The following is a 238142-nucleotide window of genomic DNA, read 5'->3' as shown; positions in this document are numbered from 1 at the left end:
AGCCTTATTCAACTGGTTAGGATATTCCAACATAAGCCTTATTCAACTGGTTAGGATAGGTCGGAATCTACGTAGGAGTCAAGGCACCTTTGTGGAGTCTTCTGCCTCTCATCATCCAAAATTCACGGATGATTAGAGGGGCAGGACTCGAACATGGGATGATGAGAGGAGAAAGACTCCAAAATGCATGAGAAAGCTAGGCGACAAACCAAAATCAATTCTTCATTAAGTAAAGTACAATAATATATAATCTTTTAACCAGAATCTGGGGACACGTGCCCCTTTCCCTTACGTGGATGTAAATGATTTAGACCATATGAAAGACTCTAAACAGGAGTAAAGACATACAAAAAATATATATATATATATATATATATATATATATAGTTTGTTCGTGGAGTCAGCAGTCCTTTGATTTTTATACGTACCCCTATATCTAGGGTATACGTAGTGTCTACCTACGCAAGGATTATTACTTAATTAATTGAAGTTGCATTTTATATGACTTGAGAAATTAAAGATATACAATATTTCAAAGTAACCTTCGTCAATTCCTCAGAGCACTTGTGAAACTAGGTTTCTTAATTTCTATGTTTTGTTGCAAAATTGAACGAAAGTCAACTAAAAATTTTGTACTTGTATTGTAAATATAAGATGAGAAACCCCTCATTAATTATATTGACCGTTTCTTCTCTTTTATCAACGTATATAACGTATGCTAACATGTTCTAAAAAAAAGTATGCTAATGAAGAATTATGAAATAGAATATTGTATTACACATAACATTTTTCTAAAATACATTTCTTAGCTTTTTTTTTTTATTTGACCAAGTTAATTGTTGGAGGTGAGTTGAGCTCACACGTGGCGTGTTATGATTGCATGATCAGAAGTACACGTGGCTCTCCTTATCAAGAAGTGTGTCGTCTACTCGCCTCGGTCATGAGTTCTCATGAACGAGCCGACTTCTTGTACGGTTGAGCCGACTAACCATGTTACTTGGACCACTTCGACTCAGCCTATTCTCCGACAGACTTCGCGACATCACGCCACACTTCCGGCTACCTTAAAGAGCCATTGAGGCCTTGTCGGGGACTTCACCTAGCTATATATAGAATCATTTCACTTCATTTTGAGGTACGTGAACAACCAAATTCTCTCTCTCTCGATAGTTGATTTGGACATTTACTAACTTTGGCATCAGAGTCCTTACTCTGTTTTGCAGGTTTTCTGCGCGGTATCAGGAGCTCACTATCCAAGTTCATCCTTGCCGATCCGACGTTTGCAGGGCTGTTCAAACATTAATATCAATGTCTCAAAAGTGTTGCAGTAAATTCTTACTCTTGCTTCTACTCTTTAAACATAGAAAGTTAAACATTTTCTTTTATTTTAAACAAGTAAAAGATTAAAAAAAATAGAATAAGAATGTATATACAGTGATTAAAAAAAATGAACATACTAAAAAGTCTGGAATTTCACATGCCTTGTTGATAAATGTACGGGATCTTGTGGTATCACTACCTGCCATGTGAGATCTTGTGTTCACACCTTAGACTTAGATGAGTTTAATAGCAAAAACCTTAACTTCTTCCCGGATCAGGCATTGGGACGACAATTTTGGATACTTCCAATTATACGAGTAAAAACTAAGAGTTATCGATTCTGGATCATACAAAAATCTTATTTCTCTCTTAAAAGCAGCACATAGAATTCATACTTACTTTGACTAATGCGTGTCACCTGAGCTACATTTGAAAGATGGTGAATATAGCATGCAAAAGCCTTGCAATATGCAAGAAGGAAATCAACTTGAAAGACTTGGAAATGTCCATTAGGATATCAGCAACAACTTTGCATCCATCACATTTCGTTTTCCATAGTACTATATTATAGAAATTAACCTTGAAATATAAAGCTAATTAAGTTATCTTATCAAAATGTAAATGTAAAATCAACTTAAATATTATTTGTTATTCGGTATTTGGATTAACCTTTCGTGTGATAAAATCTTTGGGGATGGGAGATCAAATTAGAAACATCATTTTTTGCAGTGTGATTAAATATATATATATATATATATAGCATATTATATTAAGATGAGTCTCCAATTGATAGTGGTATAATTTATATGAATCTTCAATTGATTTATCAAAATATTATGGATGTGTGGAAAGCAAAAGAGGAGACCAATTCTTTCGTATTTAATTATATGTAATAATATTGTAATTTTTTGGCATTTTTATTCAAATTGATTAATTAAACCTTAAAATTGGCATTAGTACATGATGTGGAAGGCCACGGTGGGGACGATTACAGAGGTATTGCGAAGAAAGTGAAGGGAACGGAATCACTGTGAACTGCGAAGAAAGGGAGAATTTGTAGTTCGACCGACCCGATTATAAGGATTTAATTATTATTTACGTGACTTGACTAGTTTAGTTGGCAATTAGGACTTGTTTGGTAAACATTCCGGTTTTTGGTCTGTTCTTATTTTAATGAAGAAAAATAGGGTTGCATGAACCTAAAATCCATGGATTTACATGATAAAATATATTTTTATTTCACGTTTTGGAACAAATTGGAAACGAGGTTTTTGTTCTTTTCAAAATTTCTCAATTTTGAAAATATTTTTAACACATGAGAAATAAGAAACATAAATAATTGTCAAATGTTTAAAATTCTTAATAAAATTAGAAACGAGAAATAATAAACGAAAATGTTACCCAACGGACCTAAATGACCATATAAGCTCCTACTCTTTTTTTTTTAAATGTCACATCAACTCCATATCTGTTATCTATTTAGTGGAAATTGAAAGTACACGAAACAAAAGAATTATTTGAACGAATAATTTTTTGTTTTACTGTCATATTGCAAGTTTTAAGATTAGTACAAGGAAAATAATAAAAGCAGCTCTCAACTTCATAGTTTGATACATGAACCTTAGACCTGTTGAACTATATATTCTCGTGGACATAAATAAATAACTCCTTTTAACACATATTAGTGTTTAATTTATATTGAAAAACAAAACAAAACTCTCCATATGAATTCTACTAACTAAGCCTCCCATTTTGCTACAAATTCAAACTTCTCGTCCCAAGTATTCATTATATAGATTCCATCGTCTCTTACAGACCAGATGCAGTTGTGATAATCCTCCCAACATTTGCCGTACAGGAAACCGTCATCTCTTGCATTAAACACATCTAAAGAAACATGTCGACCGCGTTGATCGCGCATGTAGCACCAAAATAGTGTCGACGAAAATAGATTTACCTTAAAATTCCATGTAAACTTTTTCCCAACTCCGAGATTATGTCGTCCCAAATCGTTGTCTCTAGATTTGCAGTGAAGAAATAATGTTCGTCCTCGTTTCATGTCGTTGTGTACTTGCACTGTCCAAGCTTCGAAGGGAAGTGACCCAAAGCATGGATCAACGCTTAGCAATGTCACGACCAAAAGTAAAGCCATACAATATTTCAAAGTAATCGCCATTTCTCTCGACGAATTTTGGAACTCGATTTTTCTTTCTATGTTTGGTTGAATGAAAATCAACTCAAAGTTTGTATTTATATGGTAGATACAAAGATGAGAAACTGATCCGCCGTTATTTAATTTCATTCACAAATAACTCCAAACATATTTAATTTTCTCTTCTATAAACTTATAACGTTTATGCTAATAAAGAATTATGAAATAGATTTAAGTAACACTAGTCATTAATGAATTACGGGATATTAAATTTTGGGTTTAGCCATTTTCATAATATCGCAAAAAGTAACACAAAATATATGAAATATCTAACATGATATCATATATAATGTTAATATTAATAATTTTTAACTCATTTCACTTGTTTGTTAATTTAGATTTTTTTTTTAATTTTTCTGTCAAAGCGAGCTAATTCAACGTTAATTTTGACATATATCTTCAAGAGATTGTGAATTCAATCTCCCACGCCCTTACATATTGTACTAAACAAAATTTAGAAATTTTTTATATATAACTTTTCCAAAAGTTAAATTTTTTTTGTAATATCACTCAGTAACTTTTGTTTTCTTCTCTCTTTTTTGTTTGACCAAAGCTATTGTGGTCAAAACGTTTGACAGTAAATTCTTGTTCTTAACGTAATTATATTCATGCATGCCTTCAAACTTCAAAGGGTTCTTCGACTCTTTAATGAAGAACGTTAAACTATATTTTTCACTTATATTCTAAACAAGTAAAAGATAAAAGAATAATAAGAATGTATATACAGTTATTGAAGAAAAAAAAAAGATGATCCATTTTTTGTAAATAAAGTTCACAAATTTGTACTTTTTTTTTCTTTTAAGCGAGAAATGATCCTTTCTTGTTTTTCATTTTCTTCGACTCAAATGATTTTTTTTTGTTTGTTTTGGTTACGACGTTGAAGATTAGAATAATTAGGAAGGAAATAAACTAATTCTAAAAAATTGAAAATAATGTGAAACTCAAACATAACTCAATTAGTGGATTGATCAAAAGGTCAAAGAATATCGAATCATCCTCAATATGTTGTTAAACTAAAAAAGCATAACTTTTTAATCAGAAGAACAACTTTTTCCATTAATTTAACATTATTATCTAAAAGATACAACATCACACATACCCAACAATAAGGAAAAAAAAGTAATCCCAATTATTTGTGTTGAGAATGCAATCCCAATTATTCCTTTTCCTTAACATATAACTCTACCCTAGATCCAATTAGCATGATGCTCAAACTTATTTTCAGGAACATTTTTTATATAGATTCCATCATCTCTTGCAGACCAATAGCACACTTGACCTTGACATCGGTGACGAAGCCATGGATCACGGATCGCCTCGGGCCAAAATACTTCTAAAGAGACATGATGATTTATTTTGCTCATGTAGCACCAGAAGAGTGTGTTTTGCCACAAATTCTCTCTAAATTTCCACGAAAATTGTTGTCCCGTTGTCATGTAATGTTTTCCCAAATCATCGTCCTTGGATTTGCAGTGAAGAAACAATTTTTCTCCACTTTTCATGTCGTTCGATACCTGCACACTCCACCGCTCGAATGGAGATGCAAGACAAGTTTTAAGCATGATCAGGAGTGCCAAAACCCAAACTAAAGCCATGCAATATTTGAGATTCATCATTATTTTCCTTGTTGGTTTCTTTTAAGTTCCCAAGTTCTTCTGCAAAAATGTTGAAGAAAACCATTCCGAATTAGCTTTAATACAGTTTGAAAAAAATGTATATCTACATACACATATATATACCAAAACTTCCAAAAACCTTGAACTTCACAGCTTTTTAAGTACACTTGAGATCTTTATTTTCCTTAAAGCAGGAAGTGATTAAAAAGTTTGAATCTTTATACCTTTCATCTTCTTTACAGAGTGTTGGAGGAGCAAAATTTAGCTTCTAACTTTTTAGTTATATAATCTTTCGATTTTTAAATTATGGGAGAAGAGGAAAAATAGAAAATTTTATTGAAAATCTTAGACTACACTTAGTTGGTGTTCTGAAAACAGAAATTTGAAAACAACAGCTTTGTATTTCATGGTTTCAGTGTTTTGTGTTTGGTAGCAGCAGAAGTAATATGTTTGTAAACTAATAGTAGTTATCGACTAAATATTTACTTCAATCTAAAATCATATTTGTTAATATATTAATATATATGTGATAAATTTTGTAAAATTATTATTATATAATTTATTATAATTTATATTTTTTATTTTTTAATTTTGACAAAAATGAAATGAGTTTATATCCTTATATTTATCCAATTTTTTTTGGTCTTTTTTAATGTAATTTTATATTTTAAAGTTTCAAATTCAAAAACTGAAAACATTCAAAACATTTGTTTTCATAATTTCCACTATTTGGATAATCTTAAAACAATTTTAAAAACATATCTTTCCGAACAATATTTTCATGAATCCTAAATTTGAAAATAATAAACAGAATCCAATATTGCCTCTAATTTTGTATATAATTGTCCCTCCTTCCGGCCCTGCTTCTTTTTTACATATTTGAAAACCAAGTCAGCGAAATAATGTATTGGAGTTGGCCAGAGAGAAAAATGATAGTAATAAACAAACATAAAAACAAAATTATTTTTGAAACCACAGGATTAAAGCAAAAAGAAAAAATCATCAGAACACACTTACAGACCAAGATTACCATTCACTTGTACGATGATGTACGATGTTGTCTTTCTGTATTTAAATAGTGTGTTCTTTCTCTCCATTTTTCCTTACAGATGATATTACATTGTTTTTCTTCTCATTCTTTGAACTTGGTTTGTGTAACTTGAAACAATTTGATGGCATTTCCTTGTATTACCAATGCACATAACTTTTTACCAAAATTTGCAAATATATATTACCCTTGTTGACATTATAGCATTTCCCTTCCTTAACAAGGTCGAATTGTCAATTTGATCCCTCTAATATGGATTAGTAATTTTCAAAATCTAGTCTTTATAGTTCTACAATTTTAAAAAAATTGTCCCTTACATGCTATGGGAAAAGAGATGAACTCACGGCCTTTTGATCGAAATGCATATAATTGGTGTCACATATTAATTTGTTTTTTTTTTTTTATCTTTTGTCTTAGTACACAACAACATGCATTTGAGAATAGAGATTTGAACTCACGATCTCTTGATCGAATTTTCAATTAAGCTGAACAATTGCACCTACTATTTCATATTTGCACATAGGGTAAAAGGCTTCCTTTTTATGCAATGGGACAGAGACTCTTATCAGGGTTTCTAGCATATTTTAGAGAATAATAAAATGAATCAAAATGAAGGTAAAAGAGCATTTAATTCATTAGTGGGAAAAACAAATTTTTTTTTAGTATCGGGAGAATTCGAGCTCACAATCTTATGATAGGAGGGTACATGTCAATTATCGCTAAGCTATGCTCATTTTGGCTGAAAAAGAAAACAAAACAAAAACAAAAACGGTATAAAAGAACGAAATAAAAACATAAATTCTAAAACTCAAAATGTTTGGTTGGAAAAAATATTTTAAAAGTAATTTTAATAATTAAAAAATAATTTATTATACGGTCAATTTAAATCTTATTGGAGAGGTTAGTCCATGTTCGATTTAACTTTGGGTTTATTAAGTTAAAGCTCATAAATTGAGCCATAAGCCTAAATTTTAAGAGATAATGTTTTGGATTGCTGTTTTAGAAACTTATTTACACAAATGTCTAAAATTTTCTAATTTTATACTTTTAGATTTCTGCCTGTAGTATTTTATTTTAATTTCGATTTTACCCTTATTTATAGCATTTACAGTTATTATAGTTATTTGTTTTTTTTAAATATAAAAGATTTAATTCCATAAATTATTATCATAATCCTTTAATTATTGTGGGCCCCATACAAATTTTTAACACTAATCCCTTAATTTACTCATTCAAAAAATTGATTCTCTTCATTTCCAATATTATTAATTACAAAAATATCAAAATCATTCTCTCCCCTTTTGTAATGGTCCAACATCTTCTTACCGGTGAGCTTCATATCCCATAACATTGAGTGTAAAATCACTATTTATTAGCAACTCACTCTCCCACTACAACCCTCCGATATGTCCGGATATAAACTAAATTCCATATAAACTTACTAGAATCACTTTTAGCAACTCACTCTCCAACTACAACCCTCGAATATATCCACATATGAACTAAATTCCATATAAACTTCCTAAAATTACTGTTAGCAACTCACTCTTCAACTACAATCCTCGGATATTTCCGGATATAAACTAAATTCCATATAAACTTCCTTATATCCTCATATATACAATAGTTCACACGAAATCAGAAATCGAAAACAACCGTTGGAGACTACTTGGGAATGCAGATGTCCGGAATTTTAGCTCTCTGGCATCTTTGGATGACCACGTTTGTTTCGTAGGAAAATATATAAGGATGTCCGGGAATATCTGGATAACCACGTTTGTTTTGCAGGATTTATTCATGGGAATATTCTAAATTTATATAATGTTCCAAAAACACCCTTACGAATATTTATATAATTTATACATTAATCTAATATAATTTGCATTTATATAATAGATTTTCTTAAAATCAATTTAGTATTTTATGTTTTTTTATATTAATTCCGTATAATGTATTGATTTTTGTATGTTATCACTTATCTGGTAGAATTCATATTAATATAAGACTTTTTTAAAAGGAATTAATATTGAATATATATATTTCATTTTCAACTTTAATATTTTTTTAAAAATACAATTATATAATTAATGTTATATGGGGTAAAATTCATTTATTATATTATCAAATTATATTATTTTAAGAAGAAAAATATCAAAGGTAAGCTGATAATTAAGAAAATGTTGCTTTAAAATTAGGTATTTAAGATAATAGATATTATTCATAATAATTCATTTCAAATACTAAAAGTAAATGAAGATATTGTATAATTTAATTGAAGTTTTTTTTATATGTACATGTAATACATAAAATATACTTAATTGCTTATTAGTCAATGAGTATATTAATTTATTTAAACTATAAAATTACAAATAAAACCAAAGAAATTTGATAAAAGAAAATATATGAAAAAATAATGACAGGATAAAAATGTCAACATAGGATGCCCGCGACATAGGAATCATGAAAACTCATGTTTCAAAAGGCATCCAAATCGACTTGGATACCTTCCAAATGGGCATCCTAAGATACCCGGACACATCTCGAGATACCCGGATATCTTACATTATCACAAAACAAACGTGAGAATTCAAATACTCGTTTCACGGGAATCTTCGATTCCCACAAAACAAACGGCTCCTTAGGATATATTTGAATGCAAACCTTTCGATCAGGATAAACGGAAGACGAACTGCTTCGACAATGGAGGGGGACCGGAGACGAAGGAACGGCAACCGGAGATGAAGGAGCGGACGGAAACGGCGAGTTTTTGAATAAGTATATCGGAGACGGTGAAGGGATAAGACGGAGGCACCCAGACAGTGGCAGAGGCGAAGAAATGCAGAGACGGTCGGTCGGAGACGGAAAATAAAGACGGTCTGTTGGAGGTGGAAAATAGAGGAGGCAGAAGAGTCGAAGGGATTTAAATGGTAACTTTCAAATTTACCGATTTGTGATTTTAAAAATTATTTAATATTACAAAAACATATACTAATAATTTGAATTAGGATTGCTAAATAGGTATGTAGTAATCCCAAATTTTAATAGTTGGGTCCGCCCAAACAGTGTTTGAGGCCCATCTCTCTTTTTTCAATAGGCACTCACCAATTTCTTAGGTTATTCTCCTTTTGCATCAAACAAAAGTCTGTATTTTGTTTTACCATCTAAAATTACATACGAATAGAAAGTAAAAAGAAAAGAAAAATTCTAAAGGTACGGTAGAAGGTCAGAATTTTTTTTAAAAAAATTATCTTTTCATTTATCTTTTTTCCTTATAACGAGATATTGAGCTTTAATAAAATAATTATAAAAATAGAAAAACAAAAAACTAACACATGTTATTGGGTCACGCGAAGGTGAGACGCAAAATGGCTCATGCACATTCAAGAGCAAAGTTTCTTCCAATTTTGGTTGCAAAATAACTTTCACGATGAAAAGATCACCACATCCAAAAATTCCGTAATGTAATTACTTTAAAATTATATTACAAATTTCAACCGCATTTTTTTTAATATGAAGAAAGCAATGTGTGTCTTAACGGCTTCTATGGACATGTTGGCCAGATTTCAAAAGAAATTTGTATCATGTAATCTAAAATTAACTTTCGTGACAGTTTCTTTTGTTGATTGGCGTATATAATTTCAAAATAACTCAGTATTTTCAGAGAAGAAACTGTATAAAAAAATTAATTCAAACTTGAACTTGAAGAACCATTTTGAGTTTCAAATGAAATGTTGTGTCTTTCATGAATAGTTATATATATTATTTTATTTTATACTTTTTTCATGAATAGTTGCTTCTTTTCATGAATGGTCATTATCCCTTTCCCTCTATAAATACCCTATCATTTCTTCTTCTCAATTCTTCACTTGTTATCTACAAAACACTCCTCCAAGCCCAATATTTTAGATTCACAATCCTCCAACTATTTTTCTTCCCTCTTAATTAATCCTCACATTTTCTATACTCCGACAGACATATTCAACCCTTCGTCACTCCGATACGTCGGAGAAGTCGAGGAAGAACGTACGAGTAGGTGGGTCGGAGTCGATCGGGCGACAGATTGGCAGCAATGGAAGAAAGTAGTGTGTGTGGGGTGGGAAGCGTTTTTATGGTTCTTCTGGTGGCTGCATTTCTTCTGTTTCTGCCGCTGGGGATCGGCACCATTCAGCCGCCGTCCGGGCTTCTGCTGCTCCTTTTTCCGATCGTTCTCGCCGCGGTTCTCATCTGCCTCTCACGTGCCTCCTCCAACTGATCAAATAATTTAGGATGAATAAAGAAAATCCATTGTTATGGGGATTGCTTTTTCTGATCTATGTTTCTGTATAATCAACCATGTAACACATGCAAAACTCTCAATAAATAATAATGTTTCCAGAGAAATAATAATTCGTATTTGCTTCTTTAATTCTCTCTTTTTGCTTTTTTAATCAGCTCCTTACTCTTTGCTTAAACTTAATTATGCTTTATATGAATATTCATTCACCCAAAAAGAAATCCTAATTAATAAATGTAACAAATGATTTAGTGTGTTATAAATTTTTTTTCATATGTATAAACATAGTCTTAAAATAAACCCTAACAAGGAGTATGTTCCAAAAAGAAGAAAAAAAAACTAACAAGGATTATCGGATTTGGGAGTAAACTTTAACATGTTAAAAAGTTTAGAGACTGTACAAAAAATAGACTGATCTTTTTTACTGTGTGTTAAAAAGAAATTTTAAGTTGCTAGAACATTTTGTTTTTGAAGATTTTTTTTTTTTTTTGAGGAAAAAATAATCAAACTTTTTTATTTTTTTTTAGGAAAATCAAACTTTTTTATTAGTTAAATTATATCCACATGATACATGTCATCAATATGTGTTAATAAATTGTTGGTCGTTCCAATACAACGTCAAACTACATAATTAAGTACGCCATGTCTATTTTCAGTTATATTTAATATCACTCATAAACGCCGACAAGTACTATATTGAGACTAATAAATTAAAGTACATTGACAACACTTAGACTTCCAAAAATATAAAAATATAATTGACGTAAACTTGATTTACGCAATATTTGATCTTATCTATTAATATCTTAATCAGCGGAGCCATCAATTAAAAATTTTATTTTCTCTATTGAATTTCTCACTCTTTGAATTTATGATATTTCTTTCTATAGTTATGGTCATATTTTCATTTTCATTTTAAGTTCTAACTAACTCTACCATGACTTTCGTCATGGAAATTCATTTAATTCCTTTCTTAAAATTCTTATTTGAAACAACAATAAAGATTATCCCTTTCTTTATTGTCATTTTAAATACCATGTTTGACCCATAATTAATACAATATGCATCACCTTAACAAAAATGGTTTGTCACTTTCTTAATATACATGAAATTTACTACATTGGCCAAGAAATTAATTTTAATTAGTATGAGATATATGCCTTACCATATAAACTATGGTTTTTCCAAAATATATATGAAATATCACAAAAACTTTCATATATATTTTGGAAAAAAAAAAAGAGAGAAAAAAACCTCATCAAACACCTAATAAATAATGGAGAAACCTCATCAAACTCCTAATATTTATCATTGCTTGTGGTATATGAAACAACGTTTTTTAACTACGTACTTTATACTTGTTGGGTTTGTAAGGTAATTGCAAATAAAGTTTCACATTAACTAGAGAAGGGAATGATCGTGAAGATATAAGAGAGGACAATTATTATCTTCATTGATATGAGGTTTTTTGGTGGAACCAAAAGCAAAGCCGTGAGGGATATACCCAAAACGAACAATATCATACCATTGTGGGAGATACTCGAGTCAGAGACGATCCGATTAAATGTGAATGATATAATAAATTTGTGTTTTTGTTATCACCCAACATCTAAAATTGAACTTTTTCAATAAGTTTATGTCGACGATTAAGTAGAAGATCAAACAAAAATCTACTCGATCGGTGAAGCCATGAATCAATTTCTACCACATCATCCATGGAAGTGAAATAAATATAATGATATTTTTAATTAGTATGGGGTTTCTTCTCTTTTATTACGGAGTAATATGCAGGAGCTCAAAGCTTAATCAAGAAATGTTATTATTGGGTTGTTAAATATCTTATTCATATCAATATTTATATCAATATTTATAGGGTTTTATATCTTCTTGAGTGTCGTCTCTTTTGAGTTCCATCTCAAAATCAATTAATAACGAGAGGAGTGTAGTAGAATCACTTATATTATAAACCATTTGTTAAATTTCTTATCTTTTTAAGATGTGGGATCCTTAACGCTCCAAAGTTTTTCTCTACTTTTTAATTTATTATGAAATTGAAATAAATATGTGATATGTAATGAACTTTTCAAACTTATTGTGATAATTGGGTACGATTATTCATATAAATTAGAGTTATATATTTTGAGAGTTCTCTTATTTTTTTTGAGACGTTATTTACAAAAATTAATTCAAATCTAAGTCAAACTCAAATTCAAACCTAACATAATTTATGCAGAGGCCAACATACGACTGCTTTTAACAACATATAACTTTAACAAAAAACATATTTAAATCCATAAAACAAACACACACATTACCAAGTTTTCTCATGCCCTAAATGAACTCCCAAACATTACAAAATACTTCAAAAAAAACCAGAGAAGGAAAAAAAAACATCAAAACACCAAACTAATTAAACCCATCTTGATCAAGGAAACCTGACAAATCCTCCACCACCACCAATACCACCAATTCCGCCGAGCGCGCCGCCGCCAATCCCGACTCCGATGCCACCGATGCCGCCCCCACCGTATCCACCAATGCCACCGCCGAGACCACCTAGCCCACCAGCTCCTCCGCCAAGTCCCCCGAGGCCGCCACCGAGCCCGACTACCCCGCCGATGCCCCCAACGGGAAGCCCGTTGTCCCCAATGCCGGAGAAACCGCCAAGGCCGCCATAGTTGAGCAAGTTCTTCTGGTCCTTGAGGCCTTCTCCGGCAGGATCATGATGATCAGTTGGGGCAGCTCTTGCTGAAGCCTGGACTGCAAATGCAGCCATAGCGACAACCAACATTAACATATAAAGCGCCTTTTTCGCCATCTCCGGCCGGCCTCTGTGCGGTGATCTGATCGGAACCTCCTTTTTAAAGGTGGAGGGGACGGTGGACAGTTGCAGCAATTCAATGAGGGGAAACCCTTAGTAAATGCTGTGGCATGGCAGCCGTCGTGATATAGGTTTTGAGTAACATGAACCTCATGAAACTCATAACTTTGAAATAATGAGAACCTTTATTCTTTACCATATATACGATACATCCAAATTAATTTTATCAACGTGTGTTCTGATTTCTATAAATTTCTATAAAATATTCGATTATATTTCTAAGTTCTTCGTCACTATTAAAATTAGCTTACGATACATTTACATGACACTATATATATTGAGTTTACATAAGTTGAGAAGAGGGATTAGACCATCTTCTTCGCCAGCTTTTTTTATAAATTTGGAAGAATGTTGAAAACTTCCTACTAGATATCCAATTTTTTCTCTAAATATCATGTCATTTAAGTCTTAGTCCACCATCGGTCAATTTTAACATGTAACGACATAAATGATATAATTTAAAAAAATTAAATGCACATGAAACTAAATTGAAAATTTTAAAATAATAAGGAATAATTGAAAAAATATATATATTCAAACATTAGCAACTAAAAATATTATATTTGACCTTATATATATAAAGTTTGTAGATCTTTTTTTTTAATAGATTTAAGGGGTAGTTTTGATAATGAGATAATACAAAGGGCCAGCTACGGAAAATTCCCCAATATGAAGTGGGCTGATTTGCGTTGGGCTGTCCCAATGATCAGGCCCAAACCAGGCCCAAAATAAGAGGCCTACAAAGTACAAAGTTGGACCATGGGCTGATTTGCGTTGGGCTCTCCCAATGATCAGGCCCAAAATAAAAAGCCCACAAAGCACAGCCTTGGCGTGGGTCCTCAGTTTTATGAGGCTGAGAATTTACGTGCTTCTCCATAGTCAGTCAACTGAGAGCTTCTTCCTCTTTCCAAATTCCAACTCCACCATCGTTTCAGTGTCACCTTTTTATATGGCTTCTTCATCTCTATTTCACAATTTTTCTTCCATTTCTCCACACCCTTCAATCCGCCATAGAAACCCACCCATTTTTCCCCATTCCCAGTTCCTCCCTCCCAACTCCTTGAAACTCAAAAAACAATCTCTCTTCTCAAATTCGCAAATTCGGAAGCTAACAGCTCGAGGGTCTCCTTCTTTCCCTCTTGTATATGCTGCACAGAACAATTTCTTGAGAGGTACCCTTCATTTTCTTTCTTACTTTCTTCTTTGTTTCATCTTTTGTGGCTTCTGAATTTGCCTCAATGCTGTTTTCTAGTGGGTTTGTTTGGAATTTCAATAAGTTATTTGAACTGGGTCAAGTGGGCTGAAATTGAACTGCGTCATTCGTTATTTGTACTCTATTATTCTGTTTTACAATGATATGGTGAGGTTGTAATTTTGATAAATCCTATGGAACAGTCTTTCAGACAGTTTGGAAGATTGGTAAGGATGGAATTGAGGCAGGAACAGGCCTGGTACCTGTAAGTTTTTCTTTTCTGTTTATTATCCAATTCTTCCCCTTTTAAAACGTAATTTTCAGTTCATTTAACATCTAATGCGGATGATTTTTCAGTGGCAAGAAGAAAGAGATTATGGAGAACACAATATAGATAAACTAATTGTCTATTTGTGCGTTTGTTTTGTAGGATTCTGTACCAAGGCCTATAGCAAGGATATCTGTAGCAATAGTTGCATCAACTATTGCACTTTTTTTGCTCAAGTCAGTCCTGTCTACGGCCTTGTTTGTGCTGGTATTGCAATACTCTTACTATCATTTACTTGTGAACTATTGTTGTTGTTTTTCCTGCTACACCATATTTAGCACGGAAGTATGTGTATCTCAATAGTTTTTGGAGTTTTATCAACAAGTATAATTTTTTTCGTTGTCTCGTCTATTGTCTGTAGTTTTAATCTAATGTTTTTCATGCTTCATCAACTAGACATGAGACTCATAACCAGAAATAGGGGTGAAATACTACTTTTTTAGGTAAACCCAACTAAAAAGATCACAGTTGGCATGTTCACCAATATCACTTTTCATCCCCTTCCTATTCCTTTTTGTTCCAAATCATCGGTTGAGAGGTCTTGGGGGAAATTTTGGAACTAGTTAGATTTAATACCTCTAGGTGGGTGTCGGTTTCTAAGGCTTTTTGTAATTACCAATTAGATTCTTTTGGATTAGATTTCCTTCTTATAAATGGATCCCTTTTGGTGGTTGTTTTTTTGTATTCCCCTAGTATATTCTTTCATTTATTCTCAATGAAAGCTCGGTTTCTTATATATATAATAGTATTTTCATGGTATCTGCTCCTCCTCAAACTTAGACACATAACAACATAATTATTATTCTATTTTATGGTCCCTGCATTATTATCTAAATACCACTGGCATGACTAACATACTAGTACCAGAAAATTTCCCCTTATTCTTGAACGGAGACCAATTGCCTTAGTTGGAGAGCTATTCTAGTTCAGCCGCTCATTCTAAGTCATAAGCAACTTGGGAGGGATATGTTGGCAACTCTTCCCTGGACCAATAACCTTGCAAACTTACAAGATGTGGATGACTAGGTGGATAAGGCAGTAGGTGGCAATTTCTATCCATATGCAACTTGAACAACCTACTTGAGGACCCAAAAAACAAGGAGCCAATTTGTAGTTATACTTCTTTTCTAGAGATTGTTGAACTGCAAATTCCTTGATTTCTACCGCCGTATCCATGATAAAACCTTATTGGGCGTGGGGGCCTCAATAAATGAACATTTTAGTTTCTTCACAAACCCAAAGTAAATGATATTGGTGATGGCTGTAGTCCTCACATCACCATACTGATTTAAGCACTACTAGCACATGGCTTCACCTCTCAACTAAATCCTTTGACCTCGCACACATATTCCCCTTATTGTTCCTTCTCGATTAAGCGTGTAATTTTGGGTCTGTCATATTTGCATCACGTGATGGTATGAACAAAGAAACAGTGGTACATTTATCCGTTGAAGTCTTCTACACTTAAATTTTTTATTTGTTATCGAGTGTGGGATGATACCATTTACATCTCATGATAGTTGGTAGTGAGCATTTTAGCGACGGAAGCATTTTGTCTAGTAGTGCTTGATTACTCGAATAGGAAAATTGTTACTTGATTTCTGATTGCCTGATCATGAAACTGATTGTTTTGTCGATGACTGCATCGAAGTTGTCATACTTGCAGACTGCAGTCATTTAAATGGTAAGAACTGACCGAACAAAGGATTGTATGGATGCAGGCTATGATGGGAGCAATTTATTTCGTATTTATAGCGCTGAATAAAGATGAAGGACCAAGAGGAGGTGGAGGCTCCCCCTCCTCATCCACAACCTCCACAGAGGAGACTCTTGAAGAAGCGAGAAGAATAATGGAGAAGTACAAGTAGCAACACCTGCAGTAAGCCAGTGTCAAATACCTCATATCAATTTCCTATAATCATTCCCCATAAGTTGTCAAATACCACAGTCGACCTAGTCTACATCGTTATGAAGTTAATTAGTTAACATTACTAATCTTGCTTCATAATCCAGACAATCCTCAGCATTGTTGGCTGTATAATTTTTCGGTCGCTTGACCATGCAAGAGTAGTGATGTGGTTGATATCTTATTCAATTGAAGGTTGTAAATACCATGTATTTGAGAAGTACAAGCATAACGAACCACACTGCCTCTCTATATTTTTCTGTGTCATGCACTATGACCCATTTTATCTGCTGAGGTGATACTCCAGATATCAAATGTTTGTAATTATTTTCATGTTTTAACTCTATTAATTGATATGCTTCGTTAAGAATTAGACTTAGTCTTTCAATCTAGTTGCTGGAAGTCTAAATTTGTTGGTTCCTATGAGATTTTTATTCATGATGAAGCAATCCCCTATCAATAATTTGTTCCCGTGAACCCAATCTGTTTCGGAGAAGGTTTCATTTGCCTAAGCTATAAGTTTGTTATGTGATGTCCGAGTTAGTTATGCATCATAAGGGTGCCCATATGTGAGAGTATGAGGTTTTTACGTGAGGTGGGGACCCTCTTATGTTATACCATTAGTATTAAGAAAGAACAGGTACGAGAACAAGTCGGGAGGTGCTCGGTTTGGTGAGGAGGAGAGACATAGGCCTCTTGGAAGCATGTTAGCTTGTAAGTTTTCTTTCCTCTATCAATATAGCTGGCATATTTCAGCAAAGGCTCAATCATAGTTTCGAGACAACTCTCACTCCTTACAAAGCTTTACATGTTTCTGTAGCTCATACAAAGCTTTATCTTGAAGTTCTCAGTCTTAGACTTTCCTATATACTCTTCATGTTCTGGCTCAACTCCTATAGTAGAAAATATGCAATCTAGTCCGTATATGCTAATATCATTACCAAGCTAATTCGTTTTCTAATGAGTTTTCAAGTATTTTAAGTTGATGATAAGATAACTTGCACAACTTATTAAGTTTGCAAAATATCTTATCTTATCTTCCTGATTCCTTTCATTTCACTCTTTATACAGAATAAAGACCATGAGGGCATATGCTACTGCTAGCTCAGTGGCTCTTCTAGGATCACATGGGCGAAAGGTGACAACTCAAGTGAATCTCATAATTGCAACATGGGTGGTTTAAACAAACTGGTTGGCAAGAAAAACGACATTGTTTTGTAGGTATAAGAAATGAACACATGACTATAGGCCCTCTAACACCATGTGTCCACAGTGTAGGATGTGGCATTTGTTATCTACTCATGAATTATTGAGGGAAATCTTTATTTCAGGCTCATTCTGTTCATTTATTGAGTTGAAGTTCACACATTTTTTACACAAATGAAAATGTAAAGAGAAGGAATGATAGGGTTGGACTATAGGCCTTAGGATTAGATTTGTAATAGGGTAGATAAAATCAAGTGCAACACGTGGTCTTCCCCACTAGGATACGTGCGTCCGAGCCTCAGTTTAGATGCTTCGAAGACAAGGAGAACTGGCCCATGACTTTGGAAGCAAAGCCCAACTCGACTCTGACTTGAGGATTCTGACTAACAGGAAACTTGCTGATATTCGGTGAAATGACGATTCTACTGTCAGATGATCTTTCATTTGCTAGCGTAAAATTTATTGAATGATAGATACGGCACCTACAGTGGTACTAGTATTTTGGTATAAGTTTTTGGTGTAAGTTTTAGTTTTGAGATGATGATATATCATTTTCAAATTTGTAGTTTGAAGTGCTTTGTTTTCTCTTCTTTGTGAAATTTATGACAAAAATGCTTCTAGGTGGAAGAATCTTGATGTGGATTGAGGACAACTCTGTCACGTTACTTTACATCCATCATAACCTTCCCTATTTCTATAAGCTGACTTTCTAAGTAATGTTGTCAAATATTCAAGACCAATGAGAGGAAGATAATGATATGGATATTACAACATTTGCCATTGATATGTAACCGAAGAAAAATGTACAGTTTCCAATTCTTGATTGGGACAAGTACAAAGGTGGGTTGTAAACAGAATGGATGGCTCGAACTCGTTGGGATAATGCTATAATTGTAACAATAATAGGGAAGAAAAAGATGAGTAAATTGCATTTTTCTTCCTTTTAAATCTTTAGAGTTTCTTCTTCATTCCTTTTTTTTCCTTTTTTCTTATATTTTGTTTAACTGTGGCTTGAAATTAACAGCGGTATCCCCTGCGACAAGAAAGGGCACCTGCGCCAGAAGTAATGGAGGCGACCAAAGAAGAGGATTTGGCTCCTAAGCTTGAGGCTCTGGCATAACTGGCTGCTGCACCAGCTCCTGATGGGGTGAAATAGGCTCCATTTAGCATAAGATCTCCCTCTGATCTCCAATTCCACTGCTTCCACACGCCGTTAGATGTGTCGACCCGCTTCGTGACCTTCCCGCATTAACCATTAGAATTAATCAGCCATTGTTCAACTAAAGGTGGAGCCAAGTTGCCCCCTCTTAGCTCGTCATGAAGTACATAAATATATAATTTTTCCCATGCTTAAGAAAATTTCTAGCTCTGCCTTGATGCTTAATCATCCTATTGATTAATCAGTATTTCCTTACTATTTGAAACATGATTAAAATTGCGAGATTGAGAGAGAGAGGGAAGATACCTCTTTGGCAAAAGGGTTGACAGGGGCAAGATATCTGTTGCCCTGGCTATTAATGGTTGGATCAGCACTTCCACCAATGGCATACATTACCCAATGAGTGTAGTCATTGTTTACTACATGGAAATACCCATGTCTACACCTGCAACATTAAATTATAGGGTCCCACCTCTTAATTTTCAGGCTTTGGCTACACAGAATCAATTATGACACACGCACACAGGAATTTGAAAATAAACAAATTGTGTTACATTACACTACCTTGGCATTCTCTGAATAAGACCTTCACCAAAATGGTTATAAGCAATGGTCACCTGCATTTGCTTGTCTCTAACATAAGAGTCACTGTGACCCAGCAGCATCACCTATCAAAAAAAGGGGAATTCTCAGACCAATTTTCTCATTTGAAACCAAAACGCTCTGAGTCATTGAATAAAGTAAGTTACCTCATTGTGGTGGGTGAAGTAGTTGTTTGAAATTGTAATGGCAGTGGATCCCATCACAGCATCAATGAGCCCATCAGCGCAGGTAGAGAGAGAATTATGGTCGATCCAAATGTGGCTGGATCCAAAAATGGAAATTCCATCACCGTCGGCCATTGTCCTCCACCCATAATGGCTCGGGGAGCTCCGCACCATGGCGTTCCCCGTGGGCTTGCAGTCGTGAATATGAAGACCGTGAATGATGACATTGGTGATGAACTGGATGGTAATGCAAGCCCCATAAGCAATGTGGACATTGGCGCCACGGGCATCGATTGTCTTGAAGCTGTTCATGATCAGTTCTTGCTTCAGAGTGATCACCATGTCCCTCTTGAACACAATCCACAGAGGCCTGTCCTGAATCACAGCGTGGCGGAGGGTGCCGGGTCTGGGGTTGACAGGGTCGTCGTCGCCGGGATCCGAAACGACGTAGTATCGCCCATCGCGGCCGCCGACTGCGTTTCTCCCGAACCCAATGCCGCAGTCTGCAAGGTGCTTACGGCGCAGCTGCCAACGGGGGTCGCAGCGCCAACAATCATCAATTGGGTTCCCTGTTCCACAAGAGAAGAATCCCAAATTCCTCCTCTCTGTGCTGTTTCGAATGCTCCTGAGAAGATTCCAACACTAAGGAGATTAGGCGTAAATTTTGGTTTCTCGCATTCAATGATTATGTGGGATACGGATCATACGGAGAATTGGTTTAGTTTTTAAAATTCGGTGGGGAAATTTAATGCTACAAACACACAGAAAATTCGTTCTTTTGCTTTATTGGACTAAAATTTGATGTGTCGGTGGGGGTGTCTTTAAATGAAAAGGTGGTTTCATTTATTGATTGGTATAGTTTTACATGCTAGGCAGCTGCCGCCTACGGCCTGCCTCATCTGCTCAATAAATTCAACAGAAAAGAAAAAAGAAAAACGAGATTTTTCTTGTGCGAAACCAGATCTGAGAATATGGTTAGCTAGCGGCTGATAATTTTGAAAGGCAAAAGACATAAACATTTATATGCCATTCTCCCTCCTCTTAACTATGGTGATCTCGAATAAATGTCAAGTGGGGAACTCACGCAATGCATTTGCATTCGATTCCAAAGCAATAAACTTTAGAAGTGAATGGTTAAATGCTCCATTAACCCAAAAGTTTGAATCGATGAATTATGATAAATTTAATCATTGTTAAAGATACTTAACAAAAATTCTTACCATGTAACCAAAAATTAGAAAAGAGGCTAATTATGGTGGTCATATTGAGTAATCGTGCTACGACGCCTAAAGGGCATTAAATTTGATCCAATTTTTATGGGATTGAAGTGTAGTATTTGTTCTAAAAGTTTTTTTTTTGCTGAAAATGACGCAGAGAGAGTGAGAGAGGGGATTGGCAACAAACAAAGAACCTTTTTGGGGATTGAAATAATGAGATGCTTTTGGGCAATCTAGATATGATACATATCTTTACAAAGAGATTAGGGGAATCCAAAATCTGGCTTTTTTTTTTTTTGCCTTTTTTGTTTTCTTAACAACATTTATATATGTATTTCCATAGTTTGGATAAGGGAAGAGACAAGAATTAAATTATGAGCGTGACGGGTGGATCTCGCCACATGGGCTTGTGTGAAAGAGATTGAAGTTTGCAGCAGCAAACAACGTGGTGGTTGGTCCCTCCAAATCATATATTTTAATAATAAAATAAACAAAATTAACACTAATATGATCCATAATAATGGTGGTAGCCAATGAAACCAATACTCAGCTTTAAAGAAGTTCAATAATAAATAATTTTAAATTTTAAATGTATTTTTCATTAAATTCTGTCGCCTATATTAAATCTATTTAGTATTTATTACGACGGAAAGAAACGTCTATTGGAAGTGTTTTCTCATTCAAATATCTATTAAAAACTTTAACATATTTGGAGTAAAATGGCACATGCTACGCAAAAAGCAAAATCTTTTTTCTTTAATTCTTTCACTTAGAGTCATAAATATGAGAAAGAGAGGGAGAGGGATCTTACAAATCAACCATAGATGCAATTTCCTCTGGATTATCAACGGCGTGCTGATTCTTAATGTACCTGAAATTTTTCAATTAAAAAAGATTCATTAGATAAATTAGAACATTTAATTACATAATTAAAATATCGTAACTAAAAAAAAAAAGAGAACAAAGAGAAAGAAAAGGAACTCTTGGCCGGTGGAAGGCTGTTTTCATATGTTTTTATTATTTCGGTATTTTTCAGCTTTTGAATTTTATCCCAGGGAAGTGAAACAAATACACGTGGAAGTGAAAATAGCCCTTTGACCAAAAGGTCCAAAAATAGGCAAGAGTTGAAACGCAATATCGGAGGGCAAATTGGTCAAATGTAGAGTCAAAGAAAGTAATTAATTCAGAGTGCGACTCTTTTTTGTTTTACTGATGCCGGTACGGCCCAGATTTTCCAGATCTGATCTCAAAAATGGTTCTCTCTTTAAATCCACCGGATTATCTATCTGACGGTCTGGATTACGCGCCCGGCCAGGGGAACGGCCCACATTAGCTACCAAAAAAAACAGAGAGAGAGAGAAGGCCAAGTTGTGATACTGACCGGTCCGCCATTGATGAAGAATTGAAGCTCTGCGATCCGTCAGCTCCGACAAACCTAAAACAAAAAAAAAACATTGAATCAATAATGTGGAGAGAGGAAAATGAGAATACAGATCATCGTCGTCGGTGAAGCCGGCTGAGGTTCAAGAACCGCGACGGCATTTTTTTCTCAAAAATCGCAGAGAAATTAACACGATGTAATGAGTAATGAGAATATTGATGAAGCATTTACCTGAATCGTATGAAGACGATGTTGAGAAGAAGCAAGAGCAATGAAGAAGAAGCGGCAGAAAACCGCGTCTGAGAAACCGCCATTGTTAGGTTCCCGAAGTTTTCTTCTGCAGATTAAATTACAGAAGTTCACTGTTCTTTCTCTTAATCTCTCTCTCGATCTGTAAATTTGTATGAGTGAGAGAGAGGGAGTAAATGCGAGTGGTTGTTAAATGCGAAATGCAAAAAAACGAAAGAGATGGAGTGAGAAGCAAAACTGCGGTGGAGCATCTCCTTTTATAGGCCCTCCTTATATCCTTTTTTTTTTCTTTTCTTTTCTTTTTCCTTCCTCTTTGCCCAACTGTTTCAGTACGTATTCCCCGTCTTCAAGAAACCATTTTTAAAAGTAAATCATGTATACTTACACTTTAAATTACTTATCCGTCAGCATATATATTTTATTTACTGCTGTAAAATATTTGATAAATACGAGAAAGAAATACAAACAAATTTGAATTTTTAGTGGTAATTAGAACATAAATGAACGTTGACGGATAAACATCTAAGTATAGTTATTCTTTTCTTTTTTATCTATTTGCTATAATAAATAAATAGTTATAGTGATTTAAAATTTTAGGATTAATCAAATTGAAACTATTCTCCATTTAATTTTAGGGATAAAATTTATTACCGATTTGTAATTTGTATTATACTTTTGCTTGGTTCTGTTAATATTGTTAACTAAATCTTAACATGTTCCTTAGAGAAATTTTGGTTGATAAGTATGTTGAGTTTTTTTTTTTTTATGAATGAAAATTAATGAGAGAGACTTAATATAAAAATCATCTAAAATTCAAAGATGTAACAATCCATGTTGTTCTTTAAAAAAAAACATTAATAAGGGGTGTAGATTTGAACCTACAAATCCATGTTGTATTGTTTAAATAAAATGTATTTAAACATTTATTTTGAAATTTAATTATTTTTTGTTAATTTTCTAAATAACAAGTAACATTAAGAATGTCTAAAGAACAAAAAAAAATTGTTGTTAAGTGCGTGCATTGGTGTTTCTCTTCCTCAAAAATAAGAAATAGAACTGGAGAAAACCTAGGGGTTATCAAACAACCCATAAAAACTTGAAAATAAAAATTGCGGCACTTAGATAGTTCCCAAATATGAATATAATGTTTCTGTATATTTCTTTAATGTGTTATTATTTAGTTGCTTGTAATAAATCTCAATGTATTAAATTTTATTAAAATTTTCTATGATGTTGATTAAATATATATATATATAATAATTGAATCAGTATTAATAAAATAAAATAAATCATTATAATTGAATGCATTTATGCATATGTATTTGTTGCTAGTCAAAAATTGACATATTTGAAAGACTAAAACATGTTTTTAGGACTACCAAAAATTCATATAAACAAAAAGGACTATCAAAAAACTTAATTACAAGGTGAAAATGAAGTTATAAAATATTGAATTACTCAATAAAAAGTCATTTCTCTTTGATAATAAGTTATTTATTAGATGCAATTCTTAATCCTTTATTAAAAAAATACATTCAATATTTTACAATCATTTCCAAAAGTCCATACTGAATATAATTTCTCTTTCTTTTTAAGTATTGAAATTTAAACTAGATGTAATTTACAAATTAATTATGCTCACATTGTACTATTGATTAGTTTCAAATATAAGTTGACATGCAACTAATATTTCTATTTATCCTAATGAAAATTAGTGGTAATTATCATATATATATATTTTTTTTTTGGTAAAGGGTGGAATTCATTTTTAAGTATAATAATCTCAAGTAATCAATTTCTTTGGTCATTAACTATAGATTTGAATCGTCCTTTATTTTTAATTTATTTTTTAGCCTTACAACTTTCTTTATTCTTTAGGCAAAGGGGACTCAAACTTCTAATCCATAAAACGATAAAATGATTTAAATCCCCAAAAAAAAATAAAAAAAAAAAGATTCAATATAAATGGTCATAGATATAGCGGTAAAAATCTTTATTACTGTTATTTTACCGCGCTAACTTCAGTTAATCTTAGTAAAACTTCGCGAATCCCCATAGTAACCGTCGTTAACTAACTTTTAAGCTGTTGTTCTGTTTTTTACCTTGCTTACGTGTCACATCTGTCGGTCAATCACGTGGCCTACCCCCTCAGTCTCTGACACCTCGGCCAACTTTAAAGCGCTTGACCACCACATCGCTGGGACCACCGCTTCTGCCACGTCATAGTATTAAATTCTTATTCTGAAGTGCCCAATAATGGACGCGCACAGTTGGGAAAGTCTCAACCACTCGCCATGTTTACGCGCCACGTGTCCACGTGACCGATGTTGAAAAGTAACGGAATTTCTGGTGAAGTTCACCGAACTGTCCGTATCGTAGATCTGGCGCTGGCGGTCCTTCGCGGACAGGTGTCTCGGATTCGGGTACGGCCATACCCGGATTCGTCGGGTATAATCAGCGGGCTTTCAGGCCTGGATCCGTACGCCGTGCCCCAGAAAACGTTGGTTCCGCTGGCCCCGTCTTTTTTCCCGCCGCTTTCCTTTTGCCAGCACGGCCACGTTTTACTCGAATTTTGTTATTTTCTTTTAGAGATATTTTAATAGAATAAGATTAGTTTGAGAATAATAAAATTTCTCTCTATTATTTTAAAATTTTTAATTTTATTCTTTTCATTTTTTTAATTTCTTAAAATGACTCTCTTTTATTACGGGACAAAAAAAAAACAATGAATTAACACTCAGAAATCAATATGAATATAGTTCAGCGTAAAAGTATCTTTTGTTTCTCTTAAAATTGGAGATTTCAAATCATCACACTCTCATATTTGCTATATTAAAAAAATGTTAGAATTCAAAGACAAATATTAATTGTTAATATTTGGTAAGCACAATTAGAGCTCGATTTTAGGTGTGGTCTGGCATCCAAACATTTTCACAAATAAACTATCAAACCCTAATTCTTGTAAGTCTTTCATCACAATAACTACTATGATAGAAAAAAATTTAATTCATATTAAATGTATTCAAAATAGTGTATCGTAACTATTAACTAAGAAAATGAATAAAAATTTGTAATTTGAGGAACATCCCTAAACGTGTCGTAACTTTTTAAATTGATTCTTTTATCACATTCTAAGATTTTTATAAGAAGATTTAACCCAATTACAGATACTATAAGTTTCAGACTTTTAAATTCGTAAAACCAACTAAAAATCAAACATGAAATGATAATTAACTTGACGAACATTTTATCAATCTCAAGTCATAAGTAGTAAAAAAATTATGCACGGTTCATAATTCTTTAAAAGAAAAATAATTACTCTTTAAAGGCACGTGATATATAAAACTATTTACGATAAATACCTAAAATAAAAGTGCGGTAATATATATGACATCAAATTTACAATTATATAAATATAACTAACGTAGGACCGAAAGTCTCTTTACCTATACGTTTTCGTTAATCGTTATAGGTTCGTGGTAGTATTCAAAGACAATTACTTATACCAAAAGCAATTTTCTATTCTTTGGAGTTTCTCTATTTTAATAGATATATATGTACACCGTACAAACTATCATTGCTATTTATAATAATCCTGCCTCATAATTAAATTTAAGAAATGGAGACATAATTATTTGACATTTATATATCGTCATACCAATATTTTAGTTGGTCTATACTATTTATCTTTAGTCATATAAATGGAAAAAAAAAATAAACATATACCCAAATTTGATCTCTAATAATTGAATCAAAATTTCTTTATAATATTAGAAATAAAGTGAAATGAAAATAAAATGAAAGTTGGAAATTAATAGGGGTGTGGTAGCATTGTCTATATATATGATATTCAAGATGTATTATTGGATCCAATGTATATAGTGCCAAACAAAATGTGATGTCTCCAATCTTTCTAAGATAATGCATGGGTCAACTTCATTTGTCTCTCCAAAATAATAGTGTAAAAATTTTCACTTTATTTCTTATATAATATATATAAATTTGTTTTTATTGCTCGTCGTTCAACTCATAAATAAAGTTTAATTTTTTATAATAAAACCCGCACACCAGACATTTAATTTTCTAAGTTTAAGAAAGTTTTATTTTTCAAGTTATACTCTCGCGGCCTTCTCCTTTTAATTAAACATATTTTAATTATTTAACTACTAAAGAAAATATTAATTGAAAAAAAAATTTAAGAAATAATGTTAGCAAAACGATGATAATAATAATAATAATAATAATAATAATAATAATAATAAAAGAATCCCCTTTTCGAATTTGACTTTGACAAGTTAAATTCAAAGAAAAGTCTAATATTTCATACCAAACCAGCATTTACCTAAAATCCCATTAGTAATATTGACCAAAGGAATTAGCATGGCTCAAACTTCCACCATCAAGAAAATTCTTATACTAAAATGAATTTATAATTACACTGCCTCAAGATTAAGCACTAGATGTAGAATTTTAGTTTAATTTATTCATAAGATGATCCATATTAATAATGTTGTGTATAAATTATACGACAATTTAATTTAGAAAGATAAATACCTGTATTTTGAATTTCTTCCCTCCTCCACATACTACCTAGTATAAATGCATTATCTATATTTATTTTTTTCGTACAACATGATGTAAGTGGGAGAATCCGGACTCGCAATCTTTTGGTTGGACATAAATATCTCAATTCGTTGAGTTAATTTACGATACAATTTTATAAATAAAATATAATATATGGAATTTAATAGGGTAATTAAAGAATTAGTTGAAGTTATTTAATGAGTTGCTAAGACTTTTTGGAGATTGGCAAATGAAATGAAAGGGACAAAGTTCACAAAAGGTCCAACTAAAAAAAAAAATAGTTATTGTCTTTAGTCAATGTATATCACCCCATAATCAAGGCCATAATTGGCTCCCCTACTTGTAGCACCACTTTGTACCTCTACATTCCCCAATTTTATTTTAAGATAAATGTTCATTGAACATTATAAACATTTAATTATGTTTAATTATAATAAAGTTAGAATTTGACATTCTTTCGTAGACTCTATATATATTCAATGTTTCAATCCATAGATTTATCTGAAAGGCTATTTATGTTTTTTAAATACAATGTATATGGAGCGTTGAGATTTGAACTTCTGAGTTTACAGAAAGAAGTAGATGTTATTTATCGTTGAACTATACTCATTTCCAAAATAACTTTCTATGTTCTTTTTACATGCAAGTTTTATCGAAGCCAGCCCGCTTTGTGTTCCTTTTTTTATTAATTGAAAAAATAGTTTACCCAAGCAAAAAACACAACTTGCCCCATTTGGATTTCATAATTGAAAGCTTATATATAAATATTAAAAATGTAAAATTAGTGTTTCCCCAGAAAAATTTCTTATCAAGAAGTTTCACACCTTGATTAAAGATATATGACAATCCACTAGGAAAAAATTATAATAGTTCACCTTAGGATAAGGAATGGTAAATAAAATACAAAATTAATGATAAAAATACTATGTATTATAAAATTTAAATGTTAATATATTTTTATGATAAGAATCTTGATACGTGAAAGGATGGAAGAAAGCACTAATTAAGAGCCATGTGAGAAGGAATCTGCTGCCCTTATCTCACTGTTGTTACAAATAATTTTCACATGGACCGACCGCCATGCAAATCCATACTTTATATTATTAATTATTTAATTAAACCATATAGTATACGTGCATAATTAATTTTATTAATTTTAATGCCTAGCTATGTACTTGGTTAATGGCGGATTGTGATTGGTAAGTTTTTAATCTAATTGGGTCTTAATTAAAAGACAAGATTACACATATTCTATACGTGAAATTATTACTCTTTATAACCCCAAGAAATGCTTAAACCAAATTAATTCCAATTTGCTATCACTGATACAAAATATAAATAAATAAATCTCATTTTTGCTTATTTCTGGTTTGAGTTGAGAGCTAGTTTTCAAATAAGAGTCTTTATTTTCCCTTATTTTTGAGATAAAAGAAATCAGTGAAAATATAACTCGGCAACTATTTAGAAAATTGTTATGTTTTTTTCTTATTATATTTGTTTTTCACAAATAGTTGTTTCATCAATTGATGATGAAAGAAATGTGGGACCCACCATATAAAATAATGAATTAAGTGATGATGTAGACCTCGAATTAAGTTTTTTTAGAATATTCGAATACACAATCTTTTAGTCGGAGATATATGTCTTAAATAGTTTAGTTATAACTGTACTAACCGTTTGATATAAATGAACAATACCCAAAAAAGTTAAGTTTTTTTCTTTAGATATATTTTCACAAGTCTTTTTATTCGATTTATGCATACCTCAACTGATCTCATAGAATAATCACAACCCTATAACAATTGTTTGTCAAGAAAAATGTGAAATTTTTAACATTCTAAATAGAGGGGTCAATATGGGGTCATTCGAGAGCTCATAACCATCAAAATCTTCTTACTTTTTTTCACATACTCCAACAATCGCTGACTATGGAATCATTTTTATAGTTGAGTATAGTAAGACTTTAATAACTTTCTCGCTAGCCTTAGTAATTTCTACTATAGGTTAATTAGATATTCAAAATCTCTCCTTTTGAATTATAATATTTAAAAAAAATATTAATTTTTCAATTTTATTATGGTCTCTAATATTGAACTCTTAAAAGATTACGGGAATGATTGGTTATAAACAAAATAATTCAAAATACATTAAGAAGGAAAGAAATGTAGAGGTGTTACTATAATTATCAGCGTATGAAGACTACATAAATTTGAATTAAAATTTATAATTTTAGAGTCAAAGTAGTAATAAAGCGACGGGGAATTATTTATTCATAATTTTAATAAAACAAAAAAACTAACTAACAATGTGAATGAAAGAAAGAAAAAAAAAAGTTCTGGTCAACTGATTGGCTGCGGGCTACTCTGCGAAATTTGTGGGTTTAATTAATTAATACTTTTATTCTGAACTCATAAAATGTACGTAATTTTTAGCCAGAAACGTCTCTCCCATTGAACAATTAAAAAAAAAAAAAAGGACTTTTGTTACAATTTTCAAATATTAGTTTGGTTAGGTTTAAAACTTAGCAACAGTGGTTGACTTAAAGTTTCAAAAATTAGTCAAGCATGGTAAAAGGAATATAATAATGATTATAAATTTTGTAATTTATACTAAACTTGAATATTGTTTCGATTGGTTAAGGCATTTATACTCCATCAAATTATTTGCACTCTTTTATGATAATGTCTTTTTTTATAATTTTGTTATTAACATTACAAATATGAAGTAGAAATTGGAACCTTTGATTTAGAGGAATGTAACTATTAACTACTCTTTTTAGTTTAACAAAGAGTGGATGATTCAAATTTTCAATTTCGAGCGAGATAAATAATATTTTAGCTAAATGAGCTATACTCATATCGACAATATTATGTATCATTAGCATAACTTAAGGTCAACTAGATTGAAGAGTATAAATAGGTGGGGTTATACATGTAAATTTAACAATAATTTATATCATATTATGTATGGTGTCAAATTTGGGCATAATTTGTCGATCTAAGCATAGCTCAACTGGTTGAAGTATCGCAATCTCATCCTTCAATGGATATTAAAAATGGTTAAATATGGATCTCCCTAAATTTAAATGAATAAAAAAAGAAAAAAAGGCCCATAAATATGGCCCATAAGTTCAATGAAAAGAGCCCAAAAGATTGAAAGTGGATGGGCTTCCTCTTAACTATACACTTCAATGGCCCAAATGAACCCAACCCATTTTCTTGATTCAAGCTTAAAGGTTATAACAAAATAGAAAAGTTTGGTCAAATCTCAATGTGTTAAAACTATGCCTTTTGTTGCAAGAGTGGAAGATTCAACATTCATTTTTAAGGAAGGTAATAGGTGTAGCTATCGAAGCCGCAACATCGTGTCTATTCAATCCCTAAACGTTAATAAATTTTATTTAGATCTCAAAACTTTAATACTTCTATTTAGTTTCGTTGTTAATATCATTAATAAAACATCGACATAACTTGTTAGTTAAATTTTGGGTTGTGATGTGACAGTGGCAAACAGCTAACCTACGGAAGCTAAAACATAGGAACAGCATGTGTGTTTGAGGTCTGAAATATTTGATACTTTTTTTTTAATACACAACAGGTGGAGTATTGGACTCAAACCAGAACTCACACCCTCTTGGTTTGAGTCAATTAATTCTCACCTGTGTTCATTTGAATTGAAACTTTTGATAATTGACTGTGAGTGAGGAAAGTGCATTTTGGAGGAAGCCCCTCATTCGCCGCATCTGCAAAACTAAGAAATACAGACAAACAAGAGACTTTGTAAAACAAAATTGATTTAAAACTTTGTAAAATTCAACCCCAATACAGAAAAAGAAGAAAAAAAAAAAGAAAAAAACCTCAATCTACCACAACTACAAGAGACCTTGTAATTAAGCTTCTATAGATGGAGAGAAAGATCAAGTTTTTTCTCTTTTTCCTTATCATGATCTATCCTACTAACATTTTTCTTCATGCTTCTCTGCCAATTCAACACATTTTGTTCATCTTCCCCAAATTGTTGATATCTACTACCATAATAAACCATGTTCTCAAACTTGGGAGCAGCTCCAATGGCAGCTCCCAAGCCATCACACAGCATCTGATTATTTGGGAAACAATGATAATGGGAAGCATGTGCAGCAGCAGCAGCAGCAATGTACATTGGAGGTGGCCACAGCCCTGTATGACTAGCTGCAAAGATCGGCGGCGGTGGTGGCGGTGGCGGTGGCGACGGTGACGGGAAATTGGTCGGGGCGTAGTCGGAAATCCGCTTCGCCTTCCTCGCCGCCGTCCTCTCTTTCTTGTGAGCATTTTGATGGCCTCCTAAGGCCTGAGAGCTTTGAAACTTTCTTGAACAGAACAAACAGGGGAAGACTCTTGATGGGATTTCTTCTTGTTCCATTTCAAAGTTGCTGCTTTCTCCCACTTGTGAAACCTTCTCCTCATCCTCCATATGCCTGCAAACCAAAAACCCAAAACCAAAATGGGGCCAAGTTAAGTTTACCATCAAAAACAAAAAATTCCCACTTCTCAGAAGAAGGAAAAAAAACCACCTTTCAAGAAATTGAAGAACAAGTATGGGAAGTGGAGAGTTGTTTGTATAAGAAGGCTGCAGCAAGAGGAGAGTTATGGGAAGCTGACTTTTTTGGTGAACAAAAAAGAGATAAAAAGAGAGAAAAAAGAGTTGAGAAGCTAAATTCTAAAAAGAGTTGGAAAATGTGCAAACTCTATTACTCCTTTTGCATAATAATTATAAAAAAAAAGTGCTTTGGTGGCAAAGATGGATGCATGGGCTTGGGAACAGAAGAGATAAGAGAGAGACAGAGACAGAGACAGAGATTCCATTTCCCAATCCAGATTTTATGTACCCAACATAATTCATTGCCTCTCTGTCTCTCCTTTGGTTCCAAACTTGGCTTCCACAGTTCAAAAAAGATGTAATTTTGGAGATAGAAAGTGGAGTGTAAGTCAGATTTGTTTTGTTTAGTCAGTGGTTTCAACTTTCAACTTGGTCTGCAACTTAGAAAAAAGTTGTTTGTTTTACTTTTTAGTTGTTTCTTAACATCAACCCATTTGCCTCACTCTCTCTTGATCGGTGTGGTGTGTCTTCTGAGCATGCGGATGGCCGATGTCAGGGCCGACTCAGAAACTTCCAAAATCTTACCTTCTAACTTTTTCCTCATAGAAGACGAATTAAGAGGAAGTCCTTAGTAACTCATACTCACCACTAAATATTTTTACCGCTCTCTCTGAGTCGTGTCATTCAGTCAGTAGGAAAGTATTGTCCGAGAGCGAGCAAGGCTCGGTTCGTGACGAGGGTTGTGGTTATCTAAAAATGGTTATGGGAGTAAAAAGGGGGGCAGTGGTGAATGTGCAGCTGCAACTTTGTCACTTTTCTCCCATTCCTTGCATGCAGATGGGAACCTCCTCTCCCATATCACTCCTCCAATCGCATAACTCTCTTCCCTGTCTCTCCAATCGTCGTCGGACACGTGCCCTCTCAAATAGATTATATTATATTCTCTCAGCCACGCGCCAAAATTTGAACACTTCAATTATTAAGCAACCATACTTGATTCAATTAAAGCAATAACGTAATGTTGGGCTTTGAGTCCTATGTGTACTTATCTAAACTTTCATTCTGATTTCTTTTGCTTGGTCAAAGCCTAACTAAATGCGAGATGTAATTAAAAAATAAATAAATTACAGGAGTATCATACTTTCTTTATTCACACTATAATTTTATCTTTATAAAATAAATCTTTAACGTTGGTGAACCCCATATTCTATTTAACACGATGCTGATGTGTCGTGCAATGAAGAAAAAGAATATCCATATTCTTGTTGTACCATAAATTTTTCCATTTATAAGTGTGTTAAAGAAGCTTCTCCGTATGATATTTTATCGGTTAAAGTAAACTTTCAATATTATGTCCAATTCATCTTTGAACTTTAAAAAATGTCTAATAGATCTCTGAAGTCTCAATATTGTTGAAGATCCTACACCAAAAAAATCAAGAGACCTAACAAGATTTATAAGATACATAAATTACTCCTCTTATTATCAATTTTGAGATGTAATTATGTAAATATTGATAAATATCACCTGTAATCGCTACACTATAAAAAGACGTACCTATTAATCTCATGAACTTTCTATAAAAAGTTAAGAAGCTATTAAAATAACCAATCATTTAAATCCAATTTTGTAGGATGAAATACTCAATGATAAAATCGTAATTTATCCTATTTTATTAGTATGGAAGTGTGACAAATCACATTTATCGAGAAATACGAATTTAGATAAAAACTCTTGAAACATTATTTTGATTTAAAATTGGAATATAGAAAATCTGAACCTGATGAAAGCATCTATATCTAATCAAGAGTTATTGTGGGCCCTTTTAAGTTGTTACAACAAAAATAACTTGCACATTTGATTTCTGAAACTCCTCACCGTCGCCAAAACAAGAACTTCTGATGAACTTTAATAATGAAATTTTTAAAAAGCAAAAACACCAAGATAATGACATTTTTTTTATATAACTTCCATTGTTTTACACGTTCTAAAAAATGAGGAAATCAATATGACAACCAATATGACAAAGGGTCTGTGGAATATTTCGTTTCTTAATTAATGTGGACAAATCTCTTGCAACTTAAATTCCAACAGCGAATGCCTCTTTCAAGGTCACAAATTTATCCTTTGTATCGAAAAAGTAAATAAATACACATTTTGATGGCCGTAACCCACCAACCAGATGGGAATCATGAACCAGCTGCATCAAAAAGAAGCATAAATTGAAATCTTCTTCTAGTCTTCAGGTTTTCTCAACACAACATAACTTGGTCCTCCATTAGTCTTTTGGATCCTTGAAATTCTCCTCAGTATTTCTGCAAATGCATTCTTGTCCTGCATATCATGGGATGAATAAGGCATCAGAAAATTTCCATGGTCCGTTAAATTTCTCAGCGTTCATTCCGAAGATGAACGATATAACATCCGTCTTAAACAGCATCCCAACCAGAAACTGTAACTTGTTTCATTGACATTGTGATTTGCAGAGTTGGTCTTCATACACATAACCCACCGAAAGAAAGAACAGTTTATGTAAAACATACGGTAAAGACGCTACATACCTCTTGAGACCTTAGTCTTGCTTTGAATTTTGCAACAAGATCCTGTGTAGTCACAGGAGTCCTTTGCCGCAAAACAGCCCTGATTTCTTCTTCAGTAACAGGTCCAGAAGGCAATGCCGATTCTGTTTTGACTGATGCCGGTGCACCTTTCGAGGCCGTACTTTTAGATGTAGACACACCCTCGTCTGTAGACTTCGAGTCCTGAATACCATAAGAGATCTTTGTTTACCACGGAAAATGACTTAGCCAGCTCATCCTTATACTACAAATAAAAAGTACATTTCTCGGAGCTTAAACCATGAGATGATGGTAAAACATGGCATACCGTCTCGGTTTTCACTTTCTTCGGAGGTACATTAGATGGTTTCACATCGTCGCCATTTAATTTTCTTTTCCCCTTGGATGCCTTCGTAGAAGACGGGGTTCCCTTAGAAGATCCAGAAGGTATAGGCTTTGAGGGACTGCTGGCTGCAGCTTCTTCTTTAACTGTATCCTTCTGCTTCGAAGCCACAACTGGGGTGCCACCAATATCCTCCTCCACCTGAACAAATAAAAAGTATAAAGTCACTTAACAATTACATAAACATACAGGCAGTATCACAATAAACAGAGGATTATATATAAATACTGATACAATCAGGTATTCTTTGTCGCTAACGAAAGTCCTATCAGAGAAAGGGCAGCATAACACATAATCAAATAACACTTCTTCAAACTGCATAAAGATACCATGACAAATTATTGACCGCAATTCACACAGATTCCAGGCAACAAAGTGCTTGTAGGTCATTATTTAAAGGTTTGGATCATGCTGTTAAGTACTATTAACAGGAATCACAAGAGCTTACATCGTCATCGTCGTCGTCATCCTCTCCATCTGAATCATTAAGACCTCCAGTACGCCTAAGCAATTTCTTCAACTCTTTTCCAGATTTGCTCAGACCACCCTCCCCTTCATTTTCTTCATCCTCGTCGTCTTCATCCTGCATAGTGAGATAAGAATTTACAGAACAAAAACCATCTGTATCTTTATATATTCAGGAAAAGTTTAAGACAATAAAACATGTTAGACCAGAACTCTTGGTTATTTTTAAGGTCGACGGAAATCAAACATTGAGAAAGTGTATATTGGGGGGATCCAGTTCCACCACTACCAAGTGAAACCACAAAAATGTCGACGATGTTTCGCATTGAGAATCAAATTGGCCATCCCGTAGGTCCTTGGAGAAGAACATACCCCATACGTCTTCAGAAATGTTCTATTGTATAATTAAAGAATAATAAAAATTGAAGACTCTAGCATAGCACATATTCCACGAAAGACCAAGAATAAAATAATAATAGAGAACTTCCATGACCACCATTCAGTAAATAAGTAACTTCCAAGCCAAAAATATATTCTCATCCTTGTACATCTTGCTCTTTTCCTTTTCCTAATCAATTAACTTTCCATATTTTAAGGTCAGGTTGTAAATCCTGTTGGTAAGAATTCTAGAATCCTGAAGTTACTCTTTTGATAGCAAACATCTGACGGGTTTCATAATTACATTTGCACTTATATCAGCAGATGAAAAATTAACGCCCAATGGAAAATGCTCCAATATACTGTTTTCATCTAATCACTCCCATATGTGCATGTGAATGATGGTTGTAGACTCTACTTCCAACAAAAATTATGATCACTAATAAAAGTCTTCCCTCCTCCGTTCCTGTTTCCCGTCCCCCATCCGGCATTAGCTTCATTTCTTACCACCTTTTTCAACACTTTTGGAGTAAAACATATACAATTACTTCAACTGTTGAAATATGTAGAATTGTACAAATAACGTATCAGTGAGAGCTTTTTTTTTTTTCCAAATAAGCGCTAGACAACCTGCTTGATTTCTGGAGGTGCCGGAACCTCGGGGGCCAAATCCTCCCTTTCTTCACGATCAGGAGCAGTAGTTTCGTCATCATCAGTAAAAATTTCTTCGTGCTCCCAATCATCTCCTAAAAGGTTAGACAGTCACATTAACGTAAAGGAATATTGGCAGTGGACTTAATGCTCTTCATGCAAATTAAAAGAAAATTTTCACATGTTTGAATATGAGAAAATGCATAGTGAAAATTTGAATCTCTTGGATAAGAACAAAAGAATTTGCTAACCCATTTACATCCACAACATAAAACCCTACGATTGATGCAATTAATTCCCATATGATGGCCTACTATCTGATAAACAAACAAATGGTGCAAATGACCTTCCATAGAGGTAGAGATGATATGATAAAAGCACTTAACCTTAAAATAAGTAAATAAAAGTTTTAGAAAAAGTCTTCTTTTTATTTGAAGAAATATAACCTTTCTCAATATCATCATCGTCCATGTCATGGTCACCTCCCCTAGGACCTTCCTCATCATCATCATCGCCGCTCTTTTTATTGAGGCCCAACCTGTTCTTCCTTGCCGCCTCTTCTTCTTCATCTTCTTCTCCCCTATCTGAGGCATTACCTTCATTCTCATCACCAGTAGTTTTCCTGCGCCCCCGACCACTAGCACCAACAGCATCTTTGTCATCAAACTTCTCGACTTCACCAAAAGCAGCAGGACCATTACTTGCAGCTTTCATCATCCATCTTTCATATCCATCAGCTGTTTTCTTTCGATTCTTCATTTTCTCTTCTGCCTCCTCCAACGTAAGTTGCTTATACTGTGCCACTTTGTTGAAATTGTACCTGGAAATTGAGGTTAGTTATCCCCTTGTCACCATGGCTGACTTGAAATTTTACATCGTGTTTGGATCCAATAGAACCATTGTCTCACAAAAAATATAGAATCATTCGAAAATTGAAAATGTAATAACCATGTATGAAGAAAACTTAAGTCAAACAACAAAAGACTGCAGCTCGATTCATAGCAAACTGACTCAAAGTTCACTCGTACCAAGAACCAGCAGGAATGGCAGTAAATTCCTTCCCTTGCAATACAAGCAAGTAATATGTTGCTGACTGTGAACCTTCAAGATGTCCTTGGAACTGAAATTGGCCCGTTTCATCTTCCAAGAGCCAGGGTCTATTCTTGTATTTCTCCTATGTTCATGGAGTAATAATTAATCAGGGTCAAGTAGGACACTGCAAATAATATTTAAAAAGGAAAAAGGAAGAGAAGAGAAATAAGCCACAAAACAACTAACTTGAAGTAAGAAACAATAAAAAGATAAATACAACAAGAAATCAACCAAATACATCTCCATGGTCAAAGCTGAATTATGATTAACAACACAGAGCAATATATAAATATTGAAGTACAAAACACACAATTACATGGTCCACGTCCAACTCATATGTAAGCCATATGAAACACCAAAGTGCAGCCTAATACAAATAGCAAGTATTTCTGTATTCCAATGAGGCAGAAGCTCACGAAGTGGCAAAAAAAGTGCACGAGACTCCAAATCTATAAATTTCCTAAGCCTTTGTTTCAAGGTAATATTGCAACTCCCAATCTTGTTAAAGAAGAAGGTGTATTTCCAATTCATTTTGCCGGGGGATAGCCTCAATTTCTTTTGCTCCTATTTTCCCCCAACAGAAACAGCTTCTAAAGGAATCAAGCTCTCGAAACAATTAATTATCCAAATACAAACTTTAAAAGGAATGCAAAATAGAAGTTAACTCAGTACCCGCAAGGCATCAGAAAGCTGGCGTCCTTGAAGACCTTCCTTGTAAAGAGACCATTTATTTTCAGCATTTCTCTTCCTCGAGAAGTTTGGCAGCCCACTCATGAACCTACCAATGAAGTAGTTCTTGTCGCTACTTGCACTTGCTCGAACATTGTATTCCTAAAATATTATCAGCGCTCTCAGAAAGAGAAGACAGACATGAAAATTCTTAAACCTGTCGTAAATAAAAATCCTAATCACATGAGTACGAATTTAACATATTGAAATCACCATGTTCCTTAATAAAGACGAGGTAGAAGACGAACTCTTATTAAGCGAGTTACAGTAGCGCCACAGTCGTAACATTTGCCCTTATTCTCAGCCATAGTTTTGCCGCAGGTCAAGCACAAAGTCATGTGCTTACAATTGCTCCCATACAAATCCGTCGAGGACCCGCATCCACTGCACGACGGCTTCAGCAGCAGATCGAATGACATTTTCCCACCTCCTTATTTAGCCACAAAAATCTACAAAACCGCCAAAAAGAAAAATAGCACAAATCACATAAGAATCCCAATTGAAAAATCTAGGGTTCCCAAATAACAGCCAAAAACTCACTCAATTGATGAAGAACCCCAACAAGATTGAAAACTTCAAGTTTCTCTGGCCGTAAATTTGCAGAATTATGACCAGTTGGTGCAGAATCCACGTCAATCGACAGTAGTTACAGGATCTAAGAAAGAGAGTAAGCTTTCTGAGATAGGAGAATTGCAAAAATCGCAGTTCTTCAGACCGAAACCGGAAATAATACTATGATTCTGAGTCTCGAGACCGCAGGCACCCTTAGCCCTTTTTCGAAGTAAATAATTGTTGTCTTATGAAACAAATTTTCTAACTTTTTCTGTATTTATTCTTACTCCAATCCTTTTCCTCGAGTAAAAAGGAATTATAACAAAATAAACCTAAAGTTTTAAAGTTGGTTATCGATATCTATACTATATAAATATCTATAATATTTAAAATTTTAATTTTATTTCATTAATATATAATTAAATTAAATTAAAATACAATGACGTATTAAAATACTAATAATAATAATAATAATAAATTTTAAAAAATTATTTTTTCTCCTAGATTTTAAATTTAGTTTTAATTTACTCTTCTATCAACTATCGGTTGAAATGACTTGTAAAATAGTGGTTCACTTTAAAAGTTGTCGATTTCATTTATGTTCATGAATTTAAGATATGTTGATAAAATGTCGATCGTATTAGGATATTTCTATTTCGTTAATCTAGGTTTTTTAATTAAGTTATCGGGATATTTTAAATTTAATAAAACTAGAATCATCTAAATTTAAAAGCATCCAACTATTTTCTCACTAACTTTACACCTCATCTCCATCTTGGCTTGAACAAGGAAGACAATGCACAGTACGCAGGTTGAAAAAAAAAGATGACTTTATTCAATGATGAGAGATTAAGTATTTTGTTTTTTAAGAGATAATTTATAATGAAAAAGAATTACCCAAACTCGTATTTGTGAGAGACAAATTATGATAAAAGATGTTTTAGGTGGAATGGGAGATTGCCACGTAAACGATTCTTTCGGTTCCGAGAATAATCTCAACCTAGACAGGTAGAATCTATTAAGAGTTAGTTATGTTATTTAGTTAGTTTTATTGGCATATTTTTTCAGTTATTCTCGCTTGTATAAATAACCTTAGTTATTTTTGGGGCAATATACCGAATATACCGAATTACATTTAATACGATATTAGGTCAGTTAAGTTTTTAAAAACGCATTTCTGTTTTTTAAATTTTGGTTTTCATTCTTATGCTCAACTTTTTTTTTATCTCTTTTACATACTTATTTTTAATAAATTTATTTTTTCACTTTAAAATTTCTCCTCACATAAATTTTTCTCTCTAACAAATTTATTTTTCCCTCTCTAAAATTATCGTCTCTAAAATAGTTATTATTATTTTCCGCTCTCTTCAAAATTTCTATCTCTATATCTATTTCTTTCTTTTTTATTAATACATCACTCCTATTTTTCTCTCTAAAAAATTAATATTTTTTCGAATATTTATAATTTATTCTCTAATAAATATATATTTCAATTTGTCTTTTATCTACATTTTTCTGGTTCAATTCTCATTTACTACAACTTCTTTTATATATTTTTCTTTATTAATTTATTTGTAACAAATATATTTTCTAACATTCTTTTGTCTGACTTTTTTCTCGCTATGATTTTTTTTATTTCTAAAATTTGTTTTTTTTCCCCTCAACTTTACTCCCCCTGAAACTTTATATTTTTATCAACTTTTCTCACTAATTTTTGTCTACAACTTTTTTTCTCTCTAAAAAATTTACTCTTTCTCACATTGATTTTTCAAAATTTTATTTTTATCTTTCCAAACTTTTATTTTTATGTATCTACATTAGAAATGAGACTCTTGCGGGCTCGAATCTCCACTTTAAGAATATAGAAGGCATATCCCACCATATACCGACCTTGTTCCCAATTCCATTTTTTAAGTAACTAATATATATTTTATTAATTGTCTTGCTATGAAAAAAATATTGAATATTTTTTAAAGCTAATTATTTATACTAATAATAATAAATTTTCAGTAAAATATATATGAATTATATATATTTATTACTTTTTATCTTAAAAATCTAAAATTAATTATTAAACCAGTCACGTGAAGATCCCATCTCCAAATGAGGAATCCTCAACTTCGACCTCGATTCCTATAATCAAAAAACATGGTGAAGACAAGAATTAAAAATTTTAATGAGGACGAGAATGGGGCAGGACATTACTGTTGTCATCTCTACTCCATAGATTTTTCTCTCTTAAACCTATAGTTTCAACTTTCTAACTTTTTAGAAATAGAAAACAAAATTTGGTTGTCAATCACAGTTTTGATTTTTTGTTTCTTAAAAACCAAAAACAAAATCCAGTTATCACACATATCTAATTTTTGTTTTTTAAAACTAAAAACTTATCAAACAAGCCGGAAATAATTATCAAATAGGACAATGAAAGAAAATTCATGGAGATTTGAACTCAGAGATATAATCATGTGAAAGAAGATTTTGAATGTCAGTTGCTCCAACAAAATTTTCCTTAAATTAATAAACTTCCCTATATGATTATGATGCATGAGTTAAAAAAAATGTGCCTCAACAAAAATTTCTTATAATTAATAAATTTCCCTAGAATTCAAATCTTTCTATCCACTTCAAAAGAGGATAACCAAATCCACAAACTAACACAAATGTTATCCATTCCCGCATCAATCAACTCCATTGTTTAGGAAACATAAAAGATGAAAACACCATCATCACCTAATAAACCTGCATATATCTACTTTACAATAAAACCAACAAAGGGCTCAAAAAAATATACATTTAAAGGTCAGGAAGAGATGAATTAAAAAGAATACTGATAACAACAAATAAAAATATGCATCAATCATTGAGATTATCAACAGTATAAGCATTTACCTCTAACATATCACTGCTCAGGACATTTGCCCATGTTTCGCAGCAGGGACATGCCATCTTCTATTACCAGAAAGTCGTAATAGAGAGTCGCGTCGAGGATAATTCCCACGGCATAGAATCAAGAACAACCAAAACATCTACGTATAGAGAAAACGGTTGGCTCATCTGACTCTGACTCTGGTTCGGTCTTTCTTGGACAATAATGCTTAAAGAAGGCCTTCACAGCTCCTTCTACTCCATCTTCCTTCTCCATGGCCTTGGCAAGCTCGAGCGCAGACTCTTTTACCTGGAATGACACATAAGTTCATAACAATCTCCGTAAAACAAGGGGCAAAGCTTCTACGACAGCATCTTATTCTTTTCATATTTTCCTACTAAGAGTTCAAATAGATTAATTAATTAATTAAATAAAAGCAAAGATAATCAATAATTTGCATCTTGAAAGTCATTCAAATTTGATTAGTTCCGATTTCTGGAAAAGAAAAAAAAAAATCAGCATAGGCATCATAGGCATCAGCATAACCATTCAAAACTTACCTTTGGATCTAGCATGAACTTCATAGCACCAACCAATTTGTCAAGTGATAACTCATCAATTGGGATAGGTGCAGGACCAACTCCTCTAGCATGTACCCGCTCACCCCAAAATGGTTGATCTCCAAAAATAGGGATGATCGTTGTAGGGCACTACAATGAAAAAAAGACTGAAAGTTAGCAAAAATCAATCATGCGGTACCGAAAAGACAAGTTTTCCAACGTGAAGCCATTACAGCAGCTTTTAGTCCGGCAGCTGTTGTTCCAGCACCACCATGATGCACCTGTAAACAAGATACAACATAGGGGAAACCCTTTAGATGCAGGAAACAGGTTAAAAACAAGCAAACGTAGTCAATATGCAAATAGTCATAGCATACATTATATAATATCCAACCTTTTAGTTACAGAAGGAAAAAAAATATTGATAAACTTCACACGTATTTATGAACCTTCTGTTATTTGAAATCACGGTCAAAATTACAGACCCAAGCCCGTAGCTTATTCCATTTTTGTGTGATTATTACATATCTCAAGTTTCCTATCAAAAAAAAGAAGAAGAGGAAAAAAAAAGGGTAGAACAGATTCTCCAGCAAAATTTGTAACTTTCCTGCTTAAATGAGCCAGCTATCCTTAGGCAAATTAGGCCTCTATAGCTTGGGTTTGTTTTTTCCATATCTTTGGTAATATTTCCTCACATCAATGAAATATTTTGTTTCCTGTCAAAATAAAAATCCATTTTAATTTCTTGAGTTTGGGCGGATACCCTATCTCCCAATCCTTTATACATTTTCATTTTCTTCATTTACTAATACAACTTGAGTTTTTTTTTTTCAAATTTGTTTTATTACATCATACTTCTTCAGACCTTTATCAACCCAAGCTAAGCCACAAAATTCAACCCACAAATTTATCTGCATCTTCTCTCAAATTTCCAACCCACCTCTCCAGAAATCTTCATCTCCGAATTCTGGGGCCAAGTATGCTGTTGTAAGTGATTTTTTTGGATGAAAAGAAGGTAATCTGAACAAAATTTAATAAGGCGTTCACAACCATATATCTAACTTATTTGCATGTGCATTAACCTATAGGAAGGTTCGGCATTCTGCCTCAACTAATTTGGCTGAAAGCTCCACATTAATTTTTCACTATACTCCCACCTCTTTGTTTAGCTTATTATTGAATCGAAGTTCTTGATTAGTATATTGTATTGTTGATTAGATGAAAAAGGAAACTCACAACTTCAGGTCTGAATACATAAAAAGAATGTGCTCAAGCGAAACATGCCAACACCTAGAACTTTTTTTTACAAGAGACAACTATGACTTCGGACCCCCCATTCAAACTCGTTCAAGCTAAAAGCCACACCAATTAGTTCTGAATCATCATGATGGCCTTTCCACCAACAAAACAACTTGATCCATAAATCTCCATTCTAGGTCCACCATTCTAATTCCTCAAGAAAATGGTCAAGAATATTTTTTTGAATTGAAAAAAAAATATAAAGAAACAAGAAACAAGAATATAAATAATGAGGCAGATTATTTGTTTTCTCAGCTTCTTTCAGGTGAAGGATATGTATCCTTGAACCTTACTTTGTGAAGACCTCTTATTTGTACAGATACATGATCATTTTCAAATAAAAGGAGAACCTTGCACTGTAACTATGCAGACTCACCACAGCCTTGCACTGTAAGAATAGCCAATCATGAGGGCAATTGTCCAATAAATACACAAAGTCCTTCGGTTCTGCCACTGGGAAGAAATAAAATTTAAGCTAAATAAATCAAATCTCCCAAAAGCTATATTTTCCAAGCAACAAAATTTCAGGGGAGGGGAGTGCATATGTAGTGCTAGTTACAATCGTATATGATGTGTCAGTAGAACATACTGAGAGAAATTCAGAAACTTACAATTTCCAAGACCGCCCCAGCCTTTGTTGATGATGCCTCTCTGCCCAGTAATTTCCAGCGCTTCTACAATTATTTGGGTTATCTTTTCAGGTTCTTGAACAGGCTGACATACAATAAAAAACTAGGTTGAGAATGTGAGAAACCTATTAATTAAGAAGGTTGTTTCTTGAGAACATGATAATGCTGTTATCAAAGAAATTGATCGCCAATTAGTAATATCATGAGATGTTTCAAGATGCTACTGACAATTGAAACTGAAAAGAAAATGTCGGAGATAAGCAGAATGTCAAGTTAACATCAAATGTGAAAGGTCAAATTGTCTAGGTGGTCTTTGTTTCTGGAGGGATACACTGTCACTGCAAAACCAGGCCAAATCGATTTACGAAAGGGAACTCATGGCAGTAGTTTTAGCTATCACTGGCGGCCCTACCTGTTGGGACAGAAGTTTGTTGTCTGAACCGACCAACAGGCGTTGAAGTACTTGCTAGAGCAGAGGATAGTGCAACCTGAATATCAAAAGTGGATCTCTAAGCTTCTGGGATATGACTTCGAAATACAATATAAATCAGGGCTGGAAAACAAGGCGGCGGATGCTCTATCTCGAATGTCGGAATCTCCTCAATTGGCAATGCTATCAGCCCCCGCGGTGATCGATACAGAGATCATTCGACAAGAAGTAGCAGTCGATCCCCACTTGGCCCAAGTGATAGCTAGTTTGACTGAAGATCCGGAGAATATGACAAAGTTCCGTCTGCAACAAGGAACCTTATACTACAAGAACAGGTTGGTACTCTCAAAGTCCTCTTTCTCTTATTCCTGCCATATTGCATATGTACCACAACTCCGTGTTAGGGGGTCACTTGGGTTTCTTGAGAACCTATAAGCAGTTGACTAGCGAACTCTATTGGGCTGGAATGAAAGAAGATGTTAAAAAGTATGTTAATGAGTGTGAGATATGCCAAAGAAACAAGACAGAGGCACTAGCTCCAGCAGGGCTACTACAACCCATACCTCTCCCAGACCGGATATGGGAAGACCTGACCATTGATTTCGTGGAGGCATTACCTAAATCCCAGGGGAATGACACCGTACTCGTGGTTGTCGATAGATTGAGCAAGTTGGCTCATTTCATTCCCCTACATCACCCATTCACTGCCAAGGGAGTCGCAGCGACGTTCATACAAGAAATAGTCCACTTACATGGCTTCCCTAGGTCCATCATATCGGATAGGGACAAGGTTTTTATCAATCACTTTTGGACTGAGATGTTCACGCTACAAGAGACTACATTGAAGCGCAGTACTGCTTACCACCCTCAAACGGATGGACAGACGGAAATCGTCAATCGCTGTTTGGAGACTTACCTCCGGTGTTTCAGCAGTGAGCACCCCAAACATTGGAGCCAGTGGTTATCGTGGGTGGAATACTGGTACAACACAACTTATCACGAGTCTCTAAACACTACTCCATTCCAGGCAGTGTATGGGCAGGCACCCTCTGATCATGTATAGAAACCAGAAGACAATGAATGCAACTCTCGACCAACAGCTGGTCGAAAGAGACCAGGCATTAGAACAGTCGAAGGACCATTTGAGGCAGGCCCAAGACCGAATAAAGAAGCAGGTGGACAAGCATCGCCAGGAGGTTGAATATGAGGTTAGAGAGAAAATGTATCTCAAGGTTCGTCCCTACAGACAGCGAACCTTGGCCAAACGAAGGAACGAAAAACTGAGTCCCAAATACTTCGGGCCTTATGAAGTCTTACAGAGGATCGGAAAAGTGGCCTATCGATTGAATTTGCCAGCACTAGCAGAAGTGAAAGTCCATCCAGTTTTCCTTGTGTCCCAGCTCAAAAAGGCGGTTGGTGAGTCCTCCACCTCACAACACATCCCGAGTCAACTCTCTGAAACCTGGGAATGGATGGCAGAACCCGAGTCTGTGTTTGATTTCCAAACTAACACGACAACAGAAGAAAGAGAAGCATTGATTAGCTTGAAAGGTTTGGCAAAAGAAGAAGCAACGCGGGAGTTCGTGCGTGAAATCAGCAAGCAGTTTCCGGAATTTCACCTTAGGGACAAGGTGACTGTCCGTGGGGGGGGGGGGGGTGATGTTAGGCCCCCGATTGTAAAAACTTACAGTAGAAAGGGCAAAGAAGTAATTGGGTAGGCATAGGCCAAAACGACCAACAGAGAGAAATGCTTAGATAGGGGCAGGGGAGTGTGTCCTTTTAAGGGGGAAGGAATGTCGTTAGGGATCATCTTCATTTTCTGTGTTTGCTACTGCATTAGCGTTTGGGAGAGATTCCCCACCCTTTCGAATTGGTGGGTAGCTTTTGTATTGCCTTAGGGCATCTTTTGTAAAGCCTTCGACTCTGTTTTTATCTGAATCAATGAATAGTAAGATGATACCTCACATCTTGGTATCAAAGCAGTTCGGTGCTGGGAGGATCGCCATCAAAATGACGGTGAAAGAACTAGAAACTAGGTGTGAAATAGTAGAAAAGGAAATCGCCGGTGTGAAGTAAGAAATCACGGCAATACACCTGAAGCTCGATGAGCAACAGAAGCTGAGTGAAAATATTCACGTAACGCTTAAAGCGTTCATGGCTGAGATAATCGGCAGGAGTCCCCGTCCTATTTCGTCAGTAACAAGAGAGACCTCGACATTGAAAGGGAAGGCAACCACAGGAGAAGTGGCCGAGAACAATAATGGAAACCAAAGGAATGACAGGAACCGTTTCAAAAAGGTAGAAATGCCTATTTTCGGAGGAGAAGAACTCGAAGCGTGGATATTCAGCGCTGAACGCTACTTCGAGATTCAGAAACTGATGGAGGAGGAGAAGATGATCCACAACGACATTCCTTCCCCCTTAAAAGGACACACTCCCCTGCCCCTATCTAAGCATTTCTCTCTCTGGGCTGTTTTGGCCTATGTCTACCCAATTACTTCTTTACCCTTTCTACTGAGTTTTTACGATCGGGGGCCTAACAGATTAACACTAATGATAAAATACAGTCTAGGAGTCCAAGTTTTTCTTAGTTCTACTCGTATGGTGGTGCAATATGTGAAAGGGTACCAATGAATGTATCAAGTTCTTGTTTCTCCAGTGCCCCTTCTCATTTTAAGTGATCAAGGCTTAACATCAATTGGGTCTTTCCGTAAAATGATAAAATCTAAAAGAATTCTTCATTCAAATATTTTTAGGCCATTCATTTATTGAGAAGTCTAAAGCTCTTTCTCGTTTAGTTCTCGTTTTTTCTCTTTTTGGGAGGAGGTTGTCTCAGCCCCCATCATTAGGCTGTTTCTTTTGGTTCTTGTTCAATGAATTGTCTCTTATTCAAAAAAGAGAAGACTAAAGTTCTATAACTAAATGGTTCTCTTGCTATAATGTGGACATTTGGCTTGAAAGGAATAAAGGCATCTTCCAAGAAGAGGGAACCAGATGAATAAACGATTTACATCTTCACCACTATTTTTTACCCATTGTGCCAATTCCACGACATCACATGGAAGGATATCTATTTGAACTTTGTTCAATTAATTTCTTAATGAAAGTTTCATTCTTAAGTAATTGGGAGGGGATCTCTCTTCCCCCTGCCCTTAGGCTGTTTTGCTCTTTTGTTTTATATATCTAAGGTTTCTAAACCAAAAGGAAGGAAAAAAAAAAGAGTTTCATTCCATAGCAAAATAAACTAAAATTAAAAATATACAACCTCTTTCATACCCACCCCAGAAAAGAGGAGCCAGGCTTTCAATGCAGAGAAAGGAGAAACTTTTAAAAACTGAAATATCAAATTGAATGGAGGGAGTAATATGAAACACTCACAAGGCTACCAAAACCAATATAAATAGGCTTGTCACCAGCCTGAAGCCAATTTACAAGCGTCTCAGGAGGTTCATAATTTGATGCAAGATCAAGGAAGCAAAATCCGACCACGTCCACCTTAGACCCCCAATCTGAAAAAACCCAAGTTTTAAAGCTAGAACCATAAGATTCTATGTGCTAATGATCAAGAATGACACATTCTATATTCTTTTCCAAATGAAAAAATTACAGATCCTGCAAGCATGCTGTTTTATATTATGAAACAACACGGTAAATTTCTTAAAGAGTAACTTGTTAATAATGCTTTACAGTACAATAACAATTAATAATTTCAAGAATGAACCTTTTGGTTTAGGAACAAGATGCGGGCTCCATATATATCCATGTGGCACATTTGATTCAGAGGCATGAGAGCCACTTAAATAAGTGACAGGTCGTAGCCTCAACCTTTTCTTCCTAAGATCATTAATCATGTCCCGTATCCCAAGCCAAATTAAGGAGTCTACAATTTGATATGAGAGCTGGAAATTACAAAGAGTCAAAGGTCAAACTAGATTTGACTAAATTTGGTGAAGGTGAAAAAATAAGTCAACATGATGTGTGTGTGTGTGTGTGAAAAGGCAGAAGGCAGCCGTGATAGAATTACCCGATAGCCAGCCTGTTGCTTGACACGGGATAAAGGATGAGGAAATTCACTTGTTGGCCTGGTAAGAGGAGGAAATAATACATGTTTCAAACTTTCTCACAGAGCACATGGCACAAATGTAGTATTCATACAATATAACTCAGTAATAGTATCTCCGTCAAAAAAGAAAAACAAAAGTACGTTGTCTAGGGCAAACTTACGTCCATGGCATTGTAAAAAAAATGTGAATTGGAATGTTAAGTGCCTCTGCCACATGGGTATGTCCTATAGAAGCATTGAAGAGGTAATTGTAAAGAGTTTCTTCACAAAATAACAAATTAGATTGTCACACGAGAATTTAAATGAGCTTAGATGACAATGGAAAAATGTGCCACCGTCTTACAACCTCATTCCAAGAACCCTCTGCCCAGGATGAGAAAGACTGAAAAAAGTGGAGAAGTAAAGAGAACTAATGCTTTCCACAAATATTAAGCAAAAGCATAGTAGAATAACAAAATGAAACCTGAGAGAGGTTTTATCTCTTACAGAAGGCGGTAACATTGTTCTTTGTTGTTCCTTCTAAAGGACAATGGTTTACTTTGTAACTTTCAGATGTAAAAGTTCATGTTTCTTAGGAGAGAAAAAAGGGCGTATATATATATTTAGTGGGAGGGTCTTACCATAAGCTGGTGGGTTGGCAATGATAGCATCAGCTTCAAAGGCAATGCCAGAATCAATATCAGGTTCTTTGCAAGCTGGAAGTAACGAATAAATGATTTCTTTCATTTGATTCCTTTGAATGGGTATCTCAGAAGGCCCCGAGGGCAAGAAACCCTTGTTTTTCACCATGTCTGTTGCATAAGGGTAATAAATTGCTCACAAAACAATAAATGAAAAACAATTGTCTAAATTCTCTAACAGAAGTTAATAAGTAAATCAGATAAATATTCAATCATTTGAATGATTAGATCATCGGACGGTTGGCAGAATATTTGTCATCATATTATACCTAAACTCAGAAGAAAAGGCAGCTCGTGACAGTAAAAGAAACACTTAGCTTTGAACAAGCCACGTACAAATAAAGAGTTGTTCATAGACTTGCACGGGGCACTAAGATTCATAAATCTAATGATGAATCAAACATGAGCTGGGAAGATAACAATTGAAATTAAAATAAAAATTGCAAGGGGAGAGAACCATAATTAATATCTTCCCAGCAATAAAAGATAAAAATGGAAGGTCTCATAAAGAGAGGAGAAACAAATTTCCTCTATCAGGTACAAGTGAAAATTCCTGACAAAAGAAATATAAGTAAAAATGGGAGATCACTAGCATGCAATCAAAAAAATTTTGATCCATTACAAATAGAATCTGATTCTCTTTTCATTTATGTTACTTTTTTCCTCATTTATTTGATCTCTTCATTTTCCGTACATGATTCTAAAGCACAAGTACATGTCCCTTATTTCAATAATGTTTTCTTCCTCGAGAAATATCATACATAAGAAATGGAGCATTGCTTGCTACCAACTCGGGCATAATCAAGAATTAATTTCAATAAAAATAAATAAAGCAAGTTCGAACTTGGCCTTGACAAGGTTAACATGAGATTAACAGAAATTGTTTCTCGTTAGGAGATTTTGAGGGGACAGAAAGAAGAAGAAAAGAAAGAATGAGGAAGTTGTGGGATCTCCAGATGTTCCATAGGCACTATATTAAGCAACTGCTGATTAAAGTATTGTACCAAAATAGTTTCTCTGACCTCTACTTTTAACGTGCTTGAGCTCAGGAAGACACTAAAGCACAAGGTAGAATGTTTATGGTGAACTTACAGCTCGCAAGAATCTTCGGATCTCCACCAAGTGGATAAAACTCCAGCCCAGCAGTTAAAACAAACTCCTTGAAATTTGAATGAGTAGCAAGTCTAACACGATGACCATAATCCTGCAAACATTGTAAACACACATGAGAATAATTATTACCTCAGATATATTAAATAAAAATTATAATAATATTTGATTGCATGTTTTTTCTATCATTTTTTAACAAGAAACAAAATTTTCATGGATGGATGAAAAGAATAAAAATGTTGGAAGATACAAACTCCCACAGAGAGTGAAAAGAAAAAAACAATACAACCAAACAAAATAACAAAACATAGCAAAACAAGCTCTTCAAACCTAACAAGTTTCCAATCAAACCTACGGCACCAAACTAAAAGATGTCAACCACTGGCTCTGAACAAAAACCAGCTAAAATCAAAGAACCAAGAAAAACCACAGCCATCAAAACTTCACAAATTTCAGCCTATAACAAGATCCAAAGTAAAAATGTCAGCCTACCAACACCACCAAAGCAAAGTAGAGCAACATGAGAATCCACAAAGAGATCTCCTCGAAAACTAACGTGAACCCTTCGGCTTTATTTCACAAAGATTAAATCCAATTTCTTCAAAATAATGCAGAAGAGCTTCCTTATCTAAGGCAATAGAGGGTGGACAAAGTATTTCACTATCCTTAGAATGACTCTTGGACAACCCAAGCTTAATATCTTCCAAACCGGATTTTCAGGGTAGACAAAGTGTTTTTTCTATCATTTTTAACAGGAAAACGAATTTCATGAAATACATAACAAAGCCTCAAAAATGCCAAGGAGTTACAAATAGACTGTCAAATTGACTATGGTTGTAGAAATAGGGTAATTCAATAAGAAATAGATAAAGAAGGCTTTTGTGGCCAAGGTGTGGGCTTTTTGTATGTACCAAGTTCAGGTTATCTTTTTGTCCCACACGTAAGATTGATAACTTGATCCTCGAAAATTTTGGGGAGGCCTTCTTAAAGGCAAGGCTTTTGTTTAGCGGAATTGTGCTGCGAGCATTATGGCTCATTTGGAGAGAAAGTAACAGTAGGTTTTTTAGATAAAAGGTCCTTGGAGGATGTTTTTTATAGCAATGTATAGCATATTGCTTCGTGGTGGTCTATAAACCACATGAAATTCTTTTGTAATTATAACCTATACTTGATAGTTAGAAATTGGAAGGTTGCTATCGTTTAGTTTCCCGGGGAGGGTGATCTCAACCCTCTGCCCTTAGGTTGTCTATTTCCTTAACACCTGCTAAAAAATTGCAAAGATACTTTTTTTTCTTTTTTTGAACAAATATGAACTTTTCATTGAAAAGATGAAAATGAACAATAATTGTTCAAGGATACAAACTCTCGAAAGAGTGAAAAAGAAACATAAAGATAAAAATACAGAATCTAAACAACTGAATTACAAGGCCAAATAAAAACATCACAACTGTTAAAAATAAGAGAAAGTGAATAACGTGAGAATGGCTCAGAAAGAGAACACCAATGATACTGCAACACCAAATGATACTTCTTCTTCTCTTTGAAGAAATTACCACCTTAATCATTCAGCCAAGCCATTAGGGAACCAAATATCTCCCTACAAACCCAAAGTCTCTATATATCCTCAAAAAGTTCTCTTGCTTCTTTAGTAGCTTTTATGCCATTTAACCAATGAGATCCAAATGTGTTTTTTTTTCTAATAAGAATCGGAAAATATATTTTGAGACAGCAAAAGGAAACAACCTAAAGGTCAGACACCCCGCTGGGAGAAAACTATAAACTGAAGAGCTCCAAACACGTTAAAAATAAATTGTTTAGTAAGCAAAATTAAAGAGATACTCATAAAAGTTCCATACCTGTAAACGTTTTCCAATTGCAATAAATGGCTGTACATCTCCACGTGTTCCAACTATAAGCATTACTATTTGCAGAGGTGGTATATCCTGGAGGTCTGTTGCTTCGAGAGGTTCTTCTTCATTTGTTTCATGATAGGCTTCCTTTGGTCCAACATCAAGAGTATGAGGTTCAATGTCTTCATGGACTTCAAATTCCACAGTTCCATTGTCTTTCACCGTGGCTATTCTGTTTAACAATTTAAGCTGTACGGTTTTAAAAAGTTAGTATAGAAAACCTTGTTCTAGGAATTTTACAGTAATTTTTAAGCAAAGGGGGAACACGTTCTGGGTTCTGCACCACGGCGTCGCCAGTAGAAAGAAAAAAATGTAAGCTGCATTTTCTCATTGCAAACATGCCAGTTAAAAATGTCATAAAGAAAAATTTTTAAATGTGAATCATCACCATGAATGCGAAAAGAAATAACACATTTGCAGAAAAGTTCAAAGACATAGTATATAGCTAACTGTCTAACATTAACGTGATTGGTAAACTCCTATAAAGCAACAAACATAGTTTGAAACAATGAATATAATCTTGATTTCATTCCTTACCATGTAGATTAAAGTTTCACATGAAGAGTGAAAGAGGGTATTCTTTAGCCCAAAAGTGTTAACATTTTCTTCATTCGAGAAAATACGACGCAGGCTGGTGTAAATCATAGTCAACTTTAAAGGCTTGAGGTTTCTTTTGGATTTTTTTTGCTGCTATTTATTTACTGTGGGGCAATTGTCTATACTGTTCAATTACGAGTAATACCAGGTACAATCTGTCAAAAATACCTTTAAATATTCAGCTTATTTGTCTGGGAAGAATATTATAAAATTTCTAAGAATTTGTTCTTCCGAGATCAGTTACATTATCCTATTTCATCATTTTAGTTAAATTAATCTTTCGAGAGTGACCCTAGGAGTTCTCTAGACAAAAGAAGAATATACAAAATATAGGAGGTATTGTTAAACTGCAATGCTCAGCGTCCAGATGAGGTCATTTGATTCAATAATCAAGGAGTGGTCAAGGAGTGGCCAATTTATAAAGCATTAATTAAAATTCATCGTTTGCACCAAATAGGTATCTTCCAATATACCTGAAATGGAGTTATCTAAATGCAATTATGTTTAGAGTAAAACAATTGCAGACTTCTGATTAGAAGAATAAATAGAGAACAACATAAAACTTCTAGGTGTAGCCCTACAGGGCTAAATTGTAATCTGCAATGTACCTTATGTTAGACAAAATAATTTGTTATTGTTTCTGCAGTATTATACCTTCCTATGAACAGGAATCTTGTCATCAAAAATTTTAGCTGCCTCTTCAGCAAGAAACTTATGTTTGTGCATCTCAGTCTTTGATCTTTCTAATTTATGCTGACTTGAATCAGATTCCAACTGGTCAACACTTGATGTCTGTATTGGCATGGTGTTGACTTTAAAAAGAGTCCTGCTGGAGATACCTGAATTAAAAGAAAATTCATATATCCCAGTGGTTTTATCAATTTTGATTCTTGAAATAAAACTAATGTGAAAGCATAATTCTCCCATAATGTTGGTATTTAGATGAACATGTCAAGAAAAAAAAAATGTAAGACCCGCCAATTATATCTGAAAAAAAGTGAAGGGGAAGATGCTATATCGATAAAATGATACCAAGTGTTTTATATCTATAATAATTCTAATTTGTGATAAATTGAAATAAAATAAAATAAATTAAAGGTACACAGAAACAGGGCACAAAAAATCTTAATAAAAATTTCAGGCTATCTATCTACAATATGATAAAGGAGGCCAACCTTTTTTTCTTTTTGAGAATTGAAGGGACCACAACTTCAACTACATATATCTCAGCACCAGTTGTTATGTGCATAAAAATAACAAAATCGAATAACAAAGTTTTAAAACAAAATATATTGAGAGGAAAGTATATCCCGCACCATACTTTAAAAACAAAATACCAAATCAAAATTACTTCTATACCGCCAAGTGGTGATTTGACATGTGAAGTCTGGGTTGGGACATAAACAGAGGTTTAAGATCTAATAATGCCATAAAAAACCTACAAGGTGGAAGCATAAAAGGGATAGGCTGGCAATGCGACCAAAGTTCTATATTGGCCAAACAAGGGGAAAATCCATTGGTTTAGAAGTAGAGGACAACGTCTCCTTTTTGGTGAAACTCAAAGTAAAACTATAAAGGCTTATGCACAAAGTGGACAATATCATACATTCATACCATAGTGGAAATGCGAGGAGGTCTATTGTCCTAACGTGATACAACCTTGGACAAGCCTATACCCTATTCATTTTCTTGTTTGAAGATTAATACCTCACAAAAGAAATAATATAGTACAACTCAAGGTTCAAAGCTTGGCAAAGTTTACAATGACCCGGTGACACCATTGTGTTGTAAAAAAATGATGAGAAATTATATTTTTTCACCAATATGGCTCAGCCTAGTCAATTGAGTCATGCTCCTAAGTAGACAAAGTCAACTCTGACTTCTGATTCAAACTAGCATTTGGAAGATACTACTAACATATGGTGGTTACAATATATAAGTTAGGTTGAAGAAGATATGTAGCTCAATGACATCTAAAGACATTGGTTAACCATTTTAAGTAATGTTGATAGTTCAAGTAATTCAAAAGTGTATTAGTGCAACTTACTATCCGATGTGTTTGGATCATGATTAGTAAATTTTAGCTTTTATCTAAGCTTCCTATCTACTTTCTTCCACCTGCATGAATCGTCCAATATCAATGCAAGTTTTTTTTTTTTAATGATAGAAACTAAACTTTCATTATCAAAAGGGAGGTACAAAAGTGGGAGATGAGATATTCCCACAAGCCAGGGAATTACAAAAAAGCTTCCCAATTGGCAAAGATCTAAGAAACACTGTCAATGCAAGTCAAGTTACATTCGTCCCAGGACCGTCTGACTACCTAAAACCATTAATTTGAACCATTAATTGACTTCAGAATCGATCCAAAATACTGTTTCCTTCCCCTCTACCAAATAAACTAAAACCAGATAAGTTCCTCAATAAAATGTCAGAAGTATTGTGGAATTTGGAGCACTTCGACGAATAGATGGAGGATATTACGGATATATAGATGATCAGTATCCTCGTTCGTTTCCAAATGGATCACAACAGTCTAAGCTCCATGACGTAATTATCAAAGCAAGATATAATAGCTGCATTTGAATTATAATTTGGAAAGTGGATCAAAGTGAAATTGCAACAGGAGCCGACACCACTGAACCGGAGTACAACAGCAACAAGATTCGGAACATGAACTAACAGTGTAACGAGCTTAATCTCAACCTTTTCACAAGATTACGGTCGACAACTGGTGTGGATTAAGAAGTACATCGAGTACGAACCAACAAACAAAAAAAAAAGGAGACACGAGAGATCCATCTGCAGAGTATTAGCCAACGACACTAAGCTATCAAAGTACAATTTTCACAACGCCATGACCTACAAACCTGGAGAGTCATTGCCGCCATTCTTTTCGGGACCAAGGCTATCTTCAATTCTAACTTCTCTGCTCGCCATTCCATTACTATCACTACCATTCTCCCTCCTCGTATCCTGCTCCATGCTGACTTCAACTTCGGAGGAACTCAAGGACGAGCTCTGGTGCCTGTCGAGCGTCTGCCTCATCGCATCGGCGCCGGAACAAGGCGACGCAATTGAGATCCAACGATCTGGACAGGGGACTGAACAGAAAGTTCTGATTCCAAGGAAATGATAACAAACAGAGGAATCTTTCACCTTTTTTGTGTTTGTGCCTTTTTCTGCTTCTTCTTGTTCTTCCTTTTTCAGGGGACTGTGGTGAACGAGAGGGAGAGCACGTTCCCCATCCACGAGTCGAGTTGAGTTGGTGGGCGAGTTGTGATGGATGCCAATTGCCAATTATGTTGTAATTGGGGTTCGATTCGATACGTGGCAGTTGGCACGTGATTTCCTTTTGCGTGGTGTTTTCCTCTGTCGTCTTCCGCCGTCAAAGACGGCGACCGGACGAGACCCAGCGGCGGGTTCGGTCACTTGCCTTCTTTTTTTCAATTAAGGTTAAAACATTTTTTCTCTCCAAAAAAAATTGTTGCTAAAGCTCCTATTTTCTTTTGATTTTATTTCATTCAAAAAGTATTTCTCTTTCTTATTTTGATGGCTTCTTTAAAACATTAGTTGGGAAATAATATGTATCAATTAGTATGCTCATGTTAAAAGAAAACTTAATTGATTAAATTATAAATTTGGTTCATGAATATTCATAGTTTATATTTAATATGCTCGTGACTTGTGAACTTTAGAAAATATAAGGACAACTTTGTAAATTAACCAACTTAGTTTAAAAATATATAAAGTAAGTAAATATCAATGTCTTCGAATTGTTTTTATATATTCCTCCTAACATAAAGTCATAGATTCACGCTCTAAAAAAAATAATACTAAATAACTAAAGGGGTTATGTATTCACCATTTATACTTGTTATGTTCAATATCAATTTTGCTTATTTACCGATTTTTAAATAAAGTCTGTTAAGATAAAGTTTTGGATAATGTATGTCAATATATTTATAAATGGAATATTCCATATTGATATTAGGAATCAATTATACATGTCTTGTAAATTGAGATCTATAATTTATGTAATAAGTGAAATAACATTGATAATGTGAGTTTGACTTAATGCGAACTTGAACTTAGTTGAATTGGTTAAGGCACTCCGATTATAAGGTAATGAGTTTGACTCTCACTCTATCATAAATTTTAGCTTAGCAATTTATGTATCTTGTGTATTCTTAGGGATAAACTTTGTCTCATGCCAAAGCAAGCATAGCTCAACGGTAATTGGCATAAGGAAAAAAAAAAAAAAAACTTTATCTCCTATTTTGCTTTTTAATTTTAATGTTTTTATCTATTATTTTTATCTCACGTTTGTAATTCATCTTTCTCTCAAATTCCACCAATTATGTCTCTCTTCCTCCCTCCCAATGCTATCCTTCCTCTATTTTTCCTCTTTTTTTTTCTTTTTCATATATTTGTTTGAGCAAGCATGAACTGAAAAACAAGAGAAATGATGTGAAATGTTTTAATAAAATTGTTCTCAAATTTATTCTTAAAATTTGATGACTTTATCTTTATTATATAATTATAATTGTTGCAGTGTTTTAATAGTTGAATAATATTTAAAAAATAAATATATTTAAATAAATAATTAATGCATTCATAAATTAAAAAGACAAAAAACGTGTAAGTTTGACTATAAAAAAAGCACATTCATATAAAAAATAAACAAAAAGCACATTCATATGTGACTATAAAAAATAAACAAAAATAAGGAATATGTAATATGAATGTGCTTTTTGTTTATTTTTTAATTTCCTACCAGTATTGAAAGAAGAAAAAAAATAAAAAATTTTTAGGAGCACTTAATCAAACTTCAATGGTATTGTTAGAATATATACCCATCTGAACTTATTATACACTTTTCTAATACATATGTACATATGTTGTAATATTTTAATTTGATTAGTAATTATTTATGAGTTTTCTTTTATTATTTAATTTGAGAGTCAAGAGATCGAAATATTTTATCAAATTGTGGGGAAAAAAAAGAAAAACCGTATTTGAAAAGGAGAGGTTAAAAATTTATTAATTTTATATTAAATTACCAGCTAATTTTCAAACTCTCAGAACACAAATTTTAACAGATATAACATATATGGTACCTTTTCCACTTTACCAATTTGTTATATTTTGTTATTTTAAGAGTAATTGGTCAAAAGATGAATATTTTTTACTCGGGAACATTAAGTCAACATCTAGTTGTATAATGATTTGAGCTCCACAACATTTCAGTTGGATTGTTGTATATTGGATGGGATGTATTAGAAAATACCTATTGTTGATAAAAAAATATATATCATAGAGGGGTTGAATCTTGAAAACGAGATATCTGCATCTCAACCTAACTAATTACGTATGTTATTTGTAATTTCCCAACACATTATCTCAACGAAACACAAATTTAAAACATTTATTTTATGTTTTGCTCATAATAATATATCAATTTTATTTAGGTAGCTTGATTATAATATTTAATTAAATTTATCCAACTTTATTTTATATATATTAAAATAAAATAAAAATATAACGTGCAACACGTGTTTCTTTTTAACTAGATGTAATAAAAAGTACAATGTGTGTTGTCGGTAACATGGGACTCGTGTCTGAGAATTGAGATTCAGTAACGTGACGTGGTCATCCCATTTGACATGTTTTTTTACCACCCACTTAATACATCCATCATATAATAGTTCACACCGATGTCACTATAAACCTAACTTCATTGTTTCCCATTAATTATATTTTATATATTTTAGGGACTATTTGTTTTGGGGTAGATGATGAAATTTCAGATGTTTTGAATTTTAGATGTTCGTCATCTTCAGATAACCACGTTTGTTTCGTAGGTCAATTTATAAGGATACCTGAGAGTATTTGGATAGTCATCTTTGTTTTGTAAGATTTGTTCTTGGAGATGTGTTAAATTTATGAAATCTTAAAAAAATGTACTAATATTTATATAATTTATAAATTCATTTAATATAATATATTTATTTGAAATAATTTTATTTATTTTATTTATTTATGTGTTATTTTGTAGAACAAATTAATTGATATTAACTTAATATATATTTCATTTTTAACTTTAATAATTTTCCAGAAAAATAATCATATAATTTCTGCTATCAGTGAAATTTATTTATCCTATCATCACATTATATTTTTTTAAAAAAGAACAACATCACATGTATGTTGGTCGTAAAAATATTGTTGCTTTAAATTATATATTTATAATAATAAATATTATTAATAATGTAATTTCTCAAAATATTAAAAATAAATGAGGATATTATATAATTTAATTGCAATTTATTTTACATATAAATCTAATGTACAAATATATTTAATAGCATAAAGTTGTTTATTAGTGCTGACTACATTGATTTATTTTAATTATAAATTTAAAATATTAAAATAAAGAAGGGTAAAATATTAAAATTAATAAAATTGATGAAAGAAAATATATGGAGAAAAAAATGAATAGTAAAAATGTTAAAGAAGCTATCCTCAACACGAGAATCTTGGAAACCCGTGTGTCAAAAAGGCATCCAAAACCCGTAAGATGCCTCCCCATATGAGCATCATAAGATATCCGGACATCTCAAGATATCCGGGTATCTTACATTCCCGCAAAAAAAAAAGTGAGAATTCAAATGTCTGTCAAATGAGAATCTCAGGTTCCACGAAACAAACAGCGGTATATGATACAACAACATCAATCTCATTCTCATTTTTTATTAGAAAGGTTACGAACCTATATAATAAAATATTAAAATAGTATTCTAGACAGTTTTAGTAAATATTTGTGATTCCAACAAATTTATGGCAAACAACATTAAAGAAATAACAATAATATTCACAATTTGAGTGATTTTATTATAATTCTTTGTAAATAAATGATAATTTTTTTTAATACAACATATAAGGGCGGGAGATCGAACTCACGACCTATTTATTGGAGATATATGTCAATTACTGCTGAGTTATGCTCGCTTTGGTAATAGTACCTAAATTATACACACGCAAAAAAGAAAACCAAATAGTTTTAATATTTTAGATAGAGTTTTGAATCAAAGTTTTCCCGTTGATGATATATGTCTCGTGTGTTACGTTATATTTATATTATGTTTTTTTAATACAACATGTTAAGGGGAGGATTCGAACTCACAACCTCTTACGTGAAGGTATATGTTAATTACCATTGAACTATGTTAGTTATGACTATATTTATATTATGTTATTGATCAAGCATTTTATTATTTGCTCTCCATGATACTATATTTAATATATACGTATAAAACAATATTAATTACGAAAACTTGTGTACTAACAAAAAAAATTATTACGAAAACTTGTATAATTGGTCAAGCATTTACACCTTTGAAGTTACACCCAAATTAATGAGTGAAGCAATATTGTAATTAATATATTTATGTAATTTATCAAAATATATATATGTATGATTAACGACCATAAACAAATTGTAGCCATCTGAACATATCTTAACTGGTTAAAATATCTATTTCTGATCAAAATATCGTAAATTTGAGTCTCCGTCTCCATCTCCATGTTTACACTAAAAAAATGTAGCTTGATTTTTTTAGTTATCTCAAATTTAAATAAACTAGTCTACCCAATAATTAGGAAAAAAAGTCTACAAAAACTCAATTAATCAAGACTTCAAATAAGAAGTAGTTGGTTTATCTTACTATAAATTACAAATTAACCTGCATAGTTAATGTGACACTTATGTTAATAACCACGAGTGAGAGTTTAAATTATTTTAGATTGGTGATTAACTGAGTTAATAGTCAATTATAACTTAATTCGATGGATAATATATATATATATATATATGTTTTTCTCATAGAATTCAAACCCACGACACTTAGATTGAAAATAAATGTCTTGATCGGTTGGACATAATTGATAATGAATAATTTTATTACAGTAAAAAGGTGAGAGTTAAACCTCCTATGCAATTAATTGAACTAAAAGTGAAGACAAAAATTTTGGACACTAACTTTAATTTCGCTTCTTTTTTTTTTTCTCACGTCAAGGAGTGATGTGATTACTCTTAAAAAATATATTATTTCGCACCATGCATTGAGATTCGATTTTTATGCTTGAATATTTGTATGTTTTTAAAAGTAATTTTTATTTATAGTTTATAGAAGGCATATTTGCTGTTACAAGTAATACAAAATAAATAAAAGTTCAATAACTCAATAAAAAACCATTCGGTTTATTTAATTTTAGACTAAATTATAAATTTCATTGGTGTCACACTAATTTAGTATATATAATTTTAATTGTTGGAATTTAATCATTATAATTTGAGTTTGGATTCATATATATTTTTAGAAGTTTCAACTTTAGTCAAACATCACAAATTGCATGTAAATTATTTTATTTTTTTGCAATGTTTTATAAGTTGTTATCCAAGACTAATTCAATTAGTCAAATATATATATTTTTTCTGTTGATTTAAGCTAAATATAATTTGTTAAATCATATTGCAACGCGAAAAAAAAATCTCATATATTCAATTCAAGAATAATTTAGGATAGCACACATAATTTGAAAAGATTAGCCAATAAAACAAAATTAAAACTAAAGTAAATAACAAAAGATTATTATTAGGTTAAATAATAGAATATATTAAAACTAAGGTAAATAACAAAATATTATTATTATGTTAAATAACAAAATATACCCATCATGCTGTTTATTTCAAAATATTCCCATTGCTTCAAAAGCTTCGCCATTACCTTTAATCTTTCCTAAATATTAAAAAACAAAACTTTAAGTAAACATTTTTTAATATTTCGAAGAAAAAGTTAAAACAACGTGGAAATTGACGTGGTATTATAAGTCCAATTTTACTCTAAAGGTTTTTTCCCCGCGTCAACGGAGTTTGCTTATCCACTGTGTACTCAATTTTGCCATAATTTCCATTTTAAAAACAATAAGTTATGTTACACTATATTTATTTTCAAGCTTAATCTAAGTAAGCTTCCACGTTAATTGCTACATCATTTTAGATTTTGGCACGTTAATCTTCCATTCAAAATATTAATGAATTTTTTCAGAGGTATGGTTGAAACGTGTATGAAATACCAAGGATAGTATAAATTTTTTGAAGGTATATAAGTAGTTTTGAAACAAAAGGTAAAATTTGATATTAATTATAATCTAACCTTATTATTATTGTTAGTTTTTTTCTAAATAAATTGTAATATTTTAAATTAGAAAGACCAAATTTATATTAAATTGATATTTAGGACTCGTTTGGTAATATTTTCTCATTTTTAATAAAAAAAATAAAATAAAAAATAGAATTGCATTACTTACGACCCATAGAGATTCAAAATGATAAAAAAAAAATATATATATAGAGGAATAAATTGGAAACAGGAATTAGGAATTTTTTTTTGGTTGTTTTTAATATTTATTATATTTTAGAAACTGTTTTTGAAAATATTTCTCAAACACGCGCCCAATTTCGTACTGAGTCTATGACTTGTTCAGAAATTTTGGTGGGAAAAAATGGAAGCGATCTCCTTCACGCTCTATCCTCTAATGCCGAAACTAGAAGCTTTCAGCGTTCAATTCCCATGGAGGCATGTGAATTGGAACAAATATTTTGGAGTTAGAAGAAGCTGTCAAAAAGAAAACACGGTTGATTTCAATACTTGTAGTTCTCCAATCTTTGAGTGTGGAATAATCTACCATGGCTGCTTCACAGTGGATGTAGGCTTGATGCTGAACCACTCTAATACTCGTCTTCGATTTTACTTCTTCCTCTGTAATTTTCTTGTTGAAATGTTCCTTTCCTCAGTTTCTTGCATGCCTTCGTAAGTTGGATCTTCGCGTGTGGTTCTATTCTTCGAAAGCTTGACAGCACACTGCGCATCAACAAGAAAGCAGACACTATGACGAATTCCTTCGGTAAGGTTGTGGATAATTTCAGTGCCAAATCTATTCCATCTTTATTTATTACGAGCTTCTTCTACACCCAATCACGAATTCCTTCGGTAAGGTTGTGGATAATTTAAATGCCAAATCAATGCCATCTCTAATTATTACGAGCTTCTTCTATACTCAATCACGAATTCCTTCGGTAAGGTTGTGGATAATTTCAGTGCGAAATCAATTCCATCTCTATTTATTACGAGCTTCTTCTACACTCAATCACGAAGAGTTGGAATTGAAGTAATTAACACCGCCATTTTAGAGAGAGCGCGATGGCGAAGGCAATCAATAGGCAAACGATTCTCCTTCAACATCTGCAACCGAGATATTCGCCTTCTCTTTCTCAGACCGATGAATCCGCTGCGCTTTCGGTGTGCATTCATAATTTATCCGTTAATTTCGTGTTGTAGATTACCTAATTTGCAGAATATATCATTCGCCTACACGTTTGGTTCTTTCAAATACTTTTAGCGGCTGATTTCTTCTTGATCTTCTTCCACGATCTACATTTTTGTTTGCGCATTCGGCAATAAAGGTCTTCTTCGTGTCTAAGTTTGATTTTCTTTGGGCAGTCTTCTCTATGTGCAGATGGACAAAGTAGTTCACATTCATACCACCGGACAGCTGCTTCTGGAGACGATGTTGTAATTGTAGCGTAAGTTTTATTGATTTATTTTTTCATTTTCTGGGTTCGGGATTAATAAGTTCTGAAATTGTACTGCTTCTTTAACCGATATTGCTCGTTAGTTGCTTGTTTATCACATTATTGTCTGTCTCTGATAATCTTTTGCTGGAAAAAAAAAACAATTGTAAGCAGGGCATACCGTACAGCAATTTGTAAAGCAGACACAGGGAGTTTCAAGGATACTCCTGCAGACGACCTTCTTGCATCTGTTATAAAGGTTTCATTCATTCAAATGTTTACGTTTTTCTTCTGCACTTGTATGAGATTTTTAATCCAATTTATTTTCTGTTGTTTAGAGAGTCTCTCTAGAAAATGAACTGTTGTAGTGTTGATGTAGGCTGTCATTGAGAAAACAAATTTGGATGCAAGTGAAGTTGGTGATATAGTAGTTGGCACAGTTTTGGCACCTGGCTCTCTGAGAGCAGGCGATTGAAGGATGGCCACGTTCTTTGCTGGCTTCCCTGGTACAATATTTCGTGTTCCTGTCTCCCATATGCATCTTTCTTTTAAGCGACAGTTAATATTAAGGAAACGGTCTGTACTTCTCTCCGAAATTTTGACCTCAACTGGTCAATACAAAATGAGGATAGCTTTATTTCTACGAGAATTTGTGCCGACTTTTAACATAGTTTAGATGGCTAGGTATTAGTGACTTTCTGTTAAGCATCCACGTCAAAAGTTAAAAGAACTAAATATCGATTTTGAGATGGAATTCTATGAATATTAATATGGTATCACAGTCCAATAAACTTAAACAAGTATCTGATCCAAAAAGGGAATCCAGCCAAGATTGGTGAGCTCAAAAGAGCCACCATCTTGAAGGACATGAAGGATCCCACATCGAAAATATCTGTGAGAGTCCTATTAGGGGTATAGGAGAATATTATTAGTTTGTTAGTATGAAGGGGCAATATGGTAATTAGAATTGGTAATTAGTTAGGTAAGATGGATATAAATAAGGGTAGTAAGGGAGAAGGAGAGTACCTTTGGCAATAGTATTGTGTGAGGAACTTGAGAGAGTTCTTGGGAGAGAGAGGCTATTGATATTGTAGTTTCGGTTTGAGATTGCAATATAATTATCTAGTTACGTTCTTGTATTTGGGATCCTAACAATATCAGGGACCTAACCAGATTTATAATATACATGTCATACTCCTTTGGCCAATAGATTATGAGATTGAACCCATGAATATTGATACTCTCATAAATCCTACGTTTGAATCTCATTCCAATGATATTCAATAAAAAACAAAGTTATGTTTGTTATAAAAGCGAAGCATAAACAAACATAGTTTTATTTCCATTGGATTCCAGGGTCCAAAATTCCGTCCTCTATGACAATTTAGCTTATATTCTTCATATTTTGTCTTTGATGTATCAGAATCAGTGAGCTTAAGAACTGTCAGTAGGCTGTGCTCATCAGGCCTTCAAGCAGTTGCTGATGTTGCTGCTGCTATTAAAGTAGGATTTTATGATATTGGTAAGGATAATCGAAGTTTTAGTTCAGTCAATAATCCTTTTTGTTCCCTATATTTATTGCCCTAGAGCAAAATCGGTTCATTTTATGAAATTTTCTTGAAATAAAAAATTCAAAACTTCAGAATTTGAGAACGCAAAAAGGAACATTTTCTAGATATTCTCTTGCATGCAGGCATCACAGCTGGCTTGGAGTGCATGACTGTTGATAAGATTCGCCTCCTTAGTAGAAGAAATCCTAAAGTATTTTTTTTCTTTTACATTTTGAAGAAACTTGATTGATTTGGCTTGCGTTATTTTTTAAGTAATAAAAGGTGTTAACAGGTTGATACTTTTCAACAAGCTCGAGATTCTTTGCTTCCTATGGGCATCACTTCTGAATATGTTGCCGAGCGCTATGGTGTGAGTAGGGAAGAGCAAGATCAAGCTGCTTTAAGTTCTTGAATTCATTCAGATGCTTTTAAATTTGGCAGCCTTAAAATTTATTGTTTTAATAAATCTTGATTTTAATTCTGACTTATAAATATATACATATACATATATATATATATATATATATATATATATATATACACATATATATATATTATTTTAACATTGCAATTCAAACGAACAGGTAGATTTGAACCTTCAATATATAAAAAGAAGTTACTAAATAGCTTGAACATTTGAATTACATTTATTACCATTTCAACTGAAATCGCCTTTTATTCACACAGTGAAGAGACCAAAATAAGTTACCTAAGTTAGGAACACTCTTTAGGAGTCAACAAAGAAACGTACTTTAATTTGAGTAAATTGTGAAAGGAGTAAAATTATTGAAAGAGCTATGGATTGAACACCAAGAGGAAGAAGAAAATTGGGCCAAGTCAAGGCCTTCACCTCACAAGACATAAAAGTTTTGGCTTCCTCTTCATTGGTTTGCAAGATAATCTTGAACTTAAATATTATTTCTGTTCTTCAATTGATAACTCAGACCTCGCCGACTAGTGAAAATTTGACATTGGAGTGATTTCAATAGGTTGAATCACATATAGGCATGCTGCTGCTGCAACTGCATTGGGTAAATTCAAAGATGAGATCGTCCCTGTTTTCACTAATGTAATTGAATAATGACTCCTTTACTGGGCAAAAGTTATGCACTCATTTTATTTTCGTGGTCACTTACAAATTTTTTGCCATACTCCAAAGGTCATGGACGCAAAATCTGGTGTGGAGAAACCTGTGACTGTATTTGTGGATGAATGCATTCGTCCAGGCACAAACATGAAAGATTTGGAAAAGTTGAAGCCAAAATTCAAGAAAGATGGCTGCACAACTGCAGGTTTTATGTTTACACAGTCCCTTTGCTTATTTATAAAATATGAGATTTTGTTAATTCTGAAATTCATGTCATTTTATAGGGAATATTTGTCAAAATGGTGATGGAGCTGCTGTGCTCCTTCTCATGAAAAGAAGCACAGCTATCCAGAAGGGTCTTCCTCTTCTTGGGATCTTCAGGTATGAAATTTACAATAGAGTTCACTACGTACAGTATAAAGAGTGGGGGAATCAATCTTCATATTGAAATAAATATGACGAAAATCAAGCATGAATGTATGAAGTAATCTTTCAGTATATCATCTATCTGTGTCAGGTATCTGTTCTAATGAAAAAAACACACTTGTGATCGTGAAAATATCAACCTTTTCATAATGTCATAGCAATTACTCGGAATATATTTTATTTTTAAGTGTTATCAGGTTAGAGAGAATGTCACTGTACTTTAACAATAATTTTATTTTTTATTTTCTCAAATATTATTCATAAGGTTATTTTCCAAAAGGTATACCAGTTTTTAGATCTTTCTATCATGAAGAGAGAACATCATTTATGGTTTCCTCTCGGATAAAAACGGAGACAGAAATCCAGGGAAAAGAAGAAGGGTAAACAGAAAATGTTCTGCAGCTGAAGGATTTTGTTTTTGTTTTTTTTTTTCTTTGGGGGTAAATTCATGCTGGAGTTTTGCAGCAGTTGGTGTTGATCCAGCCGTTTATGGTATTGGACCAACTGTTGCAATTCCAGCCGCTGTCAAATCTGCTGGTCTTCAGCTTCAACATATCGACCTGTTTGAAATTAATGAGGTAATATTACTTTTGACTCTCAGTTAAAATGGTTTAAGGAACGGAGATGATTACAAAAAATGTCTTTCTTTATCCTCTTGAAAACACAAGAAATGAGAAACCAAAAACGAGAAACAGTCCTAAGGTTCTAGTTTCTCTTGTTCCCCTTTCAATGAACTCTTTTGTCCTCCTCTGTTATCTCAGACATTTGCATCTCAGTATGTGTATTGCTGTAAGAAACTAGAGCTTGATACTGAGAAGGTGAACGTTAATGGAGGTGCAATTGCCCTCGGACATCCTTTGGGTGCAACAGGTAATTAATCTTAAAGTTTGTTCATCATATTTCACATCTCTCATGTTCATTTCTATTTCCATTTGCCACACACCCAGCATGATATGTCTGAATCTTTTAAAATCATTTCTATGTTTTTCATGGAAAGTAATTCTTGAAAACCTTAACCTTATGCAGATGATAAAAGTTTTTTTATTTTTCCATTTGTTTCAGGTGCCCGCTGTGTGGCTACTCTCTTGCATGAAATGAAGCGTCGTGGGAGGAACACTCGCTTTGGTGTCATTTCTATTCCCACAGGTCTGTCTCTCTAACCCCTAGCACTTTCCTTCTTGGCCATTTTAGCCTAATAAGAAAAATAAGGTTGGAAGTATAAGTTTAAGGTGTGTTTGGGAGTGATTGATCACTTTTGTCATCGTCAAAATCACTTCTATTTTCATTGAACATGTTTGGCAAATTAAAGAATTGATTTTAGGAAAACATAAAATCACTTAAAATTTTTTTATTTTAAGTTATTATTTGGATGGTGATTTTAGAAAATCAATTATTCTTAAATCTTTTTTTCCAAAATCACTCCTACCGTCACTCCCAAACATATCCTTAGTTTGAATTATGTCTAAATAGTCTATAAAAACAGGTCCCCCTACTCTCAAATTTGTGTAGGATAATGCGGTGGCTTGAATTTTTAGATATTTCTTGAATATTAAAATTTGCATCCCACATAAACTTTTACTAACTAAGTTTAGCAAGAATTTATCATATACAAGATTGAAAGTTCAGGAATTAATTAGAAAATTTCAAGAGTATAGGACTAAATGGACATGACTATGAAATTTTTTTATCTATTAGAAACTAGTGTGAGGACTAAATAGACACAACTTTACAAGTTTAGAAACCAAATTTATAATCAAACCTAAAAATAAGTATGGTTAATTATGTGGCAGTGAGATGGTGTTACTGATGTTGAAGGAATTTGCTGTGGGTTTCAGGCACAGGCATTGGTGCTGCAGCAGCTGTGTTTGAAAGGGGTGATTCCGATCGAACAGTCCAAACTTTAGATTTAGCCTCAGATATTAATCTTCATAAAGTTAATAAATAAACACAAGCAAACTAAGAAAAATATACACCCATATACATGTGAAAAGCCCTCAATATGAAATAAAAAAATTAGGATAATCTTCTAAATAGTCGTTATTAGACATGTTAAGAAAATCGCAATGATAATAATAACAATATTTTCAAGGAACAATTTTATTTTTGATTAGAAAAAAATTGGTTAAAATTATCTTTTACCTATTATTATAAATTCTAAAATATGTATATATACTATATAGGATAATCTCATTGGTGTGGATGCTGAGAAAAAGTATATATTTTTTCTTTTATTGGGGTGGCTTTCGCATTCACAGAAAAATTTTGAAGTTCTTTAAAGTTTTTGTATGATTTGAACATTCATAGCCGCAAAGTTGTATGTATTTATTTATTTATTATTGGATGGAAGAAGGTTGTATTTTTAACGTATGTCTCAAATAGTTTTGTATTTATGTATGTTGTTTAATTAATATCATCAGAAAAAATATATATATTATCAATGATGAGAAAGGGTTTTTTTTTAAAAAAATAACATGTGGACTAGAAGAAAAAACTTATAACATTTTGGTTGAAGATATATTTTAATTACTGTTGAGTTATGCTGGTTGAACTCAGTTAAATTGAACCTTTTTTTCTATCATATTTTGTTGAGTTAAAGTATGATCCCTACCTAAGAAATGAAAGAGTTATACAAGAAAAATAAAACCTAAAAAGGAAAGGACTAACATTTTTCAAGAAATAATAAAATGTTTTTGGCGTGCAATGTAATTTCGTCTGTATAAATGTGGAAGGAGTCCATTCTATTTCAACAAACTATTTGAACGTGTTCTAATGTAACTACCGCGGCTCGTGGCTGTGGTGTGGCCGACAAAAAGCATTGCTAAATTTCCCACGACTTTCTTCGAAATTTTGATGGCAAAAACTCTGAAAGCTGCGGTGAGTGGCCATGGCCGGTCTCTTGCTTCTCTTTCCCCTAAATCACCTCACGATATTTCACCGAAACTTTCGCGTTTACCTGTGGGGGCGCTCACAGACTGTGATGTGACGACTTTTTATTTTCCTTTTTAGTGAATTTGGGCAGAAATTTCAGTGCCCAACTAATTCCATTTCCTCTATTTATCACCAGATTCCTCTGCATTCGAACCCTAAGAACTTGGACTCGGAGTGATTAGCATCGCCATTGTAGAGGGAGAGACAGAAATGGAGAAGGCTCTCAACAGGCAAACCGTTCTCCTCCAACATCTGCAACCAAACTATTCATCTTCTTCGATTTCTTCTCAGACCCATGAATCTGCTTCTCTTTCTGTATGTGTTATGCCCACTTTGTAGCTCCTCTGTTAATTTCCTGCTGCGCACTTTTTTTGCTTCGCTCTGTTGTGGATACACGATTGATTGTGTGTAAATAGGATCAAATATACAGTAATCTATTAACTTAAACTCTGAGTTCAGCGGTGGTCTGAAATAGTAGTTTCTGTGCTCGATCTCCTGGTCCAAAAGGGAGCGATTTAAGCTCTATAAAATTTCTACCTCTGCATTTTGGTGAGGGGATTTGGCAAATAGAGGCTTTGTTCGTGTCTAAACTTGTTTTTTGGCTTGGGTTTGGGCAGGCTTCTGTTTGTGCAGCTGGAGAGAGTGCTTCACATTCATACCACCGGACTGCTGCTTTTGGAGACGATGTTGTCATTGTAGCGTAAGTTTGTTTGTCTTGTGTTTTGTTTTTTTCTCCCTCTGATGTTGCTTGGTTAGCTCTTTATGGTTTCTGATAATCTTCTGCTGGGAAAAACCAATGAAAAACAGAGCATATCGTACAGCTATTTGTAAAGCAAGGAGAGGGGGTTTCAAGGATACTCCTGCAGATGACCTTCTTGCATCTGTTCTAAAGGTTTCATTCATTTAGCTTTATTTGGTTTCTGATTTTCTCTTTCTAGCATATTCTCTCTTTCCAACTTGCCCAAAGTTTTTTTTTTTTTTTGTTTAGAACTTACCAACAAAAAACCAAAAAGAATTTTTGCCTATGTTTTCATTCTGCACTTGTACGAGATTTCTTTTTATTTTTATGACCCAGAGTCGGAGCTTTAGTTCCCTCTATTAGGGCACCCGCAACCACCCAAGGCCTAAACTAAGGAGACTATGCGACCTCTGAGTAGGTGTTACTCAGAGACCTCATGCCCTTGCCAACAAGTTCATCCTTGGGGCTGCTTGTACAAGAGTTCTAATGTGACTTATTTTTCTCCTTTTCTTTTGTTTAGAACTTCTGTCTAAGAAATGGATTGTTGATGCAGGCTGTGATTGAGAGAACAAATTTGAATGCAGGTGAAGTTGGTGATATAGTAGTTGGCACAGTTTTGGCTCCTGGCTCTCTCAGAGCATCTGAATGCAGAATGGCTGCTTTCTATGCTGGCTTCCCTGGTATAATATTTCTTCACCTTTCTGTGTTTTTGTTTTACATAGAAACAGCTTTTATTCTCTCTCTTAAGTTTTGACTCAAAACTTGGAGTGCTTTACCAATCACCAATCTTTTGAAACCATGAGACTTATGTGTTTGTCATAGGTTAGTTCAACTTTGTTCATAAACTTTAATAAGCCTCTAAACTTTTAATTTTATGTTTAATTTGGTCACTGAACTTTAAAAGTATCTAATAGATCTTGAACTTTCAATCTTGTGTTTAATAGGTCTTTGATCTATCTATTTGATAATCTTTAAAATTCATGGACCTATCAAATACAAGATTTGTTTTTCTGAAGTTCAAAGATTTATTAGACACAATCCTAAAAGTTGAAAACTAAAACTTTTAGTTTAAACTTTGTTATAAAATTGAATCATGAATAGAGAGATGGCTTTGTCTCGATAGATTTTGAGAGCCCAAAATCTTATCCTCCACAGCCATTTGGCTTATGTTTTGGATTCTTTCTTTTTGATATATCAGAAACAGTGAGCATAAGAACTGTCAACCGACAGTGCTCGTCGGGCCTTCAAGCCGTTGCTGATGTTGCTGCTGCCATCAAAGCTGGATTCTATGATATTGGTAAGGACAATTGAACTCGAAAGCCCGAAAAGGGAAAGAAAAAAGTGATGAAATTGTTTGATTTTTTGGCCTTAACAATATTTGTCTTGCACAATAGGCATTGGAGCTGGGTTGGAGTGTATGACTCTTGATAACATTGGCCGTGTTAATAGGAACAATCCCAAAGTATGTTATACTTTTTACCTCTTAAAGAAGTTGATTGAACTTATTTACCTTTGTATTCTAAGTTTTAACTTATTAACGTTAATAGGTAGATGCCTTTGAACAAGCTCGAGATTGCCTGCTTCCGATGGGCATCACTTCTGAAAATGTTGCCCAACGATATGGTGTGAGTAGGGAAGAGCAAGACCATGCTGCTGTAAGTTCAATAAATTTTTACTAAGAACAATACTCAGGTGTTTGCCGATCAACACTCATCTTCTGGTTGACCATCCACTAAAAATTTGTTTTTTGAAATGCAAAAAAAAAATATAAATAATTAAATATCATTGTCTACCCTTTCTCCTATTTATCAAAAATTTAATGGTGGTCGGAAAGAAATGGGTACTGTAGCACCTAAGTTTTATCATTTGATTATAGTCTATGAATAAAATTGAGTTAAATGGGGTGGACTTAAGCCAAATTAAACTAAATAGTTAATATATTGAAGCTTTGTTTTGATACTGTAAACATAAACTTACAATTTCAACTTAATGGTTTTTTCTTCTAACAATTTGTTTGTGTCAGTAATAAAAGCTTATCCTGAAATAAACTTCTTAGTATTTTTTATGGTTTTAGGTATTATTATGAAGTATTCTAATATTACACAACTAAGAGGTGAGCAATTGACATACTAGTGATTCCAACAGGTTGAATCGCATCGGCGTGCGGCTGCAGCAACGGCATCTGGTAAATTCAAAGATGAGATCATCCCTGTTTCCACAAAGGTAAACCGCAGAATGACTCCTCCAGTGAAGTGAACACCGTGCATTCATTTTGCTTTCTTGGTGTCACTTACAAACTTTTCACCATATTTTGAAGATCATCGAACCGAAATCTGGCATTGAGAAGGCAGTGACTGTATCTGTGGATGATGGCATTCGGCCAAGCACAAACCTGGGAGATTTGGCAAAGCTGAAGCCAGCATTCAAGAAAGATGGCTCCACAACAGCAGGTTTGAGACTGCTTTGCTATAATATTGTATTTGTTGACAATGGGAATGGGATTAAATGAATAGCTAATTTTGATAGGTAATGCTAGTCAAATTAGTGATGGTGCTGCTGCAGTCCTCCTGATGAGAAGAAGCACAGCTATTCAAAAAGGACTTCCTATTCTTGGGATCTTCAGGTATCTCCATTTTCTTTCTTACCATTATTAAGGCCATTCCATCATTGTGCAGCTGCAGCTGAGGCACTGTCTCTTCTAAAACAAATTGATGCAGGAGTTTTGCAGCAGTTGGTGTGGATCCAGCAGTAATGGGAATTGGACCAGCTGTTGCAATTCCAGCAGCTGTTAAATCTGCTGGTCTTCATCTTCAAGATATTGACCTTTTCGAAATTAACGAGGTGGATTTTTTTACTTTTAGTTTAGAAGTGTTTGAAAACTTGAAGATAGAGAAGAATTGCATATAGCTTGTGAAGTTGAGTTGGTTCTGGGTTGGATATGGGCAGGCATTTGCGTCACAGTATGTGTATTGCTGTAAGAAACTGGGGCTCGATTCGAACAAGGTTAATGTTAATGGTGGTGCCATCGCCCTCGGCCATCCTTTGGGTGCTACTGGTATTCCTATTATATTTCTATCCTTGCCTCTTCGTCCAACACCCACCCACCGTCATGTCTCGTCTCATTATTTTGTTTTGGTTTCAGGCGCTCGGTGTGTAGGTACGCTGTTGCATGAAATGAAACGTCGTGGGAACAACTCTCGCTTCGGTGTCATCTCCATGTGCATAGGTACCTAATACCTGTAAACTCTCTTTATAGAATCAATCAGAGACAAAGTCTCAATTTACATTATATTAGAATGAATCTATGTTTATGGTTGTGGGCAGGCTCAGGGATGGGAGCTGCTGCTGTGTTCGAAAGAGGTGACTCTGTCGACCACCTTTCCAATGCAAGAACTGCGATCTAGACTTTTTTGCTTTTACCATAAGAATGTGTATCAATCGACAACTTTGCACTTGTTTACACCAATAAAAACTTATCTTCACCTCTTAATTGCTTCATTTCAACTCAACTTTACTTTTTTGCCACTCAATCCGACGTATCCATCGACAGCAGTCAAATTCACTTCAGAATTTAGCCAACAGATTTCTAATGTAAGCAGTGAATCTAAAAGGTAAATCGCTTTACTTAAATCAAAATACATGATAGTTATAAGGTTAAGGGTCATACAGAAAATAAAACCTTGGGGGTTGCTGGGAGCCAACTCATAAAATGGTACAAAGTTTCCCAACCAAAAGTATATGGCTATTCGTATTCAGCCACACCCATCCGAACTTATTCTGGATCCGGGGATCCACCAGGGACCAACTGCACACAAACAAAATGTTTCAACAATCACATGTTAATAACAACTACTTTGCCTAGAAGAGCTTACGCGCACGTTCATGTTCACTAATCTTAAACCAAAACTCGACCACCTTACATTCACATTGAATAATCTTAAAGGACAATCGAACCAACTTACATGACCAATCTCATTCTCATTGGAGAACTACTCGATCTAACAAAGTTTGGCTCAAGTTCTCTATTCATTTTTGCCTCTAGTTCAAGTTCTCTATCTAGTTTGTCTGGATGAGCTCACACACAGATGACTAATAATCTCATGGAACAACTACTTGCTCCAGCAAATCAATTACATAGAAGGCATGTGAATTTATGACTAGCCACTTTGACCATTAGGCCAAACCATGACGATTCCTTCTAACTACTATTATTGTCATTATGAAGGAGGATCACCCACGACCATGAAACTTCGCCTCTTACACAATCACTATCCATCGACATAGGTGATCATCCACAAGACTTGTGGCTTCTTCAAGCAAGTGCATGTAAATATTAAGACTATGATTGTTACTTACAATAGCAATATTGTTCCCATTGAGTAGAATCTGATCCAGCTTTGTTATCCGTCTTCCCTCAGCAGTAATCTCACTGCAATGTGTAACAGACATAGTTAATCCATATAGTACATTGAATAGAGTGCCATGAGATTTAATTCAAACAAAGAGGAATTAGGTTTGTATAAAAGACTGCAAACTACACACATGGGCAAACAAAAGGTGTGTGGGGGAAGGAAATTTAGAGACAATAGAACACATCCTAGATTCTGATTGATCACATGTTGGTTAATTTAGGAGCAACTTTATCACTTTATGGAGCATCATAAAACCAAAGGAGTATGAATTTTTTACTGTTTCAATAGCCAAATTAACAGCCGAAACATAATAAATTAACTAGAACAAGTTCTACAGAAGGCTTGAATCGTGAGTAAATTAAATTAGAAAAATCAATAAAAGGTTCAATCCAATGTCGAAGTAGAGACAATTTAACAAATTTCATATTACTCCTAGTGCTCTTGCCAAAACATTATTCATTTATTATGACATATCCTGTCTTAACTTGTTATCTTGTTCTTTCTATCCCATATGTAGAATTGAGCAGTGACACAAAGCATGGTCACTGGCCCCCGATTTGTCAGGAATCAACAATTGAAAGTAAAAAACCAATAATAAGCAGATAAAGGTGTATGCATGTGAACAAGTGCAAGAAAACAGACTAAGAGAAATAAAACGATCAAAATGGCAGTATGGAAACTGCTACTTTTTTTCCTCCTGCAGTACTTCTCGACACTTAAACCAACTCTTTCCTTCCATGTTACTTGAGATTTCCAGTGAACAGGAAATGTAAATGGTAATCTTCTCTTTCTACCACTATACTATTTCCACCATGAATAGGAATACTTTGTTTAATGAAATGTCAGCAGAATGCATATGGTAATCCTCCTCTCTCACAAACTTTTTCCCTCTATGTTATGGCATGTTTAGGAGCGATTTTGGCACTTTTGCCATTTTTTGGAATCACTTGTATAGTTGTATATCATTGTCAAACATTATTATTTTAAATGAAATTGATTATGACAATGACAAAAGTGAATTTAATCATGTCAAAATTACTTTTAAATATGCCCTAATGTTTGACAATGAAATACAAATGATAGCAAAAATCACTCCGAAACATACCCTAATATAACTTGAGATTAGGAATCACCTTCTTAAACTTCTGAACAAAGGGGTTTCTAAACCCTAACTCAAAAGCTTTCCAAAGGCAACCTCTCCTAAGATTGGAGAATAACAGAGGGAACAAAACGGAATTGCAATATCAATAATTCAAATTGCTCCAGCGCAGTCTCCTCTCTCGCTTAAACTATGTTTTCAGTCGCAAAAAGACGGACAAATACAACATTAACCCTACTTCTTCCAACAATTCACCTCAAATTCTCCAACACTGAAACAAAACAAATCATGCGAAACATAAAACATACACAACCAAATGAGAAAACAAGGAAACACGAGTTCAGATCTTGCAATTCTGAGACAGGCCCTTACTATTCAGTGACGTCTTCGAGAACCATGTTGACATAAACATCGAATCCCCTGAGAGTACCCACGAGCTCCTTGTCGCCTTTCATAATGACCCATATTTTGGACCCTATACATCGGTCGATTAACTCTGCAAATTCCCACCAAGAAACCCAGTAAACGATAGTTCATTTGGTGCGAAAATAGAGGGGGAAACGACAAATAAGGCGAAGAAGAAGCAGAGGCGAACCCGAGGGGAGTAGCTGTGAAGGATTGTTGGCCATGGATCGAGCAAATCAAAAAGAGTCTGAGGCTGAGCGCACCTCCTGCGAGAGTTGAAGCCGCGAAGTCAGTGTAGACTGTAATACAAAGAGGCGCGAGGTCTTCTTCTAGGCAACAAAAAGTGATAAAACATAAAAATAAAATCACTTAAAATATTATTTTATTCCTCTACTTTTAAAAAAATTTATGATTTTGATCCGCATTTTAATTTTTATCTCATTTTTCAATTATACTTTCAACATGAAGTTATAATTTATATATTACTTAAACTGTATTCATGATTTTATATTCAATAGTTCCCGGTGTTATCAAATTTATGTTAGAATTTTACAGGTATAAACTAAAATAGTTACTTTAACAAATATATGGACTAAAACGAATATTTTAAAACTACACGTACTAAAATGAACCAAAAACTAAAAATATGTGTACCAAAATAGTGTTTGAACCTAAATGGTAACTTTAAATCGAATAAAGGTTCATAGAATGTTTAATCGGAAAAAAACCCAAATAACTAAATAATTTGTTTTTCAAATGAAAAAAATAAATATTTGCCTTGAAACAAAGTTTAATAGGTTCAATTATAAAATTAAGTCTATAATTTTTTTAAAACATGTAATAGATTTGAGTAATTTATTGAATATATGCTTCAAATTTAATGTTTTTAGTTTCGTCTAATGATATGTAGAGTGGAGTGGGAGGTTCGAATCTTAAATCTTCTGATCAACAAGATGCACCATATTCGAATTTGTAATTTAAAGACTTGTAACTCCAACTTATTATTAATATAGTACTGTTGCGATTTTGAGTTCGAAATACAACTTTAACATATAAAAAAATTACTGGATCAAAGTTATGTTCTATTATCGATATTAGAATAATGTTAAATTATACGTCAGAAGTACATCAATATAAAGTGTCTATTTAATCTACTAGCTTGAAAATTGTCGGACTATCAAGTTAAACACCTTTCATTGAATATCTACTCAATATATCTGTTAAATAAAATTTAAAAATAGTTTGCTTACCAATATTCTCTGATAAATCACCAAATATATCGCATCAATATTTCGTCACAAGGTTAACAGTATGAAATAAATAAAACTAAGATAAGTATAGTTCAGCAGTAATTGATATATATATATCTAACGAATAGGTTGTGACTAGTGAGTTCGATCTCCCCTACATGTTTATTATAAATTATGAGTTCATAACACTAGCCTATTCTTATTTTGGGTGGAATAGATCTACTAATTATTTAATTCCAATTAGCATGCGAGATATTGAACTAAACAAATTATATAAACTAAACTAAAAAAGGTATCGTGACCAATTTCAATAATTGAGTTTATTGATATTCCGGTATAGCATATACTATCACACCTCATTTCCTCCCACTTTTATACCAAGTGATTTTGAATTCAACAATATGTAAGATAAATATTCGAATTTTTAACTTTTTTTGTGATATAATATATACATCATAATTCAAAATTATGATAAAGTAGACAATCTTTTTTTTTTTTTTTGAAAATAATAAAGTAGACAATTAAATATATGTTTTAATTAAAACACTAAGGTGCAGATAACATTTTAACATGGCTTCATCATAAACAATCAATCTTTATTTTGTTTAAAAAAGAGGTGATATTTTCATGAAAATTGGTGGAAGGCAAACATAAATTGAAGTAAAAAGAGCAGGCTGTTAATATATTTGAAAGCAAATTCCAAATAACAGTACAGTGAAAATTAGAAACAACGGTAAATAAATAATGAATTTTAAAATACAAATCATCTTTCGATGTTGTCCCCAATTTCCAATGTCCATAATATTTTAAACTTTTGTATTTTCTATTCACAATAATACAAAATTTTCAATTAACTTCATACATTATTAAAATCGAAGGATGAGTTGATAACACAAATATACTTAATCAAACCAATTTGCAATAATGTTTATATGGGCAGGGTTTTTTTTTGTTTTCTTATTTTCAATTTGGAATGAGTAAAGTCGACGAAGAAACGTTTTCATTTATCTTTTATAAATGTTGAAAAATATAAATATTTGACAATTATTATTGTTTTTTCGTTTTCATTTTTAAGAAATGTCTTCAAAATCACATATTTTTTGAAATAACAAAACAAAGTCTTAGGTATCCCAAAAAAACCAAAGTTTGTTTGTTTCTTTTGTTTCAATTTCTAATTTTTAAATTTCAAAATTTTTCGAAACATAAATAAAAATATTATTTTATAATTTTAACCTATAAAATGTATAAAATAAATATAATATAAATATTTAATGTTTAATTAAAACATTAAATCTCATATAAATTTTTTAATATTTAAAGTTATCGAACATAAATAAAAAAAATAGTTACTGCTAATAAAAAAAACAAGAAACAAGAAATAATAATTAAATACAATTAAATTTATATTTATTAGAAATAATAAACGATAAATGGATCTATAATACTATTTAAATGTCACACTACTGATCTATTATTTAATTGTCATAATATATTATTATTTGTTAAAATGCAGTACTAATTTATTATTTAATTATCATAATATATTATTATTTGTTAAAATGAACGTAATTTAATAATAATTGGTATATATATCCAATCAAAATAGTCTCCGATTCGTACTAAAAGAAAAAGAAATTATTTATTTATTTTTTAAGTAACACATCATTTAACAAGAAAAGTACAATGGTTGAAATTGATTAGGAAAAAATATACAATACAATATATAGATATATATACAATATATTTACTTAAAAACGTTTCATAAAGAAGGAAAGAAAAAAACCTTCCTCTGAGAGAGAGAGGTTTTAGGTTGTTCTGCTCAAAGCGATACAGTTAACTCCTCTGTGGCCCGTTAGGGTTTCTGTCATCTCCCTCCATCGCGTCGCCTCGCCACATCCAATCCGCCATGGACAGGTACCAGAAGGTCGAGAAGCCCAAACCCGAATCACCCATCAACGAAAACGAGATCCGAATCACAAGTCAAGGCGCCATTCGAAACTACATCACCTATGCCTCTACATTGCTCCAGGTATCATTTCCCACTTCAATATACTTCTTACTTCCTCCTTCCATCGTCTGATTGCATTGCGCAGTTTCCACCTGCTTATCGGAGTTGCGGCTGCTGATTTTTTCTGCCAATGCTATGCATGTTCTATAGGATTGGTGTCAATCGATTTTATTGTTTAATTCGGTGCACTGTGTAATGAGTTTTAGTTCACCATGTAACTGACAGTAGATGATTCGTCATTCCTTGTTTTTCCTGTGTAATTGTAGTGTATGTTAATTCACTGACTCTTGTAGGTATTTGGAAGAACTTCGTATTTTGTCACTTGTTGTAGCCTGTCTGATATCTTTTTGGGCCGCTGGTTAGAGACGTAATCTTTTTGGGATGTGCGTGCTGTTTGTCTGATGATAAGCAAATATATATATATGAAAAGAATGAGATATACCAAAAAATCCGAACGAGATAAGGAACACATTTCAATTGGAGTTTATAGAGGAAGGAGAATTGACTACGAACTTCATAGAACTAGAGCTTCACAGAGAAGTGACGAAAACATTATTCCAGAAGCTCTGTGGGTCATTGAAATACATTAAAGTCCAGAAGCTCTGTGGGTCCAGAAACATTAGTCCAGAGCTCCACTACTTGTTAAGTTCTGGATTCAATGGTCATATGCTTCTCTGTCTTATTTTCTTCATCTTTTTAAATATTCTCTCATACTTTCGATTCATCTCTGGAGTCAGGATGATACATCTGTTTTACCATTGTCTATTATGTATCAGCTCTTTTTTCCTTGATTATTCTGTTGTTCCTTTACCTACACTGATGTCTTACTGTTGTCTGTTCGAACTTCTTGTGATAGATTTGTGATGATGCATCTTCTTCTTCCCTTTCTTCTTCTCCTTCTTATATTCTTCTCATCTTCTTGATCTTTTTCAGGTACCTTTTGCTCTTGATTATGTGATGTGGTAGACTGCCTATAGTATTTTGGTTTATCAGAAAATTTATATGACATAGAATGTTGTTATTGCAACTTATTCAGGAAAAACGTGTCAGAGAGATTGTCTTAAAAGCAATGGGGCAGGCAATCAGTAAAGCAGTGGCTATTGCAGAAATTTTAAAGGTTTATTTCCTTTAGAACATGTGTGGCTTTGAATGCGGATATTGTGTATTATGAAATTGATTAGCCATGTATATCCGAAAACAGAAGAGAATATCACGGTTGCATCAAGAAACAGCAATCAGCTCAGTAAGCATCACTGACGTATGGGAACCCATTGAAGAAGGTCTTGTACCGTAAGTTTTCTTAATCTCTTGCATTCTAAGTTAATTGTATAAAGAGAATTAGAGAAATTATTAGTTTTTTGTTTTATTTACACTGTATATGCATCAGTCTCAACTTTGTTGCATGTTCTATGGGTTTGTATTATGTAGCTTAGTACTTTAGACGTATAGGTAATAACTTATAATGTGAAATACAGGGTGGAGATGACTCGTCACGTCTCAATGATTTCAATTACCTTGTCCAACCGAGAGCTAAATAAAAATTCTCCGGGGTAAGTTGTTTTGGAAACTTTACAGAAGATATGTGAATATTTTGCTTATTCTGCAGTTCAGTATAAAATGCTGGATTTTAGCTACTTCTTTTCAAAACATATATCATGCTTCAGTTTCTTTCCTGTGTATGACGATAAAACCATTTGTTGGTAGATATCAAGCTCCACACTTTGTGGAACAGCCAAAGCAACAATATAACAATCAGCAGCAGCAGCTGCAACCACAGCCCAGACAACCTCGTACTTATCACAATGCTGTTAATGAAGGTGATTTCAACAACATTTTACCATTGGATTATGGTACTCTACTTGTACAGGATTTGACTTATCTCTGGCATTTTGCAGATCCATATGGCCAAGGCAGAGGGCGTGGTAGAGGGAGAGGGCGTGGTTGGGGAAGAGGTGGATATGGAAACTATCAAGGTGGATACGGCAACTATCAAGGTGGATATGGACACTACCAAGGTGGTTATGGCCACTACCAAGGTGGACCTGACAACTACCAAGGTGGACCTGGAGGATATTATCAAGGTCAGTATGGAACTATCAGATATTTTAGATAGAAGTTTGCTTTAAAGTGTTTACTCTATTACATTTTCATATTGTTCTGGAGTATGGTTTTTAACATTTGTTAGTTCTTCATTCCACATAGATAATGGTGGGTACTCAAATTGGGGAAGAGGAGGTGGGCGGAGTAGAGGAGGCTGGGCCTATCGCGGTTAGTTTCTTTTCTTAAATTTCTCCATGCGTTACAGAATATGAGCTTGAACTTGAGTTGACTGCAGGAATGTTTCGAAAGTCGAGTTTTGATCATGGCATGTTTCGAAAGCTTGAACTTGAGCTTGAACTTGTTTTCTTTTCCTCAAAATTGTAACTAGCAATTTTGGTGTATGTAGTAGCTCTTAGACTTCTAATCATGCCATGTTTGCAAAAATGCTCTTGTGGGGAACAAGGCGTTTCAAGCAATTATTTTCTTCCTGCAGGAGCTGGATACGAAAGAGGCAGAGGTGGAGGGGGTAGAGGTTATGGCCGGGGACGGGGGCGGATGGGAGGCCGAACAAGGGGCGGCAGTGGCGGTGGCGGTGGAGACCAGGCTTAGTTGAAACGTATTGGTTATTTTGTCCCAACCTCGACCTCTTACTTGAGCTCAATGCTTGCCTTGGCCAGTGGGATGATCTTATCACATATTTGTTTTGATAGCTTGAAATTCGGGTTTTTTTACAAATTTCCAGCGTTGTTAGGCAGTGTCTGTCTTCTTCCTTTTTCCTTTCTGATAATATGTGGGATGCAGCAGCAGCATTGTATTTGTGGGCAGGGTTGTCCTTTGGTTCATGTTTTTGCGTTCAGCTGAGAGCAATCAGTTTATTGTTATTAATGTAATTCGTTTTACCATTGTCTTCTCCAAACACTCTTTGGTTTAGTAGTTGCACAAGTTACAATTCGATTTAGTAGCTAGAATATATGAGCTCATAATAAAGTTAGTTCATGTTAAAAGACCAAAATGTCCCTATTAGACCTTGAAATAACAGCCTAATCGAAGATGTTTATTCAAACTTTGAACACAATATAGGGCGAACAAAAATGTACAATATGGTCACAAAAGCAATATAGGAAGAGTCCAATATTCACCCGTGAATTGATTATAAGGTTAAAAATAAGGGGAATGACTAAATAAATATGTATTTATAAAAATATAATTATTTTTTTAAAATCATCAATTTGTGGACTTTAATTAAGTGAGAAACTGAGTTTTTAAGATTCGAATACAATTTATGCTATTTTTAACAGAAAAGTTTAAGCTTAATGTTATGATATCTATAGTTTTAGTGTAATACAATTAATGTAGTGGATTAGACATCAATTTAAATATAATCTAATGAATAACATATCTATTATCGCCTCAAAATAGACTATACGATTGTTTTTTTTCAATTATCGTTGAACTATATTCACTGACTTGATATACTATCCAACTAAACTTTTTATTTTGAAAATTATACAGTAAAATGATATAAAAGAAGGGAGCATTAAATAAGTGGATAAACGTCTTGTCTCCATCTTGTTACCAAACCACAAGAAAAATGCCACGTCAACATGAAATGAAACCAGAAAAAGGGAGGAAATAGTGACACGTAAGCAAACATGGGTTTTAGGAGATTCTAGGAGAAGGAAAGGTGCTGGAACTTTTTGGGCGATCGAAAAATAAAGAAGTAATTTAAGACACAATTCTTTTTTTTTTCAAACCTTCTTGTTGACAGATATGTATCAATTATCGCTGAACTATGCTTACTTTAATCAATTCATCCCATTTCATTTTATGTAAGATGTGATATAGCTTTGAATGATGAACTAAATATAGATAATTTCAATAAGATTTTATTGTTAGAATCTTTTTTTTTTTTATTTATTCAATGATCAGAATAGTAGGGGATATATCTCGAATCGTTAGCCAACATAGTTCCTATCTCGAAAAATGTATAACACATAAACATAGATCAAAATCTCAAATAAAATTTTGATTACCTCTTAATAATATAACTTCTTTTCTTGTTATTATTTTCTTTCTTTTTTTTTTCAAACGAAAACGAAAATTTTTTTCGTCTTTTGTGCATTTGGTCATTCATTATTCAAGCATGAAAATCTGACTCCAACGATCGTTTGATAGTGATGTAATGACATCAAATCTACCGTCCAATTCAACTTATGATATTATCAACCGTGATAAATTTGAAACCAAAAAATCACTTATACATGAAAATTTTTTTGGCCAACTACCAATCAATAATAAATTTACAAATGTCTTCAAATTAATTTAAAAATGTGTCTTTCTTACCATCGTTCGATAACATTATTAGCCCATGTGACGATTGAGCTCAAATTTACGTGAGTTAAGAAAATGCACATAAGGCCCGCAATATTTTATAATTAAAGGAGACACCTCTCAATTGAGAGAGAACGAGAGAATCATTCAAAATAATCCATAATTATTCAAAGATCTACGAGGACTCACAATAATTTAGAAGATCAACATTTTTTATATACGAGAGTCAAATGACTTTTACATTAGAAAGGTCAACACTCATACATTAATACAAACATAAATTTATTTATTTCATGTTTCTCTTCTTCAAAATTTCGTGTGAAGATGTACCATCTAATAACTTTAAGGTGCTAAAAAACCAATGACATTCTATATTGATAATTCAAAAGACAATTTTTCATGGGGAATGAAAATTAAAAATATTTTTTTGTTCAACAACAATACCCGTAAAGATGAAGATTCAAATCTTCGATTTTTTAATATAGATATCTTAACCAATTGAATTAGATTCGTTAAAAGTAAGTTGATAATATAAAATGATACCATTATACAGAAGAGAAAATGTGTTGTTTATGTTAAGAGGAGTATCATATGAAAATTTGTCTAAAATCTAAACTTTATTGTTTATTTTAAGACGGGTATTATATGAAAATTTGTCTAAAATCCAAACTTTGTCTCCCCCAACTCAAACCCATGACTTATTGAAAAAAAAAATAGTAATAAAATTCAGGCAGCATGTGGAAAAAAAAAAAAAAACAATTTCGTCCGCCAAATTCGGTTACTGTCCCAACTACATAAAAAATTTCAGAATTTATACCTGACACCACTCTTCACTACTATAACACCACATGAATTTCACTTAATTAACTTTTATAATAACGAAAAGTTAACTCAAAAGTTAGGCATGCCTTCCCAATTTCCAATTTCCACTCTCGCTTGTTATACTAAAAAATAAATAAATACAAAATGACTTTTTCTTGCTTTTTATTTTATTTTATTTTTTATTTCATGTATTACTCTAAATAAGAAAGCTAGATGAAAACACCTTACAAAACAAAATAGGCGAAAATAATAATAATAAATACATAAAATAAATTTGACTTCTTGTCGTTCAAGACCAATCTTATCTGGCCACTATTAAATATTTGACAACTAAGAGAAAGAAATGCAAAAACATATATTTTGTTTTAATAACGAATTGTCAATTTTTCAATGGTAGTGAGAATAAGATTTTGTCCTGATCGGTGAGGAGCCTTTGTATTTTCCATAGGTAAATAGAGGCATCCATGTGATATAGCTTTTAGACAAAGTTTATAAGCTAAAAAAAAGGGTACATAGATGAATCGGTACCACATTTTAGTAAGAGAGATCGTGAGTTCATGGAAGCATAGTTAAGAAAGACTTAAAAAAATTGATTGTCGCCAACATGAGCTTGTGGTAATTGACATGTCTCTAACCAATATATGACATCCTAAGAGATTTTATTAGAAAGCACGTGGGTGAGGACAAAACATGTTGAAAGGACTTGTGTGGGTTTGTAGTGATAGTTTTTACTCTTCTAAGGAGCTAAGATAAAGAAGGTGGTGCAACCATGTCATTGGGATGTCGGGACAAATAGGTACCGAATCCGAATTATGAAGTCTAGTCAAAATCATAGGCTTGGGACATTACAATCCATATGATTGTGAATGTCACTAAAAATAATCTCTTTTACTATTTTTCCTTTTTATGGTGAATGTTTGACTAGTTCAAGTGGACTTTGACTAATCTCTCTAGATACAACTTTAACATTTATGGTTGATAGTTACCATAGTTTGAACTCATTTATTCCAAGTCCATTCATTTTTTTCCATCGACTATTAGATCAATTCATGATGGTTAATCTTTTGGCTAAATTGTGAGCAACTAGGACAAAATTTAGATGGGTGATATCGAAAAGTATCCTATTATTGAAAATTTCAAGGCATCATTCTTGTAGCGCATCATTTTCTCTAGAATTATTATTAATATTAGGATCGCGCCCTTATTAGTAATACTCACCCTACAAAAACGGGCAAGAAAGTGTAGCCGGTGAAACTTTTCAAGAAGATCATTCAATATTCTGCACGACGCGCATTTCACAGACAAATTTATTAACACCCCTGAAACAAACATTCCCAATTCTCATTTAACACCCATTCAATCAATGAGGGGCCAAAACCAAACTAGTCTCCATATTTCACCAATCTCCTAAACTCACTCCAATGCAAGTTTTAGACTCCCAACTATTATAAAAAGCATCATAAAAGCTCATCACTCCACCCCATGAATCATGGTCTATTTAAAAGCCCTAGGCCCCATATAATGGGGACCAATCCAAATCAATGATCCATATTCTTCCAAGTGTATGGCCACCACAGTGCCACGTGGCCCCAATTAAGCTCTTTGATTAACCAAAATCTCCCAACCTAATAACACCCACCACATGGCAATTCCTCTCTCTTTTGTAGCTTATAAATAGCTCAAATCACATGGCTACTCTCTTGTACTCATTTGCTTGGTTGTCTCAGCATCTTTCCTTAGATTCTCACTTCAAAGTTTTTCTGTGTCTTCATTTTCCCCCTCAGCCTTTCACAGTGAAGACAGGGAATCTTCAGCAGAGGGACAGCACAGACAGATTTGCAAGTGCTTTCCCTTTTGACCCAAAGTTTGTCACCTTTCTCCTCTTTCTTTGACATGTGCATAACCCCTTATAAAGGAAGCTCACTCTGTCAATCATAGCCATGCAGGTAAGACTTTCAACAGCTAGCTCTGAAAAAGAATGATGGGTTTTCTCTGTGTTTTTTCTGTTAAAGTTTAATGGGTATTTTTTGTTTTGATGAATTGCAGCAAGTTCTTCAATGGCTTTGTAAGGAAACTGATGAAAAAGATGCACAGAGGACTTCACATTCCAGCAAGAAGGAAACAAGTTGGGGTAAGAGAAAAAATGCCCTGTATCTGTTTGGGAAAATGCCAAAGTGGTACTGATTTTTTTTTGTTTTTTGTTTCTTTTTTTCCTTTTTTTCCAGATAAAGGAACTGTTAGATCAAAGGAGATAGTGGTGTCTGTTCATTGTGGGGCTTCTCAAAGATCAAAGGGGTTTGAAGGAAGGAAGTTTGATATAAGGAAGTTGAAGTCATTTGCTTTGTTGTGCAGAAAGGATATTGCCAAGTCTTGCTTCTATAGTACCATTAATATAAAGAGACCAAGAACTCAGGGCTTTGATAATATGCACCAATATTGGATCCAAAAGATGAAAAAAGAAGATATTGTGAGGGAAATTAGAGAGATTGGTCAAAAGGCAGATTCTTCTTCTGCTCATGCAGGCACCAGAGTCTTGCCAATAACTGATGCCTCTATTGTAGAGCAATGTAGCAATAAGACTGATAAGAAAGTCATGCCGAATGGGGAGAGTAAAAACAAAGCCAAATCAAGAATGAAGGAACTTCTGAGATGGGCCATGGCTTCAAAATCAGAGAAAGGAGGGAGGTTCATCACTGGCAAGGTGATGTTCTTAACTTCTTTAACAACCTGCCCTGGTTGGATGCCTGAAATTTCTCTCTACAAGAAATTTAATTAACCATCTTTCTAGCTTGGTTTAAATCGTTTACTTCTTAAACTACGGTTAAACTCGTTCAACTCGGAAGTTTAAGCGTGCAGGTTAAGGTACATCTAATCTTTTAGAGGTAGATTCTAAACACTCCACTCTTGACTCCAAATATTAACTATCATTTTGGGAGGAAGGTGATGTCGTAGAGATTCAAATGCAGGATCTCCTGTTTTCATACCATGTTAATCTACCGCCAAACTCAAAAGCTTAGGTGGTAAAATATATTTAATCTCTTATGGGTATATTTTTTAACATTACCAACTGCATATTGAATGGTGACTGTGATGTGTATCCATGTGGACCATGCTGGATATGAAAGTAGCAAAACACAAGCCAATGGTGTCATTTTCATCGTTATGGCCATCAGCATTCTTATTGATGAATAGCTAATCTATTCTACCTACATTTCTATTTTCTACTTTCTGACGGCTTAAGTAGTCTTTTCACTGTCAATTAAGTAGTCTTTCCAATGATGCAAAAATGAAGGGATACTACATAGTCCTCATACCCACATTGAATATGTCAAAATCCTCAAACTGGATGGCTCAAAATTATGCAAATTCTTTCAGGCTTCACGGATGCGAAACCGAGAAACTCTAAAAGCAGGCCCAGATGATGATCGAACAAGCAACGACTCCCCCAAGATCAGTTTCAGATGGGAAACTGAAAGCTGCTCAACTGTTTCCTCGGCCTACTCGTCGATATCGGCCGTCTCCTCCTTGAGGAACTGTTCCTTAACACTGGGTTCCACTGCCATCCAAGAAATCAATCACTATTATCCAAGAAAAGGAAGTTGGATCACTACAGATTCTGAATGTAAGGCTCTAATCCCAATTTCACTAACTAACTTCGAGAAAGTTGTTATCAAACAAAAAGATTTGAGAAACTGACCTTTTGCTCTCTGTCTTGAATGGACAGTTGTGGTGCTAGAACTGTGAATGAGAAGGAAAACAGATGATCTGCCAAGGCTGCATCAACTCCTTGATCTGCCTGCCATCTGTGAATTATCTATTGTATGCAAATACGGAGGATTTGTATGTAAAATTTCTTTAAATATCTATGGAGAAAATGTGTCTGAAATAATATTTTGAGTGTCATTCAAACCATCATCTAACAAGTCTTCAGTGTGAGAGGTTAACTGAGTTTGGCATCTGCCTTCCCCTTTTCGGAATGCGAATCTTTCGGGTTTTTGCAGGTCGAGATTGAGATAAGAAATTTCAGACATCTTTGAATGAGTACCAGTCATTGGTATACTTAACTCTGTACTTTAGAGTTCAAGAACTGCATAAATCATCAAACTGTAGTGATCCCTATTACTCTACAGATAAGCTCTTGATTCATCAATGCTAGTAGATGTTTGTATCAAGTAATTTTCTGTCTTAAAAAGATAGTTTGGAGTAACAAACTTTTGTGAAGGATGTACTCATTTTTTTCTCGCATAAGATCACATTACGAGCAAGAACATAACAGAACTATGAATCTTTTTAAAGTGACTATTTTAATGTTTTATAGTTGTCGTCAATTCGAGCATAGTTTGAGTGTAGTTTGAATGGATAAGACATTTATTATCATCTTTAAAAGGTCGATAGTTCAATCTCCTACTTCACAATCATCCAATAAAAAATAATTGACAACTAAAGAGCAATGAAATTATAAATCCTTAGATCTTATCACTCCCAACCTCTCCAATGTTCTCAATTTACAATTGGTAAAAATCAATATGCAATATAAAAAGGTACAAAACAATATGCAATATAAAAATGCAGATTTTATAAAATTGAGCTTATACTACTTAAATTTATGTAACTTGCGATGTTACTAAATTCAAAGCCTTAAACAGGCAAAAAGATATACTAATTTGTTTTTTTTTTCTGCCAACGTTAGCTAAGCAAATTTTGCATGACTTAACTTCTAGTTCAATTTTATGGCTAAATACAAGAATATTCCTAAATTTTGCTTCCGTTTAAAAATTACATCTATCATTTTCAATACCTTTTGAACAAACATTTGTTAATATTTTGAATAGAAAATTTACGTGATAGAATATAGAACAACGTGACAATTAACATGAAACCAAACATATCATATAGATTTCAATTTTGTCTCGTCTCAATCTCCTTTTAAAAATAATAGCTTCTCCCACGTTTTTTCTCTGTTCAAACCTTGCCACATTGTACAGATTTTGTCGCAGTTAACTTTTCAAAGAATATGAGTACTTATGAAACAAATGGCAAATTTCAAAAGTATTTTTTAGTTTTTTTTTTAATTTAACATAATTTGATAGTACACAAGCTTAACTCAAATTGATCTCATGGTTTCACTGTTGGAAAAAGAAATCTCAACCGTCGGTGCACTTTACGCGCCAAATATGCAAATGGTGTTTGGCGCACAAAAGAAAAGAAAAAGAAAAAAGAAAAAAGGAAAAAATGAGTGCACCTGGCGAAGCCCATTTGGTATTGAGTTTAAAAGGAAAGTGAAAGAGAAATGGTGAGGTTTTAGCCCCCCGCTTCCCTTTTTCTTCAGCTCGCTCAAACACTCACAATTCAAGCTTCTTCTCACTCGCCCGTTAGGGTTTCTATTTTCCTTCCTTCTCTCGCTTCCCGCGTTGCACGCCAAATACCGACGCCATGGATAGGTATCAGAAGGTCGAGAAACCTAAGCCTGAATATCCGATAAACGAAAACGAAATCCGAATCACCAGTCAAGGCGCCATCCGAAACTACATCACTTATGCTTCTACCCTGCTCCAGGTACACCTGCGCTCTCAATCATCTCACTGTTTGTCTTTCTTTAATTGTTTGTTTGGCTATTGTGTCTTATTTCGTTTTTGCTCTTCGAGTTTTCATCGAGTTGCGGCTGCTGAATTATTCGTAATGCTGGATATGTATTTTGAGGCTAAGTTTGTGCTGCGTGGACCGTGTATGTACTAGACGCGTTAGTAAATTTTTAGGAGATTGTATTGGTTTTAATTATATGCAGTATTTCAATGTTGTGCTGAGTATGTTTTTGGCATTTTATAGTATATTGATTTCGTTTCTTCTACTTGCGACTTTTGAGGAAGCCGTGATATGCATTGTATGTGGAAGTGTCTATATGTTTAATGCATGCGCTGCGCTATGGTGCTTCTTAAGAAGTACAGTTGAATTTATGGTTTATGCTGTATTCTCGGATCTAGTAATTATGCTAAGACAGTGATCTGGTGTTTCTACATTATCTTGAAGGGTTTTTTGATTCATAGGTTTCTTTTCTTCCATTTGTATAGTTTGTTCTTCTTAATATGAAGACTTACCGTCAAGATTCAGCTATGTCGTTGTCTTTCATTTAAAAAGAAATCAAGATACAGTAGAGTTTATGCTTTATATTTTATTTTCATATATAGTAATTATACTATTACAGTGATCATGTTGAGCTTGGTGTTTCCATATTGGCGTAATTTTTGACTCATTGGTTTTCTCCATTTGTATAGGATTCTTTTTTCTTTGCAGACATTAATTATTAATGTTATAATATTTAATGTCCCATTGTTATATGTTCAATTGGCAGATGGTTTTATTTGTAATGTTCTAATCATGTTAGAATTGGACTTCAGAAGTCAGTAATATTGATTTAGGCAGTAATATTTGATTTATGCCCAACTGCACATTTTTTAATTTTATGATCTCATGAACTAAAGGAAGACAGGGAAATTTCTTTTTTGGATGTGGCATATAGTTTCTGAGATTTTACTTCTTTTTTGAGAATGTGTCAAAATTTCTTCGACTTTTGTGAGTAATATTTTGCTCCATGGTCCCATTACTCAGGTCGAAACCATAGGTCTCAAGTCATTCTAGAGCTAGAAGTTGGGTTTGGTCAAATGTCTTGTAATGTAGCAATTATTTTTAAGTCGAGGGACTTTATAAGACATCAAATCTTCTAAGGATATTAAAATATAATAATTAGCAATCAGATAACTTTTGGTTTTGAGAATTTGAGTCATTAGGGGAGTACTTTTGAGTTTTAAGAAAATTTGTGATGTTTTCTTATAAAAAAAAATTGTGATGTTTTATGTAAAGTTGTTTTTCTCATCAGTTGATTTTTTTTTAATGCATTGAATACCAAATACTCTCTCTCATTACGAGGATGAGCAAAGTTTTGTTTGGTTGGTTTTTAGGCCGAACCTATTGTTGTAGGGCAGTCATAATCAACTCTCTAAGAAGTTGTTGATAAAAAGGGAGTCTGATTTATTCTTGTACATCATATGGGACCAGGCATGACAGTGCACTATTTAAGCCTATTCTATTTGGGCCATCTCTTCAAAGTTTAAAGTAATCCCTTTCAAACTCAATTGTGCACACTCAACAGGTTAACGAAAAGTTCTAATATGCCCACTCCATGTTCAAGCAATGCCCTGCTTTATTATTCTCTCCCCCTGACAAATTTCATTTATCAGGCATCCTGATGAAGGCTGTGGGATTTGTGTTTAATGGGTTTACGAGATTGAGGATTTATTTTTATTTTTATAATGCCTTTTACATGTTTGACTAGTCATTTTTGTACTAAATTTACTACACTAATCATTGGGCTAACACCTTCAAGGATACATATATGTGTCTCGAACTTTGTATTTAGTACAAACATTACTAAAAAAATTTGACTGTAATTGATGAGGATAGAGGCGACCAACTCTCCTGTCTTTCAGGAGAGATCCAATTGATTTCTGTCTCATCACATAGGATCAAGTTTGAGAATGCACTTTCCAAACATATTTCATTTGAGCCCATTACTTGTATGACATATATCCAATTAGGTACACCTAATGAGCTGGGAAGAAAAGTCACAACAGTGTAGGCACACCCATGCTTAAGTAAATTTCACTGTGAGGCCCCCCCCCCCCCCCCCCCCCCCCCCCCCCCCCCCCCCCCGAAAAAAAAGAGAGAGAATAAACCGGCATACAGAGAGAAGGAGATTAGCAAGAGAAAGTGTGTTAATGGAGTCAATAATAAATGCGATTGGGGTTTTGTCTAATGAATTTGTGAAATTTCTATAAGTTAAAAGAAAAAAGTTATTTGAAAACTCATAAAAACAGCTACTCAAGACTGTTTTTGTTTTTGAAGAATTCATGGTGAACATGAATTGATATCAAACCATCTTGAAAGGAAAAAGAAAAGAAAAGAAAAGAAAAGTCCAGGTTTTTTCCCCTTGTTTATTTAGATATATATTTTAAACCATGTCTTGCCAGATGTTCTTTTTTGTTAATTTAAATATACATATCTTTCCATGATTTATCGCTTTTTTAATCGAGGATTTTTCATGCCACATTGGTTCACTTAATATGTTGACTAAGAATTTATCTTTTGTATTTTGGTTTAATATATTGTGAACTTTTTACTTTTATCCAGGACAAACGTGTTAGAGAGATAGTCTTTAAAGCCATGGGGCAGGCAATCAGTAAAGCAGTCGCCATTGCAGAAATTTTAAAGGTTTGAGTCCTTTACATTGTGCAACTGTGCATGTGTTGTTTATTATATAATTAATAGGCCAATTGCATCCCAAAACAGAAGAGAACTCCACGACTGCATCAGGAAACATCCATCAGCTCTGTGAGCATAACCGATGTATGGGAACCTATTGAAGAAGGTCTTGTACCGTAAGTTTTTAATCTCTAGTATTCATAGTTAATTACCTGATGAAGACCTATTCACTTGCTGCGGGTTGGTTTCTTAATGCTCATACTCATGACTTTGCTTTTTATGGGTTTGTACTCTTTAGTTTGCAATTGCAGATTTGCTTTCTGGTGTGGGTTTGTTGCTTTAGCATACTCTTCTGCAGATGTTTAAGAAATAATGTCTGACGTATGGTGCAGTGTGGAGATGACTCGTCATGTCTCAATGATTTCAATTACCTTGTCTAATCGGGAGCTAAATAAAAACTCTCCTGGGTAAGTGGTTTGGAAACTATAGGAGATGAAATTCTAGTCCTTTATCTTCTCCTTTCCATTTTTTATATCCGAGCTTGTGAATGTTTGTTTATGGATGAAAAATGATATTATTTGTAGGTATCAAGCTCCACATTTTGTGGAACAGCCAAAGCAACAATTTAATTATCAGCAGCAACAACAACAACAGCCCAGACAGGCTCGTCCTTATTACAATGCTGTTAATGAAGGTGATCCTTGTCTCTGAAAAAAATAAAATCACTAATTTGTTAAAATGTTGAGAATGAAATATCTTCCACCTTTAAGTAATAATGCTACTCTTAAACATGATCAAACAACCAATCAACCCAAAAGCTTAAACGGATGGGTTAGAGTAAATTTAATCATTTATATTAGATATCTAACACTCTCTCTCACTTGTGGGCTTGGAAAATTGTAAAAGACCAAGTGGAAATCAATAGTAAATGGGGAGGAAACAACAATGCAAGGGTTCGAACACAAGACCTCTTGCTCTAAATACCATTTTAAACTGGATTAAACAACCAATCAACCTAAAATCTTAAGCTGATGGATTAGGTAAATTTTACCATTCATATTGGATATCTAACCGCTACAACAACAACAACAACACGTTAAAAATACATGGATACAGAATAAGAATGCTTTTGGGATCTATGATACATCATTCCATGAGTTAACAAACCAAAGATTTAAGGTTAAAAATTTTCTCGAGTGTCTGGAAAATTAATGCTTTCAGTTTAACCTCTTACCAATGTCCCCTTCAAAATGCCCCTAAGCCCAATGCGGTGGTCCCAGTGAATTGGGGCTTTGGGATGTTAGGATAGAGTAGATGCTGGTGATGGGTTTGAGATACTTGAAATGATTTTATCCGAACCAAATTTGCCAGCATAATTTCGTATAATAAGCACAAACCACAAAGATATCCCCTTCAGAGATTGGTAGGAGTAACTTCCTTGTGGAAGCCACAGTTAATGTGCCTGGACAAATCTAATCTATAAACAAATTTTATTGGAGATTGAACTATTAGTGAAGGTGGATTAAATGCCACGTTAACCGTTTGATTATAATTCTCTCTTACTTGAACTCTGAGACATTCATGCATTTGGCAGATCCGTATGGCCAAAGCCGAGGCCGTGGTAGAGGTAGAGGGCGTGGTTGGGGCAGAGGGGGATATGGCAACTACCAAGGGGGATACGGCAACTACCAAGGGGGATATGGCCACTACCAGGGCGGATATGGTCAATACCAAGGCGGATCCGGCAACTGCCAAGGTGGATCTGGCAACTACCAACAAGGTGGATCTGGCAACAACTATCAAGGTGGATCTGGGTATTATCAGGGTGGGTGTGGAACTTGGATCATTAATTTTAAATTTTTTTTTTTTTTTTTGAGAAAATTGGATCATTATTTTTGATAGACTTGATTTGAGAACTCTTCGCTCTTTCATTTTCATACATGCTTTATTCTTGAGTATGATCTAATTTTTTAGTCTCTATTTTGTCGACATAGATAATGGTGGGTACTCGAATTGGGGCAGAGGAGGCGGGCGAGGCAGAGGTTGGACATATCGTGGTAAGTTTCTTTTTCAACTCTCTTCTCTTGTTCAGAATCATTCGATGACTGGTGAGGTCAGGTAACTGTCATTTTGTGGACTTTGTTCATGTTTGGTGCCACCTAATTGCTTAATCTCCTGGGGTGTGATCTGTATTTTTAGATTTTTTAAAAAGAGAGTCAGCAATGTTTTCAAGTGTCCTCTCCACTATTTATTGCTTTAATCAAAATCTTGGGGATTGAATATTAGTGTATGCAACATCCAATCCTTCTAGAATGTGCTGAAAACAATTGTGGTTGGGATGATGGATCAAGCTAAACTGTACCAATCAAATTGCATTACTTTCAGGAACTGGCTATGATAGAGGCAGAGGGGGTAGGGGTTATGGTCGTGGTCGGGGTCGGATGGGTGGACGAACAAGGGGCGGTGGTGCTGGTAGAACCCAGGCTTAGTTAAAAAGTTATTCGTTTTTTTTTTATTGGTTCTTTTTACTTGAGCTAAATGCTTTGCCTTGGCCAGTGAGATGCTTTTATCTGAATATACTGTTTATAATGGCGTGAAAATTTGGCTTCTTAAAGCGTTTTTGAGCAGTATTTTCTTGTTTTGCTCTTTGATAACGTGGTAGGGCAAGGTTTTTTTTTTTGTTCCATGTTTTGCATTTAGCTTATAAGAGCTGTCTGTGTCAGTTCAGTTCTTTCACAATGTAATTTGTTTTTGCCCATATGGTTTCCAGTACTCAGCATTTTTTTTGTATTCATTTCTTCTACTTAGTTGAGCTCCTATTCTTTATTTCTCAACCCGTTGAAGATTGATTGATTACTTCATTAATTTTGCTCTCTTTATTTGATTGGAATTTTGATGTTATCGATATGTTAGAAGTCTATAATCGATTTGAAAAGTTTTATTGAAGTTTGGCCTTTTTAAAGCTGTTGAAATTTCACGTTAAGACATCAGCCATATTGTTTTTCTTCCCTTACAACCACTGTATTGAATTAACTATTTTACATATAACTTTTTTGTTTAGTTATATCTTTGGTTTCATATTTGTCTCAATTTTGCCTTCAATCTTGATAAACAGTGTTAAATGTAATAAAAGATTGGTTTTGTGTTCATTTAGTTGCATTAATTTAATAGTTACTAACATGCAGATCATTTGTAGTGAAATTAACACGAGAGAAATATGGGTCCATTTTCACTACGCTTTCAATGACTATACCATGGTGTATGATATTCGTTTAAGGAAAAATTGTGTGAATATAAATTTTAGATACTAAAAATAGTGAAAAACATGATAATTATCAGTACCATTTTTTTTAGAACTAGTTTTCCAATTTGTCAATGTCTGTCATCTTTCATTTATGTTTAATGATTGCTAAAATAAATCTCATCATCAATTTTTTTCAATTCATTGTCGAAAACATAGTATTAAAGAGAGAAAAAAAAAGGAAAATCGACAATGTTATGGAGTCAATTGATAATCAAATATTGTCCTGCAATAGTAAAAAATCAAGATAGTTTCTAGTGAGATTAAGCTACTCACGAATATTTATAACAAGAAGTCATTCACTATTATCCTTTTTTGAAAAAAAAATATAAATTGAAATTTGAGATTTTTTAATTAATCCACCACCTCACAATTGAAATATTTCTAGACAATATTTTCCATAGTAATTATAAAATATTACCGTTTAATTACTGCTGCTTCTATTTTTAGAAAATATTATAAGTTCTCATCAAAGAATTACAAGGGAGGAGAAATTTGACAATTTGTGTTATTGAAAAAATCAATTATAAAGTCAAACATAGTTGAGTTTATTCGATAAACATTTATGTTAATTATGGTACATAAAAGCGTCCAGATTCACTGTATTTATTCATTATCAGACAAATGCACAAAAAGCTTTTTTGGTGGACCAATTTTTTATTATTATTTTAAAACTATAAAGTTCCCAATTCGTAAATTTCGAGGCTTTTTTTATTTTATCCCTAAAAAATCTACGAAAAATTACTATTGGATGCTAACATTTTACAGCAATTGATTATTATTTTTTCCAAATATTTTCCCCTTGAGGATCTGAGTGAATCCGAATGTTATAATGGCTAGATTCAGTCCATACAGTCATATGAAGAATAAATTTTATCGTTTAAGAATCTAAACAGGACACCGTTCTCATTTCTTTAAGATAAACCTTAATAACATTTTCGTGATAGGAACTAAATCATTACAAATTTTAATTTATAGAGACTAAATTATTATATGTTAAAGTTTAAGAATTCAATTGTTATAAGTTTGAAAGTATGAAGACTAAATTGTTGTTTAAAAAAAAGTATATAGTACCAAAATTTTTTCAACCCTAATTGAACATTAACTAATTTAATTGCAGTGACCAATTGATGATGTATTAACCACAGCCAACCACAACTAATGTTTCTAAAAAGTAAGAGGAAAATTTAATGCAGGCAAAAACTCAATTTGATAGATTTAAGATTGGTGAAGTTTATAAGTAGAAGCAACCAATTATATTAAGTGTTGATAATTACGAGTAAGACTTAAGTACACAGTGATATATAAATAACAATTAATTATTGGTTATGTTGCTAAAAGGTAAATGGGAAATTTAATGTGGGGTGAAAATTCAACTTCATGGTAAATTTAAATTTAACCGATTTTATACGACAATGCAACAAATTATAAATATTGATAGTTACGATAGAGTAAGACGTCACGTTTGAAATAACGACAACACTAAAGTATAATTATTGAAAATATCAATGGATAATGAAAGAATAGAACTAGAAAAATTTTATCTGCAGGATCACAATGTAATAATTTTAAAAGAAACAAACAATCGAGATTTCACCGTCATTAGAAGTAGGAAGAGAGAGAAAGTGGTTGAGTGATGAATGTAGATGGAAGGGCGACTTTGTTCATTGGTTCGGGGATGGCCCTTTTTATTGGGTGCTGTCTTCTTCATTTTTAGAGGAGAGAGCTCTTTTTTTTTTTCCCCTTCCTTTTTGCAGCTGATTTTGTGTGGGAAAATTGGATTCCATTGAAGAAGAAGAAATAAAATGGAGGGAGGGTCAAAAAATAACACAAACAAAGGGAAAAAAGATGAGCTTTTTCATGTCATTCATAAGGTTCCAGCTGGTGACACTCCCTATGTTAGAGCAAAATATGCTCAGGTAATCTCTCTCTCTCCTCTCTCTCTCTCTCTAAAACTTTGCCAAAATTTTATCATCCTTGAAGAAATTGTATTGGGAATTGTAGCTTTCTCTTTGGGACAAAAATCCACTATTTTCTCTTCAATATTTCTTTGGACAACAATGTTAGTGTAGACCGTATTCTCAAGTCTAAAAATTACATATTTACTTGTTCATACTTTGATATTGGTTTAAAATCTAATAACACGAGTTAAATTCACATTTTTTTTAGACGTTAGCCTTATATAATTATATTTTGTTATATTTAGTTGAACAGTTACTAATAACTATCACTAAAATTGAATTATATAGGTTTGAGTTTGTATTTCTCTCCTATGTTTTTTTTAAGGTTTATAAGTTAAATTATATATATTGGTGTGTAAGAACTAAGAAAAGTCTCTATCTTCACTTTATAAATTCATTTGAATATACTTTACATTTTTTTTTAAATTATAGGAAAGTACTTTTTTTTAACTCTCTATATTACCTTTTTACCCTTTACCAATTGGTGTGAGGGTGACATCTTTTGATCCGCATCTCTATAAAAATCTTCTTATTCCATGTTTATGGCAAAGTTCATATGGTTGAAACTCACATGTATAAACACAATAATTGAGGAGTAGTTAAAAGGTTAGTTGCATCTAACATTTTATTTTCATTTATTATAATATTATAGTTTATGAAATAGAATATATTTACGGTTCATGATATAGCGAATTCGAGATGACTTTTCTATAGTCATAGACCAAATTAAAACAAATCTAAATCAGGACTTTAAAATTGAAACTTTTAAGACTATAAAGACGAAAATTGTAATTCGATATGTGAATTTCAGTTGATAGAGAAGGATCCTGAGAGTGCAATTCTACTATTTTGGGAAGCAATAAATACAGGAGACAGAATAGAAAGTGCACTCAAAGACATGGCAGTGGTAATGAAGCAAGTTCATAGGACCGAAGAAGCCATTCAAATCATCAAATCGTTCAGATTCCTTTGCTCCAAAAACGCCCAAGAATCCCTCGACAACGTTCTTATCGACCTTTTAAAGGTTTGCGTCTATTCAATTTCTAAATTTCTTCTTTTTATAAATTAAATTTAATAGTCTACGAATTTTAGATTATTCTTTTATTTGATATATATATATTTTTTTTCATTTTCGGTGGTTGGTAGAAATGTGGGAGAATTGAAGAGCAAATTGAGCTGCTGAAGAGAAAACTGAGAATGATTTATCAAGGAGAAGCTTTTCATGGAAAGCCAACGAGAACAGCTCGCTCTCATGGCAAGAAATTTCAGGTTTCTGTCAAGCAAGAAACTTCTAGATTATTGGTATTTTTCTTTCCCTATTTCTTTGTTATTTTATAAATAGCAATTCAATATTTAGTAATTAAGAATACATGTTTGATTACTATGATTACGATCAATATGGGAAAATTTTACATCATTATCTTTGCATGAGTGACGACAAAATATGATACATTCTATTTTTTAGAGAAGAAAATTACCACCGTTAAATATAGCTCGACGGTGAAAAGGAAATAGAAAGCGGTGGAGTCCATAGGAAAAAAAATTAAAAGTACTTAAAAATCTGAAAGTTGACTTAGACACTTGCGGATATAAAAAAAAATTCAAAATTAAATGAATGTGCGGACTAAATTCCTAGTTTTTTTATTTTCAAATTTACAACAAAAATCTGTGTGAAATTAGAATTTTCAGATACTGACGATGGGCCTGAATTTGCAGGGAAATCTGGGGTGGGCCTACATGCAGAAGCCCAACTACATGATGGCGGAGGCAGTGTACAAGAAGGCCCAAATGATAGATCCAGACCCGAATAAGGCGTGCAATTTGGGCCTTTGCCTGATGAAACAGGGCCGGCTGATCGAGGCCATTTCGGTTCTAGAAGAAGTGTGGGAAGGAAAAATTCCGGGCTCCGACCAAACCAAGGCCAAGAAACGGGCCGGAGACTTATTGGCCGAAATCAGGTCCAGACAGTCTCTGCCCGATTCTATTGAACTTTTGGGCCTCAGGTTTGACGCCGATTTGCTTAATGGGCTTGAGCAGTTGGTCACTGAAAGAGGCCCATTTAGGTCCAAGAGGCTTCCCGTTTTTGAGGAAATTTCTCCATTTAGGGACCAATTAGCATGTAATTAATTAGTTAATGAATATTTTCTTTTTATATTTTCTTTTTTTTTTTTTGTTGAGTTTGTAGGGTTAGGGGATTTGTTGGTATATGGGCTGGTTGGTGTTTATGAATAATGTGTCTGTCTCCCTTTGTAGATAAAAAAAAAAAGGAAAAAAAATGGAGTTCGAGGTGAAAAATGTTTGTATTATTCTGTTAAATATGTATTGACAGTTTGGAGAATATGTAAAATCAGTATTAGGGTTGGAATAAGTGTTTGATTTTATATATCAAATGAATAATTTTAAATTATTATCCATATTTTATCTACAACTAGTTTATAACTAGCTATCCATTACTATTCTAAAGTTTGTAAGAATTTGCCACCAAAATCTATTATGGTCTCTCTTATGGAGTCGTCATGGGTTGAAAGAAAATTGGAGAAGAAGAAATGAGGAAGAGACAGAAAGATGAAGGAAGATAGAGAAAAAATTTCACCTAGAATAAAAATAATATAAAATTATTTTATATTGACATATATGGTTGTTTATGGTGAATTATCATATTTGAGAGAACTCAATGGGTTCGAAAAGTGCACAAATGTGCACCTAGAAAGAAAATCAGCTTTTAACACTCAAAGTCAATAGAATAGGAGATATGTTCTTAAGACAAGCAATCATATTCATGTACAAGCATGTATGTGGTGAATGTCTTTTGTTTATAACGTTGATGTGTAAGATTCACTTAACGATCATGATTCACGATCCTGAAATTTCAGGCATATCTTAATTCACCTTTATTAAAAGTTGAGTCTAAGGAGTAAAGTTGTGAAATATAATTCATCGAAAGTTATATTAAAATTTGTCAACTCTATTGTATCACATTTATATTTTTTAATTTATGATATATGGATTATTTAGAATCATTTTTTAAATCTAAAGATTAGAGGGTATATTTTGAGACCGGAGAAAATAAACATCTATGGGAGACCTTGGGACAAAAAATGTATTTTAAGAAAATTGTTTCGAAGCTTTATCGAGCGCGGTGTTCAAAAAGCCATTCGCGATGGTTCGTGGTTCGTGTTGGGTTTCGCTTTCAGTTTCCATTTTTGTTGCTCGCGGTTCTCTCGAAAGTCGAAAGTACATAGAATTTCGAATTTCGTCCACCGGTTCGAATCACTGTGAAATTGCAGTTCCAGTCTCAATCTCCAATGGCGGGGAAGGAGAAGCCGAAGATCATAATAGACAAGAACCAGATGAGAACCTGGTGTAGGGCCATGAGATCCCAAGGCAAAACCATCGCCCTCGTGCCCACCATGGGGTATCTCCACGACGGCCATCTCTCGCTCATCGAAGAGGCCCACAAGCACACCCACCTCGTCGTGGTCTCAATCTACGTAAACCCTAGTCAATTTGCCCCTTCCGAGGATCTCTCCACCTACCCTTCAGATTTCGAGGGCGATATTCGGAAGCTCATGGCTGTTCCTGGAGGAATCCATGTTGTTTTCCATCCACATAATCTCTACGACTATGGAGTAGACGCAGCTGTGGAATTTGGCGGAAATGGCGGCGGTTCTGATGGTAGGGCGGCGGTTTCTTCCCTGGAGGCGTCTGGTTCAGGGCATGAGACATGGGTGAGAGTGGAGCGCTTGGAGAAGGGGATGTGTGGGAGAAGTAGGCCTGTTTTCTTCAGAGGAGTTGCCACCATTGTTGCCAAGTTGTTTAATATTGTGGAGCCTGATGTCGCAGTGTTTGGGAAGAAGGATTATCAGCAATGGCGGATTATTCGGCGGATGGTGAGTCTTTACTTTTGTTTGTTTCTTTATGGGATAGATGAAGAGGAATGGCTTTGATTTTTCTGTCTGTTTAGAGCTCAGAAGTCATTGCTTGTCTTCTGAAGTTGATTGCTTTAGTGAAAGTTTTATAAGGAAAAACTTCTTCGAATATTGAACTTACTTCAAATGGATAATGATCAATACCATTAGATGAACTGGTAGTTAAATTCTCACCAGTATGTTGGAAAAGCACTTCGAGTTGTTGATTCTGGCCTAGAGCCAATAGTTCATGATCTAGAGGATTTTCCTGTTTGGTTGCAATATAGCCCACAGGGTATGACTTGAGTTCTTGTCCCTTGGAGTTCATTTAGTTCTGATTTTGATAGTCTAAAATATGGGTGGACACTATTTACAAGGTTCTTGGATTATATATGTTTAGAACTCCGTAGAACATATATAACACATCCTGTTTCACTTCGTTTCTTGGATTATATTAATATATGCTTCTCTGAACCTTATCATCTTTAGTCTTAGACTCCGACCAGTTTATTGGATTTGCCAGTTGCTGTCATTTGATTAAGAAATGCACTTGTTTGGTGGTGATAATACTTCTCACTCAACTTTCTTGTAGGTTAGAGACCTTGATTTTTCTATAAAAGTCGTGGGGTCTGAAATCGTCCGTGATGCTGATGGTCTTGCATTGAGTTCTCGCAATGTGCACCTCTCACCTGAAGAAAGACAAAAGGTTCTCTTCGATTAACTAAGTAGTATAGTCTGTTTAGTTGTTGTGATTTACTTTTATCAGACTGTTATTTGTTGGTTAGTCTTAGTTAGTTTTGTAATTATTCTTTAAATAGTGTGTTATGCTTTCTCAGATTTCTTAATGAGAAGAGCCAATTTCATTTTATGAAGTATTATTTCATCTCCATCACAGTTCTTTCTGTCTACCTCTTTTCAAACTATAGTTTCTGCAGAGTGCAAAGAATTTCGCCTTTATCATTCATGATGGATTGATTACTTAGATTCAGAAACTAATTTCCCTTTCTCATCTCATCTTTTGTCAATAGGCATTGTCTATAAACAGGTCATTGTCAAAAGCAAAATCTGCAGCAGAAAGAGGTGAACGTAATTGCAAAAAATTGCAGAATATGATGGTCGATGAAATACTAGAAGCCGGTGGACGACTTGATTATGCTGAGGTGAGCCCTAGATGATTTAATTTTAAATTAGGAAGTCTTTCCGACTTGAGACTTGACTTTGGGAGCCTATATTAAGCTTTGATGTTCTGTTTGTGTAGCCTTCAGCTTAATTAAGAGATATTGTGGAGTTGTAGCTTGTCCATCCCATTGTTTTATTGAACAACCACTTTTCCTGATAAGGATGAAAATGAAAGGAGTTGTTTTAAAAAAAATAGCCATTTGCATTTGTTTCCAAAAGCTACTTTTAAAAACTAGAAAATGGGGCTGCTCAAAAGTTTATTAGGTATACGAAATCATGGTTCACTTCTAGTTCTAGTCCATTATTTTGGAAGGTTATTTTTTTTCTTTTCTTTTTTTTTTTTTATAATTGGGATTCGGAGCTTTGCTCCCCTATACCCCAGGACACCCGTGCCCACCCCAAGACCCGGACCCAGGAGACATCAAGATTTTCTAGTATTAAGCTTCCTCTAGTATTAAGCTTATTGGAAGGTTAACTTCGATTCTTCAAAACCAGAATGGTAGAAAACAACTTTTATTTACATAATGTTATCCAAAACACGGAAACACACGTTTCTTGAATTTTTGTTTTGGAAAGCATAAATTTTTCTTTCAAGAACGCTTCGATTAGATATTTAATTAGTAATTTTAACAAATTATTTTGCTGGTGTTATGGGTTGATTGATCGAGAGTATGTAAAAATTGTCATGTGGTTTTTTGTTTGGTGGCAGATTGTGGAACAAGAGAGTTTAGAGGTGGTGGAGGAGATCAAGAGCCCAGTTGTATTCTTGATTGCTGCCTGGTTTGGGAAAGTCAGGCTCATAGACAATATGGAAATAAAGTTATGAACATTTGAACACTTATTTCTTTTTCCTTCTGCTCACGTTTGCTCATGGGGGGGGGGGGGGGGGGGGGGGGGGCGCACCTGAATTGAGAATGGCTGTAAAAATGGCCACTCCTTTTGAAAGCCATGTCTCAATATACTGATTGAATTCAATCTCAACGCTAAATGAAAAGAATAAGGAAATGTTTCATGATTTATATCATTTGAGTCCCTGATTTAGACACTAGCTTCCTTCTTAACACCAATTAAGTATGTTCAAAAACATGTTTGAATGAGGTAAGATTATAAACGATATTTGGTTGCGATTTGTTAATTTTATAGATTACATAGACGTATGATATAAATTTAGATTCATGAAATCTCCATGCTAATTTTTTAAAATTATAACCACGCGAATCAAGTACAAGTTCATAAACTTGAGCTTACTTTTCTATTTTACATTTAGTTTTGACTTCATAACTCTTCTTCAAAAATTTATGAGCTAGCCATGAGCAGCTGGAATCAATTGAATGCATTTAAATGAAAGTTTGTGAGATTGGTGAGTGAAAAAGAGAAGGTAACTTATGTTTCTGAATAGTGTAAAAACATATTTAAGAATCTGAGATTGGGATAATTTTTTTTTAGTATCACTCTCTTCATATCATAACTTTTTTTTTAAAATAAATTTTTAATGTAACTAGACCTCGCATATATTAAATGATACCGAAGAAAGCAGTATTCCCCAAATTTGAATTCGTCTTACAAAAACAATGGCTAGGATATGGGGTTTGGAGGTTTGTCACTCGCCACAAGTGAGGCGCCAATATTAGTAAGAGCAAAGTCATCGTAAGTGGTTGATTGATTGGGCCTAATCGAGCCTTGAATTTTAAAAGGCTGAAATTTCACTCGAATCTGATCATATAATAGGGTAAACCTGTAAAATTTCCAAATATAATGTAGACCACATTCCGGAAGATCAAAATGCAAAAATGAGGTCGAAAAAGCTCGCATATAATAGAACCAAAAATGTGCACAATCAATGCGTTATTCACAACCACGTGTGTATTATTTGGCAAACAAATATATTTCCATTCAAAGTGTCAAAAGAATATAAACCGCACAAACTATACAAAACAAGGTCCTTAGTTACGTAAGGGTAAGTGGAACATGGAAACGAACGATTTGTACAATAAACAAGCATGAATAAAATTGTCTGATCAATACTGATCCATCACCAAAATCCTAATGCTGCAAAGAGGATCCCATCAACATTTAAAGCCGCCACAAATAGATAAAATGATTATCAGAATCAAAGCAATTACGATCGCAAGAACTATCAGCTTTATCTTCATGTTCTGATACCACATCTTTCTCCTCATTTTGGTTCCTTGCTGTCTAAAATCTTGCGCCTGCAGAATCGCAGGTATCATATGTCAGTAAAATTCTGTATTAATTCATGGTAAGATTTTGTATTTCCTGTTCTGTAAACATAATCTACCGCTTTTATGACCATTTTCTCCTAATTCAAGTTACTTGGGAGTATCATTCTGATCCTTGTTAAAGAGAGAGAATGTAGACCCCGCGAGGTCAACAGACAATACTCTGATACGAATAAGCTAAAATATTAACAATTGAAAAAAGAAATCAGATGGTCTTTGAGGTTGCTCCCCAGTCATAAGTTTTAAACCCCATGTCCTTTTGAAGATATACGTCTTAGAAACAGATAAAAGATTCCCACAGTTCGTGGCAGTATTGAGTCAAACAAGTGATCCAACCAGTCTATCATGAAGTAAATTTCCTCGAACTATATAACATGTATACCCATGCAAATTCATTTTCAGATCACCAGTCATAATTAAGGCAGGAAAAGAAAAAGGTTCCTTCTGACGATCACCTGAGATCGAAGGTTTTCTGTCTTATCAACCAGAAGCTCAATCTTCTCTCCACGATCAAGAACCTGTTCAGAGAACAATTAGTGAGCAGACCAATATTTACAGATACAACAAAATAAGATAAAGTATACGATTAGATCAGATCAAATGTTATTAGCAAAATAATAATTCTAATTTAGAATTTGAACAAGGCGTTTTCCTAAAATTGGAGATTGAAAGGAAAGGCGGAAAGTAATGGCTGTATGTGGTAGACGCTAGGGGGTAGGTAAGAAAACTTCTTTTACCTTCTCAATGTTTTCCATCATTACTCCTTTGACTTCAGAAACCTGCGCTTTAACTTTGGCAATCTTACTAATCTCCTCTGGGTGATCCACACAGTACTGCATATGCTCCTTCAGTTTGGATCTATATAAAAAATATGAAGTTATTAGAATATATGTAACATCATTGAACAGATAATGGCACGTTCATTTATTTTTATATCTAACTCTGGATAAGAGATAAAGGGGCATTCATCCAATAATTGCAGAAGCAACAATGTACCCAAATTCTTTGTTCAGGCTATTCGCAGTTGCTGTCATAGCCTTTCCACCTCCATATCTCTTCGCAAAATCCTCATTGACCCGTTCAAGGAATGCAATGGGGATCTGTCGGCCAGCCGCCTCAACTGCAACCACACAATAAGCTGCAACATAAAAGAGATGGAATTAATTAGACTTGCTTATGTATGTATGTGTAGAGCAGTATGGGGCATGAGCAAAAACAAAGACATCACTAGGATCCAAATTCAGTCGCTCAGAAATTTGAAGAATAGTCATTCTCATGGAAGCACGCATGTATAAACTTTATGGATTAGATAGTACAGCTTCATTGCATTGTACGTTTTTTCTGCGATATCCATAAGTAGATAACCTTTGGTTGTCAATTATTTCTTCAATTATCCTGAACCAAAGGTCTTGACTAAACCTCAAACTATGATAATAAAGGCAGTGATCAACACAACTCAGAAACCATTAAAATGAACTGAGATGAGAAACATCCCCAGGACAATACAATGTCAATCACAAAACTCAGATAATAACTTACAGGTGGAGCCATGGAGGAGAGTGAGTAATTAACAAAACAGGAGAATGCTAATTTTACAGAGCTGTGATGCGAGAAAAGAACATCAAAACTGACTTAAGTGTAAAGAGATTTGTTGTCGTCATATACAGAGGTTACAGTTTCAAAATATTGATACGATGACTGACAGAGTTCTCGGATACCACATCTGCAATAATGGTTTCGCACAAACAACTTCCAAAGAATAAAAACGAAGAAATCTTCAAAAACCGGTTTCTAAAACGGTACTCATGCGGAATAATGTCGAGCTGTGGCATATCTAAAGAAAGGAATTCTCACGATCGCGCTTTTCAAGTACGTAATATCTTTCAAACTGGAATGATAATCATAGGCCCGAAAGCTCCATTACTTTTCTCATCAGTTCATTACAAAGCGATTCTTTATGATAGTAGTTTCCTATAATTTCCAATGTTCACGTAGACAACAAAGAAGCGATTTAACAGAAAAGAAAAGAATCGCATCTGACGCAAATATCAATATGAAAACATGTTAAAACTAAACAAGAGATTCAGAAATAATCGCATAGAAATACACAACAATTTCGATAGAAAATAAACAATCAAAGACGACAGCCACGAAAAGCGTAGGAACAGAACAAGGATGCTATCGACAAAAGAAATGAACGGAGATAGAGAAAGTTACTGAATCCATTATCGACGAGATAGTTGAAGGTATGGCCATCGCAGTTGTAAGTGAACTTGTTGTTGGTGGCAGGAAGCTTCTGGAGGCACTGGGAGGCTATACTGGTGAAATTTCCGGTGAATTCCGTATACTCAGCGAGAATCACAGTCCCACGCGCAACGAAGCTATAGATCAAGGTTTGCTGCCCCATGGAAAACGATGGATTTTGCCCTAAATCGAACCAGAGGAAGAGGGGAGAAACGAAAAAATGGAGAGAAAAAGAAGGCTCCGCTTCGCTTCAAGAGGAAGCTCGAAAAGTTGGCATGTCTGTGTTTCTGAGTTAGTTGTAGCTACCCTTTGATTTCATCAAAAATTACGGAAATGCCACGCTATTGTTTCTTTCTCGAAAATTAAATATTTATTTATTTATTTATATTTCTTGTTTTCCTCTGAAGTAGTTTCAACAACAAACAAGCAAACAAAAAAACCAAAAAAAAAAAGTTTCAACAAACAGTGTGATGACGTGGAAAGTTCGTCTATGAACGCGCAACAAATATATATAATTTTCAAAATTGGCGAATTTGTAAGACGCAGCGTTTTGACCGCTGAACTAACTTGTTCCCTTTGAAAGAAATTTAATAGAGTTTTACTTTTCCAATTAAAAGTAGTAGGTAATATTGAAGTAGACAGGCGTAAGTTAATATTTAATCTATGGTTTAAGATTTTTTTTTTTTATACATTTATGGTCTAAGTTTAAGATAATAAAGTTTGACAAAACGGATTTTTAATTGAATTAGTATAAATTCAATCCAATCAACTGACATCAAACTAAGTTGACAATGTTTTCTTTTACAACAAAGATTTTAGGACCTTAACTAACTAGAGTTATATTTTGCCGAATTGACATCTACACTATTTAAATTTTTATTATATATTTCAATCATATTTAAGTGAACTAAAAAAAATCATATTTAATTTGATTAGAATTTCTCAATTTCTTGAATCGGCTGCTAAGGACATTTATGAAATAATTATTTGGTCTTCACTTTTATGCTAAATTACAAAAAATATTTTTAAAATTTATCATTTATTTCAAAATACCTTTTATCATTTCAAGAGTTCCAATTGACATTACATAAATTTTTCAAAAATATCATTTGATAAAACATTCGTTAATATTTTAAAAGAAAAGTTGACGTGGCAGATTTAGAACGACACGGTAATTAATATGAAAGCTTGTGCGCATTAAATCTAAAAAAAGAAATATGGATGAAGCTATCATTTTTAGAATGTATTAGAACAAATTTTGATAGATAATGGAAAAACAAACCCCACTTAGGAGGAATAGAACTTTTAAGATAAGGTCAAGATGTTAACTGCTACATTGTATTATGTCCTATCAACTTGTGTTAAACATATTAACTGATATTTATTTAAAAGATATTTTTAAAACATTTATAAAATATAAGGATAGTATTACAACTTTTAAAAATGATAAAAGAATATTTTTTAGATAAATGAGAAGATTAGGGATGTTTTATGTAATCTAGCCTTAAACTTTTTTTTATTATTTTGTTGTATTTTCATAAACCATACATTCAAAGTCTATGTTAAGTTCCAACCAGTGGAAATAACCAAGCCGTGCAAAAATATTTATCTTGTAATTATTTAATTATAAGAATTAAATTGAATCAAGTTAAAAATTTATTTCCACATAATTTAGTTGTTCGGATTGTTATGAACTTTTAATTACGTAATCACTGAGACTCAACAAATCATAGAATAACTAAAATAATGTTATTTGAACATCAATTTACATATTTTTACAAATTTTTTTAAAACAAAAGACGGGTTTAAAATACTTTTTCATAGATTCCTAATTAATATCCTAGAGATCATTTATTTCAATTAAAATTAATTTAAAATCAATTCATGAACCAAATTCGACTCATTCATGATGGTGGCTGAAAAATATGATTAAGTTACAATTCTCTCCACTTCTAACAGAACTTCAATCTATTTTACGAGGTCTCAAATTAACGCTCGAAATGTACCTTTTAAGAGTTAGAGTTGAATCAAATCCCCTTCATATCTTGAATTTCATTAATTACCAAACAATGCAAGTCATTTGTTCAAGAATGCAATGGGGTTCAAGACATTATAGAGTATTTGAATAATTTTTGTTCAGTTTCCTTCTCGTTTGTCGTCTAGGAAGATTTTTCATCTATAGTCCATGTGGTGTTTCTTTCTTAGCGGAATTCCTTTTAATTAAAGAAAAAAAAACCAATTCAACTTATTCAAGCCCACCACAGCACACATCAATTAAAGTAAATTTATAACCTAATTCAATCAAATCTAAGTTCAGATTAATCCCCCTTTATTTTTCCTTTTCGAAGAGTCGTTATGTAATTGTAAAGTAATTAAAAATAATGTGTTATAAAAGTAAATTTGTGTTGATTGGCATATATGCTGGTGTCCAAGTGGGGAAAGAATAAACAGATATAATATCATATGTGAAAAGAAAACTGTCAGATGTGAATATTATTATAATGTATGGCTGGAAAATTCATATTCTACGTTACGTGCTTTGTCAATTCGATTCCTTAGTTACAAATTAAATTAAAATGCTCATCTTTCTTATCTTTCCCACCCGACAAAGGGAATTGGACTTAAACTTCTTTTTCTTTTTTTTAAGCTTTAGAGAAAGGGCCAATCACATAAAGATATTAATTTATATTTTTGGTAAATTGCTAGTTTAATTCCCGCCCATTATCTGGATTATAATATTCTTAAAAAAAAAAGTCAAACATATAACTGCAACATAAATGTAACGTCTTATTTATTATACTCTCAGAACATTTGTTTCGGTTGTACTTTAAAAAATGGTCATTTTGATTATTATTTACAAACTATAACACAAAATTTATACACAATGAAAACTATTTAATACAAATTTATTGTTACATTTCAAGAAATTTAGTGAGTATAAAGTGTCAGGAAATAAAATTTTGATCGAAATAAATGAGATAAAAATAAAGATGAAGTGACTAAAATGGTCGTTGTTTTTTAGTACGTGGATTAAAACGAACGTTAAAGTATTATAGAAAAATACAGTGCCCAAAATAAATCAAAATCTAAAGTAAAAAGAGTTAAGTAATTGAACTATGTTTAAATTAACATTTGACTGGAAGAGGTACATACACGATGCTATCGAATTCCGAATTTAGGGATTTAAGCCTCATCGAAGATGAGTTTATTTACTGCTTTCTTCTTCTTTCTTTTTTGTGTGTTAGTTCGCTTCAATTTATAAACAAAATTGGAAAATTGATGTGTATAATATTTATTTATTGTCTATACTTTTTTGAGTAAATATTATTATCTGTCTATTTATGAATTGTAGGTGTTTCTTTTTTTAGCTATTGACACAAATCTCACATGGAAAATGCAATGTTTTTAAGGGAAAAGTCAAAAGTAGGTTCAAAATTCAATGTTTTGTCATGGGTGCATCATGATTTATCTTAGTTTATGATATCAACTAATTCGCTTATAGTTTTAATGAAGTTAGGTTTCAATGAAGTTCATTTTTTTTTCCTCTTTGGACCCATATAAATAGGCAAAATATACCTTGTAATTTATAATTTTTAAAATAATTATAATGATGAGGTTTTGAACATTGAATTATATATGCTCGGTTCGATGGTTCAAAATTTGAACACGCAGTCGCTATTTTACATATAAAACCAAACTTGTCCATAGTTTGATCAAGTGAATCAACAAAATCAAGCCCATATGTCCAAATCTATTAAGTTTTCAATTGCAACATGCATGCAATACATACATAAGTGATAGGTAATGGTTGTAATTACTTATTCAATATTAATAATATTTATTTTATATACCTAATTACAATTTGGTTCAATTTAATATCTATAATCTATAATTTGGTTCACAAATAATTTTTAAACACTTTTTTATCTGCTAAAAAACCCACATTTTTTCTTAAATCATAATATATTCAGCTAACAAAATCAACCAAATTTAAAATATTAGTTCATTGTTAAATAAATAAAGACGTGTATACAATATGACAATGACTCGTCATCATAACAAACAGAAGATGATCTGTGAAGCTTGACCATTTTAAAATAATCAAATTGAAACATTCAAATATGCCTGATTTGAAACTAGACTAAAGTTATAGGACCAATCATAGGACCAATTGAAACTCTATGCACATACCATAGGTACTAAATTGGTAATCCAACCCTACCGTTTGTACAAACGATATTTGACAGCTAATTGATGTTTTGAAAAATGAAAAATAAAAAATAATCTCTTTTTATATATTTTTCTCTCCTATTTATCTAAATTTTAATGGTAATGAGGTAAGTGAGGGATGGCAAGTCAACAGCTAAGTATTGTTATTTTGATTAAAATATTATTTGGGTGTTGTACTTTAAACTTTGGTTAATTTTAATCTTTATACTTTAAAAATGTTTATTTTTGTCTTTTTACTTTGAAAACTATACCATTTTAGTTTTTTTACTTTTATATTTAATCTAATTTTTTAATTACAATTTCAACACATTACTACATTTATTATATTAGAAAATACTTGGCTCCATAGGAAACAAGCTTGTTCTCACCACCATTAAGTGTTTAACAATTAAGATAGAGAAATGCAAAAACATAGGCTTGAGTTGCCAAATTTTCTGTCCTTAAATCAAGGATTTTCAATATTATATTTCTTGAAATGTTTTTTTTATTATTAAAATATATTATAATTATGCCGTCAATAAATCATTAAAAAAAACGTAAAGGAAAAAATAAAAGTTGTAAGAAGAAAAAGACATTGGAGGGGATGATCATAGGACCACTGACGGCGAAGAACAGGAGGAGTTAATGGTAATTTTAATCGAGTCCGTTCCGTTCCCCCATTTCAGCACCTTTCATTTTTCAATCTCCCCACGTCAAGTTAGCTTTGTTTCTCAGACAAAATTTAATGTGTATCGAATTTCAAATCTTCTTCGCTTTTCACTTTTCACTTTGCCATTTCTCTCTCCAATGGCTATTTGAACCTTCCGAATTCTTCAGAACGCGTTATCTTCCCCTGAATTTGCATGGCAGCAACAAGAATTTCCAGATCGCGAAGCTCTGAATTCCACAAACGCCAACATTCTCCTCCTCAATCTCTCCTAACTTCATCTCTAACGCTTCTCTTCATCTTCCTTTTCCTCTTCCTTTCCGCCGCCGCCGCCGTGCCGAGCAGCTCTTCCATGGCTTCCTTGGAGCCGCAGAGGCGTCTGGTCGAACATTCCTCGAGCAATCCGCCGAGGAAACAGAGGTCGGACTCGGAATCGAAATCGCTCCGGCGGCGGAGAGACGATCGTCGATTTGAATCGGCGGCTCACGAAGTTCCGAGCGGTCCGAATCCGATATCGAACTAGGCATCGCCGATTTCCGGAGAGGAAGGTGCAGTTTGAGCAGAGATGTGGAAGTATTTTTGTAAATTAACGGCGGCGGAGGTTATGGATTGCACTGATTTTTCGTCTTCGTGTGGGATTCTGATTAACGATTGAGTTCGCCATTAAAGCTACACTGCTGCATCTTCCTTTTTTTTCTCATCCCCCTCTTTTTTGTGGTTTTTGTTTCGCTCTTCATATGTAAACATATACAGAATTACAATCGCATGAATATATACTATAGATTGCGAGGAGAAATTCTTGTGTTGGTTTAGAAGCGAAGAACAATCTCTGAGTTTACGAATAGAGATATCAATGTTGTGAAAATTTTGTTTAATTTGGTTAATCTGGTTGTATATCCTTAACATTTTAGAGTGGGGATTCAACTCTCTAAATTTGAGGAGTGGTCATGATATCTTAACTCCAAGTTTAGTTATTTGGTATAAAATTTTTTAGAAAATAGTGAGCTTTTTAACAGGAGGAATTTTATGGCCGTTAAATGTTTGACGGGAAGAAAAATGCAAAAACAAACCTTGTTTTTTTTTTTTAATACCACTGGTTGAATGATTTAATAGTGGTGGTGACAATATTTGATCTAATTAATATAATATGTAGATTTATACTACTCTAGATAATTTTTCTTGTTGTTTTCCAATGTTTATCTTTGTTTGTTTGTTAGTGGCATTGTGTTTCAATCCCCAAACAATTTGTCCATTTCTATTGCGTTCATATATTTTCGAATAGAATTCAAAAACAATTTCAAAAGGTTTAAGTTCAGCATTTTTGTTGCATTTTGGTTTACTTTAACCATGTACGATGTCTTAATATTTTTCATGCAATTCAGGTTTCATATACGAGTCTTGGAGCCTTTTTTGGGTTAAGGACAAGTTTGTGAGAGTTCGATATTGACCAAGCTTGTCGTCCTAATAATTTTGTATAGTATTGGATGTTTTTTAGTTTGAGAGTTTGACTAGGGAGTGGTGGGATGAAAAAAGTATTTTCTGAATTCATGCGGTTTAGTAACATGTAGAAATTATATAAAATTAAAAAAATACTTGTTTATAGATTACTAAATCACGCAGAGATTTTGGAAAGAAGTTTTATACATAAATAAATATATTTAAAAAATGAAAATATGTATTTAACATCTGACTATTATTCACCATAAAATCCTTCGAAACACTCTTTTTCCTTTATTTATTTAGAAAAATTAAACATAGTCCTATATATTATTGTACATTTCTCTATTTTATTTGTAAAAAAAATAGTAGTAGATGGTTTAGCACAAGTATTGTTGCTTTGGGTTGCATGTGAGTGGTGAAATCTGAGACGTCTGATTGGCGGGTCAATCGCAGGAAAATTAAATGGGAGGGGGAAGAAAAATCAGAATGGAGGGTCCGGATTGGCAGGTGGGGCAGAGGTGTAAGATTTGTCTGTACTGCGCCATGCAGCAGATTAAATCATTAAATCATGGAGGGCCTTTTGTTTTTGTTTTGGCCTTTGGCTTTTGCTTTGTCCTCTCTTTCACAACAAAAGCTGCGGTAACCAATGTTTTTGTTTTTATTTTATTTTATTTCTTCTCTTGATATCGATGAGTACTTAGGTCGGTTTACCCGCAACTCGACTAATTTTACGTGACAACTACTTAATTCTACAATATTGATACCAATAAATAGATAAGAATTAATTTTTAAGGTGGGTGCTCAATTTCTCATCTTTCATTTTTTGATTCTCTCGTCTCCGTCTCTTTTTTCAAATTGAAATATTTGATTCTTAAATTATAAACTTAACGTCTAAATATTACTTCAGTGTACTTTCAAACTTCATTTTAATCCCTATTAGTTTTTCCTATACATTTTTTAAAAAATGATAATTTTAATCTTTATTTACAAATATTTAATACAAATTTTTATCTCTGCCTTTTATATCTAATTAATAATTCTTTCAATTGTTTATGTTCCGTTGAATTCATGAGTCTCGTTATGACTTATGTCCCTTCCTCCCTCTATACTTTTATGATTTGAAAATTTAGTAGTTCTTGTCCATTTGATTAATCTTTTTTTTTTCCTCTCTTCTGCATGGAAGTCCTTATCATTTTAAAATATATTTTTAGAAGGAAAGAAACCAATATCACCCTATTTTTTTTAAAATATAAAGACATAATATGAGAGAGAGATTTTGATAGTTTTTTAAATATATATTTTCCAATATACTATTGTTATGAACTTCATATAATTCAACCATAAATAAATATGCTTTAAAATTATAAGATGTATTTCTATATATATTTCATTGGAGGTTAAACGGAAAGTGCATTATAATTAGCAAGGAATGACATTCTCTTGCTTGAAAAAATATCTTCTCTTGAGTCTAAATTTTCACCATTATCCTAATAAATAAATAATTAAATAACTATTTCATCTGCTTTCTAAAAAGTCAAAATTATATGTCAAAAAATTAAAAAGATTACTCGTAATAACTATTTTAAGATAGATTATGTATCTTTACTCTGTAATCTACTTTTAAAGGTATGCTTGTTTCCGGTTAATTCAAATTCATATAAATTTTTAGATATAAAGGACAAGAAAAATACGTATTTATTAAAGAGGAAGGATGTTGAGGTCAAAGTTTTGTTGGTCCAAAAGGAAAACTGGGCCTAATGGGGGCTAGATTTCATTTCCCGGGTTCAAGAGCCTCCTCAATGGTGCTGGTTTATTCTTTCCAGCAAGAAACCAGCATCAGATGAATATTCTTGTTTATATCAAATAATATTGATGTGAGCGATATATTATATGGATATTGAACACAAAAAAAAAATTAAGTCATTTGCTTCCTTCAATGACGTGTCCCATTCACTACAGTTACGTATCAATTACAGTTGAACTACGTTCATGTTGGTACCTCAGTCAAAATATTGCAGAGATTTTCCACGAATAAATTTAGAATTGTTGTGTAATAGATTAAAATCATACAAAGTTATAAGTAAATAACTTAAATAAGTTTTTTTTGAACCGGATCTAAATTCTCCATCACTTCCCTGCAGTTCAAACTTTTACCACTTCTTTTTTAGTACAACATGTTTTGAGAGGGATTCGAACTCACAACCTCTTGGTTGAAGATAACTATGTTCGTTTTGACTCCAACTTTTACCACTAATAAAAAGCTCTGGTACAACATCTGCATTGCAATTTGTCCTAAAAAATTAGATTAATATGGTTCAGAAACAGTTTCTCCAAAATTCTACTTTTATGAAAATTATTCTATTAATTTCAATGTTAGTTATCTATCAAAATAATTTGTAATAGTCCATTGTTGATGACATGTAAAACTAGAAATGGATAAATGACATAATATCAACATTCTAAACAAAATGTAATAAATAAATAACAATTTAAATGGGTTAAAATACTAATTTGTATACATACTTCAATCTTGTTTCATTTTTGTCTCTGTATTTTTAATAGGTTTATTTTGGTTCCTATACTTTTAACTTTGGTTCATTTAATTAGTTCATGCACTATAAAAATGTTCATTTTGATCAATGTACTACTAAAATAATAATTACTTTAGTCTATTTTTGTAAAATTTTATCACAATTTCTACACATAATAAAAACCCTACAAGTAACGGTTACATTTTAAGAAAAATACTGAATATAGTTTCGTGTTGAAATTGTGATATAAAAAAATGAGATTACAGATAAAAGTAAACAATCAAAATGGTCACTTTTTAAAAGTAGAGGAAACAAAACGAATATTTTGAAAATACATAAATAAAAATTAACATTTTAAAAGTACAATATCAAAATGAAACGAAGTTGAAAAACACATGAACCAAAATGATATCTAACCTTAAATTATTTGAGCCTCATTGTAACTATTTTGTATTTGGCTTAATGTTTTTAAGAATTAAGATGGTAAACAATACTTTTTAGTCGTGTCTTTGTTTTGTTAGGTGCTTTTTACAAACATGTTACCCATCCAAAGTAGTTTTTTAAGAACTTATTTCTGTTTTTGAAATTTGACAAAAATTTTAAATACATTTTTAAAGTTGTGAAAAACTTACTCGTGAAAATAACATATCTTTTCTAAAAACATAAAACTAAAAATGAAATGTTCTTAAAAATTTATTTTAGACATACTTTTATATATAAATTATAGATATAGATAGATTATTTACATAAATAGGTATTTAAGTATGACTTAAATACCCATTTATGATAGGATCGTGAATTTAAATCTATACTTCTACATGTTATAAAAAGGACAAAGTAGATAATGAAGTTTCACTCTACTAAAGCATTTTCTTTAATCTCGATTAGACAATAGCTTAAATATCCATTTACGATCGCAGGAATCTATACTTGAATTTAAATCTATACTTCTACATGTTATAAAAAAAAAGGACATAGTAGATAAAATAAAGTTTCACTCTACTAGAGCATTAATATCCATTTACGACCGTAGGGATCTATACTTGAACTTAAATATATACTTCTACTTTTTATAAAAAAGGACAGAGTAGAAAAAATGAAGACTCTACCAGAGCATCGTCTTTAATCTCGATTAGATGAACTCGAGCTTTAGATGTTGTACTTAAATAAATTAATAAAAAAAAAACTAGGACAAAAGTACCTTTTTGCCCTTTCGCGCTTCCTTCTGCCAAAGCTGCAGAAAACCCGCTAAAACCCTTCCTAACCAATAAACCCAGCCGCCGTCTACGCCGCGTCAAGGTTATGAACTTCCCGTCGACCTGACGTCATTTGGTTCTTCTGTAACGATTATGGCTTTTAGGGTTCGCCGACTCAAAGAAATTTCTAGGCATTTGTCCCGAATCTCCGGTAATCCTCCGGCGAGCCGTGTCCTGCTCTTTAAATTGGATTTTGTTCCAAGAGCGTTATTTTCTCGGTTGCATTTGATCATGTCTTCGTTCGTTGTTGCGCTTAGTTCTTTTTTTTCTTCTTCTTCGCACCAGGATATTCTCATCAGCATCACCGTAGTGATGCTGTCAGCTCTTTGGCATTGGCCGTTGCTCCATTTCATGCATCTGAAGGAATCAATAAAAGGATTGTAGACGATGGACGTCACTTTCTGCGGTATAATTGGGTTCATATGTTCACATCTGAAATAGTTTTAGTTTTTGTCTTCATGTTCGTACTCTATTAGATCGTGAAATGTTTTTTATGTAGTATTATTTTGTGGAACCAGCTGTTTAAATTCCTTCTACGAGGGGGAAGTTCTTATTTGTAAATCTCATCCGGAGCCACACCTTTTGTAACAAAACCCAACCTATCTGGCCTCTAAATAAACAATTCCCAGGGATTTTCCGGAATACCACTTTTTGCTCGCTCTGTTAATAGAAAAGTGTGTTGAATAATTTTTGCTCGGGCCATGAAGATAACATATAGCAATGAGCAAAAAGGAAGGGCACTTTGATCTTGAATAGTGCTTTCACCTTGGAACTTGGGTTGGTTAAGTAGTCCTATTATTTGGTCTACAATTGGTAGTTTCAATCTTGTTACTTTTGGTTGTCTGTCTGACTTATATTTGACAGTCTTTTTCAGGTTTTCCACTACAACAGAGCTACAATGCGAGTCTTCTGCAGCAAATAATATTTTATCCTTCATTAAGTCAACCTTAGATGAGTCCGAAGGTCGTGCATTTTCTCTTTTCTTTATATCTCTTATTTTCTATCAACACTCCTTTCCCCCTTGTAAAGTTCGGACAGCCAGGTATCTTCTTAGAGATGATTAATCTTCTGTTTCATTTAAAGAAAAATAATCGTTATACATCTTTACATTTGGGTAGTTCATAAGTTTAATTTTATTTTGCTAGTTTTTGAGACATATAAGGTGCTGAACTGCAGCAACACAAATCATCAAATTAGATTCATATTTCAATCAATTGAAATGAAGGATTTTGTCACGATCCATTTTGTGTGCTACTGTGCTGATAAGTTCTCAAGTTTACTCCCAGGGCATCAATTTTCACTATTCAGGAGGAAATAGTCACCTTTGACACCAATATTTTATGTGACTACTAAACATGCTAATAAATGGCCAACTTGAAGCTGTTATGATGTAGCAATCCTATACTCATTACCAAGGCATTTTTTTCATACTTTGTAATTCTAGACCGACATTTTTTTTTGTTGGACTATTATATGCAATAGGTTTTTTGGTTTGTTGACCTGACCAGGTTCTTGTTTCATTTACAATATATTGTGTTTGCAGTTAAATGTATCAAAATTGGCTACTATATTTGATATGACCAAAATGCAGCGTAACTTCTGTTGGTACCTTTTCCTCAAACTCTCTCCTATTTATTTGTTTTTGTGCAAATGTGCAGGGCCTAACCACCGTTGGTTGAATACATATGATGGAAATAAAGGACTTTCAGAGAAGGATGGTATCTTCTTAATTCTTGCCGATCAATTTCTTGCAATGGCAAGCTCTGAATCTGTTTTTCTGGTTGAAAATGTAAAGTTCCTTCAGCACAGGTAATGGAAGTCCACATTCTAGGTGCTTACAATTACAGCAAACTGACTTGGGGTTTTCTTAAGTATTCTTATTCTTTGTTTTATTTGTTCATTTGCTAAGTATTAGTGTAATGTCTTTATGTTTAGGTTTCCTCAGCTTCATGTTATTGGGTTTCAGTGTTCCAGTTCTCTATCTGCTGCTGAAAAAACTGACATGATCCAATTTATAATGAAGGAATATGTTTCGTTTCCCATTTTGTTGTCCAAGAAGGATTTTGAGGTGAGGTTAAAGTGTTGCTTTTTTCTGCCTTATGCATGTTGTTAGATTGGGATATAGAATATGGGATTGATGATTCTTGCTCTTGGGGAATGATTGGTACTTGTATAACATTCTGCCTCAGTTGGATAAATGTTATGCAGCTATGATGTGAGTAAGCATTTTAAAGGTGGTGGAATTGCATAAGGATGAAATTAGTTTGTTCTTGGTCGTTTTAGGCCCTACTATTTTCGTTATGCTCATGGCCCGCCCACCCACTAATCTTCAGGGAGGCTTTGCCCACCCCGCCAACTTTTAAAAAGTAAAAACAACAAAGATTATAAATTATCAAGTTTTCCATCTAGAGACTTGAACCCAAAACTTGTAGAGGATCTTCAAACTCCAGAGGTCTTACCACCATGGTACCCCTTGGATACTCTAGCATCGATTTGCTGATATATCATTTTGATCGACTGGCATAATGTTCTTAAATCGAATGTTCTTAAATCTATCATCTTCTATGAGATATTGATTTCAGGCCTTTCAGTAGGGGTGTAAGTGGGTTGGCTAAAATTGAAAAACCAACTGATAAAATGGAGCTCAATATTAATGTAAAATTTTTGCAGTATGATCTTGAAATGAAGTGATGTTCCCATTTGTTCATTTACCACCATAAAGTTCGTCATTTCTTGTGAATCTTATTGTTTAATATGAGACCGACTCACTCACTTTCTGATATAGTTGAAAACAGGAAAGAGATGAAAGAAGAAAGAATTTTTTTATACACGTCAATATTTTTAAGTTTGCAATGTTTCATGCTCTGCAAATGTACTAATCAACCTGTATCAGTGTTTTAAGTTTTGCATGCTCGAATTGATGTCCACTATAATGAAAAAAAAAAACTCTGGACGAGCATATTTCCAGAAAAACCACTCTTGAATTTTGTAGTCTTTTCTCTTTTTATGATTATCTGTGAAACTATATTATTTTAAACCATTATAAATCTATTTTCCTTTTTTTTTGAACATTTATTGCAAGAGTAGCATTGTTGGCTGATTCAGTTTTTAAATCATTGGTTCGTGCAAATAGATGGCGAGGGGGCTCTGTTATATTATCTCCAAAAACTTCAGAAATCCTTTACTCCTCTATGAGAGGAACATGGATCCTTTCACTATGAGGAAAGGTATACCTTCTTTTATTTCTCTATGTGCTTTTTCCACAACATTATTTTCGTTATGGTTGTGTCTGGATTCTGGTCATTTTGATGTATTTTATTCTTGTAGCCATATTGTTATTTGTTTATTTTGGATAAGAGACAATTCAGTGCAAATACATCTATATTTGTTTCCCGTTACATCTTTGTTTATGTAAATAGTCATTTAATGGATGCATTCATCATGCATGCATACATTTTCCGAATTCCTAGTGTGCATTATTTTCTTATTATGCACATCCAGCTATCGAGGAGTTGCAAGAACAAGAAAGTGAGAAATTTAGTCAGCCCAATAATGGGAGAACCACTTACCTAAAGCAGGCGGAGATCACAACAGAACCATATTCATGTTCATTCATGCAGAATTTTCTTCTCCACTTTCCAGGTACAGCTTTCACTTCTTACAGATGGTTTGCTACTTACTGTTGGTCTTTAAGCTCCAAAATTTCTTAAAAACCTTCTGTCTTTAAGCATTTCCTTTGTACTTAGAGATGGGCTATGCATTAAACAGTTTTATTTATTTATTTATTTTTGGGGCGGAGGGGGGGATTTGATTCCTTCAAACTTTTTGTTATGGAAACTATGCCTTTCCCTTATCATCTACTCCACCAAGTACATATCCCTGGAAGTGTAGCTTTTCTCTTTAACAAATTAGTTACTACCACTTCGAAGATTCATTATTTTTGTGGCAATCAGATTCTCTAATTTCTTAGATAAATTTCCATTATCACAGGCTGTATATCTGCAGATGAAAAGGGTGGCCGACTCTTCCTTTCAGACAGCAATCATAACCGGATTATCATATTTAACAGCAATGGGAAGATTCTGGACATTGTATGTTTAATTTTGATCCAACACAGTATTCTTTGATGTTAAAAGAAAAGCTCCATCTTCATTTATTTATAGGAAAACCACTTTCAGGTAAAAAAAGAAGCTAATAGTTGATCTTGCACGTTGATAGTGATGATATAAAAGTTCCCCTTGAATCAATAGGTTTCTCTTGAGCTGCTCTGACTTCTGTTTAATGCTAATTTTCTTTCAATTATTTTGGACTTGTACTCATGTACCTTACCTTTTAAATTCTTAGACAGACTACCGTATTATTGTAATAGTTAGATTCTTACATTTTTTATATGTCAGATTGGTTCTTATCCAGGTTTTGATGATGGAGAATTTGAATTGGTCAAATTAGCTCGTCCAGCAGCTTCCTTTTATCATGCTACTCAGAATTGCTTGTATTTTGTGGACTCTGAGGTATGCATTTGTTCTTAACCACAATTGTAGTTCAAGTCAACGTGAGAGAGCTATCAAATTTGCTTTAGTCTAGATGTGTGGATATATATATATATATATATATATATATATATATATATATATTTATTTATTATTATTTTTTTTTTCATAAGAAACAAAGATGATATTAGTATCAAAAAATGAGAGGGGGGAGACAACCTAAAGGCGGAGGGTAGAGAGAACCCTCCCCTAAAGACTATACGATCACAACTCTCCAATCTTGCAAAATCAAAGGATGACTGTAGTTACAAAAAACCTTCTTGTGAATAGTAGCCCCACCAAGAAGTTACAAAAAACCTTCTTGTGAATAGTAGCCCCACCAAGAAGCCGTATGCTTGATATTCACAGATCTACATGCTGGCAGTATACTAGATATTGTTCAATTTTACATTAGTACTAGCCTACAATCCTTGATAGTAAACTTAGCTGCACATTCTATATTCTAGTCAAGTCCAAGATAATGATAAAATGACATCCACGTGTAGGAGATGAAAAGATTGGGAGATCTTTCTACAAAAGACAATACTATAAAATTAAAAGCACGTTTTATTTATTATATATATATATATATATATATAACCATCATGGGATGATTCAAGTGGTCAATGAGGGCCTTTGTAAATAGTAAAAAGACTTAGAGGGAATGAGTTCAAACCATGGTGGCCACCTACCTAGGATTTAATATCCTACGAGTTACCTTGTCAACCAAATGTAGTAGGGTCAGGCGGTTGACCTGTGACTAGTCAAGGTGCGCGCAAGCTGGCCCGGATACACGGATTTAAAAAAAAAAAAATATATATATATATATAATTTAGGATTCAAATTGATTGGTGCTGCACTAGTTGGAGATATATGTACACTTTTCCATTTAAATGTTTTTTTTTAATTAGTGACTACAAATAATGTTTCTGTCTATATCTATTTTAGTCGTTTGTTCCTAAAAATGCATCACCGTACCTGTCTCTATTAATTTCAATGACATTAGTCAGGTTCTCTCTCGCTGGTTCTAAAAGTCTCTTAAAATTTTTACCGTTACTGGATGTTGACTATCCAGAACCATGCTATTAGGAAAGCTGATTTGGACAAGCGGGTTGTGGAAACTCTCTATCCAGAAAACTACTCGAGTAAGAAGAGTACACAGTTATGGAGCTGGATTATGGACAAATTTGGTCTTGGAAGTAATGCTGAGAGAGAATTAGAAGACTTCAATCCGCAGTCTCTGATGTTTCCTTGGCACATCATTAGATATGTGGATGATAGATTATTAATTTTAAACCGCAGGTAGAATTGGAAGTGCAATTCATTATTTTATTTTTATTTTTTCACCTAACAAGTGAATAGTTCGTTGCAGTTTGTACAGTATTTTTTCTTGCTGTATATGGTACCATATATTCCTTATCTGAAGACTGAAGTACAGTTCTTCAATACGACATCACATTCCATATGGATTATGGTTTCTCATGATCTACGTTGCTTCTGTTTCATTTATTTTACAGTCTTCAAACACTATGGGTCATGGATTTGGTGTCAGGAAAAATTATTGAAGTTGTTAGAGGTACAGTCTAGAATGTTATAGATTCCTTTCTCAACACTGATCTTGGCTGCAAAATTTATTTGAAAGATCTATGTTGTGAATAGGCCTTTCAAATATCATGGAGACCTATGGACAGTTGATCACAGACAAAGTGTCTGTTATGAAACAGATCCCGACTGGTTGGTTGCAGCGGCTAAGTCATGCAAATATTGTCACAGGGGGGCTACCATACCTGGATCTTTTATCTTCCTGTACACCCTTCCAGAACTGCATAATCATTTGCGACTCAGGTACCAATGTTTCAATTCATGAATTGTGTTTTTGCTGCTTAACCTACCATCTTTTGCTAGTCTATTTAGCTCTCTTACTTCGCTTCTGAAGTTGGACAGGTGATATTGAAATATCATAGAAATTCTGGTGAGAGCTCAAGCTTCCAATTTTCAAATTTTGGGGTTCTTGGATTACCATATTGGTTTGCTTCACCTCCGGAGAAGGTCATAACCACGTAAGCGTATTTACTCGATTGGGATGTTTGCTGCTATCTTACTGAAATGCACATAATTTATTTACTATCGACCTGGTTATTGAATGTGGTTAAAAAGGGCACAGGCCATAAATTATTAATTTGTATTCTTCAAACTCTTCTATCATTATCATCATAGTACTGTCACGCGTTTAGTCCTTTCTGGGTTTGTTTTGTTTTTAACCTCATTAACCTTTTGTTTATGCATTTTTGTTGATACTGCAGTGCTGATAGCTTTCGAGGAGCAGGGATTGATCATCTTCAGTTTTTCAGACTGCTGCCTGGTACTTTCTTCTTGGAGTCGGAAATGTTAGATTTGTGATTTCTTCGGTAGTAGTTTAGTTCAATGGCAGTTCTATTCTAGTCTAGTACAGCTTCTGCTTGGACCTGATTTCAAAGCCAGGAAGTTTTTTTCGTGTTGCAATTTCAGTCTTCATTGTAGTTCTAGTATCTCTCATCCTTTATATAACATGCTGAAAGAGAATCTTTTATATTTTTGCATACTAACTTCATGAGATTTCTCCTTGCACAGGTAAGGTTGGTATACAGATCAATGTTGATCTGCCTGCTGATATTGAACTTGTGGAATCATTACAAGAAGACAGCATATGGCGACAAGCAAGAGGAACTGCAACTGAAAGCTTAATTGTCGAGGATGTAGCTGGGCCCTCAGAAAAGGTAACCTTGCTGCACATCTTTTGTTCAAGTGAGATTTTCTTGTTTTAGAATATCTGTTAGCTTTGGTATGTTGTAGGTTGGTTCTGCTCAACAGTGGTATGATGAGTTGGATAGCCTAGCCTTTTCACCGCCAGATTCAGAAATGGTGGAAGATAATACGAGAACTTCTAATCATATAGGAGACAATAAAGTGCAGATTGAGTGTGCTGTCAATACAAGTCCTGGAACTAGCGAGGTATGAGTGCCATGACGTTAGACTATTATTCTTATTAATATTCCTTCTGTTACTTTAGGAAACAAAGATGTATCATTAAATTTTTCTTGGAAGAGAAATGAAAAAGGAACTGGTACTGACAACTCCTATGAACTACAATAGATTAGCTATTGTTCCTGTGTATGGGTTGAAAGGATAAATAATACATTGACGTAGCTTTCCCAATTGGACACATATTTTGGCATCTACCAAGAAGACTATGGTCCCAAAACAAGCCCAAAAGAAATATTTCTTATTACAAAGGGTAGAAACGTTACTTACTAGCTTCTGCCTATTGGATCATCAGGACACATTTTAACCTGATGTTCCCGATAAAAATGGACTACTGTAAACACGTCTAGCTCATAAGTTAAATGGACTTATAAGGACCATAGAATATTCAAAGAATCAAGCTCCAAGCTCTTCTCATGTATAATTGTCAAATTTCTTCCTATTAAATAGAGTAGGGTTTCGGGATATCTGAAGGGTAGATTGAGCAAGTCGCTCTATTTAGTAATTAAAATGGTGTCAAAGCCCCTCTGTAATTAATAGCTCACATTTGCATGGTTTTTGTTACTTTTGGAGAGAGGTTTACCTTTTCTAACTATATCAGTAGAAAGTGTTTCTTGTATATACTAAAAAAAGGGGGTTAGGTATAACAATATTACCCCAGCCTCTTAAATTGTCGTAACTCAAAAAGTAGGTATAAATGTCTTAAGATGGGGTAGTTTTCATCTAGTTTGGTCCGCTCCTCTTCACCTCACCCACGACACACACAGGCACTCTCTTTTCAGTCGATTTTGACAAAAAAAAAAAAAGAGGAAAAATGGAAAATTTTCTCTAGTTTTAGGGGAAGTAACATGAAGTTCTAACTTTGCCGTAATTTGGAAAACAGGTTATAGTTTATGCTGCCCTGTATTTAAGGCTGAGAAGAAACCAAGATTGGGAAGGCAACGAGGAGAAAGATGCAGAAAGGATAGCAGGTTTTTTGTACCCAAGAAATGGAGGGAAGATAAGAAAAGAGTGCTGCATTCAGTTCCTTTTAAAACGTAAAAGGTATTTGAGAGAGCTCATTTTCGTGAAACCTCTTCATGTCAGGATTAAGTTGGATTCTCTCGATCACCCTAAAGCTGATAATTCCAAAGGTATTATCCTCACAGACTCTTCAGTTGAAGTCAATCTATCACTTGCCTCCCAATAACCATAAATTTATGTTGATGCTCATGTTTCATGTTGTACCAAATCACCGACTGTAGTCGGTGATACTTGTTCTATTTATTTGTTTTCCTATTCTATGTTTATTTTTAATGAAAAGTCGAACTTCCATTGAGAAGAATGAAAGAATACTCAGGTAAACAAAAACGAAAGAACAACCCAACAAAAGGGAGCCATGCTAGACGAATGGGCTCCAATTCTTATTATATAGTTATTCAATTGTTCTATGGTTATTTGGTTAACTTCAATTTGTTTTCTTTTACACGGGTATTAAAATTCCATTGTATTATGCTCATGGCCTTTATTAATTTCTAGAGGCTTTATCAGCTTTGGGAGATGAGTGACTAATGTTTTGGATTAATTTAGGATGTTGGTGTATATCTTGATCGCTTGCCGTTAAAGCAACTCAAGGAGATAATTTCAATTTGTTTGAACTAATTTGGCTAATTTATAGAGAAATTGAGTTATATATATATATATATATATTCGTATTGACAGTTTGTGCAATAACAGTCGTCGAAGTTATCATCTAACAAGGGGCTAAAATCTTATGAATTTACGTACGTTTGAAATTGTCATTTCATGAAGTTATTTTAGGTACGCATGAGTTAGTTTAAGCACTCATGCAAATAATAAAAATATTCAAATTACATATCATCAAATTATTCAGAATTATTTAAAAAATAACTTATTTCCATTTGAGTTCATAAAAATGTAAAAACTTGAAAGATACCCATCTTATTTTAGGAGATACTATTTTAAAACTATTTTTTAGATTAATTATCTATTATTATTATTATAAATTTTGAAAAATAAATATCTGATTTTAAGATTTCTTTTTATTCATCAAATGTGGACACATACATTTTTTTAGGACCATACATATCTTTCTTAAGAAACTATTTTGGAATAATTTTCTAAATTAATTATCTTTTATTATTATCAAATCTTTTCAAATTTAATAAAATCAAAATATCTAAGATATGGTGTGGATCTGGAGGAACTCACGATAGAGAGGGCAAGAGGGTTGAATCTCCATTGGAAGCCCGATACGAGATGTGAGATTGGGGGCGAAGAAGGTTCAATCCCTTGGATTTGAGAAGGATTCCTGGGCTACGAAATCTTTGGGCCCAAACGTGGTATGGGCTGGGCTTCAGATTCCAAACCCATCTCCTAAATGGGCTTTGAACTTTTGGACCCGCCATGCTGTGCAGTCAAATCATTAAATAGAAAATTCAGAAAAACTCTTACCCTACCATTATTTTCTCTCTCCCCGTCTTTCTTCATTGTTCTCTTTTCTCTGTCCCTCAAATCTTAGCCAAATCCCCTTCCTCCCCTCTCCGGCGAGCAAACCCACGGAGGAAGGCGAGAGCAGGCGGCGGTAGATCTTGCGCCGGCGAATCACCCACGCACCATGCACCATAGCGGCGCCATGGCTCACAGAATCATATTACTCGGTTAAACACTGAACCCAAACCGATAAACCGACAGTTTATCGATTCGGTACGGCTCGGCTTTAAACTGTATATCGGCTCGGTTCAGTGTTTTAATAATTAATAGATTTGTTATCGGTTCGGTTTCGGATTGATTCTAAAACTGAGCCGAACCGAACTGCTTACACCCCTAGAACTGCATGGTGAGTTGATTCGCCGCCCGGGTTAAGTTTTTTTGTTCTGCAATTCTTTCATTCTTCGTTTCGAAGGAACAGAGATTTTACGTCTGGAATTCATGGGTGAATCAACATTATATGATTTCTGAATTCTGACGTATGTGTTCGACTTCTGACATCGATCGTTACTTCCTTCTAATTTTGGTTTCGAATCTATGCTTTTCCGTTCTCAATGTTTGAAATCGTTTATCGTTACCTTCATTTGGAATTTGATTACTCTTTATTCTATTTGGTTTTTGCAGGTTGAATTTTGTGGTGGAGCCTGAAATCTGTGGCGGCATTTTGTAAGAGAGGTGAGATTCATCTTTTGGTTATTTGTGAGGTTGGGATTTGGGATTAGCATCATCTTCTTTTGCAAGAGATGAAAAATGAAGTTTGGAGATGGGGAATCGGTTTGTTTTACATATTTTTGGTTGCAACCATCTGGATAGCTGCTAGTTTTGTGGTTCAGTCCGTTGTTGATGAAGGTGTTTCACCATTCCTCGTTACATACATCTGCAATTCATTGTTTGTTATTTACATCCCAATTGTTGAAATTGCACGCTTCTTGGAGGACAAGTATGGAAGCTTGTTGTTTTGGAAGAACAAAAAATTGGATGCATTACGAGAATTGAAGGAATCAGAGCAGGCCATACTTCTTGGCGAAAAAACCAATCTTGTTTCAAATGCTGATTGTTGCAGCCCTTCCATGCATATTAATATGCATATGGAAGATGGACAATCAATTTTGAATAGAGAAACTACTCTGTCAGAGACAGGGTACTTCTCTAATGGCAAACAAGTGGATGAAAAGGGGCGTTGGACTCGCATTAGAGTGGCAAAAGTTAGCTTATTAATATGTCCATTTTGGTTTCTTGCTCAGCTCACTTTTAATCTCTCGTTGAAGTATACTACTGTCACAGTAAGTGATGATCCACTTCTCTGTCTTATTATATTAGCGATTGGTGATTTTATAACATTGGGTTTTTATGGCTCCCTTTCCTTTTTTTTTACTGTAGTCAAATACAATCCTGAGCAGTGCTTCCAGCCTCTTTACATTTTTGGTTTCTCTAGCATTTTTGGGTGAGAAGTTTACATGGGTGAAGCTTGCTAGTGTTCTCCTCTGTATGGGAGGTACGATAATTGTAAGCCTGGGAGACTCCAAATCTGAGGGGACTTCGAGAACTGCTTCGAACCCTCTTCTTGGTGATGTTCTTTCCCTTACCTCAGCTGGCTTGTATGCCGTGTACATTACCCTTATTCGCAAGAAACTGCCTGAAGATGATGATGAGAAGACTGGCAAAGCTAGTATGGCACAATTTCTTGGATTCCTTGGACTTTTCAACCTCTTTATTTTCCTTCCTGTTGCCCTTATAATCAAATTTACTAAGGTGGAGCCATTTCACTTGCGGACTTGGAAGGAAGTTGGTCTGATTATTGCTAAAGGTCCGTAAGCATTTATCTTTGGAACTCTGATATTCTTTTCTTTGCTTGTTTTGGGATTATGAGCTCCCGTGTACCTATAGAAAGCTTGTAAGCATCTTTTGAATGTGTAGAGAGCAGACATGTTATTCCTGATACACATAATTACATAGAATACACATGATTTTCAAGAATTTTCTCTTGGACATGGAGCATCTAGAGTGCAGAATCTTTAGGTGGCTAGCTACATACACCATGAACCAAAGGCGTAGGACACTATTTAGTAGATATTTGATACCGATCTCTGGTGCATGGTGCTTGTGCATTTGATTATTTCAAAACCACTGTTATTGATGAATGATGGATGACTTCCATTCCGTGCGTGGAATGGTTTGACAACTTTATCTTGTTATTTCAGCATTTTGCAACCCCATAAACTATGCACGATTAAGGACTCATCATTAAGGAAGCTTGCATTGTGAGAGGCTAACTCTCTGACTTGGGATAAATTTTGAAGAAGTGCTTTCCAGTGAGAATATAAGCAGTAATCTGTAAAATTTGAAAAGTACTTTTAATTGGTAGATTACATTTTTCACTTTTTCCATAGTCATTCTAACTCACCCTCCATAACTATCACACTAGAGATGCAATGCTTTCAATATAAGAGTTATACCTTTTGACAAGTTCATATGTTTTCACCATTAGTTTCCTCTTAGCTCTTCTCGTTCACTACATTTGTTTCACAAAAAGTCATCCATGAATGTATTAGTTAGCTCCATTCTCTGCACCTGTTCACTTCTTTTCACGTTTGTAGAGGCTCATATATTTTTCTTTACTTCCTTCTTCCAATATGTTTGTAGTATATTCATATTTCATACTGAATTGGGACTTTCTGCTATGTTCAGGATTGTTGGATAACGTCCTGAGTGATTACTTGTGGGCAAAAGCCGTTCTTCTAACCACAACTACTGTAGCAACAGCCGGTCTCACAATTCAAGTCCCTTTGGCCGCCATTGTCGATTCCATATTGGGCAATGCCCCACATCTCATGGATTACCTTGGAGCTATGGCTGTCATGATCGGGTTTATTGGCATCAACATTCCATCCGACGCATTTAGCTGTTCGAAAGACGTCTCAATCGAGTTGCCAAGTGAGAATGTCATTCATGGCGATCATGATCACACTACATCAGTTCGACAAGATCCAGCCAGCGTTTCATAGCAGTCAAAAGCTGGTTTGTATTAGCCATTTACAGCTGCATGTTGAGACTGAATCTGAAAACGCCATACACACAGAATACGGAATACCTTGAAGAATAGCTAGCTTCATTAAAGAAATTCCATTTTTTATTTTTTCTGATTCAGGATTCAATATGATAAACCAACATCAACCCATGCTCAAAGGGAGTTTTCAGCAGATACAACATGATGAAAGTAAAGGTATAGTTAAGTGTCCATATAGCTTCATCGATTACTTGTATAGTTAAATTATAACGTCACAAAATAGCTTCTGTCACTTATTTCCTCTTATTTTGGCACCTGCCTATTTAAGTGTACCTACATGGTTTATTTATCTCTTATAGCTCCTCAAAAAGAGACTGGAAAACTTAAAACAGGTCGAAACCTCTATAGAAGACTGCAAAATTCTAGATTTAGGTACGGTCGTGTTAATTAGCTTGTTTGAGATGGTGTCTTCTTAGGACTTCTCTGAAACATTGGGAGCAAGTATTTATTGTTGAACTTTTAAAGCAACGAGCGAGAATGAACAAGAAAATAATCTTTTCACTTTTCTACCAATGCTTCTGTCTTTTGGATGGTTGAGTCTTATTGTTCGAGTGATGTGTATTAGCTCAACTAAGAAGGTGGACGATCCAAGCCCCCAAAGTCGTTATGGTTGGTGATCTATTTGAGTATTGTTTTAATGATATAGTCGTTTATAAATCTACTATGTCTTGATATCATCATCAAATAGGCTCGGTGGTTAAATTTGAGCAATGCAAGAGTTCAATTTTGAAGCTGTATTTCACCTCAATATTTTAAGACAAACAACAAGAGGCAAACAATGTATTTGTTTGAGTAAAAGATTTCAATTTTTTTTTTTTTTTTACAACAACTAATGATTCCAATTAGGTCGATATGGAAATTTGAAGAGAAACTAAAGCAATCAATTATTGTTTTATTTTTATTTACAACCATTGAACTCAATAATTATTGAATCATTATCCTAAGTATTCGTACTCGAACATAAACATATGATTAGTCTTCTTGAATCTCATTTTTATTAAATGTTTAAAAAATAAAAGTAGAATAATTTTCCATAAAAATTTAGAAGGCCTGCTTACTATTATCTTTGGTTAAAATACTATTTTGGTCTTGGGATTATTTATTTATTTATTTTTAATTTTAGCTCATGTATTTTTAAAAGTTCAAAGTTAGTTTCTATATTTTCAAGAACCTTTAATTGGTTAATTTTTTGCTAAAAGATATTAGTAGCTATAATTATTTCCTCAAAGTTTGAAAAATATATTCACATTGTACCTATGCTTGAATGGAAATTATTATTAATTTTTTTACCAAGCTTGATCAAAATTAACTTCAAACCAACGGGTGAGAACTAATTTTAAGATTTATTGAAAATACATAGATTGAAATATGATAAATCTCAAAGTAGAGAAACTAAAATGGTATTTTAACATCTTTTATCTTTTAGAATGCAACTTGACCATTAATTATTTATAAATTTAAATATTATTTTAGTATTTTCAATTTAGTTCATTTTGATCCATATTCAATTTAGTCATAAAATTATGTTAAACGGTTTCTATTGTATATAAAATTTGAGTTAAATTTTGCGATTAAAGAACCAAATTAGTAATTCTCAAAAGTATAGAGACCAAAACGGACGTTTTGAAGGTATAGTTACTATAATGAAAAAAAATGTTGAAAATATAAAGATTAAAATAGATGTTTTGAAAGTACAAGAACAAAAATGAACTAAAGTTAAAAGTAGAGGGACTGAAATAAAATTTAAACCTTATATATATATATAGCTAAATTACAAAAAAAATACCCCGATACTTTTATGTTTGTTTAAAAACTACCTCTACCTCTTAAAAGTTACAATACTACCTTTAACCTTTCATAGACATTTCAAAAATGGCAAACATCTATTAATATTTTGAGTGAAAAATTAATGTGGTAGAATTTGAATTACGTGACAATTAGCGTGAAGTTGACATGACATATGTCTCAATTTTATTTTTGTTCCATTGTCAAGAGAGTTTATTTCTTCATTATCTACCAAATTTTACCTTAATTCCAATTTTAAAAACAATAGCTTCTCTCACATTTTATCTCGTTTATACTTAGTTCACAACTATCTCATTGAAGGTGTCAAAACGAACATAACTTAACAGTAATTGACATATATCTTCAATCAAGAGGTGTGAGTTCGAATTTCTCTAACATGTTGTACTAAAAAAAGGAAGAAAGGAGAAAAAAAAAATTCTATCAAATGTTTGCTCGAAATGATATATTTAAAATGTTTATGAAATATTAACAGAAATAGAAATTTCTGAATGGATACGGGTATGAGAAATATATATATATATTTTTTTATATATAATTAACACTTAACAGGAAGTTAATAAGTTAATTAAAGTTGTACTAAAAAAAAAGTTAATTAAAGTCTGCAGTAGCAGATATGGAATATTTTTATTATCGAATTCCAATTCCAATTCAATTGTCTGCATTGTTTAATTCTTTCCAAAATTCATCTTCTATCTCTGAGTCTCCTCCAATTCAAATAGATCCAATCTGGGAACTGATCGCGATTCTCTTCTCTCCATGGCGGCTCCAATCCAACTCCATGCCCTAAGCTTCTGCTTTCTACTCCCTAAAAGCGGCCAGGAGAATACAAATGAATGAGTTTTGATTGGTAGAAGCAGGCACATACCGAAACTACCAACGATGAATTTTTCTTCTTGGTTTCGACGCAGACTTTTGAGGGAAAATGGCCAGTTCACCAGCGGCAAACAATCCCGCGGAGAGAAGGAAGAGGAAATTCTCGGAGTCACAGACAGTTTGATCGAATTTGTGAAGTCCTTCACCTTCGAAACCTTCAAGAACTTTCCTCTTCCGGGTAATCTAACTCTTTCGTCTCTCTGGCTTCAATTCCATCCAAAATTAGACTGTACTTCGCATTTGCATTTGTGTTTTTTGGTGGTGGGATTTAGGTTTTATTTCAATGTGGCAGAGAATGATTGTTAGGCTTACTTGAATTTCTGTTCAGATGAAGGGGAAGCACCTCGTGTTGACCAGAATCTCTCAGATTGGCAGGAGCGACATGCAGTTCTTGTGCTATCAAAAGTCAAGGTTCATTTCTTGTTATTCGTGTACAAATGATTTCGATTCTATTCAAATAAAGCCCTAGTGGTGTTGGCTTATATGTATGATCATGAAATCTGTCAAAATTGAAGTCTATTCATGTACTTCCTGGATATGGGATCATTCTTGAAGTGAGACTGCTCTCTGAAATTGTCCATTCCTTTCTCACTTTGAAGGAAATTTCCCAACTCAGATATAAACTCTGCCCTGGACACTTGAAGGAACGCCAATTCTGGATAATATATTTTACGCTTGTCAAAAGCCTTGTGGTTGAGTAAGTGCTACTGTTTTGATAAACTTTTTGTTCTCATTTAGTGTCGAAGGTCACAGAGCTTCATTCATCTTCTGAATTTTCTTATAGAATCTTATCTGTATAGGCTTAGTGACTGTCTCTCTTGTATGAAAATATAAACTTTTTCAACTTGGTTTTTGGTTTACCTACATCTTGCAGCCATTTTGCTCTCTTCTGTTAGAAAAGAAAAATATACCCATATGTCATATGCCAGTATAGTTATTTTATGAGAGAGAGTTTCTCCCAGCTGGTTCAGTTTAATATTTTTTGAGTTGTTGGTGCATCACCAGAAGTCATACCCCCTTTTGATATTAAAAAAGGACAATCATCTTAGAAAGAAGAGTTCGTAACTTTAAGGATGCTTAGGCTGCGTTTGGTTTGTAATTAAATTTGAAAACAAGGGATTCAATGAAAACCAGAGTTATATTATTTGTTTTCAGTGTTTTTATATATGTGTTTGGTAGCAGATTTGGTAATTGAATCTTAATTTTAAAAATTGTTCAATGCATATATTTGTAAACTAGAAGTAGTTACAAACTAAATTTTAGTTTAATCTAAACTTATATTAAATAATTTATTAACTTTTTTTTTATGAATTTTGTATAATTATTATTTTACGATGTTATATAATTTAGAATACATTACATTTTACATGTTTCAATTTTAACAAGCATAAAATGAGTTTATAATATGAAATAATATATTTTATCAAAGTTTTTATCTTTTTAATATAATTCTGCATCTTAAAAATTTAAAATTCTGAATCTGAGAACACTAAAAATATAAAAAAGCCGTTTTCAGAATTTCTACTGTTTGGATCACAGAATCCGAAAACAGTTTTAAAAAACGAATCTAAAAAATTTTGCCAAACGCCTATTTGCTGAATCATCAGTGAATCTGAAAACAAAAAACAAAATCCGAATTTCCAACCAAACGAACCCTTAGTTATTTTGTTAATGTGTTCATTTTTGTCCATAGGGTTCATTCAAACGTGCAAATACTTGTCTTATTTGCAGTTCCTTTAACTTGGTCCAGAGCTATATTCTGAAGTTGTTTGTGTATCACCTAAGTCATACATACCCTCCCCTAGTCCATCATATATCATGTATGGGAGAAATGTGGACCTAGCAAAGCAAGCAGAGTTATTGTTGGATTGGACTTAATGGTGGGTGTCCATAAGGGGAGAAAGTGGATCATGTCTTGTAATTCCTTTAGTGGAATGAGGTAATGGGAGCTAGGGCGAGCATGCATAAAAAATATGACGTTAGAGTAGGAAGTCAGCCACAAGCCTCTCAAATATATGTTTTCTTTTGTATGGTTCCTTTTCTCTGTGCCATTCTACTTGATCCTATCGAACTAGTGTCAAATCTTTGCCTTGGATCATGCCTGAAGGTATAAAAATGGACACCAGATCGAACGCGGTAGTATGGAACCTAGACTGGGAGAAACTAAGGAGTAGGTTAAGAGGATGTCAAGGGAGCAACTAAGGAATAGGTCGAGAGGATGTCAACGTTGGAGAAGAATATCGTTGCAGTGGTGAAGTATATATATATCAGATTTGCATTTTGTACCAGAAGGAATAAGTGCACACACTCTGATGTAAAGCTAATGGCGTGAAGGAAGGCATCAATAGATTGGGTTAGAGGTGTGAAGATGAGAGAATTTAATGAGGTGCATAGAAGACATCAGTCAAGTGAAACTAAACGAAAAAATGGACTTTGTAGCAAACTTCAAAGTCTACGAATGGAATTAGTACCCAGGCTATGCCCCTTGCCACAGCCCTTACCAACTTGAACGGCCATGGCCCGGGAGAACACCACTGTTGATTCTGTTAGGGAAAGAATGAGCTTGGGGGCATGCATAAAGGATATGACGTAGAATAGGAAGCAAGTAAAATATCTGTGGAACTTGTATGAGAGCCACAAACCTCTCAAATGTCCATTTTCTTTTATATTTGGTTACTTTTTCCTTGAGCAATATGTACTCTCTCTTTACCTTTAATCCTATCAGCATGTATTGAAGAGAGCATGCTAATTTCATCTTAAGGAAAGGCCTATATTGCATATGAAAGCATTATTATAATTCTCTGTTCTGATGCTGATTCTAAAACTTTCAAATATGGGGCCAATTATTTCTAATACTACAGACATCTCTTGGCATTGTAATTGAATGTGCCTCATGGATTATTATGCATGCTTTGTAGGACTAATTATATATGTACTTTGAAGTTTACATGTTAGGCAATTTATTAAGCTTACTGTCATGATATCTAGTTGAAACCACAATAAACTTTTGTCAGGTAATTTAGCTCAGCAATTTCTTAACAGATTATGCAGAAAACTTTGATTCTATTTCCTTTATGTTTGATGCTTGTGGTGTGCGTATTTATAGGCTAACGCCGTGTAAATAGACTAGTTTCTCTGGTCGTACATGCCCATAGTTTCTTCTTCCTCTGGAACGTCACAAGATACTGTGCAGAATTACCATTGATTCTCTGCCATTCTTTGCACTAAACACATAATTTAACCTCTTGTTTGACATTGGCAGATATGAACTGCGTGCAATTCAACTTGATAAACTCAGGAGGATGGCTGTAGGTAATGAGGAATCTTCCAACAGCACTACATATGAAGTTGAAATGGCAGAGACGAATGCCGCATCACATTTAACTTCTGTAGGTCCCTCAACTCCATAGAAACCAAAGCATGCATTTTGGCATCTCAGTTTCAACTAGTTTGACAGTTCTGGAAATTGAATTTTCGCCCACGCACCATGAACAGATTTGCAAGCTGATGAAAATATTGTATATAGATTGATGCTTTTGAATCAGACCAGAAAATATCACTCTAGAAAAATTGGACTCTTGCTCAAGGTCCCACCTACGGAAGTTAAACGAGAGCTAAATGCAAATTATTGGCATAGGATGTGTTGACGTTCAAGTGCCATCAACTCTAAAATGCTGAGACATTGTACTGGACTGCACATTTCTTGACGAAAGTTATAATAGAAATTACACAGCTGCAAATTTATACTTCCCCAAGAATATGATTAAGTTTGCATGATTCCAATGTTTCATTAATGCTTATTCACAATCTGTTCATCTGTTATTCGGGGACTGGGAGCAATTAAAATGCAAAGGAAAATGACAATTCTTTCATGTCTGCAATGAACAGAATTGTACTAACAGTAAAATGCAGAGCCGTATAGTGACCCACGTGAAAGGTAAGTATTGCATCGAAGTGAGTGCATGCCGACAAATTTGATGACCCTCGTCTCCATTCTTCTGAAGAATAGCTAAATTTTAGCCAACTGATTCCACAGCAAACTCCTGACCAGTACTTACAAATGAAATGAATTAGATTTAAGTGCAGAACCATTATATATAATCAAGAATTTGAAACCCAGAAAAATCCTGTCTTGGTTTCATAGGCTTTGAAGTAACTTCATTTTTATTACTAATTTCCAAGACAAACTCGCCAGACAACACTATAGACAACAGCAACAGTTGAGGGAAAATATTACACATTACAGTGATACATGCAGTGCGTTAGTGAAGACTACCAATTTTCCAAATGTTGCTCTAACTACACAAGATGGATTAATAGCTGGTTAGTATGAGATGTCCCAAATCAGCTCATTGCCCGTCTTCAACCCATCCTATAATCCCCAAATGAGCTTGATACAGAGGCATTCGAGATCTTAGCTATTTAAGGACCCACTTGCAGCCATTCATATCGTCCTTGAAGAGGCGTATCATTCGCAAAGTCGAAGTTATACCTGCAAGAACGAGCACACAGGTAACGTAAGGTGAGGTGATTGGTATGATGGAAAGGCATGTCCTACACAAAAAATGACAATCAACATGTTCAGTTTACCTTTAGCTCACCCACTGCTATAGTTGATATAGTTAGCTCTAGCGAAAATAAATAACCATAAACTTGATAATTATTTTCTAATCTAAGTACACATGACATAATTACGTCAAGTCACCTACTTCTGAATAAATGTTCTTTGATGCCATAGCTCTTCGTGTGCAAAGAACTCCTCTATATCCTTGGAGGTAGGGATATTTATATTTCTAAGCAACTCCATCTCCACTCTTGAGTCCATTGTACGTGAATCCATCTCCGCCTTCCTCGTTGAAAGACTTGTTTCGATGGTGCTCAATTCCCTAACAAAGCTGCTGGGTATTTTTTCTGCAGTTTTCCTACACACCAACACTCAAATCATTTAATCAAGTGAACATTTTGTACCTGTACAAGAGAACTAAAATACCCGAGGTACCAAGTTGTTCAAAAAATCATTTTCTGATTAATTAACACGAATAAATTGCCAATGAGGCTGTTCCTAAATGAGTACATTAGGTGAACTCAATTTTCTTTGTTTCAGATAGTATATACTAAATCTAAAGCAAAACCAACTTGCAAAACACACTGCATGGCATCGAATCTCATAGATGGAATATACCAGGTCTAATGGGACAATCTCTAATTTGGCTGCTAGTATAAAATATGGCATTAAATAGATTTATAAATTATAACTTCTTGTCATCACGTTTCAAAAATCAAAATATTCCCAGCCCCAAAAAAGACGACATATGATGGAAATTGCAGAAAAGGCAAAAACTATTGCAGTCAGTATTCCCATAGGCAACTACCAACTTTATTTAATTCTTAAAATTTATTGCAAAAAAAATAGCCGCATGACATTAATGCAAGTAGAACTTCATTGGGTCTCTTTGAGTTTTAGGCCAGAAGTTGAGGTAGCAACCAGAAAATTAAACTATTAAGTCAGCAAGAAGGTTAAAAAAGTTGTTCATAACAAATTCTTGGTAGCCAAGCAGAATTAAGAGAACTTGTCATATATTGGAGAGAAAAAAAACCTGCAACGTTTCAAAGCTCAAGGGAAGAAAGTTGGGCCAGACATAAAACAAATACATATCTACTGCATATACCAAAGAAGCACTCTTAAAGTCACATCTTACAAGCATAACTAGCCTTTCATGAAAGATACACAACAGCCACATATAGAAATAATTGAATGACAAGATATGCAATGGAAAGTGAAGCCACATAAAAGGAAAAGAAGTAGCACGAGCATAGAAATAGTCAAACGATAACACATGGTCACAGAGAGAACCATCCATTTTTTCAGGAACTAATACAATAACCATACGAGCAAATGAACTTCCGAAGACATAAAAATAAAAATAATTAAAAAAAAGGGTAAAATCAGTGAAGTCCCATGAACTAAACAGACATTGTTAACTAGTGAACGAAAGATCGACATCTGCAGCAACCAAAATCGACATCGCCATCGACATTTGTAGGTAGTACAATGGCAACCAATCAAAAAAGAAGAAAACATAACCATTTTGAGGCATCTCATGCTAAAATTAAATTAAAAATAATAACAATTTCAGAAACGTTCTCGAAAGAAACCATACCCATTTCCTACTCCAAATTCCAGAAGGTTCTTGACATCCGCAACACTTCCATTCTCTGTTTCCACACCAAAAATCCTCTTCTCCGATTCCTCCCCAACGCCCAACGACGCCGAGTTTGCGGAATCCTGCACCAACCGAGAATTAGTCAAGCTGAAGCACTCGCCGGAGTGGAGGTGCCTGAGTATCGGCGGCTTTTCAAGGCGGCGGCTGCGCAGCTGCAAATAGGAAGAAGAGGACGCCGCTTTAAGGCTCAAAGAAGCGGCGGATTGAGAGGAGGGTTTGTTGAGGCGCTGTAGGGCAAGGGTTTTAGCAGCTCTTGTACGGACTCCAGGAGAGGACTGTGGCGACACTTCCATGACTGCAATGTCACCTGTAAGCTTCGATTTCTTCATGTACTTTCCCATCTCTGTGAGGATGAATAGGGTTTTTGGGTTCTCTTCCGTTCAGAATGAACAGAAAAACAGAGGATTCAGAGAGAAGAGAGAGGGCGCGAACCTGCAAATGGAAGAAGAGAGAGAGAGAGAGAAGTTGGTAGAAATGTAGAGAGAGAGAGCGCGGGAGAAGCAATGGGGAAAAGTTAGGGTTCGGAATTGGGGGAACGGTCATGTATATATATATTTTTTGAAAAAAAAAATTCAATTTACTTATCTGACTATACACAAAGTTTTAAATCTAAATGTGTCAGGTCTCAATTTCATATATATTTCTATAGAGAAATAAAAAAAAAATTGTAAAAAATATTTAAAATAACAAATAAATATTAATATTATGTATATATTAGTGTCATTTTGTTTTTTTGGTATTATAATGGAAATGTCGATTTACTCCTAAGGTTGAAGTCGAGCTCATGAAAATTTGAACATGTCGATATAAATATCGATGTGTCAATGGTGACTATACCTCATAACGATGTGTCAATGGTGACTATACCTCATAAGCAATGTTTTTTAAATGTCCATATAAAAATTTAAAATATCGTAAAAAAATATTTAAATCAACGAATAAGTCTTTCTCTATTTTGTAAAGAAATTAAAAATATTAGTATTAGTATTATGTCTATATTAGTGAAATATTTTATATTTAGTTGATTTTTCTAATACTATGAAAATATCGATTTACTGTTTGTGTCGATGTCGAATTTATAGACACATGGGAATATTAACATGTTCAGCTTTAATCTTTTGAGGTCTTTCTCACTTCGGTCTTTAATTCTTAAAAATTTTTAATTTTATTTTCAATATATTAAAATTTCTTAAGTTTGTTGGGTCGATGTGACAATATTAGAGATGAGATGAGTGAAGAGTGTTGAAGATCAATTTCTTAAAACGTATGATATGATTGAATTTCATAAAGCTAACCAGATTTTTATATAAAAAAGAATTGTTAACATAAAACTAATGTGTCGTTAAATTATTGATGTATTTACATATTTAGATACGTGGGCATTCTACCAGAAAAATGAGTTTTATTAAATTGAGAGTTGAATTTTGCTTATGTGCAGGTTAGATTCTATTTATGTATTTAAATATGTTAATAAAGTAATAATTTAATTTTTATCAAATTTTTGTCACCGATTTTAACAAATTGTCTGTGGAAATATCAAAGTGAGAATTTGAAAGGATGGATAACAAAAGTGAGAGTGGACTAAAATAATGGGAACTATCTTGTATGTTTAACCTTAAAATTTTCAAAATTTTAATTTCATTAAATTATATCTTTTAAAACATAAAATTTTGTTTAATATAGTATTGCAAATCAGGATGAGGATTCAAATATTTGATTTATAGAAAAACAAAATGTTTTAACTTTTAACAAAAAAAGTCAGCATATCTCAACGGTAATTGACACATATCTCCAACCAAGAGTAGAAATAACTTTAAACATGGTTACATTTCAAAAGATATATTTATTGTAGTGTACTGTTGAAATTGTGATAGAAAAAATGAGATTAAAAATAAAATTAAGGGACCAAAATGATCAATTTTAAAAATACAGGAATCAAAACAAATATTTAGAAAATATTCAAACTAAAGTGAACCAACGTTTAAATTACAGGGATCAACATAGACATTTTGAAATTGCAGTGACTAAAATGAATGAAAGCTGATCAAAGTAGTATTTGAACCTAAAAAAAATATTAAAGGACTATCTATTTGTTTAAATACTTTTCATAAACTTATAGGTTATAATTATTTTTTCTAATAAAATATATTTATATGGATCTTACATTTGACACTTAAATTCAAAGCTAAAAATAAAGCAACATTGTATTTATGGTTCACTGCTATTTTAGTCTCTTGGTTTTAATTTAGTCCCACGTAACACAATTTGTTTAAAAGTCAATGTTAAGCAATTGAAGGAAAGGATTGAAATTGAAACTTAAGCTAATAAAAAGCAAATAGATAAAGGTTTAAAGTCGGGACGTCTTTAATGCCATGGAAATATCAATATATCGATCTCGATAGGTATTTATAGAAAAATTATAAAAGTTGAAAAAATGAAAAAAAAAAGTTTAAATTGACAAATAAGTATTTTGCCATTTATAAATTAGATAAAAATTTTCAATGTCAATATTATATGTCCTTATTCGTATATTTTTTTTTATATTTGTGCATTTTTTTTCGATACTATAAAAATATCAGTTCACACCTTGTATCGATGTTCAACTCATAAATACATGAAAGTATACCACGAAAATTTATAATACAATTGGGAGGAGAGCAAGAAAAATGTGTCCTATAAAGAAAATTGATAATGTTAAAGCAATTGAATAAAATGATCAAAATTAAAACTTAAGCAACAAAACTCGAATGGATTGTTAGCGGATAAAGATGTTTAAGTCGGAGATGTAGATAGAAATATTACTAAAATGTCGATATTGACCAATATTTCTAAAAAAACCATAAAAAAATACAAATATTTTATCACGTTTAAATAGAATGAAATTCTTATTATTAATGTTACGTAAGGTTTTAAAGGTTAGATAGAAATGTCAATATCTCAATTTTATAAAAATATTGATAATATCGATAATATTTATCGAAAGATTATAAAAATAAAATATTCATAAAAAATATTTAAATAATAATGATTAATATTAATATTTATTTATATTTATATTAATAATATTTTATTGATACTTTTCGTATTTTATTGATTATTTTACAATATTTATAAAAATATATTTAATTCAGGTCGAATTTATGGACATACGAAAATTTGATTGACTAAATAACGAACCTGTTCGAAATTCGAACCCATATTTGCTGTATTCAGTGGAACGTATCCAGCGGGCAATAGGAGCAGCAGATTTCCATTCAGAAATTGCTTCAGAACATAACACGTATCACAATCCATGTCGGTCTATTCATCCCTTCCAGTTTCCACCGTCAAGGGAAGAATCGTTCGAGCCTGCCCGCAACTTTGTTCTGTCCCTCCCAATAGGTAACATTATTCTTCACAATCTGTTGAAATCTATTCGTTTTTTTACTTCTGGGATTCCATTTCTACAATTTCTCTATCTTTTCATAGTTTCATGTTTAGTTTTAACTGCGATATAAGCTCTCAGTTCACTGAAGCACACCCGAATTTGGCATTTGGGTTTTTGAAAGTGTGTTTTCACCTTCCGTGAACTGTTTTTGAACAATGGCAACTGAGTATGAGATTTTTGCCATTTTCTTCCTGCTGGCTGATCTGCTTGATGATTATCTAGGGGTTGCAGATGAAGTGTTTGATTATTTTACGCAATGAACGAATTTGGGTTTCATTCTGATTCTATACTTGGGCCTTTTTGAATAGACTCCTTGGCTCTTGAAAACTTCTTGATTCTAGTTGGGCAAAATGGATGAGGTATGATATGCTTTTAGTTTCACTTTGAAACATTATTTTTTTCCATGTCGCCTATAACTCAACAGCCATTCCACACTTTAATTTGGATGAGTGATATCTATTTTGTGTGTGGTTACAATGCAACTTCACAACACAAGCAGGAGTCTCACAGGGTTGTGTTGAATCTGTATGACCTCAGCCGCGGATTGGCTCGACAGTTCTCCGCGACATTGTTAGGGAAACCCATGGAAGGCATATGGTAAGGGTTGAGCTTTTTAGAGATAATGATAGTATCATATTCTGTTTAGATGATCATTAGCCTTGTTTACAAACTTTACATATATAATTTGAAGTTTGATTAGTTTAGGGGTAAAAACTGTGCTACTGTTATTATCTGATCGTATAGTCTTATCTTCTGTGCCTTGAATCGGTGTTAGGACAATGACGGTGTTAGGACAATGAGTTCTGTTTGTATTTAGCTTAAATTTTAAACTTAAGCTTTTGGGTTGATTGACGATTTAAGACTCTTCTAGCACATATGAATTTGCTTTTGAGTTATATCAAAAACGTCTATGCTATATTCACTCTCTTGATAATTCTCCCCTCAAAGACCTCCCCTTAAATAGTCGTCTTTTTGGCAATTCTTTGCCACATCAAGAGTCAGCTCTTATTTATGTTAATTCCTCTTCTATAATGGAGCTTAACCACAAAATCATTATGGGATTATCCACGCTAATCATTTTTTGGTTGCATAGTCATCTCTTTTAAACAAAAGGATCATTGAGCCTCTCCTCGAACTATATATATAAAGCATACCGTCCATTAAAAAACTCTATTATATTTTGGTAAAATATTGTCCACTTTAGTTTACGTTTGCTTATATACTCTACTCAAAATACCCAATATATTTCAGGCACACTGGCATTGTAGTGTATGGCAACGAATACTACTATGGTGCTGGAATACAACAAACTCTTTCGGGAAATACACCATTTGGAACGCCAATCTGTGTCATGGAGTTGGGTTTCACACATGTTCCGGAAGATGTCTTCGAAGCGTATTTGATCGAAATCAGCCCTCGTTATACAGCTGAAACTTACAGTTTGCTGGGTCACAATTGCAACAACTTTAGTAATGAGGTTGCTCAGTTTTTAGTTGGCTCAACCATCCCAGATTATATTCTGCAGCTTCCCAATGAAGTTTCCAACAGTCCCATTGGCAGACTCATGTGTAAGCCGGGATAAAGATTACAATCATATATTCTATTTCGTTTTCGGTTAGTACATCTATTTTTTATTCATGGTACCAAACATTGCATTGACAGTGCCAATGATTCAGAACCTCGAAACAACTTTGAAATCTGGTGCAGTTCCTAAAATTCCAGAGGTTAGCAGTAGACAACCTACTTCAAGTTCAGCTTCTATACCATTCTTGGATTCTAATGTTGGAGAATTAGGCGGCGATGGTGTTGGGCTGAATTCGACATCTCTGGCTGTAGAGCCTGATGCAGAGGCTGGGCAGCAGAAGTTGGCTGGGAAGACAGTTGATGAAACCCTGCTCAGGGATGCTCGAGCCGTGATACGAGACACTATCAGCCGTGAATTTGCATCAATCGTGGTGAGCGGGAAGTTCCGTGCAAGAGAAGCTGCTACACTTGCAGCTAGGAGAGTGATGAACAGATATGGTAATAGTAATACAAGTTCGTCAGCATCACAGGATTAGAAGGTATTAAAGGCCATCCTTCTCCCTCCAATGTGGTTCAGGGATGCAAGTAGTTAAAATTTTGCATGCACAGGGAATATTATTGAAATAATAACTGCTAATCTGCTAAGATTAAACATAATAAGCTCGTCTAATAACAACTTCGTTTTTAGTCTTGGAATGCTGAAGAGAGACGTTATCGAACGGGATCCAGCCTCAAGTTGCTACATGCATTTCGACTCGAAGGAAATATGAGTTGTTTTGATTATGAGTATATTCTAGTAATAAGTTGTTTTGATTACGAGTCTCTGTTTGATATTCTAGTAAAATACGAGCTATTCTCGGTTCGATACAGAAGTTATGGTCGGATAGATGATATATATGTATGTATATTTTCTTCATCTGTCACTCAGCTGCAAGTTTTCAGTTCAATACTCACTCAGGCCCCCTGGGCTTCCTGAGTTCTATTAGGGACATTCCACATGGAGCCTTTGGAAAATCTTAGTTAAGTTTCAATGCTACAAACGAAAATAAGCTTTAAATCTTTTACTTCTTTTTTTTTTTTAAAATAGATGTTAAAATTTCAAGTGTTTTTAATTTGAGAAAAAAAACCTTGTTTTTAAATTTTGATCAAATTTTCAATAATGCTTCAGAAGAAATGAAAACTAACAAAATTAAATTAAAAATCATAACTTTATTTAGAAAAAGGTCAAACAATTGATCTCAGGTAAAAGAAAAATTGAATTAGATTTTTTTTTCTTTGAAAAATGTAGTCATTTTACATTTGGCGATCCAATATTTATATTTATTATTATTTTTTTAATACAACATGTGGAAGTGAGGAATCGAACTCACAACCTCATGGTCGGAGATATATGTCAATTACCGTTGAGTTATGTTCGTTTTGACTTCATATTTACTCTTAAAACTTATTAGAGTGTGTGAGTAGAAGGAGATCCGGTCCAAAATTAAAAACTCTAATGTTATTTTGATTGATTAAAAAGAGAAAAAAAAAACTCTCATGAAAAGGATTGAGTAAACGTTGGATGCTTTTAATGTGTCTCATCAAATATTTGGATTATGACTTATGAGTTTCGCATGCAATAGACCAAATGATGCTGACTCACTTTCTCTTTCACAATTTCTTCTCTAAAAATGCATTCCCTTTTTTTTTTAAAAAAAAAAAAATTAAAACTAATGTTATATATATATATATATTTGTGGAATTATTGGTGTCCAAGTTGCAAGCTTATCTCTTGTTCATGATGCAATGTGTTCTCTCCATGTATCAAATCACAACTCTATTTCCATCATACATGAACTTTAAAATTTCCAACTTATTTTCTTTCCTTTTTTTGTTTTTTTGTTTTGTTTTTTTTTTGAATGTGCATGAATCTTATTGGTGAACTATGATTTACTAATTAGCGAACTTGAGGAATAGTCAAAGTCATACCCGATTGAAAAAGGATGTTATCAAAATGCATTTCAAGTAAATTGTTGGATAAGTTTCCACTTGCGTGAACAGTGCATAGCTAGCAGCATAGGAGCTGACTCAGCGTCAGCAGCTTTGTGCCGCACTAGATCACCAGCTAAGATCCCGAAATGACTGCTCAATGATAAATGAAGTAGAAGTGTAGAGATAGCCAGGAGGTTTGCTTATAAACATCTATCCTTGGAAGAGTACATAATAGCTGATCGACCGAGCGCTCTTGTGTCGAAGATGAACGAGACTAAGCGATTTGTCGAAGCTGTAGGCTGTAAAAATGCATTGGTGGGGGAGAGTTATGCCTTAGAATGAAGCACCCGCACAAGCAGTGGTAGACGAAGTAGAAAAAATTAATTAGAAATTAAATACACTTTTTTTTATGGAATTTACGTATCAAATATTCATGGATCGTACCTCTTTCATCTCACTTCCAATTCCTATCTCAATAGGACAGAGACATAACGATCTTCTCAGAGAAGTTTCAAAATATAGTACTAAAATTTGTATATTTTTACACGTCTTTTAAATTTTCATAAAAACAAGTATGTACTCCCCAAGAAATTTTCATCTCTAATTTCAAAAAATTAAAAAACTCAATGTGATTATCAAATAATGCAATTTTGTTTTTATTTCTAAAAGGAAAAAAAAGAAATAACAAGATAATCAACAACATTTTATACCAAAACAAGTCTTAAACAACTTACCTTTTAAGTTCATGATACAGATGGCAATAAAAGGGGACAAATAAAGAGAACTTTTTTTTTTAATTTAATTTAATTTATTTAAATTGTTTAAGCTTACATACATGAACAATTAAAGGTATAATATTGGGTGAAGATTTAATAGGTAGCCAAATGTTTCACTTTCAATCAAATATTTTGAAAAGTACCAAATTTGAGATCCTCCATCTTATTAATTATTTCATAAAATAAACTTAGAAACAAAACCCTTTTTAGATGCATGCATTGAATTAGAATATCCATATTTTCAAAATCATAGCACAAGAGACAAAAATAAGGACAGCAAACTTTGACTTGTGACACAACACATCTTAGTTTTAAAATTTGAAAATAAAAATTAAAAAAATAATACAATCAAGACAACACATGCCCATAAAATTCACATAATATTTTATTAGTGTTTTGAAGCGGCAAGGATTCAAATTCCTTCCATAATTTGAGCATGACTCAACTGATTAAAACATATATCATCGATCAAAAAGTTGGAGGTTTAAATTCACATCCTCACATGTTATTAAACTCAAAAAAAGAAAAATAAATAAGTTAACACTTATATTATTGATATTAAAATCATAATATTCGAATTTTCATCCCCATGTATCGTTAAACTAAAGAAATCAAAATTTTTTTTCCCATGCATTGATGTTCATACACTTTTTTTTTTCCTTGAAAAATCCATGTTCATACACTTAATTTTATGTGTGTATATATATATATATATATATATATATATATACCATGCCATGTCAAATATGTATTAAAAAGACTTTGTCTTGATCACAAAGTTTTTTTTGTTTTCATGCGGGGGAAAGAGATATAATATATGGTGGTGGAAGAGATATCATATCAAATTATGGGTCACAAAATGCAATTATAAGGGTATGGGTCCAAAAAATAATGATCCCTAAAGTGACCCCACTTAGGGGGTGGTGTGGGCAATCATATACTATATGCTTTTTAATAATTATATTGTCGTTTTCATTTCTATCCCTAATTTCCCTTTTTATCCATATTTTCTACAAAAATTATGAGAAAAATAAATTGAACCACACATATCTTTCGATTTGGTTTCCATCGTGAGCAAGAAGAACACTCATCACAATTGAAAAGAAAAAACTCTCTTAAAATATTTTTCCAGTGGAATAATATTTAATAGAATTTAAGTATAATTCAGTGAATAAGATACTTATTATTTTCATTAGATGCTGTTAACCACTTGAGCTATGTTCGGTTTGGCGGTTTTACCTCGACTCTTACGTTTATTATCTTAAAAAACATTAATAACTTAACTAATATTGATGTTTCTTTTTTCCTTTGAGTACAAAACTAATATTGAAGTTAGTAAATGGAATAAAGTATTACATTATTATCCCATGGATGAGCTTATTATGTACCTTAAAATATTCTCAAACAATTCTCCAAATTTTCATCCCCTCCTTTTTGACCCTTTTGTTTGTTTGCTTTATGTCGAAGATATGATTATTATTATTTGGCTAAGTGCCCAAAGGAAAATAATCTCTACTTTTTTTTTTAATCTTTTTTGCTACTTTTTCATCTTGGCATCTTATATAAGTTTTGTTATTTTGTCCCCCACTCCCATTTCTTTTGGCTCGAAATAGTTTATGATCTGATTGGTCCGAATTTTGACTGATTTGAAATCTTAATGAATTTTTAAGTGAATTCTATTATTTGTTATTACATAAAAGAGAATGATTTAAAATCTTAAGGCAAATTAATTGTTTAATTCTGTGGTATTTTAATTTTAAGTAAATAAATTAAGATCAAAAGCCTAAATCTTTTTTATTTTCTTTTTTCCCCACATCCAAATAAAGAAATTTAATCACCATTTCAAATTATTTTTGTTCCAAAACAAGATAAAAGAATTTTAAATCATTACTTGGATTTCAAATCATAGAATTTAAAATCATTTTTTGAACTTTCTTGACGCAAAATCGAAGATTAGACCTCCAATTAATTGTTGAATATATATATTCCTTCATCGTCCATGTTTTAAGGATTGTCGGAAAAATTAACTAAAGTCCCATTTGATAGCTATTTTCTTTTATTATTGTTTACCGTTTTAAAAAATTAAACCTAAAAGTTCTATTTCTATTTATGTATTCCTTGGTTTTGTTATTTCCTCTTTAAAACTATTTTCGATTGGTTTATATATCACACCCGATACAATTTTATAATGTTTAGGTTGGAAATGAGTTGGTTTTATTTCCTAATTACATACTTTAATTATTATTTATTTTAAAATATTATACCACGAATAAAAAAAAGTGAAAACGAGAAAAATACGTCTAACTATTTAAGGATAAAAATTAACTTATCAAAAGAAACAAACTTTCTGTTTAGTAATGATTGAATCTATATCTAACTTATAAAAGAAACTAAATAATAATCTATTTTTTCCTTTTTCAAGAAAATTTAAACTGATCTTAAATTTCATTAATTAGTGCTAATTGTCAACTGTCAAATCGATGTTACCAATTAATCAATAATTATAATATATAATTAACAAGCAAAACCATAATCATAATAATTTTAATTTTAATTTTAATTTGTTCTAAAAATATATATAAAATAATAGTTTTAACTATCAAATCAAAGCGCTCCTGGGTCGAGACCTTGGTGGAATTTCCCTTTCCAAAATCGGTAGAAATTATTATTATTATTATTTTTTTAAATTTCCCAAAAAATGGGTTTTTAAAATTTGGCCCGGTTTTGGGTGGTGTGTGGTAAAAAGTAAAAGTGTGAGGGCATTAGTGATATTTTGAATTCTTGATGGACAAAAAGAAAAGAGAAAATTTTCAACTTTTACAGTTAAAGGCTGAAGGAGTAGAGTTGAAAAAACTTGATCATAATTTGTCAAACGAAACAACGACCTTTTTCCCGCTTTCTTCTTTTCTTTCTTTCTTTGATTGAACAGTTTCGAATTCGACTTTGACTTTTCCGTTCAAAGATTGAATCCTTTTTCCCCCTTTATCGCGCTCGTTTGCCTGCTCAAACAGAGCAGAAATCATCACCCAGGAAAAAGAAAAGAAGAAACCTCCAAAAGAAGGCACAAAATTAGTGAATCTAGTGAGGTGATGATGTTTGATGGGGTTGCAAACAATTTGTGGCGTGTTAATCAAAAGCATGACCCACCACCAATAAGGCCCCATTGCCTTTGGAGAATTGCAATCTTGTGATTTTTGCCCTGCACACCACCTGTTTGACAAAAATGGCCAAAGAACTTCACCTACATCAGCTTTCCCCATCTGGGCCTCTGTCTCTGTCTCTTTCCACCATTTGCTTCCTCAACCCCACCATCGTTTTTTTCTCCCTACTGACCTTCCACTTTGCTCTCCCTCGGTTCCCTTCCTCTGAATGGACCGAAGCGACATGCAGCAGCTCCAGCAACAGTTATCTCTGGCCAAGTCTGTGCGCCACCACTGCAACGAATGGTTTGTTTGTTTGTTTTCTTTGATCGTTTTGCCTGTGTGGTCATTAGTCAGCTCTAGAGTACATGCAAATTTCTGAACATATCTTTATTTTGTCATTGTGTATGCAGCTGTTTAGTTTAGCCTTTGTGCAGTTGTGTGTACTTGTTAACTTGGGTCGCTGGTTTTATCTCACAAGCTATGGTGTAATGCTGCCATATGGTTACTGTTCTTTTGTACTTTCTGACATTCCAGCACTGCTAATTTGTTATGGGTGTTTTTGTTTGCTCCAAATTGTTTATTCTAATTTTCCCTAAAGTTTAGAATGTTCTGATGAGTCAATGTTGTCGAGTGTATTTTCACCCAAGTTGGAGTTTTTTATGCAAGCAAGTACTTTCCTGTTTGGAATTTGTCTATGTTATATCAATCGGTGTCTGGTTTGGCTCTGGCTTCCAAGTGTCTCTATATGATCTATATGCTGTTTTGATTGTCAACTCGAGAGTTGGTCTTTGGTTTCATGTTTGCTATATTAAAATTCTGAATTTATTTTGGCTATTCTATGTTCTCTACTTTTCTTTCCTCTGTGGTGAGCTGCATATTAATGGGATCTACGTGAATTCTAAAAATGGCATAGTCGAGCTCATTATATTTTGAAGTATTACACCAAATCCATTTATGTCGAATGAAAGAGTTAGATCTCTCTCTCTCTCTCTCTCTCTATATATATATATATAATGGTCTTCTTCTTGATACATTTTTTCAAGTTGCAGTCTAAACTTAACACCTTGATGTGAAATTCTTGATATGTCTGAAGCATTGATTTAGAATGTTTCGTGTAGTCTTATAGGCCAATTTTAGTTTCACTTAGTAATAATTGGTCCACCTGGGTGCAAATTTATTATGATTACCATTCGTATCATTCTCTCAGCGAATACAAACATTTCTTCTGAATAATTGACTATTGAATCATGCAATCATGCAGGATTTTTCGAGACGTTCCAAGCGATATTACGATAGAAGTGACTGGAGTGACATTCTCCCTGCATAAAGTAACAACTTGAATTATTTAGTTAACATTTTTATTTTCCTGAATAATACCTACACAATGCATTTTCATCCTGCAAAATTCAGTGCAGATTAAATTTGTAGAGATAAAGCATTCGTGTGTACAGAGATAAATCCATTACAGTTTTAGACTATTTCCTGAACATATGTTCTGCTTCTGCTAGCTCAAACTTATAGTTGCTATTGAATGCCTGGTTTAACCCAACTGCTAAATGCAGTTCCCTCTTGTCTCTCGAAGTGGGCGGATTCGAAGGTTAGTTGCAGAATATAGAGATTCTGACATCTCTAGGGTGGAGCTTCTCAATCTTCCGGGAGGTCCTGAATCTTTTGAGCTGGCTGCCAAATTTTGTTATGGGATAAACTTCGAAATAACTCCAGGAAATGTTGCGCAGCTATGTTGTGTATCAGATTATCTTGAAATGACCGAGGAGTTCTCAAAGGATAATCTTGGCTCGCGAGCCGAAGAATATCTCGAGAGCATCGTCTCCAAGAATCTTGAAATGTGTGTTGAAGTGTTGCAGCAATGTGAGAATTTACTCCCTCTTGCCGATGAGCTGAAAGTAGTTAGCCGTTGCATCGATGCAATAGCATCAAAGGCTTGTTCAGAGCAAATTGCTTCAAGCTTCTCGCGCTTGGAGTATAGTAGTTCAGGGAGACTTCACATGAGTAAACAGGCCAAGTGTGATAGTGACTGGTGGATTGAAGATATCTCTGTTCTTCGTGTTGACTTGTATGAAAGAGTCATTACAGCCATGAAGTGTCGAGGGGTTCGTCCCGAGAGCATCGGTGCATCCTTGGTGAATTATGCTGAGAGGGAGCTAACAAAGAAATCCAGCTTATGGAACCCATCTGGCCAGACAAAATCTGATTTTGTTTCGGGTTCGAATGGGCAGGAAAAACTTATTGTTGAGACAATAGTGAGCCTTTTTCCAGTTGAAAAATTGGCTGTTCCGATCAATTTTCTTTTCGGGCTTCTGAGAAGTGCTGTGATGCTTGATTGCACTGTTGCTTGCAGACTTGACCTTGAGAGAAGGATAGGATCCCAGTTGGATATTGCTACTCTTGATGACCTTCTGATTCCATCCTTCAAGCATTCAGCTGATACTTTGTTTGACGTTGACACAGTTCACAGGATTTTGGTTAACTTCTCTCAACAAGATGATAGCGAGGAAGATATGGAAGACGCCTCTGTTTTCGAATCAGATAGTCCTCATTCGCCATCTCAAAGTGCATTGTTTAAAGTTTCCAAATTAGTGGATAACTACCTTGCTGAAATTGCCCCTGATGCAAACCTCAAGCTTTCAAAGTTCGTCGTCATTGCAGATTCTGTACCTTCACATGCACGCACCATCCATGATGGACTATATCGAGCCATCGACATCTATCTTAAAGTATGTATGCCCACCTTTGTCACTATCATTTTCTTTTCTTAAAACCAAATTTGAAGTGAGTGATAACAATATAAAATAAAAGGTTACTCTCAGAAGATCAACTTGAAGGCAAATAGTTTCCCCCTCAGTTGATGCCATGTTTATTTGTGAAAGTTTTGCCATGTTTATTTGGTTCAAAGAAGTAGTTCTATAATTCTGTAGTTAGTTATTCTCTCCATTTCCATTGAAGTGACCATCGCCGTTCCTTCTTCTTGGTACTATAGATATCCAGTGATCCTTCACAATCGACGTAGGAGATCATAGCTGAACCTCTTAAACTGATCATTCTTCATTTCTTCATTGTTTCAGTTATCCACGTAAGTGTCTTTTGATGTTGTAATTTTAACTGAATGGTTTATTGTTGCTTCATCACAGGCTCATCAGGGGCTATCAGATTTAGACAAAAAGAAGCTCTGCAAACTACTTGATTTCCAAAAGCTCTCACAAGAGGCTGGTGCTCATGCTGCTCAAAACGAACGGCTTCCCCTCCAATGCATGGTTCAAGTCCTATATTTCGAGCAACTAAGGCTCCGCAATGCATTGTCGAATTCTTGCGGTGACGAGGACTACAAACCCTCACACCAATCATGGCGGATCAGCAGTGGTGCGTTGAGTGCAGCAATGTCTCCACGAGACAATTATGCATCGCTGAGACGAGAGAACCGTGAACTTAAACTTGAACTGGCCCGACTACGGATGAGGTTGAATGATCTTGAAAAAGAACATGTTTGTATGAGGAGGGACATGCAGAAGTCGAGTTCTCGTAAACTTATGAGTTCTTTCTCAAGGAAATTTAGTAAAATGAGCTTCTTTGGGCATAGCTCTTCGAGGGGTTCGAGTTCTCCATCAAAACATTCACAGAGGACGGATTCTAAAGTGATTGAAAGAACATGTACAAGTGCAGAATAGTTAGAGTTTACATCACACAGTGCACTGCAGAGTTATCTTTTCTTTGTCAAGCAAATGCAAATTCTTTTCCCTTTCTCCTCTCTTTAAAGAATGGTCGAGTCTACTTGTAATTTGTAAATGAATAGCATTTCGAAGAACTCTTCTATATTGATGATGATTTTGGCAAGTAAATCTCAGTAGTATTGAATTCTACAGATCAGTTTTTCCTTGAATATTCAGAATGCCATTCTTTAAACTGCTTCTTATTGGTATGAATGTTCGACAGTTTCGTAACTAGAAGAGGAGCCTATCAATAGATTTCTCTTTTTGATTAAATCATCTCAATGATCCATAAAATAAAAGAAAGACAAAACAAAAACAACATAATCTTACAAACTAAATATGATTTCATTTCCTTTTCTTGTCAGAGCATTAATGAAAATGTAACAGATAAGAACAATATGAGAAATGGTATCTCTCTCAAGAAACCTTCGGAAGCAAACAGTAAACAAAATAAAATAAGTTCCAGTCTTTGACACAGAAAGACGAGCAGAAGATGGTAACAGAGGAAGTTGAAACATTCTTCAATGTCATCATATTACAAGTTTCAAACAAAGTACGCTCGTTGGAACGTATTGTACCAATGTTTCGAAAAAGGAGATACAGTTTCAATGTTTAAGTCGTTTTGGTATAAAGGTGGACGCCAAAAGCCAAACCCAAGATTACCATGGGAGCTAGAAACTGGAGGACCTTGATAATGAATTCTGGTGTCTTGTCTTGGTTGTATAGGGGCTGCTTTGGAGGAGTGTACTTTCTTTTTGCGGGAATAGTCGAGCTATCGATATCACCTACGTAAAACTCATCCATCATTGCTCTAGCAGCGCTACTGTGCCCAACATCGTCAAAATCATTTGTTGCATCCTTACCTGTAGAGATAATATATCATGTGAAGAACTGCCATTGTCCATCAGTATCTCAAACATTATGATCCATTCATTTAACAGATCTAATTAAAAGCAAATTTCTTTGAGAAATGATCATCGTTTCCCTACCGATGGCTGACAACAAGACTTCATCACCACCAGGATGGTCTTCTAGGAATTTTGTTACATCATAGACCTGTTGGATTGACAAAAAGCAAATGATACTAGCAAAACTGAATCAGGAACATAAAGGACGTCTTTTGTGGAGCTAAAATATCATTCATAGTGCTCCATCATTATCCCACAAAAAATATGCAGCAAAAGTAAAAGAGAGAACTGAAATGGAATTCTCAAACTCCTGATCAATCAAAGTGAACACTTGAATTTTTGAGTATGCATATTACATACAGTATGAAGTATGAACTAATATTTCATCCGAATTTTATTCACGTCAAAGATACATCAATAAAGCCAACATCAAACGAGCAGATAACAATGAAGCTTTGTAAAACAAACAACAAATCAAATTACTCCCTCGAATAGTAAGAATGAATTACAAGATCTATTAAAAGAAGAGTTCAAGGCAGGAAGATAGAGAAAGCAGAGATTCAATTTGCAGTAGATATCATTAGGACGACACATCTTCAAGGCTGAGAGTGGAATAGAAAAATGACCCACCTTCGAAATTAAAAACTTTAAGTTTATCATATTGACCTATTTACTCTTGGATTTCCTCATTAATCTCCTATTTCCACAACATAAAAGCCAGGAGCATCCAAACAAGACCAGAGACCAGAAACCATAAGCTCAATTCAGGTTCAAACAGAACACAGAACAATCATCCCATCCATGAAACTCAATCAGTCAAATCACATACACCCACTGAAACACAACCGTTTCCATAATATAATAAGAGCATCCAAACAAGACCAAAAACCAGAAACCCATCAAACAGAAAAGAAAACCCATGTAAAGAATTTCGACCCACATTTAGTCTCAGAGGCAAATTATCAAATACCTTGTTCTCAATGATCAGCCAGCAGTCGTTGCGACTGTCGTGGGAGGCAACCTCAGCCAAAGTGTATACCGTGCCCCCGCCACCGCCCATTGCCACTGCTTGTGATCTGCGTTCAAAAGCTCTGAAGCTGGAAGGCAATTCTTTCTGGTTTTGCAACAAATGGGCCGCTCCGGTTTTGGGTTTTGAAGGGCAGTGGGAAGTGGGGTTGGTGAGACGATGAAATCTAACATTGTTCGATTTTTTGTTTGTTTTCCTATTCAGCGTTGGGTGGGTGAGGCTGATGCAATGCCATTCTCACACCAACCCCTCTTTCTATCTTGCCTTTCTAAGTTTACAAATATGCTTCACGATTGAAAAAAAGTATTTTGGGCGATTGCTTTTTTTTTTTCTTTTTACTTTAGTTCTTGAGATTTCAAAAATAACCCCATGGCCTGTTTGTTTTCAAGAATTTTAGACGTCTATAGAATGTATGAATATATTTAAACAACTATATTTTATTGGATTTAAAATGCTTTAAAGTATAATATTATCTGTCTATATTTTGTTCACTGAAATTAAGATCTATTCCGACCGACCTATCTTTGTTGCGAAAATGCTGTAAAAGTGTGGATTTTCAAGTTTTTCTTTTCAAATTTAAAAACTATATAAAAAAAAGGGTTTCACGATTTCAACAAAATATGACACTATCATAAGAATAATTTCATTTAATATTCATCGACTACCGTAAATAACATGACTAGATATGTAGAAAATAAAAGTAGAAAATTGGTTATAGGAGCAAGTAGGTGCAATCGAATATCCCAACTAAGTTGGCAAATCCTTAACACCTTCATCAATCTATATCTACAAAATAGCTACTAAAAATCAACTAAATCATCTAAGCTATCGATATTTAAATGAGTTTTCCATTTCTCGAGAATAGTTTCTTTATCAGCAATTTTCTCACACATGTTATTAGCTCCTTGGTTGGTGGTTATAGCAGACACATCACCAACACCCTCATTGGAGGTCATATCAAGTAAGTAAGACATGTCGCTAGTACCCTCATTGGTAGTTATCTCAGGCAAGTAAGACAAGCTACTAGTACCGTTGTTGGTGGTATCCGTAGGCATGTAAGGCATATCACTAGTATCATGAGCAATTGGCATAGCAGGCAAGTCAAACACATCACTCATGTCCTCATACGTGGCCATCTTAGGCAAGAAAAACACACCACTCATGCCCTCATGAGTGGCCGTCTCAGGCACCCAAAGGACATCACTAGTATCTTGGTTGGTGGCTGTTATTTCAAGAATCGAAGGCACATTGCTAGTACCTTAGTTGGAGGTCATCTCATGAATCCAAGACATATCACTAGTATATTGGTTGGTGCTCATCTCAGGAATCCAAGGCACGTCGTTAGTACCTTGGTTGGTAATCATCTCAGGAATCCAAGACATATCGCCAGTATTTTAGTTGGTGGTAATCTCAGAAATCCAAGGCACATCGCTAGTACCTTGGTTTGTGGTTATCTTCCCTGCATGGCAATGCCGTGACGATTTGTTCAACATATTGCAATGTCTCAAATTACATCTTTTCTTTCATTATTTGTTATGTCTTTCATTTTTTCTAATCCAGAACAAAATATAATTAGGACCTGCACCTTCGAGTATGCAATCCTAATATGAGCTATATTCGTGCATGATCTATTCAGCATGGTGTTCTAACAATCGATCGTTCTCGTACTTTAAATTAATTAAATATATCACTTATTTTGAATTCATAAAATTTCACTAAATAACAACGGTCAAAATCCATTTAACTTTCAAATCCTACAATATTTTGAACAATCATCCAATAAATGCTAACACAAAATCAGAATATAATGAATAAAATTATCTACCCTCACCAAAATATAATAAGTTTAGTAAAGAAAAAGAATTTAGTTTTTTTTAGGGGTAAAGAAAGAGTTAAAACAGTGGCATTATATATTTAATAATTTTAGTTTTTTTTTTTCAGATTTTATTTTCTCTTTCCCTCGGATCCCCTTGGTCCATTCTTCGACTCATCCACAAAAAAAAAAATCTTATATTTAATAACATTTGACCATGATTGGATTTATTTTTCGAAATTAAACTTAGGACCCTCTAATTAAATATATTTGACTAAATTACATTATTGTTTGGATAAAATACATTTTTGGTCATTGAATTTGGATAGGTTGTCCCTAAATTTTAAAAAGCGAGAGTTTGGTTTTAGAAAATAGTTCTAAAAGATCGCCGAAGTTAAACTTGCCTTATATTATCTCTCTTCTTTTCCTCTTTCTCTCTCTTCCCCGATTGTTTTCCCTCCCCCCTATCTTTTCCTCTCTCTAGACTTGTATTTGTAAATTTTAGATTGGTTTCAATTTGTATTGATTCACTTGCACATAATAACTTAATTAGAAAATAACAAAATGATGAGAAAAATACATTTTTGGTCCTTTAGGTTTGAAGTAAATATTTATTTAATTCCTGAAGTTTCAAAATGAACACTTTTTATCCTTGAAATTTGGATTCAGATCTATTTAGTTCTTGAAATTTAAAAATGAACATTTTTAACCTCTTAAATTTGAGGAATGGTTTTAAATTGTCCCTCAGCTATACTTTGACAATTAGTTGACTAATGTTTAAATGACTTAAATTGTTGATTGTATTTTATTGATGACTATTTTTGGAAAAATTGGATGGGTAGGCATTTTAAAAATGGGGTATTGATTTCTAATCACCCTTTAGAAAACATGGATTTTCTAGATATTCTTCAATACCAAATTACTTTTCTACCTCCCTCCTCTCCCTTGCTCCTCTCTCTCATTTATCTCCCTCTCTCCTCCTTCCCCTCCTCTCTCTTACTCCTTCTCTCTCCTCAATCTACCTCCTTTCCAAAAAATTTCTTTTCTCTTCCCCTTTTTCATCTTCTCCCCTCCCTCTCTTTTATGATTTTTTATCCTTATTTCTCTTCTCTCCTCCATTTATTTTTTACCCTAATTTTCTGCTATTCTTCCTCTCCCCTCCTCCCTCTTGATTTTTTTTAATTTCTTCAACTTCCTCTTTGTGACTCCATTATTGGACCTCAAAATTAAAACAAGACAAAGAAAAACTTCTCGCTCTCGCTCTCTCTCGCTCTCGATCTCCCGCTCTCTCGCTCTCGATCTCACTCTCTCGCTCTCGGTCGGCTTGTTCGCACTGGAATCCGACAATGGTACTGATGGTGACAAGCTTCTGTAGCAGTCGATCTTGGTGGAGCGTGTATGAAGACGTAGATGAAGGACATGGATCACGATGGGTAGAGGGGGTGGAGAATATGGAAGGATAAAGAGAAAGGGGGCGTGGGTAGAAGAAGAAGAAAGAGAAAGAGGAGAGAGAGAGAAGGGGCCTGGGTAGAAAGAGAAAAAAAATTTCTGGTAATGAAGGAGAGAGAAAAGTGAAAAGCAAGAGAGAGGAGGGAAAGGAAGAGAGAACGGAAGGGTAGGAAAGTAATTTGGAAGGAAAAAATGCCTAAAAAACCTAGTTTTTTAAAGAGTGACTAGAAATCAATACTTCCTTCTTAAAATTGCCTATTCATCACAATTTTACCTTTTTTTTTTCTTTTTAATCATATCTCCATCCTTTCACCCTGCAACTTCTCGTTCCCCACGCTCCTCCCAATAATTAATCCTAATAATTATATTCCATACTCCTACGGAGGATTTCACTTCCCCTCCCCCTTCTTCTCTATCCCTTCCTCACACCATTTCCATTTTCAAATTGTTTATGGAGAATTCAATGAAAATGGTTTAAAACGGTGGATGGAAAATTAGAATAACAACAGCAGTAGTTGAGGGTTTTCTTTTTTGCTTTTGGGGTGTGTTGGAAGAAACTTAAAATTTCCAACTTCAACCGACAAATAAGTAATTACATTTATACTAAACCCCAATTCATTTTTCTTGCCTCCAATACAACATGTGAGTTGGGGATTCGATCTCATGACCTTTTGATCAGACATAAATGAAAGGAAACAATAATCCTTTCCACCGCATTTTCTCAAAAAACTGGAAAAAAAAAAACTCATTTTAGTTTAACATATTATAAATTGAAACAGAGCTCACTTTTACACCCCTTTCTTACAGGTTCTGAAGCTCAGATTTCCCATTTTCCTTCTCAATTCCTTAGCCAGAAGATAATTCAACTTACATGAAAAGACTTGTTCTCAATCGCAACTTAGATTTTGAAAAAAGAACTGAAAATTTCTTCAATGGATTTTCTTGTTGTAGCCTGTTCATGTGTAGGACCAACTTTGGAACAAGGGGAGCTCTCCCTCTCCGAGATCTGGAACCAGGGAAAGCTCCACCTCTCGTCATTGTTCTCTCTTCGTAGCCGGCGACGGTCGTTGGAGGCCGGTGGCGACGCTAGTGGCGGGCGAGGACAAAGATGGCGCGCAGCTGTCATGGTGGGCTCCATCGGAGGAGGGGGAAGAAGAGGTTGTAGGGTGAAAGGATGGAGATATGATTAAAAAAAAAAGTCCAATCATCAAAAAAATATTAAATTAATATATTTTTTCAAATAAGTAAAACATAACTGCTGAGTCATTTAAACATTAGTCAACTAATGGTCAAAGTATAGCTGAAGGACCGTTTAAAAAGTATAGTTAAAGGACCATTTAAAACCGTTCCTCAAAAGGACTAAAAATGTTCATTTTTAAACTTTAGGGACGAAATAGGCACTAACCCCAAACTTCATGTACCAAAAATATCCATTTTGAAACTTTAGGAACCAACTGAGACCAAAAGTGTATTTTTCCCCAAAATGATTCCCCTGCTAATTTGTCGTCATCTACCCTAAAATCCTTTCCAAGATAACTCATCCCTTCCAGAGCCATAAAAAATTGGTGAGCAAGTTGAATGAAAGAGAAGTTTTCAAGTATAGTTGGATTATTGAGCGCTCAGAAGAAAGAAAGGAAGTTGGTTTTCAAGCAGTACACACCTCCGAAGTTGGTTTTCATGGAAAGATATTTTGTAGAGGGAAGGTGAGATTGGGGGAGAGAAAACGAACGAGGAGAAGAATGGGAGGGGTGAGAGCGGAAAAAAAGAGAGAAAAAAAATAGGAGGAAAATATTAAAAAATTCCATATAATTAAAAATGATATAAAATATCAAACTCACCATTAAGACATCAGCATTCTGTTAGTTTCCCAGTCTTGGCTCTGAACTTAGAACTAGGGGTGTAAGTTGGTCGCTTGGATCGGTTTTGTACCGATTTTCGTACAAAATCGATCCGACTCGAAAATGTTCGGTTTTTAGTTGAATCGGGTCAACCCGATTTCGGTTTTTTTGTTCGTCTTCTTCTTCACACTCTGAGTTTCTCCTTACGAGCGATGGAATGACTAAAAAAAAACCATTCAAATAAAACCTTCCATCTTCAAACCTTGAAAATCAAAATCCACCTTCCATCCTAACCAAAACCTAACTTCAAAACCTACCTTCTACAAAATACATCAAAACTCATCTTCAAAATCAAACATAACTTCAAAATCAAAATCACCTTCAATATATAACAAAAACTCAACTTCAAAATCAAACCCACCTTCAAAATATAACAAAAATAAACAAAAACTCACCTTCAAAATAAATAAATAAAGACCTCCATCAAAACCCACCTTCGAAATCGAAAAAAGATAATATAAAAAAAAAATCAAAACAAGAGAAAAAAGAAAAGGGAGGTTTTGCCACCGTCGTGAATTTTTGTCGCTGTCGCCTCTGATTTTTGTTGCCCGTCAGGGGGAGGGAGTGGGGCATGGAGGAGCTTCAGGGAGGGGGAAGGAGAGGATTCAAGGGAGAGAGGGATTGGGGAAGAGGGAGGGAATGGGGCATGGAGGAGCTTCAAAGAGGGGGAGGAAGAGGATTCAAGGGAGAGAGGGAGTGGGACAGGGAGAGGCTTCGAGCTTCGAGGGAGAAGTGAAGTTGGAGGCGGGAATAAAGGAAAAGATGAAGAAATAGGGTAGGTGGGATAAGTGTTTTAAAACCCTCGGTTGGTTAGACCCGAACCTAACCGAATTAAATATCAGTTCAATCCGGTTCGGGTCCTTTCACGCCTAGGAATAGCCATTTATGCACAATGCCCCTGCTTGAGAAAGTTGTTTTCACATTGAGGAACGACAAAAGAATCATAATTTATCCTTTCCACTCCCAAAACCCTAAAATGGTTGAAAAAAAGTAATTAATGTTTTATTACCCATTTGGGGGTTTAAAATAATGCTTTCAAGAGAAGAATATGAATATGAAAATGGGCTATGGGCTATGGGCTATGGGCCATGGGGTGATGAATTGTCATTGGAATCTCATTATAACATGTAAATAGATAGAGCACTTACAACATCTAAGCCCCTTCTCAAAGACAGCACAAAACTTCTGAGACCTGCTCTCGAAAAACTGCTAGGGCCTCCCATTGTGGCTGGCGTCGAGGTTCGAGAAAGATCACTTATATCACATATAGAAATCAAAGCAGTTTTTGAAGCAGATAGAAGATCTAGATCTCCTCTTAGCATTCATCTTTTCTATTTAACGTTTTTTTAATAGTGGTAAGTAGGGGTAGACACCTAAGTTTAATCGAAACATGTTTGGTTAGGAAAGTTAGACGATATTAACAACACATCTTCCTCCACGTGCTACCCTTTTTTACTAAAGTGATCAGCAAAAACAAGTTATTTATACTATCTCTACTGACTAAAGGCATGGCATAAGCAAATTTTACAACAAATAAGCCCACACGGTAGAAGAATCTATGAAAAGGAAAACTCAATATTAATCAATAGTTCCACCTGTGATATTTTAAACATGTTCCACTGCATCAAGCTAATTACACTATTCCACCCCAAAATTAGTTGATGCATTTTTAATTAGTTCCAAATATGAAATGAAAATTTTGTTAATGTGCCAAGCTTAGCTCAACAATCTAAAAAAATAAATAAGCTTAGCTCAGTAGTAATTGACACGTATCTCTGACTAAGAGATCATGAGTTCGAATCCTCCATCTCGTATGTATTTTTAATTGACTTGAATCTTAATTAGAAACCGTAGAAAATTTTCATATTTGTAAAAACTTATTCTTTGTGCAAATATTTAGCAATTTCCATATGGCAAGACTATTGGGACCCGTTACAATTCCTAGGTTATATCAAAAACTAAGCAGCAAAAACTAAAAGTTTATCAAAGAAGCTTTGATAATTTCTCATTGCGTTGCCTGTTTAAGAATAAAAATTGTAACATAAGCTTTCTAATATATATTTTTTTATCCATTTTCAGCCATTTCTCTCTTCTTTCTATCTTTGTTTATACAATTTTCCACGACCTTACAACTTCCCGAAAATTGGGACAGCCTCTCCTAACGAATTGCTTCCCTTCCACATTCTTCATTCCCTTTCTAATTTAACTCCAGTTTTTAAATTTGCTCAGCACAAAACAAGAAAGAATAATTGATCGAAAAATTATGGGGAATTGAATTGAAATACCTGAATATCATCATCTTAGCTTCTTCTTCTTCCTCCCAAGTTCTTTGCAGAAGCCATCCCCTGTCAATTTACGTCAGATCTCTTATTAACAATCCTGAGGTGGGTGGGTTCAATTTTTCCTTCGAATTTCACAATGCTTCATCAATATCAGAGAATAAAGAAAACCATGATGATCATCAATGCATGAATTCTTGTGATTCTGTAATTTGTATCGAGAAAATAGATTCGTTGATTTTCTCTAACCTGCACATTTTTACTTCTCTTTTTCTTCCACTGTTCCGCTGCGATTTCAGACGAATCTGACCAGATGTCGATGGTTGAGGACGGACGTAGCCTGGCGGGCTATACTCTGGACGACGTTTTGGCGAACAACAGATTAGGGCAACCGGCGGCGGCCGAAATCCGTAATCGAACCCTACTGGACATAATCCGGGACGATGAGCCGACCATCGGAAAGGGGCTTTTCGGTAAGGACAAAAGGACTTGGAAGTCGTTTAGGGATAAGCTCCGGCTGAAGCGCGCCGGCTCTGCTTGGGTCTCGACTGTCCCGATTCCGACCTCCGATATTCCGGTTCACAATAAGCGATCCCTAATCGGTAAGCGCAATCAAGTTCGGTTCAGTACGCCACTGTCCAGAAACTCGGGCGAAGAATCGTCCAAATTCTCTCGCCGGAACCAAACATCTCGACAGAGTTCCGCACTGAACAGCTTTAGCGATTCATCCGCGTTCCAGCCTGATGAATCGTCCGATTACTCGCAGGCACCAGACGCGGCGCCGATTCGAATCATGAGACCGCAAATGTCCCGCCACAACTCAGTCCGGATCCCGAATTCGATGGAGATCTACACGGATCCGACTGAACCAGAACGCGACAACCGAGTTCGCCAGATGAACTCCGCCTTCTCGGATCAGAGAATGCTGTCCGCGAGAGAAGCCGTAGTAGCACAAGAAGCAGCCGATGCAGCCTCCGCTGCAGCAGCTGCGGCGGCGGCGGCGGCGGCGGCGGCGGCGGCCGCGGAAGCCGCAGAAGAAGAAGAGGAAAACGAGGGTGAGGAAAACGAAAACGGAAACGGAAACGGAAACGAGAACGGAAGCGAAGAATCAACGACAGGGTCGGAGGCGTCGTCACCGGCGGCGCAGCCGATGAGGATGTCGTTGATGGACTTGCTGCAGGAGACGGACAGGGAAATGGGGTTCGAAGGGGCGAGCTACGGAATGGGCGGCTTAGACGATTTCTTCGACGATGAGGATGAGGAAGATGAGGATTACGAAGACGAAGACGACGAAAGAGGAGAAGAATTCAGCTGCTCCGTTTGCATGGTGAAGCACAAGAGCGCGGCTATGGGGGCCTGCGGCCATACATTTTGCAGACTCTGTTCCAAGGAGCTAATGGTCAGCCGCGGGAACTGTCCCACTTGCAACGATTTCATCTTGGAAATTCTTGATGCTTTTTGATTCCCTTTTTTGCACTTTCTTTTATTATTCAAACCATTTTTAAATCTTCTTTTTAAGTTTTAAGTACATATATTGTTTCCCCGTCCGGGCGGATTTCACCGGACAAAGTTGGAATGATAAAGATTAGTTAATGTAAAGAAAGAGCACGATGTCTTAACCTAAGTTCAGATTGACTTATAAGATGGAATATTATGTGGTACAATATGAAGAAAATATGTCTTTATGTTACACTAATACAAGTACTACTCTCAATATTGTCGGTCAAGAAAGCACGAGTAAGTTAAAGTAAGCTAAGACTGTATTTGATAATTGTTTTATTTTTTACTTTCTGTTGTTTAGAATTAAACTTGTAAACATACTTTCACTAGTACATGGCTTTGTTTTGCATGGACTTAAAATTTATCCTAATTTTTTTTAACAAATAAGCATAATTTTAAAAAAATAAAAACAAAAAACAAAATGATTATGAAATAGAAGTCAAATTTTCTTAAAAGACTGTAAAAGATGGAATCTTCATCTAGTGTGAGTGAGTGTGAGAGTTTGCATCCAAATTTTATGATTTATGAAGCATAAAAAGCAGTGTCCAGTGGAGTAAAATGTAAAATCACTGAGGCACATCTTTTCTTTTCACCTCTTTTCTCTTTAACCAAAGCCTGTGAGAGACAAGATCCTACAACCTGATGCTCTCATTTTTCCATGCTAAACCAAACAAACAAAGCATTACACAAGAGTTTCACTTCACAATCCAAAACAAATGGAATGATTTTCATAATAAACATAATGATAAGAAGCGTTTTCAAGTCTAAAAATTGACATATAAATCGTATCGGTATCGAACTCGAACCTACTAGAGTTCACTTGGAAGCATAAACATATTCATCAAGTTATATATATGATTAGGGATTCCAAGGCCAACTCTAATACTCCTACCATCTTCCTCTCTCTATCTATCTATCCCCACCAAAAATGGAAATTAATCACCTTCTATACTACTTACTAGATGCCCCTGACATTTTACAAACCCCCCCGATGAGGGACCGATAGGCAGCAAAACCGGAAGTTTGGATAGCGAGAATCGTTATCCATTGCGAGTTCAACCTCTGGTCCTCATGATTGTGATGCTACCCTTTCCCCCTTCGGTATGGATCTTGGTTTTACCCACGACGGGCTTTCCAGAGAAGGCTGAAGTTGGGTAAGATTGGGACGGGTCTTCGGGATGATGCTTCAGTTTTGATGGTGGAGGCGTACGGATCCGCTGGTTTATGTCCTTCAAGGTAACGTCTCCGTGGAATCCACAGGGTTTGATGAAGGCAAATGGGTAGGCAACTGAAGAAGCCAATTTAGTGGGAGTTCTAATATACGATTTCCGACCTGCACATACAGGCAAATCGTTCACGAGATGATGAGAAGTTAATCAGATCATTAGAAATGGAAAAAGAAAAATCCAGGGCTTGCAAGCTCAAGCTTCCCTGGAGACAAGAGGAAACGGAACACGGCATATCATCACGGTAAACAAACCTTCAAAATACAATACAAGAGATCTCATATTCTTTTGGAAACTAAAGATACTGTACTTAAAAGGTCAAGAGCAGAATAGAACCTTTAAATATTATGTTTCGAGGAGCTCGAGTAGGATGATGTTGAACGGCATTAGACTTGAGCTCGGGCATAACATCACAAAACTCTACAGTCGGAATTAACTAATGTTACTCATCAATGATAAGAGTGATATTCTAGAAAGAAACAGTTTACATGAGGAGAAATAAAATATGAACACAAACAGTAATAACATTTCCCCTCACCTGATACGTCGATTTGAATGTCCGAAGTCCCAGCAAAGTTCCTGAGTTCCACATCACAGGGTAGTTATATAATTGAAATTCATTTTTTAATGAAAGCTCAGTTTCTCAGTTGGAAAAAAAAAATCTGAATGCACACAAAGCACATACAAATCCTCAGGGCTGCAATGCATATCAGCATCATTGAAGCATTCAGAAATCCAACCTTCAGGCGAGTGATCCAAATTCTCATGACAGGAAATGGGGACATTATCTAAGACAAGTAAATAATAATTAGACAAATCCAAGATGCAAACAAGTACAACGATACACTTTTTTTTATATTAAGCAGTATTTCGTTTGAGACAGACCTGAGAGTCCAGAACACTCGGGAATCCCGTATGGAACCTCGGGGAGAGCAGCTGGACTGGAAACATCCTTGTTCTGTAAATAGAGCAAAGGGACACTACAAATTTTATACATGTTCTGTAGTATGTTTGTATTTATTAACAAGTCTAACATCACAAGCATAGAACTTAAGTTTTTGTCTAACATCACAAGCATAGAACTTAAGTTTTTGTATCTAAGGGGAAGATCTGCTGTAAACGCCAAAAGAAAACTGAACTTGCAGGTGACAATGAGATAGCAAATAAGGTGTCTCTAAAGAAAAGACAAATGAGAAGCCAACTCTAGATGTTTACATTCTTTGAGAGAATTAAAAGGACAAACTGGACTCCTACAATGACATTCCTCATTAAACCTTGTCTCAATTGACAATTACCTCCTCGCCAGCAACATAAAGTTCATGTCACTAAAAAGATCAAGAATGAAGTGATAAAAGGCAAATACATAATAAGTAAAAGCACATGACAAATTGTAAAATTGACATGTTCGACACAAATCTTTCTGAATTCTTCAGTCGTGCAACACGCTTAATTTGACTTAAAAGAAACGGGAAGTTCATATCACTTACAAGTGATTTTAGAAATCTAGAAGACAAATCTTCACTGCAGAGGGAAGTTCCCATATCTTGTGCATTAAACTGTAACATCCGCCGTCTTTTAGCTTGTGAATGAGTCTCCCTAGATTCTTCTGATTTCTTGTTCCTGCCATCTGAAACCCCATTCCTCCACATTATAAATGACAAAGAACCAACCACTCTTTAAATTAAAATTCAAGTGTAAGCATCAGAAAATATGATTTGCCTGTGCCTGGAGTATTGAGGGGCTATAGGAGGGCATTAAGACATTACCACTATACGCAACATGGTATGCCAAGTCCCCACAAGCTTTGACCGGAGTTGTTTCATCAAGCACATACGAAAGATCGTCATTTTCAGACACCCCATCCCAAATGCTTTCTGGTATCTCTGCTCATGACGATGTGAACCAGCAAGTTCAGCACCTCTATGATTAGATAATGCATGACAAACAAATTAAACCAGAAAAATACTCACCTAAATCGTTATCCTTCTGAATGCAATATCCATCTCCATCCCAATCCCAAGTATCACTGATAAATTTACACATTAAAGTAACAAAAACGTATGATCATACATGCAGCGCCTCTTATCAAAAAATTAAACCACACTTATTCGAGGGGAAGGGGAGGATTTTCTCAACAAATTAACACTAACAGAACAGTCATTAATCTGAAAAAGAACTGATTAAACAATTGTGATCCCGGAGAGGACAAAACTGCGAGAACAACTACTATAATTGGTCATTAGCTCTCGACGATACAGTACATTGGTGACCAAACACGTAGTCAAACGCAAACAAAAAGCCAAAAAATAAAGAGTTAAGCAATGACCCAATACTTCAATTAGATCCAACAGCCTCATATTCGCCCTCATTTCAACCACAGACCACCGATTACAGAGCAAGAAAAATCTAGGTAAATCAAAGAAACAACCCCATTCCATAGAGAAAAATAAAAAATAAAAAATAAAAACCCAAAGCAGCTTCCCTCAAATAGTGCTTCAAAGAGAATGGGTAAGGGCAAGATCTTCCCCAGAAGACCCATTCCGGCAAATCCCAGAAGACAAACCCAGAAACGAAAGCAATTGCACAAAAACAAACAGGAAGAGCGGGAGGGCAATGATTTTACTTGTTTTTGCCGGCATCATCCATGGTTGAAGAAACAGTGAAACAAGAGCGGCACTCACGAATTGCTCTGGACTGAACTGCGATCGGAGAAAAGGAATCAGACCCACTTCGGTCGCAGGATGTTGTACTACTGCTACTAGATAATGGGGGCTATGGGGCGGAGAAGAAGGAGAAAAGTGCCCACTAACCGAGTAACTCGCACACCATCGCTTATTTTTTTCCCCTCTCTCTATATTTTTTCTTTTCTTTTTTAGTTTCGATTTTTTTTCCTCTTTCCAAAGAGACATACAGAGATTATCAAAGAGAGACACAGAGCCACGTGACAGCGACAGCACGCTTTTACTATATGGGTTCCACATTTTTTTTTCCTTTTAACCTTCCACGATTTTTTTTATTAAAGATATAGGTTGAAATTCTTTTGGGTTCAATTACAAATTTAGTATTCAAACTCAATACCTACTCCAATTTTTCTAAAAATATTTAAACTTTAAAAAATATAGTTTCTTATTAGATACTTTTAAAGTTTTAATGACAGTTCAAAATTTATTAACATATTAAACCGTACTTTTAAAATTTAAAGATTTACTAAATATTATTGTAGGTAGAATCTATAATGGTTACATGATAGATACAAATAAATAATAGTTGTAGGCAAATGCCACATTTACAGAGGGACTGTTGTTTTGAGTAACTAAGGTGGAGGGTAGCACGAGCTGACACCCTAAGAGCTTAGCTCGATCACCAGAGAATGAGTCATTTTACCACTCGAAAAATGTGGATGTCACGCTAAAGAGTCAAAATACCATCATTATTGGGTGGGATGGTACATGATATGGTAATTGTAATTATGGAGTCATATTTAGCGTCTCCCTTATAAACAAGAGAGGTAAACGATCTTAATCTTACCAAGCTTGGCAACCAATTTCCTCAAAGTTACTTCAAAATTTAGGTTTAGTGATTAGGATTTAGGAGGACGTGGGACGTGAAGACTAGAGCAACATTTGCATCAAAAATGTAATCTCAAATTTAGAGACTAAACTATAATTTAACCAAAATATTTTACTGTCTTTTTACCATCCATGTAAAAATTCTCTAAGTCGATTTTAAGTTATTGTGGTTTTTCTCATTGATTTTAATTTTAATTTTGTATCTTTTGAATTTTATTTATCTTATATTGTAATTTATAAAAATATTTGTAAATCATATTCAAATTTCAAACATAGGTTTTAGAATGTGAAAATTAGTGGAAAAGTTGGAATCCACGCCTCATATTATATAAATAGTTTTTTTTTTTTTTTTTTTTTGCCCACTTAAACAGAGTCTAAATTGTGAGATTAAAAAAGGTGAGATATTAGTTTGCTTTGTGGATACCGGATGGTAGGTTTAAATCTCCTAATTAATTTATTAACAGAGATATCCTATTTAATTTATTTAAAAGATTCTTAATTAAAAATTGAAAACATACTTTTCAATTATCCACTTTTTATTTGAAATTTTGCAAACAAACTTACTTTTTAAAAATAAAAAACCATTATCAAAATAGGCATTTTATTTTTGAAACTTTGGTGCATTTAACCACTGATAATGACAAAAATTACCTAGGACTACTTAATTTTTTAGTTTCACTTAAATGGAAGTAATATTAATAATTAGTTAAAAAAAAGCATATCTCCAATAATAGTTTAAAATTAATTCAACTAAAATTGGAAAGTCAAACTATGAGAAAAAGGGAAGAATTGAAAAATCTGCAGGGTAGTTTGATTTAGGGGATGAATATCAATATATTTGATATTAGATATGAACGTAACTCGTAGAATGAAGAATTTGAACTCATAACATTAATCAGAGACAGGTTAATTATTTAATTATTGAGCTAAATTTAGATTGATAATATATCAATTTTTATTTCTTTTTTCTCGTATAGTATTTTCATATTTTATCACTAAGTACAAATCGATAGTAAAATATAAGAGGCTAAAAAGTAGTGAATGAGATAATGATTTTTCACATAATTAATATAATTGAATGATATAACGTAATTTGAAAAAAAAAATTATTTGTATTCTAGAAATGAATCATATTAAAGTTATTCGATGTTCAAATTGTTTGATTGAATGACACACGTTAAAAAAAATACTGTCAACCTGAGCATAACTTAACTGATTACGATATATTTAAAATTGTGAAACATAGATGATATTTTTCCGAAGGAGTCGGACAAAATTGCAACAACCACAACCATAAGTCACATTGATTTCATCCTTGTTTTTGTTGAATTGACATTGTCCCCCCGATAAAGGGAAAAAAATTTTGAACGTAGAAAAAAAAAATTGAGCATGATATTAATTTGGGTTTTTTACAATACAATGTTTCCTTAGAACAATATGTACATGTAAGGGTTCGAACTCACGATCTTTTGATCGGAAATAGATGTCTTAGCTAACTGAATTATACTCAATGCTAGAGATGTTATCCGTGAGTTGTCTTTGACAGCATAAAAATACTTATAATTATAAGATTAAATCATAACTAAAAATATATTTGAATCCTATTTTAGAATATATTTGGATCCTATTTTAGTTAATAATTTTAACTTTTTTATATTATAGTTATTGTGTTTTAGAATATGCATTTAGCTATTTTTTTTCAAAAGGAAATTGACAAGAGTATCAAAGCGAGCATAATTCAACGGTAATTAGCATATATCTCAAATCGATAATTGTGAATTCGATCCCCTACCTCACATGTTGTAATCAACAAGGAAAGAAACACAACAAGCAAGTTAGCACAAAAGTTGCATTCTCAACAAATATGTTGGATATCAACACTCCAATTTGGAAAGACAAGCTGAAAAATGTTTAACATGAGCTGGCAAAGGAAAAAAGAGTAGTGAGAACGCTCAGTGAATGTGACGCTCAAGTAGGGAGGAAGGGTATATGAATGAATCGATACCACATTCAAATGAGATGTATTATGAGATCATGGAAGAATAGTTCATGAAATGCTTAAAATAATTGATAGTCACTATCTATACTGATAATGTGCACCTTCATTTTCAGTAACTCAATCGATCACTACCTATATCGAAAAAGTGTGTATTCCTTTTCGATAACTCAATTATAAGTACTCTAAAGTTAAGCATGCTTGACTTTGAACAATCTTAGATTGAGTGACATCCAGTAGTGATGAAAGGCAAATATAAACGTAGCTCAATGATAATTATTGATACTTACCCAATTTTTTGAGATCGAAGGTTCAAACTCCAAAAATAAATAAAAATAAAAAATAAATAGAGACGAAAATAATATTTCAACAATAAAAATAAAACTTGAAAGATATTTAAACAACTATATTTTAATGAGCACATAGAAAATTGAAGTAAAAGATGCAAATAAATTTAGTGGACAGTGCACACGTGTCCAGCAGAATGGGGTGAGAATTCACTCGCCTCACGCGCACATTCAATTGAGCCGTTGGGGCATTAAATTATTTGGCTAAATTTTTCCGAAAAATAAGGTTCAATTAATTATATTTTATTTGGAAAATAGAAAATATATATAAATGCTTCAAATTCCACCGTAGTTAAGGTATGGTTGCATCTCGATGATTATTCCCCCGATTCTTAATTTAATTTCTGATTTATTTTTTTAATGCCTCCTTACGTGTCGTTTGACAATGGGTCTTATTTATATTTTCGTTTATTTTATAATGATTTTAAAACTTAACCAAATTAGTTTTTATAATCTAAATAATATTTGTTAGATTATGGATCTAAACCCAAATTTATAAATGAAATAAAAAAAACTCATAAAAATTAGGTTCTATAATAAAAATTCACATAGTTTTGTCTCTTTTGTTTTTGATTATTTTTTAGTTCGACAATTGCAATGGAAGATCGAACAATGGACCTTTACGATGTAATAGATACTTTATCCTTATCCATTAAATTACGCTGAGATTAGTCATAAGTTATAGTTGTTAGGTATATAACTACATACCTTTCAAATAGATGAAATTACATAAATTGCAAATTATATTTACTCAACCAAAAATTACTTTTCAGATATTTTTGCAAAAAAACAACAAAATAATGATATTTTTATAAATATATAATTTATTTTATTTTGTTTAGTATAATTTCCTCTTTCTTCAAAATATGAATTTGAAGGGGTTTGAAAAAGACAGACCTCCCTAAAACCTCTTAATAATTGACCCAACTTTTTTTCCCTTAAAAATATAAAACTAAAAGCAATTATCAAAACAACATGGTTAATTTTGTTTTTTCAGTGGTTATTGATCGCCTACTTGACAATAAGTTTTTTTTTTCTTGTTAATTTCAACATAGTTAAATGGATATTACTCGCCGATATAAGTTTAATTTAACAGTAATTGCACTTATTCTCAATTAAGAGATCGTGAGTTCGAATCTCATACTCCCACTTATTGTACTAAAAAAATGGATATTACTTATTACCTTCTTTAAAATTCAAGGTTTAATCTTCACTTCAAATTTGTTGAACTAAAAAATAAACTAACCTTAAGTCATAATTTTTACTATTTTATTTATGGACCTTGAGTAAAAGAAACAATAAATAACTTTTAGGGTTTTAAAATAATAAACGTACAAACAAAAGTTATCAAACACAACTCTCTAATTCTCTAAAATATTTATGATGTATGTATATGTATATGTTCTTTAATATATATATATTAAAGAATATGTATATGCATGTATCTATATATATGTATATGTATGTTATATGTATATTCTTTTTAGTGGTGGGATTTAAAATTCAGATCTAAATCTTTTAATTGATTAAAAAATTAAAAATAATCTATTATTATTTGGAAAATAAAAAATTGATTTTAGGCTAGTTTAAAATAACTTTAAATTAATTTTTAAGGCGCATTTATAAGTGATTTTGATATTGTTAGAATCACTCTCTCCTCTGCTAAAATCACTTCTATTTTAAAATAGAATGTTTGACAATGGTTTATAAGTAATTTTGAATAAATTCAAAATCACTTTAAGTGATTCTTGGTCAAAAGATTGATTCTCCAAGTGATTTTTTGACTAAAAAATAAAAGAAAATGAGTTCTTAAAATAGTTATTATTTTAGTTTTCAAAATTATCTTTCTATTCAACTTATTTTCACTTTTTTTTTAAAACTTTATTTTCACCTTAAATTTTGATAATCTTTTATCTAAAATTTTGGTAACTCTCTGACTTTATTTACCTTTTTTGTTTATTTTCTCTAATCTCTTCCTCTAAAAATTTTGTTTGTCAAATTCTCTCTTTAAACTTTAAATATTAATCCTTCAAAATCATTTTTAATTATATAAAAATTATTAGAAAAGGTTATAACCAAACATTAAAATAATTATATAAAAATTACTTTCACAAAATCACTCATTTGTAAAATCATTTTCAAACGAGCCTTTAACGTTGTTATGTAAAATGATATTAAATTTAGAATAACCTAAAATCATTTAAATTAACAGAAAATTCAAATGAACATAACCTTCTTTACCTCTTTTTCTTTGTTTTTTACATTTTTAATAAATGCGAAAGAGACAATTTTAACAGTTCTGTGAATTGTGTTTTACCCTCCACTTTGACAGGACAATGAAATATGATGTTTGTTTCGTTGCATTCCTGCAAAATAATTGTTTTTCTAGTAGCGAACCAAATTGAAAAGGCAAGCAAATACAAAATGGTCCCTTCTGCTCAATATAATATCTCGTGTGGAGCCCACTTGAATATATATCGCTAAATATTTATGGTCGACCATATTGAAATTTCTACGCCTACATATTATTAAACTAAATAAAAATATATATGTCACGTGAAAAGTTAAAAAAAAATTGTATGTATCTAATATATTTTGAAACAAGATATTTACCAATACAAAAATGATATGTTTGTGTTGGATTCTGATTACTCGTAGATTCGATGAGAAATTGGACGAATGCAATAGGAATCTCCAAAAAGAGAAGAAAACAATCTAACGCTCGAGTTGGTAACAGTTGAAGCTATTTGTCTAGAGACGGACAATCAAATTTGCGTGTATGCGTACGAAGTCTACCTCTCTATTTCGAGAGCGAACCAAAAAGCTTAGCTATGCATAATGGGCAGTTCTTTCGACCTGTCCCTTACTCACTTTAAAATGCATGTTTTAGTCATTGAAGATCAGTGAGCCCCAGTTCACACTATGTGATAACGTTGGGTTGGAACTTTAAGAGTAGTTTGATAAATGTTCATTCTTTCAGTTCCTGACCTTTACTTAGGTCGAATATTAATAGAAGGTTATAGGTGTCGTTGGGAAGTATAACAACCTCTTTTCTTTTTTCTGTATGAAAGATCATTTTATACCATTTAATACAGTCGACTCGAATTTAAGTTTATTTGTTGTCTGTTTATATATAATACACACACTTTGCGATATAATTTTTGAGATTTTTCAATTATAAAATAGTATTATCTTCCGAATTCTAACGAATTTGTCAATTCATATAAATACCATTTTTTCATTGCCTCCCATGTTCGAGTGTTTCTAATAGTAACTTCTAAAACAACAAATAACTAAAAAGGAATAATTAATAATATATTATTAATATTTGGTTATTTTGTTTATGGATATAGCGTTTAATAATTTTTTTTAGTACAAAGAGTTTAATAATAATTTTTTTTAGCAAAGATTTTATTAACTATTAAACCATGTGCAATACAATTTTAATAACATTATGTGAATCAGAATATAGTTTTACTCAATAACTTCTCCAATGATTGAAGGTTGGAATCTCACTCTTGTCGTACTAAAAGTTAGATATAAATTTTAATAATATTTTTTTATAATTATCATAACTTCTTAGATTATATACTTAATTATAAGAAGTAAACATAAAAGTGTCCCATGCTTGGGGTTGGCGTGAGGAACTTCCACCGATTATGGACCTAGCGGGTTCTGAATGATCCCCTCTTACTTTTTTTTTTTTCATTCTTCTTTTACTCAAAGTATTTTTTATTTGAAATTTATACATATATAAAGGTACTAGTTGAATAATATTTGTTTTACATCAATGATGATATGAATAATTAAATATATATATATATATATGTGGTAAATTGTCAAACCTGGTGTCAGAGTATCTATATTTTGAAGAGATCACACATTAAAATTTTCACTTGGTATATATATTTTTGACAGTTGTAAATATAGTAAAAACATTTAGTAAAATTAATAAAATAGCAACTACTTTTAGTTTTTCAAATATAGTACTAAAAAACGGAAATCCAATTTTAAAATGACAACTTTACCCAAATGATATACATTTGTAATATATCTATAATATGTCTGTAATATATTTGAATATTGATATATGTATGCGATATACTACTGATATGAGTGTCTGATATACTACTGATACGAGTATCTGATATACTACCAATATAAGTGAAAATTAAAAAAAAAGTGACATATTTTGAAATACCAAAAAAAAGAAAAATTTGGTACTCACTGCAATTTCCTATATATATATATATATATATATTTTTTTTTTTTTTTTCTGAAAAATAAAGAAAGCGAATTAAACTAACACAATAAGTTCAATTTGAAGTAGAGTTACAAACCAATTAGGAGTCCGGATACTCCATTCTTCCGAAAGATGATACTCCATCACTTTCTTTTGCCAAACAATGAACCACATTGTTTGTGTCTCGGGGTATACATGTTCTTTAGCTACGAAAAGGACTTCCTCCACTCACTAATTTTCAACTTGATATTAGCTACGAAAGGTGCTTCCTCCACGAACTAATTTTCAACTTGATATTAGAGCATAACAACGATGGAGATGAAAGTATGTTGAATATATATATATAATTGATAAACCAACCTAAGCATCATAGGTGAAAAAAAAAACCCAATATGAATTTTATTTTTTAAAAAACAAACTTTTACAAATTAATCTTGTGATTTGTGGCAAAAGTTATAGAAAACAACACTATTTTCAGAAACATTTTTCAAAGAGCCTTGCAATGCAAACAGAACTTATTTATGCTATTTTTCAAAAGTATGAGTACGCCATTTCGCACATGGGAGCGTTAATTTTGCGAAGAAGATTCCCAAGAACATAACTTGTTGCGTCGGGGGGGAAAGGGGAACAACCGAAAACGGCAATCGGGAAGCTTCTCTGCGGCAAAATTTCCGATTTCTGAAGTTGCCAGCATCGTCAATCCGAGCCCAGGAGGAGTTCATCAGAGCGCAGCTCAAGAGATCGGCCCCCAAATTTGGATTTTCAAGACGAGATCTAATTTGAGAAGATGAATATCTTTAGATTAGCCGGCGATATGACCCACCTGGCCAGCGTTCTCGTCTTGCTCCTCAAGATCCATACCATCAAATCCTGTGCTGGTACGCCGTTTATTTCCCGCCCCATTTGTGTTGGGATTTTGTGGGCTAATCTGTTGGAATCCTTAGTCTTAACACCGATATTCTTCTTTCTCTTTCGTTTTTGCATCATTGTATGGGTTCCCATCGGAGCTTGTCGATTTGGATATTTCGGATTTGTAGGTTCTGAAATCGTTTGTTCAGTTTTGATTTCATACATTTTTGGGTTTTGGAGCTAGAAGACTGTAACAAATCGTACGGGCATATCCCCAATTGAATTGAAACTTTCCTAATTGCAAATTTAACTTTTTTCCTTTTGTAAGAATACTCCCCACATATTAATCGTATACTGTAGGTAAATGCAATGAAGGCTTAGGCTAATCAAACAATGTGCAAACAAGCACTGCATATCTATGTTAGCATTTTGTCAGATTTGATAAGGATTTTGAAATCTCAATGTATTATAGGGCCTTTGTTCTTTTAGGGTTTTGAGATATGTTCTTAATCATGTAGTTCTACATACTCGGATTTCATTGTTCGGCCTCTGGCTGCAATTTTTTTTCTCTGTATTTAATGTGTTTCACTTGATGCAGGTGTTTCTTTGAAGACTCAAGAGCTATATGCAATTGTTTTTACCACCCGCTATTTGGATATCTTTACCGACTTCATATCTCTATATAATACGGTCATGAAGTTGATATTCTTGGGGAGTTCATATTCAATTATTTGGTACATTAGACGCCACAAGATTGTCCGTCGTTCATATGACAAGAACCAAGATACTTTCCGCCATCTTTTCCTCATCATACCTTGTTTTGTCTTGGCCCTACTTATCAATGAAAAATTTACTTTCAAGGAGGTTAGCTATTCTTGTGAATTTTCCTTAGTTATAAGAATTTACATTGAAACTATCCAAAGAAAAGAAAAAAAAGGCAAGTCGTAGTCAACATGTGCATCTCTATTTTTAAGCTTTTGATTACAGAATCGTTGCACATATATTTCCTATATTGACTCAATAACTGGAACAGGTCATGTGGACATTTTCTTTGTACTTGGAAGCTGTTGCTATACTCCCTCAGCTTGTACTTCTACAACGAACAAAGAATATTGACAATTTGACTGGGCAATACGTGTTTCTTCTTGGGTATGATTCGGTTACCAATATAGCATTTAACCAGTTCTGTTGACGTGATAATACTCAAATCTACTGCTAGGTCTCCATCTTTTCATATATTGCTATCTTCCTCTTTTCTTATTTATGTACTTTTTGTTTAGAATCATACCAACCGTAAATATTAGATAATTGAGAATTTGTTTGCTTCATTTTTATGTGTAATTACATTGTGTCTAAATGTAGGCATCTCATATAAGTCTAACAGGGATATTATGAATTCAAGCCCATAAAGTTGGAGGAAATCTAGAAGAAGAAGTTTTAACAGACTTTTTTTTCTTCTGTTGGGGGGTGGTGTTGAATAGATAGTGCGCCCGATGAAGTTATATCATTTGGAAGATAGAAAGTTATTAGATATTTCTGTCTTTTGTTCTTACGGAATGCTTTGTACTTTTAGAGGCCACAACTCAAATACATCGTGATGCACTTTTGGATAATGACCATAGGGCTAAATAAGAATCTCACTTACTGTATTACTTTCAAATATATTGGGATCCTAAATCTAATTGTTCATTATATGTGGTTTCCACATTAGTGTAAAACTCTTTTCTCTAAAGATTTCCCCTTGGTAGTTAGTGACTTCCCTGGCATTCCTATTCATGCTAAAATAGTAGTGAAAGGTGCCAGAGCATGTCTAAAGAAGCTGCAATTTCATGTGAGCCTGGAACATTTTAGGGGGAAGAGTCTAACCAACTATGTTTCTTATTTATGTACTTGTAATTAGATTTATACCAATGAAATGTGATTCACAAATAAAGTAGAAGCAGCGCCTAGATGGATCTAATTTTCTCATAAAATGTATTAGATTGGCCCTGCCAAGAATAGTGTTAGGACAAGACATTTCTTTTATGAAGGGTGCTACAATCCTGTTTCTATACTACATAACTAAAATTTGCTTAAAATTAAGTTGATTGTCTAGCAAATCCAAGTATAGTTCAATGGATGAGATACTTATTACCATCTCAAAGGTCCGACTCTCCACATCTGCAATTGTTGAACTTAAAATTAAGTTGTATACTGTCTAAGTTGGTAGTTTATAAAGGTGTTGATTGAATTCTGATTTGAACAAGAACCCAGATTTCATTACATGTGTGATAGGTATGTTCAATTTGAGTTATATTGTAGCCAAACAGATAAGTACCTATTAGGTCATTTAACATCCACTTGTTTGACTGAGTTATTTCAAACTCGGGAACCTTATTGAACAAAAATATGTACTGAATCATAACTTTTCTCGATGCAGTGCGTACCGAGCTTTGTACATTGTCAACTGGGTCTATCGATACTTCACAGAGCCTCACTTTGTCCACTGGATAAGTAAGACATTCCCCTGCCTTTAATGGCTAGTTGTTTGGTATTTTTTCTTCATAGCACAAGATTTGACCAGCGGATAGCAATTATGTTTCTTTACACTTTAAAGAAAATACAGGTGCATCCTAAGCTAATACTAATGTAAGCGTGGATGTAGTATTTTGTTCAATTTATTGGGATGGTATTCTTTTGAAACTTGAGGATGGCATTGGAGAAGTATGATACACACTCGCTCTCTGCTGGTGTGATTGTTTTCACACCCAATTGTTTGATGTTTTGTTTCCCTATTAGAACTTCAAAACATCTTCCAAGAGACGGGTCTTTTTTCTGCATTAATTATTAGTAAAAATGCAGATGCATGTCAACCTGAAATCCATGCTGGGACCAGTGTGACTATAATTAGCACTCAATTGAACATAATTGGAATGCTATTTCCTTTGGAACTTTGTAACTTTGTAACCATCTTGAACTCCTAATTATGATTGATTATAGGGTAAGAAAGCACCTCCCTCCCTTTGTTGTATTTGTCAACTTAGCTATTAAGCAGTTGAATAATCATGTTTCCTCGACTTCTTGGATTTCCCATTATGCTGGAACAGAATTTGCTTGATGTGGCGCTACATGTTCAAAGAGTATCATAGTTGGAATTAATGACTAATATTGGGGTTTTTATTCTCGTACATTCTTCTACCGTGTCGGTTTATTTCTTAAAAAATTTGTGTAGGCCATGCCTTTAGTTAGTGGATATAGTATAAAAGCTTGTTTTGTTCAACTTTAGTCAAAGAGGGTATCGCATACAGTCACCTAGAGGAAGATGTATTGTTACATGTTATCAGAGTCATTGGCTAACTGCCCTAACTAAAACACACTCTGTGAAACTGCAGCTTGGATTTCAGGGATCGTGCAAACGTTACTTTACGCTGACTTCTTCTATTATTATTTTCAGAGGTAATATAGATCTTCTGCTCTAAACACCCCTTGATTTCTTATATATGATCTAAGTGAGGATTTCTTTTCTTTATCATGTTATGACATTTATATTCTGAACATTTGATCTCTGCAGTTGGAAGAACAACCAAAAACTCCAGTTGCCAGCTTAAGAACAACTTCTAAGGATATGTATGCAAGAGAAGTTACTTCACTCATGATACTCAGCTCAGTTGTATTTGTTTTTTAGTTCAAAATTACCACAAAATCCTGATCTTTCTTGAACCCGTACGCATATTTTTCGCTATGTTTAGACGGTTTTTGGGAGTGCGGGTGCTTTACTACTTTACTCATAGAGGATACATGCCTGTAAGTTTGTCTTGTAAAGATTCTCAATCTCCAGCCACAAGGGGAAACGCCCTAGCATTTTTTCAAAAGCAATTTTTAGAAGTTTTGTGCTGTCTTTGAGAAGGGGTTTAGATGCTGTAGTGCTGCTCTATCTATTTACATGTTATAATGAGATTACATTGACAATTCATCACCCCATGGCCCATAGCCCATTTTCATATTCATATTCTTCTCTTGAAAGCATTATTTTAAACCCCCAAATGGATAATAAAACATTAATTCCTTTTTTCAACCATTTTAGGGTTCTTTTTTCGTTTCTCAATGTTCTAAGTTCAGAGCCAAGACTGTGAATCAAAAGAGTTGGGCAGAAGGGGATGTTGTTAATATATAATGTATTGCCCCACATGGCCATGATATGATTTTTCTTTTCTTTTTCTTGATATTTCAACTAGGGTTTTGTCAAAATACTGAAAATTTTGAAATTTAGAGTCACAAGGAGTGATTATTGAGAATGGCAAAAATGTAATGAGTAACTTAGTTGTTTTTAGTGATATAATATTACAATGTGAAGGTGAAGATTTGGATTTTGATATATTAGAAAGGTTAAGGTTATTTATAATTTTTAATAATGGAAGATTAAACCTTTTATTATCATTTTTTTTAGTTCAACAACCTAAGATACGAGGATTCGAATATTTGACTTTTTGGTTGATGATATATATGCATTAACTGATTGAAATATGTTCAAATTGATTGTATTAATTTCTTTTGATATGGTATTAACTTTGCTTTTTTTTTTTTTTTTACAACAAATGTGGCGATGAGGTTAACCGTTAAACTACGCTCATGTTTATCAGTGTTAGCTTTAGTATTAACTTTGTTGATTGGAATGGTAAGATAGATAATAATTATAGCATGTTGGAATGGAATGCCCGAGCTATTTAAATAAAACATTAAAACCTTTAATTAAATTTTTCTAAAATAAAAGTTGCATTATATTTTTATATTCTTAGATTTTTTTTTTTTTAAACACTTTTAACATAGGACTAAAAATTTTTAGATACAATGTTGGAAGGAAATCCCATGTCAATACCTCTCTTTTCCTTTATGAGATGAAATAAAAACAATAAAACGTATACCCTCATGTAATTTATAGCATAATCAATTATATAGAGTAGGATAAACATATACCAATCTAATATTATATATATTAGAAAGTTTATGCAACATATACGCAAAATATATATATATAGATAACCAAATATTGGTGGTCGAAAAGATGAAACTTTTGCAACTTTCGGCCTTCTCCCCACGTACCTAAAAGATACAATTTTGGTTTCCTTGTACAATCATGGCTTCATCACAGGATTTGAGAAACTGGAGGTTAAACTTGGGGGAAAATCAGCCTAACTTTCAAATGCGAAGAAATCTCTGGTGATACGAACAGTTTTTGCAAGCAAAACGCAAACCAAACTCTGATCAATAACAATAATTTCTCGCCAAAGCAAATATAGCTCAGCGATAGTTAGTATATATTTGCAAAGATATATGAATATTAAAAATAAGATTTTTTTAAAAACAAAATAATAAATTATATTATTCAAATTTTCGTTTATTGACTTCATAAAAAAATAATTAGTGTATGTCAACTTCGACACATTTCATATATTTTTAAATATGGTAATTATAAATGATCAATTACAAACAACCCAATTAAGCCACCACTAAACTTTCATTTTCTAATTTTAATAATTCTCACCCATTTCAATATTTTCCATGATTTTTTTTTTTTTGAAATTCCTTTCGATGTCGCAACATTTCCATATAATAATACCTATATTTTTAAATATAATGTTTTAAAATAGTTAAATATAACATTAAGTCATACTTCAAATATTATATACTAATTCAAATAATTTTAATTAAATATATAATTTTTATGTTTTTTTTAATTTCTATGCCTACTTCCATAAAATCAAGTTCTTGATATTTCTATCGACATCGACATTTTGAATTTAGTCTTAACCAACTAAACGATGTTCAAGTTAGATATACACTAATATTAATATGTATCAAATCAAATGCATTCAAATTTCAAAATAAAAATTCAAGTTTCAAATTTGAAAAAATATATATAATTCTAATAAAATAACTTTTTTAGTACTATAAAAGACAGAAAAAAACTTATCATTTCAAACTCTCCTCACATTAACCCCAACTCCAATTCCGTACTTTCACGGTACATGACATAAGTTTTTAAATAGACAGTTACAAATATAGCAAAAATATTTAGTAAAATAAGTAAAATAGAACTGCATTTAGTTTTTTTCAACAAAAAATAGAGGTCCAATTTAAAAATTACAATTTTACCTGCAATATATTTAATATACATCTGTAATATATATGCAATATATCTGACTACTGATATATTCCTCCGATATATCAATGATATAATAATGATATACAATTGATTTACTTCTAATATAACTATGATATCCAGTGAACTTCTAACATGGCTTACCATTGATATACGTATGATAACCATTGATTTACCACGTTGATACAACATTTATATATATATGTGATATATACTTGATATGTCTCTAATTTACCATTGATATACAAATGAAATACCACTGATATAGCTATGATATATATTTGATTTATACTTAATATGCTTATAATTACCACTGATATACCTATGATATAACCATGATATCTACTAATATAACTATGATACATGTGTGTTGATATAATACTATTATATCCACTATTTTTTCATATGAAAACAATGGTACAAAAAAATTGAAATATAAAATTATTGTATAAATCATGCACGTTCAAAAAAAAAAAAGAGAGATAAAAATTCGATATACTTTATAAATTTAAACGATTGATATCTCTTATATTTAATATCTAATTAGTTAATATAGAATAAATGATAGTGATGTAGTAATCAACATTTTTAATAAATATTCGTATATTCATCAACAAATTGCAATGGTAAACTAGAATTTATAACGGCTGATATATTAATGAAATTTAAATATTTGATATACCTTGCAAATATATTTAGTATATCATAAATTAGAGGTACACCAATTATATATATTAGAGGTATAATGCATGCATCTGATAATGTATATCATGGGTACATATGATAATGTATATCATAGTTACATATGATGTATATCGGAAGTATATCATAGATACATCAGATGTATATCAGATATAGATTTGATGTATATCAGATATAGATATAGTACATTAAATATATATCATATATAAATATACGGTATATCAGATATCATAAGAGTAAAACCGAAATAATAAAACCCAAAAATAAAAATTCAAAATGTTTTGCTATATTTGAAAGTTTGAAAAGTTGTGATATTTTTTGAAATACATAAACTATTTTTGTTACCCACCACAATTACCCTTTTTAAAATGAGGACAAATGTTTATCTGAAAGAAATTATTAATATAAAATATAGATTAATTTATTTTTATGGTATATGCATCTTATCCTTACCCATATTCTAATTTAACAAATTAAATAATAAATAATTACTAATTGAAACTGTATAGAAATTTATGATTTTATAAACGAAAAAAAAAGTCACACGTACTAAAAGAATATTTTTATAATTTTATTATAAGAAAGTTTTTGGTTGTATAAACAGAAAGAAATCGTAAAATTGTAAAAGAATTAATAAAGAAAATATTATGGATATAGGTAATAGATAAGGGAGTAAAAGTTTTAAAGGGATGCCTAAATTTGCGAAGAATCCACCAATTATTTTTTATTTTTTATTTTTTATTTTGAAAAGTAAGAATCCACCAATTAAATGTAGAATAATTGAAAATTTTCATTTGTATTCCATCATTTTAGCGGTAGAGTTTGAGTTATCCTCAATAAATTAATATCAAAATATAAAATAAACTAATATAAATTTCAAAATAGAAATTCAAATTAGAAAGAAAAAGATTATTCATATAAAAGAGAAAAAGAATAACTAATTATCCATTAATCTCTCCCACCCTAATAGAAACCTATAAATATCTTAAGCTTGATGTTAGGTTTTGAGCACATGAATTAAGCTTCCAAAATCTTTCTTCAAGAACTTTCGAAACCCTTTCCAAAGAAATACCCAAATATCATCCGATTTTTTCTTCAACAATGGCAATGGCTATGGCTATCGCTGCTGCTCTTGATTCTCTAAAAATGTCTGGTAATCTTCATTCTTTGATAGTAGGCTACAATTTCAAGCCTTCGAATCAAAATCTGCTAGAGGATTATCTCTTTAATAAGATCCACGGGTACGAATATGTTCAAGATACTGTATTCGATTATGATCTCTACGGCCACAAGGAACCTTGGGAAATTTGGGAATCTTTTGGCGGTGTCGACGACGAAGATCTTTATTTCTTCACTAAGCTGAAGAGGTCGACAAACAATTCTGGACAATTGTCAGCTCATATCACTCGAAAGATTGGCTTGGCCGGTGGCAGTTGGAGCGGCGAGAATTCGCCCGACCCTATTTTTTCAACTAAATACCAAAGAGATTTTGGTTATTGCAAGCGCTTCAGGTATATGACCTTCTTACAACCTACATTATTATTCTTAAATTTTTTTTTATTTTATCTAAGTTATAAATTTTAATGGCAATTCAAGATAATATGGGACCAAAGGCCAATTTTTCTTTCTATAAAAAACATTAATGTAATTAAGTCAAATATATTGACAAGGGACACTTTAATTTCGAAAAGGGGTCCTAAGTTTAATTTTGAGAATGATTCCAAATATTATTAAATATAATATTTTATTTCTATGAATAATTGTGTTTCATGGCCGCGACATGCGTCGAAGAATAAACCGAGGGCATCAAATCTAAGGGAAGAGAAAATAAAATCTGAAAAAAAAAACTAAAATGATTAAATATATATTGCCTCTGTTTTAACTCTTTTTCTTCACTAAACTTATTATATTTGTGTGTGGATACATAATTTTATTCATTATATTCGATTTATTGTTGCATTTTTTTGATGAATTTTTAAAATACCGTAAATTTGAAAGTTAAATAATGGATTTTGATCATTGTTATTTAGTGAAATTTTATGAATTCAAAATAAATTATATATTTGATTAATTTCAGGTACGAGAACGATCGACTGCCAGAACATCATGCTGAATGGATCATGCACGAATTTAGCTTGTCTGAGGATTGCATACTTGAAGGTGCAGATCCTAATTATGTTTTATGCCGGATTAGAAAGAACGAAAGACTTAACAAGAAAGGAAAGAAAAGATGTCATTATGAGACGTTGCAACCTGTTGAACAAACAGTCACGGCACTCAAGACGAAATGCAAGTTGCCTTGCAGGCGAAATATAACTGCCAATCAAGGTACTAAGGATGTGCCTTGGATTCCTGAGATGACCACCAATCAAGGTACAAGCGATGTGCCTTCAATTCCTAAGATTACAACCACCGACCAAGATACTAGTGATGTCCTTTGGGTGCCTGAGACAACCACCCATGAAGGCATGAGTGATGTGTTTGACTTGCCTGCCATGCCCACTATTCATGATACTAGTAGCGTGCCTTGTTTGCTTGATATGACTACCAACGAAGGTACTAGCAACGACATGTCCTACTTACTTGAGATGACCACTGATAAGGATGTTAGTGATGCATTTTTCTTGCATGAGACGGGCACCTATAAGGACATGAGTGATGTGTTTGACTTGCCTGCTGTGCCCACTACTCATGATATTAGTAGCGTGCCTTGCTTGCTTGATATGATTACCAACGAAGGTACTAGCAACGACATGTCCTACTTACTTGAGATGACCACCGATAAGGATGTTAGTGATGCATTTTTCTTGCATGAGACGGGCACCTATGAGGACATGAGTGATGTGTTTGACTTGCCTGCTATGCCCATTACTCATGATACTAGTGACGTGCCTTACATGCCTACAAATACCACCAACGAGGGTACTAGTAACGTGTCTTGTTTGCCTAATATGACTACCAACGGAGGTACTAGCGACATGTCTTGCTTACTTGAGATGACCACCAATGAGGGTGCTAGTGATGTGTTTTATGTGTCTGATACAACCACCAACCAAGGAGCCAATAACACGTCTGAGAAAATTGCTGATAAAGAAACCGTTCTCGAGAAATGGAAAGCTCATTTAAATATTGACAGCTTCGATGATTTAGTTGATTTTTAGTAGCTATTTTGTACGAAGAATATGAGATCAGATAGATTGACGAGGTTGATAAGAATGTGCCAACCTAGTTGGGATATTCTGATGCACCTTCTCGCTTCTCTCACAACATTCTTCTTATATTCTTTATTGTATTTGATGAATATGAAATGAAATTATTGTTATGATGTACCATACTTTGTTTAATTAATTAATTAATATTATTATTTTTAAGTAATTTTGTTTGATTATTAAACTTGCTTTCTCTATAGCTTTTCGATTTAAGAAAAAAGTGTTTGAAAAACCACTGTAATGGAACTAGGTAAAAACCATTTACATGGTTGATCATAATACCAAAGTGCTTCAACAATCTAATTTTCGTTACTGAGAGAAGTAAACTGGATCAGAAGTTGGCATTTTCATTTAAAAACACACTGAAAAAATGGCAAATTGAGGTTTCCAGAATCATGAGAATCACAAAACCTTTGAACAACATTAATCAATGGAATCCCACAGTCTCCATTTCTCTCTCTCCAACCTATGAAACAAGCATCATCTTTGAGCCAACAGCCCCTTTTCTATCCCATTCAAGTGACAAAATATCCTGCAAATAAAATTATTTCTCACTTTCTATATCCTCCTAATGTTTGATTTTGAAGATTTTGGTTGTCTTCTAAAAGACGATCGTATTCGAGAAGTAGATCGGCAGCTTGTTTTTGGAGGGAACTAACATGTGCATCAGCAGTTTCAATCCTTTTATCTTTTTCTTCACATTCCTGCTTCAGTTTCTTCAAGTTTTCTGATAAAGTTGACAATTCTTCTCGCAGCTCCTTTATTTGCTTGGAAGATTTCTCTTCCTTTTCTGATAGCTTTATCTTCTCTTTTTGCAGTTTTTCTACTTCCTCTTTTGAAGTTTCGATGCTCTCTCTTAATCCAATAAGCTTTTGAAAATAATCGTGCATGCGATCGATTATGAAACCCAGGAATAATGTAAAACCTGTAACATAATGTGAAGTGAACTATCAATTATCAATTAGCAGACAAGATCATGCTGAGTAATTCCATAAAGCTAAATGGATTTCAAAGTTAGAAACTTAGAACCAACACAAAATTAAAGTTAACAGAAGATGAAAGGAAGCTATGATGGAGGAATATGAATTCAAGTAATTTCACTCCCTCAGATATCAAGTCTTTTCACAAGTTCAGTTCTTGATTCAAGTCCTTTTGAATTTTTTATCTTTTCAGCACCGCCTCAAATTTAGGGCAAAATCTAACTAGTAATTACAAAAAAGCCTTAAAAACCAACCTCTAAAATCCTCCACTTTGAAGAAGGGATTTGGCTCAAGCTGCAAGGTGCTAGCAACATCTCAAAAGAGAAGATAGTTAAAGAGTATTGTAATGATACCAAATAAGCCAGGGATCCTAGGCTCGAGATTGGGACGACTCCGTTTGACAGGGAAGTGGATGAGTGGGCAGGTTAGATTGTCTATCAATGGTCTAGTTTGGACAAAGAATACTTTAGGTCTTCTATCTTGTAAATCTGTCATATCCCAACTTAAAATGTCCCTCTCTAAATCAAACAAACACCTCGAAATTTCAATTTGGAAAGAAAAGCCACAAAGAAAGTTAAGTTATTTCTGTGGTCACTCACAGGTGACCCTTTCTCCTCCACAAATTTGCCTTAATTGAGATGTAAAGAGACAGTCGACCATATCTTTTCATTCATTTTCAATTTACCACTAAAAGCTGATCTCTGCTTTATTATAAGTAATTCTTACTTCTCTGTCATAGATTAAGAATAAACTTTTTTGAAAATATACGTTGAAAGAATTTGTAGTCCTTTTTGTCTTCTAGATTCTGTTCTTTATCCTTGTAAAAAAGATAAACAAACAAATAAACTTGAGAAATAATATCTAATGAGCGCATTAAGGTAGCAAGTTATAACAATAGTTGATAAAGAAAATATTGTTTTGGAAGAAAAAACTCAAGGGGATGATATTATTCCCAGGAATGATTCTTAATGAATATCTGGATCAAAAGACCCACTTTATGATAGCCATCAAGATACCAAAAAAATCCATTCTTCATGGCCATTAGTGGATTATCACCAGTTGTCGAGAACTCGAGGCCCCTGGTTGCTAGTTGAGAGTTGAGACTAACAAATGCATAAAGACTAGCAGGTTTTGTTTAACAGGTCAATAGATTGAGAATCTCCTTTACGATTCCATGAGAGTTTGTGTTCATGTGCAACATGGGTAGAAAACCAGCAACTAATGGTAAGTTCACTGAGGCTTAGATGAATGGTGCAAGGGAGTTTGAGATATTACTTCTTCAGCTCTGTTATGTTGTAGCATTCCCAAGTGGGGGGAAATATTCATTTGTAACTCTTCAGGGAGGAAAAAGCACATAATTTGACTTCATAAAAATTGGAATGGATTGGATAGAATTACTTTGACATAAGAGCTTAAAGAAATTTCTTGTACATGACTAAATGAGATCTCATAGTATAGTAGAGTTTTTCATGGAAAGGCAAATGATTGGTGGGAGGTGTCCAAACTAGCAAAGAACCTTGCTTCTAATTGGTTTTCGACACTTGGATTGTCCTTGACATTTGTTTGTAACTTTTCACACGTCAATGAAAAGTTTATTTCGGGTTTCAAAAAATACGACCACTTTCTTGACATGGTTTATAGACATTCTATCTCACAGTCACATCAAGCCTCAACATTCAAGAATGATGTCTATGTCCACTTGGTGGTGCGTCTTTCGTATCAGCGACAATATTGGTGTTATAGTTATAGAAAATTATTTTGTAACTACAGTCTATGATCCTTCGTAACTGGAAGGCTATATTTTACAATTTTCAGGGTGGGTCGGTTTTCTCCACCCTTGTTCTTAGGTCGTTCTTTCTCTGTTTCTCCTCCTTTTAATAGATATCTGTTTCTTATAAATAACAATAATAATAATAAGTCAGCACTTCATCCTAGGATGATATCATCACATGGAAGAATTATGAAAGAAAAACTGAAGTTAGACTCTTGAATACTTATCAGAAGATATGTAATGCAAACGTTACTAGTTATACAACTAGTTAAATCCACTCAGCTGTTAGGTTGAAACTCAAGCTTTGTCATCTCTAGCCCTCTTCTCAAAGAATGAACATATGATTAACAGTTAATATCATTCGTTTTCGATTCAGAGCTCTCAATTCTGGTCATGAACATTAGAATGAGCTACATAAAACATTATAAACACTTTCTTTTCACATTACAGAGAGAGACCAACCATTTATCTTCAAACCAGTAGGATATTGCAGGCCAGGAAAAGGGAAAACCGACTTAGAACAAGAATCCATAGACTACAGAACAAAATAACAAGCAAAGCAAACAAATCTTAACAGCCAATGAAGTGGGTTGAACATACCAATGAGTGAAGCCTCAAGCAATTGCGTCCTCCACAGAACCTGATCCATGGGCGACATTGTCCCAAGCTTTGCACCTTTGTTCTGGATCTTAACAATGTTCATAAGACTGGACAAGAGAATGACAGACATGGTAGCAGCAATTGTTTTTACAGTTGCTGGGCCTTTGCCCATCTTCAGCTGATCCAGATTCTTTATGACAAACTCTCTCAGGAGCCCAATCTTGACCAGCAAGAGGAACACCACGACTCCCTCAGCAAAAATAACCAAGAACAACAACTGAATCATCTTTGCCTCTGGCAAATCAAAGATCCACCAAACTTTCTATCTTACTGTTAAAAAAAACTTCAAAAACCCTAAATCCCTCAAAGGGTGTTCAATCTTATGGAGAGAAAATGAAATCAAATTCAAAACCCAGTTTCATTTTCCCATTTAGATGAACACAGAGTGGCAATCTTCTAGAGAAAGAGAAGTTTCCTTCGAAACCCATTAGCGATTTTTCCCATCTAATGCTACCTGAACGAGCTTCGTCTTCCCTTCAGGCAGAGGGAGGAGGAAGAACAAGAGAGAAATGAATGAAGTTGTAAGCAAGCTTACTACTCCCAGTAAACGAGGAATGAAAGAAAGGCCACAGATCTGCAAATTTAGCCCAAATGAGAAGAGGAAAGCCCCTCCTGAAGGAAGCCCATGAGTTAACTTTTGGAGTTTTGTTCAAAGAAATAAGTGGGCATTAGCTTTTTTGCCCAGATGAAAAAAGTGAAAAAGAAGCAAACAGCAGAAATGTCAATCGGGATTGGGCAGAAGAAGAGAAAAGGAAACACAAATCGATCAAATAAGCATTAGTTTAAAGAAGAGGGCATTGAAGAGGCGTGAAACGAGGCCATTTCATTGCCATAATAATGACAAGTTCATTGAAGTAGTTGTCTGTGACCAGGAACTTTCAGGTTCTTCAATTTTTATGCACTGAAAACTCCATCAGATATTCTTACATTTTGTTGGGAATTTTCCCATGATTGCTTGAAGTGACCATGCAATTTATTTGTGGAAGCTTCATAGGTATAATCCAATGTTAATTGCTCACTCGTTCATTAAAAATAGTAAGTTTGAATCTCGTGTTATTTAGAAAAACGTTGTGTCCAATAGATAATATTAAAAGTTCTGGAACAATTTTAAACATTTAGAAACTAACTATTTTTTTTCTTCCAAGTTGCATTGGGTCAAATTATTGATTGAAAGTTTATAAACATACCAAACACTTATTAAAGTTTAATAACTAAATTTGTAATTTAATATTTTTTTTAATTTTATCGTCAAGGACACATCGGGTAACACTATCCATTTAAGGAAATTGATGGGAAGGGGAAGGGTATAGGGTAGAAACAAGTCAATTGTAGTGCTAAAAGAACAAAAATGGTCGATTGGTGGTTAGAACGGTCAACTATTTAATAGATGTGCTTGTACATGGTAAGTTTAAGTCGCATCTCCCATATTTTTATTGTAATGTTATAGAAAAAAATGTCAATTTATTTATTAAAGTTTTTAATGTAATGTTATAGAAAAAATGTTAACTTAGTTCAACGGTTAAGATACATTGGTCATTCCTTATAAATTAGAGGTTCAATCTTCCATGATCATCCTCGTTTTTAACTTTTAAGTTGAACTCAATTAAATGTCTAAAATTGAATTGAACTGGCTATAATATACGATATTGAATTTTATAAAAATACTTATTTTTTTTACAACGTATGAAAATAAGAATTTGAACTTGTAATTTTATAGTCGAAAATATGTGTTTTAACCGGTTCAGTCAGAATAGTATTTCATAAATCAAACCTAGTTGACATACATTCATCAATTTAATTCAACTGCTCTTCAAAAACTCTTAAATTTAATTTTTTTTTTAAAGAAAGAAAAAAAAAGCTCATGGCCCCACCCCACCACTAGGCACCTACTTTTCTAAGGTTTTCTTACTTCTGTTTTTGTTTTTCTTATTTTCCTACTACGCGCCGCCTCTAACGCTAACGGCGTTAACTCCTCTAGCCAGTTCCTAATCCATTTCTTACAACAACCCATCACGTCCGTTATCTAGTCCGTCACTCGCCACCCCATCGCAAACATTCAACTATTTACTAAAATTTTAAAAAGAAAAAGAAAAAATAACTACCCTTTCATATTATATTTTATACCTAATTACCTATAGCATTTTTTTCCCTTCTAAATAACAACTTTAGTTGATATCACAAAAACAATAATAAAAAGAATAACAACTTTAGTTAACTCACTTCCAAAATTGTGTGGGAATTCAAACCTATCTTAATGAATAATATACTAATTATTTTGATTGATGTTGATTATATGATTTCCTTCTCAAACACTGTATCTAATAAGTAACTAAAGTTTAATAATTGTCTAATAGGAGCGAGTATGGAATGCCTTGAGTATAGGGAAGTAAAACTATGACTCTCGATCACCATAAAAATATAATAATTGTCTAATAGAATAAATCTACGAGACACAAAATTAAATTAACTTGTTAAATGAAGTATATATGTATTGATGGCTGAGATATACTTAAGTTAACTTTATCACACGTACTATATATAGATATATAGATTTAGAAAGTAATTTTTTTTTTTAACATTTTGCCAAACATTTCCATCATTTTACTTTATATTTTTCCTAGTTTAAATAATTATTAAAAGCGGGTTCAATAACTATTTTATTTTATTTTTATGTTTTTTAAATTGAGTTGATGAATAACACTTTCATCGTACATTTCTTTGTTTTTCTATTTATTCTGTAAAATTCTGAGCCATAATTTGAAAGCTAAACCATAAATAACACTTTCATCGTCTACTTCTATTTTATATTTTAAAAATATTAAATTATAATTATAATTTAGGATAAAAATACATGTTTGAATATAAATTTGATTTATGTACTTTTCGGTTTTGGTTCATTTTGGTCTTTATATATTTTTTTATTTTCTTGATTCATTTAGTTCATATTTCATTTTAGTTCCGTACCTTTCAAAATTTATCATTTTGATTAATTATTTTTCATTTTTATCTAATTTATTCCGATCATAATTATTTAGCAAAACAAAACACTTCTCTTGCTAAATTGATTGAAATGTGGAAATATATTTGTATTAAAAGAGTTTTGTATAAAATATATGTTAAAATTTTGTAAATAAATACTAAATTGATCCCTCTTTAAAATCACATATACCAAATCCTACGTTTAAAATTACAAATACCAAAACGATCAGAAATAATATTTAAGCTAAAGAAATTTATATAAGTTATCTACAAATATTTATATTATTTTTTCAATTTAAAAACTTGTACTCATAAATAATATGAAATATATGAGCAGCCACTGTAACAGTAGCAAATTTGAGAGGCAGAAGAGACGAAGACTTCCGCAGTTACTGCTCCGCTGGTCTTTCTCTTCTTTCTTTTTCCTGTTTATTTATTAACAATGGAAGATGCTTCATCAATCTCTCTCCTCTCTCTCTCTCTCTCTCTCTCTCTCTCTCTCTCTAGAGCGACATGCTCCTCTTCTTTCTCCGCTTCCGGTGACCTTCTCGCCGTGATTTCTCGCCGGAACTCGAGTCCGGTCGAAGTCGGATAGATCCTCGCCATTTCGGAGCAGTTCCCCCCGCGGCGCCTCCAAGTTTGCTGCAGAAACAACCATGGCTGTAAGCTTCCATTCCTCCTCTTCTTTCGTTCGTTCGAGTGTGCATTTTTTTTTTTTTTTTGTTTAATCTTCTGTTTGGTTGCTTGGAAAATTCTCTGTTAGCTGGAAAATAGAGAATGGGAGTTCGAAATTTTCTCTCCGACTACCACTATTCGGCTTGTGTTTGTTCATTTCATTTGCCCTAGACCGATGTGAAAGATCTAAATCAAAATTCTATTTCCGAAGAAGAAGCGGCTCCGGTGAACGATCGATGGAAGCTTTCCAGCTGTAATTTAGTCTAAGAGATTTAAAAATGGTTTTCGCTTTCAAAGTCATCGCACGGTTCAAATTATCGCTAGTTTTTTCATTTTTAATGCATTTTTCTTCTGTTCATATGTTGGATTTTGACCCAACTGGTGGTGGGAAGTCACTGTGTGCCAATTTCTCGTAGCAATGTTCAATCACCTGCAGTTGATTCACATTTAGGATTTAAATATTACTCCTTTTGACCATCTTTCTTATCACTATTAAAATAGATGCATACATCCATACCATAAATATAAAACAATATCCTTGTTTAGAAGATGAACAAGTTGAGCTTATTAAGAATATACATGAGGAATTTTAGTTGCTTTTTTAAAGTACCTTATGAGTAAAAGACAATTGAGTTTCCTCTTAAACAATCATCCATTCATTTGTTCTTATCCAGGTCAGCTTTATAATTGATATTCATATATTTTGAACTCTATTGAAAAGGTCTTGTTTCTGTATATATGATGATTGTCAAATCACTGACGAGCTCTGTAAAAAAAGCTACAATCTCCCTCTTTTCTTTCTTCTGTTTGAGTTCTGATCTCCATCTTCTTAATGATATTTAAGAAGTTATATTGTCCATGTGAAATATGGACTATTATGTGCAAAACAACTGAGGAAAACACTGATCATCTTTTATTATTGTTTTTTTCTTTTCTTTTCACATTTGCTCCTTCACTTCTTTCAAATCCTGTTGACTTATGCTTGGACTTTTTATGATAGCTGTTTTAACTTTTTGGTTCAAGTTACTAGAAGGTAAATTCTTGAAGGCAGAGGAAAGACTATTAGGATTAATTAAACAATATGCATGTTATGACTAATGGAAACACACTTGTTTTTGCTGAAATTGGCTGATGTTGCTGTCTTTTCTTTTGGGATCAGTTGGTAAGTATGCATACCAGTGGTTCTTCCAAATATCATATTTAAGGGTTTAGATTTTTCGTGTGTTGGCAAGTCAATTGTAGGTAACGACAAGCTCTTGTATCATATTATCTACTTTGAATGTAAAACCATAGGTTTTTACCATCAAACGTCTGTTTGAGTCCAAATGAATATGATCCTTGTAAATCCATAACTTTCTTCATGCCTAATTGACGTGGAACTTGAAATGTTGCAAACAAAAGAATGACGAAGCTGCAGTTCCAAAATTTGGTGAATGGAACGATAGGGACGCGACAGCACCGGACAACTACACAGCTATTTTCAACAGGGTGCGGGAGGGGAGACAGGAGGCAGCTAGAGCACCGACACTGCCGCGGTTGAACGTTAACAGCACACAGAACCAAGATCATGAACACAACCAAAAGGTAATGAAGAGCTGAGCTCAATTCCATATCTCAGCCAGCCACATGAGTTGGATTACAATATGCAATGTCTTACATTTTGTTGTCTTCCTGATCTATCAGAAATGCTGTTGCTTCCCATGGCCAAGAAAATGATGATGTTCTCTGCTTTTTCAAGTTTTTAAAGTACATGGAGATATGAATATATATTATTTGAAGGCTCTGACTGCAGTACATGTCCTTGTGTGCCATCTGATGAGAGTCCCTGCCTGTGGCCAAATAAATTTGTCAGCAAAGATGAATTCATTGAGTGTTTGGTCACATTGATATTTATGGTGTATTTGTTAATGTAGCTACCACTTGCATGAGACATTACAATAAATTGTTTTAGCAGTGCATCTAGATTACTTTCAATACGAATATTAGTTTTTACATTTCTTGCGTTGTTCCATTGATACGAAATGATGGAGTAGAGGGATGAACACTGGTTGAGTTCTTAATGGATGTCTCGACTAATCTTTCGTGCAACTTGGTCCTATTACATTTATTTCAAGGTAGGTGATCATCGTGAGGTTTGAATTCGATTGATAAGCTACATTAATTATGTTTCTGTGACTTTTTATCTCGTGCAACTCACAAGTATACAATATACATTATATTATACAAATTCAATATTTCTATCCTCTCAACTATAGCAATACATGAAATGCCCAGCCTGATCGATCTCCCCATCCTCCAGCCCAGCACTCTCCTCTCCTCCACTGCCGAAATAGTATTTTAATCTAATTTTTAATATTTGTTTTACAGGTTTTTTTTAGCATTTATACTAAAAATCCAATACCATCAGACATTGATGTATTATAGTCTAGTTTCAAATATTTACTTAATTTGAATATTTATAATAAATGCATTTAAAATGATGTTTGGGAGGAAATTTTTTTTACGGTAAGTTGTATCAAATTTTATCATAAAATTTTAATTTCATTAAATTGAACTTAAAGCTTAGATAAGTATTGTAATTCTTAAATAATTTTGCGAAATTTTAGAAATTTCAACCAAAACAAAAACCAGCTATAATGGGTTTTTTTATGTCTAAATAATATCCATTCGAACTCAAATATATGTTCTATAATTCATTTGAAAACATATGAGAATATTTTTTTCAACAGTTTTCAAATGAAAATATATCCCAAGATAAAGCTTGCAACATTTTTTAAAGTTTAACGTGAAGATTGAAACACTATTTCAAGTTTAAGGCACAATTGATAAAATTGAAAGTTTAGACTAAAATTGATCCACATTCACAAGTTCCGTGTTCCTTTCCCATTATGTTTATACGAATTTGTGACATAAGATTTTGGATCCGCCTTTCTAAAAAAACAAAACAAAATCAACGCCACTAGTCGATGGGAATTTACATATTCGTATGTATTTTTGGAAGAAAGTTCTAAATTTTACAAAAATAGCACAATCAAAATATCAAATTCAAACTCAAATGTAATATATATTATTTTTTTAGTTCATGAAATAACATACTAAAAAAAGTGAAACTTATGCCATATTTGAAAAAAAATAAAAGTTGTGACATTTTAAATATACCTATTTAATTTGTGTTGTAGAGTAAAATTTCTCTAAGGCATTTACACAAATAACATAACATAAATATGTATTTTATTTGCCTAAAAAAATATGTATTTTATAAAGAAATTTTATAATTTTACAAAAAAAAACCACAATATAAATCTAAATCTAAAAAGGAAAAAAAAACTTATGCTATGTTTGTAAAAGAATAAAAAATAAACAAATATACATTTCATCTCAGCGAACATGAGCACGATTTAGCGATAATTAATAACTATTCCTCCCAAGTTTAGAGGTTTGAACCCTCCTATCTCCAATTTAGTGTACTAAAAGAATAATTGTTAGGAGAAGAAAATGTTAAAAGCCTTTCTATGGAAATCGAAGTATAGGTCGTCTAAAATATGACACTTTTGATATAACTTTTCATTCTAAAAAGGTCGAATATCTTCATGTTGCCATTATCCAAACATGAGAACTCATTCTAACTGATGTATTCATTTATCCAATAATAATTAGTTTTAGATGTAAAAAAATTATTTTACACATGCTCGGGATGGAATGTTGAAAATCGATCGTTCCTATAAGAATTAAAATAACTTGAGAGAAATCTAAGATATCTTGCATCTTAAAATATCTGACCATATTCATGTTATATTATCGATTCAAACATAGAATTCAAAGGACCATGAAATGAGTACTCGAATTCAACCAAATAAATAGCCTCTTTGTAAAGAAAATAATATTACTTTATTGACAAAATAAAATTATTGGTTACAAATGATAAGTAGTTGCACCCAAACATCCCGACTATGTCGGCCTGGCCTTAGCAGCTTAATCATGTTCCGTCGTACTAATAAATTACAATGGTTTCATCATTTTAACTTTTTTGTGTGTCAGGAGTTTTAAACTAGAGTGAGGCACAGTCTGCTCTTTATTAAAATATTAATTATTTTAGATGATTTCTTAAACATTGATTGTTGATCAAAATTCATAGACATGTATTCAATACTTAATTGTAAATCCCTCAAATCCATAGAAGACAACTCTGATTCTTTTTTTTTTTATTCAAAAGATGGATGACGGAGTCCTTAAATTCTTCTGAATTCGTTTTCTTTCTTCTTACTCACCTCCTTATTACTTTCTTCAACTAAAAATCCAGAACTCAACTAGATCAGAATCTGGTTTCACACCCTTACGATCAAATTCAGATTTAATCCACGAACAAGTGGTTGACATTTTATCGATGTTTTTTATATTTATAAAATCGTTAGAGTAAAATATTATGAGATTTTGACATCTACAGTAATCTTGAAGGTAGAATAATCCTATTCATCTTTTCTACTTTCGATGTTGTCTGACCCTGTTTAGTTTTATCCATTATCCTTTCTGTTTTCTAGTATAACCTTTTAGTAATGGCGTAGTTCCCCTTCCTTGAAGTTAGCGAATTTCAACGGCGGTAAATAACATGCAATGTAAATAAAGAACAATTAAAAGTAGAAACTCAACAACTGAATGACCCTAACCTAGTAGACTGAATATCAACGAAAAAAGCCAAAAGACAACATCGAGCACTTTGGTGGCAGATGTGGAGGAAAAGGAGTTGTGGCGAACACATCAATGATCTTCATGATTGACCGAAAAGCTTGAATTCAGTGAGGCAAGCCATAGAGAAACCCTTCACATTGCTCGGAGCTTGAAAATTTGCTTCATCTTGGTGCATAGTAAGTAAACTATCGGAACCGGCAAAATGTGCTATGCCTATTCGTTTCACGTCGAGCAGCTCAGCCAATTTTTCGTCGAGCTATCCATCGCAATAGCGAGTCATATACTTCAAATCGCTAACAGTACCTATGAAGTAAGTATAAAACATTAAATTTACCGTAACACATCAAATTAAGCTTTTAAATTGATTGATGATTGATTAGTACGTAATAGATGTTGAGCGGTAGCGGCAAACATTGCCATGGAAATTGGTATGGATTTGATATTGAGTACGAAGAAAAGCGATGTCGTAGAAACCATGAAATGTGATCCATCTCTCGATTCCACCACTACGACAAGTCGGTAGAAACAGGGCAGTAGAATCCTCTGAAACTATTTTATCTTTCTTCAATTCGTAGAAATCGAATCTCTTGTTCTTTAGAAACGAATCTAACGAAGAAACGCCTTCCTTAGTGATAATGTGATCAAAATCCCTCAAATTAAACTCCGCTACATTTCCCTTTTGGGTAAGTGTGAGACCGAGTTTGAGTATGTTCAATCGGTTCACATTGAATCGGAGACAATCGTAGAATTCTTCCTCCAAAACACCTTTCGATTTTACCACTATGACAAATCGGTAGAAACAGGGCAGTGAAATCCTCTAAAGCTATTCCATATTTCTTCCATTTATAGAAATAGAATCTCTTGTTTTTCATAAATGAATCTAGCAAAGAAACGCCTTCTATGTCGATAATGTGATCAAAATCTCTGAAATTAAACTCTGTTACATTTCCCTTTTGGGCGAGTGTGAGACCGAGTTGAAGTATGTTTAATCGGTTCATATTGAATCAGAGACAATCGTAGAATTCTTCTTTGGTTGAAACAAGGAAGTGAAATCCTCTGAAGCTATTTCGTATTTCTTCAATTTGTAGAAATGGAATCCCTTGTTCTTCATAAACGAATCCAGCAAAGAAACGCCTTCTATATCGATAACGTGATCAAAATCTCTAAAATTAAACTCTATTACATTTCCCTTTTGGACGAGTGAGACCGAGTTGGAGTATGTTCAATCGATCCACATTGAATCAGAGACAATCGTAGAATTCTTCCTCTGGAACACCTTTCGATTCTGTTACTACGACAAATTGATCTAAACAAGGTAGTGAAAACCTATTCCGTCTTTCTTCAATTTGTAGAAATCGAATCCCTTGTTTTTTATAAACGAATCCAACGAAAAAACGCCTTCCATGTTGATAATGTGATCAAAATCTCTGAAATTAAACTCTGTTACATTTCCCTTTTGGGCGAGTGTGAGACCGAGTTGGAGTATGTTCAATTGGTTCACATTGAATCAGAGACAATCATAGAATTCTTCTTTTGGTATGTACCAGAGAAATCCTGGTTCATCGATTGAGCTCGCGAGCATAAAAACGTTTTTCAGCTGAACTTAAAAAATAGTTTCAATTATCCATTTAATCTAAGGAGCCCAATACTTGGAAACTTTGTATCAATGACAACTACTGGAAACTCTAGAATGATTAGATGTGTCCGTCGATTGAAAAAGACAACTGGGATAGGGAATAGAGCCATCGATGTAGCCGAGAGTGCACACGGAGAATCGAAGAGACCTAATGTTTCCAGATAGTGAAATTTGAAAAATCTAGTCGAATTGAGACGATATTGCGAATGTTTGAGAGGATAAAAATTGGACAGTGAAGACATAAGGACATAAACAGACAAAGAAGTCGTGTTTGCAGAAGAATAAAAAGTCATTTGTCAAAATGAGCTCCGATACCGTATAACAATATATGAAATATTAGAAAGTCTGTATTTTTATAAAGGCCCGACCTGATATACAAATATATATCGATACATAACAACACTAACTAAAAAATAATATTTTTACAACAAGAAAATATACTCAACCAACTAATTCATAATCTACATAATAACCAATATAAACTACACAAAATCAAACTTATTAAAAACTCAATCTCTTCAAAAATCTCATTTATTATATTACAGTACAACTAAATTAGTATGACACATGTAGTTTCCTTTCTAGTTCAGTTCTATCATTTTAAAGTTTTACTTTTACTGTAATATATTAGATATGCTGAAATATTCATGTTATTATGAGATGTTTTATGTTTATAACTTTTTTATATAAACTGAATAATTACTAATTTATAATATGCATAGTATAGTTTTTTCTAGATAATTTTAAATTATTAAAATTACTTTTTTAAAGATCTACACGTCTAGTATATCACTTTCTTTTTTTTCTCTCTAAAAATTTAATATTTTTTTAACATTTCTCATTCTCAAATTTTACCTTTTATAATTTTTCTTCCCGTGTCTACTTCATTTCTTTCATAAAAAAATTATATATCTTCGATTTTTATCTGTTTAAACGTTTTTAATTCTATTTTATTTATCTATTTTCTATAACAAATATATTTTAAATTTTTTTGTCCAAAATTTTCTCTCTTTCTATTTTTTTCTTTCTTTAACATGTTTTTTGTTCTCACATATTTACTCTCTCTTATTTTTTACTTTAATTTTTCTTTCACTAATTTACTTTTCTAACTTTTTTCTAACTCTCTAAAAATTTACTCTCTCTTCAAATTTTCTTTTAATTTTTTTCTCAAAACTTTGATTTTCATGACTTTATATTAGAGACGACAAAACTTTTCCTAAGATCGAGTCCCCACTTTAAGAACAAAGAATGAATTTTCCACTATGTCCCGTCTTCCATTTTATTTTTTAAATAATTAATATATATCCTATTAATTGTTTTACTACATTATGAATAAATATTAATTTAATTATTTATACGAGTAAACAAAATTTTTTTTAGTAAAATAATATAAAATATATATCTTTATTACTTTTTCTTTTTTAAATTTTAAAAACAATAAAAATTAATCATTAAACCAGTAATTTTTATCGTGAAATCATCACCCCAAATGAGGATTCCTGGAGTTCGATTCCCAAAATCGGACAAATGGGTTAGAGATGAAAATTAAAATTTAATGGAAGAGGACATCCACTCACACTGTTGCCATCTCTAATATTTTACATAAATTTTTCTATCTCTAGCATATAGTTTCAATTTTCTAACTTTTTAGAAACAGAAAATTAAAAAGTAGTTATTAAACTATAAACATATGCTTGTTTTTCCATTTTTTAAAAATGAAAAACAAAATTAGTTATAAAATATTTGTTTTTTTTTAAATAGAAAATAGAAAAAAAAAATGGTTATGGAATTCTAAGATATAAAAAAAAATAATAAAAATGTTTACTTTAAAAAATATACCAAAGTCACCCATACAAATTATAGGAAAGAAAACGGTAACATAACCATTTTTTATTCCAATGTGGAGGATACGATTGTAAATTCAATGAGTGACGTAAGCACGTGCGAGATAACAAGGAATTAACACGTGTCAGTTAATTACTGGTGTAAAGGATAAGACGTGGCGTTTTTGAGGCGCGGTTCAATCTCTCTCTGTGCTCTCTCTCTCGGTCGCAAGAGGCTGAAAGTTCCTTCCTCTGCCGTGTCGCGCTTTTCGTCCCAATTTCCCTTTATAATGGCGGTTTTGCCCTATTCTTCTCTTCCATCTGTGAAGCCCTAGAACAACACCCTAAATCACCAACACCTCAATTCCAATTTTCCCCTCTCAATTTCCATCTAATCCATCGCCAAAAATTTCCCACATATTTTCATACTCTTGGTACTCTTTTTCATCCACCGCTCGTTTCAGGTACAACTCAAGATTCATGGGTTTTGGGAATTTTCGCGTAATGTGTCTTGATTAATCTTGGTTTTGGTCTCTGCGTGTCTTGATTGGTCTTTCATGACCCTGCTTTGACCGATGTGTTTGTTTTTGGGATTGAGTTAGTTTGTGTAGTTGGGGAGAAGGATCCGATGGAGTTTGTGTAGTTTGGGGGAGGATTTGATGATCGGTTTTTAACCTTTGAGGGAAAGGTGGTGCTCGATCGTAAGGACTGGATTTGCAAGTAATGTGGGGTTTTTTCTTTTTAAATGTGAATTAGCGAACGACGTGTTTGTTGATCAACGAAGTACGTATCGTTGTCATGTGTTTTTCCGTATGTTTATTGCATGACTAAACTTAACGCTTATGGGATGGTTGCTGGAGCATATAGTGTGATGAATAAGGATATTAAGGTTTCGATTGGGTGTCAGTGTCCACGTTAGTGAATGATGATCAAAGGTTTTTAGTGTTTTTTAACCAAGGTTCTCAGTTTGTATTTGAATGGTGGTTATTCAGTTTCTTTCTATAATTTTCCTTTGTTCACTTTATCTGACATCAATTGGGCTCTTAATTGTGAAAAGGTTTTGAATAAATTGAGTGCATTTCTTGCAGGCTGTTGAGGAGCTCTGAAATATAGATGAGTACTCAAGCAATGAGGGGAACTACTGCTAGAGGGTATCATCGTAGGAAATCATTGGATTTAGACCTAAACAGCATGCCACCAAGTGAGAACCGAGATCAAGGGGAGCCATCTCAATTGGGGTTGCAGGAAGCACACAGTAATCAACAACAGCCCTTACAACCTACAATGATTGACATTGAGGCCATTGATGATGATGTTATTGAATCATCTGCCAGGGCATTTGCTGAAGTATGCTTCCCCTGGCATCACTTTATTGTATAATACTTATGATTGTTCAATCCTGTTTTTAATTATTTTGATATGTATTTCATGAAGTCTATTGATTATCTGTCAGGCTAAAAATAAATCCAGACGGAATGCTAGGAAGAATATAGTTGATGTGGATGCAGGTATGTTTATTTCAGCTGGTGGACTATAGTTATGTGGAGTTTGGTAACCATTGCATTACTTTTTCCTGCTTATATTTATTGGGGAACTGGTAAAGAATTTTTTTTTTGGATAGGAAACAAATTTCATCAAAAGCATGACATTTACAAAAGAAAAAATGCCTTATCCAATGAAGTTTCAAGAAAATCGTATTTATCAGGGAAGAAAATGGTAGCATGTTGGTCTATACATTTTAATGTTTTCTCCCTTACAATACAGTTTTGCTTGTTTACATTTTATTCTCTATTTAGTTTAGAAATTTAAAGGTAAACAGTTAGCTCTTGTTCATTATGAAAGGAAGCTTAGAAATTCGATATAATTGAATGATGAACGTTAGTATAATAATTAGGAAAGTCCTTTGGGTTCGATGGTCAAAGAATTAACAATTAAAACAACTTTTATATTTGATGACTCATACTTTCTAACATATCGATGAGTTTAATTTAGATTATTCAAGGAGTTTGATGTCTTGAAGCATTAAATGTTTAGAAATAAGAATTTGTGAAACGAGAATACTCAAAAGGTGTATTTGTTTTTCCACCTGACCTCTATTCTGATTTCTTCTAAAATTTTCATCCATTACTATGAAGTAAGACCTGTTCTAGCACTGATTTATGGAATACCTTGTACTCCTAGCTAGAACATACAAGTGAGAGAAAAGAATAGAAGAGAGATTTATATTTGATCCATATATCCTTCCAAACATACACCTGTGTACCAATGTGCACCTAAAGGTTGGAGTTGATGATCATGATAGTTTTTAGCTGGGAGATTTCAGACCACAGGCTACAATTGCTCGTCTAATTTTTCTATCAGCAAGCTACCATAATTCAGCCTACATATACTTTTTCTGCTGACTTTATCACTTTATGTAATGGCTTCAATTTCAATGGGTACCTTCATAGCCATTTAGTTATAAAGATTGTTATTGTTTTAGATAGCTTCTATATTGAAGCTTTCAACTTCATCATTAAGACATGACCGACCCATCCATAAAGAACAAGATTATTATGCCAACCATCCACTGAAGTATGGATGTCAGATTTATTCAGTAACATATTCTCATACTCAAAATGAAGAAGGCCAGAGTTGAACTTATTGCTTGCTCTTAACAAGAGCAGGGAAGCAATTGGTGGAGGTAACATATCTGACCTTGAGACTCCTTTTGTCACCATTCCGTAGAAGCCATGCATCTTTTGATGAGATATTAGAGTAGCCTACTCTTTAAGCTTGAGAGTGTGTCCCTTCCATTGCTCGAAGGAACATCTAGTACTCATTGTCAATGACTGAGGTTAAACCTTTTCGTACTGTATAAATTCTTAGCTGAATGTTTTTGAGAAGCCCACGTGGAGACAAAGTTATAACTGCCTCCAAGTGTCCATTGCTCTGAACAGAGGCCTCCCAAGTCTTTGAGCTCCTGTAAAAATCAGTTCTTCATTCATTAGTAGCTCTTCCATCAAATCCAATAAGAAGAAAACAAATATCCTTAATCCCATAGGAAGGATCAGACCACATAACAATGATGCCTCCTAAAGAACTACGAGCATCAAGTGTGGCTCAACCAGTTTAATGAGAAATCCATAAATATAAGTCTCCTATTGACAAAAGAAAGTATTCGTATCACGGAGGATCACAAAATTTGGCGGAAACGTATTTAACTTGTTGGTGAGCTGTTAGTACTTTAATTTTTTTCGGTCCAGTGGAGGAGTCATAACAATACAAGTTTTTTGTGTTTTTGTTTTAAAATTTAATTAAAAATTTCCCATCCTACTTGTGACGCTTGCATTTCTTATTCTCTCATGAATTGTTGCAGAAGAGCGAAGCAGGGTGTCAAATAATATTCGGAGCAAGCGCAGGAGGGAAGTGTCAAATCAACGAACTGTAAATTCTAATTTATTAATCAATTTGGAAGCCAGCAACAGCTCTCTGGTACTGGGACAAATTATATCTTTGTTACTCTTATTTTTGCTGAAGATTTTTCTTGTTTCGTTAGTTATAGATCATATAATTGTTTTATTTATTTATTTAAAATTATTATTTTTTAGATTGCAGTTTTTAGTATAAAATCCTATTTTGGCATGTTCTCCCAAAACCTATGCCTGTATTTTTCTCCCGGCATGTTCTGATGGCTATTTCTTGTGTATGCTATATATCATTAATATTTTATGATTAAGCATTCAAGAAATGTTTGAGAAAAAATGGATTAGGCGAACTTGCCATTGGAGTTATTGAATAAACATGTTTTGAGAGAAATGATACTACCTTAGAAGCATGGGTGTGCTAATGGGTACTAGCCATGAGACGACTACGACATTAGACAAAGACTTAGCTAGACAAAAAAATGATACTCATATTTTTTGGCAAAACTCTGTACCAGGCATAACTGAGAAAATTACGTATCTCTCTTGATGACAAAGACCCTCTCTGTGGCTGGTCTTGGCAAAAAGTAGAAAATTAAACTAAAATATGCTTTCTCTAGATCGGAACAACGATATTCAAGATTTCATAGATGATTTAGATCTAATTGCTGCAAAAAAAATAAAATTAGACCAAACTCTGGCTGCAAAACTGTTGGTAATACTGATGGGTGTGGAGAGAGAGAAACATGGGTATTACGAGAGCTGAGATTGAGAGACAAGAGAGTGGGAGTTGAGACTTGAGAGGCTGGTGCTGCTGAATGCTGATAGTGCACTGTACCATGACTATGAGAGAAAGAGGGAGTGGGAGGGTGGAGCGTGGGAGAGTGAGGGAGATTATGAGTGCATGCTTCCTGTTACAACTTGATGTTTGAGCATTTTAAATGGAAGTTCATATCGTGATTAATAGATTATACCAGAAAAAATTAACTTTGATAATTCTAATTTGGTGTTGCTTGGTACCTTTTGTGGTTATGATTGTTCTTAGTGGGTGTCTCAACGACGACTTGAAAATGGGAAGGTCCTTTTGTAATCCAGCTCATGAGGGGTATCTTTTTGTATATTTCATTCATACCATCAATGAATCTTAGTTTCTCACCCCAAAAAAATGATTGTTCTTCAAGGATCTCGTGGATTTTTGTATAACCTATCTTATTGTCACTAGGTTGCAACTTAACTCTTTAACCTTTTTACCATCGTGATGACCTTGTTTATGGGTGTAGCATCTTATTAACTGTCAGTGTTGAAAATGTGATTTTGTAAAGAAAAGGCGTAGGACATGGTAGTGTATCTCTAGTGCTAACTTTTTAGCCAACATCTGATTTATATGTTAGTTGCAGAAAGAGAAGCCTGTTCCACCTAAGGAGCCCAAATTCAGTTGCCCAATATGCATGGGCCCATTAGTAGAGGAAACATCAACAAGGTGTGGTCATATTTTCTGCAAGGCGTGCATTAAAGCTGCAATAGCCGTGCAGAGTAAATGCCCTACCTGTAGGAAGAGAGTAACTGCCAAAGAACTCATTAGAGTGTTCCTTCCTGGGACAAGCTTGGAGTGAGGCTTATATGTAAGTTGATTAATTTTTTGATCTTTATTCCTTTGTTCTCATAGTACAAAAAAATTTGCATATGCCCCATTTTTAAAACACTTTTTCGTTATTGGCCTAGGTCTAAGATTTCTTTCACAAAATAACATTGTCTCGATGGCTATAGGTGAGATTTTTTCTTTGTATTATGTACGTCCTTGGTTGGTATTCAGTCGTGATTTGGGGCTGGAGCAGTTATGATTGCCGTACTGTAACAGTATTGGTGTAATTGAAATTACTGTTGTATTTATGAAAGTTTGAGTGTCACGAGTAATTCTGAAAATTGGTTTTCATATTAGGTGTGTATAAGTCACATCCTTGGGATAATGTGATGGATGAAAATTGTAGACTTTGGTTGATTAAAAGTTGTGGATCATAAGAAAACGAAGTAGGCAGCATCTGTATAACCATATTGATCTTCCTCTATCATTTTGTGCTGAGTGGAATCATCTGAACCTTATTTGCTAAAGTGCTCTTTCTAATATGGTAAATTACATATCACAGGATTTTGTTTTGAAGACTTCGAAGGGAAAGTTGAAGTTTTCTTGTAAGTAAGAAAAGCTAATTTTTGGGTGGAAATTTCCTATGCATTCTGCTGATGGCTGGCACTGTCTTGATGATCTCAGAGTTGCACTAGGGATAAAGTAGCAGGAAATTTGGATTTCCATATTTTTTAGTTGTTTACTTGGGTGGTTTTCTGGAGTTGTAATTGTTAACAAATGAACAATGAAATCCAATAGTAATGCAATGAGATTACCTAATTGAATCCAGAGAAGTTGCTTTTGTTGGTCGACTTCAGGTTGTCTTATGTATCTTTTATTTATATAAATATAAATCATTTTATGTCTGATGTGATGACCATATTAAATACTTGCATCAATTGAATGTTAAGCGCATTGATTTTTCTTGAAAGACAGGTTGGGTGAACACATCATTTCTTGTTTGGTTTTTTCGTTCTTGTTTGAGATTCGTAGGTATTAAAAGCCTCCCTTGCTGCTCAGAATGAAAATTCAAACTAAATAATTGAAAAGAGATGGGGAAATTAGTGGGGAAATTGGGGAGGGGAGTTGCTGGAAAATAGCATATATTAAGTGGAAGAATCCCATATTCCATTAGATTGGCCTTACTTAGATATCTAGCTGAGAATAAACCCAGGAGAAAGACCTATATATAATATAAGACACTTTTTATTCATAGAAACCATAAGCTTTTATACTATGCTTATGGGGATGCTTGAGCACTGATTTTCAGGGGAAATGGTGGCGGACTCCATACTTTCCGGGACCCGCGACTTCTTTGGACTCCGGCGCAGCCTGTTGCTTAGATTCCCAGTTATACCCGTGTTGATCATCGCCACCATCATCAGGGTAAGGGGACTTGTCGCAGCCTCCATATTCATAGCAGTCTCTATCTTTGTATTTGTATCTGTCACAGTCATATTCCTCCCTGGATTTGTAGCCCAAATTTTCATTGAAAATCTGGGGATTGTGAACTTTTGCTTCCTTCAGGGCCAGGTCTCTCCCTCCTTCAACACTCTGCAGAATCACCATTGCCATGGCAGACACTGCAAGCATGGGCACTAGAGCCTTACTCATCATCATCTTCTCTCTTTCTCTCTCTGTGTTTTCTGTATGAATGAAAATGCTTCTGAAGATCTCCAAATTTATAGGTAGCAAGGGAAATTTGGAGGGCGGTTTCGAGTAAAAAGATTAATGGGTTTCTGCAGGGGAATCTTTGTTCTAATGGAAACAAGTTGGTGAGTGGCCCTTCTTCAATTTATTCGTTTTAAATTTGCCTGGTCCATGGTTCTGTTATATTGACATTGTTTGAGGCTGTTTTGATTTCAGAGAAATTGCTAAATCTTAGCAATTCCCTATATACATATATATATATATATATGTAATCTACTGCCATTGGTTGATTTCCAACTATGGTTAGGTATAATATTAGTGTTTTTATATAAAATACTTACATAATATGCTAACTTGAACATAGTAGGTTTCTGGGTCGAGTTCTTACATGAATTGTAATATTTTTGAAAAAAAAAAAGAAAATTATATTTGTGGATACATGGTTGAATTCTTATATGAATTGTAATGTTATCGATTTAGTTGTTTTTTTTCCTTTTTTTGATAAAGATTTTATAAAATTTTAAGGTAAGTTGTTAATTTAATGTTGTTATGATTTAAATCAATATTGATAATTTCTTCATAAAAAATCAATATTAATAAATGTTTTCAATATTTGAAAGAGGGTGTATATAGTACAACAAATATATTGAATATGTTTTTCGAGAAATCAATGGGTCTGTTTGAATTTGGGCCTACATCCCATGTTCGAGCCTTCAACTTGCAAAATGGTGATTTTATAACGAATTAGGTCAAAATTGCATCCACATTTTGATTTTATAAATGTAGCAATTTTTTTTTTTAAATGGAGGCCTAGATACTAAAAAAACGATTTATCCTTCCAGCCCAATTTTTGCCGATTAATACGGAGGAAGTCAAACGAAGAAACTCTCCAATTTCTCTCAAATATAACTATGATATCTATTAATATAACTATGATATCTTGTGTGTTGAAATAATACTAATATATTTACAAATTTTTTTCATATGAAAACAAATGTGCAAACAAAGAAAAATAAAGTAAAGAAAATTAAATCTAAAGTTATTGATACACAAATGATATACATATAGAAAAATTTCTATTAAATAACTTTGCAAAAATTTACAAATTTCAACCAAAAAAAACTAGCTATAATGTTCTTTTTGTCTACATACTATCAATTTCATATCAAATATATGTTTATAACTCATTTGAACATATACGAGTATATTTTTTGCAACAAAATTTCAAATGAAATTATCTATTCCAAGATAAAACTTGCAACATTTTTTTAAAGTTTTAACGTGAAGATTGCAATACTATTTCAAGTTTAAGGTGCAATTTGATCAAATTGAAAATTTAGGTTACAAATTGATACACATTGTTAAGTGTTCCTTTCCCATTATGTTTAAATGAATTTTTGTTGACTGATTGATCTGCCTTTCTCTTAAAAAAAAATAGATAAATAAAACACACTTTTAGAAGTGAAATTTATGACATATTTGATAAAAAATGAAAAGTTGTGACATAGAGTAAAATTTTTCTAAGGCATTTATATCAATCACATAAAATAAATATGTATTTTCTAATATAGTAGAAAGTTTATAATTAAAAAAAAACAAAAACAAAAACAAAAACAATACAAATCTAACTTAAACTCAAATGTAATATAAAAAAGAAGGGAAAAAAACTAATGCTATATTTGTTAAAAAAACATATGCAAACTAGTGAAATTTCTTTATTCTATTCGTGTATTTAGATAATAACAAAAATTTATTGACAATATAAAATTATTTGTGAGGGATAAAACTCATGACATCTTACCATTGAGTTATGCTAAGGTATTAGTCTAATTGTTCCTATTGTTTTTTTTTCTTTCATAATTATTGTATTTTTTTTATTTCAAATGTTTGGTAAACATATGGATCATAATTACAAGTTTGTGTTATTTAAAAAAAAATAATGTAAGTCAATACTTAACCAAGTTTTTAATTAATTATAAATAGTAAATTAATTAATTAATTCAATTATCAATAATAATTGGTAAGCAATCTAAAAATTTAGAATACAAAATTTTTTTCATGTTAGCAGAAGTTATAGAAGCAAATAATTAATATAATTATAAATATGAAATTAAAATAATTTTTCTCATAATATATAACAAAAAAGAGCCTAAATTAGGTAAAATATATTTTTTAAAATTAAAATATAAAAACTTATATATTTTTAATTGATATATTAAAAATAATAAAATATAACCTAAATTTCATTACAAATAAGACAATGCAATGTATATGCACCTAAGAGATTAAGTAAACGTAATGTGAAAAGTTAGAATGTAAAATTAATTGTACAATTAAATATTTATATATAACTATATTTAGTTATAGAATACGACATGTAATGTCAAAAATATTTATAATTTTTAATTTTCTCCAACTATAATTTGTGTTTTTAATCATTTCCACACCAATTTAAAATCTTTATGCTAAGAAAATTAAGAATATAATTAAGGAACTTAAACTTATATATATTAATAATAAATAAGAAAATAATTGTAAAGATTTTAATGATGGAAAAATGATAAAAGGTTGATAAATTATAAGTATATAAATTAATTTACAATCAAGATTGAGGTTGAAAATATATAATAAAAAAATAATGGACCTAAATTAGATAAAAATGTTTTTTTCATTGTTTTGTATAACTTTTTTTAACTTATTTTTATTAATAATAGTATTTACTTATAATCTTATATTTTTATAATCGTTTTAATTATAAATAATAAAATATATTTAAGATAGTTATAAAATTTCTATAAATCTAAAGCACATACTAATTTAGCTAAATAGATATTTTTATAATAAATAAAATCAATTTTTTATTATATGCATTGGATGGGTTAATATACTAGTACCAATCAATTACAACAATTTCAACGTCTGCTCAACTAACTATAACTCAATGACCATCTAATCTAGAGTGAATATCAATGAAAAACGGTGGAAAGCTGCCAAAAGACAATTGTGGCAGACGTGAAGGAGGAGGAATTGTGACAGATGGATCGATGATCTTGACAATTGGTCTAAAAGTTTGAATCCGGTGAGGCAAGCTGTAAAGAAACCCTTCACATTGCTCTACCGGAAGCTTGAACATTTGCTTCATCTAGGTGTATACTGCAGCGGTGAGTAAACTATCAGAACCGGCAAAATGTGCTATGCCTATTCGTTTCACGTCGAGTAGCTTTGCCAACTTTTTTAGCCCTAGGTCGCTGTCGAGCAATCCATCGCAATAGCGAGCCATATGCTTCAAATCAGTGACAGTACCTATCAAGTAAATATAAAACATTAAATTTACCATAACACATCAAATTAAGCTTTTAAATTGATTGGCGATTCATTAGTACCTAATAGATGCTGAGCGGTGGCTGCAAACATTGCCATGGAAATTGGTATGGATTTGATTTTGAGCAGCTTCAGAAGATAAGCGATGTCGTAGAAGCCATGAAATGTGATCCATCTATCGATTCTACCACTACGACAAATTGGTAGAAACAGGGCAGTGAAATCCTCTGGAGCTATTCCATCTTTCTTCAATTTGTAGAAATCGAATCTCTTGTTCTTTAGAAACGAATGCAATGATGAAACGCCCTCCATGTCGCTGATATGATCAAAATCTCTGAAATTAAACTCTCAAGTCATCGCTACATTTCCATTTTGATCGACGAGTGTGAGACCGAGCTGGAGTATGTTCAATCGATTCACATTGAATCGAAGACAATGGTAGAATTCTTCCTCTGAAACACCTTTCGGAGTGTACCGAAGAAATGCTGGTTCATCCATCGAGCTCGCGAGTGTAAAAACCTTTTCCAACTAAACTTATAAAATAGTTTTGATTCTCCATCTTATCTAAGCAACCCAATATCTGGAAACTCTGTATCAATGGCGACTATTGAAAACTTTGGAAGATACGCATTCAGCAGCTCTAACTCTTTGCGTAGATTGTAAGACCAAACCTCTCGATTTTGGTGAACGGATCTTGGAGCTGTTGGTGACTTTCCAAACGTCTTCTGCATGCTTTTCGGTGACTTCTTCACTCTAAATGTATTTTCGTTGGTTTGATCTGGAATTTTGTTGTTCATTTTCCCCTTAATTTCTCTTTATTTCTTCGCACTTTGATTATTCACCTTTGGAAATGGCTTCTTATATGATGCTTCTTTATAATATCCTCTACCAAATAACTTACACCATTATCTTTGTTGGTTTGATTTTTGAAATGTTAGTTTGATTTTTTAAAAGTCCAACATGGTCTAATCTTTATTTTTTCTTTTAGTAATTTGACTTTCAACAACGTCACGAAGATATAATTAATTAAATAAATTTGATATTTTCCAATAATGAGTTAAAAATAATATATTTTATTTTTACTTTTTCATCTCAATCATCATGTGACTTAAGGCCTAGAGAAATGGCAAATTCAAATACTACAATACTATGAAAATTCTTTCATACTTTAAACATAATCTAGTTCTATTAAATAAAATAATATATTATTTAATAATGTGTCAAAACATGGATTGAAGGGGTAGATACTAGATGTTAAAGAACAAATTTTTTAGGCATGTCTCCAATTTTTTAATACTTTCATTCATTTCATATAAAAATATTAATAATATTATCTATTTTTAGTTTAGAATTGCAAATGTAATTTTATAATATAAGATAATTAATTAAATATTTAAATTATTTTATTAATGATATAAATTTATCTTTCATTAATATAATTCTACATAGACGTTTGTGGATAATATTAAAAAGAATGATGTGCATGAGGATTTCATTTTGATATTCTCATAATCCTAAAATTTTCCATTATTAATATATTTTTTTTAAAAGAAGAAACATTTTAAGTTGCTTTATTTTCTTGTTTTGTCTTTTTTGTCTCATTTTTATTAATGAAAATATTTCAATTTTCCTTAAAATTCACTATAAATATCTTCTTATTAAACTTCTCTCCGATTTATGAAATATTGTTAATAATAAGGTATATATTTTTTATAAAATATTATTAAAATTAACAAATACTTGAGAGAAGCATTAGGAATGAAATTGTGATTAGAAGTCAATTATTTCAAAAGAAAAACAAAAAACAAAAAAATTAAATTAAACAACCTGACCTTCCTAATAAAGAATAGACAATATCATCTATAATTTTTTAATAAAATTAGATTATCAAAATTTAATACAAAAATATAAAATTAAGATAATATATTATAGGTTAAATTATAAATTTGATTCTAAGATATAATTTTAATTTTGTCCTTATAATTTAGTTAAATTTCACAAATTATATCCATTGTTTTCATATCAAAATTTAAAGTTATTAAAAAAAACAAACAAGACTAAAGTGAAACTTTTAAAACTATAGGGATCAAATTTGTTAAATTATTCCTGCAAAATTTGGTCTTAAGTCCCATATTACCAAGTTGCGATTACCCATCTCGATCTTGATCTTTAGTTAAATGACAAATTTGACCTCAGTGACTTGAAAGATAAAATTATAATGATAAAATACACTTTTGATCCCGATAGATTTCCATTTAGTTCCTAAATTTACAAAAGTTATACTTTGGTCCCTAACATTTAAAAATGATTCTAAAAAAGTCCTTTAACATTCACAGTTACGTGACATTTAAGAATTTGATATATATTACTTTCATATTATTTTTAATTATATGTCATTTTTTTTCTTTCCTTTTTCTCTCTCTTCCCTCTTCATCCTTCTCGGCCTGGTTCTGGTAGATCTTCTTGTTCTTTTGTCTGTCTATGGGGTTTCTGATTTATGGCAATAATTTAATGGGTTGAGGAGGAAACTGGTGATTGGTTCAAATCATGCGGACTTATATTGTGGACTCTTTTTTGGAGCTTTTTCTTGTTTGTCATTCTCGACCTGGCCAATCCCGTTTTTCGTTTTTAAAATTTGAGAACTAGACGAAGAGGAAGAGAAAATCGACGAGGAGAGAATAGAGATCGAAACCTACATTCAAACTCTTAGGATCGAAAATGTATTTTACCCAAACTATAAAAGTTCTCATTTTTACATTAAAATTTATTCAATGATATACCCATATAATTTTACGGGTAGAATGAGGTTACTTTTTTAATATTACTAATTTTAAAATATTATAACTTTCAAACTTATTTAAACAATAATATTTAAAGAAAATGTTACAATTAAATTTATGACCTATAACTTAGAAAGATGGACATATAGTACTAAAAAGAAGCATTGAAAGCAAATAGAACGAATAAGAGCTGACCGTTTGTTTCTATTAGAGTCGCGAGTTTGTTGTACTCGTCAACAAGAGAGAATCTTGATGTTTATTTGCTATAGCCCTACGTTTTTACATGGCTTGATTCGTTCTTCGAGCTTTGCTTCCCTCCAGCTACACAAATTAGTGTTTTTGAATAAATTTGAAATGTGGATTAAATAAATTTTAAGAATCATGAATTGCACAATGACTTACATGACTTTTAGATAAATGAAGAAGAATGTGGCAAAAACTAATAACCACTATCCAGTAGACAATCACTGCTTTTTTCTTTTTTCTTTTTTCTTTTTTCTTTTTACAGTAGCTAATTTAATGTAAGGGATGAGTTAAGAAATAGAGAATAAGATTGTTACATGCAAGGGTGGCTTGATATGATATGGGACTTTAGTCAAAATTTTGACAATGAGACCTTACTATAGTAAATTTAAAATTTATTTAATTACATGCTTCATTTTTAACCATATCATTATTTACTATTTTTGTTTCATCTTTTGATTTAATTTCTTCTATTATTTTAGTATTATTTTTAAAGCCAATAACAAATTTATCGATAATACTTTCAATTAGTTTTCTATTGTTAAGCAAGCAAATCTAAACCAATCACATATATAAAGTTATTTAACAATAAAAAATAAGAAAAAAAATTTAACAAAAAGAAAAAAAAAATTTGAATGAAAAAAACCTGAAATTTTGAAGTCATTAGATTTTGAAGAAATAAAAGACTTTTGATTTCTATTCTATAATGGGGAGACCAAGATGGAAGATGAAAATTTTGAATAGAATTTACGGGCAGAACAATGAAGATTTTTTTTTAAAAAAATTACTAATTTACGGGTAAAATGAAGATATTTTTTTTTTAATATTACTAGTTTTAAATTTTATTTTTAAAATATTATAATTTTAAACTTATTTAAAATTTTAGGTAGAATGAGGATTTTTTTTAATAGTACTAATTTACGGCTATGGGTAGAATGAAGATTTTTTTTAAAACTAATTTTAAATTTTATTTTTAAAAAATATTATAACTTCCAAATTTATTTAAAATATAATGCATTAAAAATTGATACAGTTGAACTTGGAACCTATAAGTTAGAAAGATTGATATATAGTCACTCCACCAATATGGTTCACGAAGGTAACCTACTTTCGATAGACACGAGACCAACGAATTTAGTCAAATAGCATAACGAATCTAAGATTATAAAAGCATTCACCAACTTTAATAGGTATAGCACTGCAAGCAAATAGAACAAGAAGATCAGCTTACAGTTTGTTTCTATTAGAGTCGTGACCAACTTGTTATATCTCTATGTTTTTTCACGACTTGACTTGTTCTTTGAGTTCTACTCCTTGAAATTTCAGCTTCACAAATAAGTTTTTGAATAAATTTGAAAGGTAACATAGTTTTAAAATAAATTTTAAGAATCGTGAATTGCATAATTACTTATTAAAATGAAAAGGAAATGTGGCAAAATCTAATAACCACGGTCTAGTAGATAATCACTACTTTTATTTTTACTTTTTTTCCTCAAGGATGACAATCACTAATTTAATGCAAGGGATGAGTTAAAAAAAACCAGTAGAATTGTTATAGGGAGGGTGACTCGATATGATATGGGACCTTGGGCAAAACTTTGATAAAGAAGCCCTGATATAATAAAGTTGAAATTTATTTAATTACATGCTTCATTGTCAATCATATCATTATCTACTATTTTTGTTTCATATTTTGATTTGTCTATCCCTATTATTTATTTTATTATTTCATCATTTTTATTACTTTTAAATCCAATAACAAATTTATCGATAAATCTTTTTGAGATTCAATCAGTTTTCTATCTTTTAAGTTCATATTCAAATTTTCTTATAGACATATTGATTTTTTAAGCAAGCAAATCTAAACAAATATCAAATATAAAGGTATCGGACAATAAAAATATTTTAAAAAAAGTAAAAAAATTTGAACTAAAAAACTTTAAATTTTGAAGCGGCTAGATTGATTTGGACAAATAAAAAGCTTTGATTTCTACTTTAGAATTGATAATCACACTTAAAGTAATTGTGGTCTTAATTGTGAAACCAAGATCAAGGATAAAAATTTTGAGATTTGAGAGAGAATAAGAAAGGGATATGAAACTTGGACTTAAAATAAACCTAACCTAGCATATATGATATATTTATAGAGATTTTTTAGATAAATTGATTAATTTATGAATTATAGATTTTTTATTTTGTAACGAGTGTATACATTTGAATTTCAATATTATAAGAAAATTTTAGGAAAAGTATATTATTTTATATTTTAAACTTTGTTTATAATTAAAACTAAAATAAATATATAGCTAAAAAAGAGAAAAAGAAAAAGAGAAATGAAAATAATTCGATCATGGCAGAACCATAGAAGAGAAGGCGGAGGAATTCGATGGAATGACGCAGGAGGGAAATCGCGGCACAGAGAAGAGTCTTCGTCGATTTTAATTCGATTTCTTCGGCTCTTCAAAAAGTTGTAAATTTTCGATTTGAGATCCAATTTCTGTGTAATGGGTGCGACGGGGAGTGATGTAGAAGCAGGGTTCGCGAAGCTCCAAGGGGAGGATTTCGAATACTATATGCAAACTTATTCCATCATTCTTGGCCGCAATTCCAAGAAATCCACCGTCGACGTCGACCTCTCCAGCCTCGGCGGCGGGATGAACATTTCCCGCCACCACGCTCGTATTTTCTACGATTTCACGCGCCGCCGATTTGCCCTAGAGGTTCTCGGCAAAAACGGCTGCCTCGTTGAAGGGGTTCTTCATCTACCCGGAAACGCGCCGGTCAAGCTCGATTCTCAAGATCTCCTTCAGATTGGGGATAAGGAATTCTATTTCCTGTTGCCGGTGAGGAATATTTTGGGTGGCCCGGTTGGACCCAGGAGTTATTTGGGTCATCCTGGCTCGGCGGCGCCGGGTCCTCCCGTCGCCGGGCCGGTGGTGCCTTCCCACTCGCACTATAATTTTCATTTACCTGGCTCGGGAGGAGCGGCTGCTGCGGGGGCGATGATGAAGAAGGGGAGAGGACGAGAGTATTACGAGGAGGGATATGAAGATGAGGACGAAATTGGTGGAAGTAGTGGCAAGAAGTTCAGGCGAGAGGGATATGGAGCCGGAGGTTCAGGAGGCAAAGCAGGATTTTCCGGCGGAGTGGGTTAGCATCTTTCTTATGTCTCTTTTGCCTTTTCTTTTCTTGATTGTTTTTAGACGTTTACAAATCATCCATGTCCAAATTCTTGATTTTGTGTTGTCTCCTTGGCCTTTTAGTTGCTGGAAGTTGATTGAAGAGGTTCAAAAGCACGTTTTATTTCAGGATTCTAGGATGGCTGACTCTTCTGTTTGATGTTTTTTCTTTGACACTCTGCTAATTCAGCACTGTCAGAATCTTTTCTTCTGTGTTTTTATCTAGAATCTTAATGGGATTGTTTGGACTTGAGGAGTTTGTTAGGTTCTATGACCTTTTTTATTATAAGAAATGTAACTTAGTGCAAGAGGTAGAGTATTATCCTTTAAAAACAAAACCAAAGTAGTTTTTGGCTCTACAAGTCTATTAGAAGATTCTTGAAGTAAACTGGCCCAAGGACAGAAGGAAGCCGTTATGTTATTTGTGGTTTAGATTTAGGAACTCTTGAAAATTATTTCGATATGATCGTGATACTGAGGATCATGTGCTTGGCTGCACAAATTTTTGTACTTGTATGGCTTCGATTTACTTACTAGTTACTACTCCAAAAGCTTATATTTTCCCAGATCTTATCCCGCTATTGTGTTAGGAGCAAAGCTTAAACATTTTGGTGGAATGTGATAAGGACCTCCTTTAGACCTCTTGGTTAGAGAGAGGAAAAAAACGATGGAATCTCCAGGGATAGAGAGAAATTTGTTAGATTTTTATTTTTATTTGATGTCTTTTATAGCCTCTTCTTGGTGCTCTTCTTTTGCTAAGTTTTTTTTAACTACTTTCACTTTTTAATTGATTCTAATACGGAGTTCTTCTGTGATCATGTTTGGCCTTTGGTTGGGATTGGGAGGCTATCTTATCTTCCCTTTCTGTATGGTGTATTGTTTCTTCTTTCTTTCATTAAGGTTCTAGTTTCTTATCAACAGGGGAAAAAGAAGTTTGCCTTTAAATTTTTCTTGCAAACTCCTTCCTATTCATGATTATGGAAGATGATATCTGTTTCCATATGCTGGGATTAATAACGATTGATTGGGTGCTTGCATTGAACTATGATTGCACAACCATTGGATGCACTGTATTTCTCCATGCTGCCTAAGATCTGTGTACCTGTACGTTGTACAGGACAGGCCTAATTTCTCTCTTGAACCATAATCTACAGTTTCCATGGACAAGAAATTAGATGGAAGGTCAAGAGTCGATCGAGAAGCTGATAATCAGCTTCTCCAGGAAGAAAAAGATGTGGTATCATCGGTAGCTACTGTGCTGTCTGATCTTTGTGGCCCAGGAGAATGGATGCCTATGGAGAAGCTCCACGCTGAGGTATGTTAGATGGAATGTCTTATCCCCATAGCTTTAAGAAAGTGAAAAAATATTGGAGTTTTGGAAAAGTTTATCATTTTGAAAGTGACCTATTAAGTTTGTAGGACTTCTTTTGGTACTTTCTGATAATGATGCTGTCAAATCTGTATTAGTTAGTTAAAAAAAGATTTATAGAAGGTTGAGAAAGTTTGGAAAAAGAGACTATGAGTAGAGGCTGTTTACCATTGCTATAAGGGTTGCTCATTTTATATGACTCGACTTCACTATCACTCATGACTTCTATTTCGATCGGCCTAAAAAGTTGCCATTATTCACTTAATGGAGTTTTTGGTATTTATAATCATCTACTCCTTGAGCTGCATACACGATTAAATCAAAAAGTAGAATTTCAAATTTCGGCCTTAGGTTACATTCTAAAGTCCTGGTGGCATCATATTTCTGTAGACGTTCAAAGATTTCTGCTTTCATTTGCCAAAACAAAATTTGCACATGATACCTTTTCACTGAGATCAGAATATGATTTCCCTTACACTACAAACAATTTCACTGAGCTTTATGCAGAGTATAACGATAAACCGTTACTAGGGCCTTCTTAATCTCCATCTTTTTGGGTTTGTTTTCTGCAGTTGGTCGAGCATTATGGTAACGTTTGGCACCATAGTAGAGTGAGGAAATACCTGACATTAGAGGATTGGCACGGTTCAGAAGCCAAGGATAAACCATGGTATGGCCTGCTTATGTTGTTGAGAAAATACCCAGAGCACTTTGTGATTAACACGAGATCCAAGGGGCGAATAACACACGAGTTTGTGTCACTCGTTTCACTGCTTTCGTAGAGTCTTAAACTAGAATCGGGTTGCTCCCAGGATCTACAAAACACCTATGTAATGAGATGATGAAGAGTTAGATTCTCAAACCTCGTTGGCATTGTCCTGATTTGCAACCAGTAGGGATTTGCTGAACTTCATTCATGTAAATTATAGCTCTTACTATGAAAGTGGATATTGATGATTAGTTCTTATTCACGTTCTTGACTTGTCCACGTGTCTAATGACATATTTGGGAGTAACGTTGGCATGACTAATCTCTTACGAATGCCAAAAGCACAACATGTTTGACAATGATTTTTAAGGGGGTGTTTGGTTCGTTGTTTTGTCATGGTTTGTTAAGTTTGGGTTTAGTTTGGTGTAGGAAATAAGTTTATTAAGTCTTTTGTTAAATCAGTATTTTGTATTTTGTTAAACTGCCTTTATTAAACTCGTGTTCGATTGGTTGAGTTTTAATTTTCTTTTTTAAAAAATAATTTATAAACTAATTATTTAATTAAAAGCATTTAAATTACATTTAAATTATTTGACATTATTTTAAATAAATCAATTTTCTCATGAAATTAAGAAATACTAAGGATATATAAAATATTTTTAATACATTTGTCCATCTAATTTTTTTTCCAATGATTAATTTAAATTAAATGTTCAATTATTTGTGAAAATACTTCAACATAAATTTTACCGTAGAGGTAATGTTATCAACAATTTATTTATTTTTCACTATTTACTATGTTAAGTAAATTTTATTACTTAATTATCATCAACATTACTATTAAATTTAATTCATTTTTATTTGACAATTACATTTTATTATAAAGTGAAAACCTTTTAAATAATACTTGTTTAAAACTATTAACTTATAAGTTAAAAAGAATATATAAAATTAAAATAAATAATTATACAAATTTATAGCATCTTTTACAAATGTGATGGTGATAACAAAAAATAAATAAAAATGGTAGAAACAAAATGAACAACTATATAAAATAGAGGAAAAAAAACAGCTGGAAATAGATACCAATAACAAAAAAAAATATTTATTGGATCACTTGAAAAAATACTAAAGAAAAATTGTCGATATATGAATTAATTATTTATTACATGTAATTTTAATTAAATTGATTTACTTATTTACAATTAAAATTATGATTAATTAATTTCTTCATTTATTTAATATATTTAATTTAAAAAAACTAATTCATTTTAGGAGAGAGAATAAAAACAGAATATACACGGTAGCAATTTTGGGAGGAATAGTATTTACTGTAGTAAAACTGTAAAACCTTACTCTCTGTTTTGAAAACGGGGAATCAAACAGCTCTGAATGGTTTTGAAAAAATGCAAAATTACTTCAAGTTATTCTCAGTTAAAAAATTAATACAATATTAGTTTTTAACATAGTTATTCATATTTGCGTTTCTTTTAATCATTCAAAATCACTGGAAAAAGTGCAAAGCAAATTTTTAAATAAATATATGGAGACCCATTTTTCTAAATGTGATGGTTAAAACTACTCATAAAATGATTCGTAAACCTCCTCTAAATTCTTGCACTATCACTCTCTCACTGTTATTGTTGGTGTCTTTCTTTTTTCTTTTCAAAGTATTATCATTAAAATTCAAATACAAATTTTCAACCTTATTTGATTAATATAATCTAAATGGAACAAGATTTTTTCTATTTTTTTTTTTTTTTTTGTTTTAGTTAGCAAATGTTCAATTGGGGATGGTAGGCAATGAGAGAGAATTTTAATGGCATTTGGTTTTACACTTTTATTCCTTTTAAGACATAGTAAAATGATTAGAAAAAAAGAAAAACAACAATGTCATATTATTGAGGGATTCAAGGGGACCTTCAAATAATAATTTAATAACAATGGAAACTTGAAATAAAGGCATAGCTATGAACATAAGATGGCTAATAGTGGTATCTTCTTCATCCATGGAAACAAGGTTCCTTGATCATGTGAAAAACATCACTGCAACAAGGGATGGCTGAACCTATGGGTTCCGAGCCTGGAAAATAGCTCGAGCCCCGTCGTAAGAAGCATCTTGCAGTAATGTCCAAATAAGAAGGCATGGAAAGAACCCTCCCGAGTCGATCGATCTTTTTATTGGCTCGAATTCTGAAGGATTTACCTAAAAATCACTAAAATGATGTACATCCAAAATTCCAGAGGAAAATCAAAACTGCAGATCTCCATCATACTTGAGGAAGAGATAAGGAAACTAAACTTTTTCTTCTTGAATTCTAATCTTCAAGAGGTAGAGGCTTCTGGTTTCATATCTTCTAGAGTTGAGAGGTTACTGAACTTGCCATGTCTTTTGTCCGAGTCATGATTTCCCGACGAAGGAAGCTTAGACTTGTTTGATTCTGGGCTGAGCCTCTTCTGTTCTGAAGAGCATGATGATGAATAACCAAGATGATCTAATATTCCGAACGTTGTCCAAATTCAAGAGAGGAAAAACTTACTTCTATTAGTAATGACGTGGCGAGTGACTGCTAAAAATTGGTCCCAATTTAACTTTCTCAGTTCTTGCTTCTCCTCCTCTGGGAGCTCAAAGTTTGGTTTCCTTCCACACATGAAAGCAGCTCTAGAAATGCAAAAGAACTATCGTCAGCTCATTGCTTTTTAGAAATGGTCATGTTAGTACACAGAGCTCAATATTATAAATAGCACTATCTTAAATAATAGTCACCACCCACTACTGTTTTATCATTCTGCCTATCTCTGCTAAAGGATTAACATTATGTCAGTTTAAAAGTCTAATAAGTCTGTGAAATCCTTTCGTCTAATTCTACTTGGTATGTCTAGTTTTATCTCCAAGGTTCTAGATTTGAACGGTGGTGCTATTAATTCCCCCGCTCCTTGAAGCCTCCCGAGCTAGCCTTGGGGCGCGCTGGTCTCGCGGGTGGGTTGAGAAAAGAAGCACAAAGTTGACCTACTTCCCAGCTCTATCACCTATGCCTTGGTGCACCATAAACATACCAACGAATCACTACTAACTTTGATGGCAAAAGCTACTTAAAAACTCAAGGACACAGTTGTACAGTGTATACTACTTGGGCAATTCAAGTTGTCATATGTACAAAATGGCATATTCATCAATCAATTAAAACATTATATTGCTTCAAAACTTTACCTGTCATACAAATGAGCAGCTTCTTCTTGTGATCCTACAGTTCCCAAGTGTATTTGTTTCTTGTCAACCTTTATTGCAGCTTGCCATTTCATGTTCTTGAAATAGACCCCTCTCATTAAGAAAGGTTCATCTGGAAAACGCTTTCTCCAGTGTCTCTTTCTGCACTGTACGGGCGGGTCTACATGTACAATAGCATGCAGATTGAGTCATTAAATCACATTATCATATTATGTCTAGACTCTAAATATAGACTAAAATACTCATCTCTAGCCAAATATCATAATAAATTGGGAAAATCCCTCTAATTGGTTAAAAACACTTTTTTTTTACCATTTCAAAGTCATGCTAAACTCACTCTAAAGCCCCAAATAATTTGGTATCCAAAATCATAAAACAAGAACATAAAAACAATACCATGCAAATTCTTATATATGCAAGGATGATTTGAAAACCAAACAAACCTGCAATTGACTCCTCATTTTTCTCTTTTGATGTATCCAAAACAGTTACCCTTGATGAAGATTCAGGCTCTGTATTTGCAATGGGATTCTGAAAAAATGCAATATTATCTAGATAAGTATACAGCCTAAATGTCCTTGTTATGTACTAAACATAGTTATTGTGATGAAAAAGAAAATAAATGAAGGTTCATGGGCAATTTTACAGATAGTCTTGCCTCAGAAAAACATGTAAAATATAAAACTTACAGCAAATCAAGCCACGAAACAGAGAAAGAAATAAGGTCTTGAAGCAGCTAGTTCTTTCGTTAACAACATGATTTTCATTGTGTAGTAATTGAAGAATAAAAAATCTCAATTGTACTGACCTCCTTTATCTTGTTAATGTCGTCTGAACAGATCGGATGCACGCTAACAAAGTTTGTACAATGTATGGGATTTTCGGTAGTCAAATTTTCAGAAAACTTGTGAACTGGAGCAAGAAATGAGCCTTTCCCTACAAATCCCACACCTTGATTATCAACCAATTCAAGAGGAGGCATTTTCTCAATACAGGAGCTTTAAAAAGTAATGTTTACCAGAGCAAAATCCCAGGAGTTTACGCCTTCTTAAGCTCACCATGATTATAGCTTCAATCTTCTTATCAGAGGAATGGAAATGGAATTGTTTGGTTCGATCTTCTTCTCAGTGGTATTACCTCACATCTAGAGCAGACAAGAAGAACAAGCTTAATTAGTTTCTATGAGAAGAAGAAAAGACATCTCCAAAACACTGGACAAAATTTCTTAAATGTCATGAAACGGATTGATAAGGCTAAAAGAACAGAACCGATTATGGGAAGATTGCATCGAGTTATCATGTTGACAAAGAATGTAAATTTCCAAGGACCACCAATAAGGATGACGTATTTTCACGTCGATTCATGCATTCAAGAGAACTCAAACCAAATACATGAATATAAAACGAGTTCGTGTTTTCAAATACTGAACAAAGAAGATGACATGATGATGAAGTCTATTCTTCTTTTGTAGCCAATGTCAGGAAACAGAAACTTGCTACACTAAGAAATAGAAGATCTGTGAAGCAAGCTAAATGAAGTCCATATGCTCCACATAAGGTACTACTGGAAAATGAGTATCATACTGTGAGCCAATAATTGCCCATTTAAATTATCACAGAAGTAATAAAGGGTAGTAAAAGCCAAAGCGAGCGTAACTCAGCAGTAATTGGCATATACCTCCAACCGAGAGGTTGTGAGTTCGAATCTCCTCCCCAACATGTTGTACTAAAAATAAAAATAAAAAAATAAAGTGTAGTACAAGCTAACAGTTAATAGCCAAAGTGCAACCTAAAATTGAGCACAAAAAATAAACTCAGCCCGACTATTTTACACACTTCCCATAGAACTCGAGCGACCTGAACATAACTCAACTAGTTAATGCATCACAAACCTTCCTTAAACGTCATAAGTTCGAATTCCTCGAGAAAATTCTAAGTCTCCCAAGTCAACTTTAACGACCAAACCTTCTTCTCCTTCCATTCATATCCAAAACTCCAATCCTAAATCTAAGGAACCAGACACAAAAACCAAACGATTTGGGTGGTGGGTGTTCTCAAACTCTTCCTTCCCGCCACAAGTCAACCCCACCCACCAACAATTCAGATACCCAATTACTAAAAACGCAACACAATGAACTCAAAACGCCAATTTAAACAAACCCAATAAAAGAACAAACGCCAACCCAGAAAGCCAAATACAGAACAAACTACTCATCAGCATTCGGGTCCGGCCGTCAACGCCGAATGCCGATGACCGGAGACCGAGAAAACCGATCAAACGCAGACCATTCTACAGCGGAAATAAAGCCACACAGTGGAGAAGGGAGAGGCGGCGTTGGTACCTGAGGAGGCGGCGGCTGTGGGAAGCGCACGGCGGAGAAAAGCGATTCGAAACAAAAGGGGATTGAGATTAGGAAGAGGAAGAGAAGGGAAGGTGGCGAACATTAGAAATAAAACGATTTATGAGCATCCTGAACTCATGCACAATCTACTTCTACCACCACCACCTTTTTGTTTCCTTGGAAATTGAAATTCCCCTGTTTTTGTAAAATTGTTGTTTGGAGTCTGAGGGGAAGGTGATGAACAGTGGTGGTCTAAAATGGATACAAACACTACAAAGAGAGAGAGAACGTAGTTTCAATGCGCTTCACTGAAAGAAATTTCAACCACAGTCCATGTGCTGGAAATTTTCCAACATTTACGTATTTCGAGGTTTCTTTTTTCTTTTTCTAAATACAATAAATATATGGACGGAGAATTGAACCATAGATGTCAATTTATCCAATCGATTGTGTCAAGATTTTAAATAGAAATGAGGATGAAAAATATTGAGGTTTAGGAATTTGATGGAAACATAAATGAGTGGAAAAATATTTTACACGCACGTTTTTTATTTTTGATTTTTAAGTTTTTATAACGAATTCAATTTGATGTTTTTTGTTTTCAAAAACCATTTTAAAATTCTACGTAAATTTCAAAAACAATAAAAAAATAGTTTTAAAAACAAGCTGTTGTTTTTCAAAATCTGATTTTTTCTGAACTTTTTTCTTTCTAATATTTATCTCTAAAAAATATATTTCATTCTAAAATTTTTTATTTCTAAAATTTCTCCCTACAAATGGTATCTCCCTCTAAAATTTTCCTATTTTGAATAATTGTTATTATTTGTCTCTCTCCAAATTTTTATGTATTTTTGTTTGTTTTCTAACAGACCAGTTTCATTCCTCCATCTAAAAATTTAATATTTTTCCAAACTTTTCTGTCTCTAATATTTCATCCTTTATAACTTTTCTTTCTCTCCGTAATCTGTGTTTTCCTCTCAAAATTATATTTTATTTTCTCCATTTTTTTAATAAGTTACTTTATAGAGTTAAGATGTGAAATTTGTCAATCTACCCAAATTAACTCCAAAAGAATCAACAAAATATGTCCAATGTGGTTAAGATTTTGTGACGTGGGACGTTTGAAAGATGGTGAACAAATAACTAAATTAAAAAATTCAGAAAGAAAATAAAAAACAATATTCGAATTATATTTCAAAAACATTTTAATCAAATAAAATTAATTATTGACCCGTTCTAATATGGCTAGCAAGTCAAACCAACGAGGTCTTGAATTTCAGTTACGAACAAAACTATAAATATGCATGAGGAAAATTTTTTATATTATTTGTTTTAGTTGACTTATTCCGTCGATATAAAGGGCGTTTTCGTAAATTGCACTGAGTCGGACATATTGGGGATTAAAAGAAATGGGGAAGGGTAGTTGAGGAAAGTAAGATAACTGGGTGGATAGGCAGCTAGAGGCACCGATTGGACAGTCGGCACCCAACGATTCGCAATCTGAAATCTAATGTTCGTTTTGGTCCGTGTACCATTTTGTAAAATTATTCTAATCTCTTCATTTTAATTTTTTATCTTATTTTTTTCGATTGTAATTCTAACATACTATTATATTCAATAGATTTTTTGAAAGGTAATCAGAACTTTATATTAGATGATATTCGTTTGAGTACAATAAATTGGAATATAGGAGCATGAACCTCTAACCTCAAGAGAATGAGTAACCGTCATTTATCGTTGAGCTACATAAAAATTTTACAACTATGGATCGAAATAATCACCTTTTAAGAAAAAAAATGAAATGATCATCTCTTTAAAAGTACATGACTAAAAAATAATATTTTGAAAGATCATAAACTAAAATAAACTATGGTTGAAAGTACATTGACCAATCAATTTACATGTTGCATGAACTTGAAAGTACATGGACAAAAATTTATAGGTTCGACCCAGATGAATCAAAGACATAAGAACTATACTAGTTTTTTAAATTTTTTTCCCCTTTAATCATGGATCAAACCTTCGATTTTAAAGAAGATAATAGGGATGGTTGACACTCCTCGTCAATATTTGAGATTTCGTCGAGATAAATTAAATTATAAATATAATGGTATATAATATTTGAACTTTGAAAAACTTTAATTATATCTTCGTGCTTCCAATCATGATTCTAATAAATGTATACATATTAATCGTTTAAAATAAAATTTTACTATTAAGAACGATTTGACTAAGGAGATATAATTTGGTATTAGGTGGCACAAGAGAGTAAGATAATCCTTTCCCAAAAAAAAAAAAAGGAGAGAGTAAGATAATCCGATAAAATAATGGTGGATTAGCATTAGAAAAGGGAGAAAAAAAAAAGATAAAACCTAAATATTATAGATTAAAAAATACAAATTTTTGAGAGATGGTATGTAATAGGTTATTCGACCCGAGAAAGTATTTAATACTCAATGAACTTTCAATTTTATATCTATACTATAACTTTCAATTTCGTATTTGATAGATCCTAAATATTAATGGTGTTTAATAAATCTTTAAATTTTCAATTTGGTATTTGACAGGTCTTTCACATATTAGACATCTTTAAAAATTTATCATGATATTAAACACAAATTTCAAATGTCTATTAGATACAAAATTCATAATAAATCCGTGAATTATGATATTAGCCCCTTAGTCCGAAAATAAAAAATTCAAAACCTATTTAATACTATTAAACTATGGAGATGTACTAGATGCAAAATTTAGAGATTTATTAATTAGACATCCTTCAAAATAGAATACATACCAATTAAATTGTAATAGTGTTTTTTTTAGTACAATAAGAGTGGAAGATTCGAACTCGTGACTTATTGATTATAAAAATATGTCAATTGCGACTGAACTAAACTTATAACTATTTCTCTGAGGTATAATATAAAAAAGTTTTAATTATACATTAGAGAAATAGTTTTAAAATACATTTGGTCCTTACACTTTTGTAGAAGTAACAAACTAGTTCATGAAATTTAGTTTGGTAACAATGTAGTCATTATATTTTTAAACTGATACCAATTTAAGGTTTAGTCATTAAACTTTAAAAGGTAACGATTTAGTCACTGTATTTCAAAAATTTTAATAATTTAATTTATATCGTAAATTTTTTTAATAAAATATAAATGTATAAGACCTAGTATTTATAATTTATAAAATACATTTAATCCTTTACTACTTTATCGATTTATAAATATTAAAAAATCATTTTTTATGATAGAGATTAAATTATTACCGACTTTAAATTACCAAAACTAAATTGTAACATAAATCCTTAACAATTTGAGAATACAAAATTAAAACGGTGCAAAATATAGTTTATCTTTATATGTCGTTACTTCGTACAAAATGTGTTTTTTAATAGAGGAAATAGAGAAAAAATAATAATAATAATAACCGAGGCTGCGTTTAAGTTTTGGCGGACTGTATTTCTCGTATCGCCGATATTTATATAATAGGCCAGCGTCAGACACAGAGTAGGGTTTTTGCTCGGAAATCGGAGTATTGTTGCTGCTGCTGCCGTCGCCGTCGCCGTCGCCGCCAATCGGTCACGATGATCTACGACGTCAACTCTCCTCTGTTCCGCTCTTTCCTCAGCCAGAAGGGAGGAGGAGACTCCGATAAAAGGTATGCTCTCGCTTTCACCATGTTTCATTGGTTACACTATAGAAACTCATTTGTTGGATTTAGGGCAATGCGGTTCATTAAATTCATCTTCTCTCTTAGTTCTGAACGTGTATTGTATTTGTTTGATTTTGGATTCTGTATCGTGTTCGTTCTCGGTTTGTTCATTTTTTCTGCTTTCGTCCTGGCCAAGGGTAAAGTTCCGAGAATAGTTGATGCCTTAATTTGACTGCACTTTTTTTTTTCTTTGAAGTGAGTGAATGGAACTATAGAGTATAGACCTTAGTAGCTTAGGTTGTTGAGGGGATGTCGAAATTGGTTTGAGTTATTCTTGAAAGTAGAATCATTTTGATCAGATATCAATTCTACTACAATTAACAAAGTACGCATGCTCTTGGAATTGTTATGAATTCGGGGGGTCGGTTTTATCTGGTCATTTAATTCCTGTATCCGATCTCTGTGTTAGTTTTAATGTTTTATGATCAATTTTTGGTCTCGAATCTTCTAAGTTCTCTGTAGTCCGAGCGTACTTGTTTACAGAATAAAAGCATGAAGCAAATTTTAGATTCCATTTCGAAGCTTCATGAATATTTTTATTGATATTAACGATCAAACTGGAGTTTGACAACCGAATTGTATCTTTTTATTTTGATAGTTTCTCAGCGTAGTTCAATTACTGGCGCTTTAGATTCTTCTAGACTTTTGATTTTCTGAGATGAATTCAGTATAACGACAGCTGATGTGCAATTTCTTTTTAAACCTTCATGTGCAATCACGTTCTTTAAAATTCTCAAGTCCAAATTAAACTTTCTTCTGGAATCTTTAGCTTGAAAGGAACAGCGGGACATCTAACAACAATAGAAAGCCTTTTTAACAGTTTTCTAGAATCAACTTAGTGGTTGCCTTTTTTTGGTGTATGTGTTACACTCCTTTTAGTGATTATAGTCTTGACAATCTTTTTGCTAATCTGAAGAATTTTTTTATAATCTTTTTGGCTAGGAGTTCGGATTTTCTCTCGATTTGGTTATATTTCATACCATCAATGAAATATCTACTTCCTATAAAAATAGAATGCACATTTTGATGCTTCAAGACAACTCTGACTTAGGGCTTACTGTTGATTCTCCATGACATTATTACCCTGGTTTAGATTTTTTTTTTTTTTGAGATGATTGGTTTATAATATTTGATCAACTGTAGCAATTATCTCATTAGACGAAACCTAAAGGTCCGGCATATTTACCTTACGTGCTTTAAGTTTAAGCAATGACAGTACCCTTCGTCCTTTTTGAATCCTCTCTCATTATTTAGCTTCCAGCATATGCTTAATTATTGTCGCTAATAATAAATCAGCAGGTAAAAGTGGATGCAATTTTATTCTTGTTGAATGCTTGTCTTTACTGTTCGAATTATGCAACAGTATGGATCTACTTTTCCAAATATGTAATCCGGAACTAATAATAGCAGAATATATTGTGTATTTTGCAATGTATTTTCTCGTTTTGTAATAAATGCAGTGTCATATTGTAGATGAGCATTTGTAGTCTAATCATGCTGTTGTTTGTGGTGTTTGCTTCAGAAAAATTGAGGAACAGAAGCCCAAAGAGCAGAAATTCAAGGCGAACGAGAACAAGCCGGTCATGACAGAGTAATAACTACATGAATATGTAGGGGTTCCAGATCATATTGCAGTCAGAGTTCGAATTGCTTTAGTAGAACAAGTTTGCATCTTCCTTGTATGATTTTATTGAACATTCTGCCATTGAAGCCTTTGAGCTTGCTTGCAATGGGCAAGTTTATTTCTAAGTTCGCATTGAGTCAGCCTGCCCGGCAAAGAGTAACAATTCTGAATCTTTGTTATTGAAGCCAGAAGGCATGATATAATGCAGCACCTCTTTCCTTTTCTATGATTTTATCTGTTGGCCAAAACCTTTTATCAATTTATGAGTGTTCTTATTACTGGAAAATGCTTTGATAGTACGGTTGATGGATGATGAAGCAAAGTTTTTAATGTCTTTAATGATTATTCATGGGGTCGGTGGATGACTAGAGAAAGAATGATAATTGGGGGATTCAATCCTTTCCTTTCCTTTTTTTTCCTTTCCTTTCCTTTCCTTTTTGACTGTTGATTGAACACAGGACAAGCAGGAACATAATTGTGTAACATTCGCATTGGACAAATAATGCAAATGGAGGAGAATCCTTCTTTCTTGGGTGATGGGAACACATTTCAACATTGTCAACCATGAGGGGCCCAACCTTGGCAAAGCATCCGAAGCACCATTATTGCAGGACACAAGCATCGTAAGTAACAATATTTAATTGCAGAGAAACTTCCCCTCGTGACTTTAGAACTTTACTTTTCTTGTCTGTATTTCTCTTATTGAATTAAATAGTTGTGTCTACATATAAAGGGGATAGAAAAGCATCCATTAGGAGGGGTAAAAGCAGAAATCCTCTTCAATTTGTAGAACTTTTCTTTTACCTCTTTGGCTCTTTTCCCATTCATGGAAGGCTGAAATGGGCTACAAGGACATGCCGCTGATGCAAAGATGCACACTCGAGTAGCCATAATCAGTAGCTGTATGATCATGATGTTCCTTTTATAGACCTCAAAAGTCCTATTCCCACAATCCATCCTTATTTCCTTTAGGATTTGCTTTAGGCTGTTAATTATAGTGGATAAACCCAATAATAAGAACTTAGATTTAGTGTTTAGGTCGGAGGAATGTTCTTGGATTGAGTCCATGCGTGGAGATTTGAACTTCTGATTTCAATTAGAGGACTACACACCTTTACTGTCGAGCTACGCTCATGTTAGCAATTTTGTTAGATGCAGTTTGTCGACCCGGAAGTATGTGCAAATTTATTAAGATTCCATGGCCGTAATTTTTTTTTTTAAACCAAGTTTGACATTCAGGTTAAAAAATGAGAGATTTATTCTCTTTTTTATCTTGTTTCTGCCACTTTTGTCTAATTTAGATAAGTTGCTCTTCTGTGGACAGTTCCTAACCAGGGCTGATGTCCACAAACGTGCCCCATTTTTGCCTTTGCAAGTCAGACCTTTTCTCTCTTTCTGTTCCTTTCGTCGTTTTTTTTCCTCAAAGGTCTTTTTTTTTTTCTTTTTCTTTTTTCTACCCTTTCTAAAATCCAAATCGACTTGTGAACAACTTCAAATCTAAATTCAATCAATCTAAATGTTGCTCATTCAGTTGTCATTCAGTAATATCAAGATCAATCAAAATTATAAAGTTGGAAGCCAACATACATAATGGTTAAGGCATATATATTCACCAAAAAAGGCGATGGATTCAAATTCTCATTTCCACATGTTATATTGAAAAAAGCTGTGAAGTTGTAAACTCGTCTAAATAGCAATTTCTGCTTCATTTGCATCAATGGAATAGGGTTAATTTCCTGAAAAAAAAGGGAATAGGGTTAGAGCTCCAAGAATTTTTTATTTGAGTTCAACGGTGGTAGCATTCAACAATCAATTTTTGGGATGGTAATAAGTTTTTCTTTATCTATTAAGTTAGGTTCAGATTAACTATTTCAAGAATTACGTTTCTTATATTGGTTCATAATTTTTGCTAAATTGATCTTTATGCTTTTTTTTCCTCCTCCGAGAGGACTCAAATGGAATAATATTAATATATATTGTAATGAAATTGTGATTAAATATGGGTTGTTAGAAGCTAAAAATAAATTTCATGTTTCAATTAGCTAATATGTAATGATGAAAAGGCTAAAAGTGTAGGGTTGGTGGTTATGGCAAGTGCTATAAAGTTAATTCAACAAACAAAGGTTAAAATTACTACTAATTGAATATGTTAATTTTACTTTTTGCATTAAAGTTGGAAGACATATCTTATCAACTTTAAAAGGGAGAGAACAAATATGGCATGATATTTGTTGCTATATGCTAAATATTTGGGTATGGGATTTGAATAATCATAGCTTCTACTTCTACTATGAACTAAATTCTTCTTAATTTAAAAGTTTACAATCATGGCACAATTTCAGCCGTATATTATGAAATAAAGTGTAGAAATTTAAGTCTATAGATTTATTTTTCAATATGTTTATATTTATATTTATAACCATGGTAAGAAGTGAGCTCATTCTTATAGGTACAATTTTATGTCCGAGTTTTTTCCTTTTTTTTTTTTTTGAATCTATATTAAAACTCACACCTTCAATCCAATAAGAAATAGTATTAGAAAGTACGTAAAACACTATTATTGATGTGAAGTCTATTCTATTATATCATTTTCACATAATAACGTTACTTTCTACTTAATCACCATGAATGACATCAAAAATCACCCAAAACAAAAAAAGGACAGGAAAAGAAAAACGAACATCTTATATCTTCCCTACCAATCTATATAAGTTAGCATATTTAGGTTTGATAATGTTTATCTTTCTTGTTTCTAGTTTCTTCTTTTTTAATCAAGAAAAAATAATTGTGTTTGATTTGATTTGATTTTTTTTTCTGTCTTGTTCTTACTCCTTTATTGCAAAGAGAAACATGGTAACAATTTCCCATTTCTTGTTATCTAAAAATTTTAAATTAAAAATGTAAAAGCTTTTTAGGAAAATTAAAATTTCAAGCTTCAAATGAAAAATTTAAATATTTATATTATATTTATAATGAGAAGCCAACATTAATAAAATAATGTTTTTAACTATCATTTGAAAAGAATCTGAAACATGAAAAAGAAATGATTTTGTTCCTTCCAAAAATTTTACACAATTTTGAAAACGTTTCTTAGGAATGAAAAACAAGAAATAAAGCGGATGGTAATGTTACTCAAAATTGAAATAATAAACAAAACATAAACGTTAACAAATAGACTTTTAACTTCCACACATTTATTTTTCATCGAGTAAAATTAGTCAATTTTTTGTTAGTACAACACATGGGGTGATGATCCAAATTCTAAATCATGAAATAGAAACTAATAAATTAAAACCTATAGAATAGAAAAATACCCATGTGATGCAAATTGAAAAGGTTGGAAATTTCATCAAAATTAAACATGCAAAATCAATTAAGATAATAACGAGAGAATGAAAGAAGAAGAAAAAAATGGTAAATAATAATAATAATAATAATAAGGTAGTTGGTTAGAACAATTTAGAAATAGGCAAACAAAAAGTTTCCATAGTCTGCCTTTTCGCTTCCATTGTTAGTTTCTCTCTCTGTGTTTCAGTCTGTTTCCTTTATTCACGCCGCTCTCTCTCCCAATTTCTCACTCTTCTTCCATCCGCCATTGTTATAGAGCTTCACGAACACACAGCAAGAAGAAGAAGAACAACAAATACAACAATGTCTGAATTCTCCATCTCCAACAACTTCTTCCGCTTCTGCTTCTTCCTCCTCTCTCACCCTCTCTACTTCTCCTACTTCGTCTTCTTCTTCCCTTACCTTCTCAAGCTTCTCTCATTTCTCTCTCCCCTCTTCGTCACCACCTTCCTCCTCCTCTCCGCCTTCCTCACTCTCGCCGCATTCTCTTCCTCCGATCGTCAATCGCCGGATTCCAAGATGGGGCTTCTTGCCACCACTTATCAGATTGTTTTCGACGGTTTGCGCCCTAGAACACCCGACGAAGTCGACGAGTTTCGCTTTCGCCCTCTGGAGGAGGAGCTTGAGGCTTATAACATCGTGTTCGAGACGTATACTTTTGGAATTGGAACTGAGGCTGAGGAGAATCCGTACGGTGGCGGTCACGCTGATGTTCCGGAGGTGGAGGTGAAAGTCGATTGCGAAGAACCGGTGGTGAATTTTCCCGAGACGATCAAGATTCTCCCGGAAAATCCCGTGCCCTACGAGAAAACGGAAGAGAAGGAGATTATCGAAGATTTGAGAAAGGAACTGAGGGAAGATTCGGGGGAAAACGAGGAAATGATCGGAAAACAACCGACGGATCAAGATTCGTCGATTTCGTCAAGATCGGAATCGAGTCCGTGGAGTTCGCCGGGGAGTTTCGGAAGAGAGTACAGTTCGCTGGGAAGCTACGGATCGATGAGGAAGGAGAAGGAATGGAGAAGAACGCTGGCGTGTAAGCTGTTCGAAGAGCGGCACAACGCGGAGGGAAGCGAGGGGATGGATTCACTGTGGGAGACATACGAGAAGAGCGAATCGAAGCAATCGCAGAAAACAGAGAATCAGAAACAGAAACAGAAACTCAGTAAGGCGAAAAGAGGGAAGAAATTTCAGGAGGAAGAAGATGAAGATGGAGATGAGGGCCAACTCTGCTGCTTACAGGCGCTGAAATTCTCGGCGGGGAAGATGAATTTGGGGATGGGGAGGCCGAATCTGGTGAAGATGTCGAAAGCTTTTAAGGGATTTGGATGGCTGAACAGACATGGCAGTAGAAAGGCTTTGATCCATTGAACCATTGTTTCTTCTTGTTCTTGATTCTACACTGTTAATGGCGGCTTCTTCTTCTTCTTCTTCTTCTTCTTCTTCTTCTTCTTCTCTGGTTCTCTCTTTGATTCAATCTACTATTCAAATAGTGAAGGTAAATAGTTTTGTTTAATCTTTGAATGGTTGCTAATTGGAGATCTAACAGTTCTAATTTTGTTTGTCAATCGTCTTTTATGGGTCTTGTTTTTTGTTGTTTGGAATTGCTCCCAATAAATTTTGGTTAAGTGAGGTTAAATTAATAGAATGTACATTTGTCTTTAAGCTTATTAATTTTGTTTTTGTCATCTATAGGGAATTGTTACAACTGCTTTAAATTTGCTTGTTTGTCTTAGGAAACTTGATTAGTGGCTTGGAGCTAAGGCTATTTACCCACAAGAAAAAGAAAGTTAAAAATTTTGGTTCAGTTTTGATTTGTTATTTATTAAAAAGTTTGTCTACTCGTTTCATTGTTAGCTGAGTAGGTCACAATTAAATAACATTGGAGTATATAAGAATAAGTGCTCACTCATGTTTTTCTCTTTAGAATTATGGTTGGGTTGCGGGATATTTGGGGTTGAAGGATTTATTGGTCATGTGGTAGACATAGTATGAATGATCATCCCACCGATGGGGATCCATCGTTCTAAATTGTCTATCGACTTGTTTTACTGTTATTTGACTAACAAAAATATGACACGGTGGTTTAGGTGGTTGGTGATTTTATTTTGTTGATGTGACAAAAAAATATTAATTTAATATTTTGTTTTTTAGATTGAAAAAAGATAACGAAAAGTAAAAAAAGAATAATTCCATTGTTACTATTTGAATGTCAAATTTACCATAATATTGTCTTTTCTTTTAACTAATAAAAAAAGCTAAAGCAAAGATTTGTTGAATCTTGAAAGGTTTCTAACTAGAATCAACCTTTAATTTCCTTTCCATCTTTCACTTTGACTTTATTAACACCTTCCACCGGAATTCACTCATATGTAAAATAAAATTAATTACAATTGAAGTGAAACTTTAGTGTTTTTTTTTCCCGGTACATTTCAATCATATTCTACTCTCTAAATGCCTCAGCTCAGTTGCTGATATTTTAAAAATAGACATTTTAAAAGTTGAGACATCAAAATAAAATAATTATAATTTTTACCATTTTTGTAAAATTTTAATCAAATAAAATGGTTAAGTACTAGTCTATTTTTAACATCCAAAAGTGTCTATAATCTCAAATATTGGTCAATTTAAAGGAAACTTATATAAATTATCAATTTCACCGTACAAAAAAAGAAAGTTTTAATTTGGACTAGATTGTAGAGGATCCTTTGATTCTCTTCCTCTCTCCCTCCTCTCGTAGCAATAGAGTCTCATACCTCCTCTCTCGGTATTTTTCTCCCACCCTCCACCAAAGTGTCAACGGAGACAATGAAAAATATCAAGTTTCGACACAGATTCAGAATGTCGT

At 33.3% G+C, this 238142-nt stretch overlaps 32 protein-coding genes, 1 long non-coding RNA gene and 2 pseudogenes across 53 annotated transcripts; 20 read left to right on the top strand and 15 right to left on the bottom strand.

Moving 5' to 3' along the window:
• Positions 1–12662: 12662 nt before the first annotated feature.
• LOC111024760 (uncharacterized) lies at positions 12663–13354 on the bottom strand. Its single transcript, XM_022302538.2, has one exon. It carries the CDS (start codon positions 13285–13287, stop codon positions 12895–12897), a length of 393 nt encoding a protein of 130 aa, XP_022158230.1. The 5' UTR covers positions 13288–13354; the 3' UTR covers positions 12663–12894.
• An 865-nt stretch (positions 13355–14219) lies between these two features.
• LOC111025970 (uncharacterized) lies at positions 14220–17149 on the top strand. 2 transcript variants are annotated; one of them, XM_088125332.1, is made up of 4 exons: positions 14220–14522; positions 14746–14807; positions 14973–15077; positions 16576–16715. In XM_088125332.1, exons 1-4 carry the CDS (start codon positions 14300–14302, stop codon positions 16633–16635), a joined length of 450 nt encoding a protein of 149 aa, XP_087981458.1. In that variant the 5' UTR covers positions 14220–14299; the 3' UTR covers positions 16636–16715. The 2 variants fall into 2 exon arrangements, with proteins under 2 accessions (XP_087981458.1, XP_022159605.1); XM_022303913.1 differs by having other exon boundaries at positions 14225–14522; positions 16592–17149.
• Positions 17150–18727: 1578 nt separating this feature from the next.
• LOC111025969 (putative pectate lyase 8) lies at positions 18728–22994 on the bottom strand. The gene is made up of 7 exons (XM_022303912.2): positions 22738–22994; positions 22507–22560; positions 21937–21996; positions 19891–20533; positions 19706–19809; positions 19448–19586; positions 18728–19221 (listed from the first exon to the last, which is right to left on the bottom strand). The coding sequence occupies exons 1-7, from the start codon at positions 22818–22820 to the stop codon at positions 19000–19002; spliced, it is 1305 nt and encodes a 434-aa protein (XP_022159604.1). The 5' UTR covers positions 22821–22994; the 3' UTR covers positions 18728–18999.
• Positions 22995–31150: 8156 nt separating this feature from the next.
• LATE (C2H2-like zinc finger protein) lies at positions 31151–32231 on the bottom strand. The gene is made up of 2 exons (XM_022303997.2): positions 31892–32231; positions 31151–31795 (listed from the first exon to the last, which is right to left on the bottom strand). Exon 2 carries the CDS (start codon positions 31789–31791, stop codon positions 31237–31239), a length of 555 nt encoding a protein of 184 aa, XP_022159689.2. The 5' UTR covers positions 31792–31795; positions 31892–32231; the 3' UTR covers positions 31151–31236.
• Positions 32232–33950: 1719 nt separating this feature from the next.
• On the bottom strand, positions 33951–38990 carry RAP74 (transcription initiation factor IIF subunit alpha RAP74). Of its 2 annotated transcripts, XM_022303574.2 has the most exons (10): positions 38734–38990; positions 38442–38642; positions 38137–38295; positions 37401–37546; positions 36819–37192; positions 36352–36467; positions 35327–35461; positions 34804–35019; positions 34479–34679; positions 33951–34251 (listed from the first exon to the last, which is right to left on the bottom strand). In XM_022303574.2, the coding sequence occupies exons 2-10, from the start codon at positions 38610–38612 to the stop codon at positions 34153–34155; spliced, it is 1617 nt and encodes a 538-aa protein (XP_022159266.1). In that variant the 5' UTR covers positions 38613–38642; positions 38734–38990; the 3' UTR covers positions 33951–34152. The 2 variants fall into 2 exon arrangements, with proteins under 2 accessions (XP_022159266.1, XP_087982033.1); XM_088125907.1 differs by lacking the exon at positions 38734–38990 and having other exon boundaries at positions 38407–38628.
• A 2410-nt stretch (positions 38991–41400) lies between these two features.
• Positions 41401–56181, bottom strand: LOC111024636 (sterol 3-beta-glucosyltransferase UGT80A2). The gene is made up of 14 exons (XM_022302371.2): positions 55763–56181; positions 53547–53731; positions 52242–52484; positions 50368–50479; positions 49216–49386; positions 48757–48820; positions 48557–48614; positions 48254–48431; positions 47911–48041; positions 44085–44187; positions 43850–43926; positions 42408–42455; positions 42175–42324; positions 41401–41923 (listed from the first exon to the last, which is right to left on the bottom strand). The coding sequence occupies exons 1-14, from the start codon at positions 55938–55940 to the stop codon at positions 41756–41758; spliced, it is 1866 nt and encodes a 621-aa protein (XP_022158063.1). The 5' UTR covers positions 55941–56181; the 3' UTR covers positions 41401–41755.
• Positions 56182–62423: 6242 nt separating this feature from the next.
• Positions 62424–68932, top strand: LOC111023272 (3-ketoacyl CoA thiolase 1, peroxisomal-like; annotated as a pseudogene). Its single transcript, XR_015791809.1, has 14 exons — positions 62424–63256; positions 63458–63540; positions 63703–63787; positions 63908–64034; positions 64952–65050; positions 65222–65289; positions 65371–65482; positions 66068–66147; positions 66238–66370; positions 66450–66546; positions 67049–67169; positions 67353–67461; positions 67654–67737; positions 68427–68932. The product of XR_015791809.1 is annotated as a 3-ketoacyl CoA thiolase 1, peroxisomal-like (transcript).
• Positions 68933–69313: 381 nt separating this feature from the next.
• LOC111025546 (3-ketoacyl CoA thiolase 1, peroxisomal) lies at positions 69314–73748 on the top strand. Of its 2 annotated transcripts, none has more exons than XM_022303416.2 (15): positions 69314–69465; positions 69656–69834; positions 70137–70219; positions 70327–70411; positions 70812–70938; positions 71457–71555; positions 71653–71720; positions 71806–71913; positions 72404–72481; positions 72576–72708; positions 72785–72881; positions 72976–73099; positions 73205–73313; positions 73401–73484; positions 73583–73748. In XM_022303416.2, exons 2-15 carry the CDS (start codon positions 69730–69732, stop codon positions 73660–73662), a joined length of 1380 nt encoding a protein of 459 aa, XP_022159108.1. In that variant the 5' UTR covers positions 69314–69465; positions 69656–69729; the 3' UTR covers positions 73663–73748. The 2 variants fall into 2 exon arrangements, with proteins under 2 accessions (XP_022159108.1, XP_022159117.1); XM_022303425.2 differs by having other exon boundaries at positions 69435–69570.
• Positions 73749–73857: 109 nt separating this feature from the next.
• Positions 73858–76521, bottom strand: SAD1 (Small nuclear ribonucleoprotein family protein). Its single transcript, XM_022303433.2, has 4 exons — positions 76365–76521; positions 76142–76265; positions 74615–74687; positions 73858–74063 (listed from the first exon to the last, which is right to left on the bottom strand). Exons 1-4 carry the CDS (start codon positions 76396–76398, stop codon positions 74031–74033), a joined length of 264 nt encoding a protein of 87 aa, XP_022159125.1. The 5' UTR covers positions 76399–76521; the 3' UTR covers positions 73858–74030.
• A 2665-nt stretch (positions 76522–79186) lies between these two features.
• LOC111026142 (uncharacterized) lies at positions 79187–82374 on the top strand. Of its 2 annotated transcripts, XM_022304152.2 has the most exons (8): positions 79187–79453; positions 80469–80549; positions 80634–80722; positions 80908–80982; positions 81137–81249; positions 81328–81513; positions 81635–81700; positions 81966–82374. In XM_022304152.2, the coding sequence occupies exons 1-8, from the start codon at positions 79331–79333 to the stop codon at positions 82079–82081; spliced, it is 849 nt and encodes a 282-aa protein (XP_022159844.1). In that variant the 5' UTR covers positions 79187–79330; the 3' UTR covers positions 82082–82374. The 2 variants fall into 2 exon arrangements, with proteins under 2 accessions (XP_022159844.1, XP_087981552.1); XM_088125426.1 differs by having other exon boundaries at positions 81137–81513.
• Positions 82375–86324: 3950 nt separating this feature from the next.
• On the top strand, positions 86325–88514 carry LOC111023725 (uncharacterized). Its single transcript, XM_022301201.2, has 5 exons — positions 86325–86571; positions 86672–86756; positions 86851–87326; positions 88001–88247; positions 88350–88514. The coding sequence occupies exons 1-5, from the start codon at positions 86566–86568 to the stop codon at positions 88367–88369; spliced, it is 834 nt and encodes a 277-aa protein (XP_022156893.1). The 5' UTR covers positions 86325–86565; the 3' UTR covers positions 88370–88514.
• Positions 88515–89905: 1391 nt separating this feature from the next.
• LOC111026164 (uncharacterized) lies at positions 89906–95715 on the top strand. The gene is made up of 8 exons (XM_022304188.2): positions 89906–90181; positions 92810–92890; positions 92969–93057; positions 93274–93348; positions 93466–93575; positions 94476–94706; positions 94876–94938; positions 95267–95715. The coding sequence occupies exons 1-8, from the start codon at positions 90059–90061 to the stop codon at positions 95368–95370; spliced, it is 876 nt and encodes a 291-aa protein (XP_022159880.1). The 5' UTR covers positions 89906–90058; the 3' UTR covers positions 95371–95715.
• Positions 95716–97869: 2154 nt separating this feature from the next.
• On the top strand, positions 97870–100557 carry ATSDI1 (Tetratricopeptide repeat (TPR)-like superfamily protein). The gene is made up of 4 exons (XM_022303914.2): positions 97870–98101; positions 98955–99167; positions 99290–99445; positions 99860–100557. Exons 1-4 carry the CDS (start codon positions 97988–97990, stop codon positions 100268–100270), a joined length of 894 nt encoding a protein of 297 aa, XP_022159606.1. The 5' UTR covers positions 97870–97987; the 3' UTR covers positions 100271–100557.
• Positions 100558–101265: 708 nt separating this feature from the next.
• Positions 101266–104067, top strand: PANC (pantoate-beta-alanine ligase). Its single transcript, XM_022300343.2, has 4 exons — positions 101266–102033; positions 102644–102757; positions 103080–103211; positions 103940–104067. The coding sequence occupies exons 1-4, from the start codon at positions 101449–101451 to the stop codon at positions 104054–104056; spliced, it is 948 nt and encodes a 315-aa protein (XP_022156035.1). The 5' UTR covers positions 101266–101448; the 3' UTR covers positions 104057–104067.
• A 1008-nt stretch (positions 104068–105075) lies between these two features.
• On the bottom strand, positions 105076–107993 carry LOC111026042 (vesicle-associated membrane protein 722). The gene is made up of 5 exons (XM_022304008.2): positions 107688–107993; positions 106467–106608; positions 106208–106328; positions 105926–105988; positions 105076–105440 (listed from the first exon to the last, which is right to left on the bottom strand). Exons 1-5 carry the CDS (start codon positions 107875–107877, stop codon positions 105297–105299), a joined length of 660 nt encoding a protein of 219 aa, XP_022159700.1. The 5' UTR covers positions 107878–107993; the 3' UTR covers positions 105076–105296.
• Positions 107994–117770: 9777 nt separating this feature from the next.
• EMB1974 (NHL domain-containing protein) lies at positions 117771–126832 on the top strand. 3 transcript variants are annotated; one of them, XM_022303949.2, is made up of 17 exons: positions 117771–117968; positions 118103–118223; positions 118692–118780; positions 119476–119626; positions 119753–119885; positions 120951–121044; positions 121319–121459; positions 121808–121908; positions 122215–122328; positions 123422–123648; positions 123864–123922; positions 124006–124191; positions 124283–124406; positions 124650–124708; positions 124957–125102; positions 125179–125337; positions 126251–126832. In XM_022303949.2, the coding sequence occupies exons 1-17, from the start codon at positions 117911–117913 to the stop codon at positions 126554–126556; spliced, it is 2268 nt and encodes a 755-aa protein (XP_022159641.1). In that variant the 5' UTR covers positions 117771–117910; the 3' UTR covers positions 126557–126832. The 3 variants fall into 3 exon arrangements, with proteins under 3 accessions (XP_022159641.1, XP_022159642.1, XP_087982104.1); XM_022303950.2 differs by having other exon boundaries at positions 117809–117968; positions 118682–118780; XM_088125978.1 differs by lacking the exons at positions 117771–117968; positions 118103–118223 and adding an exon at positions 118356–118594 and having other exon boundaries at positions 118682–118780.
• Positions 126833–127824: 992 nt separating this feature from the next.
• Positions 127825–131437, top strand: LOC111026054 (EamA-like transporter family). 4 transcript variants are annotated; one of them, XM_022304022.2, is made up of 5 exons: positions 127825–128206; positions 128482–129140; positions 129238–129664; positions 130546–130875; positions 131006–131437. In XM_022304022.2, exons 2-4 carry the CDS (start codon positions 128601–128603, stop codon positions 130860–130862), a joined length of 1284 nt encoding a protein of 427 aa, XP_022159714.1. In that variant the 5' UTR covers positions 127825–128206; positions 128482–128600; the 3' UTR covers positions 130863–130875; positions 131006–131437. The 4 variants fall into 4 exon arrangements, with proteins under 4 accessions (XP_022159714.1, XP_022159713.1, XP_022159711.1 ...); XM_022304021.2 differs by having other exon boundaries at positions 127825–128073; positions 130546–131437; XM_022304019.2 differs by having other exon boundaries at positions 130546–131437.
• Positions 131438–133370: 1933 nt separating this feature from the next.
• On the top strand, positions 133371–137353 carry LOC111025528 (BSD domain-containing protein). Of its 2 annotated transcripts, none has more exons than XM_022303396.2 (4): positions 133371–133781; positions 133932–134014; positions 134203–134300; positions 136866–137353. In XM_022303396.2, exons 1-4 carry the CDS (start codon positions 133610–133612, stop codon positions 137011–137013), a joined length of 501 nt encoding a protein of 166 aa, XP_022159088.1. In that variant the 5' UTR covers positions 133371–133609; the 3' UTR covers positions 137014–137353. The 2 variants fall into 2 exon arrangements, with proteins under 2 accessions (XP_022159088.1, XP_087981999.1); XM_088125873.1 differs by lacking the exon at positions 136866–137353 and adding an exon at positions 135711–136859.
• A 320-nt stretch (positions 137354–137673) lies between these two features.
• On the bottom strand, positions 137674–140342 carry ICK6 (inhibitor/interactor with cyclin-dependent kinase). The gene is made up of 3 exons (XM_022303388.2): positions 139765–140342; positions 138313–138525; positions 137674–138095 (listed from the first exon to the last, which is right to left on the bottom strand). The coding sequence occupies exons 1-3, from the start codon at positions 140166–140168 to the stop codon at positions 138026–138028; spliced, it is 687 nt and encodes a 228-aa protein (XP_022159080.1). The 5' UTR covers positions 140169–140342; the 3' UTR covers positions 137674–138025.
• A 2655-nt stretch (positions 140343–142997) lies between these two features.
• LOC111023019 (PPPDE putative thiol peptidase family protein) lies at positions 142998–145694 on the top strand. 4 transcript variants are annotated; one of them, XM_022300376.2, is made up of 6 exons: positions 142998–143208; positions 143563–143613; positions 143754–143851; positions 144506–144822; positions 144917–145317; positions 145467–145694. In XM_022300376.2, exons 2-5 carry the CDS (start codon positions 143605–143607, stop codon positions 145312–145314), a joined length of 822 nt encoding a protein of 273 aa, XP_022156068.1. In that variant the 5' UTR covers positions 142998–143208; positions 143563–143604; the 3' UTR covers positions 145315–145317; positions 145467–145694. The 4 variants fall into 4 exon arrangements, with proteins under 4 accessions (XP_022156068.1, XP_022156064.1, XP_022156051.1 ...); XM_022300372.2 differs by having other exon boundaries at positions 143486–143613; XM_022300359.2 differs by having other exon boundaries at positions 142999–143208; positions 143477–143613.
• A 4694-nt stretch (positions 145695–150388) lies between these two features.
• LOC111026091 (Phototropic-responsive NPH3 family protein) lies at positions 150389–154545 on the top strand. Of its 2 annotated transcripts, none has more exons than XM_022304070.2 (4): positions 150389–150971; positions 151930–151996; positions 152231–153403; positions 153818–154545. In XM_022304070.2, exons 1-4 carry the CDS (start codon positions 150895–150897, stop codon positions 154349–154351), a joined length of 1851 nt encoding a protein of 616 aa, XP_022159762.1. In that variant the 5' UTR covers positions 150389–150894; the 3' UTR covers positions 154352–154545. The 2 variants fall into 2 exon arrangements, with proteins under 2 accessions (XP_022159762.1, XP_022159763.1); XM_022304071.2 differs by lacking the exon at positions 150389–150971 and adding an exon at positions 151187–151637.
• Positions 154546–154792: 247 nt separating this feature from the next.
• On the bottom strand, positions 154793–156582 carry LOC111022610 (cytochrome b5, seed isoform). Its single transcript, XM_022299787.2, has 3 exons — positions 156272–156582; positions 155383–155449; positions 154793–155256 (listed from the first exon to the last, which is right to left on the bottom strand). Exons 1-3 carry the CDS (start codon positions 156359–156361, stop codon positions 155006–155008), a joined length of 408 nt encoding a protein of 135 aa, XP_022155479.1. The 5' UTR covers positions 156362–156582; the 3' UTR covers positions 154793–155005.
• A 3738-nt stretch (positions 156583–160320) lies between these two features.
• Positions 160321–164157, bottom strand: LOC148211047 (uncharacterized). Its single transcript, XR_015791219.1, has 2 exons — positions 164017–164157; positions 160321–163833 (listed from the first exon to the last, which is right to left on the bottom strand). It is a non-coding gene; the product is annotated as an uncharacterized LOC148211047 (long non-coding RNA).
• Positions 163732–165370, top strand: LOC111024752 (uncharacterized). The gene is made up of 2 exons (XM_022302525.2): positions 163732–163872; positions 164067–165370. The coding sequence occupies exon 2, from the start codon at positions 164081–164083 to the stop codon at positions 165227–165229; it is 1149 nt and encodes a 382-aa protein (XP_022158217.2). The 5' UTR covers positions 163732–163872; positions 164067–164080; the 3' UTR covers positions 165230–165370.
• A 590-nt stretch (positions 165371–165960) lies between these two features.
• Positions 165961–169380, bottom strand: XRI1 (x-ray induced transcript 1). Its single transcript, XM_022304186.2, has 9 exons — positions 169117–169380; positions 168464–168519; positions 168260–168376; positions 167981–168120; positions 167379–167451; positions 167179–167281; positions 167032–167072; positions 166830–166913; positions 165961–166600 (listed from the first exon to the last, which is right to left on the bottom strand). The coding sequence occupies exons 1-9, from the start codon at positions 169137–169139 to the stop codon at positions 166323–166325; spliced, it is 915 nt and encodes a 304-aa protein (XP_022159878.1). The 5' UTR covers positions 169140–169380; the 3' UTR covers positions 165961–166322.
• Positions 169381–177192: 7812 nt separating this feature from the next.
• Positions 177193–181452, top strand: ERD2B (endoplasmic reticulum retention defective 2B). Its single transcript, XM_022304033.2, has 6 exons — positions 177193–177526; positions 178096–178361; positions 178531–178646; positions 179917–179990; positions 180869–180932; positions 181048–181452. Exons 1-6 carry the CDS (start codon positions 177436–177438, stop codon positions 181082–181084), a joined length of 648 nt encoding a protein of 215 aa, XP_022159725.1. The 5' UTR covers positions 177193–177435; the 3' UTR covers positions 181085–181452.
• Positions 181453–187874: 6422 nt separating this feature from the next.
• Positions 187875–191745, bottom strand: LOC111026135 (B-cell receptor-associated protein 31-like protein). The gene is made up of 2 exons (XM_022304139.2): positions 190899–191745; positions 187875–188472 (listed from the first exon to the last, which is right to left on the bottom strand). Exons 1-2 carry the CDS (start codon positions 191182–191184, stop codon positions 188099–188101), a joined length of 660 nt encoding a protein of 219 aa, XP_022159831.1. The 5' UTR covers positions 191185–191745; the 3' UTR covers positions 187875–188098.
• A 2628-nt stretch (positions 191746–194373) lies between these two features.
• Positions 194374–196606, top strand: LOC111023085 (RPM1-interacting protein 4-like). Its single transcript, XM_088124822.1, has 3 exons — positions 194374–194599; positions 196014–196196; positions 196296–196606. Exons 1-3 carry the CDS (start codon positions 194594–194596, stop codon positions 196326–196328), a joined length of 222 nt encoding a protein of 73 aa, XP_087980948.1. The 5' UTR covers positions 194374–194593; the 3' UTR covers positions 196329–196606.
• A 2685-nt stretch (positions 196607–199291) lies between these two features.
• LOC148211046 (putative CCR4-associated factor 1 homolog 6) lies at positions 199292–200861 on the bottom strand (annotated as a pseudogene).
• A 2110-nt stretch (positions 200862–202971) lies between these two features.
• On the top strand, positions 202972–208649 carry LOC111024653 (RING/U-box superfamily protein). 5 transcript variants are annotated; one of them, XR_002603380.2, is made up of 7 exons: positions 202972–203221; positions 203846–204104; positions 204211–204265; positions 206116–206231; positions 207553–207783; positions 207884–207928; positions 208306–208649. XR_002603380.2 is itself a non-coding variant. In XM_088125668.1 (6 exons), exons 2-5 carry the CDS (start codon positions 203871–203873, stop codon positions 207772–207774), a joined length of 618 nt encoding a protein of 205 aa, XP_087981794.1. In that variant the 5' UTR covers positions 202972–203221; positions 203846–203870; the 3' UTR covers positions 207775–207783; positions 208306–208649. The 5 variants fall into 5 exon arrangements, 4 of the variants coding, with proteins under 4 accessions (XP_087981794.1, XP_087981793.1, XP_022158096.1 ...); XM_088125668.1 differs by lacking the exon at positions 207884–207928 and having other exon boundaries at positions 206119–206231; positions 207559–207783; XM_088125667.1 differs by lacking the exon at positions 207884–207928 and having other exon boundaries at positions 206119–206231.
• A 3925-nt stretch (positions 208650–212574) lies between these two features.
• On the bottom strand, positions 212575–213065 carry LOC111024743 (putative CCR4-associated factor 1 homolog 5). The gene is made up of 2 exons (XM_022302517.1): positions 212816–213065; positions 212575–212735 (listed from the first exon to the last, which is right to left on the bottom strand). Exons 1-2 carry the CDS (start codon positions 213063–213065, stop codon positions 212575–212577), a joined length of 411 nt encoding a protein of 136 aa, XP_022158209.1.
• Positions 213066–218100: 5035 nt separating this feature from the next.
• FHA2 (SMAD/FHA domain-containing protein) lies at positions 218101–221295 on the top strand. Its single transcript, XM_022304137.2, has 3 exons — positions 218101–218926; positions 220110–220270; positions 220897–221295. The coding sequence occupies exons 1-3, from the start codon at positions 218281–218283 to the stop codon at positions 221104–221106; spliced, it is 1017 nt and encodes a 338-aa protein (XP_022159829.1). The 5' UTR covers positions 218101–218280; the 3' UTR covers positions 221107–221295.
• Positions 221296–222757: 1462 nt separating this feature from the next.
• On the bottom strand, positions 222758–226967 carry LOC111025925 (ethylene-responsive transcription factor-like protein At4g13040). 2 transcript variants are annotated; one of them, XM_022303847.2, is made up of 7 exons: positions 226603–226967; positions 225280–225405; positions 225070–225197; positions 224705–224792; positions 224244–224421; positions 223573–223694; positions 222758–223489 (listed from the first exon to the last, which is right to left on the bottom strand). In XM_022303847.2, exons 2-7 carry the CDS (start codon positions 225320–225322, stop codon positions 223458–223460), a joined length of 591 nt encoding a protein of 196 aa, XP_022159539.1. In that variant the 5' UTR covers positions 225323–225405; positions 226603–226967; the 3' UTR covers positions 222758–223457. The 2 variants fall into 2 exon arrangements, with proteins under 2 accessions (XP_022159539.1, XP_022159538.1); XM_022303846.2 differs by having other exon boundaries at positions 222758–223494; positions 226603–226964.
• Positions 226968–230061: 3094 nt separating this feature from the next.
• Positions 230062–232178, top strand: LOC111026038 (wound-induced basic protein). Its single transcript, XM_022304005.2, has 2 exons — positions 230062–230268; positions 231845–232178. The coding sequence occupies exons 1-2, from the start codon at positions 230195–230197 to the stop codon at positions 231915–231917; spliced, it is 147 nt and encodes a 48-aa protein (XP_022159697.1). The 5' UTR covers positions 230062–230194; the 3' UTR covers positions 231918–232178.
• A 3205-nt stretch (positions 232179–235383) lies between these two features.
• On the top strand, positions 235384–236862 carry LOC111026037 (acidic leucine-rich nuclear phosphoprotein 32 family B protein). Its single transcript, XM_022304004.2, has one exon. The coding sequence runs from the start codon at positions 235598–235600 to the stop codon at positions 236663–236665; it is 1068 nt and encodes a 355-aa protein (XP_022159696.1). The 5' UTR covers positions 235384–235597; the 3' UTR covers positions 236666–236862.
• Positions 236863–238142: the final 1280 nt, after the last annotated feature.

Source organism: Momordica charantia, assembly GCF_013281855.1.
Source record: "Momordica charantia cultivar OHB3-1 chromosome 6 unlocalized genomic scaffold, Mcharantia_2.0 BLBB01000006.1, whole genome shotgun sequence".
NCBI lineage: Eukaryota > Viridiplantae > Streptophyta > Magnoliopsida > Cucurbitales > Cucurbitaceae > Momordica > Momordica charantia.
The sequence above is the reverse complement of the archived record's forward strand: the minus strand, read 5'-3'. Positions and strand labels throughout refer to the sequence as shown.

Coding starts and splice junctions, on each gene's coding strand:
- LOC111024760 (XM_022302538.2), bottom strand. CDS start 13,287: ATGGCGAAAAAGGCGCTTTATATGTTAATGTTGGTTGTCGCTATGGCT.
- LOC111025970 (XM_022303913.1), top strand. CDS start 14,300: ATGGCTTCTTCATCTCTATTTCACAATTTTTCTTCCATTTCTCCACAC. Junction 14,523..14,745: donor ACAGAACAATTTCTTGAGAG/GTACCCTTCATT, acceptor CCTATGGAACAG/TCTTTCAGACAGTTTGGAAG. Junction 14,808..14,972: donor CAGGAACAGGCCTGGTACCT/GTAAGTTTTTCT, acceptor TTTGTTTTGTAG/GATTCTGTACCAAGGCCTAT.
- LOC111025969 (XM_022303912.2), bottom strand. CDS start 22,820: ATGGCGGTTTCTCAGACGCGGTTTTCTGCCGCTTCTTCTTCATTGCTC. Junction 21,997..22,506: donor TCTTCATCAATGGCGGACCG/GTCAGTATCACA, acceptor GAAAAATTTCAG/GTACATTAAGAATCAGCACG. Junction 19,222..19,447: donor TCAACCCTTTTGCCAAAGAG/GTATCTTCCCTC, acceptor TAATGCGGGAAG/GTCACGAAGCGGGTCGACAC.
- LATE (XM_022303997.2), bottom strand. CDS start 31,791: ATGGAGGATGAGGAGAAGGTTTCACAAGTGGGAGAAAGCAGCAACTTT.
- RAP74 (XM_022303574.2), bottom strand. CDS start 38,612: ATGTCATTCGATCTGCTGCTGAAGCCGTCGTGCAGTGGATGCGGGTCC. Junction 37,547..38,136: donor AGCTTTCTGATGCCTTGCGG/GTACTGAGTTAA, acceptor CCATGAACATAG/GAGAAATACAAGAATAGACC. Junction 35,020..35,326: donor ATGACGACGACGATGACGAT/GTAAGCTCTTGT, acceptor TTATTTGTTCAG/GTGGAGGAGGATATTGGTGG.
- LOC111024636 (XM_022302371.2), bottom strand. CDS start 55,940: ATGAGGCAGACGCTCGACAGGCACCAGAGCTCGTCCTTGAGTTCCTCC. Junction 50,480..52,241: donor CAATTGGAAAACGTTTACAG/GTATGGAACTTT, acceptor CAATGTTTGCAG/GATTATGGTCATCGTGTTAG. Junction 44,188..47,910: donor ATATTGGTTTTGGTAGCCTT/GTGAGTGTTTCA, acceptor ATTGTATGTCAG/CCTGTTCAAGAACCTGAAAA.
- LOC111025546 (XM_022303416.2), top strand. CDS start 69,730: ATGGAGAAGGCTCTCAACAGGCAAACCGTTCTCCTCCAACATCTGCAA. Junction 70,939..71,456: donor TTTCTATGCTGGCTTCCCTG/GTATAATATTTC, acceptor TTGATATATCAG/AAACAGTGAGCATAAGAACT. Junction 71,556..71,652: donor AGCTGGATTCTATGATATTG/GTAAGGACAATT, acceptor CTTGCACAATAG/GCATTGGAGCTGGGTTGGAG.
- SAD1 (XM_022303433.2), bottom strand. CDS start 76,398: ATGGCCAACAATCCTTCACAGCTACTCCCCTCGG. Junction 76,266..76,364: donor TTCACAGCTACTCCCCTCGG/GTTCGCCTCTGC, acceptor GGGAATTTGCAG/AGTTAATCGACCGATGTATA. Junction 74,688..76,141: donor CTCGAAGACGTCACTGAATA/GTAAGGGCCTGT, acceptor TACACATTGCAG/TGAGATTACTGCTGAGGGAA.
- LOC111026142 (XM_088125426.1), top strand. CDS start 79,331: ATGGACAGGTACCAGAAGGTCGAGAAGCCCAAACCCGAATCACCCATC. Junction 79,454..80,468: donor ATGCCTCTACATTGCTCCAG/GTATCATTTCCC, acceptor CAACTTATTCAG/GAAAAACGTGTCAGAGAGAT. Junction 81,514..81,634: donor ACCTGGAGGATATTATCAAG/GTCAGTATGGAA, acceptor CATTCCACATAG/ATAATGGTGGGTACTCAAAT.
- LOC111023725 (XM_022301201.2), top strand. Junction 86,757..86,850: donor CAAGAAGGAAACAAGTTGGG/GTAAGAGAAAAA, acceptor CTTTTTTTCCAG/ATAAAGGAACTGTTAGATCA. Junction 88,248..88,349: donor GATCACTACAGATTCTGAAT/GTAAGGCTCTAA, acceptor TTGAATGGACAG/TTGTGGTGCTAGAACTGTGA.
- LOC111026164 (XM_022304188.2), top strand. CDS start 90,059: ATGGATAGGTATCAGAAGGTCGAGAAACCTAAGCCTGAATATCCGATA. Junction 92,891..92,968: donor CCATTGCAGAAATTTTAAAG/GTTTGAGTCCTT, acceptor ATCCCAAAACAG/AAGAGAACTCCACGACTGCA. Junction 93,349..93,465: donor CTAAATAAAAACTCTCCTGG/GTAAGTGGTTTG, acceptor TATTATTTGTAG/GTATCAAGCTCCACATTTTG.
- ATSDI1 (XM_022303914.2), top strand. CDS start 97,988: ATGGAGGGAGGGTCAAAAAATAACACAAACAAAGGGAAAAAAGATGAG. Junction 98,102..98,954: donor TTAGAGCAAAATATGCTCAG/GTAATCTCTCTC, acceptor TGTGAATTTCAG/TTGATAGAGAAGGATCCTGA. Junction 99,168..99,289: donor TTCTTATCGACCTTTTAAAG/GTTTGCGTCTAT, acceptor GGTGGTTGGTAG/AAATGTGGGAGAATTGAAGA.
- PANC (XM_022300343.2), top strand. CDS start 101,449: ATGGCGGGGAAGGAGAAGCCGAAGATCATAATAGACAAGAACCAGATG. Junction 102,034..102,643: donor GGCGGATTATTCGGCGGATG/GTGAGTCTTTAC, acceptor ACTTTCTTGTAG/GTTAGAGACCTTGATTTTTC. Junction 102,758..103,079: donor CACCTGAAGAAAGACAAAAG/GTTCTCTTCGAT, acceptor TTTTGTCAATAG/GCATTGTCTATAAACAGGTC.
- LOC111026042 (XM_022304008.2), bottom strand. CDS start 107,877: ATGGGGCAGCAAACCTTGATCTATAGCTTCGTTGCGCGTGGGACTGTG. Junction 106,609..107,687: donor TCTCGTCGATAATGGATTCA/GTAACTTTCTCT, acceptor TTTATGTTGCAG/CTTATTGTGTGGTTGCAGTT. Junction 105,989..106,207: donor TGATGGAAAACATTGAGAAG/GTAAAAGAAGTT, acceptor TTCTCTGAACAG/GTTCTTGATCGTGGAGAGAA.
- EMB1974 (XM_022303949.2), top strand. CDS start 117,911: ATGGCTTTTAGGGTTCGCCGACTCAAAGAAATTTCTAGGCATTTGTCC. Junction 117,969..118,102: donor GCATTTGTCCCGAATCTCCG/GTAATCCTCCGG, acceptor TCTTCGCACCAG/GATATTCTCATCAGCATCAC. Junction 121,045..121,318: donor TCCTTTCACTATGAGGAAAG/GTATACCTTCTT, acceptor ATGCACATCCAG/CTATCGAGGAGTTGCAAGAA.
- LOC111026054 (XM_022304021.2), top strand. CDS start 128,601: ATGAAAAATGAAGTTTGGAGATGGGGAATCGGTTTGTTTTACATATTT. Junction 129,141..129,237: donor TGAAGTATACTACTGTCACA/GTAAGTGATGAT, acceptor TTTTTACTGTAG/TCAAATACAATCCTGAGCAG. Junction 129,665..130,545: donor TGGTCTGATTATTGCTAAAG/GTCCGTAAGCAT, acceptor TGCTATGTTCAG/GATTGTTGGATAACGTCCTG.
- LOC111025528 (XM_022303396.2), top strand. CDS start 133,610: ATGAATTTTTCTTCTTGGTTTCGACGCAGACTTTTGAGGGAAAATGGC. Junction 134,015..134,202: donor TTGTGCTATCAAAAGTCAAG/GTTCATTTCTTG, acceptor CTCACTTTGAAG/GAAATTTCCCAACTCAGATA. Junction 134,301..136,865: donor GTCAAAAGCCTTGTGGTTGA/GTAAGTGCTACT, acceptor TGACATTGGCAG/ATATGAACTGCGTGCAATTC.
- ICK6 (XM_022303388.2), bottom strand. CDS start 140,168: ATGGGAAAGTACATGAAGAAATCGAAGCTTACAGGTGACATTGCAGTC. Junction 138,526..139,764: donor GAATTTGGAGTAGGAAATGG/GTATGGTTTCTT, acceptor GTTGGTGTGTAG/GAAAACTGCAGAAAAAATAC. Junction 138,096..138,312: donor CAAAGAACATTTATTCAGAA/GTAGGTGACTTG, acceptor TCGTTCTTGCAG/GTATAACTTCGACTTTGCGA.
- LOC111023019 (XM_022300376.2), top strand. Junction 143,852..144,505: donor AAACCCATGGAAGGCATATG/GTAAGGGTTGAG, acceptor AATATATTTCAG/GCACACTGGCATTGTAGTGT. Junction 144,823..144,916: donor TCCCATTGGCAGACTCATGT/GTAAGCCGGGAT, acceptor TTGCATTGACAG/TGCCAATGATTCAGAACCTC.
- LOC111026091 (XM_022304070.2), top strand. CDS start 150,895: ATGGACCGAAGCGACATGCAGCAGCTCCAGCAACAGTTATCTCTGGCC. Junction 150,972..151,929: donor CGCCACCACTGCAACGAATG/GTTTGTTTGTTT, acceptor GCAATCATGCAG/GATTTTTCGAGACGTTCCAA. Junction 153,404..153,817: donor CCATCGACATCTATCTTAAA/GTATGTATGCCC, acceptor GCTTCATCACAG/GCTCATCAGGGGCTATCAGA.
- LOC111022610 (XM_022299787.2), bottom strand. CDS start 156,361: ATGGGCGGTGGCGGGGGCACGGTATACACTTTGGCTGAGGTTGCCTCC. Junction 155,450..156,271: donor GGCTGATCATTGAGAACAAG/GTATTTGATAAT, acceptor TCAATCCAACAG/GTCTATGATGTAACAAAATT. Junction 155,257..155,382: donor AGTCTTGTTGTCAGCCATCG/GTAGGGAAACGA, acceptor TTATCTCTACAG/GTAAGGATGCAACAAATGAT.
- LOC111024752 (XM_022302525.2), top strand. CDS start 164,081: ATGTCGATGGTTGAGGACGGACGTAGCCTGGCGGGCTATACTCTGGAC.
- XRI1 (XM_022304186.2), bottom strand. CDS start 169,139: ATGGATGATGCCGGCAAAAACAA. Junction 168,121..168,259: donor ATACCATGTTGCGTATAGTG/GTAATGTCTTAA, acceptor ATGGGGTTTCAG/ATGGCAGGAACAAGAAATCA. Junction 166,601..166,829: donor TCGAAACATAATATTTAAAG/GTTCTATTCTGC, acceptor CTGTATGTGCAG/GTCGGAAATCGTATATTAGA.
- ERD2B (XM_022304033.2), top strand. CDS start 177,436: ATGAATATCTTTAGATTAGCCGGCGATATGACCCACCTGGCCAGCGTT. Junction 179,991..180,868: donor TCACTTTGTCCACTGGATAA/GTAAGACATTCC, acceptor GTGAAACTGCAG/CTTGGATTTCAGGGATCGTG. Junction 180,933..181,047: donor TTCTATTATTATTTTCAGAG/GTAATATAGATC, acceptor TGATCTCTGCAG/TTGGAAGAACAACCAAAAAC.
- LOC111026135 (XM_022304139.2), bottom strand. CDS start 191,184: ATGATTCAGTTGTTGTTCTTGGTTATTTTTGCTGAGGGAGTCGTGGTG. Junction 188,473..190,898: donor GCTTGAGGCTTCACTCATTG/GTATGTTCAACC, acceptor ATTATGTTACAG/GTTTTACATTATTCCTGGGT.
- LOC111023085 (XM_088124822.1), top strand. Junction 196,197..196,295: donor ATCATGAACACAACCAAAAG/GTAATGAAGAGC, acceptor CTGATCTATCAG/AAATGCTGTTGCTTCCCATG.
- LOC111024653 (XM_022302394.2), top strand. CDS start 203,871: ATGAGTACTCAAGCAATGAGGGGAACTACTGCTAGAGGGTATCATCGT. Junction 204,266..206,115: donor TATAGTTGATGTGGATGCAG/GTATGTTTATTT, acceptor GAATTGTTGCAG/AAGAGCGAAGCAGGGTGTCA. Junction 206,232..207,552: donor AAGCCAGCAACAGCTCTCTG/GTACTGGGACAA, acceptor TTTATATGTTAG/TTGCAGAAAGAGAAGCCTGT.
- LOC111024743 (XM_022302517.1), bottom strand. CDS start 213,065: ATGGAGGGCGTTTCATCATTGCATTCGTTTCTAAAGAACAAGAGATTC. Junction 212,736..212,815: donor CACCGCTCAGCATCTATTAG/GTACTAATGAAT, acceptor TTTACTTGATAG/GTACTGTCACTGATTTGAAG.
- FHA2 (XM_022304137.2), top strand. CDS start 218,281: ATGGGTGCGACGGGGAGTGATGTAGAAGCAGGGTTCGCGAAGCTCCAA. Junction 218,927..220,109: donor AGGATTTTCCGGCGGAGTGG/GTTAGCATCTTT, acceptor CATAATCTACAG/TTTCCATGGACAAGAAATTA. Junction 220,271..220,896: donor TGGAGAAGCTCCACGCTGAG/GTATGTTAGATG, acceptor TGTTTTCTGCAG/TTGGTCGAGCATTATGGTAA.
- LOC111025925 (XM_022303846.2), bottom strand. CDS start 225,322: ATGGTGAGCTTAAGAAGGCGTAAACTCCTGGGATTTTGCTCTG. Junction 224,793..225,069: donor ACATTAACAAGATAAAGGAG/GTCAGTACAATT, acceptor GCATTTTTTCAG/AATCCCATTGCAAATACAGA. Junction 223,495..223,572: donor CCACGTCATTACTAATAGAA/GTAAGTTTTTCC, acceptor CATGCTCTTCAG/AACAGAAGAGGCTCAGCCCA.
- LOC111026038 (XM_022304005.2), top strand. CDS start 230,195: ATGATCTACGACGTCAACTCTCCTCTGTTCCGCTCTTTCCTCAGCCAG. Junction 230,269..231,844: donor GGAGGAGACTCCGATAAAAG/GTATGCTCTCGC, acceptor TGTTTGCTTCAG/AAAAATTGAGGAACAGAAGC.
- LOC111026037 (XM_022304004.2), top strand. CDS start 235,598: ATGTCTGAATTCTCCATCTCCAACAACTTCTTCCGCTTCTGCTTCTTC.